The 274,750-nt window shown below is 41.4% G+C and overlaps 13 protein-coding genes and 1 long non-coding RNA gene across 26 annotated transcripts; 5 read left to right on the top strand and 9 right to left on the bottom strand.

The window, feature by feature from the left end:
- The first annotated feature begins 11,704 nt into the window (after nucleotides 1–11,704).
- Nucleotides 11,705–18,242, top strand: LOC101478942 (fibroblast growth factor 6). The gene is made up of 3 exons (XM_004548355.4): nucleotides 11,705–12,471; nucleotides 12,958–13,061; nucleotides 14,843–18,242. Exons 1-3 carry the CDS (start codon nucleotides 12,129–12,131, stop codon nucleotides 15,017–15,019), a joined length of 624 nt encoding a protein of 207 aa, XP_004548412.1. The 5' UTR covers nucleotides 11,705–12,128; the 3' UTR covers nucleotides 15,020–18,242.
- A 1,464-nt stretch (nucleotides 18,243–19,706) lies between these two features.
- Nucleotides 19,707–22,232, top strand: fgf23 (fibroblast growth factor 23). Its single transcript, XM_004548356.2, has 3 exons — nucleotides 19,707–19,941; nucleotides 20,024–20,127; nucleotides 20,689–22,232. Exons 1-3 carry the CDS (start codon nucleotides 19,707–19,709, stop codon nucleotides 21,115–21,117), a joined length of 768 nt encoding a protein of 255 aa, XP_004548413.1. The 3' UTR covers nucleotides 21,118–22,232.
- A 1,739-nt stretch (nucleotides 22,233–23,971) lies between these two features.
- tigarb (TP53 induced glycolysis regulatory phosphatase b) lies at nucleotides 23,972–29,828 on the bottom strand. Of its 2 annotated transcripts, XM_012918331.3 has the most exons (7): nucleotides 29,735–29,781; nucleotides 29,592–29,645; nucleotides 29,429–29,466; nucleotides 29,212–29,333; nucleotides 27,098–27,175; nucleotides 26,893–27,003; nucleotides 23,972–25,012 (listed from the first exon to the last, which is right to left on the bottom strand). In XM_012918331.3, the coding sequence occupies exons 1-7, from the start codon at nucleotides 29,764–29,766 to the stop codon at nucleotides 24,578–24,580; spliced, it is 870 nt and encodes a 289-aa protein (XP_012773785.1). In that variant the 5' UTR covers nucleotides 29,767–29,781; the 3' UTR covers nucleotides 23,972–24,577. The 2 variants fall into 2 exon arrangements, with proteins under 2 accessions (XP_012773785.1, XP_004548415.1); XM_004548358.3 differs by lacking the exon at nucleotides 29,592–29,645 and having other exon boundaries at nucleotides 29,735–29,828.
- A 17,600-nt stretch (nucleotides 29,829–47,428) lies between these two features.
- Nucleotides 47,429–65,327, bottom strand: ccnd2b (cyclin D2, b). The gene is made up of 5 exons (XM_004548360.5): nucleotides 64,886–65,327; nucleotides 63,757–63,972; nucleotides 58,600–58,759; nucleotides 55,641–55,789; nucleotides 47,429–50,280 (listed from the first exon to the last, which is right to left on the bottom strand). Exons 1-5 carry the CDS (start codon nucleotides 65,078–65,080, stop codon nucleotides 50,116–50,118), a joined length of 885 nt encoding a protein of 294 aa, XP_004548417.1. The 5' UTR covers nucleotides 65,081–65,327; the 3' UTR covers nucleotides 47,429–50,115.
- A 40,087-nt stretch (nucleotides 65,328–105,414) lies between these two features.
- Nucleotides 105,415–113,146, bottom strand: usp18 (ubiquitin specific peptidase 18). 3 transcript variants are annotated; one of them, XM_012918330.4, is made up of 11 exons: nucleotides 112,904–113,144; nucleotides 112,286–112,482; nucleotides 111,053–111,149; nucleotides 110,792–110,934; nucleotides 110,635–110,714; nucleotides 110,411–110,545; nucleotides 109,879–109,974; nucleotides 109,403–109,564; nucleotides 109,191–109,322; nucleotides 108,977–109,020; nucleotides 105,415–105,971 (listed from the first exon to the last, which is right to left on the bottom strand). In XM_012918330.4, the coding sequence occupies exons 2-11, from the start codon at nucleotides 112,335–112,337 to the stop codon at nucleotides 105,899–105,901; spliced, it is 1,014 nt and encodes a 337-aa protein (XP_012773784.2). In that variant the 5' UTR covers nucleotides 112,338–112,482; nucleotides 112,904–113,144; the 3' UTR covers nucleotides 105,415–105,898. The 3 variants fall into 3 exon arrangements, with proteins under 3 accessions (XP_012773784.2, XP_076731988.1, XP_076731989.1); XM_076875873.1 differs by lacking the exon at nucleotides 112,286–112,482 and having other exon boundaries at nucleotides 112,904–113,146; XM_076875874.1 differs by lacking the exon at nucleotides 112,286–112,482 and having other exon boundaries at nucleotides 105,415–105,968; nucleotides 112,904–113,146.
- A 1,995-nt stretch (nucleotides 113,147–115,141) lies between these two features.
- On the bottom strand, nucleotides 115,142–119,155 carry pex26 (peroxisomal biogenesis factor 26). 2 transcript variants are annotated; one of them, XM_076875801.1, is made up of 6 exons: nucleotides 119,046–119,155; nucleotides 118,772–118,958; nucleotides 118,553–118,690; nucleotides 116,802–117,127; nucleotides 116,560–116,700; nucleotides 115,142–116,459 (listed from the first exon to the last, which is right to left on the bottom strand). In XM_076875801.1, the coding sequence occupies exons 2-6, from the start codon at nucleotides 118,942–118,944 to the stop codon at nucleotides 116,347–116,349; spliced, it is 891 nt and encodes a 296-aa protein (XP_076731916.1). In that variant the 5' UTR covers nucleotides 118,945–118,958; nucleotides 119,046–119,155; the 3' UTR covers nucleotides 115,142–116,346. The 2 variants fall into 2 exon arrangements, with proteins under 2 accessions (XP_076731916.1, XP_004548421.3); XM_004548364.3 differs by having other exon boundaries at nucleotides 118,772–119,078.
- llph (LLP homolog, long-term synaptic facilitation factor) lies at nucleotides 119,107–121,174 on the top strand. Its single transcript, XM_004548366.4, has 3 exons — nucleotides 119,107–119,250; nucleotides 120,321–120,548; nucleotides 120,682–121,174. Exons 2-3 carry the CDS (start codon nucleotides 120,332–120,334, stop codon nucleotides 120,843–120,845), a joined length of 381 nt encoding a protein of 126 aa, XP_004548423.1. The 5' UTR covers nucleotides 119,107–119,250; nucleotides 120,321–120,331; the 3' UTR covers nucleotides 120,846–121,174.
- Nucleotides 121,175–122,600: 1,426 nt separating this feature from the next.
- On the bottom strand, nucleotides 122,601–131,096 carry hcls1 (hematopoietic cell-specific Lyn substrate 1). The gene is made up of 16 exons (XM_012918350.3): nucleotides 130,957–131,096; nucleotides 130,108–130,191; nucleotides 129,929–130,002; nucleotides 129,187–129,310; nucleotides 128,932–129,042; nucleotides 127,896–127,950; nucleotides 127,698–127,808; nucleotides 127,501–127,611; nucleotides 127,315–127,425; nucleotides 127,175–127,230; nucleotides 125,865–125,934; nucleotides 125,582–125,733; nucleotides 125,327–125,503; nucleotides 123,418–123,580; nucleotides 123,266–123,334; nucleotides 122,601–123,061 (listed from the first exon to the last, which is right to left on the bottom strand). The coding sequence occupies exons 2-16, from the start codon at nucleotides 130,189–130,191 to the stop codon at nucleotides 122,925–122,927; spliced, it is 1,605 nt and encodes a 534-aa protein (XP_012773804.3). The 5' UTR covers nucleotides 130,957–131,096; the 3' UTR covers nucleotides 122,601–122,924.
- A 1,820-nt stretch (nucleotides 131,097–132,916) lies between these two features.
- Nucleotides 132,917–153,197, bottom strand: golgb1 (golgin B1). 3 transcript variants are annotated; one of them, XM_004548368.4, is made up of 20 exons: nucleotides 153,085–153,197; nucleotides 150,596–150,674; nucleotides 150,279–150,470; nucleotides 150,076–150,189; nucleotides 149,720–149,887; nucleotides 149,519–149,641; nucleotides 148,931–149,044; nucleotides 148,015–148,708; nucleotides 147,859–147,935; nucleotides 145,875–145,932; nucleotides 139,583–144,581; nucleotides 139,089–139,500; nucleotides 138,777–139,010; nucleotides 137,862–138,695; nucleotides 137,554–137,747; nucleotides 137,081–137,240; nucleotides 135,906–136,006; nucleotides 135,741–135,812; nucleotides 135,082–135,172; nucleotides 132,917–134,966 (listed from the first exon to the last, which is right to left on the bottom strand). In XM_004548368.4, exons 2-20 carry the CDS (start codon nucleotides 150,662–150,664, stop codon nucleotides 134,829–134,831), a joined length of 8,844 nt encoding a protein of 2,947 aa, XP_004548425.3. In that variant the 5' UTR covers nucleotides 150,665–150,674; nucleotides 153,085–153,197; the 3' UTR covers nucleotides 132,917–134,828. The 3 variants fall into 3 exon arrangements, with proteins under 3 accessions (XP_004548425.3, XP_004548427.3, XP_004548426.3); XM_004548370.4 differs by having other exon boundaries at nucleotides 149,519–149,635; XM_004548369.4 differs by having other exon boundaries at nucleotides 149,720–149,884.
- A 2,197-nt stretch (nucleotides 153,198–155,394) lies between these two features.
- Nucleotides 155,395–160,705, top strand: guca1aa (guanylate cyclase activator 1Aa). Its single transcript, XM_004548371.5, has 4 exons — nucleotides 155,395–155,736; nucleotides 157,538–157,687; nucleotides 157,787–157,880; nucleotides 159,701–160,705. Exons 1-4 carry the CDS (start codon nucleotides 155,539–155,541, stop codon nucleotides 159,826–159,828), a joined length of 570 nt encoding a protein of 189 aa, XP_004548428.1. The 5' UTR covers nucleotides 155,395–155,538; the 3' UTR covers nucleotides 159,829–160,705.
- An 835-nt stretch (nucleotides 160,706–161,540) lies between these two features.
- orc5 (origin recognition complex, subunit 5) lies at nucleotides 161,541–174,160 on the bottom strand. The gene is made up of 14 exons (XM_004548372.2): nucleotides 173,696–174,160; nucleotides 172,821–172,913; nucleotides 169,972–170,157; nucleotides 169,577–169,651; nucleotides 166,555–166,666; nucleotides 166,137–166,267; nucleotides 166,000–166,048; nucleotides 164,138–164,228; nucleotides 163,979–164,034; nucleotides 163,712–163,824; nucleotides 163,379–163,426; nucleotides 163,179–163,289; nucleotides 161,954–162,066; nucleotides 161,541–161,805 (listed from the first exon to the last, which is right to left on the bottom strand). Exons 1-14 carry the CDS (start codon nucleotides 173,807–173,809, stop codon nucleotides 161,760–161,762), a joined length of 1,338 nt encoding a protein of 445 aa, XP_004548429.1. The 5' UTR covers nucleotides 173,810–174,160; the 3' UTR covers nucleotides 161,541–161,759.
- Nucleotides 174,161–175,496: 1,336 nt separating this feature from the next.
- On the top strand, nucleotides 175,497–238,641 carry lhfpl3 (LHFPL tetraspan subfamily member 3). Its single transcript, XM_004548373.5, has 4 exons — nucleotides 175,497–176,392; nucleotides 228,166–228,396; nucleotides 230,360–230,417; nucleotides 237,664–238,641. The coding sequence occupies exons 1-3, from the start codon at nucleotides 175,957–175,959 to the stop codon at nucleotides 230,380–230,382; spliced, it is 690 nt and encodes a 229-aa protein (XP_004548430.2). The 5' UTR covers nucleotides 175,497–175,956; the 3' UTR covers nucleotides 230,383–230,417; nucleotides 237,664–238,641.
- On the bottom strand, nucleotides 213,332–218,206 carry LOC143413197 (uncharacterized). The gene is made up of 4 exons (XR_013093816.1): nucleotides 216,611–218,206; nucleotides 216,322–216,373; nucleotides 216,135–216,169; nucleotides 213,332–213,512 (listed from the first exon to the last, which is right to left on the bottom strand). It is a non-coding gene; the product is annotated as an uncharacterized LOC143413197 (long non-coding RNA).
- Nucleotides 238,642–245,386: 6,745 nt separating the features above from the next.
- Nucleotides 245,387–273,827, bottom strand: kmt2e (lysine (K)-specific methyltransferase 2E). Of its 7 annotated transcripts, none has more exons than XM_014408348.4 (25): nucleotides 273,423–273,827; nucleotides 264,366–264,550; nucleotides 259,761–259,872; nucleotides 258,806–259,035; nucleotides 258,493–258,632; nucleotides 257,803–257,984; nucleotides 257,664–257,702; nucleotides 257,366–257,566; nucleotides 257,075–257,223; nucleotides 256,763–256,880; nucleotides 256,538–256,647; nucleotides 256,174–256,426; nucleotides 255,252–255,350; nucleotides 253,095–253,166; nucleotides 252,393–252,578; nucleotides 251,856–252,182; nucleotides 251,450–251,749; nucleotides 250,668–250,818; nucleotides 250,275–250,501; nucleotides 250,127–250,183; nucleotides 249,336–249,869; nucleotides 248,776–249,032; nucleotides 248,572–248,651; nucleotides 247,823–247,902; nucleotides 245,387–247,658 (listed from the first exon to the last, which is right to left on the bottom strand). In XM_014408348.4, exons 2-25 carry the CDS (start codon nucleotides 264,434–264,436, stop codon nucleotides 246,615–246,617), a joined length of 5,019 nt encoding a protein of 1,672 aa, XP_014263834.3. In that variant the 5' UTR covers nucleotides 264,437–264,550; nucleotides 273,423–273,827; the 3' UTR covers nucleotides 245,387–246,614. The 7 variants fall into 7 exon arrangements, with proteins under 7 accessions (XP_014263834.3, XP_014263835.3, XP_014263838.3 ...); XM_014408349.4 differs by having other exon boundaries at nucleotides 257,075–257,205; nucleotides 273,423–273,826; XM_014408352.4 differs by lacking the exon at nucleotides 255,252–255,350.
- Between the last annotated feature and the right edge of the window lie 923 nt (nucleotides 273,828–274,750).

The following is a 274,750-nucleotide window of genomic DNA, read 5'->3' as shown; positions in this document are numbered from 1 at the left end:
ACGATATCAGGCCCCAGAGGAGGAATCTGCAGTATGATTACATGTGCTGACAAGATGGTGGGGATAAAAACAGCATCAAAGGGCCGGCAATAATTCAACGCTGCCAGTTTTACACCGTGACAGCATTCAAAATAGCATCTGTAACACAGCATTGTTTCCTGCACTTGAAGGGCACCCGGGGAGCAGTCTCATTAGGGCGACCTTTCAGCAGGTGGGTCACAGGCAAAAGGAGACAAGCACATGAGATCTCAGTGACTTATGTGTCGTCGTGCCTGGGATGCAGCGCTCTCACTCCCGTCTCATTGTTGAAAGACTGATAGATCGACTATCTCAGATTCGCTGTTATGCATTTCCTACAAAGTGCACTGCTCCTTGTGTGCCAACCAAAACACACGGCTATCTTTAAGAGCCAGCAAGTGTCCACAAACTTCTGGAAGCAGCCGGCTGCCTCTGGAAAGGAACACTGGCTTGCTCACAAGGAATTTTTAAAAACTTTTTAGTGATCAATTATGACCTGAAACACAGTGGAAAAAACTTCACTGGACTCTGTAGTTTATAGCCTGACTCTATTTTGATTATCCCACTGAGGTACACAACCTGCAATGCAGGGGATGGCACAGTTTCCTTTTTACTATGTTTAGCTGAGCACCTGAAGTGCACATTATGCATTTTGAGATACTCATTTTCTTTTTGTGAACACCCACTCTGTCGATCTGTGCTTACATGAAATGCAGAGAATTAATATTGCAAACGGTTAAGCTCACAGAAGTTTATTCAAGTGTCAGTGATCCCAGTCAGACCTCTTGCCAGCGACCCAATGCTGCAATGCAGAGAGTTATCATGCCTGACAGGGGGAGGAGGTTCTTCCACCCCCCACCCCCGTGCATTCAGAGATCTGTCGGACACCAGAGGGCGATGTCCACATGTGCACACGTGGAGGGTGCAGCCGGAGCATTTTTTCCACACAGAAAGGAAATTGTTAAGAGGTTGTACCTCTATTCATTAGCACACAATGTTTTATTAACTATATATCATTCTTTAATGTGTCTTTGTTGGGCTTTACTCTGAGGCGGTGTCATCTATGGAGGACCAAAAAAGCCAAAATAAAAAAATAAAAATTAATGACTCTGATTAATAGGGTATTAAATAGCCATAATATAATAAAATGAAATATGATTGTTGGCATTGATAAATGCCACATAAAGTAATAGTTTTATATTTATTGGCTTCTGTGTTAATTATCCTCAGGTTTTATTTATTTATTTATTTTGCTTTGTCCCTGTTGTTTATTTCTGCATCTTTGCATCTGCATATTTTTATGCCTTACTAAGCAAATGAAGAAGCTGTTATTATAAATGTGTCACGGGATAAATCTTTTTTTTTCTCATTACAAATTTTACATTTATTATTTTTATTAGAAATAGTATTGTATTTGTATGTGTTTTAAAATGTATGTATTTATTTGTCTTTGGGCAGTTTTGGTTCCCCATAATTCAGGTTTTATTGTATACTTTCTTTTTTTTTAACTTATGCTGGGGATTCAAATCCAGGTTTGGACCTTTCTGTGTGGAGGGTGCATGTTCTCTCTGGTACTCCTGCTTCCTTCCACAGTCCAAAGACTTGCATGAGGTTGGGTTAATTGGTCATCCTAAACACATAAGTGATTCATAAGTGGAATTTGTGGGAGACACAAATTCCTTGGGTTTTGCATCAGGAAGGGTATCTGGTGTAAGATTGAATATGCAGCACTACCTGCTGTGGCAGCTCTGTCAGAAATGTCTTTATTTACATTAATCTACAGTTAAAATAGTTAAAGTATTTACTTAATAAACATTTACAGGAGAGAAATAAATCATTCTAAAGATACGCTATGAAATTTTACACCCATTTTTTCCTCTCAGGACTTCCTTGTTGTGCTTATTATTCCACACCTGCCCACCAGACATCACCATTACCACCTGACCTCCTCACCTGCTTATACAGTTGCTCCTTTTCCCTCTGCGTGAGGTCATCTGTGGTGTTTTACCTCCTCATTCTTTTCTGATCGCTGCTTTTAATTGCCAGCAACTTATCTTTGGAACTAGAAAAGACTAGTAATCAGTGGTCTGCTACTTTGCTTCCAAGTTTTACTCAATGACTTAAATTTGTTTGTGATTTGGTTTTGTTTTAAAAAGAAATAAAAACTGGTTGGCTACTTATTTTTCTGGATCTTTCTCAAGTGCCATTTGTTATTAGTTGCTCTCCAGGACTGGCAGCATGCCAGAAGCTTTGATCCATTCCTTATGGGTTTAGATTTCATCCAGCGGGGGCCGTGACAAAAATAAATGATCTGATCTTTGTTGTGCTGGCAGGATGACAGCAGCTCCATCCAGGATGACTCACTCTCTCAGCAGTGTGCCATTCCTGACGCTCTCCTCTACCCATCAGCAAAATTGCCTTGATCCTCCGCTCGTTGCCGCCCTGTTGCCCACCCTCGAGTTCGCTCACAAAGGGGCAAGGCGGTCGCATCCACGGGGCTGGCGGCATGGTTTTCATCCCGCAAGGGTGAGAACGTGCAAAGCAGTGAGCAAATGTGCTGAGAGAATTCCTCGCATTCTCCTGCTCGGTCCCGGTGGCCTGGTTTGGTGTTGGGTTCCTGGGAGAGAGGGAAGAGGAGCCAGGGGAATCGGCAGCCGACTCAGCAGCTGACACCTCCTCTGATCTCTATCTCTTCCTACAGCCATAAACCAAACTGTCTGACTTTTCAGCATGGTAGCCACGTAAACATAGCCTTCCTCGTGGTCTTCTTTAAGACTGCCAGCTTTTGCATCGAAGGATCAGTTGATTACGCCGAAGATTTGGCAGTGACCAAATTTCAACCTCAGGTATTTTGTACAGAGCTGAGAAGAGACAAGATTAATGTTGAGGTTAAAAGAAACCACCACAGATAGATTGATCCTTTAATGGATCAGGTACTCAGTCATGCCAGTAAAAATTACACTTTTTGCTCAACTTATCCTTGCACTTTTATTTGATATATTGTCTTTTTCAGCAGGTGTTATCATATTTAAAATGTAGTCAGTAGGTATTGAATGACAGAAATTGAGATACATGCCATATTAACTGCTCTGTAAAACATTCTTAGTGCTACATGCTAAAGGCTTTATGAGTCGACAGCCCTGCTGAGCTTGCACTTTTCAGGTTAACACTACTCCAGTGTAATGCTTGCAAAACTGTCTGAACATAGCACGCTTGTTGGGTGGATTTTTACACATCTTTGAGCTCCGTGGGATAAGATCGCAATTACTGAGCTTAAAGGGAGATCAATGATCATGATGTGAGCCAATCACTCTTCCCAGTGCACAAGCAGTTCTATGGTATCCTGGGGCCTTTGTCGATAAGATGCAGTTCTCACAGTTTTTGCTTGATGAAATACTCCAATTAAAATTCACCTGTCCCACAATGGATGTGTAACACAGTGAAAAATCTTACTATATTAAATTTATCCTTACATGTAACAAAGGACAACAACAAATCCTCACCTTTATGAAGTTGGAGGCAGTAAAATGTTAGATTTTTGCTTTGAACGTTTACAGAAATAACTGTTAAACAGTGCAAAGTTTTAATGTTACAAAGGGTGTGAAAACTGTACTCACCAGCCACTGCAATGGGTACATCATATTAGTGCCAGATTGGGCCACCCTTTTCTTTAGAATTGCCGTAGTTCTTCATGTCATACATTCAACAAGGTGCTGGAAACATTCCCCAGAGGTTTTGGTCCACATTGACATGGTAGCATCACACATTTGGTGGAGACAAATCTTCTGTTCGTTCCGTGCTTTCATGCTGTTTACGCCAAATTCTGCTCTTACTATCTAAATCTCAAAGTAGAAATTGAGACTCATCAGCCCAGGCAACATTTTTCCAATCATGTTCTCCAGTTTTGGTGACACTGTGTCAATTGCGGTCTCAATTTCCTATTCTTATCTGAAAGGAATGGCATCTGGCGTGGTCTTCTCCTGCTGTAGCCCATCTCCTTCAAGGATTGATGCACTGTGTTACTCTTCTACATACCTGTAACAAGTGACTGTTGCTTCACCATCACTTGGAAGCCATATTCCACTGACCTCTGACATCAGCAAGGCATTTTCTACCCGGGAACTGCTGCTTACTGGGAATTTTATCTTTTTCTGACGATTCTCTGCAAACCCAAGAGATGGTTGTGTGGGAAAACCTCAGCTGATCAGCAGTTTCTGAAATACTCAGAACAGCAACCATGTCACATTCAAAGTCACTGAAATCATCTTTCCTCATCATTCTGATGCTGAGTTTAAACTTGAGCAGGTCGTCTTGACCCTGTCTACACCCAGTCGCTGTGGATGGCTAATTAGATATTTGTATTAATAAGCATAGTTGAACACATGTACTTAACAACTGTGTGCTGTGTATGTCTTCCTGGCATGAAAATAAAAATTGCTGTGTCATTTCTTTGGGATTTAAACCGCCTGAAAAGTCACCACTGCCTGGCTTCTTTTTCCCTTAGTCACTGTACGCCTAATTTAGCAGCAGGCACATCTTTCTCTGCAAGGTGCACAAGCTGTACCCTTGAAAAGATATTTTTACTGGGAACCCTCCATCCTGACAGGCTGCTCTTTGTGTCCCCTGTGGAGCTTTAAGCTTGACAAAGTAATAGTGAAAGAACCAGATTTATTCCATAGTTTAAAGCCACTGCATACGTTTTATGTCAGTTAGCAAGGTTTTCACAGTATTTCCACTTTCTCTCTGTGTCATAAATAGGCAAAGCTGCAAAAGACAAAAGCGTGACCCAGCTACTGAATTATACATTAGCTGGTTCAGCAAAAAGCTGAACCCGTTTGCTCCTTTAGGGTGCTACCATTGTAGCCAGTAGTTTTAGATTGATCACCAGTTTGCTTTTCTTCCCCGAGCAAAGTAAATTATAACTTTTAAGTGTAGAGTTGGAGACTTATGGATTTCAATGACAGTTTACCCGTAACTCGTTTATATAGTCCCACCAACAGTTTAAGGCTCATATTTAACCAGACAAAATACTGCAACATGCACTGGCACAAAGGTTTTCGCCAGCATTCAGGATCCTAATGACTTTGTTTTTTCCTCAGTGACTTTCCACCATGCGCTATCATCCACTCACTGTTTTAATATGTCCTTGGTTTATGAGTAAATACCTGTAAATCTAGTGACATTAACTGCTGCAATTGTGACGTTTTACTCCTGTGAAGGCCTCTTCAGCTTTGTCAGTCCTCACACAGTTGGACTGAGTATTATTTCCCATCCCTGCCAGTGACTCTGATGTCATGCTAGAGAAATCCCCTCTCCGTCTCAGGGTCTCCCAGCTGTTGTTTCAATATCATCATTTAAACCCCCTGTTAATAAAAAAGTGATTGAAAGAGCTTTGCGTCCTCCTGTATCCAGTTACTTACACTTTGGTAATATGAACAAAACCTGTTTGGAAAGCTCTTTCCTATGCTCCTTTCTGGTTTTCCGACTAAGCTCTGTGTATCCATGTGTGTGTGTGTGGGTGTGAGCACTAAATAGATCCTATAATTGCAGAAAAGACAGCTGACATGACGACGGTAAAATGCAGATACTTTTGTTTGTGTGAGTCTCCAGTTTCTTTGTCATCTACTTCAGCTCTAATTTATTCAGTCAAGCCGAGTCTACAGGAGAAATCAATTTGCTCCAATATGTGTGCAAGTTTCTGCCTTCCTGTTGCCCCACAGTTTGGTGAGTATTATTCAACTCTCTCACTAGCCAGCCAACATAGTAGACAACATGCTTGTAACAACAAAGGCATCTTCATGTCTCTTATGGCCCTGGAGGTAGTTTCCAAACTTAAGAATAATAATCTTAAAGACAGCGTGAACTAAACGAAAGTAATCAGTGTGTATGCGTTAGAGGAAATTAAGGCTGCTGCACGTGTCACTCGTCTTACACGGCTTGATGTCATTTTTTCGTTTTAGCGGCCCAAAACTCCAATAACAAATCACTGCAGCATGACTTTACATTATTGATGAATAAGTGCTTTTTAAAGATGATAATCAGCTACTTTTCTTGATAAAAATATCATTTTTTTCTCTTTTCCTGCATTTACACTCTTAATGTTAAGTGACTGTGAAGTAGGTAGGATTAAAACATGTTTACTACCCTTACCCACTCTGTCTGCTGTAATCTTCCGCTGTGCAAAAACGTGGTATAAAGCATAATTTGCTCAAAACTGCATCTGTTTGTAAGTTTTCAGGATTTCAGAGAGGTGCCTTTACTAAAGAGCAGGCTCAGCGTCACACCAGTTTAACAGCATTAGCTGAATTAATCTCAGGAGCTCAGCACCGTCTCATTAAAGGTGGCCACTCTCCATTGATTAAAGTTCCACCCTGTCAATAGTTTTGTCTATTCAGGGTATTGGTTGCCTTGGTTTGCATAGTCGTGTGCTTACAAAGCAAATCAAGAGCCTGTGTCATTAATTTGTTATTCAGCCTGATCCAGTATTTCTGTCCCACTGGGACTAAAAAAAATCCTAATTCTCTGCTTTACTTCAATTCATCAAGGGGGTTTTCATGGAAGGTTATCCTGGTTCCAAATTTTCTGCCCACAGCGTTAATTTACTCAGCGAATTAAGTATATCCAAAAACCCTCTGGGATATTTTCAAGTGCAGTTTCTTGTTATTTTATTCTGATAATATGATTGTGTTTTTATTGCTCCCTAGAATTACCATGATCATGATAAGTTTGGGGCTTTTAAAGATTTCTTTGAAGTGTTCTTATTCTGTGATGAAACAATTCACACATGCATGCATCTTTAAACGCTTTAAAAATAAGAATTAGGTGCGCAAATTTCAATGTATGTTTTTTTCTAATCCACACAAGGTCAAAAGTGTAAATATAAGGTCAAATATACACATATGTGCTCTTAAATCTTTTAATAAGCGTTTTTTGACTTGACAAGGCCCACTCACTTCTAGTTATTGATCATGAGTGACCTAAATAAATATTAAATACATTTAATTTAATTCATTAAATAAACATTTCTAAATATCTGTAGATTCCAAGATCATCAGTTCAAACAAATGCGTCTGAATACTGTTATTCAGATGTATCACCACTTTGGGTCTTCTTTGGAAGAAGACCCAAACTGTCACCGTCTGATTAGAGAAGATTTTTTAGGATGTTCAGGAACAACCCAGGAACCACAAAGGCTCAAGCCTGCCATGAATTAGAAACTGCTGGAACATTCTTGTTCACAGTAAAGACAGCTTTACGTCTCTATGGACTGAGAAAGAAGAAAGAAGCCCCTGGTCTAAAAGCATCACCTTCAATCCTGATAGACATTTGCAGCTGTCCAAAGCCAAAAGCTTGACCAAGGTTTTATGGCCAGATGAGACAGAGATTGAGCAATTTGACCACAATGACAAAGGGAATATTTGGAGGAGTAAAACTGAGGCTTTCAAGCCTAAGAACACTGTACTATACACATACAACACCATCCAATAAGATAAAAGACCAAATAGACAGAATAAAAAAAGATATCAAAGAGATCCGAAAACCTTGGAAAATAAGTAGGTCTTGAGATTCGATTTAAAGACTTCCAAGGATGAAGAGAATTTTATGAAGGGGGGAAGACTATTCCAGAGTCTCAGGGCGGCAATGGAGAAAGCCCTGTCACCTCTAGATTTGAGCTGGGAGCGTGGAACTGATAAAACCATCTGACTGGAGGAGCGCAGAGATCAAGTGGGTAAGTGCAGGCTAAGAAGATCTGAAATGTAACCTGGAGCCAAACCATGGAGAGCTTTAAAAACAAATAATAAAACCTTAAAATCGATTCTATGTTTAACTGGCAGCCAATGTAGAGTAATATTCTCTCTCTTTCTAGTACCCGTCAGGAGCCTTGCGGCTGCATTTTGAACAAGTTGCAGGCGTGACAGGCTTGAGTGACAAATGCCTAAAGTTTTTAAATGTTTTCTTTCTATTTTAATTATTTTATTATATTATCCCTCTGTTCAGCACTTTGGCCGACACTTGATGTCTTTTAAATGTGCTATATAAATAAAGATGACTTGACTAAGAACACTGTACTAGCTGTCAAGCATGGTGGTGGTGGTATCATGCTCTGGGGCTGTTTTGTTGCCAGTGGTACTGGTACATTGCAAGTGAATGGAATAATGGCAGAGGAGGACTACCTCGAAATTCTTCAACTTCAGCTCAAATAGACTGCTAGATGATTGAAACCTGGACAAAGTCGTGTGTTCCAACAAGGCAATGATCCCAAACATCACCATCAAAACTGGTTTTGAAATGGATGAAGCAGGATAACAGCTTCTGGAATGGCCTTCCCAAATCTTTCAGTTCAAACCAACTAGAAATTTCAGGACTATGCTTAAATGAACTCTATCAGTTCTGCCAAGAGTGTTTAAATATCCAGAATTATCCCAGAAGCATGTTGATGGCTGCCAGAAGCATCTGGTCAAGGTGCAACTTGCTAAGGCACAGTTGACCAAATATTACTTGGGGTTCATGTATATATGCCTGTATGTTTACTTTTGCCCCCTTGTGGATTAGAGACAATCCTAAATAAAGTCAAACTTGTGCACCCAGTTCTTGTCTTTTAGAGTCTATAAAGATTCACACTATGCAACCAATGCAACAATTGAAGAAGAAGAGATGCAGATAGAGACAGAAGTTCTTTTCACTGTCTCCCAGGTGACCAATAAGCTGGTTTAACTAGTACCAAAAGTAAATGTATCTCTAGAGCTCCACAGAAAATGTCTCCCAGCATCTGCTTTGACTATTTATGATATCGCATGTTTGGATCTTAAACTATGAAAATGTAGACTATTTTTGTGCAGTTGTGTTCATAACATACAAGCATTTCCTGCTTAGCTTTGATTGTTTTTTTTAAGTGTGTTGGTGTGTCTAAATGCAGCTTGGCTGTGGGCCATTTTCAAACGTATCCTCCCAGTTTAGAATCTAAATTAAAACGGTTTGTTTATTTGTTGTCTTTTTTTCCATCGTGGAGTCTCTTGGTAGTGCTGTTTATCTGCACTGAGGCCTCCACAGTTGCTAAGGTGGGTCTGAGGCTCCCTGGCAGCAGATACCACCTCGGGGCCTCAGAGGTCTGTGGCAATCTGGGAATTCCCCTGAGCCTTCATCTCCTACCAGCACCCTGCAGAGCAGGATGCAAACATGGATGTAAAGCGAGGCGGAGGGGGTGAACCCAGTGCACTCAGAATTATTTTTATTTTCACAATGTTATAACCAAACCTTTTTATTGATTGTGAATAATTCAGGGACAGTGTTTGCTTTTTTATTACATACATTCACCCACGAGGGAAATTGTAGTAAATGTTGTAAATGCTTAGAATGGCGTTATAGTATGCTCTAAATCATTCACTAGAATGATTTTATGTACTGCTAAGAAGCAGTAAATAAGAATTATTTCATTGTGAAAATAGTTTCCGTTGAACAAACCATGTCAATTTGTTGAAATGAAGTCTTTTAAATGATGATAGAACAAAATGTGGATATTTATCCAAAGTAAAATGATTATTTTTGCCTAATTATTTCCATCAGCAGTACAACTTTCTGGGTCTGAATTTAATGGGTTACCCAAAACAATGCCAAGTATTTGATATATGCCAGTTATATTTTTATGTTAGTTGCAGGGTGTGTTACTTACAATAATAACGCGCAATCTGACCAGGCAGAATATTTGGTTGTGTAAACTTCCTGGACAAACAGCTAAGGAAGTGTCAGACATGATTGCCATTTGCTCTGCTGTGACTGGCTGCGACTGTTTTTACACCTTCCTTCTAAATAAGGCAGCAGGCTGCCAGGACATATGACCACTGTCCCGATTTGGGCCCTGGACACAGTATCCATCCATCCATCCCATGGTTGCTTAAAGCCAATGAAAGTCAAACACACACACACACACACACACACACACACACACACACACACACACACACCCTCCCCTCCCACATGTCTCCCATGTGAGCAAGAGCGGGGTTAAGTCAGCTCCATTATTTAGAGGAAGGCTGAAAAATAGGTTAGCTTGCCTTCAAAATAAAATCAGACAATGTCGCTGCTTGGAAACTATCAAAAAGTACTTAAATGATTTTGCCAGCATTTAACTATTAACTGTTTAAATTTTATACTGTAATGTAGAACAGTTATTTGCTGTAAAAACAAATAGTAATGTCCTGCATTTACACTGTAATATGGCCACATGTATGTTTCCCATTATACCATTATAACTCCTCATGTAAAGTATAACAGTAGTATTCGACTGTAAAAAGTATTACATTTCCCTGCTATATGACATGTACATTTTTAAGTATAATACTGTCATTTATGCTGTTATACATTTGAAGATCCTACTGTAATTTTCCATATAAACCTTTTATTTTAATTTAATTTTATTTATGTATTTTTTTTTTGGGGGGGGGGGGGGTTGTACTGTACAGTAAGCACTGTCATCTAGATTTACAACTATTAAATTGTTATTTTACAGTGTACAGTAAAGTATAATACTGTCAGCTGTTTGGTTGCCATTGTTCTTCAATTTTAGTATTCATACTTTAAGTACTATAAGTAGTTTATTACTATAAAAGTATGTCTTCAATACAATAGCCAGAATCACTCAGCATTACTATTGCAACAATGCCCATAACCCTTGCATTGCACAGTAAAGGGCCACACAAACAGTAAACTACATTAAAGATCCACATCAAGCAAAAAATCTAAACACAAAATAACTGCTAATAACATTTACACTATCATAAGTGTTTGTGCTTGCTGCAGTTAAAGCATGTTTTTGTTTTGTTTTTTAATGTCAAAACATTTTCACTTGTATTTACTGAGAATGTCATTATAAGTATTTCATGTACACAAATTATGTGACATAATAAAATAAGAAAAGAATGTATGAACATCCCACTGCATGTTGTTTGTACCACAATAAACGACCAAAATAAGTTCTAGGAAATGTTTATTTATTTATTTACCATTTTCTGGTGATCCTTAATGTAAACAAGTATTCAGTTAGTTGAAAAATGATCAACTTATAAATCAAAGCTGTCTTCATACGTTTAAAAACTCAATCACTGAACTTTTAAGTACAATTCTGTGTTTGAAATCATATCCAGAGTCATCCAAAAACAAAAGTAAACCTGAGTACCTCTGTTCACATATTTCTTTCAACTCCATTTTTTACGGGTGACAATTTAAAGAAAAACACCAAGAGGAAAAATGTCTTTTTCATTCATAATGCCTAAATGCATGAACTCAAGATTAATGCATTGATTGTGGGGTTTTTTTTTGCTGTCACTGCCTTTTATCAAGCGTCTGTCACCTTAAACACAATAAAGACGAGATGATGACAAACATGGCGAATCCACCCCTGTTTTTGTGACCTTGTATTTTCGCTGCGATGCATTATAAAACTTATTTTAGTGATAATTAGAAATAATTTTAGCTTCTCAAAGTTTGACTTTAGTAATAAAAAATATCCTGTGTATTCAGCTAGACTGCGTTTTTGTAAAGGCCACAGCATATAACTGTGCAGCTTTTTTTTTTTTAACCAGGGAGAGAAGCTGATGCAGGGAAGTTTTTTTAATTATTATTTTGAAATGCACCACAGGATGCTCTTCTTCTCAATCTGTCTCGCTTATTTGACGCTGATTTGAAGGTGCAGCACCCCCCATTACTCCTATCAGAGCTGCCGCTCCTGCCAGGGTCCTGTAACTCTTCTCCTCCTCCTCCCATCTCCTACTTTTTGATGGGGGGTGCAGCGGTGAAGTCACAGTGATGTCATTTTAGGATGTGAGAGTCGGGGGCAAGGTGAGCTGGTTTTGCGGTGAGTGGTGTCCCCCTCCACGGCCAGCGTTGCCTGATCAGAGGCGCGGAGCGGCGAAAGATGATCATCGCCACCGGCACCAATTCAAGCTCCGACGCGCTCTGTCCCAATCCTCCTGCTCAGATCTCGGGCTATGGGGCCTTGATCTATCTTGATCCCAAAATAAACCTTTACCACCACCATGCCAAAGGACAGAAATCAAGAAGAGTTGCATTTTTAGGGCAGGTAACTTTGACCACGTGCCCCAAAGGTAAACTGGATGGCCATTGCGCAAAGGTGCCACTACAGTATGTCCAGCGGGGCCCGGACGCACTGGACGCTACTGGCAGTTATTGTACTGTGGACTTCTCTCTGGGGAATCGTTTCATCTTATCCGATTCCGAGCAGGACTAATGCGACTTTACTGGAAAAGAAGTGGGAGACCCTCTTCTCCCGCTCCTACTTGGGTATAACTGGGGGGAAATCGGAGCTGAACTGGGAGAGTGACTATTTGCAGGGCATCAAAAGAGTGCGACGACTGTACTGCAACGTGGGCATTGGGTTTCACCTGCAGGTGCTCCCGGATGGCAGGATAAGCGGTGAACACAATGAGAACCAATACAGTGAGTTGCATCCGGCAAAGCACTGGACCCAGAAAAAGAGTGTAACCCTATGCGCAGGGCTGTGCAAAAGTTAGAACCGCTCACTTATCTTGCATGATGTTTAATAAGAGGTGTCGGCATGGTTGAAAGTTCCCGAAAGCAAAACCAGTGTACTGAGCTTTGCATCCGTGCAGTGCGAAATATCCTCCCAAACCAAAAACATGACATGAATGCTTGAGCCAGTTTAGACGCTAACTTATTTTTACCCTCCGTCCCCTACAGCAGGGCACCCTCCCGTCCCTCTCAGCACGCTCTCGACTACACTCGCATCGAACATGCAAATAGCTGATAACTGCAAAGGGGCTAATTGAGCAGGGAGAGCATCATCCAGTCGCAATGCACCTGCAAGGTTACACCCATCCCTGCTGCATAGGCCAGTTACTCGACTTTACCCCCAGTCGCAGTGTGACTTGTGTCTTTGCTTCCCTAACAGTATGTTTCGTTCAGGTCTGATAGAGATCTCCACCGTGGACCGAGGAGTGATCAGCCTGTTCGGAGTGAGGAGTGGGCTGTTTGTCGCAATGAACAGCAGGGGAAGGTTATACGGAACGGTACGTTTGTGCGCAACTTCAGAGGCTCCCCCACCCCCTTTTTTCTCTCTCTCTCTCCTTGTCACACACACATACACACATATCCTGTTCAGTGTAAGACGAGTTCATATAGCTGCTGCATCCACGACTTTATGAGCGCTGTTGTGTTATTAATATGCCGCGATGATAGGGGGGCTTCCCAGCAGGGTCCAAGAAAGCTTCAATGTTCAAATCTTTTGCTGTGTCAGAATCTGTCAGTGGTTTAAGTATCCTGTTCTCAAGTAAAAGAAGCAGTGGTGCCACGTAGAGTACTCCATTACAAGTAAAAATGCCACACTCACAGTTGTATTTCAGCAAAAGTAACTGTTATCGGAAACAGTGATTTATGAAGTTGCTGTGCAGCAGAACGGCCCACTCAGTGATAATATTTCAGCTTAACCTGCAAAGCAGCTAGAGCTAAAGGTGCATTATTTCCATTTAAAGTGCCCCAGTACTTGAGTAAATGTACTTAGTTACATTCCTGGTGTAAGAGTCTCTTTCTCATTTTTCCTGAAGCTGCTATGCACAATCAAACGATCTTCAGTGAAATCATGACAGGGAAATTATAGCCAGTCTGTAAAAGTAGGTCAGTTATGACATGCTGTTTAATGCCTTAGATGCCAAATAAAAGGCAAGTGTGTGTGTGTGTGTGTGTGTGTGTGTGTGTGTGTGTGTGTGTGTGTGTGTGTGTGTGTGTGTGTGTGTGTGTGTGTGTGATTTCTGTATTTTTAGCTACAGTTGATGTCAAATATCACAGCAGGTCTCTCTTCTTACACTAAAATTTGATTCTACAATATTGTTCTGAGCTGTTTATGTCTCATAAAAATCCTTGAAGCATGGACATTTTATAAATCTGAGTCCCATCCAACCTTACAACTTAGTGCTGATGCCTAATAGTGTGTATCTGCAATGACTCTGCAAGCTCAGACTGGCGTGTATCTCACAGGGAAAATGGAAACGATAGTTCGATTTTTAATTTACAGTTTGCTGTGTTGGGCTTTGGGCTGAATATGAAAATCAAACTTATCACTTGTGGTCATAATTTTGCCCTGTTTAGATTGTTAAGTCCGTATTCAAGGTTTTTGACAAGTTTGGTTTCTTTTGTTAATTTAAAAGAAATTAATAATATATAAAAATATGTCTGTAATTGCCAAAGCCAGTAAAAATATTGTATTAGCCTTTTTTGCTCCATGGTATGACAGCTTCTAACTACTAGTTGATGAAAATTACAATATTAAAGTCAGAATTAGCACCACTGCTTCTACTTGCCGTACTTTGACTGTGCTTTAATGTTAATTCTTTAACCAAGCAGGATATCTACATGTAACAGAGTTTTCTACACATATATATGTACAACAGATCTGCACTTGTAGCAAAAGAGGGTTTTTTTATGCTAATACAATGTGTCCTAGTAAACACTGTAATGTGTTCCTGTGTTATTCAGCCTTTGATTGCAGCTCGTTCACTTCTCCTTTTGATTAGTGTTAGGATGTGAACCCAGTTGGGAGACTTTTTTTATGAGTTTAGCAGTAAAAGCAGGAGGCCGGTGTCTGCATTTGAAAAGGGCATTTCTTTTGCAACAGCATGCCTGCTCCTCCTGTTTCCCTCAAAGCATGCTGTCTAAGGCAGGCTGTTTTCCAAAGCAGAGGTCATGTGGAAACCATGCATATGTTGTGATGTTCGTACTGCGTCTGTCATGAGATTTACTGACACCCCTCACCCCCTCCCTGCTCCCACCCCTCTGTCCTTCTCTCTTTTTCTAGAGAGTCTTCAAGGACGAGTGCAAGTTCAAGGAGACTTTGCTGCCCAACAACTACAACGCCTATGAGTCTTTTGTTTACAAGGGCTTCTACATCGCCCTCAGCAAGCATGGCCGTGTAAAGAGAGGCAACAAGGCCACCACCGCCATGACTGTCACACATTTCCTCCCACGACTATGAGACAAACTGGCAATAACTTAACAATTTGCACATGTGGATGTTCCTCCAGGTAATATAGAAATGCATAGTAATGATATACACACCCATGGACTGCAAAAGAAAAGACAAATATTTATTCTGATATATAGATATATATATATAGATATATATATATATATGTATATTTGGATAGTTATCTTTGTATATGTATGCCATACTGTGCTGCTTATTGTTTTTATGGACAGGGGAAAGTTGAAGACTTTGCCTGTCCCACTTTACCTTGGTGCTTGCTGCAACTAAACTAAATGTCACTTCCTTTTGTTTTTTGTTGAGATGGAGGATGAGCTGTATTCTGTGCTTTTGGAGAGTGAAATGAATACTTTTTGTTACCTCAAAGAACCACTTTACTCGATTAAGGGATGCATGGAGTTCTGCTCAAATATCTGCTAAGTTTGTTATTTATTTTTTCCGCAAACCTTTAAGCGCTTGATTATCGATAGCTGGCAGTGGTTAAATTCACTACCTTTGCTGCACGATTTAAAGGTGCCTTGGTGTTCCCACTTGTGGCCCCCTTAAAGTTGCATGTAAGAGACACCCGCTGGAGTCAGAAATAGGGCTGACACACCGAACAGGGCCTCAGAAGGGGGAGGGGGAGGGGGTTGACTATCTCTGGTTTATTTTATTTTCTGTAATTAGATCGATTAAGTAATAAACAATCTGTGGTTGAGACCAGAGAGCCGTCAGCCATGTAGACTGGCACAAGGCCACGAGCTTGACTTTGTGGGATTGCCGAAATATAAACAGGGTGGAATATGTATTTATCCCAGCATGGAGAAAATTTTTATTTGAGCAGATAGAGCGCACAGTAGAAATGTTACAGCACATAGTCTTGGACAGGGCTCCCACAGTAAACTGGGATGCGGTTTTTATTTATTTATTTTCATTTTTTTTCTGAATGGCAAAGATATAGCTGCTATTGAAAACGATGTCTACTGTCCATGAAACCAATGAAAAAAAACTTTGTAAATAGTTGGCAAATGTAAAAGAAGAAGAATTCAGGAGCTTTTTTTTCTTTCTTCTTTTTTTAAAAACAAAAAAAACCATACAATGCTGCTTTGTTACAGTTGCCTGGATGAGGCGTTAAGAGTTCAGGCTGCACAGTCGACCATCGATGATGGTGCCTCAATGTTCTCTTTGCTTCCACATTTGTTTTTTTTTCTCACATCAGTGAGTTTGGTAGAGGATGTGCATGCCCTGGGGCAATTCCCCTGCTTGAATCTGCTTTCTGCAGCAGCAGCACTGCAGTGGCAGTGAGGTGTTGGAGGTAAATGTTTTGAAATGCAATTCTAGATGACTTTAAGGACTAAAGCGCGGTTCAGCTCGAGGACTGGATCCACATTCTTAGATTTCTTAACTCTGCATCTGTATTTCTGTTGATTTTGATCTTAGTTTGCTATAGCTGAATGGCTGAGCTAGTCAAAAACTGATTATTTAATAAGAAAAGTGTATTAAGCTTTGCAGACCCGCTGTTAGTGTGCACAAATATCTTGTTATATATTCCAAAGATGTTTCTCTTGCCTCATTCTGAGAATTCCTGAGAGTCTTCCCAAGTACATTCACCCCTGTACTTTCTGCAGCTGTTTACTTTAAAAAAACAAAAAAACAAACAAAAAACAAACAAAACAGAACTGACGAACGCTTGATCATCTGCCTCTGTCTGTGCCTGTGACAGAGGAAACAGGACTATTTAAATCCAGGAAAGACGTATGTGACAGAGCTGGCCTGCTGTCTTTGTTGTTCTTCAAACCTGCTGCAGGAATGCAGATCTGCCAGGATGACAGGCAGCTTTCCACATACCTGAGCTCTATCCCACCCTCCCACCTCTGCCTGTCCCTCACCCCACAGCTTACTTGCTATAGCAAGAGACCTTGGGATTCCAGCTGTAACCCAGGAGCTTCCTCCTCTCCTTTCAGCCTTTTTTAGTTCAAGGTCAGAGTTACGGACCCCGACCCCAATGACCAGGGTGGTCTTCTATATGGGTCGGACTGTCTTAAGCCCTCAAAAACATATTTCTAATAGTTCCTTTTACCTGCAGTATTTTCTGAAACAGCACTACATCCTATGAAACTAGAGCACCACCTCTTTAAAATACAGCCCTGCAACTTGCTGTCAACTCCCCTTTCTAAATAGTCATGTAGGGATATTTCTGTGGAGGGGACATCTGCAGAGTTAATGCAGTATGTGGGGAGCAGAGTCACGCAAAGCCTCACCTCACCTCTCCTGCTGCACTCCAGTCCTTTAGGACAGCTCCCCAGCCATCCTCAGGGCGTGCCCTCTGCTGCTGTTGCTGCTGCTGCTGCTGAGCTCCATCTGCACCCCAAGATTTGAACACGCCACGCTGCTCATTTAATCATAACAGTGTTCTTCCCCAATCTTAAATGGCTTGTTTCTGCTCTGAGGGCATTTTTTGCAAATGCCAAGGCTATATACAGCAAAGCAAATGTAGCTCAAAATGTCAGCAAAACAAACAAAGGGGAAAAAAAGGCTCATTGTTGTCATTGATGAGGCTGCGTGTCATATCACTGATCTCCTCGGGAGTAAACCGTTGTGAATCTGTATTTTCAGCTGAGCAAGACATGAAAGCAAAGAGCACTTCTCTCAGCCAGCACCCTAATCAAGATGTCCAAAGTCTCTGGCAGCCCCTTATCAAGGACATCTTGATTAGAAACAAGTGTAAGGAAGCAACTTTTCAAACAATATCGGTCATGAAAAACAATCTCTAAAAGAGGGAAAGTTTGTGTCTAAAGCAAAACACTCACCTATCAGCTTTGACCAAAAAAAGAAAGAAAGAAATGTATCCAGATTTATCTGTTTTCTTTTCTTCCATTTTCTTATCATAGGTCAAATTTAATTAAGTCAAGGTGAGGAATTTCTTTTAAAAAAAATAATGATTAACATACTTTAGCATGCCTGAGCTCTGAATCTGATTAAGGGTGTGTGCTTTTTCTCTGTTTTTTTTGTTTTGTTTTTAAATCCTTCTCTATTCCTCTCCTCTGTTCTCATATACCTCACCTTCTGCCTTAGTTTTGGTTTGCTGATGACTGTAAATGAAAAGAAACAAACTTCAGTTATTTGTTTCTGAAAACAGACAATGCTAAGTAAGGATATTAAAGTTTTTTCCTTTTATTTTTGTACGTATGTGCTGTGCACAGCAGTCTACTGTATTCCTGAGATACCAATAAAAGTTTGTTTTGGTTTTTTTAAAACTGCTTGAAAAGGTGTGATTCTTTGTGTAGCACTGGTTAAACTCTTTATCTCTTTAAACTCTTTTACCTGACAAACTGGAGGTGAATCTGACTAAGAAAATCAACTGTCACTGCTCACTTTTCACAAGGTAGAGCAAACTCTCCCTAATCCTCCTTTGTTACTCTAAGTTGAACCATAAAAAAATCATAGTGAATTCAGCAAAACAAAACTTGAAAGTGAAGTGAACAGAAGTGAAATATATATATATATAGCATGCCTGTTGGTTGTGAGGGAAACAATATTTTCGCATAGACCTTTTTCCTCAGTATTCTGATTTAATCAGAATTCAGACGTTATTGTTGCCAGAATTAGTTGTAAAAATTTCTTCCAGAATTCTTACTTTTCTATAATAATCACAAAAAGTTCATTAAAAATACTACTATAAAAATGCGCTAATCCTCTTCCCTGCAAGTGAGCAGTATTTTCTAGATGACTTCCACACCTTTTTGCAGTCTAAAGAGTCGCCCCCTGCTGGCCATTGGAAACAATGCACAATTGAGGCAATTCAACTATAATACACTTTTCAACCCCAGACAAACATCTGCCTTAGAGTGTAGTAATTCATACAGCAGGTCCAAGTGTAGGAGTCAGGCCTCCTCTGAAGGCCACATGTTAAATCTAAAGGCTTGTTGGCTGTACAGAATGAATAAGCTTACTTTCCACCACTGGTATTTAACATTTCTGTTAATTTTTTTTTAACTATTTGGCTGCACTTAATGGTCCTGATTTTCACAAAACTGAAGCGTGAGTTTACTTTAGAGTGATGTTCTGGGGAAACTATTCTGTCACAGTCTTGCTATCAGACTTTCGTTTCTCTGCTCTATATAAGGAAGTGTCTCCCTCTGCTGGTCAAACACAGGGACTGTTGAGCTCTGCAGGTGCGCAAAGGCAAACTGAACCAGCACACAAGTCTAGTCCACCGTGGTTAACCGGTTCTGTTAAATATATATAATAAGCTATTTAATTTAAAATGTACGTCTTAATTATAATCAGTTAAATTATACTATGACCCGTGTCTGGTTTGATTAAAAATAAAATGTAAGTTCCGGGTTTTTTTCCTTTTAATTTACCCTGTACATCGTTTTACACCAAACTAAAGCAGGAATTATTCGGTAACAGGTCTAATTTAAGGTGGATGAGTCAAGACTAACCAAAAATAAGAGTTCTGTTGTTTGACCAGCAGCATCGGTGTAAACAGACAGAGGTGGAAGTGGCCCTTCCGCTGCAGCAAACCCGCACATCTGCTTTGGGGGCGAGTTTCGTTTTTTTTTTTTTTTTCCTTTTTTTTACCCAAAGGATGTGAGCAGGAGTGGCGCTCGGGGGGCTTTAAATAGGAACTGTCTCCAAACTTTGCGACAACAGAGCATCTGAAAACTTCCAGGAGCTCGAAGTTTGAACCAGAATGGAGGTCAACAGGCGAATGGGGATGAGAGACACCGTGCTGGCGCTCTTTCTCGCTGTCTTGCAGGGATTTCCTCTCGGGGATACGGTCCCGAACCCATCACCTCTGGTTGGATCCACCTGGGGGAACCCAAGGAGATACGTCCACCTGCAGACATCCACAGACCTCAATAACTTCTACTTGGAGATCAGATTAGATGGGAGTGTGCGCAAAACTACGTCCAGGAGCACCTATAGTAAGATAACTCTAATATTTATGCTGTAGTATAATGAAAGTCTGTATTCTCGTATGATTATTATTCCTTTCTCCTCCTGCAGGTGTGATTCTACTGAAATCTGAAGCAAGAGATCGTATCGCCATCCTCGGCGTCAAAAGCAGCCGTTACCTGTGCATGGACCTGGAGGGCAACCCGTTCAGCTCTGTAAGCAAATAATTAATTTGAATTCACTCAGTGTTTATTTGTGATTTAATCGACCCCACGCATTTCGTCGGAACCTTGTGCTACTTAGTTTTTACGCACAGTGTGTCTAAAATAAATATTCATTCATCGATAAAGGTCACTGTCAATAAACTCAGACCTCAAACCTTCAGTTACTTTTATTACATTTATGGTTTTTATGACGTTTTTCTGCACAAAATAATGCAAACAATAGTCCACATTTGTTTTTCACCGTTTCTTTGACTAAACAGCGAGTTATTTGTATTTCTCTGAGCTATGAAGTAATTAATGTGAGAGGTTTTTTTGTGTGTGTGGTTTGTTTTTCGTGTATTTTATATTTAATAATCCCGCAAAACACTTTTGTTTTCCATGCGATCCGATTTATTTCTAAACGGGGATTTTTATTTATTTATGTATTTATTTTTAATTTAAACAGTTTTTTAAAAACAAAAAAATATTTATTTCATGGCATGCATCAAAGAAAGATTTGGTTGGTTATTTCCGTTTGTTTCATTTTGCCCCTCTCACCTCTCTCTTTTCCAGCCTGTCTGCCTTCGGGATGACTGTCTGTTCAACCACAAGCTCCTGGAGAACAACCGGGACGTGTACTACTCCAGCCGGACCGGCATCTTGTTCAACCTGGAGGGCTCCCGACAGGTGTACTCGGCGGGTCAGAACCTGCCGCAGACCTCCCTCTTCTTGCCCAGGAAAAACACCGTACCACTGGAGCGCCTCCTGCTGCACAGGGAGAAGAGAAACCGAGGGCAGACAGAAGAGGGTTCGGACTCCCAGGCCGTGCCCGAGGAGCTGGAGGAAAGGGAGGTGGAAATTGAGACGGAAATAGAAACAGAGGTCGGGGATGACGGACGCAACGTGTCCCGGGAGAAACTCGCGGCTCCATCCAGCCAAGACCCCTGGAACGTGCACTTCTCCAACCCGGCCAGCCCCCGGAGCGCCGGGACAGTTGGCTGAGAAAGACCACGGTAGCCTTCAGTTAGTCTATGTGAGTCTATAGTTTAACATTTTAGTTTAGATCATACAAGAGAAAAAATATTAACATGAGACTTCATGGAAAAATGAAAGCAGAACAATAAGGTCGTTCCCTCTTTTTCACACTGACTTAAAAACTTTTTTAGTCACGAATCATTCAGCAATGCAGTGTGTTTATACACTGAATGTACAAACTTGACTTGCAACTCTTTTTGCACAATTTATATTGTCTTTAAATTCACCTGCGCCTGCAGCCTTCTCTTTCCTTTTAATTTAGTTTTCACGCAGTTGTAAATATAGATTTTAAGTCGAGGGACGTGTGTTTTAACCTGTATTCACTTTTAAAATAATATCTTAGGTGTCCAGATGTTCCAGCTGGCATGCTCTCACGCTGAGCATTGATCAGGATTTCTTTCGGAATATTATTTGGTTTCTCTCACAAAATCACCAGAGCCCTTCAAATTAATTACCCCCAAATCAGTGTACATGTGTGCGCAATCTTTGATTTTGTGGTTTCTTCTCAATGAGGTTTTTACAGCTGATCTGAGAAACCCACATTTCAAAAGTGACACTGATGTTTTTTCCCATGATAGAAGCTCAACTTAGCCTGCATCTAGAATACTGAAGGCACCATTTAATGGTTTAAAACAAAAAGAAAGCGATATATATATGACGAACATACTATAAAGTTTTTATTTGGTAGGTTAAGATTAAATATTTGAAAGTCCTGTGCGGTTTTTAACTTCTTAAATTGGAATTAAACAGGGAAATCCCACAACTTTTCACTGCCATCACTCATTTGTGTATCCTCCACCAGTCTTTAATACATGACTTGAAGGAATATATGTACAGGGTAAATAACCTTTACAGATGTCAACTCCTAACTCCAGTTATGTGACTTTTACAGGTGCTGGGCGCCACCAGCAAACACAAAAAACAGTCCCAAAGAGTATTTATTTATTTAAATCCATTCCTTCGTTTTATTTATTTGTGAGACAGTTCAAATGTACATAAAGGGAAACTTGGTTTGTCTTTGAATGTATGAGCTGGGGTCTTGGATGGAGTGTTGCTTGAATTTGGGACAAAATAAAGTAATAAAAGAAAATACGTTCTGTGTTTGTGAGTTGTTTTTGTGCGCTCTCTTTTTGGTAAATCTGTTAATGTTTTACTTTAAAGGTATTTTTCATACCATATGTGTTGATTAAGTTCAGTTACTTTAGATAACAGCAAACAACAGTTTAACTCTTTTATAATCTTTGAAGCAAAGCTGCAAATGTAATATGCAAGACTGATGATCTAATCAAGAAGAAATTATCCAAATATGTTAGCTTATTTATAAAACTAGCCATTTTCTTTCATGTGAAGCACTACTGACGATCGACCAGTCTTTGTTTGTACCTCACTTAAGGTAAAGCAATGTTAGATGGTGCAATGCTTATCCCACATATCTTGAGAGATTATAGATCTTCTTTTCAGGCTTCTGAAGTTAACTGAATGTGACATTTTTCATGATGCTTGTACATTTAGAGTCAACATAAGACTTTGTGAGCTCTACCAAGAAAAAAAAACTTCTCAGGGGAAAGAAAACTTAAATGTAGATGTGTTAGTGTGACCTCAAGAGGTCCAGAATTTTGGGGGGAGCTTCAAAGCACTTTAAACATGTCTTTTTCTTCCTTCACACAGACTCTAATCCAACAGTTGCTACTAAATTATGCTTGATTTTGAATGCTGAGTGGCAATGAGCTTTTAAAAACTGTAATAGCTCTCTATATGAGGTTCATACTGTAGATGTATTGGATGTAATTTATATGTTAGGATCCCTGTAGTGATTTAGGTTAGTATGATCACGTATGTTAAGAATTTCCATGTTGTATTTGGTGTGTATAATGTGACATTTGGACTTCTTTTTAAAAGCCGTAAACAGTTTTGGGGGAGTTCCATTTCACAAATACCTATTTTATATATCATTATGCTGGAATTTGTATTTTAATATATTTGTGAATAAACTGAAACTGCATGAGAGTGGTATCCATGACGCCCTGTCAGAGTTTGCAAGTTGTTGTTTTTTTTAAGGATATCTGTTACTTTGACCTACCGAGAGACTCACAACAGGATATTAAAAATAGGTGGAAGCAGCAAAACTGATCTCCCATCAGCACTTAAAGACATCCAACATGGATTCAAAAGAAATTGAAAATGCTGACTTAGCACCGTAACCGTAGCAGAGGATGTAGCACCAGTAATGCCAACAAATCCTTCAATGCAAACAACAACAGCAGCCGTTTGTGTCTGCCCTCAAATACGACAAGTTTCCCAAAAACATAACACTCCCCCTATTCATTATTCTAACATTATAAAATCCAGTGCACTAACTTTTAGCATTAGCATTAGATTGAATGATATCTCTAAACATGCTTTGTTTTCCTGCTGGAAGCAGCCATCAGTAGATGCCGTGTTCATAAATGGATGATCAGCAAAATTACTCATGTAGGGTGACTATTAACCCTACACCAGCCTGAATGTTGATAGAAGCCAAGATGGATCAATACTTTCATGCCGTTCTCATCAAATTCTGATCCCACCATCTGAATGTGGCAGCAGAAATGGACTCATCAGACCAGATGACTCCAATCTTGTCTGGGCTCATTTTGGTGAACTGTGAAAATTGTAGCCTCAGTATCCTGTTCTGAACTGGAGTGTGGTCTTCTACTGCTGTAGCCCATTAAGAGATGCTCTTCTGCTCTATTCATAACACATGCCTTTGTGTTAAATTGGTTTTCATCAGTTTTTCAGTTATACACAGCTATTGGGAATAAATCAGACCATGGTTTATTGATTGAGGTCATCATGAGCTGCATCAGCCATTTATTGGAGATAAAATGTCAGACAACATAAAAAGATCTTATGAATATGTAGCACCCAGAAAAAAAGACAATACATCCACAAATGTCTTGCAAGTAATTTCACAGCATTCTGTGATTTGTGCAACTTGTTTTTTCCCTCATTACTTGTGATTGTATGAAATGTTAAACACAAACTCAAAGTATCAGTGCTCTCACGAAATATTGCACACAATAAAATGAGCAGCAGCACAACTGCCACACAGGAAATGCCACAATACATTAAATACTTCAAACTTTGGTGTAACACAATAAAAGAGGCAATTTAATGATCAGTTTTTAAACAATTTAAATATGAAAGGTCACCTTACTGGCCTACAGCTGGACAGACATGGTTTCATGATGAAACAGAACTGTACACCGAATCTGAGCATTGATCCACAGTGAAACACAGCGACTGAGAAAACATGAATTACCCTGTGCAACGTAGCCTTCAGTTACCTGTGCTAGATTAGTGCTTATAATAGTTCCATCATCCATCAGATAGTGTGTACATATACACACACAAGCAGAGAACATCTACCTCTTTATTTTCTTTTGTGCTATTCACCATCTGCGAGGTTCTCCAGGTGGTCCTTCCTGTTGGTAAAAACACAGCGAGCAGCGGAGAGGACCGGCCCAGACTCAGACTCACTCAGGGTGAGAATGAAGCGGCTGATGCCCGTGTTCGGACAGGGTGAAAACACTTGCTGCATTTTCGCCCCTGCAGGTAGAGCGCAATTTAAGTCCTCCACAAGGTGCCAGATGGCCACACGAATGTAAGCGCCGTGGCTCACCACCAGAGTGTGGACAAGCACGCCCTGAAGGCCGTCATCAGCTGAGCAGCAGGGGGGGGTGTTGGAGGCAACGGCCGCGGTCCCCTGGGCGACATCTCCAGATGCTGAAGCTCCTGAAGAGGCAGCCGGTCCTGATGAGAGGTGCTCATCCAGCATTTGCTTGAAAAGAGCTTTGAGGAATTTTTTGAATCGAAGCTTCACCTGAAAGCAACATGACAGGGAAGCTCAGAGAGCCATTCGTTTTTCCATGTAATTTTCAGTCCTCGTACCTACTGTATATTAAAACATCAGAGCTGCTGTGAATACTAGATTTAAAAAAAAAAAAAAAAAAAACAACCTTCAACCAAAAGGCCAAAAAAAAATTTGATCACTGCAGCATTTCCACTGGAGAGATTTGCTTTTTTCATCTTTGGTTTAAAAAGTCAGACTTTGATTTATCCAACTCAAACTGAGTTTATGCAGAAAATATAATATATTTATCTACTGATTTATCAATCAATCTAGTCCAACTTTGTCTGTGGAAGTTCTTAAATTCAACTCAGTATAAAGCATGAACTCACATTTTTTTTATGGATTCATTCATTCATCCTTTCTAGTTTGCCCTCAAACATATTTATTTCTTGTTCAGCCATTCTCTATAAACCCAGCCACGCTTAAACAGAAGTCATTACAGACTTTAAATGATGCCTCCCTCATTTTCATGCTGAAGCAGAAAAGCATAAGAATAGAAAAAAGTGAGAATGAAGAAACAGAAATAAATGCATCCACCACATTCACAGGTTACTGCCCATAAAACAACAAATGTGACCTCAACCTTAAGGACAGTTATGCTGAAGACCAATTAGGTGATCATGTTCATTTCACCAAAATCTGACCAAATACTATAGTAAGAGAGCAGGACAGTTGTGGGATAAGCTCATCAGTTCTACAATTGGATGAGCTAAAAATAACTGAAGGGGATGAATAATTAAATCAAAAGTAAATAAATTAGAAAATTAAGACAAAGGTAGATAAATAGAACAGAAAAAAATAGTAACTCCGTTATCATTAACTCAATTTCTTTACTATTACCACTGATGTTGCCATTTCGGTCCTCTATAAATTTTAGGTTAATGTATGAAAATGGCCCCTGAAAAGCTCTAGACTGCTGGTCAGAGAAAATACAGGGTGGGCCTTTTATATGGATGCACCGTAATAACGTGGGAATGGTTGGCGATATTAGAGCACCAAGCACACCATTGTTTTCCTTGTGACATCACCAATAAGTTTGATGTGTCACATGGCCCTCTTCCTATTGGAAAAACAAAAGTTGTATCCAAGATGGCAGACTTCTAAATAGCCACCATGGTCACCACCCATCTTGAGGAGTTTGCCCCCTCACATATACTAATACGCCACAAACAGGACTTTAATATCACCAACCATTCCCATGTTATTACAGTGTATACATATAAATGGCCCACCCTGTACAAGCATTTCACTTATTTCATTCATTTCAATATGAATAACAACTGATTGATCAAGAAATTATTTAAACCTCCAAAAAGAGGACAACTTTGAGAGAAATTAGAGGATAAATTTGTGTGTTGATAAGTTTACCTTTAAAGTGTAGGAGAAAATTTAAGTGTCTACTATTTTAAGTTGAGTTAGGGATGTTCATTAAACTCTCTACCCTCCCATCCTGTGAGCACTTAAACTAACAAAGGGGTAAAATAACCACCCAAAAAAGTGAATTAGGGTAGTGTGTGAATTTGAGTGGAGGAAGACGCAGCAATAGAAAAACCACAGATGTTGCTTAACACTGGTCTCTTTTATACCCCAGTAAGAGTCCCAGTATAGGCTCTGACCCAACACCCACAACACTGAGGCTTATACAAAGGGAGTTAAATGGAAATTCTGAATGTAAAATGTCAAAACAGTCTTTCTACATTCTTTTCTACATTACCCTGGTCTGAAGAAGAAGCTTTATAAAAGATCAGTTTGGAAACAGAAGGGATTACTTAACCTGCAATGTCCTAAAATGACCACTGCATGGCACTGTTGTACAAGTAATGGTCTTTAGGCCAGCTGTTTGGACTAACCTGATCTAAAGTCTCTCCTCCCGGTGGTGTGTAGTCACGGCACGACTGGCCTGCAGCATTCGCCATGTTCTTCAAATACTCTTTGTGACGCCCTTCAGCGACACCAAAACCCTGTGCCAACACAAAGAGCCCCAGTTTAGGGCTCCCGTACAGCTATGTGTAACACTTTAACATGTGGAAGCAGCAGAACGTAAACAGATCTTACTCGCTCTCTGAGTAGCGGCTCCAAAACCATTTCCATGCCAGAGCAATGACTGTTGTTCCTCAGAATTATCTCTGCTGTCTGAAGAAGGAAACACAATCAGTCACTCATACACTGTTAATGAAAAAGACATGAATCTCAGTATAGCCATTTCTACAGATCCTGTGTTGTATTTCTCCATAACCAGATGACATTTCATTAGTTAAACATTTGATGCTGATGGGAAGTACGTGTGGCATCACTTAGTCATGTAACTGTTCACATCAGTTATTACAGCTTTGTAGTTACCTTAACTGTGAGGAAAACCGCTGAAGTGGCAGTTGGCCAGATGATAACCTATGACAGCCTCCACATGGAGGTCACTGCTGTCTGATCAGAGTGCTGTACTGAAGCATGTTTATGTCAAGTTGAGTGGAGGAGAAAAGCATGGTAGGAAAAGGTACAAAAGCAACAAACTACAAGACTACATTCATGAGTGGATTGTCAAGAAAACATCCATTTATGGACTTCACGAGAAGTGGACTGAGGCTAGTGTCAGAGCATTGAGAGCGAGCACGCACAGATGTTTTCAGGATAGGAGCTGCAACTGTCGCAGTCCTAGTATCAAGCACTCCTGAACCAGATATGACATCAGTGGAGTCTTACTTGAGCTAAGGAGAAAGATAACTGGAACCTTTATGAACGTTAAGTAAATGTATAAATTTCATTTGGAAATCAGGATCCTGGAGTCTAGAGGAAGCAGAGCAGAGGCTCAGAATCAAAGGTTTTTGAAGTCCAGTGTGAAGTTTCTGAACTTTGTGATGATTTGGGTTTACATGGCGTCTGCTTTTCTTTGTGGTGGTTGGTCCGCTGCGTTTTATCAAATCCAAAGTCAATGCAGCGTCTACCAGGAGATTTCAGAGCACTCCGTGCTTGTGTCTGCTGATAAGCATTATGGAGACAATGGTTCATTTTCACAGCAGGACTTAGAATCTGCAAAAGATCCCAGTTATTTGGAACGTGAATAGCTGCCTGTGTCAAGAAATCAATCCATTGGTGTCCCCTGAATCTTGAGCAGTGCCAGTTACAGTCTTAAGAAAGACAATACACCCTAAAAACAACCTTACTGGTCCCAAATGAATTAACATGGTAAGTAGAAGCCAGGTGCTTCTATGCTTCTCCTGTACAAAAGCACAAGTTTTGGCAGGTTGCTGGTTCAGCGTTAATCTTCCCAGGAGTGGACGTCCCAGCAAAGTCACCCCAAAATCAGACCATGCAATGCTCAGAGAAACCGCAAACCCCCCCCCAAAAAAAAAAACCAGGAGCTACATCTCAGACTCTACGGGCCTCACTTAGCATGTTAAAGGTTAAAGTTCATGGCGGTAAATTGAAAAAAGACTGAACAAGTGAGGGGAAAAGGCGCCTCTCTATAAAAAGTTACATCGGAACAAACCAAAGATGACACCAATGTGGAGATTTTTGGCCATAATGCAACAGCACAACAAACACAGCATATCACTATGCTGTGGGACTGTTTGCTTTGCTATAATTCTAGCAGCAATATTTTAAAGTACAGTGCAAGTGGCAGGAAAGCAGGTGCTGTAGTGGAATAGTAAAATTTGCCTAATAAGGTTTGTAAGTGTGTGAACTGACCTGGATATATCTGTTTGGCAACCTTAATAAAAGCTAAGCAAAGGTGCTTCAGTGCTTCCTTTAGCCGTTACAAAAGGAAAGATGATAACTCCATCGAAAAATTCACACCATCCAAACATCTTAGAAAAAAATTCAACATACCTGTCACAGATTGATGTCAATGAACAGTTTCTATTTCATACCATAACCTGCTGATGGATTAAACTATAAACATTATGCTGCTGTAATAAAATCTGCTTCTTATCCATTTGATTCTTTGCATAAAGAATATAGGCTTATATTTTAAAAAGTGCTATAAATAAATACTGTGAGCCATGTTAAAATGATCAAAGTGGATTAAAAGTTAATGGTAAATAGATCAGTAAAAGGAGCTAAAGTGTTGGACTATTTTTCATTGATGTCATCTCTACAGCAAGATATGTGCCACCTCTGTCACAGTCATTTTCCTCCCATGGTGCCCCAAAAAGTGCACCTGAGTGCCTCACCTGTACAGCTCGTTGCAGGTTACTGACAAACACTTTGGTAAACGCGATGTCTTTTAGGTATTGTCCTGCTGCCTCAGCCTGCTGCACACCTGTCTCTGACAGCAGCGTGTCCACACCTTGACCTGAGATCACAAATTACAGACCGTCCAAACACACAGGTGCAGTTAGATGTGAAAGGTAAACACGTGATTACATCTGTTGTTATAACGTGAATCACCTTGCAGCAGCTTTTCCCTGTTGTACTGCGTTTCCCCACTGTGTAGATACAGAACAACAAATCCGAGTTAGACGACTCATATAAACATCTCCTCAAAAAAAACTAAAACAGAGCACAAACGTTAAAGGTGCCTAAGTCTCCTATTGCTCAAAGTCAGCCGCACAGGCACACATGTAGCCACACAGCATGCTGCAACACCTGACAGGACACGCAGGCTCTATAGGAGACACCAACATCAGCAAATCACTCATCTTCAAGTCAGGTGAAAGTATGAAACAACAATTAAGCCGCTAAATTACTACTTACTGTCGTACGAACGTTAAACTGAACGTAAACATTTTCAGCAGCCGCTCTCGCACTACTTCCTGTTTGGTTCGGCTGCAGTTGTGCGTAACGTTTGACGTCATGACGCATTGCAGTGCTGCGTAACTGTAAATAATTTTTTTAAAATCTCAGCGAGGGCATGGGTGTCCCCGTTTCCCCTCTAAAAAGCGCGACACAAATAAAATAAAATAAAATAAAATAAACCCTATCCAGTCGGAATTTTCCCCCACAGCACATAATTTAGCAAGACATTAAGGATGAGCTCTATGGAGGGCCACGAGTGACAAAATGGATTAAATATATTATTAAATAGTTAATGCGTCATTAATTAAATAAAATTTGAAATAAAAATAAACAATCTCTTAAATGTTTTAAATGAAATTAATTGATATGCAATAATTATTTGCATATTAAACAAACTAATTGTTCCCTATTTTAATAATTTTCCACATATTTAATTAATTATTTCATGATATACTTATTCAGTTTATTTTGGCCTGTGATTTTACTTTAAGCTAATCATTTTGTCAGTGCCTTTCTTTACATCAGTAAAGCATTAGCCGTGTTTTGACTAAAGATGATTTCTAGAATTTAACCACTTTAATCACAAATGCTTCAAACTAGTTTATGATGTGTGAACATGAGCCAAGGGAGCTGGAAGGTCTTGCGTACAGAATTGTCATGCAGCATCCAACACTACCTCTAACAGGCCTTTAATTGCACTGAAGGCGATACGTGAAGAAACCAAGTCAACCCCGCTGTACCCAGTGTTGAAGATGATGGGTGTAAATGAAAATCATGCATGATTCATGCACATTTTTTTAATCTCTGTATCTGACAGCTGAAGTAGCATTTACATGACCTCACTGACCTTTATGGATCAACACTCTTCTTCCTCACCTAAATGCCTCCCCTGACTGAACCAAAGCAGATTTCAAGTGGTCAAGGTTCATCTACTCCATGTTTAAAACCTATGAGACTGAAGACAGACTACTACAATTCCTAAATTAGAAGGTCCTACAGTGGGAAGAACCTCTAAGTAGAGAAGGAGGGACAGCATCATTATTTTATGAAATAATGAGGGTTTCAAATGACTAACAATTTACTTTAAAGTCCAAGGCTCAAACATGTCATTAAAGCTGAGATCTGAGCCCTGTTAGAAGTGACCTTATCAATACAAAGGTGAAGAAAGGTTTCACAAATGTCAGGAGTAGGTTCAACACAGAGTGTCTGCATGGCATTAAGAACCAACTCAACCAAGTCAGTCAGATAGAGATACAGTGGCTTGCAAAAGTATTCAGCCCCCTTGAACTTTTGCAGTTATTTATGTCCTATCACCTTAAATCGTCACTCAAAGACAGGTATCTTTGACAGTGTATGTATATAGATGTATCATATATAAGAGACAAATATTGTTCTTTCATTATGTTGGCATTACAAAATTTGGCTCAATGCTTACATATGTGTAAAATGAAAATTTACGAGCTGTGATAACTGTTTCTGATAAAACGAAGAGTAGACCGATATATTAAATATTCCTTTATTGGGTGACAAAATCAGACCATGTCATAACTGCTTTAAGTCATACAGAATAGATATCAGAGCCTTAAACAGGCTGACTTCTGCTAAATGGGTCAAACTGGGCAGAAAATATACAAACACATAACATCCTTATAGAATATGATGTAACATTATAGATCAACTTACCTCAGGATATATAAAGCATATAAACAATTACAGCAATATGATGCAACAAACACAGGAGTGCTACTAATCCAAAATACTCAAAGCTTCATAGAACTGAAAAAAACATGGACATTTATTTTAGCTCCATTCTGCTGCTGATACATAGTTTATGTTTCTGAATATTAAACTTGGTACTGCCTTTCATAGTGTTTAACTTGAACTGAGTACTTTCTCCCACACTGAAAACACTGGAATGGTAAAATTATTTGAGTTTGTCCTGGTGGATCATCAGGGGTGCAAAGCCTCACAGATGATGTGCAGCAGTGGGTCTCTCAGTCTGTCCTCACTCTGGACACTTGCAGTTGTCACATATGGAAATCACATGTGTGATAAGCTGCAGGATTCAAACACAAGTGTAACTTATAAATACATGCTCATATTTTATTACACAATCAGAGAAAGAAAAAGAGAGAGAGAGTGCAGGACAGACAGTCAGGTGACAGTCTCAGGTGTATAAATGGCCTGGCCTGTATTTATATAGCGCTTTACTAGTCCCTAAGGACCCCAAAGCGCTTTACATATCCAGTCATCCACCCATTCATGCACACATTCACACACTGGTGATGGCAAGCTACATGATAAATAAGTATACACTGCTACAAAACAGCACAAGAGACAGAGGATATAGTGTTTGTGTTATTAAGAGTGCTAAACAAGAAGAGTTCCCAGATGGTACAATGGACACGTGACTCCAGTGATTAAAGCATCTTTCTTTCAGCTTAACGAGTGAACCGTCAGCTTGTTCAAAGAAACGCTAAAGTCCGTTTGGCTCGACACCACCGAACAGAGGCAGCAATATAACATTTCCAATCAGTCTTCAGGAATTCTTAATGGTGCTTGGTGCCATACCCTCAGGGACTTTAATGTTATATAAAAACACTGACAGCTCAATATCTACCTCAGTCACTCTCCCTGATCCAGCTGAGTCACCAATAGGGAAAATCTGTTTTTCACAGGAACTTGGTAACAGCAATAAGAGAATACGTAGTTTATTCCAAGAAGATATCGTCTCTCTCCCATATATAATATCTTATTGGAACCGATATGTTCCAGATATCAAGTGGAAGACAGTCTGGATGGTCCCCCATAAATATTTGATTGTAAATAAGGTGAAAGAAGTCTCATTTAAAATTCTACATAAATGTTATCCAGCCAGTCACTACATGGTAAAATCTTAAAGGGACATAAATACTAATTGTACTTTCTGTGGGGATCATCCAGAAACTGTGACACATCTTTTTTGGTACTGTTCTTTTACACAGAGATTCTGGAAGGAATTTAGCAGGTTTGTTATTGTCCACATTTTAAGGGAGTTTTCTTTACGATGGGAAAATGTTTTATTCTGTTTCTTTAAGTTCCCCAAGAAGTATGATAAATGTTTTTTTATGATAAATTTGTTAATACTTTTAGCTAAATTTTTTAACCATAAATGTAAGTTTACTAACAAAACACCATATTTCTGTCATTATTTTAAGGATGTGGAAATGTACATACAATCAATATCAGACTCCACCAACACAAAGGCTCTCAAAACAATATGTGTTGTATATGTATGTGAATTTTTGCGTGTATTCTTATAATTGTTACCTTTTTCTTTTACCCTTGGCTTTTTGTGTTCATGTTCTGTTGTTTTCTATACTGCATCTGTTCGTATGTTGTATACTCATTGTTTGTTAAATAAAGTTTAAAAAAAAAATTCAGATCAAAGGCTACAAAAACCCTTAAATAGGGCTTGTAACAGACATAAACTCAGTTTCACTGACACAAACAATTTCACAAACGCACAACGTCTTAGCATTGCTATATCTTTAGAAAGAAAATGATGTCTAGAATACAGAGACCCCAACACATAGCGTTAACTACCATTGGGATAAAATCAAGCCTCATTTGCTCCCAGAAAAAAAGTTAGATTTAAGGAAACTTACGAGATAAATTATCCTCAAGCGGAGGCAAGGGAGCAAAATAAGACGACAAAGTACATGAAAGAGGAAACGAAATTAGAAAAGGCAGCTAAACTGCAAAAAAGAAAGGAACTTCAAGCCCAGATTCTGGAGAAGGCTGATAAGTTGCAGTTTAACAGGAATGCCTGTGTTAAAAACTTTCACAAAGTTATCTATGGCGGTATGGTTTCAAATGAAAACGATAAGCTTATCGAGTTAAAAAAAGAAATGGCGCAAGCGAGAAAAGAGCAAGAGAAAAAAATTAATAACGAGGTGGAAGATAGACTTGAGGAAGCACAGAAAAGGGAGCAAGAGAAAGCCCAAAAGAAAATTCTAATAAAGAGGGCTTTCAATATAGCTCAAAGAGACCAAATAAAAGATAATGAACAGAGAAGGCAGTTAGAAAAACAACTCAAAAGTCAGGAGCAAGAATTAAGGCAGCAGCAGGAGGAAAAATATAAACAAGACTTACAATAGCAGGCAGTAAAAATGTCACAAGCAAAAAGTAAAGTCTTGAAAGAACTGAATGAACAGCTTGAAGCGCAAAAGAAAGAAAGAAAAATGCATGAAGAAAAACTTCAAGCTGAGGAAAAACACAGACAGAATGGTGGTGTTATCAGACAGCAGGTGTTATCAGAAATTGCTATTAAAAAAACTGGCAGATATTAACAAAGAAAAGTCTGCCAAACAAAGTCTTTTAGAAGAAAAAAGACAAAAAGATTTTGATGACAAGGATGTGGAAAATGAATGAAAATAAAATTTTAATTGCACAGCGAAAGAGAAGGGAGGATGCAATTAAAAACATAAATGAAAACTTTTCTTTAGTTCAGGAAAACCAAAAAATTGCTGAACAAAAGAAACAGGCAGAGACCGAGGAGGCGTTTAAAGTTTTAAAAAACGAGAGGCTGAAAAAGGAAAGGCTTCAGCGGTATATTATGGCAGAGCTGCCAAAAATTGATAAAAAACATCATCCAGCTACAGCTATTTTAATGACAAGTCTGGGAGGGCGTGGCTTCTTCCTAGATGGAGAAGAATACACCCAATATCCATACAAAATGGAAAAACCGCTCCTCAGCTACTCGACTGCACAGACTCGTCAGATCAAATTAAAGCAAGAGCTTGACAGTCTGGACAGCAAACCGGCAGGAATGGAAAATATTTACCTTACAAAACTCCAAGGGCCGACTACAAGACAAAAGGAGTTTGTTGGTTAAATAGTCACTCAATTCAAGCCTGTACCTCCCAACAGACACCAAATACCACTTCCCAATATCACTCCACTTCCACCTATTGAAAAATCAACAACCTCTTTATAAAAATATTAACCAGCTTAAAACTACTGTCCTTCATTACATGGAATATAAATGGAGCTGGCTCCAGAGAAAAGAGGTTAAAAATATTTAACCAACTCAAAAAACTACAGGCAGATGTTGTCCTATTACAAGAGACCCACAGACCTCTTAGAGGTTCGAATGAACTTAAAACACCTGAGTTTCCTAATGTGTTCTCAGCTTGTTATAATTCTAGACAAAGGGGAGCAGCAATTTTAATACATAAAAATATTAATTTCACAGTACTCGATACAGTTATAGATCCAGAGGGCAGATTCTTAATCATTAAACTATCTATACGTGATAAAAAGCTATGTATTGCAAGTGTATATGGTCCAAATGTTGATGATCCCTCATTCTTTCACGGTTTTTTCAGTGCACTCTCTGAACACTTAGATGGCACACTTGTTCTTGGAGGTGACCTCAACCTTGGACTAAATGAAGACATGGATAGGCTCAATACAGCGGGAACTCAGCGTAATTGGCAGTCCACAAATATAATCAAACAGTATATGAGCGACTTTGGTCTTTGCGATGCATGGCGCTCCCTTCACCCCACCAGTAAGGAATATACTTTTTTCTCACATGTCCATCACTCCTACTCTCGTCTGGATTATTTTTTGGTCAGCAGCTCACTGCTGAACGACATTTCAGACACTGAGATTCACCCTATAGCTGTCAGGAATTAGAAAAAAACATCAAATCACTAGAAGAAGCCTACGCGTCCCACCAAGATCAGGAAACATTGAACAAAATACGCAAAACAAAACTAGAATTAAATGAGATAATTGATAAAAAAAACAAAATTCTTAGTACAAAGACTACGCCTACAAAATTATGAACATGGTAATAAATCCGGTCAATTTCTAGCAAACCAGCTAAAAATAAATAAAGAAAAAACAACTATATGTGCTGTTCAAGATTCATCTGGGAACACATTATATGAACCGATACAAATAAAAAACATTTTCAGGGATTTCTATAAAACGTTGTATTCACCACAAATAAACCCATCTAAAAAAGAAATTGATCAGTTTTTGGACAACATAACTCTTCCAAAATTATTGGACACTCAAGCAATGGCACTGGATTCACCACTGACACCAGGTGAACTCCAGGAAGCCCTGATAAGTATGCACAATAATAAGGCTCCAGGTCCAGACGGCTTTCCTGCAGAATTCTACAAAGAATTCTGGTCGATTCTAGCACCAGTTTTCTACAGAACGTTGTTGGAAATTAAAGAAAAGGGCAGACTTCCATCAAATATGAATTCTGCAAACATTAATCTCCTGCTAAAACCAGGCAAAGACCCTGTATATCCCTCAAGCTATCGTCCAATATCCCTTATAAATGTAGACCTTAAAATAATCTGCAAAGCTCTCTCAAAGAGACTGGAGAAAATAACCCCCCTCTTAATTCATCCTGACCAAACTGGTTTCATAAAAGGTAGGCACTCATCAACAAATACACGTAGATTACTTAATTTGATAGACTACTCATACAGTAAAAACCTAGAAACTACAATATTCTCTTTAGACGCAGAAAAAGCATTTGACAGAGTTAACTGGAAATTTCTATTTGCAACTTTACACAAATTTGGTTTTGGATCCTCTTTCATAAACTGGTTAAAAATATTATATAATTCCCCAACAGCTTGTGTTAGAACAAATGACCAGACATCCTCCAGCTTCTGTCTCTTGAGGGGCACCAGGCAGGGATGCCCACTCTCCCCTTCACTATTTGCAATTTTTATTGAACCACTAGCAGCAGCAATTAGACAGAATTCAGTAATTAAGGGCATAAAATGCAAGAACGTGGAACATAAAATCAGCCTTTATGCGGATGATGTGTTACTCTTTCTCCAAAATTCACAAACCAATATCTCTGGGGTGATTGAATTGATAAACTCTTTTGCAAGAATATCAGATTACTCAATTAACTGGTCAAAATCTACAGTCCTACCGATTAACTGCTCCTTCCATAATTCCTCTTCTACACCACTGCAATCGGGAAATATAAAATATTTAGGTATTAATGTTTCTCCCAAGCTTGCAGATCTAACTAAATTAAACCATATCCCACTTTTAAAGAAGGTAGAAGATGATCTGGCTAGATGGAAATGTCTACCCATATCACTCATGGGAAGGGTTGCCGCTATAAAAATGATGGTCTTACCAAAAATAAATTATTTATTCTCAATGATCCCAACTAAACCGTCACAAGATTGGTTCAGATCTCTAGATTCATGTATGTCCAAATTCCTTTGGAAAAATAAACCCCCACGTATAAGCTTAAAAACACTACAAAAGACCAAGGATAAAGGAGGACTAGAACTGCCTAACTTTCAGCACTACTTCTTAGCCAACAGGCTTCAGTTTATCTCAGGATGGCTAAAACACACCCTCTTAGATGAACCTTGGCTAGATGTAGAACAAGCACTCTGCAATAATCTAGAGATCTCAGACCTACCATTTATCAGCTCAAACATCCAACGACATGAATGCTTTAAAAGCATCAACATCAGCTCTTCTCTGACAGCATGGTGGGAGTTTCTAAAATTGACGGCGTCTTCATTAATCCCATGCAAACGTACACCTATCTGGAACAACCCTGACATATTACAAAACAATAATATGATAAACTTTTCAGATTGGAGTGATAAAGGAATCAAATATTTAGAACATATACTAGAAGGAACAGAATTTATTTCATTTGACGGACTAGTTACACAATATGGGATCAACAAGAAAAGATTTTTAGAATATCAACAAATTAAATCCATAGTAAAAAAAGAAATTTAAACCGGGTCAAGTTGAACTACAAACACCACCAAGTGTGGTTCAATTTCTTACTCTTAAACCCCCCAAATTACTATCCAAAATATACAGAATGCTTTCTAAAACAGATGAATCAATATCACTTCCTATTGCAAAATGGGAAGCGGATTTATCAGTTAACTTAGACCTAAACTTCTGGTCTCAGATTTGCTTAAAAACCTTTCATCTAATTAGAAATCCCAGTCTTCAATTAATTCAATACAAAATATTACATAGAGTGCACTATACAGGTCATCGGATGTTCAAGATGGGCTTTACGTCTACCAACAACTGCTCACACTGCCAAACCAATTCACCGGACAATTATATCCACGCTCTTTGGTTCTGTCCACCAGTTCAGAAGTTTTGGCGCGAGATATGTGAAGACTTATCGAAGTGTCTGAAATGTAACATTCCAACTTCCCCCTTAGTGTGTTTGTTGGGCAGCTTAGATAATGTCACTTCAGAAAAGAATATCGCCCATATGGTTTTCACTGCCCTATGCATAGCCAAGAAAACAGTCCTCATGAACTGGAAAAATAAAAATAATCTTAATTCTAACCAATATAGAAATTATCTATTAGATTACATTAGTCTTGATACAGCCTCTGCCACCACATCAGATCAATTGCTCTGGGCTCCTTTGATCAGCTCCATCACCTAGTGGGGGTGGGGGGTCATAGTTTGGTCCCGCCTTCACTGTTGTGATTGGTGTGGGGGTAGGGACAGGCTTAGGGCGTCGGGGGGTTCCCCGGAGGCATCTTCCTTGGGGGGCTCAACCCGGGGTAGCGGTCATGTCCGGTTAGGGGCTCTGTTGGCTCTCCGGTGACTGTTTCCTCGCGGCTGCGTGCAGCGGGGCTAGGGGAGGGTCTGTGCTGACGGACGTGGGTTACTGACCTGGTAGCCTGGCTGCCCCTGGGTGGGTCCGGGATGGGCGTGAGGTTCTGGGGGCGCTCCGTCTCTGGGCTGGGACCCGGACCGGGCCTCGGGGGCTTGGGTCCTGGTTGGTGTGTTGCCGGGGTTGTGGGCGGGTGGGTGCATGGGGGCCCAGCCCTGGAGCAGGGTGCCGCCGGTGCGTCGAGCCACCTGGGGGGCTCTTCAACTGGTGGGGGAGATTGTCACATCTTGCAGGAGCTTTCCTCTCCTCAGGAGCTCCCTCTGCAGGAGGGGGAGATACAGGAGAGGTGGAGGAAGAGCTCAGCCTGGGTGTTTATTGTCTTATGTAGTCTGGAAGATGAGTGAATGGTGGGGTGGGTGCAGTTTTCTCTGTGGTGGGGTTGGGTGGACTGTCCCGGGCTCTGTGGGGCCGGGCGGCGCTGCTGCACTGGGCCCGGTCTGGATGGGCCTGGGCCCCCTTTCCCTGGCGGGTCGCGGAGTATGGGGGTGCCTACTGGGGTCAGCGGGGGAGCTGGCCCCAGGGAGGGGTCACTTGCCCCTCCCTTCCTTCCCTCCCCATCTCCAGCTGCCTCCCTCTTCCCGCTCCACCACAACCACCCACACATGCAGGGCCTTGGAGTAGGGGTATGTCACCAGGGTGCAGAGGAGGCTACCCCCCCCCCCCCCCCCCCCCCCCCCCCCCTCTGTCCCCTTCTGGCTGCCTCTGCCTCAATTTTATCCCACAACTTAGACATTCACATTACTCACACTCTCATTACACATACATATAGGATCTTGGGGGTGGGCACGATACACGGAGTCCAAAGTACCATCAGGGTGTACACCCCACCCCTGGCATCGTTGCCCACCTCTCAATTTTAAATACACGTAGACATTGAGGGCTAGCAGGAGGGACCATGCGCTTACCTGCTGCTCTCTGGCAGGTAGCTCCAAGCCCTCCTGGGTTTTAAATGCACCTTAGAACACACATGCATCAACATTACAATGAGCGGGTGGAGGGAGGTTTGGAGTCTTCTCTCACCCCCGTTCTCTGCGACCTGCTGGAGCAGGGGGGCTAGGACTAGGAGGAGGAGTTGGCCGTCCGACTGCAGTCTGGAGTGTGGAGCCTTCCTGCTGCTGCGGAGTCGGGGCGGTCTGCCTCCCCCCACCGCAGGGAAAAGGGAAACACCACCTGGGTCTGGGTGCAGTTCCCCCCTCCAGGGGCGGGGGCACCTAGACCCGGTTTGTAGAGTACGCTTGGGGAGTGTGATCGTGTGTACAACGTCTCTTTATGTCTGTCTCCACGTTGGTTGAGTGTGGAGTAAGTGCATATGAGAGCATGAGGGTGGGAATGGATGTTTGTATCTGTGTGTGCCTGTATGTCTGTGTCTATATGTCAGGTTGGGTGTCAGGCGCCACCTCTCTGGGGACATCTCAGGCCCTCCAAGGTTTGGAGGCCTATCTCCCCCTACCACCACTTCCCCTGCCAGTGGCGGACCCCCTCAGACATCGGTGCGTTGGTGGTTCTTTGTGTCCGGGGATGGGCGTCCAGGTACACACCGGCTCACTCCTTGGCGGCCGCTTATCGGGGCCTGGAGCCTGGGGCTCGCTCGGGCCACTTCGGAGGTGGGGTGCCCCCGGCCTCTCGGCCTGGGGCTCGGTCACTCAGGCGCAGCTGGCTGCCGGCGGAGCTCACGGGCGCGTCACTGCAACTCCCCCTGGCTTCTGCTCCACGGCTGCTGAGTGAGCCCTCATCTGGGACTCCCCTCAGCTCTTTCCGGGACAGTGGCGCAGCTGCCCCTCTGTTGGTCTTCCTTGGTCTCTTGTGTTCTGGGGGCCTCTGGATGTCTGGAGTTTTGATCTCCTCCACACCTGCTTCACGCCCTGGAGGACGGGGCTGTGGCCCCCCCCACACCCTCTAGCAGATTATTACATGAAGGAACCTTTTAAAAAACAAAAAACAAGCGCGTCCATGCTCACAGGTGTACACACGGGTGATCACACCCACAAACTACACCCTTTTTGGCTCCTACCTCAAAGCACACTGTGTTCTGTTGATCTTATGTGCTGCACAATAATGTTTAACATTTAGTATTTACTGTCATATTCCCATATATCATTGTGATGTTGTTTATTCTATTACTCTTGTTCTCTTCTGCTTGCTTTCTTTTTTCTTTCTCAGCAGCTTATCCAGGTGATTGATATATGCATTTTTTTTCTCTCTCTGCCCGTTCTGTTGGTTTTTGTCTTTTGCCCTTCTCCCCCGTCCCTCTTCTCAGCTGTTTCTCTTTCCCTCTTTCTTTCTCCCCTTCTTTCCCCCAGTCAAGTCTGTCCCATATTCAGTAAGTGAAAATAAAATAAACAATAAAAGGTGAATCAAATGGACCATTACGGCAAGGCTGGGATGGTCAGTTTGGTAAAGTAAATCCGTTGGGCATCTTTCTTTGCCTTTAGACAACAATTCTGATGGCAAAAGAGCCAAACGGGACAGGCCAAAAAAAAAAAAAAAACTACTGTCCTTCCACCAATTAAGAAAAGATAAACCTTTATTAGTCCCACACATAGGACATTTGTTGGGTCACGGAAGAGAAAGTGGACAGTGCAAAGTAAAAAGCAGCAGAAATTAAGAAAAAGAATGGACTAAAATAAGATAAAAAGAATAACATGCAACACAAAAAAATAATAAAATACATGCTTTGTTAGAAAAATTACATCCATCAAGTAAGTGCCTGTTGTGGAAAGAGACAACCCAACCAGCCGCGGCAAATGGCTGCCCCTCCTGAGCCTGGTTTTGCTGGAGGTTTCTCTCCGTTAAAAGAGAGTTTTTCCTCCCCACTGTCGCCTAGTGCTTGCTCAGAGGGGGTCACCTGATTGTTAGGGTTCTCTCTCTGACATCTTTACCATCAGGCCAATTGAGCTTGCAAAGAAAAGCGTCTGGACTTCTTTAAGTTGCTTGAAGACGTTTCACCTCTCATCCGAGAAGCTTCTTCAGTTCTAAGGTCAAATGGTGGAGATTCCCAGATATAACCCTAGTGGGAGTAACCCCCCACAGAGGGACAAAAGGACCCCCTGATGATCCTCTAATCGCCTGAGCCAAGGTGTGAAACTGGGTGTGGGTCCCAATCAGCCAGAGTTTCGGGTGAGTGAAACCTGGCCCTACCTTATCATGCGAATTCCTGAGGTCAGATGGCCCAGGATGTGAGTGGGCGTTAAGGCGTCTGGGAAGGGATCTCAAAACTGGATTATAGATGGCAGAGAGTTGGTGTCGTAAACCCCCGCCTCTGTTCAAAGATGGTCGCTCACTCATCTATGTCCACTGTGAGCGACCATCTGATTGGGACCCACACCCAGTTTCACACCTTGGCTCAGGCGATTAGAGGATCATCAGGGGGTCCTTTTGTCCCTCTGTGGGGGGTTACTCCCACTAGGGTTATATCTGGGACTCTCCACCATTTGACCTTAGAACTGAAGAAGCTTCTCGGATGACAGGTGAAACGTCTTCAAGCAACTTAAAGAAGTCCAGACGCTTTTCTTTGCAAGCTCCTTTGACTACGATGACCTGGATGACTGAGAACCTTCACAGACATCAGGCCAATTCCTTTCCCCTACTCTTTCATTTGACAATTCTTAATCGGTAACCTGTCCTGTCCGGCCATCACCAGTGTGTGAATGGGTGGATGACTGGATATGTAAAGCGCTATATAAATACAGGCCATTTACCATTTACTAGAGTAATTTAAGATAACCACTGTTCGGATATCAACAGTAGTCAGTTTAATGCTATCTTAAATTTCTTAGACGTAAATGTAATTGCGACTCACTGGTACCACCATAAAGTAAGTATAGTCCATAATAGGAAATGATGTCATTCCTAAAGAGGAAGTTAGTGAATTCAGGAGAAGGCTCATGCCCCTTACACTGCTTTTGTGTGTGTGTGTGTGTGTGTGTGTATTGTGTTGCTTACATTGTTGAGATTTACATTGCTGTGCTTGAGAGTCACCATCTACTGGAACCAAATTCCTTGTATGTGTATGCGCATATACATGGCCAATAAACGCGATTCTGATGAGCTTGCTCATGGATCCCAAACCACGAGACTGATAGAACTTAATTTGTCATTTAGCCTATTGTTTGCTGGGCTTTTCAGACTTCTTCAGAATTGTTTGAATTATAAGGACGTCCCTCATTTTTTTTCTTTTATGTTGCAACTTAATATTTTAATTTATTCTTTGCATTTCTTTAAACTCTTATATGGTGCAAAGGTTTCAGTAATGGTCTTATAATTTCCCCATATTTTGCAGAACAGATGCCAGGTTTTTCTTTTTTTAAGTGCTCTGTGGGCTCTATGAAGGTGTTTCAAAGCTGTACTTTAGACATTGACTTCTTTTAAAATTATTTTTGGTCCTGTCTAGTGATGGCCCGTTTCGATGCGTGTGTCAAAAAAAAACAAAAAAAAAAAAACACACTGCTTCAAAAGCACTGTGTTGAGGCTTGATCCGTTTGGCCAGAGTCACGGGTGGCTGTAAGAAAATTTGCCTATGTCGCGGGGTCCTCTCCTAAGCTTCTCCCGAACAAATCCAGGCGTAGTCAGAAAGCATTCAGTGAGGATAATTTATTCTGCCGGCCTCCCAGGTGCACAAAAAGTTATTTACAAAGAAAATAGAACTGACTTAAGTCATCACAAACAAACATCTATATACAAAACACAGTCTGCATGTTACCCTCTCGGTAACAGCTCTCTGGAGAGAAGAACACACGTAGGCCCTGACCGCCTTCTCTTATACCCCATAGCCCCTCCCACTAGGCGTAATGGTCATCTCTTTATTATTTCTTTTATCAAACAGTCTTTCCCCCTCAGCTTATTTCCTGCTGTATTCATACAATACATATATGTATATACAGACATTTATTTCCAGGCAGCCTACAGTGTTTCACAATAACACAAAACAAACCAAAAAATAATGCAGTTCACGTGACCCTCCAAGCGCGCGCGAACCCATTATTTAAACCCCGGAACACTATGCCATCGGCTTGCATAACCCCGCATAATCGGCGATCACAGCGCGTCTCTGCGACCGGCTTTATTAAAAGGTAAGTGGGAAAATATGTTGGCCACCCTCTGCGCTGCTCACCATATACCCCTCACCCCTTTTGTTTATCTGCCCGGTCGACGAAAAGACGCGCGGCCACGGTGATTGTAGAAACTAATGGTGGTGCGTGTATGCGCCCAGATCGGCTGTCTGCGGCTCGGGACGGTGTAACTCCGTCACAGCCTAATATAGTATTACGGTATTTATAAACATAGCTGTCCAGTGATAAATTGCATAAATACATGGAGACAGGACCTCAGAGCAGAAGCATACTCAATAATGCGTTGTACAGCATTATATGTATATAATGTGTATTTTTCACTTATTGTATTTAACAACATCAAAAAGTCACAAGTAAAGAAAGACCAAACCGTTGTGCATGTTTAAACAAGGAAAGTTTATTGATCTAAACTATTTATTAAACAAATGAACAACAATTTTTTCACCCCCCCCCCAACCCTTTTTCAATACAAGCCTCAGTGCTTCAGAATGCTTCATTTGGCCATCACTAGTCCTGTCCTCGAACATTGTTTGAAGCTAAATTACAGTGTATTCCATCAGTGTCACTCAAGTTTTCAAAAAAGTTCATGAGTGAACAGACATGTTCTGTCAGATCTCTACATCAAATAGAAATTACTTCTACATATTTTTAAGTTACACTGTGTTATAAATTCAACATGATGTCACAGAGTTTGTAGATGTATTAACAACGGTTTTAGTAACATACTATGGATTACATACTTTTAAAAACTGGATTTAAACAGTAATATAAAAATAAAAAATATATTTTGTTATTAATTTGATTAAAAGAAAATAAAAAGTCACTAGACTGTTGTTTCTGTAATTTGAGGTCATCACATTTTTCATTTTACAATTTTTATATGTTATAAGCACACAAGAGCAGCTGTTTTATTTCACTTGTTTAATTTTGTCCTGTGAGATGATGTACTTTTTAGATGTACTTTTTGTAGCTATCATCTCTCATTGACCACCAAAAGAGACTTCCTGTGACAGTATTCATATTTGTGAAAAGTTCTGTGTGAAACTGGTGGTTTAAATAAAATATTCAATTAATTTAGATTTTTTATTCAATGTAATATATATATATATATATATATATATATATATATATATATATATATATATATATATATACACATTAAAAAATATAATGGCCAATTTGAATGAGTCAGCGCAATTTTACTCACTATATGGTTGAAAATAACATTTGTTTTTGGAGGTTATTTAAACATTTTATGATATATTGTGTGATATATTGTGTATCGTGATATAACAGAAAAATATAATATTAGATTTTTCTCATATCGCCCAGCCCTACTCTAATGTGCATGTTGTCCCATCCTGGTACTTGAGGTTAAATACGCAGCCAGGCAGACTTCACTGTGCATTTGGAAGTTTATCATGGAAAATTTTTATGATTTAAGAAACAAAACAAAAAAAGAGAAGAGGTTTTTAGAACAGGGACTTATACCTATTTATCCATCCTCCTCAGATCATCCAGTGCAGGGTCACAGGGGGCTGGGGCCTAACCTAACTGCCATGGGGCGAGAGGCAGGGTACACTCTGGAGAGGTCGCCAGTCGGTTCCAGGACAAACACAGAGACAGACAGCCATTCACACTAACGTCCAGCAACATCTGTGCACTCAAATGCATTCCAATAAAAAGCTGGAGAACTTCTCTCATTTTATGTAAATGGAAATACCATCAGCGATGTTCTAAGATGACCAAAACATCAATTAATTACATTGTACAAGAGGGTTTACTGTGTTCTGCTAGCTCAAAAGTGTTTACAGTGTATCTTGGTGTATACTTCCCAAATACAATGAGTGTCAGACTCCCAGGAAGTGTGCGTGTTGTTTTAAGATGGTTCACCTCTGTAAAATCGAGTAGACATCCACCTGCCAAAACCCCCCATTGTTAGTGTTCTCTCAGATCATCATTTCTCCATACAACCTAAAACTTGTACAACTTGTGGCCTTCACATACTGACTTACATCTTGGAAGGATCAAAAGTCCAACTCCATTCACTCTGAAATATGCCAGGAGGAACTGTCTCACCAAGGATTTAAGTTCTTCTTCTTCACCATGGATTTGATCTTGAAGAAGTCAGAACAGACTCTGTACTTCTTCCTACAAAGTTAAAACTAAAGACTACAAAAATAAAGGACTAAACTCACCTAAAAGTGCTGCTTTTATTTATTTATTTATTTTTAAAGGGTTAAAGTATTTACTTACCAAAGGCCACTTTATTACTTCATTTTTCCTCTTGACAAAATGATTGAGGCAAACATCTGGTTGTAAGTAAATAGCTGGCTTAACTTACGTGTTCATTCATAATTTAGATTCCAAGATTGTAAGAGTGCAATATCACCCGTTGATTCAGCTAAGTTGCACCAACAATAAGTCCTATAGGGAAGTTGTTGACTCAACTTGAATTTATGTGTTATCGTTACCGATCTTCAGAGATATTAAGAACACAGTGTTAATTGTTATCACAACCAGTTCCAGTTATAAATCGTTAGGTGAGGAATAATAATAATACAAAGGCAGAATTTCATCATTCATTTAAATTAATGTTTTTGCAGTGCAGATTACCACAATTCAGCGGCAAGCCTGAACTAGGACTGAACACTTCAATTTTGAGGGAAGAACTTAGCCATGAATTGTTTTTGATTATTCTTCTCTTTTCTTAGTGTGTGATTACAAGAGCTGTTTTGTGGAGTCCAAAAGCTGCCAGGAAATTCAAAATAGACATGTACACAGACTTACCTGATGGATCAATAATCTAAAAAGGATCTGTATAGTTTTAATTGAATTATGGATCATACTAGTATGTCCAGGTTTGATTCACCAACATTTATCAGATTAACAAGAACCACAGCATTTCTGGAATAAATTCAATTCTGCCATCATCTCATACAAACTATATTTGTATGCATTGCTATTCTTTTGTGCAAATAAATATAAAATATCTAAACATAACCCCACTTATTACCTCATGAAAAATTTCATAGCAAGTCTCACAACGCCTAATGGCCAGCATCCTCCGAAACATTGTGTCATCCTTCCCAAACCTGTCCGTAAAACCATTAGTTCCTCAGAGGGTTTAAAGTGGTGTTGTTTTGGTGCTTGACCTATTTTGGACAACCATGAGAGAGGTCTGTGTTTCTGTTTTTAAATAGTCCAGAGGAGGAAAAGGGAAAAAGAAAAAGGCTGTAGAAGAAGTGCAAACAACTAGTTGAAGAAATGAAGCATCTCTGTTGATAATTTCCTCCTTGTCCTTTGCAGACAAAGCCAAATGTGTAATGTATAAATATTTAATTAATCTCAAAGTTTAACAAGTTAGAATAACTATACCACTCAAATGCATATTCTTTAAATAACATCCAAACCTGGACATATTTTGCTGAATGGAAGTCTCAGAAGATGCTTGTGTAGGTAGAGCTGGTTCAGCCTTGTATCACTAGCTGACCTTCGCCGTCTAACTGTGATCCTGTGCTTTAAAACATTCAACATAATTAGTCACCATCAATTACTCTCGTGAAATATGACAATCAAGTACAAATTGTACTTTATTCTTTATGTGAATTACACATTTTATATTTGGCTTTGATAAAAAAAATATCTTATTTTAGGTAGCAGGATATGATGATATTCATATAACATGCAGTATTTTTTACTCCCGTTTCCATGTTTAGCTTTAATGCCACACAGAAACATTCTGCTACCTGTTGTCCATAATTTTCACCTACTTACATGTTGCTTGTGGTTTTGTCGCCCTCTGCTGACAATAAGAGTGGTATCATCACACATAATTAAGATTGTGGAAGTGGAAATAAAGACAAAAAAAGCTGGTTGATTTTTAGCCAATTTATTGAGGACAAATTGTTGAGGTACATTGTGTGGCTGAACTTGAGGGGAGGGGGGATAGTGGGAGAGCAGTTGGGAATAACAACCACACCAAACAAAGATAAAACATTCTGATGGTTTAAACTCTGAATAAATGGGTACCTCAGGAAAACAAAAATATTCCAATGAACTGATCAAAACTCTTTCTGGCACGTGCATCACATACAGTATAGGCTGTTCTTAGTTTAGCACCAGATATATGAAATGGTTTTAAAGTAGGCTATAGGCACTTGTAACTGCTCAGGCACACCTGGTGGTGGATATTTGTCTTACCCAGAATGGAGGGAAAGGAGGGAAGGTAGAGGGGGTGAAAACCCCCCCATAAAAGTAAAACCCGTCCGATGAATTAAGAGTGAAAGACGTGTGTGATGTGAAGTGAGTGTGTGTGATGAGGTAATGAGATGGGTTCTCGCTCTGTCCGTCCAAATTAACCTGAGGTACACAAACATTACACAGAAGCAGCAAGAATATGATAGATTACAAAGTTACAAATCAATAGAGGAATAAAACATGCTAATCAAAAGAGATTGGCAAACACGATTACTTCCAGTCACGCACCAAACTGTTACGTTCCCTCCGGTACATGTACGATGACACACACACACACACACACACGCACATATACATACACACACAAACACACACACAAAATAAGCAAAAGACTTGTTACATACACAATATTTCATAATATAGCAGCACACGTGTGAATGACAATAAGGCATCTTTGTGTAAGACTAGAAAAGAAAAGCTTCGTAGCAGCAAGAGAATGACGTATATAATCTATCTTTACTTACTTTGGAATTGTTGCTTTTAAAAATCATGAACAAAACCTTTAAAAGCATAAACATCTTTCAGCTTAAAGCATTCTTTCAGAGGGGGAGCATTTGGCTTATTTTTTGTGGATTTTTTTTGTACAAACTGAGCATGCAGGAGTACGATTTAGAAACTACATTTCTGGTCTAACGAGAAATTCAATACATGTAAAACTCGCACACATGGCAGTTTTAAAACTTCAGAAAGCGGTGTAGACACAAACAAAACACGAACAAGAATATTTAGGATACAGACTGTAACTATTTTAAAGAACTAGCGGAAAAGGGTTGGAGTTGCTTTGAAAAAAAAAATTCAAGTTCAAGAGTTAAATAAATGCACTGAAGTCTAAACATGACTTGGCTTTTCTTGGTTTATAAACAATTACACTATAACACCGATTATTATCCTATGACTACTCACCTGTAGGGGTCGAGCTTTCAAGATAAACGTGTGTTACCCCCATGGGAATCCAGCCCAGGAAAAAAAATCCTAATAACTTAAAAGAAAAACTAATAAAACCAAAAAAGAAAAAAAGACCCCTAAAACCCTCTCTGAACTCTCCTCAACCACGATCCCCCCTACCGATCTTAAGGAGTGTTTTTAAAAGTGCATCGATATTGTTCCAAATCGCCCTCTCTGCAAAAAATAAGGATAAAAGAATAAAAATGGTATAACTGCTGAACACGAGAAACTGCAGTGCACCGAACCGACCCCCACCCAACCGGACATCACCAGGGATTATTATTATTCCTCCTCCTGCGTGTCACTCAAGTGTCGTGCAGCTGCATGAACATCATAAAGCTTAAAATAATCATCAATCCACACTTGTTGCATTTTAACCCACTTTCCTCATGCTCTCTTTTATTCTAAAAACCTACCAACACACCCTTCACTTACTCCAGTCCTCTCTCAAACTTGGTAAGACACTTGCCAGATCTCCTCTTTCATCATCTGCGCCCTCCACTATGTACAAGCTTCACCTATAAAAACACCACACAAACGACGGCATATCTTTGCTGAATGCAAATACACGAACATACGGTCCTGTCAGCACATCTAATGCACGCCTGAAACCATCTTCATGTCCTTCCCTATGTTGAGCAGGCCCAGCCCACTCCTAGCCAGCACGCTTCTGCATAAATAGTAAGCAGTACTACAGGTGCACAGTATGGTAGGCAGAGCAGCTAGCTGCAGTAGAGCTCCTCTGGTTGGATATCAGCTTGGTTTAAATGCCTTGTATTTATTATCAGCATTTGAATCACTACTATATGGATTTCCAGAAAAGGAAACATCCCATTAAAACTATTAATTGATAACTGCTAAGAGATATTTAAAGAGTAACATAACTAAATACTAAATATACAGTATTAAATTCACTTTGCTAGGTATTATCAAAAGGAATATGTATATTTCATAAAATTATGTTGTTTTTTTTTCAAGTATGAAAATATATTCAGGTTTCCTTTCTCGAAACCTAAGGCACTATCAAGTTTTCAAGAATTAATCCTTTCTTTTTTTCCTTTTTTTTAAAGTAGCTGTTTGATTACATGTGGCCCGTACAAAAAAGGTGAAAGTACACCCAAACCAGGTGTGAATGGGGCAACAAAAAAAAAAAGAAAGAAAAAAAAACAGAAAAAAAAAGGAAAAAGAAAAACTAGAAACTTCTAAAAGTTCATCGATTGTCACACCATCACTCAACAGGGGGTGGGGGTGTAGGTGGTGACTTGATGCAGATCTACTGGCAGCTCACAAGCCCTCACTCCTGTCAGTTCATTGGCTGGCAAACATGAGTGTTGTGCGAGTCCGGTGGCGTCGGGAGCTCATAAGTTGATGTCGCGCACGTCTGTCGGGGTGCTGGACTGGTCTTGCTGCTCCCTTGCCTTGCTGCCGGCCCGGACGCTGGTCTCCTGCCGGTACTGCTGCCCCTGCTGCAGGCTGGTGGTCAGCACACGCTCTATTTGTTCCTGGCAGGCCTTCAAACAATCCTGGAACAATTTTAAAAAGGGTCAGCAGCGGTTAAACACACCCTTCCATCAAACCTCTGCTAGCGTCTGGGTGCTTTAAAGACACATAATCCCCTCCATCCAAGATTCATTTTTGCAGGTTTGCAATGTTTAGCACTATATTGTGTGGCAACTGAAGTCAAGCCTTTGATTTAGGAAAAATCCTTTTTTGAGTTATCACTCAAAATCTGTTCAAGGATTTAAAATGTATCACTATTCATGCACATAAAGCAAAAAGAAATAAAAGTACAGAAATGTTACATTTAAGTTATTTTTATGGCTTCCACAGCAAAAGTTGACGGCATACACATGCCCTTTAACTGGCTCTCTCTGCTCTACTATAGCCGTGTTACTGTAAATACACCCCCCATTCCCCGGCAGTCTGCTCACTTAATCTGTGCACCTGTAGCAGACACTAGTGTGCAAAATGTTGGAATTTCAGCTGCATTTGACATGCGAGTTGTTTAACAGCTTTGGTCACATGCATGGCATACCAGCGGGGAATTATGTTCTGCTGCGGTAGGTGGTCCTGTCTGCATCATGACCAGAACAATGGGTGCCAGCACACTCCGATACCAGTGGCACGGAGCAGCGAGCTGCACAGCGGGCACCGGACATGTGCATGTCTGTGGTACAAGCTGAAGGACTCCCACACGAGCTCTGGGGAGTGTCAGGGAACTCTGGACTCCCTTCCTCCACCCTCCCTTGGGTTTACTTCACGGTCAATCCCATGTGGAGGTCTTAGAGGAAATGGCTTTGACCTGCTGCACCCTAACCCTCTGAGTTAGGGTGTAAAACAGAATATAGGACAGTGGGACCGGATGTTTTTGGACGGCTTTTCTTATTAAAAGGGATCCTCTCTTCGTCTCCCTCAGTCTCCGTCCCCCCTGCAGGTCTGTGCGAAAGATGTGGGAGGTCTGCCTCTCTGAGCCGGCTGCAGGACTCTTAAGGAATGAGCAGAACTTGCGGAGGGGCCAACATTCCTTTAAAATGCACGAATAATTGGAACCTGATGGGCTGCAGACGGAGTGCCTGTTGTGACGGCCGGCTGGGTCGCGGGGCCCACATCACCATGGCAGCGCAACCACAAGCTAAGAGTGCCGTTTCTAAGGCCGTTATGGATTTCTATCCTGAAATCTGTGTGACTGTTGTGCTGCAGCAAAAAACTACCTACCCAGTATAGATGCCCTCTGAGAGTACTTTTTCTCAGTAATCAATATTTAAAGAAAAGATATACCAGTGACTATGACTAATATATCTATCTCTATATACAGTGGGGCAAAAAAGTATTTAGTCAGCCACCGATTGTGCAAGTTCCCCCACCTAAAATGATGACAGAGGTCAGTAATTTGCACCAGAGGTACACTTCAACTGTGAGAGACAGAATGTGAAAAAAAAATCCATGAATCCACATGGTAGGATTTGTAAAGAATTTATTCGTAAATCAGGGTGGAAAATAAGTATTTGGTCAATAACAAAAATACAACTCAATACTTTGTAACATAACCTTTGTTGGCAATAACAGAGGTCAAACGTTTACTATAGGTCTTTACCAGGTTTGCACACACAGTAGCTGGTATTTTGGCCCATTCCTCCATGCAGATCTTCTCGAGAGCAGTGATGTTTTGGGGCTGTCGCCGAGCAACACGGACTTTCAACTCCCGCCACAGATTTTCTATGGGGTTGAGGTCTGGAGACTGGCTAGGCCACTCCAGGACTTTCAAATGCTTCTTACGGAGCCACTCCTTTGTTGCCCGGGCGGTGTGCTTTGGATCATTGTCATGTTGGAAGACCCAGCCTCGTTTCATCTTCAAAGTTCTCACTGATGGAAGGAGGTTTTGGCTCAAAATCTCACGATACATGGCCCCATTCATTCTGTCCTTAACACGGATCAGTCGTCCTGTCCCCTTGGCAGAAAAACAGCCCCATAGCATGATGTTTCCACCCCCATGCTTCACAGTAGGTATGGTGTTCTTGGGATGCAACTCAGTATTCTTCTTCCTCCAAACACGACGAGTTGAGTTTATACCAAAAAGTTCTACTTTGGTTTCATCTGACCACATGACATTCTCCCAATCCTCTGCTGTATCATCCATGTGCTCTCTGGCAAACTTCAGACGGGCCTGGACATGCACTGGCTTCAGCAGCGGAACACGTCTGGCACTGCGGGATTTGATTCCCTGCCGTTGTAGTGTGTTACTGATGGTGACCTTTGTTACTTTGGTCCCAGCTCTCTGCAGGTCATTCACCAGGTCCCCCCGTGTGGTTCTGGGATCTTTGCTCACCGTTCTCATGATCATTTTGACCCCACGGGATGAGATCTTGCGTGGAGCCCCAGATCGAGGGAGATTATCAGTGGTCTTGTATGTCTTCCATTTTCTGATGATTGCTCCCACAGTTGATTTTTTCACACCAAGCTGCTTGCCTATTGTAGATTCACTCTTCCCAGTCTGGTGCAGGTCTACAATACTTTTCCTGGTGTCCTTCGAAAGCTCTTTGGTCTTGGCCATGGCGGAGTTTGGAGTCTGACTGTTTGCAGCTGTGGACAGGTGTCTCTCACAGTTGAAGTGTACCTCTGGTGCAAATTACTGACCTCTGTCATCATTTTAAGTGGGGGAACTTGCACAATCGGTGGCTGACTAAATACTTTTTTGCCCCACTGTACATCTTGCCCACAGATACACACAGTTGTATGTCTTTACAGTTTACAACATCTCCTAGTGCACACTGATGAACTGTAAAAATGGCATTATGATGGCACATCTACCCTGGTAGTGCACGCCATCATTTATAAGGTCATGTAAGTTTGCCCGTCTTATTTGAAGCCGTCTGGACGTTCAAGGAAAAAAGTGCAAACTAATCCAAAACTTGGTAATCTTACGATCCAAGCACTCAGTACAGGCATGATGCATGAAATTCTCCGACTTAGATTAAGCGTGGCTGTCAGCGAACAGTTGAGTCCCTTGGCAGTGTTTTTTTTTCTCTCCCCAGGGGCCTTTCATGTTGCACAAAATACATTTTATTAGTGCTACAGATCCCATTTAACAGTAATCATGTGGCAAAAATGGAGCTGTGTTTGCCAAGGCGTGAAACCATCATCTATCCTACCATAATGTACAGTTATTAGACAGATGTCAGTCTAACTGATTGAAAAAAATATTAATTTGTAGCATTTTGGTCTTTATTTACTTACTTTTAGACTTCTTTGTTTTTTCAAATTTTATTCATGTGTAAAACCAATGATGGGCTAATAAAACACACTAGTTAGCTTAGCTTAGACTACTCCTTTTAAAAATTAAAAAACAAATCCCAGTGCTTAGGCCGAGCAGACCACTGGGCTTCTGATACTTTAATTAGCAGATTTTAAAAACTACCGTATTTTTCGGACCATAAGCCACACTGTCGATGAACAGGTCGGTTTTCATACATAACGCACACCGGATTATAAGCAGAATTAAGCAAAACAAAACAGTCAGATAAATCAAACTTTACTCATCTCATTCTTCTTGCTTCCTCCACTTCCGTACCATTAATTAATTAATGTTGAATTCTCTCGCAGCTGCTCTACTCCCGTGTTGTTGCAGTATATTAATGACTAATCTCGTACTGTGGATGGATTATCTCAAAAGTTAGTGTTCATCCTCCAGCTTCACTGTGTTTATGTCATGCTAACATAGCTGTGATGCTAGCGATCACGTAGCACATCATTATATAGCAGCTAGTCCAACTTCAGTAACCCTACAAACGCCACTGCTGTTAAATTTTCTGTCTTCATTTCTGTTGGAAGTGATAGCAGAGCTGTACGTTTTAATTTTTTCAGAAATCTCCCAGTCAGAACATGCTATGTCATGCTTAGGTGGAAAATAGGGAGCTAACTTCCTGCTAATTTCTAACTCCATTAAATTTCATCAATTCTGTTTTCATTGATGCCTAAATGTCAAACTTAATTGTGAAACCTGGTAAAGCAGCAACTCTGATGATTTTATTAAAGATGAAAGAATTTAGACAGTTTTTAACTGTCAGTGATGCCGCAGTGTTAGTTTGACTTTGGGACCTGAAACAGACGGAGTTTTGGACCCAAAACTGTGGGAGCATTACAGCTACCTGACTACGGTAGCTGTAATGCTCCCACAATCCATTAAGTGGTGTGGCTTCGTAGCTTACTAAAGTCGCACTAAAACATTTGAGAGATTTTTGAGCACCGTGTACCACACAAAATCGATTCGAGGTCAGTAAGCACAACCAGATTCATACAATAGTTGTATCGGATTATAAGGCGCACTGTCAATTTTTGTGAAAATTAAAGGATTTTAAGTGCGCCTTATAGTGTGGAAAAAAACGTAGTTGGCGAGTGATTGAGGTTGCTAGAAGATTTCTGCAGTCAACTGCAGTTTGCTCAACCTGTCTACAAACACTTGTACTAGCCGAGGAAGTGAAAGTACGTTCGCCTTCAGAGAAAAAGTTGTGCTGGTTTAGAGGCATTCCTTGCTTCTGTCTAAGGCTTAAACACCCAAAAATTTATTTATTTATTTTTTTCTTTTAAAGTGGAACTTTTACTTTGAAGGTAAACGTTCCGCGTTCGCAGTTTCACTTTTCAGTTTCACTCCTGCTCAGAGAGTAGCTGGCAAGTATTTGTAGACAGGTCTTCCATGCAAAGATCCAGCAGCTGTTAGGAAGTTTTCACTAAAACTCAGAGTGCGCACATTTTTGGCGACTGGTCTCTGGGCCTTCTTTACTTGACCCTACACTGTCACATATCCAGAACACCAAGTTAGCATCACGTGGTTAGTGGTCAGGTGTCTGTAAAACCTCAAAACAATAAAAACTAGTTGCAGATGCATGTCACACACTTTGAGATTTGTGCAGTATTGTCTGATATTTTAAAGCTCAGCAAGTTACACTAAACACTGAAGTTAGTCTGTTGCAAGTAACTCTGTGTCTGCATCATCCTTCACTGGAAAAGATGCTTCTTGCCTTCAGTGCATACGTATTCCTCCACCAGGAGGGGCACACAGCTAAAGTAGGAGTCCTGCAAAGAAATTGCATGTGTCGTACCACAAGAATGTGGGCTCTGAGTTTTAAGAAGACATTCCCTCTGCTCTTTATAGCAGCAGTCTGTCTCCCCAGCCAGCAGCCAAATGCTTGCTCTCCCTCTCTCCATGAAAAGTAAATAGCTTCAGCCTGCCACCACTGAAGTCATCACTGTTGTTTACTAAAGAGCCTTTTATGCTGCTGTCGTGAGATGTTGCAATGATCGCTATTAACAGCGTATTGTTTCGAAGCGCTGAAAGTATTGAGTAATTCCTGCTGTCGAGTATAAATTTCCCCGCTGTGGTACTCACCACCTCCGTGTTGGTGATCTTGGCCAGCAGATCTGTCAGGTTGTCTCGACTCAGCCTCTGGTCAGTGTGGTCCAACTGCAGGCCACAGATAGCGGCTCCCATGCTGCCAGAGGCTATCATAGAAGGAGGGTTCATAGCAAGGCGGTCATCTGGTGAGGGAAAGAGAGAGCATTAAGCCACAGTGACACATGGAAATTACATCCTCATGTGACACATAGAGCAACATTACTTAAATCCGCCCAGAGGAAGTGTCACAGATGCAAAAGAGGTGAAACGTCTGAATCATCTCCATCATACATGCTTTACAGCTGAATCTGATTTTCCCACAGTCTGGATTTCAGCAGACGAAGCTCCACAGTGGAACCTGTGTGGCGTCCTTCACAGGAACTTCAGCTGTGATTAGAAAAACAGAGTAGGAATCCTCCTACTCGCTGAGCAATGAGTTCCAGGCACGACTCCCTTCGGTCTGCATCCAAGTCTCAGAGACTTAAGTGACAACAGGCCTGGGAGGAGGCAGAAAAGGAGGCGGACATGGAGAGAACAACAAGGAAAACCAGCAAGTGCTGATTGTGAGAAGTCCTTTCCACCGCTTGGTTATTCGATTAAGTAACGGCAAGGAGCTTCAGCAATCCCACCTCATTGTCTTTTATACGTAGGGCAGTAACTTCCCAAAACAAATAATCCCTCCTTCACACCCTCTTTGTCCTGTGATTGGCTGAGATTTCTCTTATCTTTGATTTTAGAGCAGCAGTCCCCAACCCCCAGACCGGTCCGTGAGTTCTTTGGTATCGGGCCATGAGAGTTGAGGCTTGGGTGTGAAATTTATGGTTTTCAGGTTTTATCATTAACTCTGTCTTTTCCCATGTTGTAGTTGTGTCTTATTTTGAAAGAAATATTTACGCATTACCATAGCGACCAGAGAGGATTAAGGTGCAGAGGGGAGGATGTTACTCTCAATGTTGTTGGCGCATTTCAGGAGGACGCTGCTAATAAAGTTACACAATCACACAGTGAATTTGTGTTTATTATTATATTTGCAAAACACTCTAGTTTTTGTCTTGGTCGTATCATTTTATTTTGTTGTATTTATCTGGTCTGTGGCACAAAAAAGGTTGGGGACTGCTGCTTTAGAGCTCCTTTTTTTTTTTACCATTTTTAAACAAAGTGTTTAAGGGACTTTTCTTTGGTACAACCAAGTAAAACACAAATGTGCCAAGATATTACTCTACATAACCGACAGCTTTTTGTCTTCTTGCGTCGTTGACTGAAACATCCTGATTTCTGGCAAAGATGGGCAATGTCATGCTAAAAAGAAACTTACTGGACTGGCGTTTGGCACCAATTTTGAACAAAATATGTGGTGCTCTTTTAAAAAGTGAAATCATGATCTAGTTATTCAAAAGGAAAAAAAAAATCCATGAAGTTTGTCAAGTTAAGTTGGATGTAGGAACTACCTTCTCTCCAAGGTCTACCATTCACTGCCTAAAAGCAGTCGTTGATAAGCAAGTCACCGGTAGATGGCGACACAACAGGCTGGTAAGAAAATAGTTCCTACCTGAAACTGCTCACAAGACTTTCAATTGCTGATTTATTTTAAGGTGGCCATTTTTTTTCCGGGGGGGGGAGGGAGCCCCTTTCTTTAAGGCCCATAGAGAAAAGCCAATGTAAACCAGTCCCAGTGGCCTGATAGCTTTTAGCCAGCTGTGCTACACCCATCTTCTCCTCCAGGGGCCAGCTGTCCATAGGAGGAGCTCCTCCAATATAATAATAACATCTCAACTCCATATAAAACTCCAAACATTTACATTACTGCACAACCACAGCAGGCCTCTTTTTTTTTTCCACTGCGGGTGCTTTGTGCTTGGATATAAGCAGCTGCTTATGAATAGCAGAAGTGACCACTGAAACACACCCATATATACTTATTTACTAGAGTAAGTTATCGGAATCAGAGGCTCCTTCAGCGAGTTTCATGCCCTGATTTTATTTATTTATTTTATATATATATATATATATATATATATATATATATATATATATATATATATATATATATATATAAATAAAAATCAGGGCATGAAACTCGCTGAAGGAGCCTCTGATTCCGATAACTTACTCCAGTAAATAAGTGCTTAATAGCCAGATATGACCGCACTGACATTTATGAGGAATTCAATCCACCAAAGTGACCTCCCTTTGTTTTATTTCCTTCATTGAATTAGCTAGAAAAGAGGAAAGGAGGTAGCAGAAGAAAAGCAGCCTTGTGAGACAGGTTTCCTGTATATTATGTGCATTAGGTGATCCTGCAGTAGTATTTCTGTCCAGGATATGAAAATATTAGAGGGATTCCAAGTTTAGGCAAAGGAATGCCTTGAAAATTCACCTAAGGAGAGGCCTGAGGGGGACATGTAAGCTTTTTCCAGAGTTTATTTTGGACACAAGGTGGCGATGGGAGGAGGAAGGAAGATCACTGGATCGCTGCCCTGACTTTTTAAACCTGGAAGTCTCTCTGTCAACAAACAATGAAAGGGGAGTACCGCAGAAAAATTCAGCTGCACCTGAGTCACTCAGCACAGAGTGTGTGATAGGATTGCTATCATTACCCGTGTATGTGGCTAATCTAAACACAGCACTGATAGGAGTTTTCCCAGGCACTTAGAAGAGAAATGTGCATGACCACTTTGAGTAGCTTTTAGCAGCTGTGAAGACAAAAAAAAAACTCACTACAGGCTGTGGAAAGAGTAGAAAGTGGATAAGGCAGCCAGCAGAGAAGAAAGAGGTCACAGATGACTCACGATGGGGGAATGTTTGCGTGTGTGGGAATATTCTGGTGGATGTCTGAGTAAACATTTTTTTAAAAAGCACGAAACTGAGCAGATGAAGGATTAAAAAAATAATAACAAATTTAAAAAAAAAACAAAAAAAACCAAACAAATAAAACAACAGGTACCCGCATTACCTGTGGCACAGAGGGCGATGAACGTCTGTGTGTGCTTGCGAACCATCACCACCTTTTCTGTGGGGAGGGGCAGCCTTCGTATGATGTGCTCTACAAAATCATTGGGGATGACGGAGGCCATGTTCCACTTCAACTTCCCCAGCACAACCAGTTCCCAGTCCTAAAGCACAAGGATGAGGGTTAAAAATAAATAAATAAATAAAAAAAGAGTGTGTGTCAGGGGGTTAAATGGCATGCTGCCACGTCTGTATCGCCCGTGAAAACGATCTTAGTCTGCCTCCATTCCCAGAGGAAATAGCTCTGTAAGAAGAGCAACATTTCTTCATTTTATCTATCCTCACTGTATCTTATTATCTGCATGCCTTTCTCATTCCTTGCATCTTTTGTGTTCATATCGCCGGCATGTGACAAGCCTTGCCCTGCTTAGAGGCCCTGCCAATGAGACAGCTAGCCCCTTCCTTCCTGTCATAAGCCTCAAACACAGCTCTACAATGAGCTAGCGCTGCACAGGCAGCCGCACAGAGATCACTCTTTATACAGCAAGGCTTTGCAAGAGCAAGAAGACTGCACACACTGCATTATCTAATTTCCTGTTACTCTTAACTCATTGCATTCAAAACCAACCAATTTACTATATTTTTTAAATATTATTTAGCAGAGACATCAAATGAAGACTTCAACATCTAAAATTTACTCAAAAAATTAGTTATGATCAAGTTTTCAACACAATCAATAACACTTTCTCTAACCTCCCACACGAGAGAAATTTAGAGACTGAAATGTGGTTGCTGTAGCCATTTCTACCTGCCACTGTTTCTTTTTAAGAAAAACAGAAGTCCTAAAAGAGCAAAGCATCGCACTGCTGCCTTAAAATAAATTGAATTCACTTTAGTTCTTCTGAGCTGTGATTGTGTGCGTGTTCCTCCAGAAGCCATTCATTGAAAAAACGCTTACATGTGTTGCTTTTTTATTTGTTTAGGGTCCAAACTGCACCTGAGCTTTTATTTAAAGTTGCACAGGTGTGCCATTTAAAATAACTGTCAATTTGGAGAAAATAATCCAAGGGTGTGGCGAACTGTCCCTGTAAATGGAGTTATTGATATAGGCACTCTAAAGGGGAAGTACTGTTGTAACGCTTTTATGAATAGCTAAACACTAGCATCAATACACTTTCATTCAGTAACAGATTCATGTCTAAACTTTGCTCCAAGCACTTCTGAAAGAATTGTACCTGCAGACGATAAGTGGGAACATGTCGAAGGGAAGGCAGGTGAGACAGAAGTGCAGCATAGTGCAGTTTTACTGAGGCACGATTAAAAAGACGAGGCAGGTGGTGACACCTATCAAATCTGAATCACTTGTTTTGCTCCCCTATAGAATCAAAATGAGCTACATAAAGGTCATTTTTTAGTTCATAACATGCTTATCTTTGGCTTTAAAAGAATTTAAAACATTTTTTCCAAAAAAGCAGTGCAGTGCCACTACATCTGGCACTGGTGGTAACATCTAAAAATCTACCATTTCCCACCCCCTTAATCTAGAAATAACTCAACATTTCAACAGAATAAGATGCCAAAAAGTGACGGCACCATGTAAAACCCACTAACTAAAAGAAATTCACAGATGATTCACGGTCGCGATCATCGCGCTTTGATTTTACATTTGTGAAAACGACTCAACCTCCGTTGAATAACACTGTGTACCGTTCCGTTCTTAAATCTATCAAAATGTGTGCTGCACTGGCACCCCGGCACGTGCCAGTAGAGAGTAAGCCTCCAGTGGCACCACTGTGAAATCTAACTCCCAAAAAAAGCAAGCCAGGGGGTCTGATAATGCACATATTGGTCTGTAGGAACTTACTTTGAAGTGTTAAATCGAGCAAACAAAGTCTGAGACAAGAGAAGTTGTGTTTACATAAAGAGGTGGTCTGAAAATCATAACTAGAACAGACAAAGACTAACACTTTGGCAGTAAATGTCACAGGTGAGGCTAACACTGGATTTTCACTGGTGTCTAGGCGACTGGATAAAGAAAACTGATATGCACTTCCTAAGAAGGTGGTGTGACTTATATCAGATAAGCCTGATATGAGGCAAGCTGGGCTGAACTTAACTTAAGGTGATACCAATAAATTTCTGTGGGAACATGAGGTCCATTCTGTTAACCATGAGAAAACCTTTGCGATAACGGCGTCATTGTTTGGTTTTCTTCATTTATGGGTAGAAAAATATGAGAAAGGTTAACTGGAGTGTGTTAGAAATCACTGCAATCAACAGCAAGAAATTAAAAGGGATTAAAACTACTCATATTTCTCATGAGAGAAGTTTTCTTTAATGCCCTTTTAACGCTGAATGAACACAGCTGATTCTAATTTCTCACTTCCTCTGTGTCACACAAAAAGTAACCGTAGTACACACCGAAACCCCAACGCTCAGCGGGGACAGTCCCCCCACCCCGAAACGCTTTTCTGTCATCTAAAATGTCACCCGTCAATCCCATTTACGTGGGTTTCCTGTACATAACCAGTTTCTCTTCACCCTATTTTTAAAAAAAAGGTAAATGGCCTGTATTTATATAGCGCTTTACTAGTCCCTAAGGACCCCAAAGCGCTTTACATATCCAGTCATCCACCCATTCACACACACATTCACACACACATTCACACACACATTCACACACTGGTGATGGCAAGCTACATTGTAGCCACAGCCACCCTGGGGCGCACTAACAGAGGCGAGGCTGCCGGACACTGGCGCCACCGGGTCCTCTGACCACCACCAGTAGGCAACGGGTGAAGTGTCTTGCCCAAGGACACAACGACCGAGACTGTCCAAGCCGGGGCTCGAACCGGCAACCTTCCGATTACAAGGTGAACGCCCAACTCTTGAGCCACGATTTTAGCCTCAATGTAGATAGATGATTGTGAGATGAATAGGGGATAGGTTTGCCACTGGTATGATCACTTCCGGGACATCTGTCCTGATGAAAAATACCACCCACTACCATTGTTAAACTTCTCTCTTACAGGCAAACTGCCACCAGCAGGGGTAGCACATTTACTGTAAGAGTGAGGAGCTACAATAATTTTCCAGAGGCTCCTGCTGCCTGCTCTCTGCATCCTGTGAGGATATCCAGGAATATGGAGCCTTACAACAATATGGAGCATCAAATCGGATGGATGTCATTTCCCTAAACAGCTGCAGCCGAGCAGGAGGACCCATAGGCTACGTCCACACTAATGCATTTTCACTCGAAAACGCATCGTTTTCTCTCCGTTCTGGCCTCCCGTCCACACTGAGATGTTTTCACTCATGGAAAACGCAGCGTTTTGAAAGCGCTCACGAAAACGCATACATTTGAAAACGGTGCTTTCGCGTTGCAGTGCAGACAGCAAAAACAAAGACTTTCTAAAATGATGACGCATGTTAGTCATATGATTCAGTCATGTGACCAATTAAACTAAGTTAGCGGAGGGCATTATACAGCAGTTGTTTTGTTTGCTCTCAATTTTGACAGCCCTATTAAAGATTAATCAGTCTGTACATGCTCCAGATAGCTTTTCTTCAAATTCTTTATTTCTCACGCGCTTTTGCAACTTTTACTTTTGTGTTACTCGTAGCAACAACTCCACCTCATTGTTAGTCCATTTAAAAAACTCGGTGCTTTCCCTCAACATTTTGCTGCGACGTTTCAAAGAGCCAGAAAGTAAATAAGCGGCAGACAGAAATGAGGCAGGTCAAATCTTCTTGCGCAGTACTGGAACCCAAGCGTTTTCGGCCGTTTCAATGCGGACGCACAACTCTGTGAAAACGACTGAAAACGCTAGTGTGAACGCGGAGCGGTTTCAAACGAAAACGCCGTTTTCAAATCTATCCAGGCTAGTGTGGATGTAGCCATAGAGAGCCTGGGCAGCAGTTTGGCAGATCTTACTGCAACATGTAAATTACTCTGGCACTGAAGTGGTTAAATTAAATCTGCAACTCTTTTAGTTGTTTAAGACAATTTCTTTTTTAATGGAAACTTCCAACAAGACATTTTTTAGGGCAGAAGCTAACGTTTGTTTGCTTGTAGAAGTCATAGACCAGCGGTCCCAAACTCATTTTACATCGTGGCCTGCTTTAATCTGTGAAATTCCCCCTTCTGTCAGCGTAAAGAAGTTTAATATTTAATATTTAAATATAAGAAAAATAAGTCAGCACAACTCTTTGGCCTTTAATCCTAAGAAATAAATGTGTAAAATTAGGAACATTTAGTAAAGAAAATAACTTTTCTGGCATTTAAGTGTTTATTACTTCGTTACTTTGGTGTAGTATGAATGACTATGGAAAGAAAGCTGTAAAACTTATGAAAATACATGCCGTCCTTCATTTGCTCCAAAGCCTTCTAATGGGCCGGATTGAGAGCCTCTGCTGGCCAATTCTGGTCCCCGGGCCTTATGTTTGACACCCCTGTTCTAAGCCAAATGTTTCCAGTCACAAAAAGCCACCTAGGGGAGCCTGAAATTAACATAAACTGGATTAAAAAATTAGCTCTATGATATTAATAAAAAATTCAGCATCGTGATCATCTGCAAGTGAGAAACAAACTGTTTTGCTGATGATGACGATGTGATAGTATCAAAAGCTCAAGAGGAGGCTAAATAAATGGAGATAAGTGTTGGGTGGGTTATTTATCCTTAATTTCTTTTTAAAGATCTTTCTTACACAACAAATGATTAACAGAGAAATTTATCTTAAAGGGACTTTTAAACTGCCAACATGGTGCCAAAAGTTGCCTTTAAAAGCATCCCTGGGTTAACGGTTGTGTAGTAAATCGTATGATAGTAAGAAAATAATACTTGAGCTTGGAGGTTTGGTTTTTAATAGCATGAAATACTCAATATGTACTAGAAATGCAGGCTTCCTCATGATATCCATATCCTAAACTGCATAACTGCCACTAGATGGCATCCTGCGTCTCTTCAGGCCACATGGATCCAAAGAAAGGATGTGGCTGTATTGTGCTCCACTTACAAGGAAAATAGGAAACTTCCTGTGAAACCAATTCAGCCATTAGCATCATAAAGTCATCGAAAAAACGTGACACGACATCTTCATGCTCCCATGAGTGAGTGAGTGAATGTTTGGATGGATGAATGGATGGGACTGTTGCTCTTACCAGCAGTTCCCGTGGTGAGAATGAATTATCTGTGTACATGCAAAGTTTCTCTGCTGATATGGGCCTGCAGTCCTTTAGCTTGGAGGCCAGAAACATGCACACAGCTCCCAGAAGCTGCAAGTAACTCTTTCTTGTGGGCATCACTGTTAAAAATCTGTCCAAATAATTAATAGCTAAAGGAAAGACGTCTTCATTGCTCTTCTCCTCTTCACACACCTGGAAAAGTTTAAACAGGAGACACATATATTAGGTAAAACTATGCCAAAACACCCAAAACAAAACAAAAACCCAACTACAATAACAAAACAGAAAAAGAAAAAAAGAGGAATATGTTTGTATATAAAACAGGTTTTGGTGGCTATTAATTCTGCTATAAATAGTACTGTTTTCGGGTTAAAGGTTAAATGACTGGTTTTCACGTCTTTTTTTATGAAAGGCTGCAAAGTCAGAGCAGGGCAGAAACAAATTAGTTCAACAGCAACTCGTTCTGCAAAACCCCCACATCGCCATTCAGTCTCTCTTCCTTGTTGGGGCTTGCCTCACTCATCAAAAAATAAAAATAAAATAAAATAAACCACCCAAAAGCCTTATAAAGTGTGCAAAATATCCACATGTTTTCTTCAAATACTTTCCGACAGTTTGTGTGAAAGAACTTTACCAAAATCAACTTATTTTCTTGAGCTGAAAAAATGAAAGTGGCTTAGCATTCATGCTGCCTGCCTTGCCCCGAGCCTGAGTCACTTTTAAAAAATTAATAATAATTACTCTGAGGGGAAATTTTCGAGTTTTCGATTATGTAAATTAAGAATAAGTCCCCCCCTGTCGCCTGAACTTACTAATTATCAGAAAGCACAAACTTTGAAGCTGTTAACCAATGTAAATATGCAGCTAGGCTGTTTTCTTTGAAGCCGAATTTTCTTCGTGGTGGAATTTCCGACTCTCCCACGCCTTTGGTGAGTCATTCTTATTCAATTGTCAAACAGGTTAACATCCATGACAACTTTCCACGAGCTAAAACGAGCCAGAAATAACTTGTAAGTGTGCAAAAACAAAACAAGACAAATCAAAAAACTGAAAATTAGCTAAAGCGGTTAGGTTAGCCCCGCGAGTGCATAAAATGCCCACAAACCTCATGCATCCAGCCTGCAACCATTCGTCTCATATAAGGCTGAATATCCTTCTGGACCCGCTGAAAATACGAACACTGAGGTAAAAATCTGTCCTCGATTGTTAATAAACTCTGCAACACTCTGTCATCACAGAGGATGTTTAGGTCAGGCTGGGCTCTCACGGCTAGGTCCGACTCCAGGCAGTAAAGCTCCATGTCTCGGCCCCCGTCTTCGCCCCGTTTTTTTGTTTGCTGTTGCCTTTGTTTTAGTTACTGAATAATATGAAGGAAAAGTAAATAAATATTGTTACGGTGTTTTCGACAGCGGACAGGAGGAGGAGAAGTGCCCAGGACGAAGCATGAGGCTGAGACTGCTGGGTTTGCTCCAGTCCTGCTGCCTCACGGTTCGCTTCCTCTCGCTGCAGTCGATGGTCCGCAGCTGCACGCACTACATCCGGTACGAACTTTCAAAATAAATGTCTGGGAAGAAAGCAGAAAACAAACCGGAAACCTTATTAATAAAAACAAACAAGCAAAAACATAAAATAAAATAAATAAATAAATATAATATTACTTTAAATTTTAAGGATTATCATTGTCATTACAGCAATACTATGTTTTTTGCTCTCAGTCCAAGAGTGAGCTTGTGAGATGGCTAGAGTCGTATCAAAGTTAATGGAGAGAGGACCATGTGTGTAATTGTGTGTATCCAGACAGCTGTACTGGGAGGCTATGCCCAAAGAGAGAGGCAGCAAATGAAAAAGGAAAGGCTAATGCATGAATTATGCTTTAGTGGAGAAATCTATGTCATCATGGAAAATTCCTTTTAACACCACGTTGTAGCTGTCCACTTAATCTCACATGACCCTCCCAAGTAATGTAACTAAACATTGGGTAAATGCAGAATGCAACAGCTTGAATGGCATCATAAAGTTAAAGGCAAGTTCTGGTTACAACCCAAGTTATGACACAGTTTTAAAGTAAAAGTCTAAATCATGTACATCAGGCTGAAAGGATGTGCAGCAGATTAGAGTGATTAAGGACAGAGATGGAAATGTATTAAAGGGAAAGAGTCTATGCTGAGAAGATGGTAGGAATACTATGAGGAGCTCATGAATGAATGAAATCAGAGAGAGAGAGAGAGAGAGAGAGAGAGAGAGAGAGAGAGAGAGAATAGAGTGCAGAATCCAAATATCAAAAACAAACAATCCAAATATCCATAGTATTGATACCAATGGTGGTACTGGTATTGGATCGATTTTTTGTTTATATTCTCTCATTTCAGCGCTGCTATGAAAAGGATGAAGAGTGGAGAAGTGGTTGGACCTAGTGATATACCTGTGCAGGTATGGAGAAGTCCAGGAGAGAGGACAGTGGACTTTTTAACCAGATTATTTAACACAATGATGGAGACTAAAAGGATGCCTAAGGAATGGAGAACAGGTGTACTGGTACCAATTTTCAACAAACGTAATCTTCAGACCTGTAGTAACTACAGAGCAATAAGGCTGATGAGCCACACCATAAAGCTGTTGGAAAGAGAGGTGCAGACTTGACTGGTACTTGTGTAGCACTTACATGTTGATGGATGCATTGTCGACAACTTCTGTTTCAGCATCTTCCTCAAGGAAACTTTGAAATATGTATGCACACGTGTATGTGTATATACATATGTTATTTCTATTTATTTTGTTTAGTTAATTGTTATGGATGGGTTGTTTTACATTTATAGGTTTATTATTACTAGTGGAACTTTAATTGTAGCCAAGGTTAATTGTTGAATAGTAATGATGACGAAATGGGATTTCCGATAGCTTATATTGTGTTAAATAAAACAAACAAAAACAACTTTTTAAGAATTTTAAAAATTGCAAATGTCTGGACCCTTTGTTGGACCATCGATAGTCTTTGGGAGTCCATTTTAACACAGTTTACTACGCATACGTTTCATCAGCTTTATATTAAAGAAAAATAATAGAAATAAAGGTTTAAACACCTCAAAAATAATTCATAGATGGTGTGCCATAGAAAACCCAATAATTTTGCTTAATTTATAGTTGACAAAAGTGTGTCACATGAAGTTCATTATGCTGTTTATGGTAAAACTATAGAATCCAAACAACTGGGGACATTTTTTATATAGTTAAAGTACATTTTAGCTCAAAGTTTTTTCAGTTAATAAAGAACAAAATATAATTGCATAATTATGAAAAACAGATGGTGACCAAGCACATAAAAGCATTAACATTAAATGGATATGAATGTCTGCTGACAGAAATGCAATGCAGATGTTAAAAGAAATGAAAAACAATGCACAACAATAATAACAATAATCATTCACAGATTTCAGTAAATTGCTGGTGGCTATGAGTCCTATATGCTCCTCCTGTAATTATTTGTGCAAAAACTGCAGAAAGAGTCATCTAAATTTCACATAGATGTTGTTACAGGGCCTGTCAGCTGTGAATGCAATCTGGTTTAAGTTTACTAGGTGTTTAAAAAAGCAAAATAATTTACAGTTGAGGGAAAAAACTTGATATCAAGTCAGTTGAAGGCAGTATTAAAGTGGATATCAACTAGACGGCTGCTGTATATAAAAAAGGAAAGGATGCCACATTTCTAAAGTACAAATCATGGACCGTTTACATTATTAAATGCAGTTTATAGTATAAATCAGTACTTAGCACTGTCTGCTGTTAGGCCTGAAATTCTCCAACCCAGCTGTCCCAACATATTTGAGGATCGTGCAATAAGCCACTGGACTGACTGCAAATACAACAGAACCTCTTTATTAATTTTCTCAAGCTAGCAGAACAGTGAGCAAACAGAGGGAAAAGTCAGACAAGTATATACATCAATGCATAGAATAATGCAGATAAACACAATTTAGAGTAATCTGCTGCTTATTTTATCACTATCATGTTTGATTTCTTATCATTTCCTTACTGCTTTGCTCCTCATTAAACATTTTTCTTTTTTATCATTACTTTTTTGGTCATTTTTAACACAAGAAGAAGGAAGATGATCTGACAAGACAGAAAAAAACCCCTCCAAAATGTCGTATACGTCACAAAACTGCTAAGTAGTAACTGCTATGGTTGAAAGTTTCAACATAGTGTACTTTTCTCAACTACTGAAGAAAATGTCATCATCATACTCTCATAACACATACATATCCGGTTGTTCAGTGATGACGCGACGAATCCTACTTCCGGGTCTAAAGTAGTCTGCGTTTAATATGGCTTTTGTGTTGTTAACATGTTTAATGTTTTGTATTTTCTTCTATTTGATCTCAAAAAGCTCCTAAAACAGTCAGTGATCCCTGTTGACCTCCTCGGCTTTTATTACCGCTAATCATTTATTTAAGCTCAGTTTTTAAAACCTTAGGATGTAACTACAGCCCAGCCCATGCAGCAGTATATGAATGACTAACCTCGTATTGTGGATGGATTATCTCAGTTGTTCTCCTAGCTGAAGTTTGGTCCTTTTACAGCATTCTGCCATGCGATTACATTTGTTTCTGACCACCGAGAACACTCACGTTAACTTTTATCGAGTGGAAAAAAAGTTAGCTTGTTTATATTATGCTAACATAGCTGTGTCGCTAGCGGTCACGTAGCACATCATTATATACCAGCTAGCCCAACTTCAGTAACCCTACAAACGTCACTGCTGTTTAGTTTTCTGTCTTCATTTATGCTGGAAGTGATAGCAGAGCTGTACGTTTTAATTTGTTTCCAAAACCCTGCAGTCAGGACATGCTATATTGTATTTAGATAGAAGCTAGCGAGCTAACTCCCTGCTAACTTCTAACTCCGTTTAATGTCATAAATTCCGTTTTCATGGATGCCTGGATGTTAAACTCAATTGTTACACCTGGTAGAGCAGAACGCTGATAATTTTATTAAAGATGAAAGACTTTAGACAGTTTTTCAACTCTCAGTAATGCCATAGTGATCGTTTGATATATGGACCTGCAGCGGAGTTTAGACCCAGACACAGCTAGTGACGTCAGACTGAACAACCGGATAGGGCCTTGAGGGAGGGTGGGCACGTTAACGGCGTCCAGTGGACGGTCTGTGTATTCAACCCCACCTCTGCTGCCGGTGCCCACCTCTCAATTTTAAATCCATGTAGACATTGAGGGTTCTCGGGAGGGGCCGTGCTAACACCTGCTGCTCTCTGGCAGCAGCACCATGCTCTCCCGTGTTTTAAATACACCTTAGAACAACACGCAGCAACACTACACATGAGCGAGAGGAAGGAGGTTTGGGGTCTTCACACACCCCTGTTCTCTGCCGGCCATCAGGGCGGGGGGGCTGGGAGGAGGTGTTGGCTGTCCGATTGGGATCTGGGATGCGGGGCCTCCCTGCTGCTGCGGAGCCTGGGGCGGTCTGCTTGCCTCCACCCCGGGGGAAAGGGTAACATCTCCTGGGTCTAGGTGTCGTTTCCCCCTCCAGGGGTGAGGGTACCTGGACCTGGGGTATAGAGTTTGTTTGGGGAGTGTGATTGTGTGTACAGTGCCCATGTATGTCTATCCCTATGTTGGGTGAGTGCTGAGTATTTGTATATGTGTGCATGAGGGTGGGAATGCATGTTTGTGTCTGTGTGTGCCTGTTTGTCTGTGTTTATATGTCAGGTCGGGTCTTACACTCCACCTCTCTGGGAACTCCCAGGCCCTCCAAGGCCTATCTCCCCTCACCACACTCCCTGCCGGTAACTGATGCCCTCAGGGGTCGGTGCGTTGGTAGTTCTTGGTGTCCGGGGCTGGGCGCTCAGGTATGTACCAGCTCACTCCCGGTGACTACTTGGCGGGGCCTGGTGCCTGTTGCTCAGTCAGGCCTCTTCCGGGGCAAAGGGGGCCCTCGGGCCTCTGGGCCTGCGGCTCGGTTCACTCTGGCACAGCTGGCTGCCGGCAGAGCCGTGGCTACTGGGTGACCCCTCATCTGGGGCTCTCCTCAGCTCTTCCCAGGAGGGTGGCACGGATGCCCCTCTGGTTGTCCTCCTTGGGCTCTCGCACTCTGGGGCCTCTGGATGTCTGGAGGCTGGATCTCCTCCATGCCTGCTTCATGCCCTGGGGACAGGGCTATGGCTCTCTACATCCTCTAGCAGACCATTACATGGGGAAACCTTTTGAATACAAGCGCGCTGATCCACACAGGTGTGCACACGGGTGTTCACTGTTCATAGCCATAAACTACACCTTTATTGGCTGCTATTTCCAAGAACATTATACGCTGTCGGTCCTGCTTGCTACACAACAACATTCAATATTTACTATTTACTGCTGTTTACACTTAGCTAGATTAACGTGATGGTGTTGTGTTTAGTATGTTGCTCTGTTTTGGTTTTTTTTGCTTGTTTTCTCTTCTTTTTCTCTCAACAGGTGATCCAGGAGATTTTTTTTCTCTCTTTCTCTTTTTAAGTGCCCAGTCTCACTGTCCCTCTTCCCTTCTGTTTTTCTTTTCTTTCATCTTTCTTTCTCCCTTTCCTATCCCTCAGTCATGTCTGTCCCGTCTGTAACAACTGAAAATAAAATAAAATAAACAATAACAACAAAGGTTGATCAAATGGACCAATACGGCAAGGCCGTGATGATCCATTTGGCAAAGTATATCCATTGGGTATCCTTGTTGGTCTTCAGACAACAATTCTGACGGCTAAAGAACCAAATAGGACAGGCAAAAAAAAAAAAAAAGGAAATGTCATCATCAGAGGATATACAAGAGACTCTGTGGGGAAGACCATTTGCCCTCATATCATTTTGACCATGTTTCGACAGGTATAAGGCAGCACTCCGATGAGGTTGTGCACAGGCATCATGGATGCTTCATTGTTTTTATTTATGCTACTTTCTAGTCAGCTTCCAGTCTGTTTGGGGAACAAATGTGCTCCTGATGATCTTTCAGTGTAGTAGCCTCACGTACACCCTTCAATACATACTTTTGCAATGTTAAAAAAAATTGTTAAAATTGTGCTCTTCTTTATTTTCTGTCATGTATATTTACAGTTACAGTGATGGATGCTTATATTAAAAATAGTCAAGTTCTAAAATTGATGTCAGGGTATGTGCAAATAATACTTGTGATCTAAAGGTGCAGTTTTAGGAAGTTTTTTTTCTCCTCTTGGCTCTGTCTGATGTCAGTCAAAGCTGATAAACCTGATGTGATTACCCTGCTCTGACTAACAGAGGCTCCTCCCACTGGCCTTTGGTTTGGTTTCTGAGGGGCCAATCAGAAGAAAGTTGGCTTAAAGGGAGATTGCAAAAATTGCTGAATTAGATGGTGGGTGAACAGAGGGGGGGTGTACCAAGGCTCAGCAAGACAAAAAAGGGCACTCAGAGAGCCCAACTTCCCCCAAAGGATACCTCTCCCCATGGCCTTTCACGTGCTATATTGTTGCACGTGCAGCAGGGAAGCCTCGGAGACTCCAGGATGAAGTGTGCACATTTTAAAGGAAAAGATTTTTAACCTGGCCTGGTTTTGCTTTTAAAATAATCTGAGGATGTTGGAGGGAGGACTCATTTTAATTGGCATTTGTGTGGACCTGCTGGGAGGGGAAACAAACACTTGATTGGAGACTCTCTGTGCCCATGAAAAGGAAACTGGACAAGTTTTAGGGAAGTTTCAGCTTGAGAGTGGAAGCAGGATTTGATGCGGAGACCCAAGCTCGAACGACGCCAGGCCTGAAAAGGTGGGTGGGAAGCCTTTCTGGGGAAGATGCAGGGTTGATATGTTTTTGGCTGCTTGTTCTTCCAAGTGACCACCTTTCCCCTGTTTGTAACCAGGCTAACTACCCTGACCGTGGTGGCCTTGGGCCTTGGATTCCTGGCCAGAGTTGTCTTCAGCCAGTAGTTTGACTCTGAGAAAAAATGAAATCTTGTGTAAACCATTGCAGTGTGTCTGTGGTGGTTCCTTACTGGTCAATATTAGAGCTACTACTTTCTTGTACGGAGGCCATTTTGGGCCGTACGTAACAGTTTCTTTACCAAATTTTTAAAGGTCAAATTTGACCTTGACTGCTAACAATGAAGGTTAAGGCCTAATACTTAGCCAACCTAGATACTCATGTCCCCCAAGACCTGGTATGTTTTTGTGAAGTTTGAAGATGATCCATAGGAAATCGTGAATTGTAGAGTTATTACTGATTTTCACATTTGGAATGACGTTGAGCTTGTCCTTGACCAGCAACAAAATTAAATCAGTTTGAGCTTATATTGGTATCTACCATCGCACAAAATTTGAACAAGATATCTGCTAACCGCTAACAAATAGACATACAGACAAAAAACAAACCAATTATATCATGCCTCCATTTGAGGGGAGAATAAGGATCATTTCATACTGAACGTCATGCAAAGGTGCTCTAAAACAGACAAAATGGAGCTGGAAATTAGCATACAAAGACTCAATAAAATATGTCTCTTTGGATTTCCAAGATGCTGAATCCAATGCTGTTAAAAACTGATGGATGCCGAGAATGCTGGTTAGCTCACTGGGAGGAGCAGGCGATCTGAGGCCATTTGCTCCATGTCTTCCTTTAGTCTTTCTCCCCCTATCCTATCACAATGAAGGCTAAAATGTCCCAGAAATATATCTAAAAACATTTGACAAAACCAGTACACATTTTTATATGCAAACATCGCTAAAGGTTAGCACAAAGAGCAATTCCAGGTATGTTTACACCTTTAAAAATATGACTAACATAGGCTCTATATCAGATAAACATTAGATTTGAGCATGCTCTTTTTAGTGGTGCATGTGTGGTCACATTCATGATGTGAATATTTGGTAGCCAGTGGTGCCTCCAGTCAGGTTATAGCCCTTCAAAGTGAGTTGTGTGTGCAAAGGATGTGGCATGTTGATGGCTTTCCAGAACAAAGTTTTCCTCAAAGGAAGTCCTTTGGCGCAGTGGCATCCCTAAACATGAAAGTATGAGGATGGACATGCAAATCTGCAGAGAGTCCTTGTGGCATCTTCAGGATATCTAAAAGTGTTTGTTATTTTGTCCTTCTAAAACAGGATCTAATCTGTTAAACCATAGGATTATATATAGAAGAGGAAGTCATGAGATTGTCGACTTCCTTTCACTTTTTAATACTTGAAGGCCACAAAGCGGGTCTGTGTTTTCTCTGCGCAGTTCCGAATGATGACTCATTATTAAAAACATGAAATTGTCTTATTTGTGTGTTCATAACATGTGTAAAAATCATGTCCAGTGAACTTCTTTGTTCTTTACTTGTTGTTTTATTATGACTATTGTTTTGGATTTGTCCTATCCTCTTGGCAAGGTCTATAGAAATTTTTAATCTCTCCTGGATAAATAAAAGATATATTCATGTATGTAAATCTACTGCTTCAGATCATGCGTGAGTGTAATTTGCAGAAAGTGTTTCTGAGAGTAGCTGAACTGATCCGCTTCTCACAAACTTCTCCCTTTCACTGCCGCCACCAATAGCTGAATGAGATATGGAGTTTCATTGAGAAAAAAAATGGAGCACTGTGGCGCTATTATGAGAGCAGACTGTGAAGTGAGAATGGGAACTGTCTCTGAGGGAATGTCAAAGGTTAGTGAGGTTATTTCAACTTCAAAGGAGGGGGGAGGGCAGGGGTATTTGAGAGGATTCATCTCAGAATTGAGATTTCATTGTCAGAGGGTTATCCCCTCGTCTGTGCACGGGCAGGCTGACAAATCCCCTCTTCAATGTTTTCGTCTGAAGGAGGTCTCCCTGCAAGAGGCCAAGGGAGACTGCTATACCAGACAGTCACAGCAGTGACACTTGAGGGAAACAGAGGTGTTAGACAGATAAAATGGCCTTACCCTGTTGGTGCTGTTTGTGCATGTGTCCTATGATAACACATGTCAAGTGCTATCACACGCTGCAGGCTGCACAGAGGTAACAGAGACCGCCCAAAGCCCTGGGAAAACGTGGAGGAGCGTGAAATCACCTTGATCCAAAGATTCCTGCTGCATACCAGTCCACTGAACCCACCAGAGCACAGGGGCCCGGAGATGGGCAGACTGCCACAGATCAAGAGAAAGAGACAAAGAAAAAGGGAAGAGGTGCAGGGTGAGAGTCAAGATCTTTAATCCTACAGCTTGGCTTGAAGCTTAAAATCATCTTATGCATTTCCTGTGGAAGATCAAGTAAGCCACTCCATGAGGGAGGCCTCTCTCGGATATAAACACAGGATTTACTTTTACATGCCAGTTTCGGGACCAAGCTTGATTACAGGTTGCCCATGTGCTCTGAGTCAAGCTGGCTGTTTGGGTTTACTGACAGTAGAGGAGAGGATGCTATGGCTGGAATGCTGTGGTGTGAACAGCGGTGAACACTCCTCCCAGAGCTGACTGATAGCTGGTGTATGTCAGCCAGTAAAGGAGATAAAGTGGCTTCTGTGTGTCACATGGTTGCAATGCTATATGCCTTCACATCTCCTGATTACTCGCTCCTTCTGGAAGCGTTCCCAAACATGAAATGTGGGCGACATAATTATTCAGTTGAATGTTGTTGCTCTTTCACATGCTATTCTTGTCAAACTATCGGCAGCCTCTATCAGGAGTGTCATACATCAAAGCTGCCCTATCAGTGCCACTCAACATGGAGTGGCTGACGGTGAAAAGTGTGGAAGAAGGTGCTTTCCGGGAGAACTCCAAGTCAGTCATGCCAGAGAAATAACTGTTTTGAGCTGCTATCAACAAATGCTGTGGTTTTCTTTACCCAGCATCTCTTAATTATATTTTTTTGGATTTGTAAATCCCACTTCCTTAATGCCTGAGTAACTCCTATCATCAATCCTTCAGATGTGATTGGAAACCCTGTGGTGCAATCAGCTAATTTGCACTCAACTATGCAGCAAGATTAGAAAACAAATGGAGCTCCGTCAAATCAGCGCAGGAAAAAGAGGGTGTTCCCCCCCACACTGTGTCTTAGGAATGTTTTGGCATAACTGAAAGCCATCTTTCAAACTCAAATGCCAACATTTGAGGAGACAATGGCAGAACAGATAGCAACATCCGGCCCTGGTCTGGGTCATGAACACAAGGGGGTTTCTCTTCTACAGTTTGGGCCTCGGTCATGGCTGGATGTCCCTCCTCCTCTTCCTCCTTTATGTCCATATGCAAGTCTGATGTCCAGCAGCTTGCAACCCTCATTTCTTCCAGAGCCTTCAAGAAACATTGGGCCATTCTCCATCATCATTTCAGGAAAAACAGCAGACAGAGGGGTGAGGAAGAGGGTATGGTTTGAAACAAAAGAGGTTCTATAAGGTGCTGGAGAAAAAGATTCCTACTGCAAAATGTTTATAAAGAACACTGCAGAGGGACAGTCATTGCTATCATGCTGAGTAATTAGAGTAATTATCTGAAAAATGCCTTTTTAATATCTGCTTTTTGTAGACACAGCAAGCAGTCAATGAAAAATGAGCTTCCAGGGCTTAGCACAAACCAAGTTGGATGTTAGTGCTGAGAGTGATGTCACTTCCGAGTTAAGCAATTGTCAGTTGTAAAGTGGGAAAACTATGATAGAGCCATTCATGCATCACTAGCAATGCAGAACAACACTTGTTTTTTTGCACTTAAAACCACTGCTGCAGCATGTTCATGCCTGCTCAGTGTTCTGCGCACTGACCACAAAAGTGGCAATACTGACTATAACTTATACAGTTTTACTAATGCTTATGTGCACTGCTGCCATCCTGGATAGTAGGGGTTGGTGGGCCACTTGAGTTTCCAAGTTAGAAATCTGACTTGAAGGGGCAGTTGAGGGAAACTTGGAAATTGCGACTTCCTGCCACATCAGAACTAATAAAATGAGTCTTTCAGTAACTCTAAGATTATATCAGTTTGCTGTGTCCTTTGTGTGTGTACGTGTATTTGATGTGTGTTTAAAAAAAAAACCATGAAATTATGTTATGGTCATTACTTTAGCAAAGATACCAGGAAGTTAGTTCTCAGAGCTAAGTAAAGAGTGTGCCAAATAATCTGAAATGGTAAATAATTCAGTTCAATTCAATTTCACTTATATAGCGCCAAATTACATACAGTAACCTTATGATGCTTTATATTTAATGGAGAGATCATATAATAATACAGAGGAAACACCATCAATCAAATAATGCCCTGTAAGCAAGTACAGATATGGCTGGGGTCCACTTCATCCCTGAAAACGTTCATTCTCCGGTTCCAATACCTTCTTGCTTTTTCTTTGTCCCCCAAAAAAGGTATGTACAAAACGAAGGAGAACAATGCCGGTCCGTACAAAGACAGACTTAAAGAAAAGTCAAAGAAAAGATACGAGGAAAAAATCAAACGAGTGAAAGGGTTAGACCCTTACGAGCACACAGAGTGGACAAAAGACGTTAGCGTGCTGCCCAACTTTCACCACGCTCATATTTATAATTATACGCTTCTTGGAGTGAGTGCATACACTCGTGAAGTTTAGTAACTTCAGGTCACTGCAACAAGCCCAGGTACAGTTTACCGACGGATGGGTACAGGACCTTGAAATGCACCGTGTAGAACGAAAGACCATCGTACGAACAAACGTAAGTTTACCAGTCGTAAGTTTACCAGTCTCACTTCATAAATACACATTCGTTAACAGTTTATTAATTGGACCTTTAAGCTCAACGGTAATTAATTAGTAGTGGAAATAATGCCATTTTTTGTGTTTCTTTTTATCGCTGTGTAATGTAATTTCAATTGAAAGCCTGCGTGCGCTAGTACCTCTTGCCACGAGTTCCCAGAATCCTTTGCGGTTTTACCCCTGAATGACGTCACATTTTCAGTCTCTATTGGCATGATTGAGTGAGATCTCGTACATTGTCAGCGGCCACAGTAGTCTTGGTAATAACCCAAACTGGAAGCACCAGAGCTTCAGTTTCCCTGGGAGTGCTGTGTTGTTAATCCACTTGAGGTCATTAGCCAAGTTCTGCCTTAGTTCTTCTAGCCATTCAGGTATCATTCATATCATTGAGGTCTGCATTATACCACTGTCCCAGGCTCTTTATAGGCTTCTCTAAGACTGTTGGAATTAGTTCTCCACTGATATAGAATTGCTCAGCTGTCAGTTTTCCTTTTATGATGGAAATGCTGTGAGATTTACTTGGCTTAAACTCCTTTCTTACCCATTCTTGCCCATGTTTTCCTGGAGCTTCTGTAGCAATTGTCTCATACATGGTTTTGCTGTTGTAATGATGGTCATGTCATCCATGTAGGCTCTAATGGGAGGAAGACGAGTCTCTCACCTCCCACTACCCACCGAGATGCCCGCATGACCAACTTCATTGCCATGATTAATGCCAGAGGGGAAATTGTGCAGCCCACCATAACTCCAATTCCCAGGTGCTGCCAGGCTGTGGTGGTGTTCTCAGCTGTCACACAAAACTGTAAGTCCCGAAAGTAGGTCTTGACCAGACCTGTGATGTGGTTTGGTGCGCTGAAATAGTTAAAAGCCATCCACAAGATCTTGTGCGGAACTGACCCAAAGGCGTTGGCAAGGTCTAAAAAGGCCACATGAAGGTCCCTTTGTTCTTTCTTGGCAGTTTGAATCTGCTGCCAGATGGCGCTGGCATGCCCCAGACATCCCGAGAAGCCCTGGATGCCGGCCTTCTGCACTGATGTGTCAATATAGTTGTTTTGTTGCAGGAAAGTTGATAGTCTTTGGGCCAAGACACTGAAGAAGATGTTTCGCTCTACGTTCAGCAGGCTGATCTGGCAAAACTGGCTGATGGATGAGGAGTTCTTCTCCTTAGGGATCAGAATACCTCCTGCTTTTTGCCAAGCCTTTGGAATCACTCCTTTCTGCCATGCTACCTTCATAAGTTTCCACAGGTATTTGAGGACTCTTGATGTGTTGTTATAGAGCCTATATGAGATGCCATTAGGTTCTGGGGCCGATGCTGCTCTTGCGTGCTTCACTACCTTCTCCACTTCAATCCATGTAGGTGGTCTTATGTTCATTTGGTGTTCAGGTGCCTGGATAGGCGGCATATCACTCGGAATGGTAACTGCTCCGATCCTCAGAGTTAGTTTTCCTGAGATGATCTTCCAGGTCATTTATGGGCATTTTGAGACACCCACTCTTCTCTTCAACAAAAAGGCCCCTAACAAAGCTGTATGGGTTGCTGTAGAAAAGGGTCCGTTCTTTCTTCTTACGCTGTCATCTGGTGTTCTGCTCTTCGTAGCTTAGTAAGTTGTTGCTTTATTTACTCCTGCAGGGCAGTAAGTCCCTCCCTTTCTGTCTCAAAGGCCTTCCTCCACTGTTTCCTCATTTGTCTTCTCTCTTTCACTAATCTGTCAATTTCCCGCTGTCTCCTGGACTTTAACTGGTTTAAAGGGCCTTTCTGCTGTCTCTGAGTCTTGTTCTTTACCCCAAACCGCTCAGCCCATAGCCATAGATGATGGTTCCCAGGTTCTCCAACTTCCTTTCAACTGGATCCTTCGGTTGATCTAGTATAAAAGCTGGTTCTGAGTCAATGGTTTCCCACTCTCTTTTCTCACTGGATCTGGGCCACAGAATCTGATCTTTCCTACCTTCCTTCTTCCTTTCCCTTGCTGGTAATGATTGGCTACACTCTGTGTTGGAAGACTCTGTCGGCTGTTTCTGGATGGCTCTGGGCTGGAACATGGTGTTGATTTTGGTGGCTTACATCTATACACGAATGTGTTGCTAGCTGCTGGTGGCTAAACTCCAAGCTAGGGGCTGATATTAAATGGCTGGGCCCTGAATAGAATCTAATATTGAGTGTGGCTGGCTAAGCTTTAGACTGGGAACTGCTACTGGCTGGATTTGACTGAGTTCCAATCTGGAGACTATGGAAGGGTCTGTACGACAATGAACTTCGATTGGGGTGGTGATACCCTGAGGACTGTGGGGATTCTCCTGCCTCTGGGCTTCAATCGACTGATTGAAAAATATTTAAAAAATATCAGATATTGGGCTAAAAAAAATTCAAAATTACTTTTTAAATATGTTGGGTGGAGAGGGACACTTAGCACAAATGACAAACGTTGGATTTTAAGTAGATGAAGTCACATCCCTTCCAGATGATGTCTATAAGAAATCACTTAGATATCTGGATAATATATTTGCATCTATGCTGTTTCTCTTAGTATACAAGACAAAAAAAAACCCAGAATGCATGTGGGTTCACAGCATGAGCTCACGGCATGCATCTGCAGGCGAAAAAGAGTGATATTCTTCATGTGAGCATGCAGTTAGATTTCTGTTATATAACTCTGATGTGGGGGGCCCCCTTTGTTGGGTTCCAACAGCCGTCTCTGAAGTTTGCCCAGCTTTCCTGCTCATTTGCCTCACAACACACACATGTCTCAGGGCGGTGCAGAAGACGTGGGGTGTGGAGGGGTGGGGTGGAGGGGTGGGGTGGGGTGGAGGGCTGAGTAAGAGCCAAAAGGCAGCGGCTGCCTGTCACACTGAACAAGTGTGTGTGGTCAGAGATTAGGGAAGGAAAGACACACAAAAAATTCCAGTAGAGGAGCTCCTGTGGCAGCTGTTTGAGTGCGAAGGATGCTGGACAACTGGAGTCATCTGATTGGCTGAAGTATGTGTGCTGGTGGGTGTGTCTTGACAGCAGCCAGCTTCCTCTGTGCAATTTTAAATCAGAGAAGTAACAATTCATCAGAGACAGGATGTCCAATAGGAAGACAGATCCCTATGCTAGATAGAGCGCCTTGCAGCTGGCCACTCAGTGACCTTGGATCAAACAAAAGTTAGTCTTTCTCCCTCTGTCCTGCTCTCAAACACTCTCTGTGCCCAAAGAAAAATGAGGCATTAATCAGCAGCAGAAGACTGAGCAGTTTCCAGTAAGTCATTTTGTGTAAGTTTATTTTAAGCCTATGGGCCTCACAGCCCCACAAATAACATGGTCCACTCACTTCCCTTCTACTCTGCAACATTTCCACTCCTGCACACTTACATTTCCCTCCTGAGAGAGAGGAGGAAATGGGGGGCCTCACAATGTGAACGAAAGCTCTTTGAAAGTGGTTCTAGCAAGGCGATATGCTTCTTATAAACAGCGTGCAGTAGGAGTGTGTAGGGGGGGAGATTCAGAGGCGGACTGCTGTGGCTGCGACTGTCTGGAAGCTGCTTGCTGTTTTCCTGTGTGTGATGCATGCTAACCCTGGACCCCGTCAAGTTCGGCAGCAGTATAAAGAGACCTCTGTGAGGCTGACTCAGCTCCAGTCTTAATTCCTTTCATTGGTCTCATTGCTTGATTAAATTCAGCAGGGAGACTGCAGAACTTCTGAGCGTCTCCTGAATCCAAACAGAAGGATGGATCAACCTGTTATCAATGGTCCCACAGATAGAGACACAGGCCATGAACTGTAGCCAGATCAAACACACTTATACACACTAATAATTGCTGTGAGTTTAATAAACCCAAGTGGGGCTGGGGAGTATTGTTTCTGTGAGGTAACTCTTCTTAAAATTGAAACCATTCTGTGGCAGTTTTGGCTCACTGCATTTGTCCACTTGCATGCACAGAAGACAAAGGAAGAGTGTGTGAAATGCAGGAAGCAAAGGCTACATAGCATGACATGGTTTCGACACAACCACTTCACTTCAACCACAAGGCAATTGTTTAGTCCATCTCAGGCCCGTGTTGAGCTTACCATCGCAGCTAGCAACACAAGCGCAGCAAACAAAAACACTTTAGGGTGATGGTGAAATCTGACATTTCCTCTTGCACATTGTGTAATTTGACATTCCAGAAAGGCCGAGAATAAAAGAAATAAGACAAACAGGGGCATACCAGGCCTATCAGCAGGAAATACCGTGATATGATTTAGCATAGTGATGGTGTGGTCAGTGGTTGATGACAATGTCATTCTCCTCCGGTCCCCTGACATCCAGCATGACTTTGATCCTGCAGTGAGTGGGAGGTCCAGTGGAGGTCCAGAGGAGCAGAGGAGCCAACCTGCCTGATGATGCACAGACCATTAGCTTGAGTCTGCATCCACCAGGGCGTTCCTGTGTCTGATAATGCCAAGTGATTTCACATACTTGGAAACTTTCCTGAAATCATTTAATCTCGAAGTGAAGTATAAGACTGTGTGAGACACAACGTGGTAATTGCCCAACCTTAAGATATGACGATGGAATCTCATCACAAGCCTCTTCCAGTGAATCACACAATCAAAGAACAGCATTTAAAGAAAAAGCTCAATAACACTCTTAAATCTGCCTGCTTAACTTGGCAAGCCCGGATCTGTTCAAAGGGGAAATCATTGGAAAGTGAGCACTTCTAAAGCTTAATAGTTAACATCTCATTTGTTTAACAAAAACAGGCGTGACCACAGGAAACCAAGAAGCAGGGCGATACAAAATGATAATAAAACCTGCACTTTGGCCTCTGTAACGGGTTAAAAGAACAAAGATATATGCCGCGCTCTAGATACTTCGGAAACAAGGAGTGCCGTCACTGCCAAGTTGACCTTGTTCCAGTAGTAAAGTTGTAAAAAACCAAGGAAAAAACAGGATTTGTTTGGCATCTTAGCAAAGTAAAACATCACTAACTATGCATCATAGTTAGGGTTGCCAACTCCCTGAAAAATAAATAAGGGACACCTCGTGGCCAGGGCCGGGCGACCCAGTTGTCTTCACCCTTCCCAGTGTGGTGAATTTTCTAGCTCTTTTTTTGTGTGTGAAATTATTTTTTTAACCATTTGACTTGAATTTGATTTAAGTAGATGTGTATTCTTTGTGATATGAACACATGTGAAACAAATGATCATTTAGCCATTTATTTTTAGCTCAAAATGACAACATTAACACAGTAAAACAGGTCTCTTTCTTAAACAGAAGCCTGTCATGCTTAACTTTTGAGAATATAAGTAAATCTTTCTTTAAAAGAACTCTGTCCTGCTTAACTTAAAATAATAGAAAACAATAGAAAGAAAAATATTCTTGTAACAGTGCACATTTAGTGCATTTAGTACAATTGGCTTCAGTTGAGGTATTATTTCAGCTTTTCTAATGCTAATCAGCTGCTCCTGTTTGTAAACCCGCTTGTTCCCATGATTACGCATCATAACTCATCATCATTATTCATCTATGTATTACTTTTATGTATTAGTCATCAATTTGTTGTAATCATCTATCCTTGCAGTTGTTTATTACACAAAATAAGTTATATTATCACACTTCTGGCCACATAGCGCTGATATTCATTGCACATGCCCATATTAACTTTTTCCAGCCAGGTGTTTTCCTTTTCCCATTCTTCCCTTTCTCTGAGGGGAACAAACATTGCTGCTCTAACGCTGGGCTCACACTGTGCGGTTTTAGGCCCATTTTGAGACGATTTTTGAGTGATCGGACCGATTTTGGCCTTCATCGTGCGTCGTGTAGTATACGTGGGGTAACGAGAAGTGATTAACACCTCACGACCAGCTCCCGATCATCAATCGCTCGTGAGGGTGTCACCACAGGGGCTCACTGCTCACGCGCAAACACGTAAACGTTGGTGTAAAAGATGGAGCAGCACGGCAGTGCAGCGTGTGATCTGGACACAAGCGACGGAGGCACAACTTGGAGAACTTTGGAAAGTTCATCCGAGCCTTTTCGATGTGGCATCACAAAATGATCACGACCACAACAACCGTGAAAATAGTTGGATCGACACTGCTGCTCAGTCACAGCTGCCTGATCAATGTTTTTCATTAGCAATTTAGCAAAGTTGATGGTGGTGGTGTGCGTGTCTGTGTGAGTGAAAGACAGAGAGGGAGAGCGACAGATTTTCTGTTATAACCTTCATTTTATGGAGGCACAGTGTGCGCACTCAGGTCGCATCAGAGCATCGGGCGGTATAGTGTGAGACCTGCATCGTGACCTACCAACTTCTAACCCCTGCGAGTCAATTGTGCAGTTTGAGCAGGAGCTGAATAACGCGACTGAAAAAATCGCACAGTGTCTGCCCAGCTTTAGGTGTACTGTCATCCGAGACTTGCACCGCAGTGTCGGCGTTTGTTTCCCTGTTGGCCATGCTTCTTGTTGTGGTCATCTGTTGTCTTCCGGTATTTTCTCTGTAAGCGACCTTTCCTCGACCAATGAGATGAGCGGTAATCTGAATTGTCATACTCGAATTGTCATAAGTGTGCTGTCAGCTCATTGGTCACAAAGCAGGAGAGGGGCTGGGAATTATGTTCTCAAACAAAGCGTTAATTCCATAAACATTTATAGACTACTTTTGATTCTCACTGTATTACGGGACAAAGTGCGTCCCTTATTAGCTCAATACGGGACGTGTACTTTTGTTTCTAAATACGGGACGATTCCGTTTTTTAAGGGACGGTTGGCAACCCTAATCATAGTGCTTGTTAAAAACACTGCTGCAGCATGTTCATGGATACAGCCTGTCACATAGTCACAAATACAGAACAGTGGCAGCACAGATTAAGGCTATGTCCACACGTACCCGGGTATTTTTGAAAACAGAGATTTTTGCGTTTGCACCTTTCGTCCACACGTAAACGGCGTTTTCGGTCACTGAAAACTGAGATTTTTAAATACGCCTGCCAGGGTGAATATTTTCGAAAACTCAGTTTTTGCATTTACGTGTGGACGAGAAAAATGGAGAAAACGCAGCATCAAAGGTGTGCGCCTTTTTTCACGTCACACTTTGCGCCACGTTATTATTTCGGTGAAATGGATTTCTACAGTGGCGGACTTGGACAAAATACTGTTACTGTTAACTTTACTCTCTGCAGTGTTTACATGATTACATATACAACACAGTTTCTGTTCCTCCACATAGGACTCAGTTCTGTTTCTATGCGCCATCTTTGGTTACTTTTCCCACCCAGGCTTCTAGACTTCTGATTGCCCAACATTTCTACAGGTTCGGAATATATCGCCACCTGTTGCTTTGGCATGTTCCTAGCAGCGTTTTCCTTCGTTTTTGCGTTTACGTGTGGACAGGATTTTTTTAAAAAGAAAACGAAAACGGAAAATTTCCATTTTCAAAAATACCCGTGTACGTGTGGACGTAGCCTAAAAGTTTTGCAGTTTTGCTACTGTCATGTGAGGCTGTGTCCAGCAGGAGGTGGACCCAAATGCAGGACACAAAAGGTGAACTCAAGGCAGCAGCTTTATTGTTGGGAAAAATGTCCAAAACATAAGCACAAAAAACAAACAAAACTAGGAAAAACTAGGAAAAGAACATTGAGAAACTCAAGGAAACTAGAAACATGGACCACAGCGAGACTTACACACATGAGTAGGTACAACACAACACAGAGCAAGGAAAAAACACAGGGCTTAAATACAATCGGGGAAAGGGAGACAGAAGAGAAACACAGCAGGGAGAAATCAGAGCCAGCAAAACCAGACACACTGTACACAGGACAGGGACTATCAAAATAAAATAGGAAGCACACAACAGGCACAGAGACACAGACTTGACACTGAACATAGAGACCTGACTGACTGGGGAGACAGAGGGAACAAGGAGACAAGACATGACACGACAAGGAACATTAGAAAGGCAAAATAACAGAAACCAAAATCCTAGGACTAAATATATAATAAGCGGAACCAAAACCCATGAATTACAATAATTGAAAAATATAACTAAAACACACAAAAACACCGGGCTGCAGACTCAGTGACATGACAGCTACTGTTTATGTTCACTGCCGCCATCCTGGGTTTTTAACTCGAGGTTGATGGAGCTGCTTCAACTTGAGGGGGCATTCCACATGAATTTCCACTTCCGACTTCCAGAATGCACTAATTATGTCTTAATTAGGGAACTTTGACGCTAGTTGCTTTCCTTTGTTTTTTGTTATCTATTTCCTACGCAGACTCTAAAGAAGAAAGGAAAGGAACGCTTTCCTCCCCTTAATTTGTAAACTGCTTGATTGGCATTTTCTCATGTCTGTCCCCCTCATAGACATTATCCTTGGGTGCAGCTGTTTTTAAATCAGAGGGCTCAAAATCCAGTCGAACAGGCTGAGTGTTAATTTAGACATTGAAAGAGAGCAACAAAAAAAAGTACTTCCACCCGAGACAAAAGCAGTTGAAAGAAAAACCTCAAGATTAGTCTTAATCAAATAGCAATCTTACAGAACCAGACACCAGGCTTTGTTACCAAGTTCAGGGCTCCCCCCTCAGCTAAGAGGGATGGATCAGAGTGATCATGATACAACATGCTACACATGCACAAAATAATTTTGCTCTCTTGGAAACAGGACATTTGATCCAACTAAACATTCCCACAAGAACTGCCTTGTTTAGCAGTCCACCGGGCTTGTTAATAATAGTTACCGCCCAGGAGAAAATCTTTTCCTCTTTGCCTTCAGTCACTAAAGAGAAAAGTCTTCCCACTGAAATCTGGGAGGAGCTAATCCTAGTAGCTGTTCACATGTCAACCAACAACCCATGCTGGGAAAGGAGGTTCCCAGTACTGCAACAGGCTCAAGTCGCGATGGTCTGCTTGATCTCGGGCCACTACTTCCCAGGACCGAGGCCTAGTCCCCGGGGAGTGCTGCTGAAGTTCCCGCTGTATCACTCTGCATCCTCAGCACTGTCCACAGTGACCTACACACTGTATTTACCCCAGAAATATGCACAAAAGGCATCATGTGACACACCAGGGCCTGAGATACCTGTAGCTGCTTGTCTGTTGGATTGCCAAGAATTTTGGTGCAAACAGTCAAACTACTCATTAGACCTTTTGTCTAATGCTTCCACGAGGACGACAGTTTTGCTTGTTAAAGGAATAGTCCAAAGAATTTTGGCATGTTATAAGAGGAGAAGCATTGGAGTAGCCGATTGAATGTTACTTAGGTCAGATTTTCTGAGTTCATGGTGCATGCTGACTCCCTGGATGGCTATCTAGGCCACTTAAAGGGGACCAGTCATGCTTTTCATATTTATATCTACTCCACTGGAGTAGCTTTGTGTGATTGAAAGAATAAAGTCTTTAATTCTGTTACTTTATCAGGAGCTCTGAGTGGTTTCTGTCATATTCTACACCTTCCTATTTGAACAAAATGACTGGGTGCATGTCAGAAGTTAGTTAGGGTGATCTCTGTCTATGCAGCTACTCTTAAAAGACCCCCAGAAACTGTTCTAATAGTCATCAAACCACGTCTTTATTGATATATGCTGAGGCTGAAATTGTCAAATGTCGTCCGAATGATTCAGTCTGTGCCTGCAGCAGGTGATAGCATCGAGAGGTTTTTGCCTCAAAGGGTTTACTTTCACCTCATTATTTATTTTGGCGACACTGAATCGTTTCATCGCAGCATTGTTTATATAACACAAAATGAGGAAATGCAAAACAAACAGGTCACCTATTTTTAAAAAAAATCAGTTTTGCATTGCTTATCACGTTATGAAAAGCTGAGTCGAAAAACATCTGCTGTGCAATATAGATAGATAGATAGATAGATAGATAGATAGATAGATAGATAGATAGATAGATAGATAGATAGATAGATAGATAGATAGATAGATAGATAGATAGATAGATAGATAGATAGATAGATAGATAGATAGATAGTTTTTTATTTGTGTTGAGGTTCTGTTTCTCAGAATATTCTGCCACCTTGTTTTCTCAGCAGAAGTTTCCATCATATTCAACAAAATCTGCAACGCTTGTGACTTTTTGCTGACTCGTAACTTTCACTGATGAGGATGGCAGGAAGGGTGATGTTCTACTAGCTGTGATAAAAAGCCTTTCCTTCATTTGCACTGGGTAAAAGTAAAACGTTCGAAAAGTGCATGTTCTACAGAACAAGCCAAAATCTGGGACATTGTCTTGAGATGTGGGACACGAAGACACACACACATATTCCACGTATAGAGGGTGATTTGGTCACTTTAGCCCATACCGATGCGGTGCAGACACTGTTTCAAACTGAGTCAAACACATTTATCCATTTTTTTTCTCATGGGTGCTGGATCCTCTCCCAGCTGTTTCAGAGCAAGAGGCAGACAGGTTGCTATTGTGTCACGGGCCCAAAACAACGAGCCAGACAACCACTTACTTTCACATCATTTTAAAATTAACCAAACCTGTGAAACCCACACAGCCAAACCAAAACATGCAAACAGCTGACCAGGACTTTCAAATCAGGAAACTTCAGGCTGAGGTAACCACTGAAATGACACAAGAAAGCCAGAATTAACGTTGTGATAGAACGCTGAATGATTTGGAGTATTATTCATATTTCCAAGGCTGTGTTCGTACACAAGGATGTTTCTGAATGCCAACAGCTGCGTCTTCCATCAGCGTCGCTATGAAAAGTCCAATTATTCCATTCTCGTGGATGTCGACAGGGAAGCTCGTCGCTTCCCCGACAACCTAGGATGTCTTTGTTTCCCAACCTTATGTAATCACCGATAACAGGAAGCAGTGAGACGTGTTGTAGTTGGAGCGATGACCAGAGCTCAAGCCCTTGGTCAGGATTCCCACTGTGAGTGAGGAAATGAAAGCATGGGGAAGCTATCTTTATGGTTAGCCCATGAGGACATAAATACTCACAGGGAGAAGCAAGACTTTCAATTGGACTGCAGAAAAAAAAACGATGACTATGCAAAGAAGGAGTTGCACAAGATGAAATAAATAGTCTTTGTAGAGTGATCTCCAGAAGCTGGTGAGACACAAAATGCTGCACTGGATTGATTCTCGTGACCTGGTAAAGCAAAAAAAAAGTCCAAAAAAAAAAAGAAAAAAAAGCAAACATTCATGTGGAATGTGTGAAATGTGCTGTGTGGGAGGAAGAAGCTTGAGACTTGTTTCTGTTTGCGAGACATGAAAAAAGTTGTTGGGGCTCTCAAGGTGCGGCTCTTCTCTACACCCTTTCAGTGGCTGCTGTCAGATTGTGTACTCGGATGTGAATGGGAGTGTGTATGTTTGCACTGTGTAAGGTTTCCTGCGCACGGTCTGTTGCTAATACAAATAAAGTGTGTTGGTATAATTTCCACACTTTGCATTCAGCACCACGACATGCAAAAACTCAAGCAGCAGATCAATACTGAGTGTTTAATCCAATTCAGTTCGGTTTGATTTGTACAGCACCAAATCACAATGAAAGTTGCCTCTAGGTGCTTTATATTGTAAGATAAAAATGCTACAATAATATAGAGAAAACCCGCAAAATCATTTTGCCCCCTGTTGTCTGAAGGTGCTTTATATTGTAAGGTACACCATAGAATAATAGAGAGAAAACTCCAACGATCAGATAACAATCGATGAGAAAGCATTTGGCAACAGTGAGAAGGAAAAACTCCCTTTTGAAAGGAAGAAACCTCCAACAGAACCATGGCTCAGGGAGGAGCGCCATCTAGAGACATGGCAGAATACACGGTGTGGAAAAGAGCCAGAAATCAGAGGATTAATCAGACTTTAACATATTGCCTTGTTTATGTAAAAACAAAACAAAAAAACTTTTTTCTTTTTATTGTGCAGTCAAATGTTAAATTTGGCATCTTAACGTCTCAATAAATAAAGTAGTCACAAACAAACCTGGCTTTGAGTATGTCCAGTAATGATGGGACACATTTTAAATGCAAATATCTTGGATTATAGTAATTATATTGAGTACAAAATATATTTATTACCTAACTAAAATGCAAGAATCCTTCATATTATCTAAGATTTCTAAGATCTGGAAAACAGGAAGAGAACATTCACGCGCTTGCGCTGTCTTTTAATCCAAACAAAGCCCAGCTTAGAGTATCAGGTGGAGTGGCACTACAAGACGTTCAAGGTCAACCTGGGGATCTTTTCATCTGGCATTTCCTTTCTCACAGAAGTTTGTAGGATCCCCTTTTGGGACAGTGCCTGACGCTTTCTGAAATGCTGTCGGAATTCCCTTTGTACTGCCACGAAGTGAGGTTTGCTTCCACTGAGTCAATGACATCATGAGGATCAGCCATCTGGAAAAAAAAAAACCTCAGATACCTGGTAAATTTTCCTGGACCATATAAATTTCAAGCACAGACGCATGACCATGCTCTCATAAATGAACACTAAAACATTCTTTAGAATTTCTACACTGTGGCCAAACAACATAAATGTTTTACATAATGCAGCATTACTTAAGCTCAGCAAAAAAAGTCACAAAGTTATGGTTTTGCAACTTTGCCACCGAGACTCTTTCTCAACCGCTTTGTCTCTTCCATTCAGCATGCATTTTTGATATAAACACACCTCAGGGAGCTGATTCGAAGTCGGCTAGAGAGGCTCAACGTTGCTGTTAGAAAAAATTAGGCGTGCATCCTCAGGGCAAACAGACATGACATGAAAGTGTACTAACTGGGCTGTGACTGCAAATATTGCTGTTTAACAGAAAGGAACAACAAAGGTATTAATGCCCAACAACAGCTTGGTCTACTTCCTTCAAAGAGCAGCCTTTCACGGATGGGGAACATGATATGGACTGCACTGTGCAGTCAGACGACAGCCTACAAGACATTTGATATTTCAGTGCACATGTCCTGTCTGGACTAATCGCACTGACGAGACACAAGGAAATGTCCAATTCTTAAAAAAAAGAAAAGAAGAAGAAGTGCAGAAGACACAAGTCACCCTCGCCCAAGCTGTGAAATGTGCTTCTTTCTCTTTTTGCAGATAAGCAACATAAACATATAACACTCAGCTGGTTAAGAGGAGCACGCACAAGAAGGAGAAAACGATAACACATTCCCTCATGCTAGAATCATTTCCTCCCTCAGGCACAGTTTATGCCTGGACAGCTAGCTCACCAGCTGAGAGGCAGTGAGGATGTCCTGGGAAATGCGCATCAGTAGCAGCAGAAAATGAAAAATAAGCTACACGGGGACTTTTTCCGCTTAAGTTTCAGCTCTGACCAGATTCTTGTGGAATTTAAGTGGAGCCGAGACTCCATTCAAAATGAACTCTCTGTCCTCAGATGACTTATTGCAGGAAGTGAAAAAGCTCATTCATGATTACAGTAAAATGTTTCACACCCAGAACTGCAGCATGAATGTTTTACCAGACACTTCTCTCAGTTTATGCTTACTGACGTTACACTTGTTTGAGGGTTTTTCAAGCAAATTCAGCGTTCTTTTCTCTTTCTGTGTCCCTCGGTTTTTTCTTGAAGTAGCTTATTTATTCATTCACTGACATAGATGTACGCGAGGAGGTCAGCAGTCCTCTATCTTTCAGGGCCACTGCAGTGCATTGTTTTAATTAACATCTGGCTGCTGATTTTCCCGCAGGAGGAGAATGGGGCTATAGGCGGGGTGACATAAAGAAAGAGAGGGCGTGGACATAACAGCTTTTTGCTAATATGCTCACCACAACAACTACAGTGGAGCGAAAATGCACCAGTGTTTCCTTCAAAGCCTGCTCTGCTGCCCCTTGTGGGTGAAGAATAATAAAACACCGCTTTAAACATTACAAAGGCAGAGCTTTAAACTTTAAACCCAGCTTTGGAAATGATTACTGATCGATCTTTAATCACCTTTAAGGCCAGTGTGTTTCTGCAGAAACCTACTGAAGCAAAAAAAATTGGGGAAAAAAGCATTTATTTTTTACAACACCTACACTGTGTTATTGCCATGCACCTCTTCACAGCTCAGTGCAGGACCTGACAGAGCACTGAGAATGAAAGCACTCAGACTCATTCCAAGCAGAGCAGCTTGTCTCACACTTTTTGCTCAGTCAGTCGTTTTACCCACAGACGCTGAGTTGCATCTCGGCCCTGACAGGAACTCTGTTGATGTTCTCACCACCTACAACTGCACTGTGACCTTCCTTTCACAACTGACATCCATTTATCTGCCACTGATGTGGGGAAACAACAATAGTCAACAGACAGGCGGGCGGGCACGTGCCAACACGCTGAGCACTGCACCCTCTTTTAAACACACCAGGAGCGCATGTTTTCCCACACTTGGCTTAAGACAGCCAACATGTTCTCACAACTTTTTCTGTTAGATGATAACAGAGAGGTTTATGTAATCCTCTGTAATCAAATGATCAGCGCACCTTTGTTTTTCGTACAACCGCCTCTGTGGCAGGAAACATGGTGGCACAACTGACCGGCCGCCATAAAAGATAACGACTGTGCTTTATTACAACAGACGTATCCAACAACTCAGGTCGGGCCACATGCTGCGTGTGGGAGCGCCCTCGGGGCCGAAGCAGGTCTCATTCACAGACTCACTGCAACCAATTACACTTTGCCCATGTTGCCACATCAAACAGCTGCCTAAAAAACTTAATAGGATTATTTGTTTTTGTGTGTTATTCTCCTGCTGATGGGATTCGCATCTGAACCTGCACAGGTTTAAGCTCATTTCCAGATGTTACTGACATGTGCTGGGAATTTTAGGATAAAGCCTTGTGGAGCTTTACATCATCCGTCGTCAGGAATGCATCCGCATTGCAGAGCATGTGAATTTCTTCAGTACTGAGAAAGCATGCGCTGATTTTAATATTACAAATAGTCACTGGCTGCAGCTCCTCTACAGCCCAGAGAGGTGTAGCTGCTCAGTTTTCACTGTAATGGAACATTGTGTGGGCTGAGAGCTTGCTGAAGCTGGCTCTCGAAAGAGCGTCCACATGAAAATGCTTTTGCGATGTCATATCACAGCAAATGTCAGTGATCCAGACGAGCAGCAGCGGATTATGCAGCAGATCAAACGGGCTGGGCCTGCGGCGCATTATATCAGATTTCATTTTGAGTTGAGGCCCTTCATTCATTTCTGACATTTACAGTTGGACCAGCACACCCCTTCTGCGAGGCCTCTTGGCTTCGAGTCTGCACTGAGGCCCCACCAGCCACTCTGGAAAAACCCAGAGCATCTGACTCGCATTGCCTAGCTCCACTTGTGTGTTCTGTTTGGCCCGTACCGCTGGAGGAGGAGAGAGAGCCAATTACCAGCCGCTGCTGAGACCAATATGATGTCATCTTCCCGCTCCGCCATAACAGGCTGCAGATGAGAGGGGCTGAGCCTCTTTGCAGCCTTATTCACTTAACAAAAAGAAAAAGGGGATATGATATTGAATACCCATGAACATTAACATTTTTCTCCAACTGAACCCACTCAAGAGCACACAGAACTAAAGATGGCAGAGATAATAGTTCACTGTTTATCTCATGAGCCAGCACCTTGTTTGAGCAGGACTGATAACAGGCTATGAGAAAGCAGTGTGTTTTAAAGCTTGTGTGTTTCACAGTTGTAAAGCAGAAGTGAAATTTGAAAGACAAAATCATATCAGCAGGCACGGCCCATGGAAACAAATTGCCTGTGCGATACGGTGTGTTCTTTCGATTTCTGCGACACCCCCCTGATTCCTTGAAAACTGGATCCTCATGCCTCAAAGGAAGAAAGAGATCAACAATATAGCTACAGGAAGAAAACAAAACAAAACAAAAAACACCCAGATACAGTATGCTACAGACACATGCACTCATTCACACTCCCAACACACGCTCGCAAAACTCTAGAGACCACTTAAGCGCTATCCCAGGAGGCCTCACATTTCCTAGGAAGTCTTAAAGCCACATCAGAGAATGTGTAGGGGCCTGTGGCCTGCAACAGATCTCCTTTCATTTCCCCACATACTCCATCTCCAACGCGCCACAACCACATGCTACATATAGGCCCTGGAGATGATAAAGTGCCTGAGCTGATAGCAGGCCGCAGCTCGGAGCATAAACAAATGGCAGCTTTAATTGTTTAGGTGTGCTCAGCCGCGATTTAATCTCCATGTGAAAAACTGGCTCGGCAGAAGCCTTTGAGGCAAAAAGGTTTATCAGAAACTGCCAGCATGTATTTGTGTGTCGTGAAAGGCATTGTTTACAGGTAACGCAAGACGCAAGTTATGTGTGAAATGTGGAAACTACAGATAAACCATTCCAGCTGCTATTTTCATGTAAATTAAGCAGGAAATCTTCTGGCTTAACAGCATATCTTTGGCTGCTTAATCGGATCCACAAGATTTCGTGATATTTGTCACTATCTATACAGGCTTTATCACACAGAGACGAAAAGAGCTCTGTTAATTTGACTGCAGTGAGTCTGAATCATTCTGGTCTTCAACCATGCATAATGTCACATGAACACAATCACATTTTATCTTCTTTTTAACCTAAATTTGATCAAATGCAGAATTTTTCCTGTCTTCCTGCGTACAGCAAATAGTGTCAGAGAAAATTAGAAAGGCTTAAGTAGGAAAGAATATTTTATCTATGCACACGTCCCCATGGAACTTGATTTCACCTTCATTTAGATATGTGAACAGTTTTCTGCTGATCCTTGCCCTCCAATAGGAGTGTGTTTATGAGGGGTGGAGTGAGGTGGGGCACCTATCCCCTGAAGTACGATTGGCCGATCCTTTTGGGTCTGGCTCAGGAAGTAGAGCGCATCATCTACTAATCAGCTGGGGAAAGTGGGGACTTCAATCCTTGGCTTCTCTGCAGGGATTGAACCTCTGCATGCCAAAGTATTCTTGGGCAAGATGCTGAACCCCCGGCAGTTCCCCTCAGAGTGTGAACGTTAGATAGAGAGCACTTAGATATAGATAAAAGTGCTTATAAAGCACAGGTAGAGTATAAAAGCTTTAACAATCAGTCCATTTACCCAGCCAGTGGTTTTTTGATTAGAGCGCTATTAACCTAGCATGCTCAACAACATTGGATGAGGGCATGGATAGGACCAGTAGAAATGTAACTTGGTACATTTATGTGAGCATTAAACTACAGGTTAAATGTACTTTGATGCTCTTTCCTGCTTCTACTCCGTCATATTTCGGATGGAAATATTGATCCATTTATTTTAAAGCTTTCATTACTTATTATTTGCCAGATAAACTGCATTATTATAGATCAAATTACCAGGAATCAGTAAGTAATTAAAATCACCGGGAGCTGAAATAACATAGGTCATATGATCCTGGAAATATTTACAAGGATATACAACTAATCTACGTTTCTTTTTTCTTTTTCCTTTTACCACTTTGCAAAACAATTATCAAACACAAAATCAGCTTTAGATTCTCCTCCTTGCTCGACTTTTCACTCAACCTTATTTTATCTCTGATTATTAAATATTCTGATCTCTCAAACAGACCCTTGTCTGTCTGCTTACTTTTTATTTTTTGGGGTTTTTCGTTTACAAAATTTTCAATTCTGTGGTGGAAAATGTCATTTAGTGAATACATCACAAATACACTGCTGAATCAAATTATGTGCACAGAGAAAAAGAAAATCACAATAAAAACAGAACCAGGTCAAAAGAAAAGACTTTTGTACAACCAACAAAATACAATTTATTAAGATTTTATTTCTCATTAAATTAAAAAAAACATATAATAAAAAATAGAAGAAGTTGAGGCAATACACTTACGATACACTTACGATATACTTAAAGTAACACAGTGGCAGGGACCAAATTATTATTATGCCTGCTGACCTTACACGCATGTTTTAGCAAATGAGGCACAGCAGTGCTTTGAGCTAACATCAGCCTGCAAACATGCCTGCGTTGCACAGGTATGATGTTTACTGTGTTTCCCACCTTAGTTTATCTGATTAGAGTGCCTTTCAAAAAAGGAGCTCCCTCATTAGTTTTGCATGTATTTGCATACCCCATAGGGGGAGGAAATAGTGTGAAATTATTACAGTTTATCTTCTGGGCACCATAAATAGCTGTAGACATTATCATGGCAGACCATCAGATAGCTATCGAGATATTTCAGCAACTATCTGACAGAGACACGCTAGCATCCCTGAAGCGAAGCCTTGAGCCGAGCTTGGAAATAATTACTTATTCGTTCTGTCAAAACATGAAAGGCATTCAGGTGTCATTAATTACAGGTAATTTAAATTATACTCAGCCTACTGCCTTTCCACATAGCAGGTGAAGTGAATTTGTGGTTGGAGAGCAAAAAAGCTTTGACAGAACATTTCTCTCTAAATCATGACAAGCCGCAGTTCAGATATGGCTCCGGTGCAGGTGGGTGAAGCAAAACCAGGCAGTTGATTTCTACATAAGGCGTTAAAGGAATTAACTTCATACCTTTACAAACACACACACACACACACACACACACAAAAAAAAACTTACTGTGGGTCTAATAATCTGAAAATTTCTTGTTATTAAAATTAGAAGCAGAAATGCTGATCAATTTCTATTTCAATTACACAAAATCATTTTTTCCTCATTATTCATATTTCTTTTATAGCTTTCATCTTGGTTTATTAGATAAAAAACCCACAATGTAAACAAAAACAAACAAACAAAAACATACTGAGGAACCAGTTAAAAATTATTAGATAAGTGAGTTTAATAGGGGCCAGACTTGCTGTTTCCGCTGTTTTTAGTCTTTGTGCTAAGATAAGCTAACTGCTGCTAGCCGTAGCTTCCTATTTAAAAGGCAGATAAGAGTGTCAGTCTTCGTTTTCAGCTTGACAGCAAGTAGTCCAAAGTAAGGAGCACGGCAGACTACAGGTCCCTTTACACTGTTAAATAAAGCAAGAACTTACAGATCAGATTATGGCAAAGATGAAAATAAATGCGTGCTTTCCTCTTTTTTTTAAATTCATCAGTATTTCTTTGAGAATTAAAATATATACATGTTAGCATTTCCAGAGGTTTTTTCAAAATTTCAAGAAAACTTTTAAGCCATTTATTATTATCTACATCTAAATATGATCTCAATTACTTCATTGTCAACTTAACATGATCGACTGTCAAAGCATCGGTCATTCTGCTCCCTAACATAAGTTTCTTGTAGCCAGTTAGTTTAGAAGGACCTTAAAAATTGCCCTAGAACAAAAGTTCCAGGTTTTTTATTCTTTTCTGAACCATTCATCAATAATTGTTTTAACTGCTTATTCAGTGTGGCGCTTACACCCTGGTCAAGTTGCCAGCTTATCACAGGACTCAATTGATCAACTTCCACTGGAGGGAAGAACGGGCACTTTTTGGCAGTTGGCTCTCAAGCAATAACTCTCCCCTCAGAGGAAAACCGAACTCCCAGTGTGTCCTAGCTGCCCTACGTCGGAGTCCCCTTCTCAGGTGCGCAGTTCACACCTTCCTCAAACCCTCCAACCCTCAGGGCCTGCATAGCGGGGTGCTAACTGGTTTGTCTACTCAGTATTAGCATATGCTAACTCTTCTCTCAATCACAAATATGTTTATTTTATTTTTCTCTAATCCACTAAAGCAACGGTCCCCTTTTTCGTGCCATGGACCGGTTTAATGTCAGACAATATTTTCACAGACCAGCCATTAAGGTGTCGCAGATAAATACAACAAAATAAAATGATACAACCAAGACAAAAACTGTGGTATTTTGTAAATATAATAATAAAAGTGAATTCACTGTGTAATTGTGTAACTTTATTAGCAGCGACCTCCTGAAATGCACCAACAACACTGAGAGTAACATCCTCCTCTCTGCCCCTTAATTCTCTCTGGTTGCTATGGTAAAGTGTAAATATTTCTTTCAAAATAAGACACACAACTACAAAACAAATATGAAGTACATGATAATATATAATTCACCATGAAGCTAAATCAATGAGAGCCCTGTCCTTGTTTCTCTGCAACGAGACGGTCCCACCTGGGCGTAATGGGGGACAATGACACCCAAAGTGTGTTGCTTATGCTCAGTCTGCTCCGCAATCTTGTTTCGGTAGCTGTAACTGCAGAAAACCCCGCTTAACACAGATATGATGTCGGAAATGGCAACAGGGTTTTTAATGCTGTTGTGGCAATCTCGGAGTATTCTGCCAAGACTTTTATCCAGAATACCGGCAAAGTTGATGTCTCGAACATACTTTTAAGGCCGCCATCATTTGTGATCTCAAACAGTTGATCTTCTTCTTGCACAGACATGCTGGATTCCCCCAGTTTATTGACAAATGGGTCGCAGATCAATTCCTTGTCAGCTCGTGCGTCTTTTGTGATTACGAAGTAGCACTCAAACTCTTTTAAATGCAAAGACAGGTGATTGTGCACTAGCTGGGAGAATGACCCCTCAGGCTGAGTCTCTTCCAAACATCCCACCAATGTTTGAAGCATGTCAAATATGCCTCTGTTACACGTTGTCTCCATAAATCCAGTTTGGCTTTAAATGCAGCTACCTTATCTGCCAACTTGAAGACAGTTGTCATTTTCCCCTGAAGGGACAGATTGAGTTCATTTAGTAGGCTGACTACGTCGCATAAGAAATCAAATTTTGCGACCCACCCTTTGTCACTGAAATGTGCTACGAGCGGTAACTGCTTTTCTGAATTCATAATTTCATAATTCAAAAACTCTGGCCAGCGATCTCCCTCGAGATAACCACCTTGCTTCTGTGTGTTTAATGTGGTTAATAACTCTAACAACACAACTGTGTCTCAATGTGCTCTGCTATTTCCTCAATGCGACGAGTGATGGTGCTAGCCGACAGAGGCACCTATGCTATTGTTTTAACCGCCGCCTCTCCGAAAAATTCACAGCAAATATCTTTAGTGGCGGGAAGGATCAATTCTTCACCAATAGTGAATGACTTTTTATCCTAAGCAATACGGTTAACCACCAAGTATGATGCTCTCAGTGCACTTGCATTTGTTGGAGGCCCTCAGTAATTGCTCTTGTCCCTCTTGTTCCCGCTTTTTTCTTTCAAAATACTCCAAAGGCTTGCTTTTTAATGTCGGGTGCTTAGTCTCCAAGTAACGAAGCAGTTTTGAAGGCTTCATTGCCTCATTGGAGAGCCGGTTATTGCAGAGTGGGCTTAGTGGGTGGGAATCACCTGTTGAGACAAATCCATATTTCAAGTAGATCTTTTGGTATTGTCTGTTAAATGCAGCTTTCTTTTTCTTAGTGGTTTTCGTATGCTCTTCTTCTGTCTCCTCACTGGGCATTTTTCCATTTGCAAAGAAACCATCAAAAGATGTCTTTTTTTTACTCATTTTGCTAGCTCGCGGGTTTAATATTAGGGTTAATGTATCTTAACATGCGTCAAGAGTGAGGCATAAATGGAAGTAATGGAGAGAATTCAGTCATTTTCAAAATAAAACACTGTTCAGAGTCAGATAATAAATAAAATGGAACTAATGTAAGTTATTAATTTTTTTCTGTGCGGCCTGGTACCAAAAAAAGAGAATTTATTCTTAACACACGGGAAAAGACCCAGGAAAACCGAGTTAACGATTAAAAACCCTGAAAACTATAAATATCACACCGGGCCACCCCCAGGTCACCGGGGGTCGGGACCACCGCACTAAAGGATAACACAAAGAATTTCTTTAACACATAAACTTTGTCTTGCTAGAAAGTCTAACAAGCGACTTTCAAGTTGAGCCAGCTTCGGGACTACTTTCATTTTTGTAGCAAGAAATACTTGTCAGCTTCTCAAAAAGTCAGATCCTGCTGCATTTTAATAAAGGCAAATACAACTAATGAGGTGTATTAGCAACCGTCAAATTTTCTCCCATGCAGGCACTCCACCAAAGCCCTTCTCATCACACCAGCTAAATGGACGACTGAACTGTCATGTGTAAGCATGAGAAACAGAGATATACTGCACTTATCCTGCGTCCGATCATCCTCTTTCCTGACTTCTGACTCCTCCATGTAAGAAGACCTCTGCATTGTCAATGTGTCTTTGGGCCTGTGTCATAGAGACTGTGTGAGCTATGCCCCGCTTTGCATTCCTCTGCCATCCAACCTCTGTCCAGCCTGGACTTTCCCACAGAACCCTAAACCCTGTGAATGAGAGTAGGCCTTTGTTTCAGGCATTTTTCATCCTGATCCCAGCAACTTCCCCATGGTGGAATGCATCAGGAATGCCAGCGCCAGCTACCTGGCATTAGAGAGTCTTTGTGCGGAAATAGGAGAGGCTGAAGGAGAGAGCAGGTCAAAGAGGTTTGACAATGGATAGCTCACTTCTCAAGGTGCCCAGCCCGTATAGCAGAGTGAGCGAGCAGCAGGACCCGGATCAAATCCCTTAAACATGGAAAAGGGGAAAAGAGTGTCGCTGTCTGCATCGATTCCACTGCAGGTTTTTCAACAGCTCAACAAATTATTAACTGAAACGCTGGTGGAGCAACGAATAAACAAACACAGCTGAAATGTATCTGTGTGTGTGCAGCAGTTAACAGGTTGTTGTGACCTTATCACTCGCTGAGAGCTGGATCGGTAAAGCAGCGGTTAGCCTCAAGGTGCAATTCCAGTCATTCCTGTAGACTGAGAAAGATGAGGGAGGATTTTAAGTTGAAGGATGCCATGAGAAGATGAAGGTTTATTATGATACTATCACATGTTTAGATGAGTTTTTTTTTTTTTTTCAAGTCAACGAGTCAAAACAGGAATTTGTTTTTTTACTTTTGGCTTTCATATTCAATTCTTTTGTAAAGCACCTCAAAACAAAAACATAACTTTCATTTTGATGATCAAAGCTGGCTTTGAGGAGGGGCGCTCACACGCAGACAGTTACCGGGACTCATCAGTAAAGCCATTTCAACTGTAACATGAGCAGTCTGACTTCTGAGACAACGGCTGATCATCCCTGGATCCTGAGTCTGATGATAAGGAGACAAGATAAGGCGCTAACTGAAGGGTAACGACAGACTTATGAAGGGTGGGCCATCAGGTCATGTATCCCCTATATGTCGAGCCCGCAATTATCAAGGGGCCTCGGGGTCACCTTCTGTTAGGGCCAGCTCCTCTCAGCTGGAAGTCCACTTCTTAATATAAATGACCTGAGAAATAACTGAGAATGAATAGCCGCTAAATATTGGTGTCACTTACCATTTTGAGTCAGATGAAAGCGGATCAACCCCAGCGCCAGCTCTGCTCCAAGCCAAACCTTGAACCGCACTTTTCTTTGCTGCTCCCTTATAGCACTTTGACTGTCCAACAACCCTTTTTCCTAGAAAACCTAGCAGATGTTCATTTTATTACAATATTCGATTGCCAAGAATCTTGGGGAGGACAACTGAACACGGGAAGAGAGAGGCAAACGCTGTCTGGACCTGACTCCCCCTCCCCTTCTTCCTCCTGAGAGGAAATTTTATGGACTCACCAGGAAAGATAAGACCTCTTCCTTGACATGACCGCTCATGCAGCAGAACTCACTGAAGCGCATTCACAAATCTTCAACACGTTTAGAGTTCACGTCAACCTTTTGGTCATTTTATATACAGACTTTTCTTTTTATGAATGCAAACTAATTTTCAGTTCAGTCTTTTGCTGCTTTATCTCATTAATACTTTTTTTGTATGACCGAAAAAATCTAAGTCATGCAGCAGACATTTGTCTTCAGTTCTTGTTTGCTATTTACAAAAGCAGACTTCACCATGGTCACCAGGGCCTGCAAGTTGAACACGACAGAGAGAGAGAGAGAGAGAGAGAAAAAAAAGAGTATCATTTCCTATTTGAAACCTCATTACATAACCATAGAATGGCTGTGCGAGCCCGCTCGTCAGTCCCAAAGCATCAAAAGATTTGCTGCTAGATAGGTTACACAGGAGCATGACGAGGCTTGTTAAAGGGTCTCGGGGTTGACATTATGGAGGAAATGTCTTTGCTAACAAATACATCTCAAAGGGGCGTATTCCTGCAATTTAAACCAACCGCTATTCACAATCTGTTGTGGACCAAAAAAAGAAGAAGTGCAAAGAGATGGTGCATGAATTGGTTCCTTTTTTAAGGCTGTAAAAATATAACCAGATGGTGAAACATGTAAATTCTGAATGAAAACAGCTCCAGCACAGCTGCGAAAACAAGCCTCAGTAAATAATGCAGTCACAAATTTGGTGAGAGGTGAACCTGTTGCATCCATTTACTCTTACAAGTTAAAATGTCAGGGTAAATGGGTAATCAGCATTCAAATTGTGTGATTACTAGAAAACACAGTTAAAAAAACAAAAAACATCTAAGGGTGTGTGACTTACAGGTTAAAACTAGTCTGTGAGATGGCCATGGCTCAACTGAAACTAACTTGACTAATGCATTTTTTGTATTTATTTTAAGCTGACCATACTCATTGTAATAAACTAAAATATAACTACAAAAAGGCTCACTAGGTCTCAGTCACGTGGCCTAGTGGCAACCTTTAATCAGGAGGAAAAAATGTGTATTCTCGACTGGAGCAGCTGGCTGAAAGATTCACAAAGAGGGTGTCGAGCCAAATAAGCTCCCTGTGATTGCTTCAGTCAAAATCAGACTGCCACAGTAACTGTTAATTGGCATGTAAGACTCCAACTGAGTGCTTGCCATCTACTGACTGAGCAACAATGAAATGGAGAGGATTCCCCTTCAAAGTAAGAGCTGCCACCAACATATCAAAAAGGTCTCAGACAAAATATTATGCTTCAAACTCACCCTTGGTGACTCTAAGCACAAAAACTAAGATAACGTAAAAGGAAGTTAACTAACTAGCCTACTAGAACCTATGTGGGGAAAAAAATCATTTCCCACTAAACTTAACTGGTTGTCCCACTCTTGGCATCAACAATTACAAAGAAGTGTTTATGTTAACTGTCAAGTTATCAAGTCAACTAGGCTACTTTTTTTTATTGTAGAATGATTTAATTCAGTCGTATTGGAGGGTTTTCTAGTGTGAATGGCTTGTTTAAGGTCATGCAAAAGCATTTCAATCAGATTTAAGTCAGGACTTTGACTAGGCCACTCCAAAACCTTCATTTTTGGGTTAAGAGGTGGTGGACTAGCTGGTGTGTTTTGGATCATCGTCCTTCTGCATAACCCAAGTGAACTTGTGCTTCTGGGCACAAATGGATGGACTTTCAGATTTAAGGATTTTCTGGTTTTCTTCATGGTTCCATCAATCAAGTCACCCAGGTCCTGAACAGAGATGGACAGTAATGTGTTACAAGTAACGCGTTACTGTAATCTGATTACTGTTTTCAAGTAACAAGTAAGAGATTACTATTGCAAAAAAAGTAATTAGATTACTGTTACTTTTCCATAAGCACGCTGCGTTAGTGCGTTACTAAACCGTGATTTTGTTTGCAAGAGTGTCTCATGACAATGACGTAAGCACGTGCAACCTTTGTTTTAACAGACGTGTGCATAATTAAATGATGTTGCATATAATTTATGCCTTGATGCAATGTGCATAAAGTTAAAAGGTTAAAACTAATAAAACAAGTTTTTTAAAAGAGACTTTTTCATTTGATTACATTTTATATGATGGATTATGCAGAAAAAGTAGAATTGGGCTTAAGATCTATTGCTTTATTACCTATTCAGGTTGTGTAACATGAATTACTTTTTCTGAGAAGTAATCAGTAATTAGTTACTGATTACTTTTTTCAAGCAACTTGACCAACGTTGGTCCTGAAGGAGCAAAGCAGCTCCAGCCCACCACACAACCACCATGTGTGACTGTGTGACTGTTGGGGTCAAGGGTGGGTGGGGGAATACTTTTTCAGATAGCGAGTTGGTTTTTACAGAAACGGTGGAACAAGACCTCCTTGTTGTATTCACATCAAACAATTTTGGGTTCCCAAATTGAACATTTAAGATCTACCACCCCCAACCAGTTGCAGCAGATTGTCATCCCTTCCTGAGGCTGCCTGTGCTGTAGGCTTCTTCCTGTTAAAAGGAAGTTTTTCCTTCCCACTGTCTCCAAGTGATTGATAAAAGAGTGTTATTTGATTGTTGGGGTTTTAAATGTATTATTTTGTGGGGTTTACCTTACAACATAAAGCATCTTGAGGTGACTGTTCTTGTCATTTGGAAGTATATAATAAAAGGGAAACAGAAAAATAAAAGTGTGTGTGTGTGTGTGTGTGTGTGTGTGTGTGTGTGTGTGTGTGTGTGTGTGTGTGTGTGTGTGTGTGTGTGTGTGTGTGTTGGGGGTGGGGGTACGAGCAATCAAATATTATGTCCACTTTTGTGCCACCCCAGTTTAGAATGCTTAGTGCTAGTATGTTTCTGTTCACTGGTTAATGATATGTATATATATATGTCAGGGATATGATCGAGTCATTAGTAGGGGGTGCAATAAATAATCAGGCAGGGTCTAAATCAGCCATCTAGCATGAAAAACCAATAATGACATATCAAAATAATTGTGTATTTAAGTATTTTAAGAGTTGCTGATTCTAAATGACCCCACAGACTGATAATCTGGCAACACAACAAACTAAAGCTGAAGCTATGGGATTGCCAGGTTTGCAGTTCACTAAATGAGACGAAACTTTTGTGCAATTCAGTTTCGGTTTTGATCAAAATATTGGACAGACAGACATAGATGTGTTGGTAACGTGGCTAAAAAGGCAAGTAAAAAAAGGAATTGCAGCTTTTGTGTCTATTAGAGTTTGCCCACCAGTTCACAGTTCAGCTTAACTGCTTCCTCGCCGCTCTCTCTGACCTTTCTTGGCAGAAAAGCATGAGCGGCGTTCTTTGATAAGTGACGTGAAGTGGCGATCGAACAAAAGAAAGGCTGTGAGATTTGTTTGCGCGCTTGCTTTAAAAAGCATATATGAACACATATCAAAGCCCTTCGTATATTTTATTTATATTGTCTCTGTATTTATATATATGTGTGTGTGTATAACTGTAACTTCTGTCGGTGCTGTGCTTTTTTGGAAATCGAATTTCCCAGAGGAACCCACCCGAGGGATTAATAAAGTTCTATCTTATCTTATCTTATCTTATCTTAAGCAGTCACATGCATTTATCTAAGCCTGTGAAATCTTCCACACACACACAAAAAAGGGAAAATTTAAGAGTGCTTCTCAAATAGCCAAATTCCACACATCACAGTAGTGTGCTCACCTAGTAACTGGTAAACACACATCAACAATGACTTAAAAGCATTAATGAACTTCGATATATTCTCCAAAAGAAACACTGAACACCCCAGAGGAGTATCGTGCCTTCTGCTCTGGCCTACGTGCCTAATGGCACTGGGTAACAAGCACCGTCATTCCTTCAGAAACTATATGCCAGCATGAGATGGCCTTGGCTGCCTGGGTAACACCTGACCAAAATAAATGGCTAAAAACTTAATTGCAGAGATTATGATCGGCCATAAAAGTATGAGTAAATGCATGCAGGGATCTAAGCTCAAGCAAACAATAAAGCCAAAGACCTCACGCATTTCTGCTTGAAAAAAAAAAAAAAAAAGAAAGACGTCCGGTCGTTCAGACTTTACAGCCCAAAGGTGCCCTGGATGCGTCATGCTGTTGCACTCTTTAGCACCTGTGATGTGGTCAAAGTCAATGCGGGGGTGGACAGGTGCTCATCCAACATGCGCTTTGCACATGGTCTTACAACATGAATAATTAATCAAAACCCTAAACACAAAAGGGAAGAAGCCGTTCTCTGGAAATGGAGAAACAAAACGGATGTACATACCAAATGTGACTTTTACTCAACACACTATTATAAGGCTGTGGTACGGTTGCAGTAAATTAACACAATGTTGAGGTTTTCCAGTTTAGAAAGAAATGTGCTGTCTTTTTTCTTCTTCTTCGTCTTCTTGTAAGTTACTGGCAGCTTAGGTTTGCCAATCTGAATGGCAACAAATGAAATGTCATTCTGATTTTATAGATTAAACTGCCAATTTAATATGCTAATAGTTAATAATAGCACATAATAGTTAAATAGGTTCTGCAGGAGGAGCTACAGAACTGAGATCTTCATCATATGACTGCATTTTATATTTATCACAAGATTATAAATCCATTTTGTTTATGGGGTCAGCAGTCACAGCAGAGAAGCCCAATCCACAAGACGTCAAACCCCTACCCCAGGCCTGGCTCCAGGGTGGGACTCTAGCAACCACATCCTGGACAGGGTAAACTGGTCCCTTGAGCTTCTGCTCTAGGGCGCACAAATCCCCCCCAACGTGATAAAGTGATGATTCATGACTACTTGAGGGACATGGATACAACAAAGACAAACCCCATTTCAATCTGATCAGCAAACAGACGCCTTATTTACACATCCGGAAGCATTTCTTGCCAGCGGCTAATACTCTTTGAGTTTATCACTCGGTGCATTTATAGCTCAATAAATTACTGATCTGAGTTCTTCTTCCGACACTGGCATTGTGCAACAGATTAACACAAACCCTGCACGGTGATGCTTGTAAATATAAGTAGCTGATGTTTTCAGCTCATTTTAATCATCTGCGGCGGCGGGATTTCTAAAGGTGATTTTGCACTTTAGTCAGAGGAAGAGTCATACGGATCTCACAAATGCAGCAATAAACGGCTGACCATATCTGTGACACTGACTCAACTCAAGACCTGTCCCCGGGGTGTGTGCTGCAAGTAGGAGAACGTATACCCTGTATGCAGAAACCATCGAGATGACTAAGCATGAAGCCTGCTGCCTCTGGCACCGTGTAGACATGTTCCATTCTGTCAGAGCTCTGCAGCACATAGGCACTGTTTCACACGGTCAACCCCCCCCCCAACCACCTCTTGGCCAACACAATGGGAATTTTAGTGGCTCAGTTATACCAAGCACTGGCTGCAACTGCAGTGTTTTTGGTCCTCTCAGGTAATTCACATACACACACACATATGTATGTATGTATGTATGTATGGTTTGGAGCATTAAATACATAACATAATGGGAGGTTTAATACCCAAGCATAGTTTTAATAGTGGTTAAATAGACAGAATACATAAAATAAAAGATGATTGTGTCACCCAAATGAGAAAAAAATGCATCGAGTGTTCTTCAAGAATGACTCATAAACAGCTATATCAGGAAAATGCACACCAGATCTCAATGCAGGTATTTCCCCAAACAGCAAATATCTCAGCTAAGCAGTCACTTCAGACCAACCCCCCAGTACCAGTGAGTGTGTTCACAGTGTGTGTGGTCTGAGATGGAAAACCCTTTCCTGTATAAAGTCTTCAACGCCACCTACTGGTTAAGAGAAATTCATTTGCTGGTTGAGCTCAGTGAGATCAGGAAAAAAAAATATAGACTATAAAACCTTTCACATTGTGGAAAAAGGTCAGAAATTCCCATGAAATACTTCCATAAAATCAATGCATTCCATATTTTATTGCACCATGTCCCCTGATTTCTTTGCACCCATCCACTCAGCCAGAAAGTTCAGGCCGTGGCCTCCATTCTTCTGAATCTCTTCTGTACATTAACATGTACGCCGTTCTACTGCAACAAAAGAAGAAGAAAGAAAACAATGAAGCATTCTTATATAGCAAACGGCAACATAAATAAGGAAGGAAGAAAAGGAAACCATGATGGCATTTTCAATTCACATGACAGGAAAAGTGAAACTAAAACTTCCAGGTGTTTTCCAGAAACCAGCTTGTTGTTCAAAGACAAGACAACATAACGGACATGACGGATTTCCTCTGTTTAGGGGTTCAAAAGTTTGAGAGTGTTCGTGGCGAAAAACACAATCACCTCTTTAATCAAGACCACGGAGCAGAGAATAAGACTTTGTCTAAAAATCTAAAGCTCCTTCTGCAAGGAGAAAGATGAAAGCTCCATTATGTCAGCAGGAGTCAAGCAAATGGGGCTTTAAATGTTATTATTAAAATCTCTGATTTAACTCTGAAAAGAAGTGGAAGCCAGTTAAAGTGTGATAAAATGGGAGTCACATGTTTGGTTACTCCTTGCTCTAGGCATGGCTGTTGTTTTACAGGGAGTTTTTGAAGGTGAGAGCCCGAATGCAGAGAATTCTCTGAACAGATCTCCTTCATATTTCTCTGAACTATTTTAACTGTAGGAAACATGAATGGTGAAGTCACTAAGCACCTCATAGTTGCATTCTTTCTAACAGTCAGCAGGGGCGACTCTTCTGGATGCAGAAGAGCAGGGTTGTCGGTGTCATTTTACAGCCCACATTGATCTTAAGTGTGTCGGAGAAGTGAACCTGCCCTTACTGTCAGTGTAAAAAAGTTTAATTAGCCAGTTAATCCCTGAAATATCTCAATATAAGAAAAAGAGGTGCAATTCCAACAGTATTTCCTCAATTTTTCTATGTGATAAAGACATGAAATAAATCTGTCAGTACTATCAGTTCTGGTAGCTCATTGCTCACACTGTCCTGTAATTATGAAACAGAAAGTTTGCGTTAATTCACCGAGGATACTTTTTCATTTAGTTCTTTTTCAGTAGGAAAAATTGTAAAATTTGTGAAAATACAGTTAAAATTCTGAAATGTACATCCTCCTTCACATTTTCTAAAACTGTCCAGTGGGAGTCTTTGCCAGGCCGATTCTGGCCCTCGGGCCTTATTTTTGAGAAAAATGATGGCGCTATGATGATGTGTGACCTTCCAGTAGAGGTCCCAACTAAACAGGGAATATCAGGGAGAGGGATAAGCACATATCCCGATTCATCTGGACCAAAAGGACCCAAAAGTGTAAAGTATTTAACGACGCAGCTGCCAGTTTGACATATGAGGCTAGGTGAACTAGGCCTAAACGATACAGCTTAACAGGTATAATGCCATTTTGGAGTAACACAACAAACTAAGAACTAAATAATTTCAAAACTGTGTCCTTTGAACTGGACAGAAAGGACGTTTATGGGCAGATTTGTCATTTTTTCTTAAAAGAAATAAAAGAAAAAAATGATGATGCACAACTATTAAAGATCGCCATGGCTGCAGGTAAACAAACAAACAAAGAAAGCTTAATGGTAGCTTCAGAAGATGTCTTTTCATAAATATAGCAAATTCAATGTGATCAACAGAAAAAGTGACTTTTGCTCTTCAACTGCAGGGGATGGAAGGACATATAAACTAGAGGAAATGGGACGGTTATAAATAGATGGACTGCTGCAGGTTCTTCCTGCAAACTAAATGTAGGTGCTCTGATAATAATAGATGAATATCCTTGGAAAAAGTGGAAGACTAAAAACTAAAGGTTGTTTTTTGGGGGGGTTTTGTATAGTGTTAATTCTGCGGCACGCACTGTCTGGTTAGCTCTGTCACCTCACAGGAAACAGGTCTTGGTTTGAATCCACCGGCTGAAAAATTAAACCTTTCTGTGTGGACACTGCTTGTGCAGAGAGGAGGAACCTTCAGAAACATTTTTTTAAAAACCATCACATCCTCCTGGCTCTCAGCTGTACAACCTCTTGCCCTTTAGTAGGCGCTACAGATCCCTCAAATCAAAGAAAGGCCGACTCTGAAGCAACTACCGCCTTATCTTCCACTCCTGCAATAATTTCCCTTCTGTGTAATATAAGCCAACTCAGCGAGCAGTGTCTTACATTTTTGGTCACTGAACTCGTTCCTTCTTTTTTTATTTACTGTGCAAATGACTATTTGTTTTTTGGTTTTTTCTCTTTGCATCTGTAAGTGCAGCCATGTAATTTATTTACACACAAAAACATACGATAAAAGACTTCTAATTCTAAAACTAGACATCACGTCCGATCCACACCTCAGTGACGCATTTTTCCCAAAAACTAAGACCACGACTAGCGAAATGCTGAAAATGATGCGTTGAAATGTCTGACCTCATCGTGGCTACATCCTTCAGCCTGTGGTCTCTCCACACTTTCCTCTTTAAGAACAACACACTGACATTTTGACACAGTCGTGAGTTAGATGAGACTTTTGATATCACTCTCACGTCTGTGCCATATATAAAAAGTTGAAAGAAGCTACTGGGATGTTTGTTCAGCCTTCGCCATCGTCATCTTGGCATTTTGAGGGTGGATCTGACTGAAAAACTGAGAAACCACACAGTCATATGGCAACAGCCTGTTAAAATAAAGCAGGCCTTTACTGTGACTCTAATGCGGATCATAACTTAACCAACAGCCTGTTTTATTCAGTAAAGTAGAAAGTAGCACTGATGTCTCCAGGAAAGCGTTTCTGAAGTCTTTTTGCAACCAGGTGAGTCAAAATAAAACAGATTTAAGGTGCTTCGGTGTCATTCGATCATTCGGTCATTTATGTACAGTCTATTATTTATGTACTAAGTAGCTGGTGACAGGATGGCAAAAAATCTAATGTTTTCAAAGTCTTACTACCTCCTTGCTCCAGATATTCAGACCAGAATCAGACTGACTAGGTTAAAATGTGTCCTCATTAAGCTTTGATGAGCCATTTCCAGCTGCTGTAGACAGCTTCATGTTTATGAGTGTAAAATGTGTGAGAGGACTTCATGACCCCAGTCAGAAACTGGGCATTTTACCTGTGTCGTCCTCCATATGTTCTCTGCACTTCTTCCCAGGAGGTCTGTGGATTTGAATGAGAATCAGACAGAAAATTCATCAGAAATTGGCAATTCAATAAAAAGCACAGAGGGTGAAAAAGTTACATCCCTCTCTCCCTTTGATATCTGCAGATACTTTCACATTAAACTGTATACTGTGATTATTTGTAATTATTTTTTAGATCCGATGTACCTGCTGTACGTGGCTATCATCTGCATAGTACCAGCACTTGTTCTCCCTGTGGCGGACGTAAGCAGTATAGTGCCCAAACATTGCATAACCAGAGTGCACGACCACTGCGTACAAGGTGTACCTGCACTCATTCTGGAAGAAAAACAAATAAATAATCAGAGTATTCACAAGCAAAAGATGCAATATTCACGTAAAAAAGAATTCAGACGTACCTGTGCAAAGTTTTCGGAGAACACATCTTGGAGACTCTGGGAGAAATCAAAGGTTTCTGGGAAAGGAACCCTGCAGTCAAGTTTGTGTGTGGAACCGCGGCTGTTCCGAAATCGCTTCAGGTTCATGCACAAGATACGAGGCAGTGAGAGGAGTTTGACACCCTGAACAAAACAAATGAGTGAATGTGAGTTCATGATTATGCTGGCAAATATGTTTCACCCACCCACTCTCGTCCACTCATCCCACTCAGCCCTTTAAATATGTTTTTCTTTCCTCAAAGATATTTTTATTAGATTGAAGCAATGAAGAAAAATAGATACACACAGATTTGTTATACAACAAGCAATTAGATTTCACAATGATTGTTTGAGCTGACACGATAGAATACAGATTAATGACACATTCACATATCTTGTAATTGATTTCATCAGAGCCTTTTCAATGTGTTGGAGGGCGATTTAAACCCGAGTCTCACCTGTCTGGATGGGTTCTTAGTTCCACAGTGTGCACAAAAGCAGGAGTTTATGCCCTTGAGCTCCTGATGCTCAAAGAAAGAGTTCATGCAGCCCTCCTGAAAATATGACAAACGTAACAAAATAAATAGTGAGTAAAATAAACAGTGACAATGCAATACAGCTAAGGTTTGTAACCTAACAAGTCATATGTCATTCATTTGATCTTTTATGAGTGGTTCTGTGCTGGACTATTTGCTGGTGACTCTGATTTTTGTAATCCTAATAAACTTGTGCATTTTCTCCCTCTTTACACTTGTGTTGTGTGGATTTATAAAATCTCCCCCTCCATGTAATACTTCCCAGTCGAAAATGCTGTATTTTATTACACCCATATGATTGGATCAGGATTGGCTAAAATCTTTGGCTTCAATAAACTGTAAAAATTTGAGATTTTAAGATACGGCCTCCAATAAAAGGGAAAAAATAACAAACAGAGATAGTGTGTTTCCCAACAGTTTTAGTATTCTTAAACAAAAGAAGAAGAAGACCCACAAGAGAGTTGTCGTCCTCCTTTACATAAAGCGGCAGGCTGAGCATGTAGCTGGTTTCAGTTTGGATGGAGTTGCACTTTAAACACTGCAGGTGTGTCTCCACTGAAATCTTGTACAGATCCTGAATTTCCCCAGCCTTTCAGAGAGGGCAAATGCAAACAAACACTGTTGCAGATAACACATGCAGAAATGAATAATATTAGAGTAGTTTGATCGCAGTCCAACCAGAACTCTGTTGTCCATCTGCTGGTGAATGAAGTTGAGAATCGAGAGGAACACCTCATCTGCATCATGCTGCACATTAACTGTAAAGCATCATTAGAAGGTGTGAAATAAGACACATCGGCAGGAGGTATTTTCTCTGCAAAAGCATGGCTCTTACGTTGAAAGTGGTTTTGGTCCAGACAGTGGAGGAAGTCACGATGTGGAGTGAGCTGAGGGAGGTCACCCCGCATGGCCTCAAGAACTCTCTTTAGATGCAGCGCGACATTACGAGCATCTCCTCTCGCACCAGCTACATCCCACCTTTTAAAATTCATAAAAGCTTGTTAATATTGTAAACAGCCTTAGGATTTCCACAGTAAGTGGCACTACAACATCACTGAGTCAAGATGAAAGCAGCTGTAGTAATTCGTGTGATTACCTTTCTAGCAGTTCTGCTATTTCCCAGGTAGCAGAGAAAGTCTGCAGCAAGCTGTTCACACAGCATGATAGACAATAGTTGGAGAGGCCTCTCATCCCTGTAAGAGTAACAAGGGTTAAATAACAGCCTGTGACACCGTGAATCAACCCACCAGAGCACCAGCGGGTGTGTGCATGTGTGAAAATAAATAAAAATGGAAAAGCACAGTCAGCTGTGGAGAACCCCGCATTTTTGATATATATTCTATTAAAATAGCAAATCATGGTTTTAGAGATCACAGAGCATGAGGCTTGTTCGGTTTATTAGTTTTAGGCCCCGTGTTGAGCAGATGTGGAGCAAGTTGACTTCACTTCACACAGACTCACGGTCAGTATTTTGGTTTCTGTGTCACTGAAATATGCCTGACCTGAAGGTCAAATGCAACAACAGACAAAAGAGCATTTATGAATCAGTCATAAATTTATGAGGCTTAAAGAGTTCTTTTGAGGTGCAGAAATCCTTTAAAGGTTTGTTAAACAGCATTACCACCTCCTTAACAACCCAGTATGATAAATATGAGTAAATATGAACATGAATATGATCAGTTATATGACTATTAGCATAGTTTAAACAGATCAGCCAGTAAATGATTAGATTATACAGTCACCAGACACTTTATTAGGTACACCTTTTCAACTGCATGTTAATTCATATATCTGATCAACCAATTACATGTCGGCAGCTCAGAGCATTTAGACATGTAGACGTGGTCGAGTCGACCTGCTGAAGTTGAAACAGAGTTACAGAGTGGGAAACAAAGGTGATTTTAGTGACTTTTAACATGGCATGGTTGTTAGTCTGAGTGTTTCAGAAACTGCTGATATACTGGGATTTTCCCACACGGCCATCCCTAGAGTTTACACTGTAAAGTTTGATGTCAGAGGTCATAAGAGAACGACCAGACTGCTTCAAGCCGATTAGAAGAGTAGAAACAGCAACTCAAATATTCACTAAAATTAGGTAACCAAAATGAAACTGAGGCTATACTTCACACGCTTCACCAAAATTGGACAATACATAACTGGAAAAACGTTTTCTAGTCAGATGAGTCTTGATTTCTGCTGCGTGAAAGCATGGCTTTTCCTGCCTGCCCTGTATCAACAGTTCAGGCTGCTGGTGGAGAGGGAGTAATGTGGGGGGTATTGTCTTTGGCCCTATAGCACCAGCTGAGCATCATTTAAATCCACAGCCTACCTGAGTGTTGTTGCTGACCATGTCCATCTCTTAATGACAACCGTGAACCCATCTTCTGATACCTGCCTCGGGCAGGTTAACGCACCATGTCGCAAAGCTCAAATCATCTCAAACTGGTTTCTTGAACGTGACGATGAGTTCACTGTAGCCTACTCAAATGGCCTCCACGGTCACCAGTTCTTAATCCAGTAGAGCACCTTTGGGATGTGGTGGAACAGAGATTCCCATTATGGATGCAAAGCCAACAGATTTGGAGCAAATGTGCGATGCTGTCATGTGAGGAAAGATTTCAGCGCCACCAAGGTGTACCTAACAAAGTGGCTGTGAGCGCATTTTTGGCACACTGTGCACTACATTACTCATGATTGTTCATGACCGAAAAAGCACTACAGCTTTAGAAAGTTAACTGACTAAAATAATTTTTCCTATCTGTGAATAACACTTGACTTCAAAATTGTTCCGTTTTTATTTACTGTGAAATTAATAACGAGTGCGTCTACGAATCGTTGAGGAGCTTTAATCGTATTTAACAAGCATCTCGTGCATTTCGCTGAAGTAGGACCTTTAAACTAGTATTTATAGTTCTCAAGCAAACAGGAAATAATATAAAAACATCACCATCGGGTTGAGAATGATCCACTATAAATAAGTGATTCTCCAGAGTAAGTCTAGAAAAGAAATGGGAGATCCCAGTAGACATCAGTGCAGCCTTCTGCTCTTCTTCAGGGTCTCAGGACGGTCACTAAACCAACAGAGGGTCGAGCGTTTGTTGTACTTCACTGTAAACATCAGCGCCACAGAAACAGTTCCCAGCAGCAGTTTCATTTTACAGCTTTCTCTTCGCTTTGCTGGAAACGAAACTCACAAACTGTCATGCGCAAACCGGCTGGAACTATGACGTCGACATGTTACGGCGATCACGTCGGCGCTTATTAGCTACACAGAATTGGTGACACACGCGTCCAGATTATCTCCACAGTCACAGGCAGTACTCTGTACTCGAATACTTAAGTATTTCCACTGTGTGCAACTTTATAATAATACTTCTCACCTGTACCCAGGGGCGTGTCCAAAGAGGGGGGCAATGAGTGACCCCAGCCCCACTTTAAAAATGTGATTAAACTAATGTGACTTCCACTTTTTTTTTAAAAAAAAGAGGCCCCTAATTTTTTTTACATGCATGCAGAACTTTATGAATTACAGATAATATATTCTAAATTTCCTGCAGCACCACTTTTTCTAAACTTCAGGGACATGTACGTTTACCTGAACACTTTTATTTACTCTTTCACTTTTTTCGCTACTTGTAAGCTTTCAGAAAACAACTTAAACATTTAAATCAGTTTTAGATTTAAAACTGCTTAACAGTGCTGCATAAGATTACATTTAATAGATCTTCACATAAATTCTTCACTTCACTTCTTCACTTCCTGCCACCATCGACTCACTTCAGTTTGCTTACCGGACTAATCGTTCCACAGACGATGCCATATCTCACCTGCTCCACACATCCCTGAGTCACCTGGACACTGGCAGAGGGAATTATGTTAGGATGCTGTTCGTGGACTACAGTTCAGCATTCAACACAATAATTCCCTCTAAGCTTTTCACCAAGTTGACGGATCTAGAACTCAGCTCATCACTGTGTCAGTGGATCCTCAAGTTCCTCACAGACAGACCCCAATCAGTGAGAGTGGGAAAACAAGTCTCCCCCTCCATCTCACTCAGCACTGGAGCGCCTCAGGGCTGTGTTTTAAGCCCCCTGCTGTACTCACTGTACACTTATGACTGTGTAGCCACATCAGACACCACCTCCATTGTCAAGTTTGCTGACGACACTGCTGTTGTGGGCCTGATCTCCGACAACATCGAGACGGCCTACCTGGAGGAGATTAGGAACCTGGAGACCTGGTGCCAGGAGAATAACCTCCTAAACATCAGCAAGACTAAGGAGCTGATCGTGGACTTCACTACAAAGCAGGCGAGGAATTACAAACCCCTCATCATCAGTGGCACGCCAGTGGAGAGAGTGGACAGTTTCCGATACCTGGGTGTCCACATCACTCAGGACCTGTCATGGTCCTGCCACATCAACACCCTGGTTAAGAAAGCCCGTCAGCGTCTCTTCTTCCTCTACACCAAGCGGTGCAAGTCCAAAGCTAGGAAGATTATGATGGACCTCTCCCATCCCAACAATGGACTCTTCTCACTGTTGAGGTCTGGGAAGCGCTTCCACTCCCCCTTAAGGCCAAAACAGAGAGAATGAGGAGGAGCTTCTTCCCCCAGGCTATTCGGGCCCTGAACCAGGTGTAGGACTGGACTCTCACACACATCACATCACCACACGCACCACCACACATTTCCTATAATCCTATAATTTATAATCTTTATAATCTCTTCTGCTATTTGCACATTCTTTACTGTAAATTCCTAAGTTAATTTGTAAATTTTGTAGTAACCTGTAAATTGTAAATATTGTAAAACTTTTTTTCTGTCATTTAATGGTCGGGCATTGTACAGCTACAAGCATTTCACCCCCATGTCATACTGTGTATGGTTGTGTGTGTGTGTGACAAATAAAATTTGAATTTGATTTGATTTGAATTTGAAATTAAATTCAAATTTTCACAACAGGAATATAGGATTATAAAAAAGTTTGTTTTTCCCTGTTTAAATTTTTACTGATGATACTTTTGGAAAGGCTTGACAGCATGTTAAGTAATCGGTTACTTAACTACCCATCCATCCATTAAAAAAAATTAATAAAAAAACAAGGTGAATGGATTCTGCCCTATTACACACACTGTCACATCCACATATAATTCAAAATTATAATTCAAAATTGATTAACCTATAAAAATTTAAGGTTCATTTATGAGAATTATCAATAAAATAATACATAAGAACAGTCACAGGGACACTTAAATGCACAACAAATATCTTCACTTTGACATTGAAAGTACATTTTCTTGAGATCCAATCCTGTGAAAAACTAATTACAATCTGACAGCTTCCATTTGAATTAAAAGGGTAACATGTTGATAATGCACTTGATTAATTGATCATGACCACTTCTATAAAAGCTGAGGTTTGCTGGAATGGAGCATTCCGGTGTCTTAACACAGCGCCAAGGAGGAAAAACGTCATCTCTGTCCACCTTTCACACCCATTAACGTTGTTGTCAAATGTCGTAATTGTGGAGGAACGAGTTAAAAAAGTAACTGCGGCTTCCCATCGATCTGAGAAAGGTTACAGGGTCATTTCCAAACAATCTGAAGTCCATCATTTTGCAGTGAGAACAATTATTCACAACTGGAAAACATTCAAAGCAGTCGCCAGTCTTCTCAGGAGTAAACGTCCCAGCAAATTCCACACCCAGTGCATGATCTTGGACGTGCAAACAACTACATCCCAGACTCTACCGACCTCAGTTAGCATGTCAAATGCAACACTTCTAGAAATGTCCTTTGGAGAGACGAGACCAAAGTGGCAATGTTTGGCTGTAATGCAGAGCACCACGTTTGTTGAAAACCAGATACAGCATATCAGGACAAACACCTCGTGTCATGCACAGTGGCAGAGGGGTCATGGTTTCGGCTTGTTTTGCAGCCACAGGACCTCAGCACATTGCAGTACACAAAACTTAAACCGGCTATTATAACTATTGTTATAATCATTTAACAAATTTCATATTCCTACAGTGATACACTGACTGCAACTGTTTTCTTACCCCTATTCATCATTCTAGGTACTCTGAACCAGAACAGTGAGTCACTTCCTAGACTTAAAAAAGGAATGGAAAAAAAACACATCAGACTCTTGATGACTCATGTGTTGCTTTGAGATGGACAAACAAAGGATGTATTAGTGAGGAGCTGGGCAGAATTCATGGGAAGCTGTGTCATGTGAGCTGAAGAGTCTGCAGCTTAAAAAAAATGCAAGTTTTCCTGGAATGAGTACTTTAAATGTTTTATAGATCTGACGTGAATATCATCCATGTTGTCTTACAAACAGTCCTTAGAGAATTCATTTAAAATGATAGACCAAGCATATTCAGTCCTCTACAGTCCTTTGCTCTGAGTGACTGCCTGATAATACGGTGCAAACATGGCGTTCCACATCTGTTTGAGCAGCTGCAGAAGTTTAGAAATCCACATGAACGCAGACGGGAGAGCTGCAGGTAAAAAAAGCACAACAGAAACGCATTTATAGTCACTTTTATTTTAACTTCTAAAAGATGATGATGTACCAGCAGAACTAAGGTTTCACCCAACCTGGATCCATCCGAAAAAAGAGCATGTAGAGGAGGATGGCAGTCAGAAAGATTCTCCGGAAAGGGAATGAGCCGGAGCCAATCATCAGGAGTTTTCGGTATAAAAACCTGATCACAGCCTCAAGTTTATGGACTAAAGTACCTGCAGAACAAAAGCAAAATCACAAACAGTTAACAGTTTCAGTCTTTTTTAGGCCGCTTGGTGTAATGCATCTCATAAGGGTTGAGGCTGAAGTGTCAGACCTTGGGATGAGACAGGATGTTCGGTGACGTCAGAGCTTCCACTCATCCTGGGATTTAGAGGAGGGTCTTGATTTTGTCGCTCTTTTTCTTCTATGATATCCAGCGCTGTCTGTCTGTGTTCTTCTGTGAAGGCGCTGCTAAAAACCTCGCCTGTGACCAGCTCCCGAGCCTCGTCTGCCTCTCCCAGTGGCACAAGGACATGCAGCAGGTACAGCTCTGCCACCGTCCTGAAGCTAGTTGCCCTGCTGTTGGATGGGTAGTGTAACCAGGCTCTGGTCACCTCCTGCATTACAGCAGGCTCACCCACCTTGGAGTAAAGAAGTATACTGCCAAAATGAGACACAAAATCACATTAGTTAGTATTTTACTGAAGTTTTTAAAGAAATAAAATCCTAAATAGTTAATGCAATACTTTTCTAAACCCCTTATGTTAAAGCTTAAAGTCTACACATGAGTCAAATCTTGTTCATCTGACTTAAAATCCACTGTGGTGGTCAAGTATATCTTTCAATTCTTTGTAAAACACAGACAAACACATCACACCTTTTAGCAGAAATAAGTTATTTTGGGTGTCCTGCATTCTTGTCCTTCAATCTTTAATTCTGAGAATGATGGCACCACACATATCAGCATCAGTCCCAGAAGTCAGAGGTTTAAGTAGGAAACATGGCGTTCCTAAGTATTGGCACAGTATCTGGGAAGCTTGGCTCCAAATTTATGGATATGAAGGCGTGATAAATGTCTGTTTCGTTACTAGAACAAGGCACTTTTATGTAGGATTTTTTTGAGTTTATCACCCATTTCCAGTCGTTGTCCAAATATTTCAAAAAGCCAACCGTTTTTCATTGGACCTACCCACTGACATAATAGATTTGGGATTATAGTCTCCAATTTTGCCTGCTGAAGAGCTTTGGAGGGCATACACTTTGGACTTCACAGACTTTATAGTTTTTCCTACAGATAAAGACCTCTTCCATAGCCATTCAGACCTCATCAAAGCAATTGAGTAATAAATAAAAGTTCTTTTTTTTTCTTACACTTTGTACAATAGTGTGGGCTTTTACAAATGTGACCTCATTGGGTAAAAAAATATGGCTCATCAAGTCAAAACTTCTAGTTTTCTATTTATGGGACAGTCTGGGCAATGAGCTAGCAGAACTCGCTCTGTCATTTTACACATTTATTCATTTAAGCCTAAATAATTGTGATGACAGATGTCTTTTATTTACTACAACAACATTTCTTTATCACAAAAGGCTGAAGTCATTAATATAAGGTTTGATTATAATAGCACTCAGAATGAAGCAGAAAAACACAGCTCCTATAAGTGATTTCAAACAGCTATTCTTTTGAAATTCAGCATCTGAGAGACTTTATACTGTTTGAGTGAAACTGTGACTATGTACCCTCTTAATCTAAATTGAGATCAGTCAGTAAAAAACAGTGAATTGTTCATGTCTTTTAAAAGTTTTATTTTTAAACGTCGTTATTAGTAAGTTTGTCATATTTGAATATTTCTGTTATTTGTAATTACATTTTATTTTCATTTTTAATTCATGATTAATTATATAATTAATGACGGATCAAATGTGCTGATTGAAAAAACATGTCTTGGAGAATTTGCATATTTGAACTGTAATACGATTTGTATTTTATACTTTATTTCATATTGCGTCCACCTGCCCAAAGGTTGGGGATCAATAGATCAGTGTGTAATAATAATAATAATAACAATAAAACTCTTTCCTCACCACATCTGCATGATCTTCGCTGGTATTTTCTCCTGCTCATACTGTTGCAGAACCCAGCAGAGGACATCACGCCACTGATTGAGCTCAGCCAGAGCCTGAATCCCTAAGATGCAGAAACCAGCCTTGAGCTCTGCACATCTGCAGGAACAGATGTTTCTGTTATAACACAAAAATCCAAGCTTCCAGTTAAACATGTGCGTGAAGCTTCAGGACCCTCACCTGCTGTCCTCGGGCTCCAGGCCGGCGAGACTCTCCAGACCACTGAGACATGTGTCAAAAGCTGCTTGGAAGTCTCTGTGCACCATCATTTGTTCTGCAGCCGACTCCAGAGTGTTGAACATCTGGGTCACAGCAGCAGAGAGCGGAGGGCTGGCGGCCTGGAAGCTGTTCATGACTCCCGGATGAACTTAAAACAAACCCAACAAACACTCAAAGGGTTTAAAGCACTTTAGCTTGCAGCTAAGCACGAAATTCTCCACAACGGTTTGTTTACCTTCCGTTTAGCTTCCTGGTATTAGCCCACTGTCCAATCAGACGCCACAGTCTTCAGAATGTCCGAGGCAGCCAATCATATTGCAGCTCTTTCCATAGCACGTGATACATTTTTTCCCAAGCTTCTAAACACGTGTGCGGAGTAGAAGAGTGTGTTGTTCACACAGTTTAAGCGTCAAAAAGCTCATCTGCTGCTTCTGTGAAAAGTAAGTCACACTTGTATGTTATATAGTGGATTAATGATCACACCTGTATGAGTTTAATGAGGGAAAGAGGCTATTTTTATGTGTTTTTAAGACTGGTGCCTCACTAGGAGTTGGGTAGCTAACTTGCTAGGCTTATTGTGACGGCCAGTATCGTGTAACTAAACGGAATTAACAGCATTTTACCATTTCTTGTTGGAGGGGGGTGGGTGATGATGATGATGATGTTAGTGCTGTAAATGTTCAACAGACCAAACGTTAAAGTTTATCACCGAAGCTGCTCATTCCCGTTTTATTGAGATTTAACAGCTCGGTGGATTCGCTAATCCTAACTTGCCTATAAAATCTTTAGGTTTACGTTATTAATCATGGAAGGAAAATTGTAGTACTGCACTTGTCGGCCACTTTGTAAGATACATCTGTTTACGATTCAGCCAATCACGCGGCAGCAACTTGGTGGATTTAGTGAAATGTGAAAGAAAGGTGATGTAGGCGAGTTTGAATACGGCATAGTTGTTGGTCTGAGTGTTTAAGAAGATGCTGATCTGCTGGGATTTATAATATTTTTAATATTAGTGTTGGGTACTAGAGACCAGCTCAATGTTTATAGAGTTGTAGAAGAAGACAGTCTGAATGCGTAATCAGTTTTATTTAGACTTCTCTCCCCCAGGTTTACTTAACTTTATTAGTTAGTTTGTAAAGATGTTGCAGTTTATTTTCATTCTGTTTTTTTTTTTTGTTGTTAGTAGTATTACTTAAAAAATACGTTATAAATGGATTTTTTTATTCTACCTACCTACACAAATGCATGTCATATTTAAATAATATACATCGTCTTGAGGTTCTTAAAAGTAAATCATAAATTAATTAAAATCCAAACATCCTCCTGAATCCCGGGCTTCAGCTCAGGCAGTGTGGAAGAAATCGGCAGTCATTGGCGAGACATGTCGCCTCAGACCATCCATTTGTCTTCTCTTGTTTTCACTGTTGTGTGGTGTAAGGATACATGTGAAAGTCCTAAAAATTCGTGAACCCAAGTTTGCTTGACTGGTGATTTGTTAATGTCTTCGCAGCATCTTTAAAAATGGCAAAAAGCCTTCGGAGTAAATTTAAGCGAAAGATGCGGGCAGAGAAGAGGAAGAAGAACGCTCCAAAGGAGCTGAATCGTCTGAAACAAGCTCTGACCCTCGATAAGAAAGGAGAAGTCGCCATGACCGACATGCAGGAGATCGCCACAGTGGTGCCAGCTGAGAAGATAAAGAAGCAGGCCGACGTTAACATGGAGGAGGCAGAGCCTGATGGTAAGACAGTGAGCACCACAGTCAGCAGCCTTTATAGTTTGTTTGGTTTTTTTTTATTACGAGGTGATGTCACACCTTTTTCTGTGTCACGTGTATCGTATCATGTGTGCGTGTCTGTGTGTCTGTGTTTCAGATGGCAAGATGGACATGGACAGCAAGCGCAACAAGAAAACTCTTCTGGATGAACATGGACAGTATCCGGCGTGGATGAGCCAGCGGCAGGCCAAGAAAATGAGGGGCAAACGATTGGGAAAGAAAGGTGGCAAGGGAAAGAAGAAGAAGAATGTTGCCTGGTAAACCACTAAACGGGAAGACCGTAATTCTAGCTTAAAGACTCTGGAAGCTGAAACACAGCATCCTTTCGTGATAATTGTTGTGTTTCTTAATTAAATTTCATTGTGTCTGGTGGATTTGAAGATTTCCGGGCTTTGCCACAGAGCCTGAGATCGTACAGAAGTTCACTGCAGAAACTGGTTTGTTCTCATGGAACAGCAAAACCCTCTCTGACTTGAGATCAGAGGACGGAAAACGTGTGTGTAGTGTGTCTGCAGAAATGTGAGTGGTGCACGTGTATTCTCTGCCGCAAGTTAAGTCTCTAAACTCCCATTAAAAAATCTGTCCTATGATTTATTCTGTTCACTTGTTCTTTTCATTTTCTTGACATCGTGCAACTCTTGCCCACCTCCAGTGGCCCCTGAAGGTGTGTCAAAAAAACAGAATTATTAGTATTTTAATATGATTTATAATTTCAATTGTTGTTTGTCATAACTTTAATTCATTACGCACATTCTTTACAATTCCAGTACTGTGCAAAAGTGCATGGTGGATGCAGATGTGATGGTGCCTCTTTTATCGTGTACTTGTCCGGTTTCCTCTTTTTATGGACACACTGCATGCACAACATGCCGAGATATGCCGACAATCACCTCGTTGGTACAAAACTCCTATTTCAAGCCCTTCACCCTGTGTTATCTTTGCCGTTTTTCATACATTCAACTAAAGAAATGACAATAAATGATGTTTTTGGTGACAGACTAGTAAACACAACTTAAAATTAGTTCATTGCTAAGTTGTCTGTTATGTGTATACACATAAATCTTGAGTTGTGTGTGTGTGTGTGGGGGGTTACACTTGAATGATTCATAGGTCAGTGTTAAGTGTTTCAACAATCAAACAAACATTCCTCTAAATTGGTCAGGTACAATGACTGGGCTAAAACTGAGTTTAAAAAAAAGCAGCCAAAGTCCAAAACTATGAAGCAGGTCAAGAGCACTTTAAAAAATTACAAGAAGGTCCGGCTCGTACAATATATTGAAAAGAAAAACTTTAACATTTCTTAAAATGTGCATCATAGGCTATGTCTATCATCTGGTGATTTGTTTTTGCTACATCTGTGTAGCAGTGGATGCTATGGAGGTATATCATAAAAGGCCAGACCTGTGTCTCCCCAGTTATAGGTCTTAAATTAAAAAAATAAAATAAAGTGAACCAGGATCTTTCACCTGTCAGGTAATTGCCTGAACCGCTGCACAATAAAGTGACCTGTTTAATGCCGGTCCTTAGCCATAGTTAACGTGATACTGGCCTAATGTTTTTGTGAGGGTTTTCTACTTTTACCATTTCTGTTAGACTGCCAAATGTTATCAATGTTGGCTTCTTATAATTTAATTTTGTAAACACGGGTAGAATAATGAAACAGATGTTCTCCAGCCATTATGGTTTGTGGCTGTGCATAGAGATGATGACTTGGCCTGCATAGCTTTGAAGCTACTGTTTCACAGTAAAATACATATTAAGTATTTTCTTTCCCACACTAGATAACTCTTCCCTTTTTTGTAATACTAACACAAACATGGTGTTATACCAATGAACATGCATTGTTTAAGTGCGCAAGAAATCGCGCCTGCTGCAGAGTCGTTACATGTTTAAGGATTAATCATCACCTCGCTCATCACTGTGTCCAAACACCAAGATGGCGATGGCTAAAATGATCAGCTGGTGCTCGTGTTTTCAGGTCACTGTAACCGCATCAGAGGAAAGACAAAGCACAGGTTACCAGGAAGCTTTTATTAGAATAGCAGAGCCATTTCTGGTCATAACTGTGATTACATTGGTAAAATAAAAATCCAGTGAAAGAAATGAAGAATAAGGTCCTATACCATCAGTTCCTTGCAGAGGTGTACACGTTTGCTCCTGATCAGGTTTGGCCTGATGCTTTTTCAGTCGGCACATTCAAAGCGAAATATTACACAAATCAACTGATTTTAAAAATTTGCTCTGATTTGATTGTTAAATACAAATTCCTCCTCCTGTTCAACAATATTGAAGTTTGTTTAAGTGAAGCTTGTGCAAAAATAGACTTTGGGAGCGTGTTGCTCACTCGATCAGCTGAACGTAAGCGGCCGGGAACAGACCGGTACGTCCGTGACACTGTCCCTTCCACCAGCCCTCGTCAATCATCTCTATGTTGTAGATTATGTCGTCTGGATTGAAGGAGATCTCGTCATCGGCCTCTGCGTGAAAAAAGAAAAGCAAAGGATTTATGCTCACATTAAAAGGAAAAATAAATACAAACAAAAGCACTTGTGTCACAGCGCCAAAGGAACACCTGTGCTCACGATCCCCTTTCAGTATGTAAACAAGGCAAACCAAAGTAGCCCAGATCAGCTATTCCACAATGAAACAGAACATCTGAAACAGAAAATGGAGAGTCTTACCTCCAATATAGTCATAAATCGCTATTGCCTTCTGGCCACATGTCAGGTCTTCATAGTCGTTCTCGTCAGCTGGGAGATAAAATATGCGAGATTAATGATCAGTAGCCACGAAAGGGGTCCTGATTAACTCACGGCTTTGCTTAGAGGCAGACCTTTACGCTGAGGAGGAGGAGGAGGGGGATGACCGATGTCTTCATACTCTCCATCATCATCATCCACATCTATTGACCTTTCAGGCAGAGGAGGGGCGCCCGGTTCCTCAAAATCGTCCAAGCGTGGTGGCAAGGCCGGGGGCTCCTCGTATTCTGGTTCCTCCTGAAAAGTGAAGTTAGATGATTTGTAGTTAAGCATCACAGGTGAGGATCATTAGAAAGGAACCCGTTTCAGAGACTTAGGTTAGTTGCTGAGTTTTGGAGATACCAGCTGTGAAGATGTCTCTCTTCTTACAGCATTTTGCACCACATGGTTTTGTCTTTTTTGTTAAAAAAAAAACTAATAGCCTCAAAGTCTGCTGTAAACATTTTCACATGGGACCTATTTTCTTTCTGCTTTTCCACATCCACAAACCAAAAACATTCTGCAGAATTATGTTACTACTGACCTGTGAATTGTCCAAGGATAAAAAAAGCACCCAACTCACCAATTAGGTGTCTACACGTAAAAGACAACTTAAGAAAGAACCGGTTTTAAATGGTGACTTTGCCTAAAAACACATTTGTCACAAAAACACATAATTTGTCTCCATTTCTTTAATGAATTTATGAAAAATTCCAACGATACGACAGTCTGACAGTCTGACAGACTTGAATAGTATCTTTGTACCAATAAGGTTGATTCCCAAAGAGCTGTTAGCTAAAAACACAGAATATCTTGATAGTATGGTGTGCAGTATATGTATGTGATAGTATGTATCCTTACAAATTTGAGGAAACTGGAAATGTGGAGGGCAAAAGAAAAGAAGTGGCAGATCTAAACAACTATCTACAGCAGATGAACAGTATCTGAAATACCTGCATACCTGAATAAATCACAATGCACACAACCAAACACTATCAGTCATGGATTGGCATACATGCCAACCCCCCTGATTTTTCCAGGAGGATCCCGAATTTCAGTGCCCCTTCCGAAAATCTCCCGGAGCCACCATTCTCCCGAATTTCTCCCGATTTTCCATCCGGACAACAAAATTGAAAAACCATATCCCAGACTGGCCCAGCCAATGCCAGTTTCCAACAATGGCTACTACTACTGCAGCCACTTAGTTTTAATATTACTCTTATTAATCTTTCTGGGTCGCAAAATAAACTTTTAACATATTTTCAGGCGAGAATGTAGCTGTGTAAACTTCAAATATCTGAGCCGGCGAGAACAACAAACTCCCGGCATATCGTTTTCAAACCCCCGCGGCCTTTTGCTACTCAGGTTAAACATGATATATAAGTCACTTAGATAACTTAAACATTGTGTGGCCTTTTTCAGTGATTTATTTGTTCGTGAGTAAATGGGTTTGGCTGAGATTAAAGTTATTAGATTAGATTAGATTAAATAAAACTTTATTAATCCCTCGGGAGGGTTCCTCCGGGGTTTTCACACAGCTGAATAAATGTCAAACAGAAAAGTGATTAAACAGAAATGTGAGATGGTAGAGAATTTACGCCAGCGTCTGGTTATATTTTAGACAGCAAGGAGCAGACGGCAGAGTTTCACTGCACCGAGAGAGCTCGTGACGTAATTCTGAAGGCTAGACCTTCACCATCGCTCATTTCCGGTTGCCCGGCACCTGAGGACCACGAAGCCCGGGTCCTCAGGTGGATGCAGCCTCTGAATTTGGACACCCCTGCTGTTATAATAACGGTGACATTTAACTTATTTTATCCGATAAATAAACATAGTAAAATTCAAGTTTTTTGCATATATAGGTATATGTATACCTATATATACAAAAACATATAAATATATATAAATATGTGCATGCTGGAGGAAAGATGGGTGAATATGAGTCCCATGTTTTAAACACGAGTTGTTATTTGGTACATCTGATTTTTCATATGTGTTTCTCACCACCGGCTCCGGCTCCAGCTCTGGCTCTGGCTCCAGCTCCGGCTCCGGCTCCGGCTCCGGCTCTTTCTGAATCTCTGGAGTGCGACGGTGGATTTCTGGTGTTGGCATATCGTCCTCTGGATCAACATGATGACCTGGTGGTACTTGAGATTCCTCCTCTCTTCTTCTTTCTTCCTCCTAAAAGAAAGAACATCAATCACGTGAGCTGAAAACAGCTCACCTTGTAGCTCTTTACATTTTTGCAGCGCAGCGTACCTGCTGCTGTCTGCGTTTGGCCTCCTCTCGCTCTCGGCTCTCTCTGGCTTGCCTCCTCGCTCTCTCTTCTTCTGCTTTCTTCCTGTTCTCCTCATCAGAAGCCTTGGCCATATTCTCAAAGCGTGCTTTCAGTTTCCCTGCACCTGCACTCGCTGCATAATAAAATCCAAAGTGAATATGAATGCAGTGCATCATGGAAACCATTGAACAGTTGTGGATTTAATTGCTTGCCAGACAGATTGCAGAGTGTGAGTGATTATGTTGGAGAAACAAATGAACTTACAAGCCTCTACTGGCTGTGTCTTTTTATATGCAGAGGTCGGGGAGTCCATGTCTGTGAAGCCTGCTGCACTCTAGAGGTTAATAATAGAAAGAAAGAATTATTTTTCAGAAGTTTGAATTGTCACTACAGATATCATGTTTCAATAATGACGGTTACAGCTGCAAGAATACTCAAGCAGGCGATTAACTGACTGGCAAGAAATAAATCAAAATTAAAAATTAAAAGCTGGAGGTTTGACAATCTGCTGCTTGTCTGTTCCTGTCAGGTCAGGATGATGTACAGGCTATGAAACAGCCTTATTTCAGCTGATGATGTGGGCACATCTGGGCCAATCTGTTACTGGGGACCTCTGATACTCGGGCTAAACCACAAAATAAGTGGAGCTAAAAATGTGATCAAAGTCCCAAGAAGCAAGATGTTTGATGGTTTTTTGTTTTTTTTAATGCTTTTGCTTAAGATTAAAAATCTTTTTTTGCAGAAGTTCCTTGGCTAAGAATCAACAGTGGTTACACAGCAACAACATATACAAAAAAATTATACAATAAAGCATCGGTAACTGTCAGTGTCGCCTCAGGCCAGATGGGGGTGTAGTAAGGTTCAGGCCCACTCACTTAAATCTTTTAACAAGTTGTGCCAAAGGTTCTACAGTGACTTTGAACATGACAAGACATCAGTTCAGTTGCGTCTAAGTACAAGTTATTTAGATATGTCACCACTTTGCAAAGGTCTGGAAGAAGACCCAAACAGTCACCATCTCAATATGAAACAGGCTGGGCTGTAAAGACAAGGGCGGATCTACAGGGGGGCAAAGGGGGCAACTGGCCCAACTACATATAAGGTATTTTTACATACTTCACTGAAGAGGTATGTGCCACCCTAGACCTCTTGCCCTTCCTTTGCCCCCCATGTAAAATTTTCTAGATCCACCACTGTGTGAATACAATAACATCCTTTACCTTTTTGACAGTAAGTCAAATCAGTGAGTAAGATGGGAACAGACCAGCATTGGTCTCATAAATAAGAATGTTTATTCTGGTTATACAGAACAAGCAGACTATTCAGGCTAAGAATAAGATGTACAGTGGTGGAGAATGGCTTTAAGGTTTTAGGTAGGTATTAAAACATTTTTAAGTTCATTTTATGAAAATGAAAACAGAAATAATCGATGTTAATTCCAACATTTAGCATGTGTGCCTCACTTTTTCCAAAGTATTAATTATTCCCCAGATGTTATGGCTACTTTCCATTTTATTCCAGATTAAACAATGAATCCAAAGACAATAATACAGAATTTCATCCTTGATGCTGACCTTATCCATGCGGTCTGCCTGTACGCCATACCGGCCACCGAAACCTGCTGAATAATCTGAACACAGAAGCACTTCATCAGTGTGATGAATACAGGAAGTCTGTTCCTGTAAATAACACATCCGTGGCTCTCTCCTCTAACCTTTTTGTGACTGATGTTTCTCCGTCTCAGCTTTGTAATCGTACCCCAACGCAGCTTTGTCGACTTTCTCCTTCTCAACACCAAATTTTCCTCCAAATCCCTTTGAGTAATCTGCACAGAATAAAGCAATCAAGTGTCATGAAAAAAACGGTGGCCGAACCTGCAAAAGCTGCAATTTTAACTCACCTTTCTGCGACTGATGCTTCTCTGTTTCTCCTTTATAGTCATACCCCACGGCAGCTTTGTCTACCTTCTCCTTCTCCACCCCGTATTTCCCTCCAAATCCCTTAGCGTAGTCTGGTGAACATAAATTTCAAATGCATAAAAAAGCAAATATAAAGCACATAATATAAAAAGAGACAGTTGCTACAACCTGAACTCACCTTTCTGAGACTGATGCTTCTCAGTCTGACTCTTGTAGTCGTACCCCAAAGCCGCCTTGTCCACTTTGTCTTTCTCGACACCGTACTTTCCTCCAAATCCCTTTGAGTAATCTAAAGCAGTGAGTTATAAGAATGTAAGATTTAGACAAACTTCTGATAGGAGAATAGTGAATGACAGATGCAGGACAGTGGACGTACCTTTCTGAGATCCATGCTGTTGCACTTCTCCTTTGTATTCAAAGCCGACGGCAGACTGCACAAAGATTGAAATCATAATAAAGATTAAGCATCGTATGTGTGGAACTTTTCTTACTGAAGAAACATCAGCTGTGGAACAGGCTCCCAGTGTGGATTAAGGAGACAGACACTCTCTCTACTTTTAAGATTGGGGTTCAAACTTTTCTTTTTGACAAAGCTAATAAATAGAGCTGGATCAGGTGACACTGAAGCCTCACCCACAGATGCTGTAAAGCTGGGGATGCTACAGGACTTCCCATGATGAACTGAGCTCTTCTTTTCCACTACCGATGCATTTATATGTCACTACTCCATGTCCTCTCCTCTCCTTCCCCTCACACCCCAACAACAGATGGCTGCCCCTCACTGAACCTGCCTCTGCTGGAGCTCTCTTCCCATAAAAACTGAGTCTCATTTCTCTATTTGTCATAAAAACAGGCTATCATTGATCCCTTTCCCTTTCCTTTAAAGTCAGGTTCTGATTGGCTAACTTTGACCATGTTTAAAAGGAGTATCCACCAGTATATGTAGGTATAATAGAAACAATGGAAAGTATAATAGATCCCAGTTTTAACTGTACCGTTCACAGCAGATGGCCGCCCCTCCATGAGCCAGTCTCTACTGGAGGTTTGTTCCAATTAAAAGGGAGTTCTTCCTTCCCACTGTCACCAAAGCACGTGCTCACAGTGGGTCATATGAATGTAGTGATTTTCTTTTTTTTCTTTGTATTATTGTAATGTCTTTACCTTATAATTAAAGCCCTTTAGGGCAACTGTTGTTGTGATTTGGCGCTATATAAATAAAATTGAATTGAATGAATCCTGTTGTTTGATGGCATAGAGCAGCAGACAGAAACACAGCAGAGACGGAGACCTCATCATGTCATTTAAATCACATCTGAGTTACAGAATATCAAAGAAAAGATGTTAATGTGGGTGCAGTGTGCTCCCTTTTACTTATTGTTGCCTATTGTGAAAGAGTCTGCTTGTCTTCTCACCTTGTCCACGCGGTCCTTCTGAACACCATATTTCCCTCCGAACCCTTTCGCTGCATCTTTCTGGGAAGAGTGCTTCTCCACCTCTGCTACATAGTCGCTACCCAGAGCCACCTGGACAGCAGAGACACATCCATTCAAACAAAAAGGACACCGTTTAAAGAAATGGTGGGAACAGAGTCGAGGGTAAAGAGGAGTCGCAGTAAATGATAGAAGCATATCACCATAATTCCGATTTCAATGAGAAAAACGTGTTACCTTGTCCATTCGATCCGTCTCCACTCCAAACTTCCCTCCATATCCGTACGATGCTTTGGGAATGTTCTCCTTCTGCTTCACTTTCTCATGCTCCTCAGTGACCTTGTTTCTGAGCTCTGCAACACTGCAGGGGCCAAAACACATGAATAGTGAAACAGACGGAGTTCATGCTATTGCGAACTCAATCACTAACACTCATACACTCATCATGGTAATTTTAAACTGTTAGTATAGTAGTTGTTCCTCTGCTGCTTACTCTTAATCTGTTCCAATATTAAAATCTCTTACGAGTCACAAATTCAAGGTCACAAATGCTCAGAAGCTCTGAGTACACGGATACTGCTAATGGGCGGGTTTTCCCAATAGGGTGGGTCATGTGTCTGTCTAACTAACCACAACACTCTCTTAGAAGATTAATTAAGTTTTCTGCTTGATGAGGATCCACAGCAACTTTGAAGGTTACCAAATATTCATTAATGAGTGAATTATTGACCCTGAATAAGCCACAATTGATACAAAATCTGTCCCACCCGATCAGCAGAGGTTTAAATATCACTGTCAAAGAGTTGTCAACATCACCATCATCATACATTATCCATATTAGGAAAGACTCGCGGCCTGACAGCTTACGCTGTGCTCTCACTTCCTCTTCCTGTTGCTGCACAGCACCCACTGTGTCCTGAACTCATCTACGTGCACTATAAAAATAATATTTCCAGGAACAGGCTGCACGTCTTTTCACCTGATGTGTTCTTTACGTCCTGAGCCCTCGATGGTTTTGGCCCCCCACCTCTGCTCCTGCTCTGACACGTCATTCTAAAAAACACACACACACATAAACACAAAATCAGAAATGATTGACGCAGAGGTGTCTACCCAACCCTCCCTACAGTGACGCTCACTCCAGGAAGTACACAGTACCTCAAAGTCAGGGTCCGTCTCCCAGTCATCCCCCTCTCCAGCCACCTTCATGCTCACATTGTGGCCCACCACTGACTTCCACATCTGGGGGTGGGAGATTAAAACACAGTGAGCCACAAAGGACAGATGCAATAAAGATCAACGACCCCTTCGTGCATTAAAATGATTATTCTCTGTTTAGGTGATCACTAAAAATAAACTAACGCACAACCACAAGCTCTGACCAAACTCTGCTCAAGTCTCAAAAAGGAAGTTATTCTGAACGTGATGGTTCATTTCCCCAAAAAGAACATACACTTTTCTTATAAAACATGTAACTAAAACACTGAAAAAGCTGCATTATAATATATTATTTAAGAACATTATGCACTGCATATGTTAAAATCATCTTTAATAAGGTGGAAATGAGAGATTTTATGTCGTGAGGGAAGCAGATAATCTAATAAAAATGAAGTCTTTTTCAGTAGCTGGCTACAATTTATCTTTAATTATATTTTTATGCCACTTTTATTGCCATAAATGGTAATTCTAGGCTAGTAATGACAGTCTCAGTAATGCTGGGCTTGTTATTTTTTAATATTGGACACACAGTTCAGGTAAACACTGAGTTAAAAGCAGAAAATAGGTTATTCCCGTATTATTTAATCACTTTTATGTCATTCAAATGCTTCGCATCTGAAAACATGAGGCTGTTAAGTCACATTTGTCGCTACTAACGTTTCACTGTGCAGCACTTTAAACTGCGACTGCTTACATCTACTTCCTTAATTTAACGGAAATATTAACAGAGGAAAGTTAGACGCTGGCTTGTTAGTAGCTTCACTTTGAATACAAATATAAGATCTTTACCTTTCAGTTGTTGCGCAGTTTGCCCGTGTTTAGATGAATAATGTGCAACAGTAAGCGGTCCTGCGGGGTCTTTGCACGAGTCGCCGCACTCTAACGGGCGAGGAGTGAACGCGGATCTAGCACACGTGAGCGCGCTTTGGTGAAAATACCTGCACAAGTGTCGCCCCTGTCTGCCCTGGGGATTTAAGAGTTCATACCTGACAGCAGCGTGGCCGTTTTCTTTTATTTTTCATATATAAGCGTTTAAATTAATTGTAGGGATTTAAAAATATATATAGATAGTGAAGTGCTGCATTCAAGTACCGTCCGAAATCAAAGAAAGTCCACCAGACATGCGCTCTTAAACAGTTTCAGGTCATAAAAATCTCCTCTTATGTTTTCCAAGCTAAAGCAGTTTAAGACCGATTTAAGTAGACTGATTACAGACCAGCTGCTGTGGTGCAGTTGCAACATTTGGGGGCTTACACAACTTAAAACAGCTGGGAAAAATGATAATGAGCACTCACTTTTGGAGTCTGTCTATGCCTCAATAATAAAAATGGGGTTGGTTAAAAGCGTTTGCAGTTTCTGTTTGTCAAAACCAATCTCAGAAGGCCACTGGTGCGAAATGGGAGGGTAGGTCCTAAAGTATTCGGGAAAAATAATCAATCCCGTTACCAAAAAGCAAGCAATGCATCCTGGTGCACCTCCCTATATAACGTCAGCAAACGAAAACGCTCCTACATAGTAAAAGTAATAAAACCAGTTTTAAAGTGAGTCAAACACCTAAAATAAACTAAATCTACAAAAACAATGTCAAGAAACAAAAGCTGTGACCTTATTTGCAAGATTTCTAAGTGTCATTGTGCAGATGTGAGCGTGAACGGCGCATTAAGACTGGGCTGTATTCTCGTGTAATACCACCGAGAACCACAAGATGGTGCAGTGAGTCAGTGTAACAGGAGGTATGCCACCATCATTCAAGCTCATCTTAGCTCACAGGTGTCGAATTACAGGCCTCAATGGTCGCTGTCCTGCTTGTTTTCCAACTAACCTGCCCTTGTAGCTTCTTATTGGCAAAGCACACCTGATCCAGGTAATCGGCAGCAGGTAGAGCAGGGATATCTCAAAAACAAACAGGATGCTGGCCCTTGAGGACTGGGGTTCAACATGTTTACACATTGTCACAAAGCTCAAATCATCTCACACTTTGTTTTTGAACACTGACAGGGAATTCCGGCTACTCAAATGGTCTCCAGTCACCAGATCTCGAAACAAGAGAAACTTTGGGATGTCTATAATGGATGTACAGCGGACAATTCTGCAGAAACTGTGTCAGTCATGTTTATGTGGACCAAAATCTTTGAGAAATGTTTTCAGCACTTTGTTTAATCTGTGAAATTAATAATTAGGTCAGCTCTGAAGACAAAACAGTTTCCAAACCGGTACCAACAAGGTGTGCCTAATAAAGTGTCCACATTTTACCTTATATATTGTCTAATTGAAGTTTGAGCATTTTTCATATTTAAATGGATAATTGTATTACTTTTAGCGTTTTACTTACTTTTAAAATATTAAAGTCTTCATTATATTCACCTGTTTAAAGAATGTTTTATTTCATGATTTAATTTCTAACTTCTTTAGCTCATTTTTCCATTTAATTGGTCATTTTGACACATATATTCACCTTACAATTCAACTTTAATAAAACATGCATTATTTAAAGCTCCAATATTCAGATGTCTGAAAATGTCCAAAAAAAGAAGCACTGTGAAATATTGGGTCTTTATTCTGTTAGATCCACAAAAGCATCTGTAGACCTACAAGAGAAGCAGATTTTGCTTAAAATTACTGATTAAATAAACTATGTGCATCATTTCTAAGTACCAGAAACAGGTTATTGTTTATTTTGTCTTTTAGTCCCTGACTTATTACAAGAAAAAAAAATGCTAGAGGCAAAGAACTTTCACCCAGACGTCACTTACATTTAAAAATATCTTTATTAAAAGCTGTGATTGTTGTGTCAGCAGTAACAGTGAGTGTATACAGATCCTCCTCCCATAAAGAAAAGCAGTTTTAGTGTTTTATAGATTATGTGGGCATTTCAAAAAGTTACAGTGTGCCACCATTTCTCTCAGCTGGCCTGGACCTGAGCTTCATTTGATCTCTCAGAAGAAGAAGAAGATGATAATGGTCGAGTAAACAGGCTTTCCAATATAATAACCAAATTATTTAGAATCATTTTATGAATGTAAAAGTAAAGAAAGTGATTTAAAACTAACAAAGCCCAAATAAAGGGTAAACCAGGGTAAATTAAAAACCGCCCACTGTCTAACAGGAAAATGGATCCATTCTTGAAGAGACCTGATTCTAAACCACCAACACTTTAATGACACTTTATTATCCTACACAGCCCTTTCAACAGTTATTTACAAATGCAGGTGTGTGTTTAAGGTGTGAAGCAATGTAAAGAGTTTCACCAACACAATGATTAAACAGAGGGTGAGGAGGGTGAGGAGGGTGAGGGTTCCGATATAAGTTATGCTACATCCGGTTAAGTCCATAATATAATGGGACGGATATCATTAGAAATCACAGCAGTCTTCCTCACTGTGGTAACATTGCACCTGAAGGCAACTTCATCTTCATCTGCCATCAAAAGTACAGAGCAAACTGTGAACAATCTAAATCTGCAGCAGAAGCATGGAGTGGGAATCATACTGGACATGTAAGAGGAAAACCCCACACGACGCATGTTCATATGTACAAATATTAATATAATGTCCCATTTAGGAAAAAAGGAAAGAAAGGACAGCATAATACAGGAATGTGTAAGTAACTCAAATTGCACTGCGCTCCATTTTTGTGCATGAAACGAACAGATAAGGAAGAGACTGGACTAGAAGAGCACGCCCTGAACCTCAAGCCATCGTAAAAGAAGAGCCGGCATTTGGAGAAAGAGGCCTAACGCTTTCTGGTGGAGTTAGCTCCACAAAATCCCTGCGTTTACGTTGCAGGCAGTTAGCAATTAACAGGTTACATGTGGTTCATCTGATCAATAAAAACATCTGGTTCTTGGTCACAGCTTTCTTTCTCTCTGGTTGGCTATTAACAGCTCAGAGCTTACAAAACAGAGAGCTGTCATTACACTGTGGGGTTTTTACTACTTACATACAGAGATTTAGATATATATGAGGGGTTTTAATCAGCTGATAGGAAAGTTCCACAACCATTTCACCTTTTCTATAAGTTAGCCTTATTTTAGATTGCATACAGATGCTATAAATGATCAGACAGACATGCCCCTCAATAATGCTTTCGATAATGCTCAGATAAGTGCCCAGATGTGTTTCAACATAGCTTTCGTCTAGAAGGACTTTGGCATCAGTCACTAACTCTGGGATTAGATTTGAGTCATTTCAGAGCCTCTACACTCTTCCAGAAAGCTAAAAAGCACACTTTCCAAAATGTTAAACTTAAAGTGACCCTTTCAGGTTATACTCACAGACTGCATTCTCTTTTACACACAGCTTATCCACATGTAAAGGCACAAGACGAACACGGTCTCCTAAAACAACTCTGGATCTACTCTTCCCCTAAAACTCTTTATGTGCTGTGGTCCCTTTATTTCTCCTCTGCTTCGGTGCTCAAAAGACACCATTCACACTCAATGTACTAGGACCAAATAGTTATAATCGAAGGTATCCGCTCCCTTTATGAATCTAAATGCTTTGGCTAAAAGGTAAACTTCTGTAAAGTGCAACGTTTGTTTGTTTGTGCCCTTCTTTAATTCATTAATTCCTGTAACAATATAAATCATAGCGATGGTTTGGGTCACATTACAGTTTCTCCCCACGTCTTATCTGTCAGGTTTATTATAAAGGGAGCTGGTTTCAGAGGTATCCACCCAGACACAGCAGCAGCAGGACGTGCACAGTGAGCAGGTAGAGGCTGAGCAGCAGAGGCGTGCGCTGACGGGAGCAGAAGGCCACTCGGAGCATCCGCATCAAACCGGGACCGCCTCTCCGGGTCTGCGAGAGCAGAGGAGAGAGACAAGGTGAAGGGAAACATTGAGCTCGTAAGTCTTTATTATTACGGTTATTAGGGTGACAGATGAGGTGCGGGACAACATTAGCGGCGCCTTACTCGAGTGACAGCTCCTTCCGGCGGCTCGATAAAAACGGCAGTCTCCGAGGAATCCCCGTCCAGTGCAGAGTGCCATTTAGCCTGGCCGTGGCTAATAATAATAAAAACAGAAGTTAGCTGTCATCGCTGTCGATGGAGCAAATTTATCGCAGCTAAAAAAGGAGAGATTCAGATGCAAACGTGCCTTGTTTGCTGATTGCTTGCTGATTCTTAATAACGGCGTCACACAATTAAAAACATGTAACTGAGGCAACATGGAGTATAACCACCTGGACTGACCTAAGCGAATAAGTAAGACTCTCCTGATCCTTCCCTTGATATCAACACTGGGTTGACTCCAAAATTAAATCACTTCATCCCTGATAATGACCTCGACCAGTTAACCTTCTTCTTCTAATAAGCCTATTTAGACACCCTCTTTAGCATCTATGTGCCCCCACATATTTACAAGCTGGCTGGTAAGTTTACCCGTCCTTGCCTGCGATTACACCAAACCAAAACAGGAAACTTAAAGACAAGAGTTGCTAAGAGACACCAGTAAGCACCGCAGAGCTGCAGGGAACTGGTCCATCCTCATATCATCTAGTATAAATATAACATAATGTTCTTATAGCACCTTCAACTTCCAGTATGAGATTATCTCCTACTGAAGTTCATACCGTTTGAGTCGGTCTTGCGTGGCCATCAGCTGTTCCTCGACAGCCATCCTCTGCTGCGTCTCTTCATCCAGTCTGATTTAAAAAAAATCAGAAATTAAAAATCAGTGTTCATGCTTCCCAGCCTGCCATATTCACACGTTTTTAAAGGTTTGGATCTCACAGTACCTCCGCTGTAGCTCTTTGACCTCAGCCATGTAGGTGTGGCTCTCGATTAGGCTGCTGCGCTCCTGAGGGGCGCCGGGAGCGCTAGAGAGCACCTCTGCGCCCTGCAGAAGACAACGAATCTACATTTATTCCCCTTGGCATTTGGCTCCAGTGTGACATCCTGATAGATGACTTCATTTTATTGTCAGTTTCTATTTAATTTGTTGTTTCTTTTTTCCTTTTGGTGCTACACACTTTTAATGTACAGCACTTTGGTCAGCTCTGTTGTTTGAAATGTGTTATACAAATAAACCTGACCTTGACTTTTACATGAAGTCTAACATCTCTATTCTGTGGTTTGGCGTTTCCACAGTTTATATTCATGACGTCACATATTTGTCTGACATGTCGATCTTGTTTTATCCTCCTTTCTGACTTTAATGAGGACCATCATTTACAAAAGAACCGCACTGTTGTCTTAAAATTTGATACTGGGGCCATAAACCTGTCAGCAAGAGTTAAGAAAAAAAAAACACAGGCAAGATAATTAAGTGAGCAATAACGTGATTTTCTCACATGTCCGATTCAGACTTCTATGGGCAATCTTTGCAGAGGTGAGAGTGTTACCTTTGTAAGTGGCCGATATTGTTGCCGTCACATGTTTGTGCATTTTGTGTTAATTCCTTTGCGGTCGTGTTTTTTTATACGCTTATTTGTTTTATATTTGTAGTGGTCAGTTTTTTTACAAATCCAAACATATATTTGCCTTTTATAATATTATTATTAAAAATATTTTATATCTACACAAGCTGACTTTCTGTAACCTGTGGAGTCGCCTCCCGCTGATCATTAGAAAGAAAGCAGGTAATTTGAAACTGGCTTCACTTTTCAGACACAGAAATTACAGCCAGCTGTTACGTACAGTCTGTGTTTATAGTAAAGAAGCATGGAGGGAAAGTAACTTATAAATCATTTTTTAAATAACTAAAGTGCCACACGAATGATTCAAGAAGACAACTTCTGGGAATTTGTGGCAAAGATAAAACAGCCTGAGCTGAAACACTAATAACAAGGCCTCATGAGCAGATCTAGGTGTAAATTTAAAAGGCAACAAGTCAAACACTTTATATTTTAACAATCCCACGGGAATCTATAGCTTTCCCTTTTGAGTCAAAAGCAAATGTCTAGGCGCTTACCTCTCTCTGATAGTGCTCCTGCTGGAGTTTGGGTTTATGCACCCGGGTCTCTTCCAGCATGGCGGTGAGCTGCTTCAGTTGTTGGTCCCTCTCTGACAGCGTGGCGAGAGTCTGCTGCTTCAGCTGCTCCGCTTGAGCCATCAAATCACTGCGTTCAAGCCTGAAAAAGTCAATCAAAATCAATTGGTGCCTTTCTGGGGAGCACTTTATAATAACCATTGTTAATAAATGGGAAACTGGCAGCTAATTCAACTTTAGTTTGAACTTTAATTAAACAGTGAAATGATAGCAGTGGTTACTGATTGGTTAATAATTGTATTATTGTAAAGCTACAAATGATGTTTACAAAACCTGCTTTAAAGAGCATATAAGCACAGAGGCATAAACTATATACACTACAGTTGAATTAAGTCTCCTTTTCTTTAAAATCAACAAAAATCTGAATAAATGCTATTCCGGCTTTGTCGTGTCACCTGAGTGTTTCTATTTCCTGCTTGCCCATTTCCACCATGTTCTCCAGCTGCGTTATGACACCCAGCATGTCTTCGCTCTTCTGCTTCTCCTCAAGCAGCTCCTGGCTGACTTTAATCAGCTCTCCTGCTCCCAGCCGAGCCAGCTCTGACTTCTGCTTCTTCAGCTCAGACTCCTGGGCTTTAAGCTGCTCCAGCTGCACATAAAGAAAAGAAAATCTATGAAAAATATGTTGAAATTCTGTAAAATGTCACCAGAATATAAACTCAAGCATGCCCTATTAATATCTGTCATACTTGGGGTTACTCACCAGCCTCTCCCTGTCATTCTGCAGGGCCTGTAGTGCGTTCTTCAGTCCCCACACTTCTCCAGTGGAGCCTGCAGAGCCGCTGTGTGCTGTGTGGCCCCCTGCCTTGCTCATCTCCTCCAGTTTGTGGCTCAGTTCTTGGACCTTGTTCACTGCCTCGTCCCTGCTGTCCTGGAGGGAAGCCATGGCTTTAGAGAACGACTGATTCTCCTGTCTCAGCTTTTCTGTCACCTCTTTCTCCTCCAGCAGCTTCTGTTCAACAGCCAGCAGGTCTCGGGCCAGCTCCGCCACCCTCTCCTGAGCGCTCTCTGACTCTGTCCGCATCACCCCTCCCTCCCATCGCAGCTCTGCTAGCTCTTTGCTCTTGCTCTCGTGCTCTTTCCTCTCTCTATGTAAAGTCTCTTCCAAAGCCGCCCCCTGCTCTCTTGCTGCCTGCAGCTGCTCCCTAAGCTTCTCAACTTCTGCACCAGGTGCATCCATCACCTGTGATGCAGGCCTCCTCTCAGCTGCCTGACTAAGAGTCTCGCTCTCGACCTTGTGCACCACTTCGGTCTCTTTGACTGTGCTGAGGCTCTTTAACTGACTTTCCAACTCCTCTCGTTCCTTTTCTAAAGATACAATATGCTGCCTCTGGGCTGCCAAAAGCTGTTTGTGTTGGGAGTCCTTCATGCTTAAAACCTGTTTAAGTTCATCTCGATATCCATAAAGCTGAGCAGACAGCTGGGCCCTTTCAGCATACAAGTCGTCTCTCTGGACCAGCAGAGAGCGCAGCTCCTCCTTAAGGCTGTTATTCTCTCCTGCCGCCTCTTGGATTAAACCATCCTTCTCCATCATCACCTGGAACAAAATAAAGATATTATAATGCATGCTAAAACAAGCTCTGTACATCTTAGAGTCTGTACTGTTTTTACACATTACCTGTAAGTGTTTCTCTTCCAGCTGCTTGTACATGTTGAGGACTCTGTCTCTGTCGTCCTGCAGGGAGCCCATTGCCTTTGTGAAAGAGTCCAGCCTGGCTTTTCTGTTGTTGCTCTCTTCCTCAGCTTTTCGCAGCTTTTCCTCCAGATCACGCACTTCTCCTCTTCTCTGCTCGAGCTCCTCCTCAGCTTCTCGTGCCCTGCTGTCGGCCTCTTTCCTTGCCTCGTCTGCAGCCTTAGAAATAGATGACACACGTTAGGAATCTCCAACATTTCTCTCTGAATTTTTCAGTAAATTAAAGTCCATGCATACCTGAGCAACAGCCTGCTCCTGCTCTCCAAGCATTTCCACTTCTCTCCTTTCCTTCTCATTTAACTCAGCCTGTAAGGTCTCTGTCAGCGCTTTGGAGGATCGCAGGTCCGTCTCCAACTGCTCCACATTCAGACAAAGTCGTCTCTCCTCTGCTTCCCTCTCCTGTAGCTCCAACCTGGCCTGTTCGACATCGCCCTGGAGCCTACCCACGGCCTCCTCCAGAGCCTGATGTCTCTGATGAAGACTCTCCATTTCATTTTTCAAGGTGTGAGCTTCACTTTGTGCAGACTCCAATTCAGCTGCGGTTTGCTGAAGCTTCTTCTTCTCCTCCTCCAGAGCAGTTTGGGTCTCTGTGATTTTCTTCCCCTTTTCTTCCAATCTTAGCTGCCAATCCTTGTCTGCTTTCTCTAACCTGAAAAGGACCAACAAACTGGATTATAGACTAAAATGTAAAAACTCAGTAAAACAGACAAATTCAAAGGGAACATTCTTACCTTTCAACTGTGACTTGCAGTTCCTCTTTCAGTGCTGTTTCTTTCTGAAGCTGTTCCGTGAGGCCTTTGGCACGTGTTTCAGCCTCTCGAACTTCAGCCTCCTTAGCCTGCAGGGCACCATTAAAGCGACTCTCCCACTGCCGGGCCTCGTCCACAACTCGGTCCCGGTCATCTTGCAGGGAGGACATGCAGCGTGAGAAGGCAGCTAACCTGGCCAGAGACTCATCCAGACGAGCCTGCGTCTCCTGGGCTCTTCTCTCAAGGTCTTCTGCTATCTCTCTGGCCTCCAGAGTAGCTTCCTCCTCCTTCTCCCTTTCTCTATAAGCCTCCTCCAGTCTCAGCTCCATCTCCTTCAGCTCAGCCCCCAGCCTGAATCTCACAGAGTCCAGGGTTTCCTCTGCTTCAGCTTTTAGAGCAGCCTCTCTCTGCTGGATGCTCTGTTCAATGGTCTTTTTGGCAGCTAATGCCTCGCTCGCCTGTTTCTGGGCCTCATCTAGTTGGGATTTATTACTAGCAACCTCTGCTTCAGTTCTTTTCAGGTTCTCTAGAGTTTTGGAGGCCTCCAGCTGGGACTTTTCCAGTTTGTTGCAGAGCTCACTGTGACCTATCTGCAGCGCCTTTGCTTCTCTTCCCAATTCGCTGATCCTCTCCTGGTACTGGATGCAGTCTTTCTGCAGTTGACGGACTTCCAGCTGTTTCTCCCTCAGCAGTTCTTCCAGCTGTCGTGCTCTGCTCTGGCTGCCTTCTTTGACCCTCTGAGCAGACCTCAGCTGTTGCTCCAGCTCCCTCTGCTTACCAGACTCTGCTTCGGCCTCAGCTCTTTCCCGCTGGGCCTGCCTCATGTCCTCTTCCAGCCTGGCAGCTCGGTCTTTCTCGCTCCGAGCCTCAGCTTCGAGTTCGGCTCTTTCCCTCTCTAACCTTTCGAGCTCCCGCTGCAGCTCGGTGAGGTGCTCCCGGTTCTCAGCTGCCTCCTGCTGGTAGCCAGCGATGCTTCCATTGAGCTGAGCCAGCTGGTTCATCAGACGCTCCTCCAGATTATCTTTTTCGGCTTCAAGACTTCTGAGGAGTTCTTTGAACTGGGTTTCCCTCTTTGAAGCCTCTTCAATCAGACTCTTTTCTCTTTCTTTGCTCTCTTCAAGGCACTTCTCTAAGGAGACTGAGAGGCTCTCCTTCTCCTTACTCTCCTGGAGATGTCGCTCGAGAGAGGCCAGTTCAGCTTTGAGCTCAGCTTCTCGCTCCTGCCATTGTTCCCCCTCAGTGGTGAAAGCAGCCTCGACCTCCCTCATTTTATTTTCCAGTAGCATCTGAGCTTTTTCACTCATTTCTGCTTTTTCATTTTCTTCGGCAGGTTGCGAATGGGTTTCTTTTGCAGTTGCTGCCACTATTTGGTCATCTTGAATTTCTTCTGGCGTTACTGGTTTTTCTTTGTCCTCATTCTGAATCTCAGCAGGCTCATTTGTCATCGTACTTGCATCTGATTTCTGGGCAGTGACAACCTCTTCCTTTTCTCTCATTTGGGCAAGTTCTTCCCTCAGACCTTCAATCCGCTGCCCTAAAGAGTCTCTTTCTGCCACTGTAGCATGTAGCTCAGCTTTCAAAGCTCTCAGCTCCTCTTGAAGCTGCTCAAGTTCATCCCCAGGAGCTCTGTCTTCTTGTTTTATTGACGGCTTTTCTTGGATCTCTCTGAGCCGCTCGTTCTCTTCCTCCAACTCTAAAATTTTCTGCTGCTTTGTTTTGGCAAACTTTCTCATTTTATCCTTCACTGCACTGACCTCCTTCTGCGCTTCCTCCACTTGTCTTTCAGCTTCCTGCCTTGCCGTCTCATGAGTCCTGACTTTTGCCGCCAGCTCCTGTCTCTCCTGCCTCGCAGCTTCCAGGACTCGTCTCACTCTCTCCGCCTCATCGCTCACATTTTCATAAGATTTGAGAAGTGTCTCGTACTCATCCTTCATGGTCTGAACCTTTTCCTCCCATCCTCTGCATGTTCTGGCCGCTTCTTCTTTTGCCAGCTCCACTTCTCTCTTGCAGGCATCTTTCTCATTGAGTACACCTTCCATTGCCAGCTTGAGGCTCTCGCACGAGGATCCTAAACTTTGGTTCTCCAATAATGTCCGGTCAACCTCTTCAATCAGTCGAACTCTTTCAGCTCTCAGCTTCTCCAGCTCATCTTCAGCAGATTCAATTTTCTGCTGTAGCTCAGCTATAACCTTCTCGGTCGAAGCGAGCTGCTCCTTCTGGGTTTTGTTCTCTTTAAGAGCCTCTTTGCGAGAGATCAGAGCAGCCTGAAGCTTTCGTTGAAGCTGCTGGATCTTCTCCTCGCTGTCTTTGTCCTCTTCTTGCTTCTGTGGAACCTCAACCTCTAACTTGTGTGACTTTTCCTTTTCGGCCTTCAGCTCATCCTGTAATGAAGCTATCAGCTGATCCTTCTGGGCCACTGTATCTTGCATAGAATTTATAAGTATGTTCTGCTCACTCAGCTGCTGACTGAGCTCCATTATCTCGACATTCTTGTTGTCGAGAAACTGCTTGAAGCTGTCGACTTCATCCTGAAGAGCTGCAACTGAAGACGAGGACTCTGCGGCTGCTGCTTTGGCTGCAGCGTCCATTTCTGCTTTTAGGGCTTCAGCGTGAGACTCGGCTTGGCGATACTTCTCTCTGAGGTCATCAACTTCTGCAGAAAGTGCATCAATCTGCCTTTCCTTTTCTCTGAGTGCTTGCAGCTCTTTGCCCACTTCCAATAACTCAGTCTCCTTCTGCAACAGGCTGGCCTGGGTTTCCTGCAGCTGCTTCTCGAGTTCCTCACCTGCTGTCCGTAGAGTCTGGATCTCCTCTCTGAGAGTTTTCAGAGAATCCTCCATTTGTTCAGAGAGGACCTCAGACGTAGGCTGACATGGATCGCTGGACTGCGGTTGTGATGAATCAGTCTCAGGTGAAGCAAAATCAACCCAGTCCTCCTGGACCCAAACATTTCCTGAAGGCTTTTCCATGTTTTCCACCCTGTGTTTTGGTTCTTGAGGAGTCGGATCTTCTCTTTCAGCGCTCACCTTTCCTTCTAGTTCTCTCAGTTTAGTGAGAAGAACTTCCTGTTCACTGCTCTGGACCTCAAAACGCTCCATAAGGCCACTGTATTCCTCTTTCTGCTGCTTGAGCTGTTCGCGATGGTGCCGGTCTTTTTCCTTTGCCTTACGGATAGTTTCTTTGCGAGACTCTTGCACCTCTTGAAGCTTCTTCTGCAGCGTTTCACACTCTGCTTCGAGATACGTCACCTGAGATTGTAATGCGGTTGTTTCAGGAGAAATCTCAGCTTCTTCACTTAGCTTTCTATTCAAAGCCAGAGTCTCAGCGAGAACTTGGTCCTGCTTTGTTATTTTTTGCTCAAGACTCTCAACTGCCTCCTCTTTGGATCTTAAAGCTTGCTCGAGCTCCACAAGTTTTACCTCCATCTCCTCAATCTTGTGTCCTTCTGACTTTTCAGGAATTTCTCCCGTTGCTGCCTCATCCCTCTCGCTCCATTTCTTCGCTTCTGCCTCAAAGTCAGCAACCTTCTTCATGAGCTCTTTTCTCTGCACAAGTGCTGCCTGCAGCTTCTTCTTTGTGTTTGTCAGCTGCTTTTCCATGACTTCTTTCTCCTGCCGTAAGCAAGCAACTTCATCATCTACAAGGACAGCTGAGTCTTCAGTGGTCTCTTGCTGTTTCTCCTCCTCTTTAACCTTCTGAAGTTCTTCCATCTTCTCCTTCAGTTTGTTCATCTCGCTGTCAATCTGGAACTTCTCTTCTTCTGCTTGAAGGAGTCTAGCAGACATGCTGTCATTGAGCTCCAGCATCTCCTGCTCTTTCTGATTGAGACGAAGCTGTAGCTCGCTAATCTCAGAGTCCTTCTTTGACAAAGACTCAGTGTTGAGATCTGATGTCTGGGAGTATTCCAACATGCTGCTTTCCATGTCTTGAAGCCTCCTCTCCAGCTCAGAGGCGAGGAGTTCTCTTTCCTCTAGCTGAGTGCTGAGCATCCTAACCTGACCCTCCTGCTCAGAGAGAGCATGTTGGGCCGTTTCCAGAGCTGTCTGCAAAGCCTGAAGTCGGTCTTCCTTGGTTTTATTCTCAGTGTTTAAAATGTCTATCTGTTCTTCAAGAAGCTGAAATTCAACGCTCTGCTTCTTCGCTACAGAGCTGCTTTCCTGGGAATGTTTATCTAGCTCCTCTCTGGCTGAACCGAGCTCCTCTGCTAAACTCGCAGCCTTGGACTCAGCCTCTTCTTTAGCAGCACTTAGGGATTCTGTTTCCTCTTCCAGACTCTTTATTTTCTCCTGTGACTCTGCAGCTGTCTCTCTGAGCCTCTGCAGCTCAGCCAGAAGTTCACTGTACCTCTTTTGGAGCTCCTCAGCTAAGGCCTGAGCGAAGACCTGGCCAGAGTGAGCACTGGCTTCATGGGACAAGGAGGAAGAACTCTGCTGACTTACATGAACCTGAACTGTCTCTCTGATGACGACAGATGAGGACTCGACTTGAACCGTGGTGGTTTCTTGCTCCATGCCTGTCGCCACCCACGACTGACCAAAGTCCTGGACGATGGAGGGCCATTCTTGACCTCCATCTTGATTCACAGCTTCCAGGAGTGTCCAGCTGCTGTGAGCCACCTCTGAATCACTACTGGCGACCATTTCATCGGATGAGGTGCCTTTGGATTCCTCTGGGGAATCTGACTGGTTTCCTATTAGCTCTGGACTGCTCTGATTCTCAGCAGAAATGGAGAGAACAGAGGTGTCCTCAGCAACTAAAGTGCTCTCTTCTTCTTGGGTGTCTGCCATGAAGTCAGAAAGGGCTGCAGAGCTATCGAGGGGAGCCGTAACAGCATCCTCAACTTGATCTGGGGTCTGATCACAGTTTTCATTTGGTGAAAGCTCACTTAAGCTTTGCTTATTAGCAAGTATGAGGGATTCTCGCAAAACAACCAGCTCGTTGTCTTTTTCCAGCAGCTGCTGTTCCAGGGCCAGTATGTGTGCTGTGAGATAAAATTAAATAGGAAACGAATGATAAGAATGATCTAAAATAAGCAGTACCAAATCAAAAACAAATGCAAGTGCAGTCTAAAAACAAACACCCAAAGAGGGTGTGTGCTGCTGCAATACGATATTGTTCAAAGTTCACATAGATAATTTGGCATTCAGAAAACGAATATATAACCTGACAAATAAAGCCAAAGAACATTTTTATGATCTTAGCTTGTCTGGTCCAGGAGTGTGAAACATACAGTTGGCGGCAAAGGAACAGAAAGTTCACTGGATGTCTGTGCAAAGTGTTTAACTTACAGAAAATGGATAAAGTTGTTAAAAATGGATCGAGTTCTGAGAACGGTTGTCAGGAATTTTAAATTTAGTTAAACCTGAGGTCTGAATTATTGTCGGTTTTACAGCTTCCTTATTGCTCTGTCACACCAAAGTAGGGTGGACAAGCAGAAGCTCAGCACTGACGCCTTTCTTTGATTTACAACAGCAGGTTTTATTTGTCACAATGGCAGACTGAATGTGAAAAACACACACTGCTGAAATTATAAACACTTACCAAATATGAGTAGATTAAAATAAAACGATTTTTTAATAAAATTTTTCTTATGAACTTTTCAAAGACTTTGTAATGTAAATATTAAGGATTTTACAGTGCACTTCTTTACATTTAAAGAAAAGCAGGTGGTTTATGCTCAGCCTTCCTGAGATCAAAATGTGTTGGATGTCACCGTGATTGAAGAAAAACTGTACGTATATAATCAGCATACAAAAATAAATAATAATAATAATAATAATGATAAAGATCATTTGTGTCTAAAAGCAATGAGTATACAGAATAATAAAATGCTGTGATGTATTTCTATAGTTCTACTGTAGTTTTATAGATGTATATTTATGAATGTGGGATGATATTTTTATTATTAATTTATTCTATCTGTAAGTGGGACTCTTGCAGTGAAACATGACTCACAGAATAAAAGTAGAGACACCTTCACTCTAAAGAAAATCCACTCTGATTTCACCTTCATTATATTTTTTTAATAAATTAGGAAAAATTAATTTAGTCAAACGATTTTAAAAGCAACAGAATTCAACCTTATCTAATGGTTTAAATTAGGACCTGAATGTCATTCTCATTCCTAAATGGACTGCCCTCATAAAGACAAACAAATATGGAAGCCTTCTGTTAAACTCTGGAATCTCAAAGAAATATTTTATACAGATTTTAACTTCCTGTTCGATTCTGTCTCCAAATAATGAGTGCATTTATTTTAGGAATCATACCGTACCTTTTTCAGCTTCAGATGAATCGTGTGTTGGTTCAGCCGCTTCTTGTCTCTCCGACATCTAAAAGAACAACAACAAAAAAAGCGACAAGTTTAAAGACATCCTGCAAACTACAACGGTGCAAAAAAAGGACTTCAACAAAGAAACCACAATGACATTTCACATTACACAAAAAGCAGAAAGCTAGTGGATAAGGATTTTGACATTCACCCAGTCCACAGGTAAATGTCATTTTTTGTGTTTACACTACTCTTACCAGTGTTGTGACTTTAAACTAAGTTTGAAAGGATGCAGGAGAAGACTTCTTGTTGTGCTTTGAACTTGATGATCATATGTTTTTTTAATCTTTTCAAAATAAAAGTGAAAGGTGCTTAAACAAAGCTAAAACCATTCAACAATATAACTAAATAGAAATCAGACCAATAAAGTATATAAAGCATATAAAACATTAAAATATTAGTAAAAACTGATACAGAAACCCTCCAAGGCTGCTCGTCTAGTTTAAATCTCTATCAGCAGCAGGCTGTATGTCGGTCGGGTCAGTCGGTCTGACCATCAGATCAGCCCAGGAGGGATTAGACGATATTCCTAACACAGACATGAAGTATTGTCTGTCTGCTGTCCTGTCTGAGTCTGACAGAGATCACCTGTCCAGACTGAAGCTGTGACCTGGACTGGGAGTAGCCGATAAAACCAGTTTGACCGTCCCGATCTCAAAACAAAGGTTGACTTTGTTGACGGATGGCAAAACATACAAATGACACGTCTACATCTGCAGAAGTACTTATACTCAGCTACCAGTCTCACACTTTTTCTAATAATAAACACAGAGATGCCATAAAAGAACCGCAGGACAAAGACACTAAGAAACTCAGGCCGAAGCTCCGTAGAGATGATAAAGCTTTCATGTCATCACAGAGCTTATTTGGGACTGCTTTGTGATGTGTATCTCTAGTGAACCAGGCTGCTTATATCCTGTGTTAAACAAACAGGTAAGTATTTGCAAGATTTAAGCCCTCTATTTTAGGACACCATTTATACCACCCAGTCTTTCTGAGTAGTAGCTGTAAGTTTTGCCCTTTGAAAATGAAAAACACCCTTGTGTCCCTCCCTCCTGGGTGTGCGCCATTTTGCTGGCTGTGGGTCACAACCAATTTATTTGCATACTGAGATCGGTTTGCAATGCATTCAGAAAGGACACGTCGAGCACTGTAGCATCTCTGGAGTAACAGGTAACTGCAATTGCTTACCCATACAGCCTAACCAAGCTAGCTAGCATTAGCTGGTAGTTTAGCACTCCACTATTATGGTCACTCCTAGCTCCAAAAAAACTCCCAACATGGGAAAGGACAAAATACTAACCAAGTCCACGCACAGATGAGTGACACTGTGACTACATTGTTCTTTTAAATACAGCCTATAGCTATTACTACTACTACTGAGTTCCATTTTCAGTTAAGCACCACTTCACAAAAACACTCATCTAAATGACATTTATGCTGTCAGGCAGGTGCAGGTGGGAAATTAATTTTCCCTCATGAAAAGCTGGGACTGGTGTGGAGAGCCTCAAGATAATAAAGATGAAATTAATAATGAGAAGTATTGTTGCGTTCACCTTACTGGTGTAAGATAAGATAAGATAAGACAACTCTTTATTGTCATTGCACAGTCATACCTAGTACAATAGTACAACAAAATTGGTAACTGTCCCACGTCGGCACTACGCACAACTAAAAACAACACAACAACTTAAACTTTTTTAAGAAAGGTATGAGCAAAGGAATGACTTCATAAATAAAATAAGTGTAGCGGTCAACCCCCTGTAATATTATAGAGAATCCCAATGATCAATTATGATGCCATATGAACAAGAACTAGGCAACAGTGGGAATAACAAACAAAGGTTTAAGTGAGCCAGGGTCAAGCAGGGCCACAACTGTCAGACTTCAGCAGGTTTAAAAGTTGCTTCTGTACTTTTGTACTCACCGTTACAATTTGCTGCTCCAGCTGCTGTATCTTAGTGTTGGTCTCCTCCTGTTCTGTAGTTTTTCTTTCAAGTTGTTCTGAAAATAAGATGTTTGTATTAGTAAAAAGATTCATTCACAGAATCCCACAAACAGACGTCAAGATAAGCACTCATACCCTGCAGAGTTTCCATGCTGTGAGTGAGGTGGGCACATTGTTCCTCACTTGCACTGCATTTGTCTTTCAGTCTCGTCATTTGTGCTTCGATGGAGTGCACGGTGCCCAGGAGATGAGACCGGTCAACGGGGACAGGGATCTCCTCGGTCACATTTTCTTCAGCCAGAGAATGTAGAAGCTTCCAGATTTCAGTGAAGAGCTCGCCCTTCTTCTGCATATCTTCCTGCTCTTCCCTGAGGGAAGCAAGTTCTTTCTCCAATTTTTCCACTTCAGATTTCTCCCTCTCCGAGGCGTCCTGCCTGGCGTGGACAGCTGCAGACTCTGCCTCTGTCACTGACGAAAGCTCCCCTTCAAGCCGAGCGATTTCCACCCTGTCTCTCTCACTTGTTTGTGTGGCTACAAGCTCAGCTTCTTTCATCACAGTTAGCTCTGCCTGCAATCTGGCGACTTCCATCTTCTCCTTCTCCAGCGCCTCCTGACTCGCACGCTCTGCTTCTCTCACGGAGGCCAGCTCGCTCTCCTGCTTCACCACCTCCATTCTCTCTCTTTCCAGGGCCTCCAGGCTGGCTCGAAGACCCGCGAGTTCTGCATCAGCCCTGCTCGCCTGTTCGGCCCACTGCTGCTTCTCCTCCTCCCTCAGCTTGGCGGCCTCCGCCAGCTCCTGCTCCATCTGCCGGAACTGACCAGTCAGGATCTGAGGAGAACAAAAAAGACTGTATGAGTGGGTGTTTTTTATCTAGCTCAGAGAAACAACGTATAATAATAACAACTTGTCATCAAAATGTAGGGCGTGTCTTTGTTTGATCATCTTTTTATCATGCGCAAATAACTGCTATAATGTAGAACAGCGTCAAAACCAACAAGCTTTAAGCAGGCAAACAATCATATCAGCTATCTAATCAAACAGGATCTGTACCTGTTTCTGCTGATCAGCACTGCTCACTTCCTGCTGCAGCATTTCCAGCTCTCCTGCACGAGACATCAGGGCCTCTTCGAGCTCCTCACAGCGCTGCTGAGCTGCATGCAGGGCCTGAGGAAAACACCATAAAAGCAGGCAGCGTGTAACGCACCGTCAATGTATATGTGAAGGGTGGAAACTATGGTGCACTTTCACTGCTTCACAAACTGAAACTGTTTGTGTGTTTATGACCCTAAGGTTGATTGTAGTTCATTGACACTTTTAGGAGCAAAGGTCCCCCCTTTTCCCCTGATAAACCATTTAATGATGCATCATTCTTATGCCACATGGATGATTTTGGGCTACAAAAATTAAATTAGACCTCAGAAACAGTAGCAGCTATGTCAGATTTCACATAAGCCACTATTTGTATTGCAATTTGTATGGAACAAATACAATATTTCAGGGTTTCTGTACCGTTTTAAACACTTAATACAAAGTTAAACAACAGTACATCTAGTACAGGTGGAATCAGTCAGCTAGTAATGAAGAAACCACAGCCTAATTTGTTACTTATGCTAGAGAAATAAACTGACAATCTTTTACCTTCTGAAGCTTGCCCTCATCCTGAGACTGCATTGTTGCCTTCAGCAGCTCCTCTTCATGTTTCTGAATCTGTTCCTGGAAACGCACGTCCTTCTCACAGACCACCGCCTGCAGTTTCTGCAGCTGAAAGTAAAGGAACCCATTCAGAGATAGCACTAGTAGTAATTTTAAAGGTCTACATCCACAGATATTCTGCATCACCTGTTCAGCATGGGCAGCCTCCTTCTCTTGTAGCAGCTGCTCAGAAGCCAGAAGTCGCTCTTCAAGCTCCCGGCTCCTGGCTTCCTCCTCGCTCAGCTTCTTCTTCAGCTCCTGGAGCTCCTCTTCGACTGCAGCGCCGGCTCCAGTGAAAGAGCTGTCTGGACTCTGCTGCAGACAGAACAGATGCTCAAGTCAGATCAAATCAAAGGACATGAGCTTTACTGCTGGTGTGTGGTTAACCACCTGCGTGTCCTTGTCTACACAAACAACAAATCAATTAATGTCCTTTTTTTTGCATTAGACCCAATGGTGTTAGCTGCCTTCGCTTCACAACTTTTAACTGCACTAAAACTCACTGTTGTGCCTTCTTGTCCTTTTAGCTCAGTTATCTGTTTTGTGAGTGACGCCATCTTGGCTTTGGCCTGCAGCTTGAGTTTGGTGAAACGGGCCTCAGCTTCCTCTCTCTCGTTCTGTAACGTGAAGCAAAATAACACTCAAAATATGACAGTCAAAGTATGAAGGATCACCCACAAGCACAAACACACAAAGGTTTACTTACCTTAAGCTGAGCATCTTTGTTGGTCAGCTCAGTGTCCTTTTGGAGGAGCTGGGTATCTTTGTCTCGGATGAGCTCCTTCAGTTGGACCACCAGTTGTTCCAGGTGGGCCAGCCTCTCCATGGCCTCCTCAGGTACCTCTGACCCCATTGGAGCCTGACCGTCATCAGAAGGGAGCTGAGGCACTAGCGTGCCCTGTAAAAGGAGTAATTAAAGCTCTGATTCTTCAACATAAGGTTTACACCTTTAAATACCAGGGACACTGCTGGCTCAAAATCTCTTCATTATTGGCTGTTAAAATTTATCTGATGCTCTCTCACCTGCTGTTCTCCATCTTGGCCCTCCTCTCCAGAGAGCTCCTGGAGGACTGTGGCCAGACGGCTTAACATAAAGATGGCACTGTGAAAGTAAAAAAATAAATAAATAAAAAGAAAGAAAAAGAAATCATGGGTTTCAGTCTAGATGAACCTCTAATGCATAAATTATGTCCCGTACTGATATGTGACAAATTTTATATGCAGCAGATATAAAAACTGTACACACCCCTGTCAAAATGCCAGGTTTTTATGATGTTAAAAATATGAGACTACCATAAAAAAATGAAATGTAGAATAAACTGGTTGCATATCTGTGCACACCCTCACACTAATATTTTGTTAAAGCATTCAGTCTTCTTTTGTCCACACTTCCCTTCAATTTAAGAGCCTGTTTAACCCCAACACCACAACCCAAAAGGTACACTTGGTGCAAAACCAGCACTTTGTATCACCAACAGAATGCCATACCCATGGTGAAGCATGGTGGAGGCAGTATCATACTTTGGGTTGCTTTTCTGCAGCTGGAACTGGGGCTTTAGTCAGTGTGGAGGGAATTATGAACAGTTCAAAATACCAGTCACTTTTGCCCTAAAACCTTCAGGTGTCTGCTAGAATTCTGAAGATAAAGGGATTTTAACTTTCAACACAACCATGGAGACAATTATACATCCATGTCAACTAAAGAATGAGCTCATCACAAGAAAATAGAAGTTTTCAAATGGTCCAGCTAGATCCCAGACCTAAATCCAAAGGAAAATCTGTGGGGTGACCTCAAGAGGGCTGTCCACAAGAGATGCCCTCACAATCTGACACCTTTGGAGCGCTTTTGTAAAGAAGAGTGAGGAAGTGCTATAACAGATTTGTTTGTTTTTCATTTGAATTGTACAGGTGATCACATTAAAGGTTGGAAAAATAATTTATTCCTGTAAAATTTATGTATCCCATCAAATGTGGTGGAAATTATAACACTTTCTGTGAAGGCATGAATACAAACATATTGATTTTCCTTTGTGTGCACAGGCAGGCAGTGGAAAGAGGCGTGTTTGAGAGTAAAGGTCAAAACTTGGAGGTAGCAGGTTATGAATTATCCCGTCACACAAAGGCACTGCTGTCATTAATTGTATAAAATGTTCTGAGGTTTGGCTGAGAGTTCTTCAGCCAAAACGAGCAGGAAATTTTAAAAATATTGAGATGAGATGGCCTTTATTAGTCCCAGAGAAGGAAAATTCACATTGTTGCAGAAGCAAAGTAGACAAATTTGTTTAATCATCTGCAGCTCTGACAGCAGGTCAAATGTCTTTCTTAAGCTTTACAAAAGCAATTAAAGTGCCACTAACTGCAAACAGGTTGTTTTGTCAGATTTATCAAACTTTTTCAAAGATGTATGCCAAAAAACAAACAAACAAAAAAAGCCAAAAATCTCTTCAGTTTTTAGCTTAGCTTAACACCACTTAGTATCATAGCAAAACGGGTAACTTTTTTTTAAAATATATATAGCTCCTACACAAATCTTGTTGTCAACCAATATAAGCAAACATATTAGATACAACAAATCAAAGTGTATGCTTTCATGACAATATGGTGGTGCCCTAGTGTTTTTATATGCTGTGCCAGTCAGTAATTTGTTTTGTTTTTTATAGAAGCAAAATGCTGGGAATTTTCAAGTTTTTCCCACTTGGCTTTGTAGATCCCCTCACGCCCATTCCGATAGTTTTAGCAATTTCCCTCCAGGAAGTTGCTGAGATTGGTCAGTCGTTATCTTTATACTATTATCTCAATTATTATTCCTAGGCGATGTTTGTTATTCTCCCACTGCGGAAATGCTTAGGAGGGTACTTAGGAGGGTACTGAACAGACCAATCACAGCAGATGCGGGCTACGACGACGGGTCGTTTCGTTTTAGTTCTAGGGAGGTGTGCGCTGTATAAGTTGGTCTGCCCCCCCATTGAGGTCCAAAGAAGAAAAACAACAACTAGGTTAAGTCGTCGTTTAGGTCGTTGGATTTCGCAGAAGTTTGCGGTTGCGACGTATTTTTCTGTGTATATTTCCCCCCGAAGCATAAATTCCTACTAAGTTCTCCGAGCTGGAGCGGACAGAGCCGAATCTCTCCGAACCTACTGGACGCTCCACTGCGGCTGCGTCACTCTTTTTGAGAACAGCAAAGATTATAAGCTAGCTAACGCGAAAATGGACGGGAACACTTTCCGAGCGGCTGGATGCTGATGTTTTCAGAAACCAGCAAATACATCTGAAGATGAGGAGACGGCGCCGTGAACAGGATGCTCTGTGAAAACATCCGTTTATTGCGGCCGTAGTTTCCACGATACGGTAACAAGTTAGCTGGAGCTCTCGGCTAGCCGACGCTGATAACAGGTAAATAAGGACAGCGTCTTTTAAAGCGGCTTCGCAGAGTTTCGCTCTTCTGTGCATGACAGCTCTGTTATGTAGCCCAGTCAGGGGTGGGCTTTTAAAAGAAAACACTTTTGACTCACCTGTACGAGTGCTTTCCAGGTAAATGTGTCTGGTTTTTATTTGATATATTTCCTCGGATGGATTTCAGAGCAGAGCCACATCACCAAACATTCCCGGAAACAAAACTTCCTCTGCTCTGATTGGACGACCGGGAGCTACGTGTGTAAGGGACTGTGTGCAAATTTACAAGCGCCTACTGCTCGTCGGGGAGTATCTACATAAACATATACACTAAGAAAACGAAAACTGGTATTTAAAAAAATCATATCTGTTTGTAGAGCAATACAGAGCAAATTATAATAATGGTAAGGCATGATCAAAGAGTCCACCTGCTCATCAACCATTGCAAGCAGTTGGGGAGGAGCCTTCTGCTGCTGGCACACTACACTACAGTGTTTGTGGCATTTGCTGGACGCTCAGTGCAGTGGATGGTGGATGCAGTGAAGTGGACAAGCCTGTTTGCACACTACACGGTGGCAGTTTTTGACTCCATCTACAGACACTTGCACTGGAAGAAGAGGAAAAGCATCCATGGTGTGGCCAGAGAGATCTGCCCGGACTCTGATGTGCGACCACAGTGATTTATTCATCTGTTATAACTGTGTCCAACCTTGTTACATGGGCAGTAGACCTAGAGAGGACACTGTAAATGAATATGAAGCTGAACAAAGAGTGAAGATAATGCCTTACTGACGCTTTTTACCTTTTTAAGCTTTTAAAATGTAGTTTATTTTGTAACATACGTCTGTTGATGTATGTGTGGATAAATATCCATGTTTCGGAGAAGCTCTTCCAAACTATTGGAAGCTCAATATCCAGGCCAGTCATCCGTTATACCTTCTGTCGCAGGGTAATGAAAGCTAATGCAAATCTGCAGGAAGAACACTTTTTTTTTTAGTTTAACCTTTCTTGTAATGATGCTTTAAAATGATCCCCAAATGAATATATATATATATATATATATATATATATATATATATATATATATATATATATATATATAATTTTTTTTTTTTTTAATTTAAAAGAAGTTTAAACACTAACATGTAGAGTGTATATCTGTTATGTCTTTTTATGACCTTTACAAGAATATGCTGTTAAAATTAAAATGCACTCATAGCTGCAGAACACAACATATGTATGCTTTTGAGTTTGACTGCAAAATCATTGTAACAAAGCACTGATGTTTAATTTCATATGAAAGCACTTAGACACGAATGTCATTTTATTTTCTGTGTTTTGATATAATAATACACTAACTTTAACTGTAACGCCTTGTTGGCATTAATCTGTGGTATCCAAATAAACTTCTCTAATGAGATCATTTGTAGTAACCTTCTAATTCTGGTTCATTTTTTTAAAAAATCCACAGAAAAGCTGATGCTGTTGAAGCTTTTTTTTTTTCTTGATTAAAAATGGCTTAAAGGATAAACAGAGTATTTATAACCTGCGATATATAAAGATATTTGTTTCACAGGATAATTATTAAACAGCATGCCAAACAGGGTCTGTTAAAGAAACTTGCTTTGGCCTTTTTATTGATGAAACAAGTAGCTACATATTACATACATACTTAGATATTATCTAACAAAAAAAACCCTAAGTTGAAATGCAGAAACAGTGCGTGAAAAAGTGAGTACACCCCCGCTTTAGCAGCAGTAACATGAAGTAATCGTCTTCTCTGTAACTTTATCAGTCTCACACATCGTTGTGGAAGAATATTTTTTTCTGGATTTTGTTAATGCATACCTGAACGCTCCTATTTAACAAACTGCCTAAACTTCTTTTACGAGTGTGGAAAAACCACACTAATAATCACCAATAGAATGCTGATTGATGTTTTTAGCAAAAGTTGCAGGTACCAGAAATTTGATTTGCAATTGTTTTGACTTTGTGGGTTTGATGAGACCGGCCCCCGGTCATTTTAAACATTTAAATTCGTCAACATTAACTTATATCATAGGTCTAAATAGAACGTACACAGAAGAACTATGAGAATGTTTTGAAGCTTGCTTAGTCTTCACCCAAAGCATTAAATCTGCATCGCTCATACCCGAGTCCACATGCTGAGGCAGATGTATCCCATCGCTTAGAGGCAGGCACTGCACGTGAGGGATGAAAGCTGCATTTGTGTCTGTCAGCACATCTCAGGGTAATTGTGGAACAGCCAGGCTGCCCTTCAAGCTGGATGATTAAGATGATCATCTGCATGTTTCTCAGGATTACAGCGAGTGATTAGACACAAGGAGAGGACCAAGAGGCGTGGATCACCTCAACCCCCCCTCTACACACACACGCTTGAGCTACAAAAGGGGCCATCCTGCCACTGCTCTCACTCTAAAAGTCCCAGTGTTGTGTGACTGTGAAGAGGGACGGTCTTTGCCTACTTCACAGTAGACCACTTGGGCTGTGAGGTCTGAGTCCAGTTTGTAACAGAGTCCAGCTACCTTATCTGAGTTTTGGAAAAATAAAAAATGGGCAATTCAAACGGCTGCACCGTGGACGACCTGCAGGCTGTGGAGATGCACCTGTGGTACAAGAAGTTCATGACTGAGTGCCCCTCAGGGCAGCTCACCCTGCACGAGTTCAAGCAGTTCTTCGGGCTGAGAGGTTTGGACCCAGAGGCCAACGCCTACATTGAGCAGATGTTTCGCACGTTTGACATGAACAAGGTGAGATGAGTCTGGATTTCACCACACATTTAAACACAATCAAAGATGACAGGATGCCTCAAGAATAAAATAGCGATATAACGATTAGAAGCTAATGTAGAAGAATACATCTATGATTCTCTGAAAATGAAACATGAGCAAATAATTTTCTTTAGTTCTCAACACGTGTGTCTAAACAGTGTGTATCTCCATGGGGGTTTATTATAATGTGTCATATGTACATGTTAAATAAAAATATAAGCTTATGTTACCTGCATATTTCCTTTGAACCCAAATTATTACTGTTTCTCTTTTATCTTGTTATTATTTGTGAAAAAAACATTAACTTTTAATTAAAATTAGACACAATTAGAAAAAGTTAATTCTTTAGGCTGGTTTTTGTTGATTTACATATTTGTAATTGATGTTTGGAAGTTCTGATGAATTATTATTTTTTAACTACAGGAGTCATAACATAGTGTATTCACAATAATGAAAAAGGCAGAAAAAGCATAGGATAGTCTTTCTGTAGAAGCTGGAACAAAATATTACCAGTAATTCATCGATTTTTTATTTTTAATGTTAAAAAGGTAAAATAAGACTGAATGCATTAAATATTTTATTTAAAAAAATAGCTGCTTACCACATTTATCTGAACGTTGACTACGCAAAAAGGTATTTCTTTCATAATATGAGAAATTGTAGGAAAATTATCTGTTTTTTACAGATAAGTGTTTGGGATTCCTCATATCTGCGGGTTGAAAATATTATTTTGATATTTCCTGACGGTTACTTTCTGTTAATTGAGATGGTCTGTTCCTTGCTTCTGAAATCTTTAATGTTACATTTAAAATAAACAAATGAGAGAAAAAACTTCTTAAAACATGTCTAGATTAAAAATACTTGTATCATTCAAGGACACGAGTTCTCTAAAATTAACCTCCCTTACAACAAGCTTGAATATATGAATAAACTGCGCATCAGACAGGCTGGTCCAGAGGCTGATGTGGCAACTATAAAGACACAGATATAGTCCAAACATCTGCAGAGAGACTGAAAGCTTTATACTGAAAGACACAGCTTACTAAAAAGGTGCAACGTGCACAAATCGATGCAAGCAAAGATAAAAATACCTCTAAGACATTCAAAGAAAACACCAATACATGCAAAACAACCACAAAGACGCCATTAAACTACAGAGACACACAAAAAACAGAAGCAAAATCAACAGAAACAGAAACAAAACAGATGATGTCATACCTGGATTTGTGGTTTCAGTGTAGGGTGCATAATCTACCTGTCCTACCCAGTGTGAATGTGAGGCACCAACATATCTAGGAAATTCCTGCCTGTTTGGAAAACCCATGTGGGGAAAAAAAAACAATTTAACAGAAAGACTTTAAATACCAAAATATATTAGACTTGCAAACGCATGTTCTAAGTATAGGGAGAGTGTGTCCCCTGTATCCCCTTTGATCCCCAGTTTAATTGAGAGCATCTTTGAGGTAGCAGTGGGGTCATGGCAGGATGTCTGTCTGAGGAGCTGCATGCTATATTTAGCCCCCCACCCTGCGCAGCTTACAAAAAATGCCACGGTAATCTCTGAATGATTTAGACAGTGAGATTATCTGTGAATGCATGCTTTGATGCTGAGATTGTTTAGACGCAGACAGGAGATAATCCTCCGTCCTGGCGTGCTTCACTTCCCCTTGGATTGTTTTTGGAGCTGGGGATCTATTTCAGCTGAGGGATGATGCATTTGTTTAGTGATTATAATGAATATAAAACATGGATGGTCGTGGTTGACACTTTGATTCTGCAGGACGGCTACATAGACTTCATGGAGTACGTGGCCGCTCTGAGTCTGGTGATGCGGGGAAAGATGGAGCACAAGCTGCGCTGGTATTTCAAACTGTATGATGTGGATGGGAACGGCTGCATTGACCGCCACGAGCTTCTGAACATCATCAAGGTACAGTCATTCCATCGTGCACCAGCCACACTGCATGTCTGAATATTTGTTTTAGCCTCTAATCTGGCAAACATACTGATTTTCCTCATCTTCTCCCAGGCCATCCGTGCAATCAATGGAAATGAAAATCAGGAAACATCTGCGGAGGAGTTCACTAACCGAGTGTTTGACAGGATTGATATAAATGGAGATGGTGAGTGTGCGCTGGCACAGTACGGAGAAAAGGGTTTAGGACAAAATAGATCATGGGTGGACAGAGATTAGACATTCACTCTCAAAACAAAACATAAGAGACTAAACCTGATGATTTTTTTTTTACTGGTTTAAAGTAGCTTTCTAATATCTATCAATACACATTTATAATGAATAAAAACAGGAAGTATAATGTTGCTCAGTTAGATGTATACAAAGTACTGAAACAGTAGACGTATACTACTTATAGTAGTTCTTATCACATAGAGTATACTTAGGAATATAAATGATATCTACATGGTTCATCATGTACTGAAATGAACCATAGCCAAAGACCACCGCAACATGTGTTTTAACCTATATTTGTTTACAATTTGAAAAGTACTAACAGTTCAGTTTTACTCTGTTATTATTATTATTATATTATTACTACTACAGGTGAAACTACTGTCATACTTAAAGGTACTTTTATAGCAAATCTGAGCTAAAAGGCCACCATTAGAAATAAAAATATGCTCTTAAAGGTACAGTCGGTCATTTTTTGAGGTTATTTAATAGGAAATCTCAATGTTTGAAACACTCCACCTTAAAACTTGTCGCTTTTAGCTTTCTCTCTTCATGCCAGCTTTCCTCTGATTCACTGCCTTCCACAAACTTGCGCTCAGACCGTATGAGAAATATCTACAGTAGCCCTGACAAGTCAAACACACTGCAGCTTAACACAAAAACACAAGCAGATAGAAAAATCCTGCAAAAGACAAAAAAAATATACAATAAAATAAAATAAAAGCTAATAAAACACAATGCAAGTGATGTGATGAATAGCTACAGTAAACAACTTGTAGCAAACATATGAACGATGTGATTAAAAACACAGTTACCTGCATCTCATTTTCCTTCACAACACAGATGGATTCTGTGCTTTCTTTAATCGTCTCATTGCAATCGCATGCTTTGGTTTCTGCTGTCACTTCTGCAACTGTTGTTGCAGGTTCAGTGTGTTTGACCTCTCAGGGCCACCATAAATATCTGCTCCCTTTGACAACAGAGTAGAAAAATTGCCTTAAACTGAGCATTTAGAGCGGTCCGAAGTCTGAACTTAGTGGTACATACACTGACCCCATATTTAATATGAGCATCCACCAATAGATAGGTCCATTTTAACTGTTGGGTTTTATATATTTAAAGACCCATTTAGGAACAAGGTTGCAAACTATCTTAAGTTATAAATACTGTAATAAGTGGTTCTACTTCATGCTGTAAGCTTGCCTCTGTATGATTAATAGCTATGTAGAAAATTTTTGCAAGTTTAGAAGTTAAATGAGGATTTATAATTGCAAAATAGGTTATAGAATACGAGTGAAATGAGTCCAGAAACCTTCGTAAGCTTATGTGTCTGTCTAGCTGGGTGTGGGTGTTTTAGTGTATGAATGTGTTCTCCATAACTGTGAGATTAAAGGGATGCAAACAAACAAAATAATGACATAAATAAAATGAAAATATTCACCAAATCAAAATTTAAACTTGGAAGTGTTAAACGTGTTTTTGGAATCTCAAACGTTTCTAAAAACACGTTTATCGCCTTTGTAGTTGCAAGCTACCAATGATAATAATTTAAAAGAAAATAGCTGGAGGAAAGTTAGTGACATTTACTGACATTTTCCATTGTTTACTTAATATCACGGCACCAGTAATATTAAAATATCATATCAATATATCAAACTGTCTGTTATGAACGTGACTTTGTTGCAGGGAGAAATGACAAATTAGCCGAAAACCCACTCAAATCTGACCAAAAACAACATGTGTCTCTTCCAACAGGGGAGCTTTCCCTGGAGGAGTTTGTGGCAGGCGCTCGCAGCGATGAAGACTTCATGGAGGTGATGATGAAGAGTCTGGATCTCGCCCACATCGTGGCCATGATCCACAACCGGAGGCGAAGCGTTTAGGATCCGTCCCTTCCGATTACCTCATCCTCATTCACGATTTGACCTGAGTGTCTCAGTCAGTCGGGTCATTTTATAGACTGAGATTTCTATTAAGATTGAATCCGCTTTAATATGATTCCAGTGTGTCTTGGAGACTGACACATATCTTATGTTTGATCTCTAAAGGAGTGACACATATGCACTTTAAATGGGATGACTCAGTCAGCCTTTGCAGACTGCTCATTGTCCTTGTTTAATGATGGCGATCGCTCCCAAGGCCACCTCGGCATGAGGGATGATCTCTCAGACGGTCCACTTACCCTCAGACACCCTGAGGCATAAAGGAGGGAGATAGTGGAGTAGCAGAGTGGCAATTACATACACTCGACTAGGCTTTCCAAATCTTTTTTTCTTTATATATTTCTGAGTTCCTCTGCACCAAATTACTCAAATCTCTATTTACCCGCTCTTGCCTGGGGGGGTTTACAGGAGGGAGCTATGACACTGCAGTGTGCTCAACATCCATGCTAATTTGATTAAGTCAGTGGCTGTAAAACAGGAGCAGGTGGGAGATGTGGCAGTGAAAAAACAGTTATCAAATGTTTACCTTTTATATACATTTGTAACTTTATTATTATTATTTTTTAATCTTTTGAAAACAAAAGTTTAAGTTGGAGCGAAACGCAGGCTTGTGGTTTTGCAGCTTTTCTCTCTGTGTGTGGGAGTTTCTTTGGCTGAATGGTTTGCTTTTTTTATTCAGCATTGATGCAGATTAGTTTTGTTATGTTTGTTGGCTATGCTCATCTTGTGCCTTCTGTTGGAAGACTACAGAATGTGTTTGAGTTCAGCTTTTGCTTATTTGTACACTAAAAATAAACAATAAAAAAAACAACACACACACTTTGTCTACTTTTCATGTTTTGAAGATTTACCAGGAACAAATTATCCCAGAAATAATCTTACTAATTTAACAGGTAGAAATTGCAGTTACAGTCAAACTGGGTGTTGGACGTAGTTTTACACCAACAACCATGTTCAAAGCCACTTAAACCACATTTCTTCCCCAGTTTGAGCTTCAGCAGGTCACCTGGCTGATTAGATATTAGCGTTAACAAGCAGATGAACAGGTGTACCTAATAAAGTTGGTGAGTGAATATTTATAACTATGTGATATTCTTACAGCTTAGCAGTTTGTGGGTATGATAATATCAGCCTGGAGACATAGTACTGCATATCTGCTTTTGTTCTTTATCTTCTCACTGATCTATTTAGAGAGTCCTCCAACTACTTTAAAGACTCGCATATTTTTAGTATTTTTCTGATCTTTGCTCTTTCAACCTCAAATTACTGTAAATCCTGGAGCAGAATTTAGGGGATGTTTTTAGACATCATCTTTCATAAACACTTATAAATTGTATTAACAATATGCCCTGACCTTAGTACGCTCATACAACAGATTAAAAACACATTACTGACATAAAATCCCGCCTTTGAGCAAGGACGATGACTCACCTGCATGGTGCCAGGATCACTTTGCATCAGTGCTTCTACAGCTGCACACCAGTTTTGTTTTTCCTTTTTCTTATTTAAATCGTAACAAACAGAGTATGTACTAATTTCTTTGTTATACTAAAGCCTAAACTAGATGTTTGCAATATGCTAAAAAATTAAATAAATCTCTAGTATATTTGTTATGAACACACTGAAAATGTAACCACAAAAATAAACCAAAATAAAGTTTCAAGTTACAAAGATTTATTTTCTACAAATACAAACATTTAAACGAGGAGCTCATTTATCAACCACAAGGGGGCAGCGAAATAATTGGATTAATTTCCTCCTGGAGCTTCTTGTGTTTCCAAATACTTGTCCTTAGGTGAGTTCTTGCAGAAACAAATGTGCCTTTGTCTGACTGTCACTGCGTGTCATCTCTCTGTTAATGCACTGGAGGCTCACAGAAAGTCGTACAAATACTTGACAATATCAAAGTTCACCGTCCTGGAAGATAAATCACACAAAGCAGATTTTCAGTGAAAAAAAAAAAAAAAAAAGGAAAACTGTAAAAGGTCAGTTCACTTGAATAATTCAGTCAGTCTCATTCATGTGCATTAAAAGGATGAGCGTGCATGCACACACACGCACAGACCTGGATATGGCGCAGATGAAGTCCAGAGAAACGGCACATTTGTACTTCGGGGCGTCGAGCTGGTCGTCATGACTGACCTGAGCCAGCAGCTGCAGGGTCACCAGCGAAGAAATCTAAACGGGGACAGAGGAAAACCAAAATGAGTCTCTGCTCCACTTCTTAAAACGCAGCTTCTCCACTTTGAAGCAGAGCCATTAAATGATGGTAGCCAGTCACACAGATATGGGGCGAGCCTAATTGCCTAAAAACATTTCATGCTTGGGTCCATAGATAGGTCTGTGTTTAGCTGCCTTTGACCATATGGCTAGGAAACTGTTTAAACTTAAAAAAAAAATTAAAAATCAGGCTTGATTTAACATGAAACACTGCACTGTTACACACAGGAAACAAAAAAATCCTTTACCATCCTTTTGTTATAACAGTGTACATTCCTGTTCAGTGGCTTATCAGGCAAATTGGAAAAAAGTGTGAAATTATTTTCTATATTGGGTCGTACCCTGAGGCCAACTCAGGGTACGAAACTACACTTCAGGACTAAATGAGGGGAAACAGACTATTGCAGAGCTCTGACATAACAAGGTGGTGGTGTTTAAACAAGTTAAGGAGAGAAATATTATCAGATCTCTTAGGAGATGGATTCTTTTTGGATAAGTTATCTTAGTGCACACACAGTTCAGTGGAAATGAAAACACGAACTCTTTAATTCAAATTCAAATTATTTGTTCCATACCACATTATAGAATCATTTAAACACAACAGATGAACAACAACACATGACAAAATAGCGCCATTATTTGTTTAATAAAAATTAAGCCAGGAATAGGAATTAAGAGGATGAGCAGCAGCCAGCTGCTAATCAGATGTGCTCAGTAAATGTGGGCACCTCCATAAAAGCAGAAGTTTTGGCATCCTTCAGGTCTCAAGCATTCAAATGTGTCAGCACAGTGCCAAGGAGGAAAAATGTCAACTATGTCCCGCTTGCGTACCTACTGACGTTGTTGTCAAATGTCATCTTTATGGGGAACGAGCTAAAAAAGCAACAGTGGCTGCCCATCAATCTGGGAAGGGTTTTAATACCATTCCCAAAAAGTCCAAAATCCATCATTAAGAAATATTATCCACAACTGTTAAAGATTCAAGACAGCTGCCAATCCTCTCAGGGGTCTGAATTTTTAGTGAAAGTTGGCACAAACAGCAACTCTCGACTGCTTTAAACCAGACTGACCTGTGAGAAGATGCTCGCTGTCAGGGCGACTCTGCTGTCCACCACACTGTAAAAGATGGCAAGCAAGCGGTCCAGAGGGAAGGGCTTTGGACCCAGAAGGTGATTACTTGTCTAGAAGACAGACAGATCAATATAAACATTGTGTTACATGTTTCCAAATGAAATCAACGAAGATGTAAGAGTTATGTCAGAATAATCACCTTTTCATTTTTCTTCAGGAAGTTTGTTTTTCTTATTTTACCATGGTGCTGTTGAGCAGAAACAGAAGATGTGATTCATTTGATTCATTCACAAAACCATGACTTAGGGGAGAAGGTTAAGAAAACAAAAAATCCCCCCCAAAAAAGCTTAATAAATGTATTTTTCTCCCAAAGATGAGCATATTTGGGATATTCATTCTCACTAACATCACACAGCCAAGAATAAAGAAAAAAAGAACTTTGTACTTATGCTGACCTCATTATAAGAATTTTTTGCATTACAGTGTATACATGGCTGAACATAAAAAAAGTATTATTATTATATTCCTTTACCTTTAAAAAGAAGCGTTTATCTGTGCGTGCAGGGTTGTAGGAAGCCAGATAGGCAGCAATCAACAGGAACTTGGAGTAATAAGGCAATTCAACATGAGTGTGAGCTGATAAACCTTTCAGAAGACAAAATAAATGCAATAAGTCCACGTCGTCATATTCTTTCCTGCACTAAAATTCTGTTTTCTTTCATAGAAGAAAAGAATTTAAGCGTCAGTGACCAGTGTTTCAGTTTGACATCTGCTCTGTAATCGAAATCAGTGCAAATACCTCGCAAGGCTCCGGCCTCCTTCTCCTCCATTTGCTGCATTTGCTCCCACTGCAGACTAAGCAGAGGACAGAGAATACACATGGATGATGAGGCTAAAAAAAAACCCCATTAATAGTCTAAAAAGCAGCGCATAGCAAAATAATGCAAAAAGTTCAGACCTGGACACCTCTCGAAGGTAAACCGTCTGCATGGCTTTTTTCAAATGTGGCTCAATGTGTTTCCACAGCTTGTGGGTGTCAGTCTCTTTCACTAAACACACAGCATAATTACAAACACCATCAGAAAGTGGTGGAAAAACAGCAGGAAAACCTCAAAAACATTTGTAGAAACAAAGCAATTAAAGCAGCACAGATCAATATTTTAACCAGCTGAGAATGAACACTCGGCTCAGCTATTTCACAGATTTCCTTCAAGCTTTTTGGGTATTTTTTTATGTGCTGACAGTCTCCAAACTCTACTCTCATAACACTCATTTCCAATCACAGCGGGCGCCCAGAGAGAAGCCGAAGCATCAAACGGACAAACATCCACATACTGTTTTCACAATAGACCCAAAAAGAGACAAGATAGGATTTCTAAATGTCAAATTCATTTTAGTGTCTGGAATATGAGGAGCCTCTGAAGCTACAGTATATCAGAAATGTGGAGCTACCCCACAGGGTTTGAAAGCAGGGACTGTGATTTACCCGCGTGGGCTTCTTGTTTTTGTCTTCGAAGCTTGTTGAAGACAACATGAAGTAGCTTGAAAATTACCATCATTGAATCAAAGAAAATAAACACAAAGACAGTTATGGCACAAAGGGGAGCCTTCACAACATCGCTCATAACATACACTCAGGAAATATACACCCAGTGGCCTCTTTACTGGGTACAACTGTACAAGTGAAGGCAGCCCAAAGCAATACAAAAGTTTTGCTCTATTATTTTTATTTTTAAGGCAACATTGTTAGATCTGAGTGTTTACATCATCTGAATACATGTTTTTGGTTGGTTAGAGGCAGAATTCCAGGTCTGCAAAGTCATAGTTTCACATTATACTGGGAAGTAATTTGTATTATAAAATTTTAACAATTTTATTTCCAAAGATAAAGACACACTTGAGTTAAAATAGGACAGTAAACTATTTTTGACTATAAAGAATCAGTGGTTACCAGGTGATCACATTGAACTTTTCACATTTGGCGACCAATCGGAAATAGTTGCAGTGACCAAGTGGTTGCAGCATGCAGCAAGTCAGGCTCTGGTTGACCACTTTTAGATTGCAAGGTGATCTGGACTGGACTGGCTGTGATCACTCTCAGACATATTGGCAAAGGGTTGTAAAAAAAACTGCCTTCTAATTTAATATGTAGACAGACTGCCAACACACTGCAATTTGACTCTATCTACTCCGATGAGCGCAACTTGCCTGTGATGCGTCTCTTAGAAATAGGAGGCTAATCTCAATAGAAAACAACTTAGGTGCCAACTGATTGTATTCAGGTTATATTCCTATATTAAAGCAAGATTGTCCAGCACCTTTGTCATTCTGCAGTTAAATCACCATCCTGCAGCAGCTGTATGAGGTTTTGGCTGGACTCTGAGTGTAACTAGTTTGAATTTCTGTAGAATGAGAGTTTCTGTCTCCACAGACGGAAAAAGCTTTGCAACAGATTTGAGATCTGGGCCAATTTATCACAGTTAATCACAGATTAAATGCAATTTCCAGCTTGACCTCATTCAGTCTCAAACTGATAGCAGTCTGACTCTGTCTTATTGCTGTTTTATCTCCATCTTGAGGCCCCAAAGTCTCTCTCAAGATGGCATTTGACTGCAAGTTGTCACAAAAGCAATGATTAGTAGCATTAGGTCTGTTTCTGGCCACTGTAAATGTCACATCTATATCTAAAAGCTAATGATCCGCAGTGTCTGCTGGATGTGTAAGTATTCTGCAATTACAGTTTCCATGATAACTTTATATAGGTAGTGTGCGTTTTAGTGTGTTCTTTTCAGATGAATGAAAAGACCTCCTCACAATTACCTTTCCCTTCTGCCAAAGGCTCACAGAACTTTGAAAAGTTCAGGGCAGCCTAGTAGAAAAGAACAGAAGAAAATGAGAAAACAGGTGGAAGAATTAAAAATAATCAATGCAACAACTTGTTAATGTGTGTTTCTGACCAGGTGTCGCAGCTCTCTGAGGTCTCGACAGACAGAGTAGAAGACTCCCAGCAGGATGTTGATGTACGCAGAGTAAAACCCAGCTGAATATGAAGAATGCACGTTCTGGGACAAAATCTGTTGCAGCTCACCTACAAACGGTTTAAGGAACAAGAAATAAAGCTTCTCCAAAAACCAGCCAAGTCTCACAATATAAAGTAAAATGATTCATTCACACGCCAAGTGCTGAATTTATACAGTGGTTCTTAAGAACGCAACATTTTTCCCCAGAGTCGCTGCCTGGAGTGTGAGAACAGTATCACAGGTACAAATGTCACAGCTCACGCTGCATATGCTGACCGTGCGTCATCAATACGCAGCGTGTTGTGAGTTGCTCGTGACACTGGCTGCCGTAGCATGTGTGAGGAGGATTATATACTTTTACTGTAGTCAGGGAAATGCAGCAGAAGCGGCTCAAAGCAGCCTGTGTTTGGTCTGAACTTGTCCCAGGCGATTTCACTGAGCAAGATGACGGTAACGTTGTCCCCAACCTGAAGAACAGATGTATGTAGTTAGGATCAGGGAGCTCAGAGAGATGAAGACTCTGAGAACTTCACAGTTACAGACCTCTTTCCTCAGTTGATTCATGTGTTTTATATATTTAGATGTTTAGCTTTGTTTGCTTGATTAAGTTCTTACTGGACATGTTGACTAAACAAAACAAATGAACGCATTTTTGATTATGCAGAAACAATAAACACTCACAGGTTTCAGCTTTTCAAATGTGAACATTTTGTAGGTTTTTTTCTTACGTGTGATGTGAAACTGAATATAGTTCTGTTTTTCCTTAAAGAGAACAATATTTTATAAGCATATAATAAAAGACCTTCTGAATTTGAGTCTCTAAATATATGGGAAAATTTAAAAGAAATAATTCACTTTAAAGCTAAAGCAGCCACAACACAGGAAGAAGTACTGCACCTACGAATGGCATACACAACAGTTCAGATCCTCTACTCTGAAAACATCAATTCATTTTCTGCTGTTTATCCAGTTGTGAGTCTTAGGAGCAACAGTCTAAGCATAGATACCAGACCTCCCACTACCTCCAGCTCTTCTAAAGGTACATCTGAACTTTCTGAAAGTCTGCCAAGGATGTCCTGAGTGTACGCGAGGGTCTTCTCCAGTAGGCCATGTCATATACACCTCACCTAGGAGACGTCCTAGGCATATGCCTCCTCCTATATCATAATTAAATACTGTAAATAAGGAATCCCATCTCCATCAGGGTGCGACAGAGGTAGGACTACAGAGGATATGTTAGAAAGACAGCACAGTGGTAGTGTGGTTAGGGCTGTCCCTTCAAGCATCTTCAAGCCTCACTATGACTGCTTGGGTTTCCTCATTGTATGCAAGATTTATCCTGCAGTTCATTTTATTTGTTTACTTAGATTCCCTTTAAGGCCTAAGATTTATTATTAAAGTCAATTTGTAAGCATGCAGGTGCATATCATACCATTCACGGTAATACCGGTATAATGTTGGGCAATGATAAGAAAATGAAATATCGCGATAGAATATGGGTAAAACGCGCATGCACAGTGCCTTTGTTTTCATACGCACATGGCGGAAAAAGCATGGCGGCGGCGACGGAGAATGAAATGAATGAAGAATGAAAGCGGACCGTTGAATGAAACGGATGAACCAGAATTGTTTTTAAAAAAATTCTGCAACTTCAGTGGTGTGGAACTGGTTTGGCTTTCGTCCGTCAGATACACAACAAAACACTACTTTTGGTAGAGCATGCTAGTGGACCGTCGTTATTACCGTGTTTTTTGTTAAATACGGCTCACTTAAAATCAATCCTTTGATTTTTCTGAAAATCGACAGTGCCCTTTATAATCCCGTGTGCCTTATGTATGAATTCTGGTTGTGTTTACTGACCTTGAAACAATTTCATGTGGTACATGGCGCTCAAAAATCTGTCAAATGTTTCAGTACGACTTTGCTAAGCTATGAACCCGCAGCGCTTGATGGATTGTCGGAGCATTACGGCTATCGTAGGCAGGAGCCTCGTGGAGTGATGCGTACTGTGCTTCAACATAATATTACTGTATTGTGTGTGTTTAACCTCTTTTTAAGTTTTGTGGATATTATACATGGTTATGCTGAGGATGGGTCGGCCAGTTTCCACTGGAAATGCCTTTTGGGTAAACTGACAACAAGGAATTTGCATTTGCACTGTTAAATTTTTATATAACTTTAATGCACATTAAAAACAGCTGCTTGTTTAAGTGAAAATACATTGATTTTTTTTTTTTTTTGCACTAATAAAGTTGTGGAGTTGTAAAGTATTTTGTCTAGTATCAATTATATCGTCAGTTATATCATTATCGCAAATTTTCAAATGTATATCGTGATAAATATTTTTGGTCATATCGCCCTGCTCTTATACCTACAAACACCACCTGCAGTTAAGCATACTTAATTTAAACACACACAGTGGCTTTAATACTGCAGATGCCTATAAACAAGAGATGACAACATAATTTGCTATTAATTCTAAAAGTCTGCTGCATCATTGAAACATGCATGTATATAATGTGCAGAGATAAAAGGGATCTGTGAACATCAATAAAATATGTCCACTGTGACCACCACTGTTACCTAATGCAAGAAATAGCCTTAATCGCTATAACTTCTATGTGTTTAGACACAAGACCATTAATCTAGAGTTGAAGCACTTCTTGAATGTTTATCGGGGTTTGGCATGGTAGTGGTTTTTGGTCTGGGTACTTCAGCTTCCTTCTCTTTTTCTTTTAGCCCTGTGATGGGCTGCTAACCTTCTCAAGTTATAACCTGCCTGTTTTGAAAAACGGGATGGGCTCCAGCCACTCTGTCACCCTGAACTGGTTAAGCAGTTCAGAAAAAGGATGCATGGACGATAGACAGAAACTGGAAAACTGCTTTTTATGCTGATTATTTTCTGCATGTCAGTAACACACACACATTTTACGTCTTTCCTGTTAATGTTTTATTACATTTTTTCCCGAAGTTTAGAGATGAAACAACTCCTCATCATCCTCCCGTCCTCCACGTAAGTGTAAATCTGCATCCTAATTATCACTTCAAAATCCAGTGTGGCAGCACTGAAGCAGCAAGCCATTAAAAAGACAGGTTCCTCTTAACGCTCACAATCCGCCGTTAAGCACTTAGCTTTCATTGGGATGAAACACAAATAATCACATAAGTCTTTTTACTTTTGGTGTTTTTAATTAAAATGCTGTGAGTGGTTGCCATCCTTCCTTCCTTAATAGCATTAAAAAGCACCACACACTCAGCTCAAGGTCATCCGTTACAAATGAGGCTCCTCCAGTCCCCTCTTCATCATCCGCACAGAGCAACAACAATAAAGCAACTCACTTTATAGATAACACAAAGAGCATGCAGCACTTTCTCACCAGCTCCTGAAGACGCAGGAGAGCAGAGAGGAGACTGGCATCAGTATCTCTCAGAAGCTCGGCTTTCTCCATTACCTACAAATTACACAGTTAATGTTAATTTGATCTCATTTTATCGCATTTATAATACAGGCAGTGAACGGATGTTTTATCAGAGAGCATTACTGATTAAACCCACTCCTGTTCTGACTGAAAATTACACTTGTTTTCTCCAGGCTGATGCATCTGCAGCTTTGTTTAGCATCTATTTGCACTTGTTATCACTACTAATCATATCATCACACAAACATTCAGGTGACACATGCGAGGAATAAATAATCTGACATGCCATGGGATTAGGGATAATCTCGTATGCCAAGTGAGGAGTGGTTGTGTGTAAAGTGCACGGCACTCACAATGTATCGCGTCTGTTTGGCAGGAGACTGGGAGCACTGCTGTCTGTAGACACGGACAAAGTCAGACAGGGAGGGACTGCGGGGGAGAAGAGAGGCGGCATCGCAGCCAAAGAAGGACAGCAGCACTTGTTCAAACAGCAACGCAATAGAAACACACTCGACGCAGCTCACTGTGGCGTGAGGAAGCTGCAGAGAGAAGGAAAAGGAAGCATGAAAGAGAATCAGTCTGATGTCTGTGGAGATGATACACATCTTCACACTGTGTTGACTTAATCTTCTGACTGCACTGGACCCTAAATATGTACAAATTACATAATTTTGTGTTACCTATTGAAAGCAAGGACAAGTTATATAAACAGTGGGTTCATTAGAGAGATAACTTTGAATATCTTGAGGTCCAACTTAAGAGGTCACTCCTTGTTTTCCCCAGGACTTTATAGCCAAATGACTAGGGATGGGTATTGTTTAGGTTTTATCCGATACCGGTGCCAAACCGGTACTTTTGAAACGGTGCCGGTGCTTAAACGGTGCTTAAACCGGTGCTTAAAGAATGGAGAACACAAAATTAGTCCAAAAACCTCTCATGTTCAGCTGTTTTTTTGTAAAAAGATAACAATGTTAGCCTTTTCTGCAGCTATAGGGGATTTATGGCATCACTCTTGGCTGGAAGCAGTGCTTAATCAATGGAAAAAAGACAAACTTTGTCCAAAAACCTCTCATGTTCAGCTGTTTTTTTGTAAAAAGATAACAATGTTAGCCTTTTCTGCAGCTATAGGGGATTTATGGCATCACTCTTGGCTGGAAGCAGTGCTTAATCAATGGAAAAAAGACAAACTTTGTCCAAAAACCTCTCATGTTCAGCTGTTTCCCTCTTTTTCTTTGGTCATTTTAGCCTTTTTGGCCAGGGTGAAGGGAGCATCTGCCATCAAACAAGAAGACAGCCGCATGTAGCTATGATGATGTTTGCTAGTTCACCTTACATGCATTAATTTAATAACGTGGTTAGCCTACTCAACAAATTACACACGAACAACATGAAGCTACTCATGCAGAGAAGAACGGCTGCTGCTGCCATCATCATCTGTCATCATTTCTGCTACACTGGCAGGGCTAGGGGCCAGGACTCTCCTCTTCGTGTTTTTGGGGGATGTTGCTAACTCCGGGTCCGATAACAGGCAACCCACCCGCAGTAGATGTGCTCGGTGTGAGGTCTCACAGCAAGCTATCAAATACGGCGCATTTCTCGGCTTTTAAAAAAAACGCTATGCGTCGCCAGGTATTTCATCGGATTTGAGGTGTTACCTCCTTTGACAGTATCACAGTATCAGCTTAAAGCACTTGTTGCAGGCTGCTGAGTTTGCATATTTTGCTGTGAAGTACAGCCAGACTTTTGACCGCTTTGCCTTGGTCATTTTTAATCTGTAGCTCTGCTCTAAAAGAACGTACGTACCTGGCCCCGCCTACTATCCTCGGAAACGTAAAATGATTGGCTAGAATCTAAAGTGTATCACAGCTCAGGGAAAAAAAGCACCAAAATAAAGCACCGAAATGTGCGCTGCTTTTCGGTCTGGTTACTACCGTTTATGTCAGAACCGGTGCCATGATGGCACCGGATACCGGTACCCATCCCTACATATGGATTCATCTATAATAAACAAAATCATAATCAGGGATTAATCTGCATTAAAGGCTGCAGCCCTAGTTGGCAATTAAATTTTCACATTGTGAGAAACCACCCGATGGGAGTAAAACATTATTCAGAAACTGCAGGAACCAAAAAGATCAAGAACAAGTGATTTAAGAAACAATAGTCCTAAGGAGGCTATAAATTCTCCGTATTTGAATTTATTTATTTTTTTAAAAAAAGAAGAAGACTTCCATGTTGTCAAGTCACATTTTTGTGGCTATGCGAGATATGATCATTAATGGAGTATCATTAAACTGTAAAACAAAGCATGCTATGAGTTTTACATTTGCCAGACATCTCTTTGAAGGTGGTGAGGGTTTCTTGGAAGTCCAGGTCTGATCCAGAGTAACATACGCTTTACCCCACATTTATTTTGCTGCGATATGGACACCCTCAGTGGCACAGGATAGCATGCTGGCATGCACCACAGTTCAGGTTGTCTCCTTTAAATGTTTAACATCAGGCTCTGCACAAAATTACAGTAGAACTCACTGCAGATGAAACGGGTCTCTCTTGTAAATGAGACGCTGAGTCTCAATGGGACTATCTAGATATTTGGATATTAAAAATATTTGGATATTTAAAAAAAAAATAGCTGCTTTCTAAGAAAGAGACTTCTTTGGTAGCCATTACCCATCTATACTGAGTGCATTGGCATAAAGTATGTGTGCAAAGAGAGAAAAACATCTGAAGGTCTTTGATCTTTAAATTTAATTTATACAAGAATGCTAGCAGTAAAATTGTTGCTTTTCTTTAATGTTTTTTCCCAGTGATTTTAAGGGGAAAATGCACCTTACACACACTCAAACTATGCAAAGATTTGTGTTCTTGTGTGATTTTGTACTTTCAGTAAAACTAAGTATTTTCAAGGACTCTTTAAGTGATTGAATAAAGAAAAAGTTCATAATAACACAAGTGTCAACTTTTTATTAAAGTTATAAAGGCTTAAAGGAGTCCATAAGTCAAATTTTTCTAACTCAAGTAACTGCCAGTGCAATAATATTTAGCTGTCCATCCTTTATCGCACTTTTACCTGCCATGTATGAGGGGAATTAAGAGTGAAGTTAGTTTTTATTTTATGGTTTTAAATACAGGGCACTGTAGCATGAACACATAAGAACATTATTCAGAACATTCACTAAATAGCAGATATCTCCCTCACCTCCAGCTCCTTCATCAAAACGTGCATCACGTGGCTTTTCCCTGAGGCTCGATGACCGTAAATGAGGATTGAAGGGTAGCTGTACTGGTGCGGCTGGAAGAACAAAATTCAGCATCTTTACACTCAGTAGAACTGTCTCACTCGATCAAGACCACTATCCACTTAAACCTTCTATCAGCTTTCATCAGCACATCGCAAAGTAATAACAGCCAAGCTCTGATATGATTAAACCCAGTGTTAATGTCAGTAATCAGCCATAGTGCTAACAGCTCATAGACTCAGCTTACTTAACGAATCTATTTAAAACCCTGAGTGAGATCAAATGACAAGTAATTAATTTTTATAACAAGGATAAAATAAATTGCATATCTATTAATGATTTTAATCCAAGACAGACATCAATTACTGGTACTAAACTGTCCAAAGCTTCAGATCTACATTTTATAATCTAAGATAAACATTTTGAACAATGAATTTTAAAGGGAAATCTCATCAGATGATCCAAATATGTCGACATATTTACTAAATTACACTGGATAACACAAATAATGCAAAACTTAACCCTAGAAATAAGAAAATGACATTGAGCTACTGAGATATTGAGATTTAAGGTTTAGGAAAATGACTTTTATTTTTCCTATACTTTTTTTTATAAAAACAAAAAATATAATAGTAATAATAATAATAATACAAGAAAATTGTAAAAGAGTGAAAATGGTCTTTAATGCATCATATATCAGTAATAAAACTTTTTAAATCAAACACATAAAACACTGAGTTTTTAGGACGTTAAAAACTGAATTAGCATGTGTCTCTGCGTCTTTTAATGTGGCATACTTTAAAACATTAAACGGAGATGAGTGGAGACTTCTTACCTGCCCCATCAGCGACAGCAACATTTCAGCCTGGACCTCTCTGCAGGGCAACTTCTCTGCTACCCCCTTCAACCTCTCCTCATCGTATCCCGGGTGCTGCAACAGCGCCGTCATGCTACCACCACACCGTTTATGTAGGTGAGCTCAGCAGAGTTCTGCTAAAAACAACTGACTGACGTTAGCTTCAGCTCGTCCAACTCCAACCAGACGACGAATGAACTCCGTTGTTCAGACAAAAAAAATGAGTCAAAGGAGTAATATCATCAAAAATTATGTGCTGTAAAAACCATAGGGTGCTGAGGAAACATTCATGCCGGTAAATAAAATGTCTTTAAGACTTAAAATGCGAAGAAGTCTTCAGTTAAAGTCCGAAACACCTTAAACTCAGTCAAGACCACTTGCTGGAGTTTCGCGCGCGCCTTCAGATTGCGTCACATGCTGTCATTCGGTAGCAGCGAATCACAAGTGAGACACGAATTCTGGGTAATGTAGTTTTGGGAGTGAAACAAGCACATTAGAAATTCACTGCGGATTCAAGATAACTATTTGCGATATTTCCCAATAAACGTGGATCAAAGCAAGTCTTACATACTGAAACATATTTAATTGTGCTTTCACACACTTATAAACATACATTCTAGTAATCTATGGGTAACATCTGATGTAATCTGGTACATTGCAGTGTACTGGTAGTACACTAACATAACCAAAAACAGAAGAAGGTATAGTCATCATAATATTAAAAGTATATATTATTTCAATTTGATGCTTTTTTTAAAATGTTATTTCTTTCTCTCTAGCTAATCACTCACTCAGATACATAATCTTCAGCTACATTCTTATCCACTCATCCATCCATATGGAATACAAAAAAAATCATTTTATATATCAATGTAATGCTTAATGTAATATCCATCCATCCATCCATTCGCTTCCGCTTATCCTTTTCAGGGTCGCGGGGGGCGCTGGAGCCTATCCCAGCTGTCATAGGGCGAAAGGCAGGGTACACCCTGGACAGGTCGCCAGTCTGTCACAGGGCTAACACATAGGGACAGACAACCATTCACACTCACATTCACTCGCACATTTACACCTAGTGGCAATTTGGATTATCCAATTAACCTATCCCCACAAGTTGCATGTCTTTGGACGGTGGGAGGAAGCCGGAGTACCCGGAGGGAACCCACGCAAACACGGGGAGAACATGCAAACTCCACACAGAAAGACCCCGGCCTGATGTTGGAATTGAACTCAGGACCTTCTTGCTGTGCGGCAACAGTGCTAACCACCGTGCCACCGTGCTGCCTGCTTAATGTAATATTATAATATAATATTTTTAATATTTTTAGCAAAATAATGATGAAAAAGACGTAATATCCTGCACGTTTCGTTCTTGATGTGAGATTATCATTATTATTTTTCTTGTTATTTATTTATTTTTGCCAGTTGCACGAAATACATATAATAAATCGTTGTTGTAGCCTACTGATCTAGTCTTTGTGCTCAAAAAGCTTAATATCACAGACCAGAAAATGGGCTACAGTTTAAAGAATGTACCAGTCTAGGTAAAACATTAGAGAAAAGACCCTGCATCTTGGCATTTGATTATCAATATTTGAATAGCAGATGCGTTTATATCCACTAATTTCCATACAATTATTGTCGCAGTGATCAGGCGTAAAATCGCTTCGCTCTAGAAGAAAAAAAAAATCAGTGTCTGTTTAAGATTTCGCGGGTGACTGTACGTCAGAGTGGGATTAAGGGATGTGGGTTGGCCCTGTAATATCCGAGGCTATCCTCCAACTCTAATTCAATAGGAGCTCAGCTGCGCTGTCGGTCTGTCGGCGTCGAGAACGGGCTGACCATTTCAGGGAGAGCCGTGCACACAGCTGAGACGGTTTATCGGAACAGCGGACACGATTCAGGCAGAGACATTTTAACATAACCTACACATGAAGGCAAATATGGAAGAAATCCCCTAAATTTTGGATTCCCAGAGCTCGTCTTTTTTTCTCCCTGGAGCGCATGTCTTGATTCTGCCGACTAATGAGTGAAAAGCAAAAAGAAATCAAACACCGACCTTGCCACGGATGAGAGCGTAGTGATGCTGTGATAACTGTGACTGAACAGACAGTAGGGGAAAAAAATCCGCGAGCAGCGACAGGGAGAAGTTGTGCGGGATATTGTGGTCAGATGAGGCAGATGTTAGTTTGCTGAGGAGGTTGATAGATCCCGAGGACCGCGCAGACCACCCTCACATTATGGTCCCCGGGGCCCCCAGCACGACCACCACCATGCTCCCCGCATCCGAGGCTGCCAAGATCTACCAGACCAACTACGTGCGCAACTCCCGCGCCATCGGCGTCCTATGGGCCATCTTCACCATCCTCTTCGCCATCGTCAACGTGGTGTGCTTCATCCAGCCGTACTGGATCGGGGATGGCGTGGATACGCCGCAGGCGGGCTACTTCGGTCTGTTCCACTACTGCATTGGAAACGGGCTGTCCCGGGACTTGACCTGTCAGGGCAGCTTCACCGAGTTCAGCAGCATCCCCTCCGGTGCGTTCAAAGCTGCCTCCTTCTTCATCGGCATGTCCATGGCGCTGGTGCTCACCTGCATCACCTGCTTCGCGCTCTTCTTCTTCTGTAGCACCGGCACCGTGTACAAGATCTGCGGCTGGATGCAGCTGGCTGCAGGTAAGAGGCATGACTACAGGTGGAAGTTTGGAAAGATGGCTTGTAGGGGAGCTCTGGGGGTGAGTGAGAAGAGTCCAGTGAGCAAAATGTTATAACCTAAAACTGTTTAAAGGCACAGATATTACCCTCATCTCCCAGTCAGGGTGTGGACTTGTATAGTTTTTGGCACAAAACATCTGTATATTGTTTTAAGGCACCAACAAATTCAGAGGTTGGAGTGCTTTTTCACTTCAAAAACAACAGCAAAAACATGTAGTTTACATCAAATTACATATGTAAATTAGTTGACCCTGAACTGTAAAACAGAAAAAAAAATGATCACAATGTGCAACAGGTTAAGCCACTGAGCCCAAATTGAGTAGATTTTGTCTGATGAGACCTTTTGTCAGAGACTCTCTCTGGTTAATAAAGCCCTTGTAAAACATTATATAACTGTCTGTGGTGTAGGTGGGCTGGCAACAGCCTTGGAGTGACCAAATCTTCAGCTCCAAACATTGTACTAAACCCTCAAGAATGAAATAATGAAGGCATGCTAATATTTTCATTTTGCTTTCAGAGAACTCATTCCCCCTGAACCTGAAGCTGTGAATGAACTCTCTTCATACACAGACAGCGATTTTAAGTACAAAAATACAGATGGAAGATTTTAATATAAGCTTATATCTTCTTAGTTTCTTCCACTTCAATTCAATATATCGTTGATTTTATAACTTCTCAGTGTTTCCTGTGGTGTGCTTAAACATAAACTGGAAAACGCAAATTCTTCTTTTGCTCATTTAATGACACAGGGAAGGTTTTATCTTCAATCCCAGCCAGGACGTTAAATAATAAGAAAACAAAAACTCACACAAAGAAATGTAATGATGTATAGTACTGAGTGAGCTGTTTCCTCCCGCCTTTAATTATTTTTTAGTTCTTCTCCTTTTTGCAGAGAGTTCCATCCAAAACAAACTATTTCTGTACATACAGGAGCAGAGAGTTTAATAGTGAAATCGTTTCTTATTTTACCCCTTTCATTTATCACAGATGTGTTTTCTGTACATTTTATTGTTTTTCTGTTTATTTGGATCCCCTTTAGATTTATATCTCCCAAGAGTCCTTATTAAAGTCACAATAGAATACAAGCAGGATACAGCTGTGGCTCAGAGGGTATGTTGATGACTCAATCCCTGACTCTTCCAGCCCGCATGTAGACGTATCCTTGGGCAAGATACTGAACCCTGATACATCCGTGTCTATGAATGTTAGAAAGCGCTTAGAGTGAAGGATGAGACATGTAGCAGAGTGTAGTAGAGAGTAGAAAGACACTCTATAAGTACCACTCCATTTACCATCCTACATACAAACACCACCTCCTACACCCGGTGCAAAAATACTGCACACATACCAAGTGTTTTAAAATAAAGTATTTTTCATATACATGTGAATGAGAAACATTTACTCCAGTGAAGCATGTACCCCGTGGCCATTTTTCCCTCCCATGCCAACTTTAGGCCAAGAGACAATAAAGCAAGAATCAAGCGTTATTACTATAGTTATCTTATGATTTGTTCACAGCTTGCTGACACTGATTTGTGATAACAGTAAGAGATTTTATTTATATGACACCTTTTAAAACACATTTACAAATTTACATTGTTGGGATAGGCCTGGCAGAACCCTGGCTGGGTATCTCAGGCTGTATCCTTCCATATAAGGTGTCAGAAGATCTGAGATACACTTAGTTTGTGAGCCCACAGTGGGCTTTAAAACCCATCAATCAAATCTTAAAATCAATCATCAAATGAAAAGGTAACTACTGAAGAGAAGCTAAAACATGACTGATGTGCTCTCTGGCTGCTGCATTTTGGACAAGCTGTAGTTTTGTGTAGATGTCTTTGTGTATAAGGACTTAATAACGGTCTACAAGAGAAAACAGAGCATGACTGGACAACTGAACTGATATTCATATTCCAATTGAGGTGGCTGTCAAGATATGACACCCTGGTTTTTACAGTGTTGGCCCAAAGAGCCCAGATGTGCTGTAATACTTCTGTTAGCAGCATTGTGGCCAATTAATGAAGCGCTTACTGAAAGTCCATTTTAGTTTAGACAATTTTAAATGTGTGGGCTTATCAAAGGGCAGCATGTCTTTGGACTGCAGCTTCCTCCCTCAGTCCAAATGCATACTTCTAAGGTTAATTGGTGATTCTATTGTTTTCTGTGTGATGGGCCTGTGACTGGTGACCTGTCTAGCTACCCCATGGCGCTTAGCTAAATAAGCAGCTAAGGAAATAGATGGTCTATTCCTACCTTGTTCATTTTCTGAAAGCATTTAAGATGATTTACTGAGTTCTTCTTAAGAAGAACGTTTCTCTGACATTGTACTAGGGAGTTGGCAGATTAAACACTGGCTAATGTCCAATCTGACTGCTTCTGGACATTTGCATTCTTATGCGAACCTCAGCTAGGATGTCTGGAAAAGTTCAGGGCTGCAGTGTATTTTTGAAATGAACATTCACCAAGGACAGCATCGAAAGAAACAGCAGAGGTATAAGAGCTGTGTAAACTGAGCTTCGAGAGTGGTAGTCTGTAGGCGCTATACACTGAGCCTTACAGGCTCGTGTCTACAGCTGTGTGCTGTCACCTTTGAGCGGTGCTAAAAGTATGTCGAACCACTGGTAATGTGGGCTACTGCTGTTCATGTTTGCTGGTCTACTATGTTAACCTCTGCTGTGGAAAAGACAGCAGTCCTCTACAGAGAACTTCTTCATTAAAAGCAATTAAAGCTTTCCACTGCATGCATGCTTTCTATCTACATTTTCCTCTTTGTGATAAACCTTCCTGTCACCAACTTTTCAACAGGTCTATGTGAATCTGGAATCTTTGAGATTAGGTTCATGCTTTTGGGTTTTTGGAGAAATGCAAATAAAGTGCATCTCCTTAGGCTCTGTTGGTTGAAGGTTTCTTGAATATTGTCATGTCCATATTGCTTGAGATTTGTCCACCATAATGGATGCTACACAACTGCCGAACGTCAGGGAGAAATGTGCATACCCTGACTGGTTGGGTTTCTGGGGGCTGCTCGTTGCCAGAAACAGAGTGCTGCACCACAAACCTCCTTGTGATTGATTTGGTCACTAGCAGATTGCCTGTTGTATGCATGGAGGACGCTGACTTGCTAAATACTTACCGAGGGGCTGTAAGATTTGGAAAAGTGTGACTCAAACCTCAAACAGAGAACTCTTTTGTTTTCTGTCACACTTTGCAGACAACTTCCATTAGTCCATGAAAACTACCAACAACTGCACCAATATGCTAGCGATCAAAGCAATCGAAAGGAGGTTTTGAACAACCACTCGCACGATACACATTTCTTTCTAGTGAAAAATCCAGTTTCCAGATGGTTGTGGACCAGTTTTCTAGACCTGTGTGTCACTGATGCCCCATTCACATGACCCTGGATTATCATACTTCCAAAATGGGGAATAAGTTAGCAGTTTCATGGCTGCAGTACCTCAAAAGCTAACAAGCTAAGTAAATGGGTAATAACACAGGACCATAAATCCTGTTCAATAATTTTAGTGCTGATTATTGCTGAAGTCTCACATTAGTTGATCTTATTTCATATTCATCTAAGGATTGTCACAGACCCAGAAAGCAGACTTAGAAAGGAGTTTATGCCTTTCAAGTGTTTATTTATAAGTTGGTGAAAAAGTAAAGAGAGACAGCGTTAATTAAAGCTGCAAGCAGCGTTATGAGGGCCCTCGCACCCCCGGCACGTCGAGCCACTGCCAACACCTCAAACCGGCACGTCCGATGTGATGTCACATTGATGGATTTCATGCTTTTAATCACCAGCTAACATTTCATCTTATTCAACCAGGATTATAGTCATGCCACTAGGTGGCGCTCTAACCATTATTGACAAATAGCATAACAAACATTTCCAAGCTCGAGTCTCATCACACCTGCGACCTTTGGGAGAGATTGGACATTGTGTTTTTTAGTGACAGCAGATTACTGCTTTTTGCGAGTGATTGAAACTCTACGTGCCGCCATGACCACCCCGTTTCCCTGAACGGAAAAAGCTTCGCAATTTAACATCACAAAGGTCTTTAGATTCTACACACTGAAGAATGCTTCAATATGATGAAATCCCTTGGAGGAGTTCGTCAAAGTATGAGGCCTGAAAAGGGGGGAAAATGTCATCAAAATTACACATTAATTTTAAAATGGCTGACTTCCTGTTGGATTTGGGATATTGCTCCAAGAGACTTTTTTGTACATCTTGATATCTTACACAAGCTTACCAAGTGTCAGACTCATAGATGAAACACAGAGCAGGGGCTGATGTTTTGAAATATTGTAGGGGGCGCTGTGGAGCCATTTTGTGCTATTCAAGGAAAATGGTTACATAACAACAATGCCTTCATCCATTTGGAGGTGTGCGCCAAATTTCAAGCCTCTATAAACTTTCCAAGCCCCTCAAAAGCCACTTCATCTTTCATGATGAACCGCATTGCCACCAGGGTGCGCCGTTCAGTTTAAAGTCACAATTTTTGCACTGAAGCATCACGAGGGACTGATGGTGATATTCACCGCTTTTGAGGTGGCCACGATCAACCTGTGAAAATCAGTACAACAAAGTTAAAGCCATGACATTTCCTGTTGCCACTAGGTGGCGCTGTCCGTATTTCCGACAATGGGCACATCAATCTGTTCAGGGCGGGTCTGACATCATGCCTGTAAAGTCTGGTACTGATCAGACTGGATTTCATTGAGTTATACTAATTTGTTTCTTCATGGCGTGACATCAAAGTTCGCCATGCTGCTGGGGTCACACCCTTTCGCGAAAACTCACAGTTTTCACTGTAACCCAAGACCAACTCCTTAAGGCTTTCCTGGAGAAATTTGAGGCTGCAGATGTCACCCATCACTATACTGTACCCCAAAGTGTAAAACATGACATTTCCTGTTCCCACTAGGTGGCGCTGTCCTTGATGTCAAATATGGCAGTTGAAATATGTTCAGGGGTGGAGCCTTATCATATGTGTTCACTTTGGTCAAGGTCAGAAAATGTATGACAAAATGAGAGGCAATAAGATTTTCATGGCGAGTCATCGAAATTCGCCATGGCGCCACGGCCTCATAGTATTGTGAAAACTCAAAAGCTCCGCAATTTAACATGGCACAAGGGTGTAGTTGACACTGTCCAAATTTGAAGTTTATAGGACCAAATCCCAAGGAGGAGTTCGTTAAAGTACAAGGCATGGAAACGGTAAAATCAGAGCCAAAATGTCACCTTCAATCCAAAATGGCGGACTTCCTGTTGGGTTTGCGTCAATGGGCCCACAGACTTTTTTGTTCGTCTTGGCATGATACACATGTGTGCCAAATTTCATACATGTAGCTCAAACCGTGTGGTCGTAGGGCTGCATTTAACAAGGCATAGGTGGCGCTCTAGAGCCATTTCCCAGTGCTCATATGTAAAACCATTAAAATACAAAATTTTTCACCAAACCTGGCATGTGTGCAAAATTTCATGAGTTTTTGAGCATGTTTAGGCCCTCAAAAAGGCCCTTGTTTGGGGTGAATAATAATAATAAGAAACGGAGCAGATACAATAGGGCCTTCGCACTCTCGGTGCTCGGGCCCTAATAATACCTCAGTTTGGGTGACTATAGCTCAGAAGGTAGAGCAGGTCCTCTGTTAATTGGAAGGTTGGTGGTTCCATTCTCTTATGCTCCAGTCTACATTCCAAACATCCTTGGCCAAGATAACAGATGATTCACTAGGGCATGTGACTGGTAACTGAAAACAGAAGAGGGACCAGGGTTAACAGGTGAATAGGAACACTAATCACCGGTAACAGGGTTGTCACAAGCTCCATTTGGCAATCTGACCAGGAACTGAGGCAACCTTAAATACCCACACATGATGACTGAATCTAGGACAGGTGTGGAAAGGACAACCAGATAGGAGACTCTGCCCACACCTAATGCCAACCCCACCTCTTCACCTGTGACTAAATAGCAGAATTAAAACACAAGCACAGATCCTCAATCTGGTGCACCACAACACTCACCGTTAATCAGTCACATCATGAGTCAACCTCTGACAGTTTAGGCGAGTGTAGCCTCGAGCAGATGAGAAACATCTGCAGGGGTCCACTGAACCTGCTTGTCTTTTTGGGTTCATTTTCAAGCTTGTAGCCTTTGTCCTCAGCTGACAGTTTTTAATTTATCCAATTTGGATACAACATTTTCACCACATATAGAACAAGTTCTCCAATAAACCTGTAAACCGGCTTTGATGTGCAGGATAGAAGGAGCTCCCTTTTAAAGTCTTTTGATATTTGTTTTCCTCAGCTTGTGAATTTTGTGTAAAAATGCAAACATAAATCTATCTAAATAAGTCCGATGGACGTATGGAAGCTCATTTGTATTCTCATAAAGATTGGTTTAAGATCAACAGTCCCAACTGGGAACAAAAAAGAAGAATATAGCCGATATCTTCCATTTGTCTTTCACTTGACCTTGACTCAACATTGACTAGAGAGAGGTGGAAGAAAGAAGCAGCTACATGACTCACTGAGCTTTAATTTGATCCAGAAATAAGAGATTTGATTTCATTTCTTGAGAAAATGAACGGCGCTGCACAAATTTACACCCCCGCAGCGAAACATATGATAAGTAATGACTGATAAAGACAGCGATTCTGCGCCGAGTCTCTGGCTCAGAAACGTTTGTGTATATAAATAATCTGCCAGCATCGCATCATGCACCTTTATAAATGCTTGCAGCAAAACACTGCTTGTTCTCAAATGGGAATTAAATGTCATAACCAATAACAATCACATTAAACTGCACTCCTGCTTTCTGCCTACAGAATATGCCCACACATTTGGGGTTCAAGTCTGCTGGCCACCCGGCCAAACAATAAATACCTAATCATTTATAAGTAGCAGAGGTTAGCAGAACCACTGGCCAGCTGTTGGCCTACTCCCAGCACAATGTTCCCTTTTCATCTAAAAATCCCCGAAGCTCTAGCAGCTGTGAGTTGGATTATCTCGGAGACAAAGCACAATGATGAGCTCAATCACGAGCCATTCCTAATGAGGAGCAGTTGGTATCTTTGTGGTGTTTTACTCACAGATCAAAGCTGCTTCTTATTCCTCTGAGCCATGTCGGCCTTCCTCGGGTTTCCCACCAAGTCAGGAGAACAGAGAGTTTTTGCGCTCGCTAATGATTATTTTCATGGCTAATGACTGATCGTAAAATGTCAGAAAAGAGTTTGGCAATCTTCTAAGCTCACCAAGTCAGTTACATTGTTGTCGCACCGTAAGGCAAATAGTAGGGACGCGCTAATGTCCTGGGGAGCCATTTCCAGAGAACAAACTACTATACACTGAGCTGACAACATGCTGACAGTTTCTTAAACTTTCCGTGTTTTTTTGTTACATATGTAAAATAGTAGTCTGTAAAATGCTAAATTTAATGTAATCTTATAACCACTGATTATTTTACTAAATAAACCTGTAATTTTATATATGTCAATTGCATTTTAATCAGAATTATTGCTTCATATTTTCTGAGGGTGAAGAATCTTTTTATTTTTGAGTTCTCTGAAAAATCACCATTCCTGGAAGATCTCTCAGGTAGCAGGAGAGTTTGGAGTCTTTGTCTTTCACTGATAAGATTCAGTAAGAAATGTAGATTTCTTCTTCGTCTGTTTTTTAAAATAAGAATTTATTGATCTGTAAACATTAATAAATAATAATCCTAACATGTCTTAATGACAGAACATCACGGCTTGTTGTATAGCAGGCAGGAGTTTGAACCCACACACGGGACTTGGAAACAAGAGATATAAAACTCAAAAATGACTTTATTGCTGATAAATAACAAAGAACAACAAGCCTGTTACAAATAATCTGAAACTATAACACTTTTGGAGAAACACACAAAGGACACAGCCATGAGAGAGGACACAACAAAGCAGAGAACAAAAGCAGAGAGTTTAAATACACAAGAGGAGATGAGGTCAGAGTGGAGACGCCTGGAGAAAACAGCTGAACAGAATCTAACTTATGACAAAGAAGCAAAACTGAACATAATGCACGAGACGAGGGGATATCAACATAAAACAGGAAGTAACACAAGAACAGAAACACAGACTTGACACAAAGGCAGAAAGGAAAACCTTCAAATAGGGTAAACTTTATTAATGTAGCGGGTCTTTATTAATGTCCTGCTGACCAAAGCACTTGAAGCACACACACTCATACAATCCTTTGATTACTGAACTCCAGAACAATGCTTTTTTCCTGTTGTACACACCCACACTGCTGGTTTTCCAGTAGACATGTCCATGCTTGTGATTGGTCAGAAGCTTCAAACTCATGCCCCTTCCTGTGAAAGTGCTTGTAGCTAAACTGATAAACCCTGGATTGACTTACCAAGCTCTTAGTGTGATTCCTGATGCTCATTAAATGAAGCTAAATAATGGAAAGATATCCTGGTTATGATGAATTTGGTCCAAAAAATATACTGAGTCCTAGAAAATAAAATAAAACAGGAAACCACACAAAAAGAAGTCAGAGTGAATGATCCAACAACAGTAAAGACAAGACTTTATGTATACAAATACATACATACACAAAACATACATATATATATACAGAAGGCAGAAATAAAGCACAGGAGGAGACAAGTAAGGTGAGGCAGGCACAACTGCAAAGAATCAGCAAAAACAATGAAGAAATCAGAATGTAGGCAACGTCATTAAATAGAAATAACGAGCAAGAGGCAGCTAGCATGTAGACAGAATGTAATAACGATATGAAAAAAAAGAGAAACTCAAGACAAAATGAAACCAAAACTCAGCAAATCCTATACAAGGACCTTAAACGATGATCGCTGATACTCATCTGATCTGAAGACCTCCATTACGACATCTGAATGGAGTGAATCAACACTTCTCTCACCTTTCCTCCTCAATGTCATTTTCAAGTCCCAACAAGTCCATATGTGGGACCAGCCACTAAAAGCTCTCTTGGCAGCTTGGATACACAATCTCGAGGAGCTTCCTCTGTCTGATCCCATCAGGATGTAAAAAAAATACATATATTCCCTGTCAGATGCCATTTCAGGTGGTCTGAGGCTGCTGTGATAGGCTGTCAAAGACAGCACATACTGCTCAGAGGCTTCTTTCCAATAATGGGATCTCTTGAATGTTTGATGAGTATTGGCTTCTGGTGCATCAAGATTTCTGAAAGATATGCCAGGAATAATGATGATCTCTTTAATGATGAGATATCCTTTTTTTGATATGAAACAGAACACAGCTTTGATGGTCATCTTTTGCATTTCTTTGTACAGTAGTTAATCGGGTCCTCCATTTTCTCTCTTCTGCGACTAGATTAAAAAAAAAAATCACAGTTTAAAGGTCAAAGAGGTCAAAGATGAGACTGTTTTGATGATGGAGATTTACTTTCTAAGTGGTGTAATTTTGGCTTATGGGGTGTGACAGGCTGTTTATAATAAAAACACATTAATAACTTCTTATGTTTCCTACATTATTTATTCCCATCTTTGTGCTGAGAAAATAAAAACTTTTCACAATGAAAAATAACTCTTTTTAAAAAGCTTTTCAACACAATATATTTGAGTATTTAGCCCAAATTTAGTACAAAATCAATGCTGTACAGCTGATAAATACCAGTAATCTGCCAGTTTATTTATAGTCTTTTACGCTATATGAGCTCTTCTCACGTCTTTGGATTTAAAAAAAAAAAAACAGCAGGGTCTCTTTACTGGACACTTTATGGAGTCATATATTTGATTTACTTAAATTTATGACTGCAGACTAAATTTGTTGGTAGACACACTTCATGGCCATCGCTGAGGGTAGGAATGTAGACACCAGAGATGGGCGTAATCTGATTACTTTTTTCAAGTAACGAGTAAAGTAAGGGATTACTATAGAGATTGACAGACCATGTGACTTTCGCGCATTGCATGCCGGTAACTCGTGGCAAAACAATCCAAGTACCTGCATCAAATGCAAGCATTTGCAGCACCGCAAAACATTCATTCTTCGGTTCCAATAAATTCTTGCTTTTTCTTTCCCCCCCAAATAGGTATGTACAAAACGAAGGAGAACAATGCTGGTCCGTACAAAGACAGACTTAATGAAAAGTCAAAGAAAAGATACGAGGAAAAAAATCAAACCAGTGAAAGGGTTAGATCCTTACGAGCACACAGAGGGACAAAATACATTAGTGTGCTGCCCAACTTTCACCACGCTCATATTTATAATTATACGCTTCTTGGAGTGAGTGCATACACTCGTGAAGTTTAGTAACTTCAGGTCACTGCAACAAGCCCAGGTACAGTTTACCGACGGATGGGTGCAGGACCTTGAAATGCACCGTGTAGAACGAAAGACCATCGTACATATCATAAGTTTACCAGTCTCACAAATCGTCTTCATAAACACACATTCATTAACCGTTTATTAATAGGACCTTTGAGCTCAATGGTAATTAATTAGTAGTAGAAATAAATTCTGGTACCCATCACAGAAATGTAGCAGTGACAATAATATTGTATGCTGTAATCGCACTGGACAATTAGTGATACAAAACAACTGTTTTATGTTTTTGTCAATGTACCATGGTAATAACAGAAGCGAAACACAATATTGTGTCAGGACAATTCACTATTTATGCACAACAAATAAAGGAGCATAGCGCGACAATTTCTGTTCAGCGCCAGACTTGCTTGTAACCTATATCACCAATTATGTTAAGAAAAATGACGCATTAACTACAACAGCAGACTGACCTTTGTAGAAATGCTTCGAGCAGACTAACCTGTGAGCTGGAGTGTTCTGGGACGTCTTTGAATGGCTGCAATCCAGTCGCCTCTTTGTTACTTCGGAAACATGGCTCTCTTTACCCGTCGGCTTTCCGTGGCTGTCATGCGACCGGCTATTGCAGTTAATAATACAACAGCTTCTTGCCATTTTTTGTGTTTCTTTTTATCGCTGATCACTGATTTCAATTGCGCTAGTACCTCTTGCCACGAGTTCCCAGAATTCTTTGCGGTTTTACCCCTGAGTGACGTCACATTTTCAATCTCTATTGCAAAAACGGTAATTAGATTACCGTTTCTTTCCCGTAGGAACGCTGCGTTACTGCGTTACTAAAACCGTGATTTTTTGCGAGAATGTCTCACGACAGTGACGTAAGCGAGTGCGCCGTTAGTGACAACAGCTGTGTGCAGATCAACAATGGATCACATATCGATTGTGGCAGAGAGTATGAGCGTGCAGCGTTCAAAGCGTGGAAGTACTGACCTTACTTTGAGTTTGAGTCCATAAAAAGTGACAAAAACATTAGTGTCCATCGTGCGTGGGAAGAAAACTTCTTTTTACAGCAAAAAAAACCCTAAACTTCCAAGCAAGCACGAGTGCCGTAATGGGAAACTCACAGAGAAACTCGGGATTCTTTAACTGACCGCGGCACACCTGCACCAGGGTAAACCTCCGCCTACCCTGTTCCTGCTTTACAGGTGAAAATAGAGCAACAGGACCGCTGAGTCTTTGACTTTATTTATTTTCTGCTGTGTTTTACTTGCATCTATTTGAAAGAGTGAGTGTAAACACAAAAAATATTTTATTTTATGTGCTGGAATGTGTAAAAAAAAAGGTTTAAATGTTAAACTAATTTATTCAAGTCAGAGAATGTTGCATATAATTAAATGTTTTTGCTTGATGCATAAAGTTAAAAGATTAAAACTGATAAAACAAGTTAAAAAAAGAGACTTTTCTATTTGATTACATTTTGTATGATGGATTATGCAGAAAAAGTAGAATTGGGCTGAAAGATCTATCGCTTTATCACCTATTCAGGTTGTAAATCGTGTTTTTAAAAAGTAACTAAGTAATTAATTACTTTTGAAAATAAGTAATCAGTAAAGTAACGGGATTAGTTTTTTGGGGAAGTAATCAGTAATTAGTTACTGATTACTTTTTTCAAGTAACTTGACCAACACTGGTAGACACACTAAGCTCTCTCTTTACCACAACAAACCAGTACAGCATCACTACAACTGCAGACCTCCTCATGCTGAAGGGAATTTTATTCATGAGTGATCCTATATACTATACTGCTCTTAGCAAATTATCTTGGGTGAGCCTCAGCCTCACCCAGAAAAGGTTACCTGGGCTCCACCTTACAGACAGGCCTGGGGGAAGGGCTTGTTGGCAAGTGGTTGTGTCCTGGTGTAAGCCTTTGGAGCCTTGTTCAGCCCAAAATAGCCACACAGGTTCACTCTCCTGTGGCTTCTCCATCTCCAGGAGGAGCCAAAGGGGTCTGAGGGTTTGTGGATCAGAGCGATGGTGATGATGACAAAATATATAAAAATTATCATTAATTATCAGAGCAGAAAGTGTCTCTGATGCCATTTAAACCTGACATCATGTAAACAAAATCCTCTGGACGTCACATACAGTGACAGGCTCTCTGAGTATTGTACTGGATGCCTGCGTGATCCCAACACATCATTAAGAGACTTGTTTTCTCTGGTAATTTGTCGCCCATCTGCTGTTTTTTTGCTCACTTCATACTTTGTGTTTCAGAGGAATTAAAGAGATTGTAAACTGCCACTTTAGTTGCCATTAATAAATCCATTAGTTACAACTTATAAACTTTTAAACGCATGCCTTATTATAAACTGGCACCGATGATGCAAGCAGGCTGAGGTGAGCATGCTCAGTGCGGAGCAGCAGGCACACAGCTCTTGACAAGACGATGCACATCGATGCTCAATAACCTGGATGGGCTCCAGAGCTCTGATGGCCATCTGGATCCCACACAAATGCGCATACATGAACACTGCCTTTGGCATGAGCAGCTGCTTGCTTTTCTGTGACTATAAGTCCATAAAAATCCATAGAATCAGAGGTGGGTTACTCAAAGTGCTGCTGAAGCATTTCCAACCCAGCATCCATTTCCTGGTTGCCTGACCAGCAGCTCCCTGTGCAGTAAGTGGCTCTCCTCATGGTGCTCTCTGCGTACTAAGTGGTCCTCTAGAGAGTGGAGCTGGCATTCAGAGGTAGCAATAAAAGGTCCATTTGGTAGCTGAAGGTTTATTGATCCAAATGTTGCTTTCCAGAACAACAGGAAGCAGCGCTGTAACAGGACACAGCTGCCACTACACGCATGGCCTTTTTGATGGCTCTTCAGCTACGTGTTAGCGTGAGTGACATAGAGACTCAGTGTGAGTCGTGCACGCTCTAGTTGCCTTGTGTTTCATGCATGATAACAGTTTGATACAGCTCCTGACTGACTGATATTATTATGTGAATGCTCGCTGTGCTGCGTGGCATTCAAATTTACACCTCCTCAGAAAGATGTCAAGTGGAACTGGGCCGTACAGCTTATCACCGTCACATTGTGTTTAGGAAAGGAGAGGCAAAGATAGGCGGTTAGACAGCCTCACCACGACGGCGGAGGAGGAGGAGGCCAGATAATGAGAAAAGATCCAGGAAATGTCTGGAAGATGAAATCTATCGATTAAAATGCCACTTGTGTGCTTCCTGTCCATGTGTTATAATAATCCAATTAGAGTCATTGTACCTCATTGTTTATTTTCTAATCTAAACCTTTAATTCTCATATGCCTTCTTGAGCAGCAGTCTAAGCAGAGGTGCCCAGACCTCCACCAATCAGCTGAGAGATGTGATCTGTCCAACATGTTCTGGATCAGCCCCAGTTCAAGGTCCTTGCGAGATTTGATACAAGTTCCTTAGCCCCGTAAAGCCAAGTGTATCATATTTGATGCATGAGTTTTTGTGATTTTTTTAAACTTCTAAAAAAACAAAATAAATTACACAATACGTTTTTAAGCAATAAATTAAAGAACAAGCCTGATGTAGCAAATGTGATACAAACTCATGCATGAAAATTGATATTGACTTACCTTTTCTTTTTTTCGTCAGAAGGTTCAATAAACACTCCATTAAATAGCAATAATAATAACAATAAGGACAATAATAATAAATAAACACTCCATTTTCAAATCTTGAATTTTCTGTAATAAATTGGTTTTTAACAAATATTACATTAAGTTTAAAAAAATCTCTACAGAGATGTTTTTGTTTACATGCATAAAGTGCAACAACTCCCTTGAAATGAATCAGATATTGTAGTTAAAAATAATTTACCACACTTCTCTCATAAAATGTTCATGTTAACTTCACATTTTGCCTCTAAAATATTAACAGGAAATCACGCAAACGTAACTTTTGCATGTGATATGTCGGTACATACAACTGCCTCAGTAACTGTTCTCCTTTCAGTAGCAAAGTGCTAAATTAAAATATGTGTTATCAATAAATTGTGCACTTGTATGCACAAACACATCTGTGTATTGTGGTCAGTTGGTGAAAAAGCATCAGAAAAGTAACGATGAAATCCAAATATGCAAAAATGCAATGTCCATTTCTGACATGATTGAGTATTGCACATGAGCTGTGTATTTCTTTGTTTGTAGGTCCAAAGATGAGCATAAAATGGTTGGTTTTGCATATTGTAGATGTTCAAATTTCCATTTTTCACTGAACACTTCAAGGATTTACTCGTCTTGTGTCCTGTGTGTGAATCCTTTGTGCCACATTTCCATATTTCCATATTAATTTATGGAAAATGTTATTCTGTTGTTTGCCTTACAACTGGGACGAAAGTACATTTATATTTGCTGCAAAAATTGCACAACCCACATACAACCCAAGGCGATGTGCACATTTTTAGAAACTTCTACATTTGATTTGTCTTTTTCTTTTTTAATTATTCCGGGGGTTTTTTCTTTTTTGTTTTTTGCACACTATCCGTTTCAGCACAGATTTATACGCCTACACTGCTTTTCAAAGTGCATGTTGTTGGGGCATTTAAAAAAGACCAGACTGTTGAAACGGGAAGGCAGTGGAGGAAAAATCTTCAGGACAATCTTCAGATGTGAAAATGGTCAAAGATAGCTACTTGTGGCTAATTTTAGCACCAAAAAAAGTGCCACCAGATGGATCACTCTAATTTTATTGTTCTGTTTATTTATTCTCTGGAGAAGGTATAACCCCTTAATTTAATCTGTGCATGTATGCATGTGCACTCCAAAATAAACCCAAGTGCTAATGACACTAATGACTGCTCAATCTTTATCCTGTCATCCATATAATGAATTACTGGAAGAGTCTGAGAGGCTTTAAAGTGATGTAACATGACCACATGTGAAAACGCGCGCACACACACAGAGGGAAGAGTCCATTAGCAGAAAGGAGTGAGTGAGGCTTTCACCTGAAGGTGTTTAGATGAAACCCTCTGCTCTGCCGTCTTCTCCTCTACCCCCTCTAAAGTGCTCAGCTGCTCCTCCCCGCCCGCCTGCCCTAGAGGTGCTGCCTGGAACGGAAAACATTTCAATTTTAAGCTCAGAGAGGTCACAGCGGTTGGACGGTTGGCGGCTAGAGTACAAAAAAAAAATGTCAAAGAAGCATAAAGTGAAAGAGAAACAGTGCCGCAGTGTGTATCAACCGAATTAAAAGGCTGCCAAGTCAGCTGGAAGAGATTTTGGATTCCCACTACAGACCCGTTTCGAGTCTGTGGATTAAGAAAGTGGATTGCCTCCTTCAGCTGATGAGGATTTTAAAGAGACAGTAATCAACCTGTAAAATCTGTGTTTACAGCTTCACACACGTGTTACCTTAACATACATAAAATAGTCCTACTTTGAAAACTGAGATACAAACACAGAGGACAGCGATGGCTCAGTTTAAACGTTTCAGCTTGTGGAGCGCATTTTATACAGTGGCTTCAACTCAAGGTTAAAACAGCAAGCATTTCTAATAATACACTAAAGTGCTGTTTTACTTTGAATTTGAATGAAAAAATGTTGTGCTCACTTGCGTCCCGAGCTCCTCTGTAATCTCAGATGGTTAAGTGTTTTTGGTTGCATGAGCAGAGAAGGCTGTGTCCCCGACGCTTTTACGGGTGCAACGGTGCGAGAGCAGTGATGGGGTAGTGAAGGAGCGAATGAGGTTTTAGCATCTCTACATTATACTGTGGTTTGGGGCAAAGTCATTTAAAGCTTTGTAAGTCTTTACAATCAATTGTAACATGAAGTCAATGTTAGTCCTGGAAAAAACAAAACTTTTATATAGTTTATGATTGAAGCACATACATCTGCATTCAGCGCATCTGTTTAACAGCTATTCAGCACGCTTAGAAACAACTTTGAAAAGTTCATAATTTATATCAACTATTAATCACACTATTATTTAACAATTTTTATATGTCAAGTAATAATTTCTGAGATTTTTTATCCAAAAGCTTATTTCTGTCACTGAAAAAAAACAAACTTTTTGGCATGTATAAGTCAAAGTTTTAGGTTATTATCTAAAATTCTTAACTTGTGCTAACTCAAACTTGTGGAAAAATAACTCGAAATTGAGAATGTAACTTGAAAATATAAGTAATTAGGTTGAAATTTTGAGATATTAACCCTGAATTTTGCTTTCTGGGTGGCTAAAAAAAAATCATCACTAATGTAAACGGTCTCCTGTAATTTTAACTGTAAACTGTTCAAATTGTAACACGAACAGTTATAGTGACACTGTTTTTGTAATTCTGTCTCTGTACACCGTCACAGTGGGTTTTAAATAAGGCAGTTAATATGTGAATGAAGTGCAGGCTTTCAGCTTTATTTCAGGGGGGTTAACAAAAGTATTGGATTAACTGTTCAGGAATTACAGGCATTTAAAGTAACCCATTTTCAGAGATTAAATTTAATTGGACTAACTAACAAACTACCTAACTTTAATACTTTTAATACTTGGATGAAAAATCTTTGCCAAATATAGCCTACAGACATCATCAGAAAATATGTTTTCTTTCTTGAGATGCTCTGCGAGGCCTTTACTGCCTTTACTTCAGTTGCTGCTTGTTTGTTGGTGTCTCTGCATTCAGTTTTGTATTTAATGTAAAGGATGCTCTGTTGGGTTTAGATGATTTGACATTGAAGAATATCCAGTTTCTTTACTTTAAGAAACCCCTGGAGTGCTTGACAGATGATGTAGTGTGCTTCTGGTACAAGTTCATCAAACAAATACCTTCAAAATAAAAGTTGTGCCTTCGGAAACATGTCTGCAGCTCTGCGGCACAGCTTTTACTTTGAAGGCGAACCTCTACTTTCAACAATTTTCAGTTTCACTACAGCTCAGAGACAAACTGGACAGTGTTTGTAGATAAGTCCATCACTTCCATTCAAACTACAACACTAGCAATACATAAGTGACCAAAGGAATCACAGAAAAACGTGTTTTTCATGATGACCGATGGTTGCCAGATGGTTTCAGACCAGTCTCTAAGTTTGTATGACTAAGGCTTTATCCACTCTAGCCTAAATTGATGAGATAATTAATAATAAAATAAACCAATAAAATCTTGCTAGTTGGGTTGAAGCAACTGAAAACAACCAAATAAAGCCAAAAGTTTTTTTTTTAATAACTGAGAAATTTAAGCGATATATATATCTTCATGAAACCAAAAGCCACAAATTTAAAAAAAAAAAGAAGCTTGAAGTGTTAACGGCTCCCGCCCTGATGATCAGCGTTGCTCTTAATAGAGCTGTCAGCCAGTGAGTAAATCTAAACACAGCGATGTAAAGGTGTCACAGAGGGTGAGCTGTTTTACGAGGTGTGTGGTTTGGGGGAGTGGTGAGATTGAGCTTTGTGCCCAAGACGATGAAATCACAGCCAGACAGTCAGCAGCTCACAAACCCAACAGTTTCATGGCTGACAGCGCGACCAGTACTGCCTTTACACTAGCAAATATTAAACTGTCTCTCACAGTTAACTGGATCAGACCCTGAGCTTTAGAAAATAATGCTCCAATTATAAATGGTTACAGATTTTTTATAAATATAAAGTCTTACATTCAAGAAAGAACCACCTGGTGTTACTATTACCAAAACAAATGATGTTTTATTTCTGCTCTCTTCATGTTTGAGTAAGAAAGGGTCAAATTCAGTATGGCTGAATATCATCAGAGGGCATATGTGCTGCTCATCCTTGCACCTCCAATTTGTTGTGACCACAAGGTCCCTGCATGCACTAGAGGGCACTGATCTCTGTAAACCTAACTGCATATTTATATGTAGAGTGCACAAGGTTTTCTGTTTGCTGTGTGCTTGGGACATAGGGAACTTTAAACTCAGATTTATTTTATTTTATAGAATAGAATAGAATAGAATTCAACTTTATTGTCATTGCACATGTCACAGGTACAGGGCAACGAAATGCAGTTTGCATCCATCCAGAAGTGCTTTAGCCATGATATAGATATATTACAATATATATTAGCAATAATATAGATATGCAGCAGAAGTCAATTCGTTTTAGCTTAATCAGTCAGTTTAAGCGATCTCCAAACTTCTAAACATCATATACAGAATAAAGAGTATCTAAACAAAAAGAACTGGACAAAAGAAGGCTTTCACAAACTTTTATCTTTACATAAACCTTTAAAAAGCTAAAATACTACGGTACATCTAGTGAGCTGAGATATTTCACAGAGAAAATGAAACTTTGAACTGCTGCTGGTGCCAAAGTAAAGCTCGAGGATCATCAGTGTCTTTCTAAATTTCATGGAAATCCGTCCACCCACCACCAACCGACACTGGCTATCAAGCAAATAAAGACAATGAGATAAAGTCAGAAAATGTCATGACTCTGACATCATGAAGGTCAAAGCATTTCCCATTCATTGCATCTTGTTGATAAACAACTTGTCATTTGATGACGTTTTCAAAAATGAGTCGGCGTGTGATGGACAGATGGGGTCGCAGCAGCGTCTGGAGCCGGTTCGAGGTAAAGCGAGACTGGTGTGTCTGATTGGGGAATCATGAGGTATTTAGAGCCTTAAGTGTGACTGACAGTTTTGATTGCAGAGTAGTTAGGATGTGGAATGAGCAGAGAGATGGAGATTATGTGAGACGGGGAAAGGCAGGAGAAACGGTCGGGGGCTGCCAGCCAAATGAAAATGACATCCAAAGACCCCCTTCTTCAAAAGGCTCTGGGACTGCAATTATGCTCCCAAAATGGATACTCATTTGCTCAGGTTAAATTTGCAAAGAAATCAGCAGCGATGATGGCGTGTTTACTGACAAACATAATATAATGGCCTGAGGCCAACTGATTCGAGCATGAAAACACTGCCTAATGTTGTTTGACTGAGTGGTGGGGATAGAGTATGGTTTCATTTCTGTTTGTTTATATCTCAAAGATGTTTCTACAGATTTTGATGACCGTACCAACAGATAGTGTTCTTAGTGCACAGCCTGATCTGTGCACATACAGTTTGAAAATAAGATTTACACATTAAAGTTCGGTACGTATCATGTGGACTTGATCAAGATGAGCTGCGGAAGTTCAAACCAAGCATCAGAATGAGGAAGAACGGTGATTTAAGTAAGTTTGAAGGTGGTATTGTTGTTGGTGTTAGTCAGGCTGGTCTAAGTGTTTTAGAAACTGGCCATCTGCTGGGATTTTCTCAGACAAATATCTCTAGGTTTTACAGAGAATGGTGTGAAAGAGAGAAAATCCAAGTCGGAGGAGAAAGGCCAGACTGCTTCGAGCTGGCAGGAAGGCAACAGTAACACAAATATCCAAGTTATGCAAGAATTTCTGAACCCACAACACCTCAAACCTTGAAGCAGATGGACTACAGCAGTTAAGATCAGCAAGAACAGGAAACTGGGGTTACGAGTTGTATGTGCTCACAGAGTAATTTGGACAACAGAGCACCAGAAAAAAGTTTCCTGGTCTGATGAGTCTCAATATCTGTTGCAGATTTCAGGTGGTAGGGTCATAAACGAATGGGAAGTTGTCATCATAGGTGTGCAGCAGACAAATCTGAGGGGATGAGGTGCAGGCTTTCAGATTTGGTTAATGTTAGATGGAATGACCCTGTTGTGTCCAATCAAGCCAACAATTTGGTGTGAATACAGCATAAAGTGTTACTGTGATCCTTATCGTTTGTATCAAACTTCATACTTCTGTTCATGAAATGAGGAAGTATTGGACTTTTATATCTGTGATGGCTGTTTTTGTCTCTCTTTCCTCCAAAACATTTCAGTGTTACAAAAGTTTGCAGCCAAACAGGTGGGTGAAGAAGAAGTTATTTAGCCACATGATATATCCTTTTTCAACAATTGGCTGCCAAATTTCAAACTCTTGAACAAATTGTGAAAATGATGACAGCATGCACTTTTCCACTCAGTGATAAATGTAATTGACCAGAACTCAGCCACTGTGCGTTGGATTCTCTTTAAATTTTGCAAAATTCCCCCTTGTACAGAGATTTAATAGTCCCAGTCAGTTATTAGGTATTGTGCATATATAATGTGTGTCTTTGCTTTAGGGATGACAAGCATCAGAGACACCACAGGCTTCATTATCTCATCATTAAACCAACTAGAAAGCAGCTGATTTATGCTCATGTTGCACACAACTGCTGCGGGCTTCTCTTAAGCATCGCTGCTTTTAAAAACTGTCAAATGTCTAATTACACCCACAATTTGTTTGCATGAGGCAGCACCATCCCTAATGAGCAACGAGCATCTCTCAGATGTAGGCTACAGCCTTGATTTCTCCTGTGTTTGTCAGAAGTAGGTTTTATTTTCATTCCATTTTCTGCCTGCTTCTCTTAAGTTTTTCCCGAGGCCAGAGAAAGCAGATTTTGGAAGTCTGTTGGCATTTACCGGCGCTGCGTTGCCCTTTAAATTGGTGCGATGGTGATGATTGGAGAGTGTCCAGTTGCCAGACATGGAGAGAAGGTGGCAGCAGAGCTGATGGGGAGATAACGAGGTCTTCCCTGGAGTCTCTGCAGGATATGGATGTGCTGAAGGTATATAGGCCTTAATAAGACTCCTAATCAGGTGCTTGTTATGGAGCAGCAGGAGCGCTATCAGCAGGGGGGGTATGGAAGGAAATGAGAGCGCTAAATGGCATTAGGAGAGGAAACCAAGTGATTGGCAGCTCTGAGTCTGACATTGACAGCATATATATGAAATGCAAGAGAGTGCAAGTGTGTTGCATGCAGTAGTCATCAAAATTGTTATTTTCCGCCCTGCTAAAGAAAATGTTCCCAGTCTACTGTTGTATTATCCTATTGTATTATGTATTCCTGAAGGACAGTCACTAAATAGTTTGCCTGCTGCCCACTGCACGAGGGATCAGTGACAAATCCCCCAGAAGGGGAAAGTGATAATCTCGAGGAGCATAAGCTCATCCCAGAGGAGGAGAAAATACCCTGCCTCTCTGTTTTTCCTGGCCGCCTTTTAAGTCTTGTGGGAAGCTTCGGAATAACTTTAATAAACTATTTCTTCTACAGAAATGTGAATATCAATGTGCTCTGCATTTCAAAGGCCATCATAATACTGGATCTATCTACAGTGGGGCAAAAAAGTATTTAGTCAGCCACCGATTGTGCAAGTTCCCCCACTTAAAATGATGACAGAGGTCAGTAATTTGCACCAGAGGTACACTTCAACTGTGAGAGACAGAATGTGAAAAAAAAATCCATGAATTCACATGATAGGATTTGTAAGGAATTTATTCGTAAATTAGGGTGGAAAATAAGTATTTGGTCACCTCAAACAAGGAAAATCTCTGGCTCTCACAGACCTGTAACGTCTTCTGTAAGAAGCTTTTCTGTCCCCGACTCGTTACCTGTATGAATGGCACCTGTTTGAACTCATCATCTGTATAAAAGACACCTGTCCACAGCCTCAAACAGTCAGACTCCAAACTCCGCCATGGCCAAGACCAAAGAGCTTTCGAAGGACACCAGGAAAAGTATTGTAGACCTGCACCAGACTGGGAAGAGTGAATCTACAATAGGCAAGCAGCTTGGTGTGAAAAAATCAACTGTGGGAGCAATCATCAGAAAATGGAAGACATACAAGACCACTGATAATCTCCCACGATCTGGGGCTCCACGCAAGATCTCATCCCGTGGGGTCAAAATGATCATGAGAACGGTGAGCAAAGATCCCAGAACCACACGGGGGGACCTGGTGAATGACCTGCAGAGAGCTGGGACCAAAGTAACAAAGGTCACCATCAGTAACACACTACAACGGCAGGGAATCAAATCCCGCAGTGCCAGACGTGTTCCGCTGCTGAAGCCAGTGCATGTCCAGGCCCGTCTGAAGTTTGCCAGAGAGCACATGGATGATACAGCAGAGGATTGGGAGAATGTCATGTGGTCAGATGAAACCAAAGTAGAACTTTTTGGTATAAACTCAACTCGTCGTGTTTGGAGGAAGAAGAATACTGAGTTGCATCCCAAGAACACCATACCTACTGTGAAGCATGGGGGTGGAAACATCATGCTATGGGGCTGTTTTTCTGCCAAGGGGACAGGACGACTGATCCGTGTTAAGGACAGAATGAATGGGGCCATGTATCGTGAGATTTTGAGCCAAAACCTCCTTCCATCAGTGAGAACTTTGAAGATGAAACGAGGCTGGGTCTTCCAACATGACAATGATCCAAAACACACCGCCCGGGCAACAAAGGAGTGGCTCCGTAAGAAGCATTTGAAAGTCCTGGAGTGGCCTAGCCAGTCTCCAGACCTCAACCCCATAGAAAATCTGTGGCGGGAGTTGAAAGTCCGTGTTGCTCGGCGACAGCCCCAAAACATCACTGCTCTCGAGAAGATCTGCATGGAGGAATGGGCCAAAATACCAGCTACTGTGTGTGCAAACCTGGTAAAGACCTATAGTAAACGTTTGACCTCTGTTATTGCCAACAAAGGTTATGTTACAAAGTATTGAGTTGTATTTTTGTTATTGACCAAATACTTATTTTCCACCCTGATTTACGAATAAATTCTTTACAAATCCTACCATGTGGATTCATGGATTTTTTTTTTTTTTTCACATTCTGTCTCTCACAGTTGAAGTGTACCTCTGGTGCAAATTACTGACCTCTGTCATCATTTTAGGTGGGGGAACTTGCACAATCGGTGGCTGACTAAATACTTTTTTGCCCCACTGTATGTTCATTAAGAAAAGAGATTTAAAAAATATATAATTTATGGGATTCATTAACTCATTATATTTGATTAAGTGGATACTTTTAAATGTGCTTTCCAAAAATCCTTCCATCCCAGCAATTTGAAAGTTTTGGACTAACTCCATTTAATCAATTACATCTGGACTCAGTCCTTATTGATTCCTCTTTGTAAGTAATTGAAAAGTCCTTTCCAGTCAGACCAGTTTGCAGAGTTTGAACAGGAAATTCTTCTTAACTTAGAGCTGCCAAAATACCATAATGAAATGGAGGAAAAAAGAATTAAATGTTGTGAACAGCCGCAGCTCTGCATGTCTTCTTTCTAATGCTCATTTCCAGCTCCATATGTTTTCTTTTACCAGAGCAGCTTTGCTTGATTCACAGAGTAAAATAATCCCTGTTTATCTTGTATTTGAGTGAGGTGAAAACCCTCAGTTCATACAAGCTGTTTTAGCCACCTAAACCCTGTTTGTAACACACCTTTTTTCTTATTGGCTGTTATTTGCAAACGATGGGATTGAACAGCTGCTGGGTGGGGCTTCTGCACTCACAGACCTAAGATACGATATTATGAGCATCCACTGCTGTAACAGTTTATATGTGAGATAACAACATTAAAAAAAACATTTTTACATGTCAGAATGTCTCCAACAATGTCTTCCTGGAGAAATTATGTAGTGTGAGACTCCTGTGGAAATCAGCAAAAAGTTCAGCATCTCTGTTGGTACAAACTGCCATGTCAAGCACAACACTGAAGTTTTCTACGCCTCATTAAGGCGTTACCGTCTCCCCAGGAGTAACGTAATTAGCGTAACCAGGATGGAGGAGGGATGGAACAGAAATGCTGACCCGCCCCTGCAGCCTTGGTGCATCCCATCCTGTCATCTCCTTGCGAGTTAAAGACCTACATACCGTGTCACCGACTTAATCTTTGGTCTGTCGCAACCTTTTCACCCTCAAGCGACTCATCATAGCCTCAGACGACCAGAGACTTCTGCCTGAGCTTTTTCCGTGGTGCTAAAAACACGACTGAGCTTTGAGGCCCGCCTCGCTGTGATGGGATGTGACAGGCTGAATGCAAGGAACGAGACCCCAAACCAACAGTACGTCAAATTGACTGTCGAATGACTTTGTTGCTTCTTGATCCCTCTGGCCTTTCAGTTTGAGTTCACAGCTGAAATATTTTGGACTTCTTGGCCAATTCTAATGACCTTGCACATTAAACGATGCTGCTGCTGTTGTTGTTGTTGTTGTTGTTGTTGTTGTTGCCATCGTGTCAGGCAGTGGTCACGCAAGCATAAATTATGAATGCAAACATAACTACTTGATTTTGGATAAATCATTGCAGCTGTAAACATGAATGAAAGCCTCCCAGTGAGATGAGCTTTTCTTGTTGTGCAGCTTTTATTTATTTATTTAAAGACATTCAGTCACGCATATGTCTCATAACGTAAATATCCTCTATGAATCTGCAGATGGCAGCTTTGCCTGTCTAAATTCACCGTCATTCAAGAATGCAAATAAATCTGTAACATTTTTCGAATAGGGTTACGTTAGGTTTAAAGTATTGGTACTGGTATTGACAATAGTGGCCCTGTATTTACTTGGCATCAGAGCCAAAGCTTGCAGTATTGCACATCTCTACTGCAAAGTGCAGCAAAAAACCCCCCAAAAAAACAAAACTCCTGGTGCTGCCCGTCTCCTCCTTCCTCCTCCTCCTCCTCCTCCTCCTCCTCCTCTTCAGTCTGTTTGTATTTACACTCGGTCCAAAGTGAGCTCCTCTTTCTCTGGCTTCATAATTACATGATGAAGCCAAAGCGAGTGGAATTCCTCTTAATTAGGACCTGAGGGCAAAGGGAGAGAAGGCTACTTTACACAATTAGTCTCAGCCTCCCGAGGTCTACAACAAGGTAACTCCTTTTTTGATTTTTATAGTTTCTTGAGATGCATTATATGGAACAGGACATCACATTTGTGCAAGCGTGTTTATTTATGTTTCGAGAAGGGAAATTCAGAGTGTATCATGTTGAGTATTTAAGCAGAAAACAGAGACAAGGCAGGCCTGGTGTAAGACCAAGCCCTTTCAATTTGATTTTACATTAGATCCATAATAAATCCACAAGATTTACTCTCTCTGCTGGCATATCTGGGATTTATTAGCTGGTCAAATCAGCAGCAATCCCTCTCTCCCATTTTATTTACTCTCGTCTTACTTTTCTATTTCAAACTTTTTAAGTGTTCTCAATTTCACAGAAACTTCACCAATAAAAGATGTGTTTAATAGTATCAAAAAGCGTGTTAGTGCCAAGATGCTAAACAGTTTTTTTTGTCTGCAAAGAGGCTCATCAGGTAATCCAGTTAATCCATCAAACGAGATGGTTGTGCACGAGTGTGCTCCATAAATACGCGTTTCTTTCAAGTTATTCATGCTGAATGCATTCGAAATCGTCAGCCTGTCCGTGGGCTGTTCCCTCCTATTTCCATGTTTCCATGTTGGCAGGAAAAATTGTTTGCAAAAGTCTAGTTTCAAAATTTGAAAGCTGATATGCATGATATGTCCAATATGGAAGCTTTCAGTCTGCCACCATCTGAAGACAGAAAATCCAAAGAAAAACGTTTGAAAACTGAATGAATGCGGAGTGTAACATATATATATATATGTATATATATATATACATATATATATATACATATATATATATATATACATATATATATACATATATATATACGTATATATGTATATAGCGAAAGCCCTCCGCCACTTGGCTGCGCCTAGAAATCCTGTCCATACTGGAACTGGAGCGGTTCGCAGCCGAGTGTAACGCAGCGGGAATGAGGATCAGCACCTCCAAATCTGAGGCCATGGTTCTCAGCCGGAAAAGGGTGGAGTGCCCACTCCGGGTCGGGGATGAGTTCCTGCCCGAAGTGGAGGAGTTCAAGTATCTCGGGGTCTTGTTCGCGAGTGATGGGAGAAGGGAGCTGGAGATCGACAGACGGATTGGGGCTGCGGCTGCAGTAATGCGGACGCTGCACCGGTCAGTCGTGGTGAAGAGGGAGCTGAGTGTAAAAGCGAAGCTCTCAATTTACCGGTCGATCTACGTCCCTACCCTCACCTATGGCCACGAGCTGTGGGTAGTGACCGAAAGAACGAGATCGCGGATACAAGCGGCGGAAATGAGCTTCCTCCGAAGGGTGGCTGGCCTCTCCCTTAGAGATAGGGTGAGAAGTTCGGCCATCCGGGAGGGGCTTAGAGTAGAGCAGCTGCTGCTCCACATCGAAAGGAGCCAGCTGAGGTGGTTCGGGCATCTGGCAAGGATGCCCCCTGGGCGCCTCCTGGGCGAGGTGTTCCAGGCATGTCCCACCGGGAGGAGGCCCCGGGGCAGACCCAGGACACGCTGGAGAGATTATATCTCTCGGCTGGCCTGGGAACGCCTTGGTATTCCCCCGGACAAGCTGGAGGAGGTGGCTGGGGAGAGGGAGGTCTGGACCTCTTTGCTTAGGCTGCTACCCCCGCGACCCGACCTCGGATAAGCGGATGAAGATGGATGGATGGATGGATGTATATATATATATACATATATATATATACGTATATATGTGTATATATATATATATATATATATATATATATATCTATATATATATATATATATATATATATATATATATATATATATATATACATATATATATATATATATATATATTAGTACTGGGTCCCCTGGGTGTATTTCCAATGCATGTTTTTCCACTCTTGTCCTTTTCCACTTTTGAAAAATCACAGCAAACCATTTAGATGCATTTATTATACCAGGGATCTTTTATTTTGAAAAGTGAGCGCAGAAATGTCTCGTGTACTTTGCAAAGTTACACTTTATTTTAAAAAAGAACACACACGCTTGAGACGATGACATTTCAACACTGAATCTAAATGAAATCTGAGACAGTGTTTTCAGTCACATTGCATGTGCAGCAGCAAGTGTCAGAAGCGGTCACCCTTTTCAAAATAAAACACCCACTTCCTGCTTTCAGTTTAATTTGAAGGATGGAATCATTTTCATACCCATGAATGCATTCAATGTCCTTACGGAGGCATATTCACCCTAGATGTGTCCATTCCCATCACAGAACCATCGCTTTCCCACACAAGTGGGCACAAGTGGATCTAAACCATCAAAAATGATGCTCACAGCAGAACAGAGACTCCTACATATCCCTGTAGGGGACAATGTATCTTTCCCTACACTTAAAGCTGGAGGCTGTTTCCTCTTTTTGTAAACAAATGAATGACCAGCGGACAACATCAAGCTTCCCTTTGATCTGTTAGTCTCCGTAGCTGCTGTTGTCTCCTTTAGAGTGCGTTTTAACTGTTGTCAACACGTCCCGTCCTCTGCCGTTGGCTTTCACATGTCTGTGAGCCCTGAGGATTGGCCATCTTTATAGATTTCCCAACGGGAGGTTATCTTGTTGATCACCAGGCTTGGGATGGAGAAGACAGCCGCCTGATTTATTTTCCTCCTCCTGAGTGAGGCAGCAGGACAAGGACATCGTGACCCGTCTGAAGCTCGGATAAGCCCGCGTGCCCATGCGTGTGCGTTTCACTGATGCTCGTTTCAGTGGGTGACAGTTTGAGCTAATGAGTGATGCTGGTGCCGGTGCTCAGGAGACGGATGCACGGGCTCAGCTCTTCCTCATATTTCAAACTCTCTGAGAGGCCTGTTTTGACACCTGGCTGTCATTGTTTGAGACTGAATGATGCTCGGATCCTCCTTAATTTATAGGAAAGGCACCCGGGTGAGGGCTACATCACACAGACCACATTTAAACGCTGAAAAATGGCTGTCAGCTCTATTTTCATATTACAGGTGGTGGTCACTTGAGAAAGCTACTTTCCAAATTTAGCAGAACACACCAGGATCTAAAACCTGCTCAGTTTTCTTCTCACATTTAAACTGCAGGTCTTAATCTCCACTTGAAAATGCACACCACTTATCTTTCAGTGGGCAATCAGGGACACTTTTCATTCTTTTATTTTTCTTTTTTTTAAGCATTTTTGCCTGAACTGGACAGAAAACGAAGACAGAAAAATATATAAACACCGCAGCGTAATATGAAAATTACACTTGGACTGGGTTGGTCCATCCTTTATATAAAGTCTGTGGTCTTGTCAGTCCTTACATTTGTCCTTTGTCTTTCCATGCCCCCCTGTCGAGTCCACCTCTTCTCCCCATGTCAAACTAATCCTTGTGCCCTGTTTCTTTGTGGTATATGTTGTTTTATGCGTCTGTATTATGCTTACTTCCTCCGCCTCGTTATATCTACAGTTTTCAGCCGTGCGTCCCACCTGTTGTCTCTCCTCCAGTTATCCTGTGAGTGCCGATATTGTCATCCGTCATCCGTCGTAGTTATGTAGTATGTTAGTTCTCCGTTTCCTTGGTGACATCTTGATCCAGCACTGCTAGGATTTTGGGCTTTTGTGTGTTTTTTTTGTTTTGTTTGAGTTCAGCATTAAAACTGCTTTTCTGAGTCAATCCCTCTTTACCACCACACTTTAGCCACAGATGGCAGACGCAAGAACCACACAGAAGAGGTAGACAGTGAAGGAAAGATGGGACACTTGTAGGGAAAAGTGATCTGACAACATGAAAACATGAACTAAATGCTGCCATTTAGGAGGAGCATTTATAAATGTCCCTAAATTATAAGTTTTACATAAATAAATCAAGTCACTCCCTTCTTCTTCCTCTGCTTCCTCAGTAGCAGAAAAAGGTGTTGTCTGTGTTAGCTCTTTAGTTTTAGAGTGGAATTTATCAATGAGATGTGGTGCATGGAGGGTATACTGAATATTTTAGTATAACAGGACTTTTGTTCGATCAGCCACTTTTTTTTAAGGATATTACTTGGACACACCCCACCTGCCTTTCTCCAGCAGAGCTGTTGCACTTCACCTGGCTTTTTCCTCACATTCTCAGCCCAAAGTTCAGAGTTCAAGCACCATATTCAGTTTTTTTTATACGCGTAGCCCCACTTCTTCTCCAAAGAGCCAAAACAAAAAATCTACATTTACACAGACAGCTTTGTCAGCAGAACTTTTCGTTTCCACAATCACATCCTCTTTACAATCAATACCTCAAAACAGAATGAGGAAGGTGTTTAACGACTGCAGCCTTTAAGCATTACAGACATAACATCCAGAATATTTCTCTCTTAGACTGATCGCGGGCTCTGCGGAGGATTCAAGTGCTCCACTGGGTTGACTGAAGGGAAGCATGACGGCTAGAATAGAATGGAATATCTACATCATGCTTTACTCACATTTACCTGCTGAAACTGTCTCTTATATATAAAGACCAAATGCAGCAAACTGCTCAAACCCATTCGAGAATGGGTTCCCTGCCGGTTCCCCTCTAAGGTACGCTCTTAATTGCACTGATCATCTGTCAACAATTATAACAGCTTTATTGAGCTGTGAATGAGGAGGTGCACCATGCTGCGTGGAAAACAGGACTAACAATGTTAAGGCTGGAAAATATGTTGGTGGGGGGGCACTGAATCAAAGCAGGCTTAGTGAAAACTGGGGGCAGAAGTAGAATACAAATGAGGTTTAAGCTTGAGAGGACATCAAAAGGCTCCAGAGCTCGAGTAGCGACGCAGAGAAGGTTGTTATTTGATAAACTTGGCGGTGGGAGTTAAGAAGTGTGTGTGTGTGTGTGTGTGTGTGTGTGTGTGTGTGTGTGTGTGCGCGTGTGGATGGGTATGTTTGCGTCCCAGTGGACTCACTTATGAGTACACAGGGGAAACAGTAGAGGAACAGTACCTTTTGAGGTGTGAGTCAAGTGTTTTCTTGTGTGTGTATGTGTGCGTGTGTGTGTGTTGCAGGTTAACAGGTGCGTTTGTTTACAGTCATCATTTTGCAGAAGGTCACAGATCAGGAAGCGCGGGCTGAGTTTGTGTGCGGAAAGAAAGAAAGAGAAAGAAAGAAAGAAAGAAAGAAAGAGGAGCGGAGGGTACGTGTGTTGTTTTAGTGATGCTCATAGCCACCTTAGCCAACCATTAATGCTCTTCCTCACTGCGAGCTTGCCGGTTCCCATGGAAACGCCTCTCCGTGCTGCTGCTGCTGGCAGCATCCTATCACTCCCAGAGGCCTCTCAGAGAGATGACCGAGACGAGCTGCTTGGGATCGGTGGGGGCCTTGAGGAGCTGCGGGCAGAGAGTTTCTCCATAACTCACCTCCCATCATCCACGTACTCGCGAGCTGATTCTGTTTGTATATAAAAGGAAGCTGCTGGTATCAAACCAGATTTGAAGCTATGAATTATCTGGTTGATAAAGTGGAGTGTTCAGCAGCAAAAGAGTCAGATGTCGTCCTCGGGAATTTTAGATACCAAAGACAGTGAGAATTTGGACTCACCTGTCTGCAAACAAGAAGCAAAGTGCCAAAAACTGCAGTTCCTCAAATGGCCACTTGAGACTGGCTCCAAAAGTGATGTTTAAAGCCTTCACAGGTTTAAAGATGAAATAAACACATTCATGGCACTTCTCCAGAAGTTGATTCTGTTCATCTGGACGTAGCATTTTGTGGGAGAAACGTTTCGTCACTCATCCAAGTGACTTCTTCAGTCTCAGCTGACTGCAGGTTTCCCCAATCTTATAAACAGTACATTGCATAATGAAGGAACAATGGGCTGGTTTCAGCCCATTGTTCTGACCATTGATCAACAACCACTGACCAAAACCCACTGATCAATGGTCATGAGTGCCATTCACAGACAGTTGGGGAATGGCTGCAATCACAGCATTGTAAGATGGTGAAAGATGTACCCTTAGGCCCCCTCCTCGATTCAGAGATGGTCTTTCCCTTTTCACGTAAATGCCCTCATTGACTCTGCTCTCAAACCAGCGTTCCTCCCTGTCCAGGTTGTGTACATCCTCATGCTTGAAAGAGTGTCCACTGGCCTGTAGGTGTAAATAGACTGCAGAGTCCTGGCCTGACGAGGTGGCTCTTCTGCATTGTGCCATCCGCTTCGCCAGAGGTTGTTTGGTTTCCCCGATGTATAAATCCTGGCAATCCTCCTGGCACTTAGCAGCATACACTATGTTACTCTGTTTGTGTCGGGGGACCCGATCCTTGGGGTGGACCAGTTTTTGGCGCAGCGTGTTTTGGGGTTTAAAAGCCACAGAGACCCGGTGTTTAGAAAAAATGCGTCTCAACTGCTCTGATACTCCTGACACATATGGGATCACTACAGGTTTTCGCTTAGGCAGTGGTTGTCCTTCTCTCCTGGATCGGCTGGAGCTTTCTTATAGCGCCTTCCCAGCTTTGAGAAGTCCAGCTGGGATAACCACATTTACTCAGGGCCTTCTTCATGTGCTGTTCTTCTACTTCCCTGGCTGCTGTGTCTGTGGGGATGGCACTTTTTTTTTGGCATTTTTATAAAGGTATTGTCAGTCATTCTTAAAGATTCTTTAGTAGAAATTGTGAGATTTCCTTCCAGACCACTGTATATATGTATGTATATACAGTGGCCTGGAAGGACATCAGAAAGAGAATCTGAACTTACAAAACAAATTTTAATCCTCTTTTCTTCTCCAACACAGAGGACACATCCTTAAATTTTCTCAGCAACCCCTTCAATCCATCCATCTATTTTGTGCTACTTACCTGGATTCGGGTCATGGGAGCAGCGATCTAAGCCATCAAAGAGACGTAAACCAGCATGTCCTGGGTCTGCTCCGGGGGTTTCTCTTGGTAGCACATGTTCAAAACACCTCACCTAAAAGGTGCCCAGGCATTTAAGTAAGATGCCTCAACTGCTCTGTATTTGTGATCTCATTCTTTCGTACAGCACACAGAGCTCGTGATGTAAACTGACTGGCATTAACTAAATAAAGAGATATTTTTTGAGATTGGTTGCTCAACATTGGCTTGTACTGACTGACACATTGTTGGGGAAGCGCAATTTAGGAGCTCCAACACGGCGAAATCGCACTTCTTTGTTTGTGCCAGGTGGATTTTCCCTCAGTCAGTCATTTTTCTGGATTTTTTTTCCTGCACCACATCATCAGTCATTAGTGATGCAGAAAGAGGCAGAATGAGGGGGGGGGGGGGGGGGGGGGGGGGGGCTTGAAAGAAAGAAAAAGGAGGAGAACATGTACTCCCTGCCGTCACCGCACATCAGAGACACATTAGAAGTTACTGAAATGGAGAGGAGCAATCCCCCTCGGTCCGACTTCAAAGGCAGGCGGTTTTGGAGAGAAAATAAGGACAACCGTTAAAGATTCAGTAGAACTGCCAAAATCATCTGCCACTTCAAGAATACTGTCACAACATCTGATGAAGCAAAGAGCAGGGAGACGCCGCAGCGATTGATCAAACATGTAACATACGTTGGCTTATTAGGAGTGAAACATTCGTTGGATTGAAAGTAATCTGACCATCCAGCTGAGAAAATAAAATGTTTTCATTCCTCTGCTCTCACCTCACATGCCTGCTGATGCTGAGCTCCAAAAACACTAACGCTGTAGCAGGATTTCAGCTTTACTGACAGCAAACAAGGCTTAACACATGTTTCTCGTCTGTCTGGGATACAGCACGGGCCTTGTTCTGCAGATTTACACCTTAGGTTCAGCAGTGGGAGCTGTTAATTAATAGGAACACCTGCTCTAAATCACCGAATCCTGCACACACACACACGCTGCTGATTAGGAAGCAGGGTCCTGCGTTACTCGAAGGGAAAAATCTGCTCTGGATTATGGTCAAGCGTGTCGCTGCGTTGCTCATATGATCGTGCCGATTACTCCAGAGGGCTGGGACATATGGCGTGGGTTTCAATCATGAGAAGAGAAGCAGAGGGGGGAGAAAACAAGAAAACAAGAGTCGACTTTTGTGTCGCATTCACACCACAGTGCTGAGGTGTTGATGCAATCCTGACACTCATCCATACAAATCCACGTATCAGTTGGAGCAGCCACGGCAGGCAGCCCGTCTCCATGGCGATGCAGCATCTCACTCATCGGAGTGCCGACTGGATCCTCGGCGCGGGGAAGCGACCTCTCGCTCCCAAACATGTTCAGCGCTCCAAAAAGAAATCAGAAGAAGCTTTGATTGCACTCATTTTTAAAACTCTGAAGAGAAGACTGTTCCAAGAAAAAACGACTTCAAACAGGAGGCGCCACAAAATGTGAGGCGGCATCAGTGTTTGGATGCAACTTCAGAAACTGTCTCTTGTGTGCTGTAAGGCAGCAGGGGGGCTCAAGCATTAGAGCGAGTATCTGAAGGAGGAAAACAATATCTGCACCCAGGAGGATTATCATAATAACTTCTATGTAGATTATGACTAAAAGAAAAAGAAGCAACTTTGTTTCTGCAGCGCAGCCCCAACAGCATGGTTACTTGAAATAATCCTCACATACTTGGGAAAAATCTGACTTTGTTTTCATCACCCTTAGAGGCTTCAAGCCATTTACAAAACATTAGACTGCATTATTTACCACAGTGGCGTGGTAGCTGTGAAAGGGCATGCCAGGTTGAGCAGCAGCAGAGGGATGCTCTGCATGTACTGAGACTGGAGAAAGAGATGGGGTTTTTTCTAAATTTGGCTTTTTCCAAAACTGTAAACCAAACTGCAACCAATAAATAAATAAATAAAATGTTCTTCTGCTGGCAACGTAAGGATGGATCCAGTGAGTCAGCTTCCATAGGTGCCTGAGTTTGCAGCATTAAAAAGCTACCAACAGTTAATGATTTTATAACTCATCCCTCTGGTTGATGGCTTCATAGCGTAGTGTTTAACAAGTGACATATCCCTGGTCTAATCCTGGGAGGAGGCTGGAAAGAGAACTAAAGATAAACTTTCCTGCATGTCTGTGCTACTAGAGCCTTGCCAACCAAGCTCGGTAGTGTTATGTCTGTGAAGGTTCTCAGTCATCCAGGTCATCGTAGTCAAAGGAGCTTGCAAAGAAAAGCATCTGGACTTCTTTAAGTTACTTGAAGATGTTTCACCTCTCATCCGAGAAGCTTCTTCAGTTCTAAGGTCAAATGGTGGAGAGTCCCAGATTTACTCGGTAGTGTTAGTTTATACCTTAACTTATCACTCACTCTACCCTCCAATCCAAATATGGTATCTTCAGACCCCAAAAGAACTGCAAAACACTAACATTGAATACATGGAATCTTCATCTCCTTCTTTCGGCTGCTATCTTCCCTCGCCACAACAGATTATCTTCCTCCATCTCATCCGGTACCCAGCGTCCTCCTCTGTCACACCAACCCTCTGCATGTTCTCGTTCACTACTCTCCAAAATTTGATTTAGTTTTAGTCATAGTTTAGGCTTTTAAATCTTCACTTCCTAACTTGTCCTGACTTTCTTCACAACTTAACTGGTTCCGTTTGGATCTCATCTCTCCAGAATATTTTCATCACATTTTTATTTGTTGATTAAATTTACATTTCTTGGCAATTTTAGTCCCTGTTCATTAGTTTTTATTTAGTTATGATCAAATAAAGGTTGAGGATGAAAATTATTGGTCAGTGAAATGAAAACTACACAACACCCATGAATCTGCTCTGGTATTTGTCTTTTCCTCCTGGCTGACAGCTCCATCCACACTCCAGCCTTTCCTTCTCTCTCGCTGCCTCCTAACATGCCTTCCCCCTCTCCTATTCCTGTGCACTTGGCCAACAGTAGCACAGTTTCCACCGGCACCCTGTTGACCAGCAGCACGGAAAGTTGTCGCTGGTAACCTGCACATGAATCATGTGGGAATCTCATCCTTGTTTGATTTGGTTTTTGCACTGGATGCCCTTCCTGACGCAACCCTCCCCATTAATCAGGGCTCGGGACAGGAAATAGGGTCCGACATCACAACAGCTGGATCCATTTTTTATACCATCTAAGCCATAAATACAAAAGCAAACACACAAAGATTGGATTAAACTGTGTTTTCCCAGTTAAAACAAAGTAGAGGGATTTCCAAGGTTAAAAGGTATTTCGCTTATAATGCTGGGAGTATGAAACATGTGTGGCACCACCAGACAAAAGTATGCATAATAAACAGAAAAAGAAATAGAAACTCCTACATCTCCTCTGGGGTTGGTTTTCAGGGTTTAGAAAATCTATTTTTATTTTATTGGGACAACTTAGGGGGAGACAGGTACAGAGGTTTGGTGAGCTAACAGGATTCCCAGTCTTGAATGTCCAAACATAAGTACAAGCATATAAGCACCTAAACAAGAATATGCCAGAGTGAAATATGTAAGTCTGCTTTAGTGTTTTTCACTGTGCAGGAGCAGGCTCTGGCAAAACAAAAGCATTGTTTGCTCTTCTATTTTTATTTCCACATCCTCTGCATGGATCATAAATTGACGGGGAAGTTTCACCTGCAACATGCTGTTTTGGCTTTGCTGTCTCTCAGCATGATATCTTGTACTACATAACCACCAAGTAAGTGTTTAATAAGCTTTTACAGGACTCATAAAAGATATGTTTGAAGGTTTTCAAAGGCAAGTAATGTTAATCAGTTTAATTAACTATCTCAAGCTGCAAAAGCAGTTTTAACCCCACACAATTGTCCAGCTTTTTTGTCCTCTCTTTCAGTCGGTCAATTAGCCTTAAATGAATGATGAACATAATTTTCTGATTAGCCTGCTCTCATTGACAAACCTCCCTCGACTCAGAGATGATTAGACTGTAAAGTTGATCAATGGTATTGGATAGTCCTCTCAGGAGACCGTCCCCCAAACTGACCTCTTTTTATCCCGGGGTAAAATTTTATTTGCTTTTACATAAATTGAATGAAGGCAGTCTAATGGCTGAGGTGGTCCTACTGCAAGTAAAATAAAGAGCAGATTATTTCTTTTCTTTTTTTTTCCTGACTTGAAGTGAAGTCTCTCTTTGAAATGTGGTTTCGCTGTTTCTGTGCCATTCTCTGATGGAGCAGCTCTGCCTGTCTGGTGCTGCATTTCTAAGCAGCTGCTTTCCTTCCCTTCATGTCAGAAATAAGGTGCATTGGGATTCCAGTCTTGTAACCCTTGTTTCTGTTGTATCCCATTGGTCTTTACTTCGCCAAGCCTGAAAATGACACGAGTATCCAGCTTTCATTTTCTGTCCTCCTAACTAATGATCACATCTTCTTTCCTCATTGTTTTTTGTTTTTGTCATCCTGCGCTGCTGGTGTTAACCTTCTCTCTTCTGCAAACACCACACAGACACAAATGTTATTTTAAGCCTGAGCTGTGAACATCAACCACTTCCCTGCTGCTGTCACTCCTCCTCACTTCTGTCTCTTTATTTTTGCTTTTTCTTCCCCACCTTTACTTCCCTCGCTCCTACCGCTTTATCGCGCAGCGACAACAACAACAGCAGCATGGTGTTTAGCTGTTGTTGGAGGTGGTGAGCAAGCCAAAAAAAAGTGTGGATGGGTGGGAGGGTTATACGCTGGCATGCATACACAGATGCTCAAAGTGACCTCGGTCAGGATCTGAATCAGAGAAATCTTCAGGCTGTGTAGTGCAGAACAGAGGAGCGGGAAACAGCTGTCAGCCCTGGTTGAGATTTCAGCACCACAGGGAGGGGACAGCTCCCTGTGAGGCTTGCACTGGTTAAAGTTCTCATAAGATTAAAGTGAGATATATTTGGTTATTTGATATTTCTGCATTTGTTGTGTTTCCAGCAGATGATCCTGAATGGTTTGGAGAGTTTTCATCTTTCAGTGTCATGTGCGCTTGCAAAGACAGGGAGCCTTGCTGCTGATATAAACAAAACTTCTTTTTAATGATCAGTAAAAAGCACTTACTCAGAAAGCACTCAGCACTATCACCTCAACATCAATAAGATTTCTGGCCTTCTGGGGCCAGACGGACTGCATGGGTTTCCTCTGCTTGTCCCCCTCAGTCCATAGATTAACTGGGAGTTCTAAATTGATTGTAAGGTGTGGACATGCGACCTGCCCAGGGTGCACCTAAAGTTTCAGATGAGGAGGTTGCCATCCACACAATTAATCCCTGTGAGACAAATGCTCAGCTTCAGACAGTTGTTTCTAGTCTTGCATCTCTATAAAAACCTAGAGAACTTTTACTTTTATTCTTTTTTATTTATATATATTTTTTATTTATAAATTGTGTTATTTTATTTATTATTCTGTATTTATTATTTTGTACTTGATCATTTTCAGAGGAATATGTCTTTTATGTTAAGGTACTTAATGCTGATCCATGAATCATTAAAGCATGAAAAAGGCGCCTAACTGGAGGGATGAACCCGGGCTGTGTCTGCACATAACAGACATTGGCAAAGAACCAATTTTAAATTGTATCTTTAGGCACTTTTTTACCAGCTGTCTGTCAAAAAAAAACCACATGGGTTGTTTTTTTTTTTTCCCCATTTCTTTAGTTGGGTCTATGAAAATTCCAACAATAACACAGTTTGACAGGCATAAAATGGTATTTCAGCAAATCTCAGCATGATGTCCTTAAAGAAACTGAAGAAACTGGACAAGTGGAAGATAAAAGAGAAAGTGGTAGGCCAAAAAACTATCAGCAGCAGGTGAACAGTATATGAAAGTCCTTAAGAACAGCCGGGACCTCAACATAAAAAAATAGGTTTTAAAGTGTGTTTTATTCAAGCAGTGTGTGAACAACAAAAGTGAGCCAACATCCAAAGAAGGAAAATACTTTAAGAAGAAATTACAACGAGGTTGTGTTGTAGAATGAAGGTGGTTACAACAAATATTCACTTACACAAACTCTGTTTTTGCTTTGTATGTTGTATTCCCAGAACATTCACACATGTCAGTGGTTCAAAAAAATCCTGTTTCCAATTTTCTCACTAAATTCTAAAGAAATAAGAGGCCATTAAAACGAAACTCTTTTCACTGACTTATCAATATTTGAATAAATTTAAACCTACTTTAGACTCCTCATAGTTCATCTGAAGCGCAGCTTAAATGCTTCTCTCGAAATCAATCGGAAAACTTCAAACACTACGTGAGCAATAAATAATGTCCACAGTAAAGTCTGCAGAGGTTTCCTTATAACCGTCCAAGCCAACTTAAAATCAGTGTTAAGTAACTTCAGTTTCAACTAATACATAGAAGATGCCCACGCTACTAGACTTGCATGGAAGCAGACCAAAGAGACTTAAACGGAAGCCTGAAGGAATATAGGTATAAATAATAATATAAATAGAAACGTTGGCGTTATGACATTGGCTGTAGCGAAAGAAAATTAATTATAAATTTATGTTGACCTGATGTCCCTCTTTATGTCGAACTACAGTATTTATAACCCTCGTCTTGTCCCACACCTCGAGACAGGCTCCCATGATTCTTTCACTGACTCTGCAGGATGTGTGCTCAACTATAGTCTGTCTTTTACCCAGTCCATGTGAGGAAAGCATTTTATTCTTATCAAATCTAATGCAGATTTTTGGTGAATATGATGGAAACTAGCACAGAGAAAATGTGGGTTTTTTTGACTGGTAAATACTTTATTTTTACCGAGCCCCGCAATGAACATTGAAAAAATAAATAAAGATGAACTTTTGCGAGATCTCGCAAAAGTTCATCTTTATTTTTTTTTCTCCAATGTCCCTCCAATGTAATTTTTTGTCTCATTGGATACTTTTTTCCCCTTTTAATTTCACAAAAGGAGTAAGAGAGTATAAGTGTATCAGGCCAAAAGAAAATTGCTAGTGAAATAAGAGACTATCAGAGCAAGCTTTACTCTTTTTGTATTTATAAAAAAAAAAAAAAAGAGAGAGAGTTGGAAAAGTCACATTCAACATTTATTTGTGTTTAATGTGCTAAATGCAAAACCAGAAACCTGCTTCTCATTCCATTTTTATTTTTACGTTGGACATGAACTGCTAGCATATCCCATTTTGTCCCGCATTCAGTATTTTAGGATCCCTGTTTAAGTTATGTGAGCATTAAGATGACAGCAGTTACACTTCTGGCTCCATGCATATCTTTTAGTGATGCAGATGAAGTGCTGAACAAAGTGTGTAGTAATGCCAATGCTCATAAAATGATGATCATATAGATTTTATGGGCTGAGCATGCAGGCACTCACTCTGTTGCATTCGCATCACTGCATTTTGTTGTTAGCTTTGCAGTATTTGCAGTATCGCCTGTTACAGGTGTGAGTTTGCAATTCAAGTGCTGCTTTAGCTGACATTTACCTCTTTTCACATGAAATCATATTTTCCACTCTACTGTAGCACACAATGTGTGACGCTGTAAGACATGAAGCCTGGAAGTGCAGCGACTTCTAAGCAGCTCATTAATCTGCTGTGCCAGCAGTCGATAGCGCACACCAGCCATGTGAAGCAGTGAACGTAATACAAGAGGTGTTAATGAGGATGGGGGCATGCAGCAGGATTCATGTCGCAAATCATGCCTTATCTCTCAGCTCTCTTTCTCACACACACACGCACTTTCTCGCCCCTCTGCAGGGCAGAAGGATTCAGGGCAATAGGGTGGAGAGAGGTAGGAGGAGGTGGAGGAGGTATTCTAGTCCCCTTTCATTTATCTGCCAGTTTCTGCCCCAATTAACTCCCATTAATATCACTTGCCATGCTCCACCTTGAAGCTGATGCACATGCATACCTTACGAGCGCACACTCACCTGAATATGTGCACAGAAGTCAGATGAAGCTGGGCCTGTGAAATGCATCACAATGAGTGGCTTCACATGTGTGTGAGTGTGTATATGTGTGTGTATCAGTGTGTGTGTGTGTGTGTGTGTGTGTGTGTGTGTGTGTGTGTGTGTGTAACATCATGTGGTGATTGGACTGAGGTCTAGATTACAGCACCTCCTCCTCTGATTGTCCTGGTGTCACTGCCAACAGCTGTCAGCTGGAAAGCCTTCAAGGAGAGAGGAAGTGCAATGAGGACGTGTGTGTGCGTGTGTGTGGAGAGTTACAGAGACTTCAAGGTCGTATGTAATCACTGAAGAGATGTTTGAGAAACTTTTCAGTGGCAAATTTATTTTTTCTACATAACCTCTGACCTCAGTGAGAAGAGATGATTTCCCGCTGAGTGTCAGTATGTGGAAAAGAATCTAACAACATTAGATATCATATAGTGAGTTGAACTACATACCATCCTGTCTCATTATCAGCTTCCCTCAGCGCAGCCAGAGGTGTGTAGAGTCAGGAGTAGTATGATGAGCGAGCGCCCGTGGGAGACGAGAAATCTGTAGTCCTTTTTGATCTCTCTGCGGCTCACAGCTCCCGAGCCTGCACAAGTGTGACAGTAGCGACGCACACACCTGAATGAAAAGTTAGGTGCGCACATGTGAAACCTGCCAGGTTGGCTTAATGCAATATTTTAAGCCAGGGAAGTCAAGTCACAGTTATTTAAAGTGGAACTACTCTGCTTTTCCTTATTTTCTGTCACATGCATATACTGTCATTGTAAATCCAACTGAAGCTTCAAATAATAATGTAAAAGTACTCCTTGTCAAGCTTCAGGGTTTGTTTGTTTTTTACTTTTGGCTCTGTGTGATGTCAGAAAGAGTGGACATCCCTAATGCTATCTCAAGCCTAAAGCCTGCTGTTCAAACCTTGTGTTTGCAGATACAGTGTCAGAAGAAAGCTGGATTTAAGGGGGAGGAGCCATAGGAGCTTTTTTGACACTGAGAATCAAATCCAGAGATGGAAATGACCATAGTAGGTCCGCTTTAAAATCTGCTGGCGTTTTCCTTTAGAAAGTTTATATCCTCACATGAACACATTAGATATTATATTTTATATAGCTTCATTTTACAACTACAGTTTCCTATGGGTGATTTATACTGCAAGGTAAAGATCCTCTGGCACTGGAGTGAAAACCTCAGCAATCAGATTGTTCTTTATGAGCTGCATTTGTGGATGGTGGGGAGAAAGAACCTCCTCCAACAGGAAAAGACCTGTTAGCCCCTCCCTGACATTGATTAAACAATCAATGTCAGGGAGGGGCTATTATATACGGCAGCTGGTTGGGAGGTGAGAGAAAAGGACAAAACAAACTATGGGAAGAAATAGGATGTGACAAAGTGGGTGAGAAGACCATTTGTCTACATTCTTAGTTAACATTCTTGTTTTGATTTAACCATATTTCACATGTAATCTGCAATAGGCAAACATCTACTATCCCGGGTTTGTTTATGTTCTGCACTTTTACAGATTATATAATATAACATCTTGGTTTAAATCAATTCATACAAGTTTGTTAAGTTAACATGTTATTTATTTCAACTGTTAATTTGTATTGTTTTGAACTTACCTTTACCTACCTGTCTTCCAGAAGCAAAAGGAGGAAATGTAGTTCTACTTCCTGCTTTATACCTTCTGGGTTCATCTGAGGTCACAGGAAGGGACCAAGGGCAGGAGGGGAAGAATTCTTATAATTTAATAAAGTTGATTTTAAAGGGTTTATAAAGAAATAGATTTAATGTTGTGATATGTATTGATTACACCAGAGTTTATGTTGCCAGTCAAGAGGAGTAGTAGAGGATGAATATAATCATGTTCATCTCACCTACCTACTGAATGGAATAGTCCAGGGGAGAAAGTGTTTGATTAAGGGGACTATTTAAGCAGACGAACTCAGGTGTTTCAGAAGAAGGGTTCAGGTCAGTGTAGCTGTGTGCAGTTTGACCTTAATTTCCGTTGATTTAAGTTCAGTTATGTTTATTTGAATTGAGTTAATTATAGAGTTGAGTTTCTTATTTGTTTCTTTGTAAATATTGTTGGGCCACAGAATGGTGAATAAATCACTTGCTACACTGGACAGCATCAGTCTCCTGCACTTCTTTAACCGCTTAAGTCGAGTCCTACCACATAGGGGCATATATTACAACAGCGGTCCCCAACCGTTTTTGCGCCACGGACCGGTTTATGCCCGACAATATTTTCGCGGACCGGCCTTTAAGGTGTCGCCGATAAATACAACAAAATAAAACTAGTACCGGTACCGAAAAAAAGATTTATTCATAACACACGTGAAAAGACCCAGGAAAACCGAGTTAACGATAAAAACGATAACAAAATAACGCTGAAAACCGATAAAAAAAACCCTGAAAACCATACATTTCACACCTGAGCCTCAACCTTCGCGGCCCGGTACCAAACGACTCACAGACCGGTACCGGTCCGAGGCCCGGGGGTTGGGGACCGCTGTATTACAACACTAGTGAAAAGAGGAGGGTAGAGAAGAAATGCAGAATCACCTGATCCAGCTATAACTATATGCTATATCAAAAATGAAAGTTTAAAGCCTAACCTTAAAAGTAGAGAGGGTGTCTCCTCCCGAATCCAAACTGGGAGCTGGTTCCAGAGGAGAGGAGCCTGAAAGCTGAAGGTTCTCCCTACTATTATACTTTGACAAACTCCTGAGAACCACAAGTAAGACCGCAGCCTGGGGGCAAGTGAATGAGCCCCTGCAGTCAGCTGGTGGAGTAACTTATCCATTTTGTCCAGTTGTTTGGTTGGATTTTTTTTTGTTGTTGTTGTTTTTTATAAATGTAACAGTAAGGACCGCCAGCACAAATTAGCAGGAATATAGTGCTGGAAAGCAGGAAAGTAAAGGAGGTGAGGATAAACACATGTCTGAGGGTGGCTTTGTGGGGGCACCACTTCCTGCTTTCATGCTGTCTGATCTGCCATTTTTAGGTAAGATTATAAGTAATTTAATATAAGATCAGTCTTTCCAGATATTCTCATGTCGTAACATTGTATCTAATATAAAACTACAGGTATTTTTCATGATTATGTTTCATAATGCTACAGTTATAAAGTCAGTGCTTTGATCATTTAATTAAACCTGTGATCATATATATACGTTATCATCAGAAATATTTCACAGGGATTTTTAAAAAAAATCATTTCTTCAGGTGAAATAAAGTGTTTAAAAAAGTTTCTCTTCTTTGAGTCATAAATACTTTATATCTGAAATTTGAGACCAAAAAATGATTTGTTTATGTTAAGAGAAAGAAAATCTACAAGAGAGAAGAAGACGAAAAGAGAGGAAGAAGGTTGACTAAGGACAATTCTCCATTTAAGTATATTATTTATCGTGCACGGCTGCTTAAGATGTTCTAGAGCACCATTTGAATATTACAAAAGGTTATTTATAGAGAGATCATCGGGTATCATCTGGTCTCTAGATACTACTCTGAAGAAGTGAGTCTCTAACCCTGATAAGATGACTCATTTTTTTCTTTTAGCAGTGTTGTTGCCATGTTATCTGCCCATTATTTGATGTGCCAGGCTTCACAGGGTTAATTCCACTTTGCTTCAGTGGATTTCTGCATTGCTAGCACAGTAAAACATGAAATTACCATTGCAATATGTATGAAAAAGCAAAATTAATCCGTCTGTGAATTCAATCTCTTTCATTCTGTCTTGACCAAACAGGCGTACAGTCTCCAGAGTGACCAGAGAGGAATGAGAGTAATCGAGCTCATCTCCTCTCCGTGGTGGAGAGTTATTCTCAGGAGTCCAATGTGAAATTTAGCTCATTACTCCTCATCCCCTGCAGCGAGTGCTGCCATTCTGAATGAGGCCTTCAGTTAAGAACCTTGTTTGGAACATTTCTGAACTGCTCGATTTGTTTTATTATTATTTATTTAATTTTTTCGTAAGTCGACCTCAAACATCAGGAGACTTTAAAACCTGGATCCCTCAGCTGCTTTCTGCCAATATAAATGTCACAGTCAGCTTTTAGTCTGCGCCGTTTCAAAACATCACTCATTTGAAGACTCAAACTGAGCTGACACGAGTCCTCGGTGGAGGATTTCATAATATTTTTCATTATTCATGACAGCGATTGTGTGCAGGCAGCTACTTTCTCCTCTGCGGCTGAGATGAGGGGGCTTTATCAAACAGGAGATGAAGAGGCTGACCCTGTTGTTGCTGCATGTTTTTACTGTTTTAGCTGCATGCCATCTGTAGGATTGTTGTAGCTGCGTGGCATGAAGATGAACGATTGCTCGCAGCCTTCTTTTTTAGACAGTTTTGGGGATAAAAGGAAAAAAAAAACAATGTTTGTCTGAGCGTTTCCAGCTTTGGAGATAACAGCAGAAGACAGAAGTTACACATTATCTGAAGCTCAGATTCAGAACATGTTTGAAAGCAGGAAAAAACAGTATTTACTATTAAAGATGGCATCTAACAGGAAAGCAGTGCGATCAGTTAGTGAGGTAAAGAGGGACATACATTCTAATTCTTTAGTACCCTCGTGCAAAGACTGAACCGTGTGTATTTGGCTTTAGTTCAGATATATGTTGACTTTTGTGGCATCAAACCTCTGTCTACCAGAGGCTGGAGCCTGGAACAACACTGCATATCTCCAGGCTTTCAGATGAGAGTCAGGAAGACAAACCCGGTGTCTCTTTGATCTCCTGTATTTGGCTCTGTGGGAGATTTAAGGCTTGCCGTTGAGATGCCGTGCGCTTCATCTTATTCTATTAATATTACAGCAGAAAGCCTACAGGAGCAGGTTGTTTACACAGGAGACTGTTCACTGTACCAAATCCTCTGATATAAATAAGAAGAAGTAATCACTAGTGTAGTGGTGAGGACATGGTGAAACGTTTGAGTTTCAGCAACTATTTCCTAAAATGCTGTTTGTAGAAAGCTCTTTTTGAGTTGAGAGGTGATTTTGGACATTTTGTTTGGGTCTCTTCAGCGATCATGTTCTTGGTTTGATTTTTGTATTCAAGTTGTTTTTCACTTGAAAAAACAAAAGTGCTGTCACAGTCCTGTGTTCTTGTGTTTTCTTTGCTGAAGAACAATGAGTACAGATCCTATTAAAATTAAATAAATCCTATTTTATTTTGATTCCTCTGCTGGAGAGAGATCCTAAACTGCAACTTGTTTAGGATTACTGTGACCAGTACTGAAGCAAAGTGAAGTAAAATGAACTTTAAACATACTTTGATTAATTAATATAGCTCATAGTCTTGATTTAGAGAGCTTATATGAATGCATGCCAACACTTTGACAAGAAGCAGATTTTATTTTATTTGAAATCTATTTATTAAGACAAAAAAGCCAAACCAAGCAAGTACAACAGAAAAAAAATCACTGATAAAGTAACCATTACTTTGGTTTTACTTTCAAAAAACAAAAAACAAGAAACCCTAATTCACATGCACATAATCCTCATGCATAAATAAAAGCTAATAAAGTAATTTTATGAGTAATTTGAAAAACAAACAAACAAACAAGTCAATAAATAAAGGATTGAGCAAAATGGGAGGATAGGGAAGGAGATCACTGTAAATTTGTATGTACAATTCAGCCTATTTTCCGCTAAATGAAATAATAAAGGAAGCACTTAACTACTTGTCTTTAGTATTTGGAGAATTAGTATTGACTATCCAACCATGCCTCCCCATGCAGATATCTTGTTGTATCATGGTGATTGCTTTTCCTCTGCCTTCCTTTCTCTGTGAATTACTGCCCCGCCTCAAATATCGCCTGTGTTTGTGCCTAATGTTCTGCTTTATCATTTGTCTCTTTGCACAACCTTTTCCCCAACTTCACTTTAAGACGAATGAATGATGAGCTAATGTCTTTTTAGACGGAGCTTTTGCCATGGACTAGGGACTAGGATGTGAGGGGAGGAATCAAGGTTGCGCAAGAGGCAGAAGAGAGGAATCAAAGCAATAAAATGGTAATAAAGTGAGACATCCTTGCCTCTGAGCCTTCAGTTAAATGGTCAGATATACTGGCAGGAAATGTGTAGAAGTACTCTCTGCAGGGTGGCAGATTTCTGTCAGCATATAACTGTGGAGGGGTACTGCATTACTCAAATGTCTGGAAACCTGCAAGAGACAGATTACGGATGAATGGCAAAACTGTTGCATCAAGATATTTTGACTTGCAGCCCCTAGCAGGGCTTAATCATCCAACATTATGTATCCTACAGCTTCCTCTCTTTTAAACTTCAGCTGTCAGCTGTTCAACTGCCTTTTGCATAACATTTTGGTGATGATCAGAATTTAAAGCCAACATGTCTCTGTTTAAAATGAGTCCAAGATGTAAACCTGCAAAAGATCCCATTCAGCCCAGCAAAGGTAAAAACACCTCGGTAAAGGACACACCTGTGTATCCTCGATTAAGGCCAGCCTCCACTGTCCTCCAGAGGTATTGAGACAACCTTCAATGTGACACATTGAGATTGATGTTTGGGTTAAAGGGAGAAGGACATAGAAAAGCTGCAGGTGTTTCTCCTGTTTCTGTTTTGGAATTTGCTGGTTTTGTTACCCTCCTTTTGACTTTTGTGTATTATTTTGCTTTTTTGGCTAACAAATTAAAGCTTTTTTTGTTCCCTCATTTTGTTTGTTCTTGCATCCTCTCTCCTGGATCATGACAAACACTGCTGGAAAAAGAAAAAAAGGAAACACCAAGCAGCAGCTTTGAGCATGTCAAAATAAAGAAATACTTAAAATATCTCCTTTTCACCCTCAGTAGAAAAAACATGAAATGTTTTCTTGTGAATTTCACTCTTTACACATTCGAATCTTTGTCTTTCTGTCTTTGTTTGGATGACGTGCTGAACTCTGTGTTGACACGATCACAAGCCGAGTGGGGAATATATTAATGAATGCGATCGGACGCCAAATGAGTGGAAGCTCATTAGGAAAAAATACCTAATGAATGCTTTATAACCACCCTGCAGAAAAAGACAGAACTCTGAGGTTCCTGTGTTTGTGCTGCGTCTAATACAGATAATATAAAGAAATGAATTGCCAACAAACACAACGCTGCTTTAATTCCCTGACACTGAGGAAATTGATCTCCAAACTCAGGAAGGCAGCGGGGGAAGTCAATACCCTCATTGCCTCCTGGGAATTGTAGGCATTACAAATGGATTAGAGTGCTTTTACATCAATACTGGTTATCATTACGGTAGCCTGTTGCTGTTGTGAGGAGGAAGGCTGGTTGTGTAGTTCATCTCTGAATAACAAAGACTACACATGTCACTACTGTACCATCAACTTCTCATGTTCACTGCTTAGAGATGATGAAGGGAAAGGAGCAGGATTGAGAGGCATGAGTCTCTGACATTTCAAGAGATCATCCATCTTTTTAAGCTACTGCAAGCTCACATTAGTGTCCTAACTTGGTGCATACACTCACACAGGTTTAGGCATCTGTGTTTGTGAGGACAGTGAATGGCATAATGCTTTCACATTAGAAACAATATCCCTTACAAGACCCTGATGCTAGGATGAGAAAAGCATGCGGAAGCCATGTGCTGTCTTTTGTTTTGAAGCGTCATCTTGTTTTTTCTTCCTCTTTTTATTTGTTGGATCACTTCTTAATTCTTCCTGCAGTTCAGCTGAGATAACGACAAAATCTGCAATCTGCACACCGTGACAAAAAGAAAGCAATTAAGGAAGCAGTCTGTTAAAATCACAGGAAAACATGTGGAACTGCTGGATGAGAAACGAAAATCTGAATCCATTTTTCCTGTGCAAAAGTCTTGAGTCACCCATTATTTCTTTGTATTTTGTTTCCAAATATCCCAAAGAGCTATTGGCTGGGAAATTGGCATATATGCCTTTAAAAAACTGAGGAAACTGGATAAGTGGAGAACAAAAGAAGAAGTGACATGCTTAAAAAACTGTCTACAGCAGATGAACATTATCGGAAAGTCGTGTCCTTGAGAAACAGGAAAAAATCCAGACACAGGCATCTGTCCTTTCAGCCAATCATCTACTGATCCCTGAAGCCTCAGCAGAAATGGTCTCAGTGAAAGGGTCGCTGTCAAAAACCCAATATTAAGTAAGGGAAGAGAAATCAAAATGAAATCATTCAGTACCATCTGGAAAGCATCTGAAACAACAGCTTCATTTTTCAGCATGACAATGATCCCAAACACACTGCCAGTGCAGTAAAAGCACACCTGGATAGGAAAACACACAGTGGAACGCATCAGTCATGGACTGGCCTCCCCAGAGCCCGGACCTCAAAACAGTGTGGAGTCATCTTGACAGGATAAGAAAGAAAATTATAAACAAAATGTGTTTAGAATTTTACATTAAGGTTAACTGTGTGGTTTAAAGTAGCTTGTTATGTGCCCTGTAAAGGTGACCCAGTGCATAAGTTTATTAATTAGAAAGTATTTTGCAGTGTTCTTTTAAATGTAAATTTAATGGATCTTACTGTGCAAGCACAGCTGCACATAAGTGACTCTGTGAATGTATTTTTATGTTGTTGTTGTTTGTTTTTCTGTTAATGAAATGCCAAAGTGAGCAACCAGTTAACCTTACAAGCCTGTGTTTGGACTGTGGGAGGAGAAGCCATGCAGTTACTGGGAGAACATGCAAAGTAAACACAGACAGGCCCCAGATGACCAGAATGTTTTTTTTTTAATCCAGAGCCTTCTTTTGTAAAACAATCAAATGCTTTGTTGCTAGTCCTTAACTCATTTTAATTTCTGTAGCATTTATTTCCCCCTTTGGACTCCTATAACTAAACATCATAAATCGTAAATATATCTGCTCCTTCATATCATCCCCTGGGCATAGTTTCCTCTTTTTGATTTAGTTTGAAATGTTTCAATAAATATACACTGACAGGACTGTATCATCTCTGTCAGCCTGTCCCAATTCTTCACTGAAGCTTCATGATAAAATAAAATATTTATACCAAAGACCATCCACCCATCTTTTTTAACCTCTTATCTGATATAGGGAGCTTATCCCAGCAGTCATATGGCGATAGGCAGGACACACTCTGGACTAGTTACCACAGAGAGACACACAATCACACACTCTCACATCAGCACCAATTTACAGGCACCAATTAACCTAACGTGCATGTTCCTGGACTTCATTAGTAAATCCCTGCAGGCACAAGGAGAACAAACCCGCTTCAACATGTTTTTGTGTGTTACGTTATACACATTTCCCTAAAGGGAGGGCTTCAGCATAAATTTGAAATAAAGTAATGTGGATTTGGGGTGTGCAGTGGATGTAGTTCATATCAAGAAGGTTCTGGGTGGCTGCCTGTGCCTGCATGGGCTCTCTCCAGCTTCCTCCCCCAGTGCAGAGACATGAATGTTAGGATAATTGGCGATTCTAAATTGGCAGTAGGTGTGGATTTGAGTGACAGCAGTTATCTGTGTCTTCCTATTATCCCTGTGATGGATAGATAGATTTAAACATAGCTTGCCTCTTGCCAAATGTCAGTTGGGATAGACTTCAGCCCCCCCACAATGCTTGTTGGCTAGGCTGTTAGGAAAATTGATAGGTGGACTAAGGGGAATTCAATCAATATATTATTAAAGTCATTTAAATATATGGATACATTGGTAGAAAATATAGGAATGGATGACAAAAGTGCAAAATTGCAGACCACAATTTCAATTAATCCTTTCTTTTAAAGTTCCGTTGTTAAAACTGGCTCACACTTAAAATTTTAGTGACGATCAGGGATAAAGCCATAGATACGTCTGCCTAAGGCTGCTAAATTATAGATAAAAATCAGTGGATTGCCCCTTTATCTTTAGCCCAGCAGTGTGCTAAATGCAGCCCAGCAAAGGTCAGATTCAACCCAAATGACAGCTTTTTTTAAAAAGTTTTCTTTAATGATGAAAAACCCTACGACTCCCAGCCTAACTGCACAGGAATTAAAATTCATCATTCATCATAAAAAAATCTACTCGTGAAGGTTTTGTGCCTTTCCGAAAAGGCCAAACTGTCTCTCCATGAGACACAAATGAGCATAAGCATGCACACACAAACCCTCCCAGATCCTCTGACTTAGCTTTTGGCAGCAGTGTCACAATTACTACAGACCTCACAGCCTCACCGTTGACTTCGCTGCCTCAACCGACTGTGAGAGCGAGTGTGAGAGTGAGTGCGAGCGTGCGATTGTGAAAACAACTCCAAGTGTTGTTAGATGACTCTACTCTGTAACAGCTCGCTGTGTCAACGTCAGCCGTGCAAGCAGACGGCTAACGAAGGCAGCCCGAGTCGCCACATGGTGCCGTGTGACATGTGCTGGCATCTTCGTGCCTCCTTCACCAACTTTGTTTGGTGACTCTGCACTCCAGAGGATGTGTCTCCTTTTAAGAGGGAATAAATATTCATTGTGAATTCTTCTTCAGCTCAACAAACAGGAAGAAGAACAACATAAAAAGTAAACAAATGTAAATGTCATTGGCTTAAAAATTCTCATCTGTCAACCTGATGAGAGCTGATGGCTCTTGGAATGAAGCCTTTTTCAACAGCACATTGCTGTGGGCTATAAATATATATATATAATAATCATTCTTCGGTCACCCAGTCCTATCATTTGCTCACGAAGGCATCACTGTCATGCAGAAATGCACCATGAGGACTCGTATATGCCAAATTCTTGTAGGCAGTCCACTTTAATCCAAAATAAATGTGAGTTATCCTTTTTTAAATGCTGAGAACACCCATAAGACATATTTGAGAAGAATTGCATAGCAAAATGCTTTCACATTAAACACTTTGTTAAAAAAAAATAGCTGCTGGACTTAACTGTGTGTGACACAGAGACTTTAAGCTAAACTACAGGCTAGTGAGGTCATAGACAAAGTTGAAGTTGAATGTCCACCATAAACTGGCAGCCCACACTGGCTGAGGAGAGGATGCGATACCAGAATGCAGCCACATTTCTGTCCTTGATGACTGCATTAAGATTGGATAAAGAATTTGATGGCAGACAATTACCTGTCCTTAAATATAGAAGAAAAACAGAACTTTCTGGAATTCATTCTTACTCTGCCTGAGCAAATCATCCCTGGATCGCTTACAGATGAGACTGCTCACCAGGTCATCTAAAACCTCCCATGTGACACCAATTCTGTCCTGTTGACACCAGCTCCTCATTAGGTTTAAGGTTTTTCACTCTCAGAGCTCTTCATGGTCAGATGCTTCCCTAAATTAGTAAATGCCTACATCCATACCTAACTACGGGGTGTATGAAGTGAGCTGATAGATGCTTCTTAGAGGTACTTCAGTCCAGGTTAACAACAAAAGAAGATCGTGTTTTTGAGATGCGGCCTCCAAGTTGTGGGATTTGTTTCCAGTTGTATTGTTGTATCTTATTTTATCCTGTAAGGCACTTTGTGACTGCCTCTTCCTTTCTGTGCAAAGTAGCTTTGTCGGCTATTTAGGTTACCTTTGAAAAAAAAAAGTCACAGTTAAGTACACCAGCCTGTAGATCCACCTTTAGCATCAATAACTGGAAGTGATTGTTTCTGTGTGACTTTATCAGTCTCTCACATTGTTAAAGAGGAATTTTGTTCCAATATGTTTTTTGGCTGTTTATTTTCTTCCTTAACAAAGGTGGTGGAGTTTAGCGAGTTTTTTCTCAAAGCAGACTTGATTGGAAATCATGGAATGCACAATAAGTGAATGTGTGTGCTCTGTGTTTTACATTAATTGTAGTCAGTGACATTCATAATTTGACCAATTATAAATCAAAGTGTGACATCCTGGTTGAATTTCCCAGCTTAAAGGTCAGTTTATGCAGCTTATTTACTATACCTAAAGGTTAAAATGTGCATAAAGCCCTACATCACCTCCTCAGACCACAGTGTACACTGAATAACATGTATTACTACACAGCAATGTGTAACACTGACATCTAATATCACTTGTCTGTCACTGTGTCCTCCTGCTCCAGGTACGTGTCTGATTCTGGGCTGCATGATCTACCCAGATGGCTGGGACAGCGACGAGGTGAAAAGGATGTGTGGCGAACAGACGGATAAGTACACACTAGGCGCCTGCTCGGTGCGCTGGGCCTACATCCTGGCCATCATGGGCATCCTGGATGCTCTCATCCTCTCCTTTCTGGCCTTCGTCTTAGGAAACCGCCAGGACAGTCTGATGTCTGAGGAGCTGCTAGGAGACAGTAAGAAGACACCTGCACACGCTTCCTCTTTGGGGCAGTTTTTATGGTGTTTTATGGTAATATTTCAAGAAATTACGTTATCTGCACCTCACCAGGTGTGATCAATTAGCAATTAAGCCTAGGCAACACCTGAAGTGTCTGAAAAGACGATAAGGGGTGCAGAGAGGTTTAACAATATAAATTATATATATACCTATGGTATGGTAGAATTTTTAAGACTGATATCGATGTGTATACCGATACCAAAACCAACATTCCAGTATGTCAGCCGATTACATTTTCTTTCAAACAAACAAAAACACAATCAAATTTCTCTAATATTTGCTATGTGTAGTTATTTATTCAAATAAATGATTCAAACAGGGAAGCTGCAGAGTGCCCTCTGGTGGATAAACTATGAAACATCAACACTCATAACGTGGTTAAAGGGTGTATCTCCTGTCTCTTTATTTTTTACATTTTCATATAAATGCAGAGGCCAATAAATTGACAAATCGGTAATATTGGCTGATAATATGAGCCTGCTGGTAATTCGGTTCAGATGAATCAGTCAATCACATCAAAACACTTGTTGTTAGGCACACTTATACAACCTGCTCAAAAATAAGCTGGAAAAGTTTTCCTGTGATTGAACATCTAAGCCCTGCAGAAAGTCATTACCCGTTGTTCGTCAGATTTGTGTCGTCATTGCAAATGCAATTTCTAAGAATAAATAAATAAATATCTTTATTACTTTCCAAACCCATTTTATAGTAATTGAGGCAGTTGGGTATACAGCAAACAAATAACGGCTGCAGTGCAATTATACCTGAAATGAGATCCGGGCTGTTTTCAAAGAAAAACAAAAGAGGTGCTACTGAACTTATTAAAAAATCAATTTGACTGCTGGACTAAGAGAATAAGCAGCAGGTCCCACCAAGATTTTATTCCACTTCTGGCCTGGGGGATGTTTCATAAGTATTCAAAGTCTCAGGTGAAGTCAAAGCATTTTGTTTGTTTTGTCAAGCCTGGAGACATTAAACCTATGACTTCAGTCCTCACTACTTTTGCTGTGTTTTTCTGCTTAACTGGCCTTTCTTCTCACATCAAAGACATCATGTTTCCCCACATCCCAGCAGCAGCTTTAAATAAAGAAAATGCCTTTTATTTGCTTGCATGATTTCACATGCACGAGCTCTTAATTTGCATACATTAGACGGGACGTTATACACCACCTGCTCGGCTGGTTTTGTTTGCTCCTGTTACCAGTGAGATTTTTCTTTCTTTGACTGGGCTCAATGACAACTACGCTCGAACCCAAAGAGGATGATTTAAAACCGCGAGGAGGCTGGAAGGAGGCAGGAATGCAGATGAAGGAGGACAGAGATGAAAAGCAATCGGAGATGGGCAGAAAGAAAAAGACGGGCAACTGAATGGAAGAATGCACCAATAGCAAGGGTTAATTGAAGCCTGGGGATGCTGGACAGAGTCATGAATTACTAATGGCTGTTTACACAGCTTGCTGCCAGCCTGTCTAAATGAATCACAGCCACCCTATCAGCCGGGACACAGTTGCCTGTTAGCTCATATAAGCAAAGTGACTGAGAGGAAGAAGCCATTATCAACCTAGAGACCGGAGAGTGAGGACAAGACAGAGGGAGAGGGATAATGAGGCGAGGAGGACAATGAGAGAGGGAGAGAGGCAAATGTAGATGAAATATGATCCCCAAAGTGAAAATGGGGGATTCATCAAACAGCAGATGAAGTGTAAATGGGATGTTTTTCTTATCCTGTCACTCAGGAGGATAGATTGTGACACCTGTCCAAGTTTGAAACCTGAGGAAATCAGAGGAGGGGGAGGTGGGCTAATTGTATGATGTTTGATTCTGTAGGGGCAGGAATGTTATGCAATACTGCCGCCTGCTGGTTATGACAACTTCTTCATACTTTCCACTCACATCCCTTTCTTCTTCCACCCCCACAGAGAGCGGTAATAATGCCATATAACGTCTGCTGATGCCATTGCAGCAACACACACACAGGTAAGTGTGTCATTGTAGAGCACAAGAACAATCTCTAAACATTCAAATAAAAATAATAATGTCTTTCCTCATTACAAAAACATTTTATCCCATCCTTTTTTCTCCTTCTTAGGCCCACTAAAACCTAAAAGCCTAATTTACTGATTGAGGTGAAATAAAGGGTTTCGTGGCAATTAAAGTGAGACTATGAATTTTTAAGCATTCTGCCTCTCTTACAAATCAATACCTGAATTCCTGAGTAATAAAATTAGTCAATAAACTTGGGGTTTTTTGAGCCTGTACTGGCTAATGTTAGAAAGCTGTCTAGAAACAGCAGATGTGTTGCTGTATTACTCAGTTAATTTACTGACTTCATTTTCTGGCTGTGGTCCCTCTCGCCTCATGAGTCAGTTCGCCTGTTGACTGTGCCTTTAAACTTTAAAGACACCTCAATCTCCTCGATCGGCCGCTTTAAAGTTTAAAGCGGCTGAAAGTTTAAAGCAGTTGATTGAAGTGCAAACAGTGGCCGCAGCTCATGAAAGGTAGCAGTCTTACTTTTTAAGCTACAACCACCACCACCACCGTCGCCACAAGCAATAAGAAATGATAATCTATTAATAATAAAGCAATAATATATTTTTGACAGTCTGTCACGTTATGTTCAAACTCTCGCATTACCCCCCTCTGCAACCCCTACTTACCTTACAGTAATAGTGTGAGAGCGTTTGGTGTTTTTGGTGTTTAACCGCTGATTGTCTAAGGTGTGGATAACGGCATGCCTGATGCTGGCTTCTCATATGTAGTAATTTGAAATATAGTACACTGAAAAAAGAGAGGTGAGTTTTATGTTTTTGTTTTAAATCCATTGCTCAGTATCTAATTTTAATCTCTTAGAACACCCAAACAGATTATCTGAGTAGTTTTCGGTTCTGGTTTATTGGTTTTAGTCAGTGATGGGATTGGTAATTTTGCTTAACGAGCACAAATGAACTCACTTGTACAACTCAGAACTGATTCAGCGTGCTGTATTCCCAGGCCAGTGGTGTCAGAGCACTAAAAGAACAGTGTACAAGACTCTGTCATCGGCTCTTGCTGAAGCCTTGTACATCCATGAGAGCACCATCTCTGAGCTGACTGTTCTTGGTGGAAATGTGATTGGATAGAGGTGCTGAGATGAGGCACTTCAAACTGTACTTCTGCCATTCTTGTGGCAAAACCTTACCCATGACTGTGCCCACACCCACAGCGCCAGATCATGGAAGGTCTTTCTGGATCAGGAGCATGCCCAGACACTTGCCTGACCTGTATTTAGCCCCGATATGTCTCCTGCTGGGGCAGCACAGTGAGACAGTTAGCTTTGTTTCCTCACATAGAGAAAGTCCTTGGTTTGAATCTACTGGTCAATTGGGGCCATACCCATGGGTACTCTAGCTTCCTTACAGAGTTCAAAGATAGGCATTGGTTAGGTTAAGAGTGCCCCAGCTTGCACTCTTAATTGAATAAGATGATGGGGCGTATACCTCTCATATATCCATTCAGAAATGTGCAGTATTGTGAGCAACCCGTCACTTCTTTAGGTTCTACAGCAACTTATTGAACAATGTGCATGCATGGAAACTGAGTATATAAGGCAAAAGTGGAGTTTGTACAACTCTAATGAGCTTGAAAGTCAATATTTGGTGTTACTGCCTTTTTTCTTCAACGCAGCCTGAAGCCATGCTTTCTTGTAATTTCTTTAAGTAGCTCTCGAAGCTTTATGAAGGACACTCAAAGCTCTTGTTGGAATGTTGGCTGCCCTTTCTTCTGTTTTCTGTCCAGATAATCCCACACTGCTTCAGCAATGTAGGTCTGGGTTCTGGGGAGGCCAATAAGTGTTTCATTGTGTGTGTTTTTCTATCCTGGTATGCATATGGAGCTTGGAAAGAAAACAACTGGACTTCTTCAAGTTTAGTGAACACCTTTCACCTCTCATCCAAGAAGCTTCTTCAGTTCTGAGCTTCTTCAGTTCTGAACTGAAGAAGCTTCTTCATTCTTTATAAGTCAATGCTGAGTGTTTCAACCAACAACAAAAAAAGACTTTCCACTGAAAATGGTCAGGTACAATCACTGGACTGAAAACTTTGAAAGACCTTCAGAAAGCTTGGAGAACTATTGCTCAGAACCACTTTTTAAAAAATGACAACAACTTTGAGGCAACTCAAGACTTTGTACAGGACTGTATATTATAGTGTTTATCTATAAAAATCTTAAAAAATCAACTTTTTTTTCGACTCATAAAATAACATTTCTAAAAATGCTGGTGTCTGTCTCCATTTTATGTTGCAGCATATGAGCCAAATATTAACATTAAATCCAGGACACCAGAGTTTGCCAACCTCAGGCATGCTGTTATCCACCCCTTGTCAGGTGCAGACAATCAGCAATTAAACTCAGGCAACGCTCTCAGACTGCAGGCGAGCACAGGCGCTTTTTATCATACCACTATACGGCCACACTAACTGTGAGTTAAGCCACATTTAGTAATCTAAGTCAATAGAGAAACGATGAGAAATGGTGTGTGTTTTAACAATGTCACGTCAGCTTCTATTTAAACCAAAATGTGAAGCATGCATAAAATCTGTAAAATAGAGATGAAAGAAAACAGTTGAAAATAATCAGTCTGTCTGTTCTTTCGTATAAGAATAAGTCTTGTAATAAGTTTATGAAGCTCTCTAAACCTTAGTATGTAACATGGGGCATTTACCTGAGCATCTTTATGTGTGCATACAGTCTAAACTGCATATTATGCATTTATATAAAGATAAAAATAACATACAGATTACAGTTTGTTGCAATTTCTGAGGTATTTTTTGCCCCCCCCCCCCAAAAAAAAATTTTGATCTAAGTATGAAGGGTCTAAATAAATACTGCAAAATGAGTCCTTAAAATATTCAAAGGCCAAAAAGAATCAAATTTTTACAATTCAAATCTTATGTTAGGAAAAGATTTTGACTTCCATCCATCCATCCATCTTCATCCGCTTTATCTGGGGCCGGGTCATGGGGGCAGCAGCCTAAGCAGAGAAGCCCAGACCTCCCTCTCCCCAGCCACCTCCTCCTTCAGCTTATCCAGGGGAACACCAAGGAGTTCCCAGGCCAGCCAAGAGATATAATCTCTCCAGCGTGTCCTGGGTCTGCCCCGGGGCCTCCTCCCAGTGGGACATGCCCGGAACACCTCACCCAGGAGGCGCCCAGGAGGCATCCTTGTCAGATGCCTGAACCACCTCAGCTGTCTCCTTTCGATGTGGAGGAGCAGCGGCTCTACTCTGAGCCCCTCCCGGATGACCGAACTTCTCACCCTATCTCTAAGGGAGAGGCCAGCCACCCTTCGGAGGAAGCCCATTTCCCCCGCTTGTATCCGCGATCTCGTTCTTTCGGTTACTACCCACAGCTCGTGGCCATAGGTGTGGGTAGGGACGTAGATCGACCGGTAAATTCAGAGCTTCACTTTTACACTCAGCTCCCTCTTCACCACGATGGACCGGTGCAGCGTCTGCATTACTGCAGCCGCAGCACCAATCCGTCTGTCGATCTCCGGCTCCCTTCTCCCATCACTCGCGAACAAGACCCCGAGATACTTGAACTCCTCCACTTGGGGCAGGAACTCATCCCTGACCCGGAGTGGGCACTCCACCCTTTTCCAGCTGAGAACCATGGCCTCAGATTTGGAGGTGCTGATCCTCATTCCCGCTGCTTCACACTCGGCTGCGAACCATTACAGTGTGAGCTGGAGGCCATCACCCGAAGTCAACAGAACATCATCCGTGAAAAGCAGAGATGAGATTCTGAGGCCACCGAAGTGAAAGCCCCCCACCACTTGGCTGCACCTAGAAACCCTGTCCATAAAAATTATGAACAGAATCAGTGACAAAGGGCAGCCCTGGCGGAGCCCATCACCCACCGGGAATGAGTCCGACTTATTGCCGGCAATGCAAACCAAGCTCTTGCAACGGTTGTATAGGGATCAAATGGCCCATAGCAATGGGCCAGACACCCCATACTCCCGCAACACCTCCCACAGGACACCCCGAGGGACACGGTCGAATGCCTTCTCCAAGTCCACAAAACACATGTAGACTGGTTGGGCAAACTCCCATGCACCCTCAAGTATCCTTGAAAGGATAAAGAGCTGGTCCAGTGTTCCGCGACCAGGACGAAAACCGCATTGTTCCTCCTGTATCCGAGGTTCGACTAGCGGACGAACTCTCCTTTCCAGCACCCTGGCATAGACTTTCCCAGGGAGGCTGAGGAGTGTGATCCCCCTGTAGTTGGAACACACCCTCCGGTCCCCCTTCTTAAAGATGGGGACCACCACCCCGGTCTGCCAGTCCACAGGTACTGCCCCTGATCTCCACGCAACATTGCAGAGGCGAGTCAACCAGAACAGCCCTACAACGTCCAGAGACTTCAGGAACTCGGGGCGGACCTCATCCACACCAGGAGCTCTACCACCAAGGAGTTGTTTAACTGCCTCAGTGACCTCGCCTCCGGAAATTGTCGGGTCATTCCCCTCATCCCCAGACTCTGCTTCCTCCTCGGAAGACGTGTCAGTGGGATTAAGGAGGTTCTCGAAGTATTCCTTCCACCGCTTGACAATTTTCTCAGTCGAAGTCAGCAGCGCTCCGCCAGCACTATACACAGTGCAGGTAGAGCACCGCTTTCCCCTCCTGAGACGCCTGACGGTTTGCCAGAATCTCTTCGAGGCAGTCCGAAAGTCTTTTTCCATGGCCTCTCCGAACTCCTCCCACACCCGAGTTTTTGCTTCAGCCATTGCCCGAGCTGCATTCCACTTGGCCTGTCGATACCTGTTGGCTGCCTCCGGAGTCCCACAGTCTAACCAAGCCCGATAGGACTCCTTCTTCAGCCTGGTGGCTCCCTTCACCTCTGGTGTCCACCATTTGGTTCGGGTTTTACCACCACGGCAGGCACCAACCACCTTGCGGCCGCAGCTCAATGCAGCAGCTTCGGCAATGGAGACGCTGAACATGGTCCAATCGGACTCAATGTCCCCAGTCTCCCTCAGAATGCTGTTGAAGCTCTGCCGGAGGTGTGCGTTGAAGATCTCACAGACTGGGGCCTCTGCTAGACGTTCCCAGCACACCCTCACTACACGTTTAGGTGCACCAGGTCTGTCCAGCGTCCTCCCCCGCCACCTGATCCAACTCACCACCAGGTGGTGATCAGTTGACAGCTCAGCCCCTCTCTTTACCCGAGTGTCCAGAACATATGGTCGCAGGTCTGGTGATACGATTACAAAATCGATTATCGACCTGCGGCCTAGAGCGTCCTGGTGCCACGTGCACTTATGGGCACTCTTATGTTCGAACAAGGTGTTCGTTATGGCCAAACTGTGATTAGCACAGAAGTCCAATAACAAAACACCGCTCGGGTTCAGATCAGGGAGGCCGTTCCTCCCAATCACACCCCTCCAGGTCTCGCTGTCGTTACCCACGTGAGCATTGAAGTCTCCCAGCAGGACAACAGAGTCTCCAGGTGGAGCACCTTCCAGCACCCCACCTAGGGACTCTAAGAAGGCTGGGTACTCTGAACTGCCACTCGGCGCATAAGTGCAGATGACAGTCAGGACCCGCTCCCCCACCCTAAGGCGCAGGGAACAAACCCTCTCATCCACCGGGAAAAACTCCAACGTACCGGCAGCAAGCCAAGGGGATATTAGAATACCCACCCCAGCCCGCCGCCTCTCACCAGGGGCAACTCCAGACTGAGACAGAGTCCAGCCCCTCTCCAGGAGACTGGTTCCAGAGCCCAAGCCATGCGTAAAGGTGAGCCCGACTATGATTAGCCGGTACCTCTCAACCTCACTCACTAACTCAGGCTCCTTCCCCACCAGAGAGGTGACATTCCATGTCCCGATTGCCAGTCTTGGCAGCCAGGGATCAGTCCGCCAAGGCCTCCGCTCCTGGCCGTCGCCCAGCACACAATGCACCCAACCCCTATGGCGCCTCCTGCGGGTGGTGGGCCTGCGGGAAGATGGGCCCATGTCCCCTCTTCGGGCTGTGCCCGGCCGGGCCCCATGGACTATGGCCTGGCTCCAGGGCGGGGCCCCGGTAACCCTATCCCAGGCAGGGTAAACTGTTCCCTCGATGTTTTCTTCATAAGGGTCTTCTGAATCGCTCTTTGTCTGGTCCCTCACCCAGAACCAATTTGCCATGGAAGACCCTACCAGGGGTCAAAAGCCCCCAGACAACATAGCCCCTGGGATCCCTGGGACACACAAACCCCTCCACCACGATAAGGTAGCGATTCACGGAGAGGACTTATTCTGTAATTTGTAGCTGACCCATTATAAGCTCACTCACAGGGGGAAGATATGGTCTCATAATCTGATGAATATATGAACTATTGATAAGATTTAATGTATTTTACATACATAATTTAAAAAAAAACTATTTTGTACATCAGTTTAAAGCAGATTTTCCTAAAATGAGATGTATAGACTCACATGAACCCTGTTCTCCAACCTCCGTTTCACATAACTGTTGCTCCATTCTCTCCTCTTGTGTTTATCTTCTCTGTCATGATATGAACACCAGAGCTGAGAGGCCACAATAACATTAAGCATTCACTTTACTTGCATTATGTTTTTTACTGCCACCATTTTGGCAGTTTTTGCAACCATACTTCACAAGCGAGAGGTGGATCTAACTGAGAAGCGGAAGGACACAGCACGTTCACTGAGTAGAAATTTGGTAAAGCACACCCTGATGCAAAATGGATATTAAGGGCTTGGACACCACAAACTCACAGTCTACACACATACATGTAAAGCAGAGCCCAGAATAATGTTATAACATGAGAATTGGCTGAATTCACCCAAATCTTCCCACATGGTTCTTAACTGGAAACCAACCAGTACGAAATAAACAAAAAAAATTAGTAATCACAACCCCTCCTGTCATTTACCCTCCAGCTTTCTTACCCACTGCTTCTGATGAGAAAGAGCCAAGTTTAATTGTTGTGTTTACAAGCAGTTGCCAATTATTTTTCTTGCATTATCACATCATGTGCTTAAATTATTTTTTATAATAAATAGATGATGTGCGCACAAGACCTACTCTTGGATTTAAAGACAAAGATTTTATTCAATTTTATTTATATATCTCGAAACCATAGCAACAGTCACCACAAGGCATTTAATATTGGAAGCTAAAGATCATCATGGTTCCAAATTATGTTAATGTCAGCTGATTCTACATTATTTTTCTCAGTGTCTGCAGGTCTTACCACCTAGATGTAAAGTCACTTCAGGATCCAGCTTTCCTCTCCTAGTCAACCTTGGAGCTTGGATGCAGAACTGATGAGTGGAGAATCAACATCAAAGAAGAAGAAGGACAGGAGGAAGTCTGGAAGAAGCCACACAACCTCATTATGGAGACTAGGAGACCTTTTGTCCTCCCTGGAAGCTCTTTCTGTAAAATAGTCCTCAGTTGCATCTCAAACTGCTAATTTTTGCAGGATAAATACTTTAAAAGACTTTGCCTGTCTTGGTAGGTTCATCATCACACCTGAGCTGTTCTGGAGGCGAGGATTGCAGGAGTGCAGAGGTTCAGCTGAAAAATAAAATTAAACAAAGTGTGAAAGACATGGCACATCAGCTCCAGGACACAGTTTGGACAAATACCACAGAGTGGCATCCGCTCAAATCGAATTAAATCAGAACGCATTAACAAGACTTTGACCGACACAAATAAGGTCTTAACAGACTTGAGGTCAAGGCTGTCAGATCTTCTTTCTTATCACGTCAACAAACTTCCTGCAAAGGACTCCAGCTTCGACACAGTTTGACCTTTTAATTTAAACACGAGCATTGTCTGCAGAGATGTGAGGGACTGGAGAGAATGACAGGCTGGATAAGCGAGCAGGAAGAACACAGCTGTTTTCTTATAATTAAATGTTTGATGTGATAGAATCAAATGGTAGTAATTAGAAGTTTTTACTGGTGAGGACTGTGCAAAAACAGAGTAAAATATAAGAGTACTAAAAGGGCGAAAACATTGGTTATATAAAGTCTATAATCTGTGTATAGCTGTATGTTGATTGTGTCCCTGTGCTTTGTCTTAACTTTAAATTGTACATTTTGAAATGTCATTTTATTGTACCATTAACAGTATGTGCCATAGAGTATCTTGTAATCTGGCAGTATTGTGAGGAACTAAAAAGGGAGTAAGTGCTGGACTCGAACTGTGGATAGGTTTTGTATTGTTGTATCTTTCTTATTTTTGTTTCCTGTCATCCTTCGCTGTCTCACAACAAGAAAAGAATGAAAGGAAGAAATGAGTCTAACTTACAATAAATGTGTTAATGGAAAGAGCAAAAGAACTTAACAGGTTATGTGTTTTTGTTTTGGTGCTGAGGTTAGTTGCCTTCAGGTTGGTAGGCTACCGGTTTGGCCTACTCAGAAGGCCGAACTACTTATACCCGTCTGAAAAACGTAACTTACACATATCTGTTTTTCTACACCCATTGGGTTTAACAAATAACTTACAGTTTTGGTCAGAAGTTTACGTACAGTCATCTTGGGCATGAATGTCCAAAAAAAAAAGAAAGAACTGGATCCCCAAGTTTAACATAGTTTTGGATTTTCTCTAAAACATAAACAGGCACAGACCTGGCTTTTAAGCCTAGTGCACACATTTTCAACTGGGTTGGTCGTAGCTTTGGTCATTCAGGAAGCTTAAACAGCTGGAGGATCATCATTTCAAGTCCAGAAAAATATGCAAACTGTCACCCTCAGATGAACTGGTTAGGATGCTCAGGAAGCAACAAGGCTCAAGACTGCAATGAACTGGAAACTGCTGGAACACTAGCATCAGTGTGCACAGTGAAGGAGGTTCTATATCCTTATGGACTGAAAGCATCCTGACCAAGAAGGAAGCCCCTGCTCCAAAATCAGAAACTTCAACCTTGACTGAAATTTGCAGATGTTCACACGGGCAAGCCAAATGCTGTCTGGAGAACGGTTTCATGGCCAGATAAGAAATTAAAGATGTATGATGCACAATCTTTCCAGTGTCACAAAAGAGCAGTTCAAATAAATCATTAAAAACCCCAAATTACCATGACATTCATGCCCATGATGGTATTTGCAATTGTCTGATCACAACTGCATAAGTGATTCATAAGGGACTTTTAGAGATGCTGTTTGCTGGAAACTTGCCCTTACTCTGTGCCAGGCTTGCTAACAAGTGCTACACCTGTTTCTGTGACCCCCTGACATTATGTGACCTGAGGTAAGTATTTACTTACTGTTCTTGACACCTGTTGACCAAGCACTAGCACTTATTCTGTATATAAAAAAAACTATAATCTGACCATGACCTACATTGTAGCCTGCTAAATATGTCTTTAGAGAAATCATCTTCCATGAACATACTTACCAGCTATCAAATACTTACAGATTGGAAAACATGGTACTCATAACAAAAATGGCTTCATAAGACATCACATACTCTATTCTGTTTTCCCTCTCTCTCCTTGAATAAAAATATAGGTTTTGCACTTGAGCAAGATGCACTTCTTTTCCACTGCATGTGTGCCTTTACGGGCCTTTTTTCCAGATCACTGAGTGAAGTAAAAAGCCATAATAAAGCACTCCTAAAGAAAGTACTCCCCCTATAATAGGTTTTCTCACAATCTTTAGCGAGTAAACACAGTTAATAAGTGGAGATTAATCAGTTTTACATTACACCTGTAGATGCATACCATCCTCAGCTCGTATGTCTCACTTCTCCTAGAATTTTTTTCAATTGTTAGTTCAGGTAATTAAATATTGAATTGCTACTATGTTCATACAGTAAAATCAAGAAGCACTTCATAATACAGCCGATGACCTGTAGTGTGATTTACCCACATTTCAGTACCTGAAAACAATCTGAAGACCTTAAAGGAAATAAGAAACAAATTATATTTAAGTATTTTTAAGTGATTGTTATTTTCAGATTATTTCTGCGTAGAAGTAGATGTGAGCTGGTTTAAGTTGGTTTTTGGAGGGGAAAAACACTGATAGTGTAGAAGTCTTTAAAAACTCACAAAAACTGTATGTATCAAATATGGTGCACTAGGCAGTAAGGGGTTAAGCCTCTTCACACTGACCTATGAATTATTCAGGCAAAATAAAGCCATCTAGTGCCAAAACTGTGGATTCTGTCATGGAACAAAAGACAGCCAACATCCAAAGAAAAGCTTGGAATGACCTTCAAGAAGCCTGGCACACAGTTCCTGAAGACTACTTAAAATACAAGAAAGCTTGGCTAAGATAGTTCAGCCTGTGTTGAAGAACAAAGACTGTCATAGCAAACATTGACTTTCAAGCTTCTTAGAATTGTATAAACTGTTTGGAGTTGGGGGTCTTTTTTTTACCTTGTGTGCTACATTTTTCCATTTTCGTTTGCAAGTGTTTCAGTAAATCACTAGTAAAATATTTATATAGATAAAACAAAATGAGGGGTTGCTTAAGATGTTTTTTCACTGTACTATAATAACCTATAATAACCACTGTGACAATACATCAAGTATAGTTTTTGCCTCTTTTCTTTTATAATATTAATATTTTAAAAATACTCTTGCTTGTAAAACACTAACAGTATAATTAGCATTTGCTTATCAAAAATAAATAGATAAATTGGAAATGTTGGGAAATAACACTACATTGTCAACTATCATAGCTAATAGAAATACAGTAAGTAATATAAATACTTAATTTAATACTAATACTGCATGGTGGTATAAATTTGGTAACATCACGATCAAAATAAAAAAAATACTTATTTTAAAAATACATTGAGCTGCTATGCTGCTGGCATATTATGGCTTCTGCACCTTTCTGAACAGAAACGAGAATTCCTGTTACGTCACTGTTACCACAGCAAGCTGAAGGAGTCCTGATTGTTTGCCTTGCCACCCAAGGACACCCATCAACATTCTTGATCCAAAAGGTCCACATACCACTTTTAAAATAATAATAATGACAATAACAGAAAGGATTAAATATCTGGGTTGCTATACAGATGCAACCCTGCAGCACATTATGAAAGATATATTTTTTAAAATAAAAAACTTCACATTTTCTTAGAACACGTGATGGATTGCCAGAATCTCTTCAAGCCAGTCCAAAAGTCTTTTTCCGTGGCCTGTAAGAACTCCCCGCACACCTGAGTTTTTGCTTCAGCCACTACCCGAGCTGCGTTCCAGTTAGCCTTTTGGTAGTTATCAGCTGCCTCTTTAGTCCCACAGGCTAACCAAGCCCGCTTGGACAGTCTTGCTCAGGCACCAACCACCTTGCAGCCACAGCTCAGTGCAGCACCTTCATGGAGGTGAAGGGGTCCCTGAACATGGTCCGTTCTGACTCAATGTCCCCAGTCTTCCTCTGAATGTACTTGAAGTTCTGCCCAAGGTGAGGGTTGAAGATCTCTGCCAGGCGTTCCTCCGCCACCTGATCCAACTCATCACCACTTGACAGATCATTTGACAGCTCAACACCTTTCTTCAACCAAGGGTCCAGAACGTATGGCCACAGATCTGATGATATGCTCCCAAAATTGATGCCCTGTGGTCTAGGGTATCCTAGTGCCACTTGCACTTATCTACAGCCTTATGTTCGAACATGCCTGTTATGGACAAACTTTGGTTTGCACAGACACCCAGTACAGAACACCGCTTGTGTTCAGATCTGGCAACATGAAGTCTAAGTTTGATTACAGTTTGTTCATCCATGTTCCTACTTGCACCTATGGTCACACGCTCTGAGCAGTCTAATTGAAAGAATGAGGTTAATATAGGTGGATATAAGCAGTGGAAATGAGCTAGGGTGGCTAGGCTCAGCCTTACAAATAGAATAGGAGGGACTTAGGCTACGTTTTTTGTCTGCTTGTTCACACTACAAATAAAATGCGACAGCAAACGCTCTCTAGTGTGAACGCTCAAAGCGGTCCGCATGCGCAAAAGAAGACGTCACACACAACGCACTCCGTTTATACCCAGAGCAAACAATATTGTTTGGCTGATGGCCCTTAATATAAAGACTTCCGACTTTACGTTTCCCAATTTTTGCTTTAAGTTATTTTGTTATTTACATAATAATGTAAATAACCTAATAATTATCCTTATTGCTGTTTTAGAGGAGCGGTACTTCAAATGATAGTTGCAGATTTCTGTCAGAATCTGCAGATTATACAGTACAAATAAAATGTGCACGTTTCCCCAACGTTGTCTTCCCAACAGATTCACTAACATCTACACAGGATGACCAGGAAGCGTTCGCGATGTCTTATCGGGCGCTTCTCCGGAGCTGATAACTGGCGTCTGTCTTGTGTCAGTGACGTAAAAGACGGATTTAATGCGACATGACCGTTCACACAGCAGTCGCTTTCTAAAACATCGGATATGTATCGGATTCAGTACCACATACGAAAGTGACCCAGATCGGATGTGAAAATATCGGATTTGTGCCGTTCACACTGTCATACCATGATCGGATATGGGTCGAGAAGTTGTTCTTTTCTGCTTAGGCTGATTTCCACATGACCCAAGCCCAGATAAGTGGGAGAAAATGAATGGATAACTGTTGAAAGATCTTAAACTTTCACAAAGTTGTAGAAAATAACAGAACTGCTTTTATATCCTTTTTTGTGATGAGTAATGACTTGTAGGTCTAAATGTGCAGCAAACGGAGAACTCACATGTGAGTCCTGGTTGTTACCCTCACTTCCAAAACACTGAAGGGCAGAGGCAGGATCATAATCATTAAGGGGGGGATATAATTTTTGGCATGCACACCAGCTACTTGATTAAAATCAAGACATGTGCACGGCCATCTGCTCACATGAATCCTAACAGCCTTCAGGGGGCTGTACACCTCTTAGAGGGAAGATTAGTCTCTTTGTTAGAGGAAGTTATGAGTCATTATTGGCTATTTTGTTTCAACCAGAGACTAAAGCCTAATCACTATAGTGCCTCATGAGGCCGTAATGCTCGTTATACACTCAAGGCAAAATTGGATGGATGTATGAATATAGACGGTGTTGCTATTATTGGAACCACTACAAGGGCAGGATGACTTCAGAGTAAAGCCACACTGTGCCCTAAATCAGAAGGGTCCATCCTCTATACGGTGACCTTTTCATGACATCTCAGCTCCATGTGATCTCACTTGGCTCAGTTTCTTTTATTCTTAACTTTACTTTGAGCTGAATAAACATTTACTCTCTGGAGGACAAAGCCATCCCCACCCGCTAACATTAGGTGTGTAAATAAATCCTCGTTAGACCTTCCTCAAGGGAGTGCCTTTCCTTATTTTTGGTCATATATATGTTGCTGGAGGCTTTAGGCTGCTATAAATGTTCAGTATCAGACATTTTTTCCACTCTTTGACAAATGTCATTATTGCCAGTAAGGTCATCTACTCCTGTCCCACACTTTTTATTTGCAAGTGGCAGCCAATCAAAAAGAAAGTTAGCTTACAGGGAGAGGAGGGGTGATGCAACAACACCCACTACAAGAAAAATAAGGATTAATTTGAAGTGCAAATGATGCACAGCTACTCTATAAAGGCTCTTCCACACCGATGTGTGGTATTTCATGCATTACACATATTTTGGACTCTACTTTAGACCTATTCTTAATGCAGCTGTACACAGACTGTGTTATTTTGCAGGATGAATTTGAAGCCAATTGGACCACTGCATTTGGCAACAAGTGCACTCTTAGATGAAAACGTGCATCAGTACTGAATATACAATGATCTGGAAATGGTAAAATTCCATCATTTAAACTCAGACACACAGCTAGACGCTGCTCTGGATCAGCTGGAGTTTGTGATTCCAGGTCTCACAACATGAGCTCAGACTACCTCACTGACATGCTGAAATATGTATGAAAGCGGTCGCAATTCAGCTTCAACTACTGGATCAAATCATAAAATTCTCCCTGCTGCTGCCTTCTCCTGAGATGAAGGATAAACCCCAAATCTCAGTGTCTTAAGTTTTTTTTCTTGCTTAGAAACATCAGGACCAGCTAATAATGGCTTGATGTTGACTTGCCTGTCCCCACTGCATTTATATACTTATTATACAAGTTTGGATCTTTGTCTCACTGCTCTGTGTATAACAACCTTAAAGTTGAGGGTTTTAAACCTAAACACCGTATGAACTGTTAAGCACGATGGTTGTTGACAGTGGTACTGGTACAGTTGACAACGCTGCCAACGCAGATGCACCTGGGGTATGAATTTGAAAAGAATTACATTGCCACGTTTGAATGATCTCAGTCACAAGATTTTCAGAAAACCTGACTTTTGACCTTGAGGTCAAGGTCACCAGGAATCAAACTCATCTGAGTTTTGTTGGCTGCACCTATTGCATGATTTTGAAAAATCCTACTTCCCTATATTCTATAAGTCCACTTTAAGCACTAAATAACATCTTCAAATTTGCCTTTTGTCTAACTAGCAGTTAAATACCTACAGATATCAATTTTACAATAATATGAATTAAGAAAAAAAAAAAAAGGTATTTTTTCTATTAATTCTGTTCCACCTCTGATTTTCACTTCTAACATTGTTCCTTTTTCTATGCTGCAGAAAAAGGATGTACTCTCAACATATCTACACAATTAAACAACTTGCCAAAGATTATTAATTAAATTTAATTTACAAGGAAACTCATTTTGGGAAAATAATGGCACACAGTTAACCCCTATCAATTTTTATTCCTATAATTATAGTCCAACTTTAAAGATTTCCTACTGCGTTCTAATGTTCCAGTGTTTGGATATTGATTATAAATATGCTGTAGGTGGGCAGTATTATTACCTCTCAGCCTCAGTTTTCTGCTGTCCTTGGATGATTTCAATCTGAGCGGATATTTGTCAAAGCAGCCGGCAGCAAAGACGACGGCACAAATGTTCCCCGGCAGACAAATGTCACGACAAGTGGTGTAAAACTGTCATTACAGTGATTTATTATAATGAACCATGAAAATAGCCAACCAGTGCAGTGTCTGTGAGTCTCTCCCCTCCACACAAACGTACACTCACACACACAAATGATTTAAAAAAAAAAAAAAAAAAAAAAGACCAAGTTGAATAGTTGAGGATGGGAGGGTGGAGGGGGTTAGAATAAAATAAAAATAATGCTACAGTCACAGAAACATTCAGCTTTGCCAAGAAGAGTGTTTGTATTTACAACAATATTTAACAAAAAAAATAAACAGTATGGGAGCAAATTGTACAAGCATAGAAAAAAAAAAAGAAAAAAAAAAAAAAAAGCGAATATGTACAACCTGTTCTTGGTGAAAGCTGGAGTAACCACCTATACATTAAATTACATTTTCTACAAATAACCATTGATATTCAAAAATAAACCGCTAACATCCTACCTGTGGGCCAGACCACCCAGCCTACCTCAGAAGACACTCGTTTTTACATGAAATCTCACGCACGCTTTGCTTATCTAAGCAGCCACACACACTGAAACACACTCACACACACAAACGAGTTCGGCCTCCTGTGGCAGTGAGGCAGGTTCCCCCGAAACTGGTCTTTTTTTTTTTTTTTCTTCTTCTTCTGAATCTGCAGCGGTGAACAGATATTTGTTGTCAGACAGAGGAATAAAAAAAATATTTGTCTTTTTTTCTTCTTCTCTATACAAAAAGAGCTTTCTCTGCGCTATAATGAACCACTAGATTAAAACAAATAAATGGTGTATAGAGATGACAACAGATGAGTGAGAGGAGGAAGTAAAATGTTTAACTGACAAAGGGGAAAGGAAGAGGAAGGATATAGGCTGGAATGTCCATTGATAAACAAAGTGCCTTACAACGGGAGTCCAAACAAGACACAGAACAAAGATCCTTCCTCTCCATCACAGGAAGGATATTATAAAAACAAACATGGAGGCCAGAGAGAAAAGGGCTATGAGCACCGGGGAGAATCGTCTATCTTTATTTTTATAGTCTGTCTTGAAGATTTATTTCACTGTCCTTTTTTGTTAAAATTTTATGTCTTTTTTGTTTTTCTTAAAAAGTACCCTTTTATCCCACAATCAGCTGTTTTTCCACTGGCCATGTGTACAGGTACATAGAAAACGTATCTACAGCGTATGGTACATGCCCCCTCACGATGAGTTCTCAGGGGCTGCCAGACACCGGCAGCAAGAAGGGGCGGGTCAGTGCCACCCTGTGCTCAGGTACCCCGAGCTGTGGAAGGGGGTCGAGGATGCAGGAGCTCCACGAGTCCCAGAAGGCATCTGGGAGGCAGCGGCCTGAGACTGGCCTTGTTGAGTCTGTTGGGGAGGAGGTGGGGGAGGTGGAGGCAGTCCGGTCTGCTGAAGGGGTGGGGGGTAGGAGGATGGGGGTACTGAAGAGTTCGCTGCAGCACCAGGGTGCATCAGTGCCGGCTGAAACCCCCCTAAGTTCTGATAGTGGTGGGGCTGCATTGGGGTGTTGGTAGAGGGGGCTGGAGGAGGCGGAGGAGGTGGTGGCGGAGGGGTAAGTGACAACAGGGTGCCTCCTGAAGGAGGCGGCTGCTGCTGTTGGGAGGTCTGACCCTGTGGGGGAGGAGGTGGAGGAGGTGCAGTTGTCATCATGAGCTGATGTTGCTGGATAGGAGGTGGCTGCAGGTTGACGTGTAGCAGGGTGGGGCCAGGCATCGGGTGTGGAGGCGGAGGAGGTGGCGGCGGAGGAGCAGCTGAACTCTGATAGTGCACGCTGTGGGGAAGAGTCTGTATCAGGGGCTGAGAGCCTGGAGGATAGGGCGGCGTGACAGAGGGTTTAAACCCAGGGAAAGGTCCGGCAGGTGAGGGGCTCTGGCTTGGAAAATAGGCTGTGGAAACAGGCGGTGCTGGCGGTGGTGGTGGCGGTGGCGGTGGAGTGTTCTGTGTATTATACTGCGGAAAAGCACTGGGCCCAGTCTGAGTCTGGGGCTGTGGTTGGTTCTGAGTTTGGGCAGAGAACAGCGCCCTCTGGCTGCGATAGGGCGAACCCTGAACCTGAGGCTTTGGAGAGTGGAGGAGGGACGATCCAGGGTAGTGGACTGGTGAGGAGGGTAACGGGGTGGGGTGAAGCTTTGTCGGTGTTAGCGGGGCCGATTTGGGTCCTGTCGGCTTGCTTGTCGGCTGGCTGGTCAGATTTGGCGTCCGAGGTTGACCATCGCCATCTTCCTCCTTCGATGGCCGACCAGAAGGTTGGACAAGAGGGCCAGGAGAACAGGGCTGCAGAGGAGACGGACAAAAGTAAGCAGAGATGAGTCAAATTAATCAATTTAATCAATGAAACTTTAACAGAAAACATGACTAAAATTAATTAAATTTAATAAAATAAAAAATAAAAATAAACTGGCAATAAAACTGGTGATGATAGCCTGACGTCAACTCACTGTGTGGGTCGGGGTCTTCTGGACACTCGGAGATGCACACTCCCTCATCGAAGGCGTATCTCCACCTTCTGTCTCACCATCTAAAAAAAAAAAAATAAAAAAAAAAAAAATACAAAACAGATCATCATTTAAAAAAAGAAAAAAAAACATGAAAAATATAAACAGCTCTGATGGAGACAGATCTGGTTGTATGACCATTCATGGATGGTTTAAAATGCTTGCAACACATTGATAGTAAAAAGCATTTCAATACAAATACATTTAACCACAAGCCACTCAAAACACACTTAAACATTCAACAAAGAATGGCACAGTTCTTTAGTTAAATCTAGATTGTTTAATTCAGGTTATGAGAAAACAAATTACTTTATTATTCCAGGATTTCCTGCACACCAGCTGCCTTCATATTGCAAAAAAATAAAATCCCAACTAATTTTACTCTTACAAAGAAACAAAGCATTCACCACCACTTCACTCACAAACAAACTAAAAAAAAAATAAAAATAAATAAAAAAAATAGGGAAATGGGGTAACTACAGTCTTCATGTACTACAGCAGCGCACCCCTCAAACTGCTACAGGTATTTTGGGTGCTGGTTCCTTGAAAAATGTCAGTAAACATGATCAACTACTATTACAAAAGGCTTAAGGGCACTTCTGTACATGCACGAGGAGTTTCTGCCCATGGTAGGCTGTAACATATAGGGTTTGCTTCTCCATCCTCACACCGTACGATTTCCGTTTTCTTACCTGTGTCTTTGTCTTTGCTGAGCAGCAGAGCTCGGTGGTAGCTGCGCTCTCGGGCCTGCTCTACAGAAGTCGACGATGTCCTGAAGTGAAACATCAATAAGAAGACTTTATGTACTAAGGTTTGCTACCATGAATGCAGAGCTTTTTTTTTTTCTGTTTACACATTTCTCTGTAGTTATCATTTCAACACATTAAAGCACACACCACTGTCCTTCTCCTCCCTCCTTCTCTCCGGTGGACTCTGCCTCCTCGTTTGTCTGTGGCTCTCTTAAAGCTGCGGTGGTGGTGTTGGAGAGAGCCGTGGAAGCAGGAGGTAGAGGAGGCTCGCTGGTGGTCTCTAGAGAGACAGAGAAGGCGTCCACAGCTAGAGGCGGCACAGTGGAAACGGGAGAGCTGCACTCGGTCTTGGAGCCGCTGCGACGGGCTTCGCGTTGACGCTTACGGTATTCTAGCAGGGAAACCTGGGAAGAAGCAGAACCACAAAAACCATTAAGTCAAACCAGTAGAGGGCAGCATTTGAAGAATAATAATTCAACCTTTGGAAGCATCAATACTTCTGGAGTCCCGCTGCCAACCTCATTTGTTTGCAATGTATTGGTACTCTCTCTGCAGATTATATAAGTAACTAGTTATTTTTTCAGACTGTTGACTAATTAACTGTTTGTTTAAACTGTCTGGGGGCAAAATGCATTTACAATCTCATTAAGGGCCATTTAGTGTTTTCAGATAGCTTCTTTTTCATCTCTATAGGTCAGTAATCTCACCTTTTTCTTCTGTGGGGGGTTCTGTGCAGAGCCTCCTCCGTCACCAGCGCTGTCCCCATTCAGCGAGCGTGAGAAGCCAAGAGAACTTCCCTCCTCAGAGCTGGGGTGAAAGAGCTGCCCTTGGCCTTCGCTAAACGAGGGCTGGGAGCCAACCAGTGACCCCGTTCCTGCTGAGGGTCCTGCTGCAGCCTCAGGCCTGAAGGGGGCTGCCAGAGGCTCCAGAGTGTGGGAGGGGGTGAGGTCCCTTAAGTTTGAATTGACTGGAGAGAAGTTCAGGCCAGCTGGTGCAGTCGGGCCCCTCTCTGGGCTTTTTATCCAGCCAGAATAAGAGGAAGCACATGCTTCTGTAGACAAGGGAGCCTCACTGGTGCTTTCTACACCCCCACTATCAGGCCTGTCCTCTCCACAGTCCACCGACTCAGCAGGTGGAGGCTGTGGACTCTCTGGAACTGACACCTTGGCTTCTGACGGGAGTCCATCTGAACTAGGAACCTTGATGCAGGGAGAGGACGCCAACGAAGGAGGACGATCGGCCTGGGTGAGAAGCAAGGGATGAAAACACAACATGAACACTGATGAGGCATAACACTAAGAACATGTCTGCTTAACAGACTTAAATTGACATTATGTTTTGGATTACTGGTTTATGTTTGGATGTAGCTGGACATTTTTATTATAGAAAAACTATTACAGCAATACTACCACATTTTCAGATAGTATAATACTGGAACTGAGGGAGACTGATGGTTAAAGTCATTTCCAAATTAAATATATTAGAGGTATGATCTTACCTCCTGCACACAGGGTTTTCGGTTGACCTCTGGTGAGTTCTCCCCTGAAGATTCATTCTGTGCAACCACAAACACACTTAGCCACTTTTTCTTCCTCATGTAAACAAACATGTAACGTTTACAGGCTTATGCATAAACACAGCTTTACCTCCTGAGGGGCATTAAGCGTTGGCGTTGGGGTGCTGGGCAAGGGCTCCATGCTTGGCTCCTCTGTTCGGGGACGTGGAGGGGTGGCCATTAAGGCTGGTGTCAGCAGCGTCTCCAACTGTTCTGTCCGGGTGGGCGTGGCACAAGGGGAACCGTAGGGCGTTGAGCTCTCAGACATACAAGCGTCCAAAGGACTCAACCTTCGCTTTTTCAAAGGAGTGGGCAACTCTGCAAGATGTCAAAATGAGCATGGCATCTATGATTTAAAGTTGGCTTGATTATTTACTGTTATTAAGACTGGTTTCCTTTACCATCATTGAATAAATGCACAGTTTTCTTTGTTAGGTTTGTAGTTTAAGTGGCATTAGATTGATCTGTTCGAACCCAGACTTACCTGGTAGCGAGCAGATGCCATTATAGGGTAGGGGGCTGTCTGAGTCTCCGTTAATGGAGGGGCTGAGGGGGCCTTCACCGGGCATGAGAAGACTTGGCCGTCTGCCTGGGCTGGTGGAGCCTTCCTCCTCTAGAGCTTGCTTCAACCATCGCTGTAAAAACAGAGCCATTATAACAAAGAGAAAGAGTGCACAGGAGACATTCACAACAGTTTCAAACATCTAGTGGCAGGTATATCTACTTAATATTGTAATAAAAATATAGAAACTAACCTAAATGGTCATGGTATTAATCAAGTTACCTAGATGGTGTGTAAAAGGAGAGAAGTTTCTAATTTCAAGCTTAAAAAAAACCAAAAAAAAAAACAAAACCCAAAAACCTCTCCTTATTCATTTAGATAGGGGCAAAATAAGTACCTATAGGTTTTAACAAGATAGCTGCTGAATGATAAATTCTGCTTCTAGACGCACTTTAGTAAAGGAGAATATAAATTCAGCAACTTATTAAAGGAAGCTTCTAAATAAAGCAGCTAAACAGTGACAGTCCTGTCCCTCGATAATATTCTGGGCGACTTCAAATGAGTTCATCCCACTGGAAACTTTTTGATGCATTCACGGAGACGGAGTTAACAAAGAATGGAAGAAATTCAAAGGCTGTGGCATTTTGGGAAAACTTAGTTATTTCCTATGTAAACAAAGATCTACTTTCCAAATCTAGCTGTTTAAGTTTTTCCCATGAGCATCAAAGAAAGGCAGGATTGCTTTTAAAAGCAGAAGTCTGTACCTTCTTGCAGGAACCAGTGGTTGGTGGCATTTCGGGTAGTTCTCGGGAACGCCGTCTCCCGGTGGGGACCCCGGGAGATGTGGGGCTGCGGTTTGCCAAGAACGGGGACAAAAAGCGGACATAGTGTTTGGGCGTGCTGTAGACCTGCTGGGAGCAGGCCAGGCCTGGCAGGGCGTTGAGCTGCGTGGCCAGCACTTCAGGGTCACTGCTTATTCTCAGTGGCCTTTCTGGGACTGGTTCTGGTGTTCGTACAGCACCACGGTCCTGCTGTTTCTCGCCTACCCACTCATTCACAAAGTGCTGTGGAAAAGAGTTTGAGAAGATGTAAAAATTCTAAAGGGTTCCTGAACATTTTTTAAAAAGCCAGAAATATGTTTCATATGCAGAATTAGACATGTGCCTGTACCTTTTTTGTTCTGAAAGTCTTGCTCCCTGTTCGGTTTCTGTCAGGTGCAGGTGAGCTGCTGTGCGGAGGACTGGTGTCGGGTGCTTGTGTGGAGATGGCCTCCGGCTCTGGCACAGTGGGTGTTTCTCCTTCAGGGGCTTCATTGGTCACAGGCTCCACAGACTCAGTTGGAGAGCTGGGAGGCAGGTCAGAACAAGTGCTGATAGTGCGAGCTCGTCGCCGCTGTTGCCCAATGTGAGTACGATTTCTTGAGAAACTTTTCCTGTTCCTCGTGCCTTTAACTTTGGCTGGCTTTAGACCTGGCTCCTCTTTTACTTCCAGAAGTGGCTATAAAAAACACATTTGAGAGTTCAATAACATCACATTTGAATACATAAATCTCTTAAAAATCTGACAATAGCTTGCTCCAAACAAAAACACAAATTTTTTATAGTACAGCTCAGAAGAAGCATTTGTGCAAACATCAATTAAAATATAAATAAAAGTAAAGTTTTTTGTTTTGTTTTTTTTGTTTTTTTTATTTATCTGTGCTCTGACCTGGATAACAGCTGGCGAATCTGCCGTCTCTGGTGTGGCTGGAGGCTCCTCCTTAATGTCACTGCGGCCCCCAACCTCGGACTTTATGCTGCCGATTCTCTCCAGCGCCTGCTCCCGTCGTTTCTCTCTCTTCTCCATTCGGGCAAAGGCTTGCAGGATGGCCTCCATCTTCCTCTCCTCTCGTGTCTGCAGAGGGTTAGATGTGGGGCATGGAGGAGGGGCGAGGGAGAGGAAGAGAGTGCGCATAGATTAGTTCATGGAGTACTACTCCCCAGAGGTAGCGGTGCAACTGGTTAATGTGTGCTACGCAGCGAAAAGCATTTCTATCTGAGTGCAGAGTGCCATATGCAGAGCCAAGTAGAAAAAAAAAAAATGTCCCTTCATTTTCACAATAAGAGCAACCAAAAGAGGAGATTGGAGTGAGAGAAAAATGTAGGAGAACAAGGTGTTTTAATTTAGCTTGTACGCAAATAAATTTCCCCAGGTCCTTATAAAGAAACCATAGCTACCTCCACCTAAAACAAAGCACTCCATCATTACTCAAAGCACACTTTTGGAAAGGAAAAAAAAAAAAAAATTTTTTTGCCTGCATAGGCTAAAGTTTGCTGTAAAGACAGGACTGTTAGTACGCTTTTAACTCAGTCAATCACCACTACGAGGTTGGTAGATGGGTGGGGTTGGCCATGTATGGGTCAAGTTTACCTCCTTGATTTTCAGTCCCCTCCAGCACGAAGCCGCCCCGACAGGTAGATGGGACTGCTCCGCTGGGTTGGCCTGAATGTTTAATAAAGAAACAGCCCAGTTTAGAAGAGACATGTCCCACCTAAACAAGGCTTCACTAAAAATGGACATGACTGGACTAAAGGATCTCTAATCATCTGGTGAAATTTTTCCAGCGCTAAGGTTACCTAGTAATATGCAATAACACTATGCAGGATATTTACAACTATAGAGCATCTTCAGGAATGCACTAACAATGCCAGGATGTAATTGCCCTTTTCACAGCAGTGAGAAAAACATTGGTGCCACTCCAAACCCATAGTCTAAGACCCCAAGGTCATGCAATTCCACTTGTGGCTTCTTTGGAGCTTTGGCTTCCAAAGACAAGGCGTCGACAAGTATTCAAAAATTTAGGAACAATCTCTTATAGCAGGACTCCTGCTGTAAACCAAAATCTTCACAGAATTTCCTAAGAACTAAGTTTTACAAAAACAACAACAACAAAAAAACACTACAATAAAAAGGCACAGGTCTTTTAATTCCTTCTACCAAAAGCTGGGCATTCACTACAATCACTGACCAGCAGCTTATTACACCCATCTCACAAAGAGCGTCACAGCACATCATTTGACATATTCTTAAAATCTTGATCTTTAAAGTGAGATTTAAGGTCCTGCTTGTCTGGTTGTGAATTACTGGACTTCAATCACATGTGTTTGCTTTTTGTAGGGCTGCATGCAAACAGTGGCACCAATGGCAATGATGCTGTATGTAGGCAGAATATTGATCGGTTGAAGTTTGGCTCGAGTAGTAAAGGAAACAATAGCGGAGTTCCCCACAATGAGGAAGAACAAACCGCAGTGGTAGTAAAGGGTTATTTTTAAATGTCCAGTTTCTTTGTATATTCCGACTTCTATCACAGAGGCTAAGCTAAAGGAGCCCTAACAAAAATATAAAGAAAGGGGGAGCCCATGTTAGCAATGATTTGACATTTTGACTCTTCCCACAGGCAACAGAACACCAAGGGTGAAGTGTTAGTATACATAAAATATCTAAAGAGCTGGGGTAGTAGGAAGACAACATAAACCCAGGATGCCCTTTCCACCAATAGAACTTTCAGTAAGAGCTTAAGCAGGCAAGATATTTCTCTCCCATGCAGCATCTCTACCACACAGATTTAAAAATGACCACGCACACCTACTACGCTTGTGACTGTCAGTGTGCAAATGTATGCTTCTTTGCTCGAGCAGGGTGCCCTCTTCTGCCATGTTGCATAGAAGGCAGCTTATTGGATCTCCCGTAGTCAATAAGGCCCCGGCAACAGGGCTCTACCCTCTGCAGTCACTCCCTCCATCTATCCATCCATCCATCCATCTCTCTGGCCAATTATAAGAACTGTACCTTAGCCAAAGATGAGTCAGCGATTTACACCTTGGGTCTACCATGTGAAACGGAGCTGACTGCAGGGTAATTTCCTGTCTGTGTGTGTGTGTGTGTGTGTGTGTGTGTGTGTGTGTGTGTGTGTGTGTGTGTGTGTGTGAGTGATCCCATCTCTCGGGGACATACGACCATTTGGCAGAGAGAGTGGTTGAACCCGTAACAGGCCATTTCAATCTCATGGCTACAATGAAGGTGAGAAGAGAGCTCTACTCAAACTGTAATACACACTGGGGGATAGTTTCAGTGTGCATAAAGACACAATACACTGGCAAGGTTGTCAACAGGCATGCGGCACTGCAGGCCTGTTCATGTTCTCACATGGTGAAGGGGCAAAAAAGAAAAAACAGGCAACAAATGAAAAAATAAGTGTAATGACAGACAAGCACAAAGCCTCAGCGCTGTGAGAAAAGGGGAAAAGTCAAAGCTGAAGGAGGGAAAGCACAGTGGGTTTGAACAAAACAGCAACAGATGCACCGATAATAGTGGGAGCACTAGCAGTAGATGAATGGTGAAGGAGGAGGCTGGTTTTATGGAGGAGAGGTAGAAGACAGCTGCTCCTATCCAAGCCCTTAGCAGACAAATAGTTAAGTCCACACCCAGAGCAACAGGGGACAGTTTTTATTTTTGCTCTTTCTGCTGGGTGGTAGCACGGCAGCGGGGGAGGGGGGTAAGCTGTAGCCCCTAGCTTGGCACACTTACCATCTTCCTCCTCCTCTCTGCAATCTGCTCCTCTGACTCCATCTCTACTTCATTGCTAACGGAGGTTTTGTCTTCTAGATCCTCAAATAACTCAGGATCCTGTAAGAGGAGGGGAGAGCGGGGTATGGCGCTTTATCATGGCTGATCATTCAGTCTGGCTACAGACTAGAAGGAGACAGGTAAGAGTGGAGGAGAGGTGAGGTGAGGGAGAGGCTGAGGAAGAACTTTTTAAAGATACGCTTAGATAGGTGGTTGGTCTGTGCACATTACACAACTGCTAAGTGGCCTTCTTGAAAGTTATGACTTTATTAGCACCCCCTTATTAAATTATTGGTGTAGCAGCTTGAATATTGTCATGTCCATTGGGTATCATCATGATATTAAAACCTATGTCTTACTGGGACAGGTCTACTCATGTTTCTGCATTTCTGAAAGCCTGAGGGAGTCCTTTCTAATTCAAATGGAACTGGTTTCTAAACCAAATATTCAAGTCACAAATAAGATTTCCCTGAATCATGAACTCTAAAATAATTTCCACAACCGATAACAAATGAGACTTTTGTTACCGTCGGCGCCTCTGCTTGTGTTACTACTGCACATCTCTGCCAGACCAGTGGAACAAAAGTGCAGTAAGATATGGTCTGTATAAGGAAAAAAAATTAGCTGGGAGGGGACAAAAGTGGATGCATAACAGGGATGATGGGAGAGGAAAAAAAACTAAAAAAGGGAGGGAACTAAACAGGATGTACAATAACAAAGAGTGACTAACAATGGAAAACACATGCACAGACCAAAATAAACCACATGCATGGACTATAAGGGTGAGTGCATTTTAACAGAATAAATCTAAATTAAGAAGTGTTAAAAAGGGTGACTGACACCAGGCATGTTTTGCGCACCGTACATTAAAAAGTAATCTTGCCTGGTTGTTTGAGATGGAGAGGCGGAGAGGAGAGAGTTTTCTCTGCTTGCTGTCGCCTATGTTCTTGCCCTTCCCCTCGCCGTCCAAACCCACGTTCTGGTTCTGGGCCTGGTCGTCCCGTGCCAACTCCTTGTCCTTCCGATTCCCTCTGCGTCTGCCTCCAGAACCCAGGTTCTCTGTGGGCTCTAGGTTGTGCTTGAGCACCGGGCACTCCTGGTTCCCCTTCACACAGGCACAGTCCACCTTGTATTTACTACAAAAACAAACAAATAACCCAAAGCAAACAAACAAAAACAGGAGAAATTTAGTGAAACGATCTTGTCTTGCTAGCAAGCAATTGCCAGTTTTACTCCTTAACACTTACCAGCTGCCATAGTCAAAATCAAAACCGATTGTGATCTCTGTGCCCTTGGATATCGGCCGCAATGAGTAGATGTATAAATGTAACATGCCGTCCTCAATGACATGACGCACCTGAGGGACGTTCAGAAGAGTATTGGTAAAAAATAGCGCTTGCAACTATGGATAAGAGTTTTGGTTAATTAAGTGAAAAGAAGCAAATTATTAAGCACTTTTGAATGTTACATACTTCAGCATTGGGAGTACAAGAGCGGCGAATGAAACGTGCTTCGTTTCCAAAGCTGCGAGCGTCTACACACATCTCCAGTCCATCAAATTTTGAATAAAATAACACAAAAGGGTATGGCCTGAGGAGAAAAGCAAGGTCAAAGGATGAGTGGGATCAATGCACACAAAACACCTCAATTTAACATCTTAAATCATCTGCCATTACATTAAGAGTTAATTTATTTGACCTGCACTAAAAACGAAGTTGCACTCAATTTAGATTGAGACAAATCCAAGAGGGAAAACCCTTTTGACTCGTGACAAGCTTCCTAACCTCTTGAAGAAGTATCCGTTGGCCTCAAACTGCTGTCGAAGCATGAACTTGCCCCTGTACTCAATGATGAGGGAGTCTGGGGCCAAGTCTCGCACCGCCTTGAGGATCTTCTTGTTCTTCTGAACTTGACTCTGGGAGACACAAACCGCCTGACATAAACAAACATCTTGAATTACATGTGAACCCCAAGAGGGAAAGCTAGTGCTGCAGACTGCTAGAGACAAACAATGTGTTTGGGTGTTATCATATTTGTGTTACCAGTGGAGATTCACTCAGTGTGTATATTTGTACCTCTACAGGGGGTTTGAAAGAGGCTGGGTGCGTGTTGTATGCCAGACTCTTGCCGTCGCCTTGTTCTTTAACACGCAACAGGACCTGAACATCCTCAGTGTACTGATTACTGCTGGCCTCCTCGTAACGCTCCATCCACGTTTTGATCTTGTTCTCCCACAGAGACGGGTGCTCTGTTGGCTCCTGTTCGGGAGCTGCACCCTGAGAAAAACAGTACAAATGTGACTCACAGCTCAGATTTAACAGGAGCATTCTGGATTCTGGAAATGGTGGACGTGAGAGTGTTCTGTAAGTTTACCTTTACTCTAGAGGATTTTCTGGACCCCTCTCGAAAGGCCTTTAAGGTAATTAAATAAATTAAAAGTGTGAGGTTAATCGGCATTCCAAACAGGTGTTTGTAAAATATTAATTTTGTAAGTGAATGAGTAAACGTTGACCTTTTTAGCTCGAGCAGAGGACGCTGGAGGCTCTTTTTCACCACTCTTTTTGCGCTTTTTATCAGATTGCTTATTGCCAAGGCGTCCAGTGGTGAGGGTGATGGTGGTAGGCGTGTGCTGGAAGGTGGAGTAGAGCTCTAGTGGAACCTCATCTCCACTCTCTGTAGCACTGGTGTCCCCGTCTGAATGAGCAAGCGAGTTATTAGGAGTCAGGCAGGGAACAAAGAAAGTGACACACACAAAGATATAAAAAGCTACACCTGCTTCGGGCAAAACAAAAGCTAATCGTGTCATACTAATGGAAGACAAGGCTTGCTACATCACAAACTAAATTGCAGTTTTCTGCTTGACCTGCAGGTGTCAGTACATCTTGCTCTCAGGCAGAATTATATCTGGCTGTCCTGCAGGGGGAGGAGGCTGCACCCTGACACAGCTTACAACCTGCTTTACTCTGTAATGAGCTGGCCATTTACTGCAGCAAGGAAGCCAGTAAAAGCAGAACTGAAACATCTATCTGTGGGTTCTTGCTTCTAACGCCTCATAGTTCAGCTCTCAAAATAATCTAGTTTCTCTAGGTTTTCTTTTTGTGAATTACTGCAACTGCATTGAGATTTTTGTCAACAGAAATTTTTAAAAAAAAGTACAAGGGTAATGGGAAATGTTGGGAGCTTTATAAATGTGTTCCCTTACCAGATAAAGACTCTCTTTTACGGGTCTGCAGCAGGACGGCCCTCTCTCTATCGAGGTGTCGAGGTTGGCAGCGTTCACACAGGTAGGTCTCAGGAATGTTCTGTCTGTCAATGCCCATGCAGTCTATGTGCTGCCAGGCACTAAAGGGAAACGTTAAGGAGTTTTAATAAACCTTCAAGTCACATTTTCGTTCCCATTAACCACATGAAGTTACAGAAAACTGATCTAGTGAACACAAGGAACAAAAACAGGCAGCTAGATGAAAGAGGCCTGAGTCAATACTAGTCAAAGCTTGTGACTACTTGTGTCTCACCTGCACTTGTCACAACAGATCATGTAGCCATCGTCATGGGTGAAGCCACAGATGCAACGGGTGATGTCAGCCCCGTAGCTGCCATCCTCTGAGGTGCTGAGTGTGGTGCCCCTGGACGCTTCGTCCTGGCCCCCTGGAACAAACAGCCCCCCCTCTCCTTGTCGGATCAACATGGAGGGGGGTGGGGAGGCTGGCGGTGTAGGTGGGGGCCGCGCCCCATAGTTGTGGTCCTGAGAGAACAATTGAAAATGTACCTTTCATGTGATATAGGTAAACGTTGCTTATCAAAATAGTTTAGTTTACAAAACAATGTTGCCACAATGGGCATGCACTATCACTGGCAACAGAAAATTACCTCTACAACAAACAAAGTTCTATGTACTATTTTAAATATCCTAAAAAGATTAAGAATGTCAATTAACCAACAGCAAATCAGTTTCACTCAATGACTGAAAAAGACAGAGGTTTATGTGTTATAATTGCATTTTCCCCCTAATATCCAAACAGCCTGCCATGTCCTCCTTCCTCTGATGCCTTATGACAAGGAAGCAGTCAATATTGGTCTGTTTTCTGGGTTTCTTAAATCCTCGGGACAAGCATGTTGTGCTGCCTTTAAACCCAAACACTGCTGCATCAGTGATCTAACATGACCACCTTTCTTTAGTCTGTTTTTATCTTGGCAGCTGCTGCCATTATTTGTGTTCGTTTGACTGACAATGATTTTTTTTTTTTTTTTTTTTTTTTAAAAAGAAGCATTTACACTCATTAATGCTTGTGTTGTATAAGAAACAGCATGAAAGCATGTACTGAAAGCAATATTTTCCTTGTTCACTGTAATTCTCCTGCTCAAGGTTTGCAGGTTATCTGTATAAGTTTGAGGAAGGTGAGGAAAGAGGTGTGTGTGTGTGTGTGTGTGTGTGTGTGTGTGTGTGTGTGTGTGTGTGTGTGTGCTTACAGCATAAGGCAGGCCTATGTAACTGTGGGAATGGTGCGAACTGCTACTGTAAATCTGGTGTGGGTAGCTCGACTTTTCCACCACCACAGGGCTGGCCTCCACCGACTCTGGTCTTTAAGACAGAAACACAAACAAAAATTTGGTTAAGAGCTGAAAAGCAAAGTAATTCAAGGACAGTTTCCTTACAACAGTCTTAAGGATGTGTCTGCATCTGGGTAGCTACTGGTGGTGACACAGAGGTTACAGCTGCCAGAGGAAGGCCACTAAACTGTACCACCACAGTGTGTGCTATAATGTCACCTTATCCGGGCTCGTCAGGCCTGAGAGCCCCACATAACTGACGTTTAATCCCTGAACCCACATCTGTAAGTCAGACAATCATCAGAAAACACATGCTATCCGTCACTCACACAAAACACACACTTGCACAAGTTCGTTCCTACCAAACCAGTCGATCCACTTTTCTGCCACGTTCAGTGGTGAAGAGAGAGCCTGTTTGACCGTTTAGGACCAACCCACCCTTATTATGACATGATTAATCTGTTCTTCAGTTGCTCTGTGGAAGAGGGAAGTGGAACTGGCAAAACGGATGACATGAGACAAGACGGTCCAGTATGAAAGAGGGGAAAAGAAAAGAAAAAAAAGAGAGGGAAGAAGAAGAGGAAGAGAGAAATACCAGTGCAACATACTGGATAAACAAGATGCATTTGAGATACGGACTGTTTAAGCTATGGTGCCGCAGCTATTTGTTTCAGCTCGATATCCACATGAGTGAATGGCTCAGTCATGTGAAAACACATTTGATTCAACTCTTCCCAGAGCAAGGTGTAGAAAACTGCTCAAAGGTCATAAAGACAAAGTTTTTTACTCTGCTCTCTCCAAGCTACAAAAATATCTAGGCAAAATACAATAAAGATGCTCAATAAGCATAAAGAACTGCCTCATATGGAGCTATTTTAGCAGCAAAGACAATGAGCACCCTGACCAGGCCATGTGAGACTCTGACTCTATAACCACGTTATTTTGAAGCTCGCACTCAGGTTAAAAAGCACACTAGAAAGAGCCAAGGCAATTAGGAGATACAGTGAATAATTATATAGCTTGAACAAGTACTTAAAAACACCCCTTAAAGTTCCCTTTAAACAGCGAGTCCCCAAGGCAAGCTGGTGATACGGTACCTGTGGGAGCCCTTCTCAGCCCTATTGCTCCTTTTGCATGCCGAAAGAGCACTGTGCAGCACTTCCTGTGTGTACTGCCACTCAACTATTCACTGTCAAAGTGAAAACGTAAAGTGCATGCTTCAAGTACAGAGGCGGGCCCAGTGTAAGAGGGGTGTGTATGCGTACACAACAGATTAACTGCCACAGATTAGGTTTGCAGAAAGACAGAACATATATACCTGGGTGCAGTTGGTTCACAAACTTTCTTCCATCAATGATTAACCAGATCAAAGTCTACACTTTATAATAAAGAGATGTGGGTGTGTATCACTCAGAGGAGGAAAGAAGGATTTTTTTTTATTTTTTTCAACAGGTTGAAGAGAGACACAGGTGTTACAAATTAGTCTGGGAGGGGAAAAAAATATCAAGATAATGACAAACGAGGCAAACAAGTGAGCGAGCCTGTTCTGTGGGAAGGAAGGAAGCATGTTTGTGTGTGTGTTTGTTTCTGTATGCGCATAATTGGTGGGTTTGTATTATTCATACATTTACTCTTGAACAAAACTGAAAGTAAGTAGGGAATACCTTTTGGACTTTTCAGTTTTTATTTCTTAAAAATGGGTTATGCCATGAAAATTAGAACTGTTAATTTCATCCAGGACAGAGGGTTTGAAAACCTTCTTCCTGACCAAAACCATCCCCCACGGCATGTCGTACAGGTTGAAGAGAGACCGGTAATAGATAAATTACCTGTCAAAATAAGTAATAGATAAGGTAACAGAAAAAGTGTGTTCAATTGAGTACCAGAAAAGTACCTGGTTTTTCAATTTTCCATTATACGTTCTTCTCTGTAACTGATTTGCCATTTATCTTAAGTCACCTCAGATTTTTCCATTCAGGTGTTTAACTGGATAAGTTATTAGATATATGAATCTAATTCTGTAAACTAAAAGAAACGAAAAGCTTTTTTAAAAAAAACAAAACAAAAACCAATAAGCTTTTATGTAGCCTGCAAACAAAAACAAGTTTGACGCCGCTGAATTACAGGCACTGTGTGCATATATGTAGTGGGAGGACTGCAGATATACAGTCCAATAATCCGTGACTGCCTGCCTGCGCACAAGAACAGATGAAAGAGGGTGGAATGAGGAGAGAATTTTTGTAACAAAGTTTAACTTAAAGGTGGCAGTTAGCCATTTTCTAGTTTTGCCTAAAAGAACGCCACAAGTGTAAAATAAATAAAAGCATGGAGAGACAATATCATTTAGAAGATGAACATCTGGTGCGAGACTGTAAAGAGGCAGAGTGGACAAGCAGAGTGAACATGAGAGAGCGCAACAGCAGGGAGAGGAAAGAGAGCAGCCCCCGAAACGCCACCGGCAACGCCTTCACTCCTAAAGAGCTCCTGCTTGCTACCATGGCAACACTACGTATTCTGTCAGCAGCGTGTATGCGTGCGCTGGGCTCTGTGTGTGTCAGCGTGGACACACACACACAAATGCATGCACACACTGCATTGGCCAACAGCTGGTGACACTGCTGCAGATTTGAGGGAGGACGTGGAAAAGACGTGACGCCGTTTCTCGGGCGAGTAGCAGAGGCTGAATATAAAATAAGGAACGTAGCCAAAGTCCTTCCAGAAGTCTTGCCGCTTGGCAGCCATCTTGAAACGCATCTGGGCACTTATTTGGGTGGTCATTTCAAGGCATGATTTAGAGCAATTCTGATTTTGGTTACACCAATTATCTCACAGATTAAATTTAGGAATTTGTGCGGTAAAGATTTAAGAATCCTTGGCAAAAATAATGCTACTGCTCACTTGATTTGATATAAATTATGACCTGAGGTAGGTTAAAATAAATCAAAAGGGTTTAAATTCTTTAATAGCCATTAGGGGGCGATTCCTGTGGGTGCATAAAGACTTCTAGTTGCAGTAAGCACTCTGTGCCCTCAGTAAACACTTTCCTAACCAGTTTATGGGCTCAGTTGCAAGTTTCAGGTCATACTGAAGTGAATAGGAAAGGATGATTATCCACACGACACTTTTTGGCTAATTAACTGTCGGTCACAAGTCATTAGGCCAATAAGAGTGTGGTTTCGTAGTTGGAGCCACCCCTCTCATCACGTCTGGCAAAAATACTCAGCTCGAGGTTTCAGAAACAGCACAGTGCCTGCATCCATCTTTTATGTCAAACATGTTCCTGACATCTCTACAGAGCAGTGTGAGCCCAACTATGCTGTGCCTCTGGTCCAGACAGGACCTGCACAGCAGCAGGTGGAAGCCCCTTTCAAGCTTGTTATCAGCCTTTGAATAAATCTGCAGCAGGCAGTCGGACACAGAGCACTGACGGACAAAGAACAAGGGAGAGAGTGAAGGCGAGGGGCTTACTCGTAGCCCCGGTGACAGCAGCACTCAGGGGGTGGGGGGTAGCTGGCTGGTGTTGGGGGAGAGACACCATATCTATGCAAGGACCACCTGTCACTCAGGGCAGTGTCCATGGCAACAGGCCCTGCGCAGTGCAGAGAGGAAAGAGGAAGGGAGGGGAGTGAGGGGTAAAAACCATGGCAACACATGCTGTCTGGGTAACAGCTCTGATGAAGGCGACAGTGGTAGCAGCAGGGAGGGGAGGGCTCTCCCTTGTTTTTAAAGAGACAGGATCCCCTGCATAAGCAGATGACGTGTGTTATTCTTTAGTCGTACGCAAACCTCTTGCTTCATTTATTTGACCACAAAACGCCGCGGCAGTGTCCTTGACAAGACTATAAGGAAACTGAGAGGAGGGGCGATAGGAAGCTTGTTGCCATGGCTCCATGCACCATTTCTGCTTCACTGACTGAATGCAGTGCACACATGTGCAAACGTCAAGCTTACAGCATTAGACAAGGATCAGGGAAAAGGAGGAGGAAAAAAAAAAAAAAAAAAAAAAAAATCATACGTGGTGCCTCTGTATACTTCACACAGTCAGCTTTATAAACAGACTGCACACATACAGTGCAGATTCACATGGTAGATGTAGTTAACTGCTCAACAATGTGAACATCTACAGGAATCAATGACAACACTGAACAGTCCATTAGAGCGCACACTAGAGGGGCCCTGCTTCCTGCAAATTCCTGTCCCATTAACAGTAGCTTTGTAAATATACGAGAAGAGATCTGTCTGGAAAAAAGAATTTTTTTTTTTTATTTATTTTTTTTTTTTTAAAACAGCAGCTTCAGTTATTACAGAGGGCATGTTGGGGCCCCTGAAAAGGAGAAGGCGACAGACGTGCTCAAATAAAACTATATACACGACACAGAGGAGGGGTGTAAGATGAAAGAAAGGAGAGCAAAACTGAGAATGACATTTTGGTGATACAACACAACGAAAGATGGTACACAACAGTGAATAAGAGGAAGTGAGGGGGCATAAAAATGTGCACAGTAGAGGCCTGGTGTTACTCACTCTGAGCCAGCAGCCATGTCCAGGTATGAGGTGTCTGCAGTGTCCACCCCTACTGGGATGACTATGCTCATGACGTTCTCTGCTGATCAGTTCTTGTCCTACTGAGTCCAGAGAAAGGGAGTCCAAAACACTGAGGCATGCCAGCCACAGCACTCATTGCAGACATCTAAGTGCATCCACAAGGCCTGAATATAGAAGGGGGACAAAAAAAAGGAAAAAAAAAAAAAGAAAAAAAAAGAGACAATTTATTAGTAAAGTGAAAGTGAGTTTAAACACAGGAAAACTGCATGATCTACCAAACCTGAAATCACAATTCATAGTGAAAATGGGGTATTTCCAACACATGTAAATGTATGATTCACACTTTCAGATGAGCAACGTTTTTCACAGGGAAGTGTTTGCCAGGAATTTCCCCCCTGACAGGGTTACCGAGCTCAGGTTAGTGGCTGATGAAAAGCGAGAGGGGAATGTTTCTGTAAGGTGAAGCCTGAGCCGCCACCAACTGCTGCTGCTGAGTGAACTGCGCTAAAGCGACCTCTGCACACTCTCCGCCATGCATGCAAGAAAGGGCTGCACTGCAAGAAAGCTCCCACAAAGGGGAGCAAGAGAACACATAGCAGTCGACCGCCATGAAAGGAGGGAGAAAAATGCAACATAAAGGCCATTCCCCCCACCCCCTTTTGACTGAATAGAAGTGCTCCGTTTTAAATAAATCTAAAAACTGTAGTGTACTGTATTTGCATGTCCACACACCTACACAGTAGAAAAGTTTAGGTTATAATCTTTTAACGGACATTGAAAAAGCTCCCCAAGTTGAGAATCAATAATTTAACTGTTAGGTGTCAGGCAGGTGTATGTAGTGCAGGAGACTGGCTGGACTAAGAATTTTTCTGGAAATAGCATACATGGGAATATTAAAATGCATTTGTATGGAACTTGAATCCAGACGGGAGCATATGTGTCAGTGTGGCTGCCCCTGATACAGAGCTCTGTTGATAAGCGGGATTAGTGGGAGGGACAGATGCTGAGACAAAATAGGCTGGAGGTCACACCTTCAGCCTGCTTATGCACTCTGGGGCCCAAACAAAGGCTCGGATCATGGCTAAGGTTTTCGTTTGGGGGAAGGTTTACAGAACATGTCATGTATTCACACATTTAGCAAGCAAAAACACACTCTCTCAAGAAAACCTGTCTCTGCATGCCTGTGTGGGTTTGTGAGGTAAGATCATTAAATCCTTCTGGAGCACTGCAGGTCTGCACATATACAGGACGACTTTCCAGGAAAGCTTTTATTTCCCAAAAGCCCCCGCCTCTCTCCCCCCTCAAACAACACAGCATATATCAAGGAAACCCTCAAATTTTTCACACTGAGGCACATGTACACCAGGAGCTTTTTAAAGTAGACTCCACAGCCGTGATGATGGTAGTAATTTCAGGTACCAATTCACCCAAAGGCACTGTTTAAGCCAGGAGGACTGGTGAGAGCCTCACAGACATGACAGCTGTCAGTTCCAGGCCTAATTAATAGAAGGAAGAAGACCCCTGTGAGTGTGCGTGTCGGCCAAGTCTGGGATCACCTTCTAAATCCTCTCCCGATTCTTTGTGGGTTAAACAGGACAACTGTATCACAGGCAGGGGCATTTCATGATAGACGCTGACGTAACCAAAACACTTTCTTTCAACAAGAATAGGGCAGTTTGCCAAAAAACACAGAAATGACAGATCCCCCCCCCCCCCCCTCCCCGTATTATCAGAGAGGCCCAGTATGTTTTAGCATGGGTAAAATAGCTTCCCTCTAAAGCAAGTCATTTGTTCTCTCTTCCACCATGTTTGCCTCCACTTGGTGCAATGAATCTTGCTGTCACTACTAAGGAATGCAGACATTTAGCCCCCTTCCACTCATATAAACAGATAATCTCTCACTTTGTCCTTTCAAAAATACCTCTACAAGGAGGCTTTAAGAGTAGCATGCACACATGTGTGCACTGTGCTGCAGCCAGACACACTAAAGACTGACAAAGAACAGCGGGACAAAAAAAAAAACAAAAACAAACAAGTACAGTACAGCAGTACAGCAACATTCCTCAGTAAATCGGCGTTTCACTGTGACTGCCTCTGCCTGCTCCTCCTACTTCCTTTAGAAGGGCCGTCCATCACCCTGGAGAAATGCAGCCAAAGAGAGAGAAAAGACACCCCCCCCCCCTTCCTGAGCCCAGTCACCCCGCCCAAGCGGATTTCTCTCCCTCCTCTGTGCACTTCCTAAATAAACCTGAGACAGTAACGCAGAGCTGAGGGAAAGGGGAGTGTCGCAGACACAGCTCCCAATTACACGAGTGCCAGGAGAGACCATTTAAAGCCACCTTTGGCTAAATCCTCTGCTGTTATGGAAACACATGGAGAGTGGGGAGGGAAAAGCGAGGAACGTGCACAGGGGAGGGCGAGCAGACAAACGTGAAAAAGAAATATGGCAAAAAGTGGGTAATAGTAGAAGAAACCGCAGCGTGGAAGTGGTTTACATTTTCTTGGTGTCTCAGTTCTCCAAATGTGCTCACTGAATAGATTTGCTCATCCCCCTGAGAGCTTAAAAAAAAAAAAAAAAAAAAAAAAAAAAAAAAAAAAGAACGAACAAACGAACGAACGAAAAAAGAAAAATAAAATTACCAAAGGCTTAGAGGGCGTGGGGTGGGGGAGGTGTACTTGGGGTATGTCTGACAGTGATGCTGCACAGCCCCGACCTGGGTGGACTCTGGGTGGCGGAGTGGAGCACAGAGCGTAAACCCAGTCTCTCCTTTCTCCTCCTTCCCTCCCTCAGTGAGGGGACACAGTCACGTCATTGTGTGTGTGTGTGTGTGTGTGGGGGGGGGGGGGGGGGGGGGGGGGGGGGGGATGATTGCTACCCTTTTAAGACAGAGCTGCACTGAAGTCGGCAAGGGAAAACCCATACCATCACCATCGTATTCAAATGATACTACCACAGAGAGCAGCTTTTCTCTCTCCTCAGTTTATCACCACTGCTCTATGTGCAACAGCATCGTTATTCTCGTTTTCGCAGCAGATCATGTTTTTCCTGAAGTGGGAGGAGCAAGAGGAAAATGAGGGATTCCAACTAAATCCCAGGGCCCTCTCTGCCAAGCAGATGTGACTTCACACCATCCTCATAGCTGGCTGCAATGACTCAGCTCGGAAAACGGATAAAACAAACTCCCTACACATACACTCATGTAACAGGAAGCATGACCCAAATGGATTCTCCCCCCCCCCCCCGTACCCACCGGGAGACACACGAGATCTGCCTTTTTCTTCATAAATCAGTGTGCGCATGGCTGCCAGCAACACTCCCTTTGCACTCGAGCGCTGAAGGTGAAGTCATACATCAATACAGCAGGGGATATGGATGTGAGCGTTCACACAAGCACTTTTTGCTACAGCAATAGGAAATGTATTGGTACGCATGAAAACCAAAGGCTCATTAGACTGTTAGGAACAGTCCGTTTAAATGTCAGGCAATGAGGAGAAGGTATTTATGCAGCTGTTTTCAGGTACCCTAAATGAGAACTAGTAAATAACTGACTAAAAGGGGAGAGCAGTGTAGCAGCAAGCGGCGTGTAAGTTCAGACAGCGAGCTTGAGCCCGTATGGCAGCAAAGCTGGGACAGCCCTCCTGTAGTCTGAGTAATGTCCTGTACAGGAGATCCCTGGGGGCACAATCTCTCCATCTCCCTCTCACTGCTGCTTCCAGAGTCAGAGTAATGTATGGCTATGTATGGTCAATGACAAGTCTCTTTAAACATCTGAAAAGTAAAACTGATGTACTAGTAGGTTTATGAAATCGACCATTCTCATATCTGCTCATAAAGTAGAAAATAATTTTTTCTACTTTTCAAGGGTGAAAAAAGTCAGCATTTGGAAGCCAGAAGGGTTGGTGGTGACGGTGTTTAAAACTTTCAGTGCTCACATTGAAAACCAAAGTTACACATTACCATCATTACAAAAACCTCTGCTAGATTTAAACACTAAAAATTAGTCATCTGAGCAAAAATACACTAGTTCAATATACTTCCTGTAAAAATACATTAGTTTGAAAGTCACGCTAAATGACAACAGGAAAAAAAAAAGAAAAAATTGTGTTCATGAAGACAAACAAATAGGTTGTGCTTTCATGATTATTTTCTATTAATTTACACCGGGTTTCTTTAACAGTGCGAGGGCCAATAGGATTCATTTTGTCCCTTGGACTTGGGAGAGCTATCATGATTAGAGACTGAAATGCAAGCACATATGCAGCTGCTTCCTAATTACAGCATTTGGAGAATGCACTTCATAGCTAACTAAAATGTGAGCTGTGTGTGTGTGCAGAGAAAATGGGGAGCGGCTACTCAACATCTACAGGGCAAAAGAACAGCAAGAGCCACTCAGGACCCATTATAACAGTGTTTGATGATCAATTTCACGCTTGGACCGCAGTGTTGTTACATCACCAACGTCGATGACACGGCCCCTCTTTATTCCACAACCCATGAATGCTATTGTAACCCAGGCATAGCAACAGGAGAAGGTTGGGGAGGTGTAGTGGGGCTGTGGCCTCAGTAGCTCTAGCCCTAAAGCCACCTGTCAGGGAGGCAGCTTGCTAGTTTAAAGAGGGATCTGTTATGCCTGAGCTAGCGGCACAAAAACAGGTCACCTGAGCTCTGGCTTCTCCTCCCAGCTGGGATACCATGTGACTCTGCTGGGCTCCTGAGCCAGGCAGCTTTGTCTCTGGTGTTTGGGCACTACACATGTGAGATCTCTGGAGACCAGGCAGCATCTACACAGCTTAGCTCCACATGGCGAACAGACAGTTACTACACAGAGGTGCTACTGTTTCAGAGAATTAATGTCTGGAGATAAAAGAAGGGCACAAAAACAACAGGGGCTCTTCTTTCTGGCTTGTCAATACATCAATATACCAACAGACATCCTGCACACTTGTCTGGTTTCTTTATTGTCTCCATCTCTCTCTCTCTCTCTATTGCATAGTATGCTGAGAAAAATTAAACTGGTTTCCACTTAGTGTGTGGCTTTTTGATGGCACAAGTCTGCCTTGGGGGGTCAGGGTGAGAGGAAAGGTGCGTCACCTGAGACTGCCATGTCTCCAAGCTGCCCGGCCAGAGCACTCTGTCCCTATGGCAGAGGGAGAGTGGCACCTCACCTCACCATCTCTGTTAACACAGTAAACAAACACACACTTTCCTGCACAAGGCCACCAGGCACACACAGAGCCAATCGGGAATTTAACACTGGCTGGTCTGATATTCTGTGGACAGAGGGGAACACCACAAAAAAAGAAAAAAAAAAAAAGACGAGGATGAGTGTTTGAATAGAGGCCTCTGCTCCTTTACAAGAACGAGCAAGGCGGCTTGGGATTTTGTGTATTAAGTAGCAAAGACTAATTAGCCATGATAGTGCCTTCTAATTCATCTAGTAGTAAAAACACCTCCACAGAGAAGATCTTTTAACACTTAATCTTATTTTGAGACAAACTGGGTTCATTACAGCATCAGATAGTATACTCCCAGAGGTTTGGAGGGGTTGGGTCATGCATTATTCCTCCTGGCCTTACACTTAAGTCTGTATTAAGGTTTAAAACAATAAAAAGTGCACACACAGGCAAAATACAACATGGCCGTTTTGATCCAACCCGCAAGACCCTAAAAGGAAAACAATGCACAGCCGAAAAATCCAATAAGAGGCAACGTTATTCTGAGGAATGACAACTGTGGGTATGTACTGCTACTGAACTCATTTCATCACTGACCTATGCAGTGGGGTATAACAGAAAATTGGCGTAGGCTCATTTAAAGGCTGAGTTAGGTGGGTTTTTTATGTTGTCATGTAAATACTTTCACTATAACCTTTAACTATGTTTTGATTCATACTTTAGTATATGAATGGTCCTTTATTTGTTCAATTTAAGTCACTGTCGCCCTGGTTTAAAGTGGGTTGATAGTTTATTAAGAAAGACCTGATGCTTTCTCTGACATGGAAGATGTTCTACTTTACACATCGTAACAAAATGATCAGGGTAAAAGACAAACAAAGCTTCTTGGCAAGAGTCTCGAAGAGGCATTTGAGCTGAACAAAGTGCCAGAGTTTTTCCCACAGGGTAAAGTAGAGGAAAGGACAGCTGTGCCATGAGCTCAAAAAAGTATCCCGGAAACTGGCTTTGACTCGTTTCCCTCCACATTTTAATTTTGAAATCGCCAGAAAACTAATGCGCAAAATTATGTTGTCTGACATGAAAAAAAACAAAGCATACACAAAACATATTAGTATTACAGTTAATTTAAAACATAAATTAAAACACGGGAGAGTACTGAGGCAGTCTGCAAGACTGCTATGTGACACGATCCAGGCAATGTTTTTCTTACTACCAAATACTTGGCATTAAATGTTGTGCAACTGTATGGTATTGTATTATGTGAGAAAACATAAATATCCCTCCCACACTGAGACATACCCAGCATTTTACAGCATCTAATAAAACTGATTTCATCTGAACATAAAGTGCAAAAGCACAGCTATCTCTTGTGACTCTCATCTTGCACTTACCAGAGGAGAATCACTAAGACTATTAGAAGAAGAAAAAAACAAAACATGTAGGGCTTAATTTACTCACGCTCAATGACAGGAAAATACAAAGCAACATTCTCTGAGGCTTAACTACATGCAGAACAATTTCCCCTAAACAGTTTGAGCTGGGAAAATTCACGCATATGTATTTAAATTTACAATTCTATCCATCACAGCTAACATATTCAGACCCTTAGAACACTGGGTGCACTTCTGTTACACTAAAGCGAATGAAGAGGAAATGAAACCCACTATGGTGATGGAGAAACTGCATAATATTGTTTAGGGTTCTCAGGTGAGATGCGGCAAAAAGAGCAAGTCTTCTATCTAATGTCCTTTGATGTCGTTGCGTTTTTGCACCGTTTTGAAACTTGAAAAGTACACCAACATGCTCCTTCTATGTCAAACAAAAGTGTCGGATTTTCTGTGGTAACATCAATAGTGCCCCAGCATTAAAACTCAAGAAAATCGCCCAAGAAGTGACGCACGTTACAGGGGTGCTATGTAATTCGTTTTGGGAACAGGAAACAGCACTAGCAATTATTACCACAGCAAGGCAAAAGGCGCAATGATGCCGATGTATGATCCGGATTCTTTCACGCTATTATAAGCCCAACTTAAATACAAAATAAATAAACAGCATGTGTTGTGTAGTTGCTCCTCAGTGAGTACGTCGGCGCTGCAGTCAGTCCCCGTCGATAGGGGTGTGGAGGGTACAACGTTGCTATTATGTTACCACAACACCCTGGCGCTGTCGCCATTTTCATAGCGCTTTTTCTCTGGACGGCGAGACAACCGTGTAGCCAAGGGAGCCTCGCCATGGGAAGAAACCCCCCCAAGAATGCATTCAATCGCCTTTCACACACTCTACCTTGAGTATCACTCTGTCGGTACAGTTTTTGTGTTGTTACAAGTAGGGGTTTGTGTGAATTCGTCGAAAGCGAGGCCAGCGAGCTAATCGGCTAGCACTGGCCTCTAAAAGTGTAATGTTAGAAGGCTACAAGGCCTTTTTTAATTTGAATGTTAGCAGAAAATATGGGGAATCTCTTCAAATCTGTGCCGTGAATAGAGGCCAAAAATAGCCTCGGAATGTAACGACGACAAACAGCGTATAGTTAGCACAGCGAACTAGCCGACACGAATTAATACGCTGCTTGTCAGACAGGAAAGAGCGACAACATCCGCGTTAAGACACAAAAACACCACCACCAAAGCTGATTGCGCATTCACACGGTTATACCAGGTGAGGGGAAAGCGACAAATTTCCTTCATTTGTTTAATTCTGCGTAGCTTGAATCGCTAGTACAGCTGGAGTAGATGGGGCGAGATGCCCAAAAGGAACATCCCCTCCCCCACGCTTTGCAGCATTTGAACCCAATACACCCTGAATCTAAATTAAGTGATCATCGCGAAATGCACTTTTAAGTCAGAGTGTAACAAAAGAAGAGTCGCCAGTTTCTCTCCGTTTGACACCGGACGTGCTCTCAACTTCTTTATAAAGCCTGCGAGATTACTGCGTAAGAACAACTTCATAAAAATCGGTGTAGCTGCATGTAAAATGCTTTATTTTCTTTCGGGGCTTTTTTCAACGCATGAACGGAAATAATGTTTCCGTTCTATGGCTAAAGAGAGATGAGAGATGACGCTACTGCGACGGATTCAAGCTTTTAAAAAAAACACATGAAATAATATCGTTTTCAGTGAGCTATCGCATCTGCTGATAGACAGTACGTGCAGTAGTTTGGCTGATTATGAATAAAGCGGTTGTATTCGAAGAGTATTATTTACACACACAAAAAGGCACGAAAGTGTGCGCAATATGGCCTGCAGTGTCACTGTGTCAAACTAGACAAGAGACTCCCTATCTGGCTCCAATTATCCCGAGTCAACGTGCAAAAAACGGCTGTAAAACCGTTGCTTTTAAAGATTTTAAAGGCAGCTCACGGTTGGCAGCCTTGAATGTTGTTGACTGGACGAAGGGCTGTGAGGTACACTTGTCTCAATGTTTCTGGTGTTAAGGCATATTTTTATTTTTATTTTTTAAAAACAAGGTGATCACTTGTAAATAATATTTACCTGATAACTTTGTATGACGTCTCGTGTATTGCCTCACTATCAGCGAATAGTCAGTGTCAGGCTAATTTGAGCTAGTAGCATGCGCTAGCTAGCAAGTACTGTTGGGTTGCGAATTTGATACTCACACAGCCACTTGCGTCATTTACTTATCAGGTTTTTGAAAAGAAATTATGAATATGGTAAATATGAACGAAAACCACTTGCCACTTTACGACCTAATGGTGTCGAGCAGTCCGCTTTGGAAGCTAAACTCAGCTGGTTACTGGCTTACGGTTAGCCAGCATCAGCATGATGTGCCTGGCCAGCTAACTAAAAGCCAACAATACCCTCTTTCCAAGTCGGATTTAACTAATACTTAATGCAGTTTACTCACCGTTTTATGTCCACTCTGGAGGATCCGAGTAGCGAATAAGGGGACCTGGGTAAGACCCCCGTCGCTTTCCACAGTTTCCACAACCAAAACAATACTTCTGTACACACACACACTGCGGATCTCTGGCCAAGGTTTAAAATGTTTGTATTTAAACGTGTCCTCTAAAGACTCCTCTTCTGAGAGGGGGGTTCCCTTGCCTCTTGTTTAAACTCGGGGACCCCAAATGTAGCTAGAAAATCAATTCGAAACTGCTAAAACTACCCTAGTCAACGGAGACTTTTAGAAATTAGATCCCCTCAAAACCAGTCTCTTTTCCCTTTGCAAAAATGGCGGCCCTACCAGGACTGCCTTGACTCCGCCTCTTCTCCGTTCCTCACTCCCTCTCCATCGCTAAACCCGAGCTCCGCCTCCACACACTGCGGGGCTTACAGTCCCCATTTCACAGGGGCGCCGTGACCGTGCTCGGCGCGCGTCCACCTCGACAATTCCTCAAGAGGGCTGCCGTTTGTGTCGGTAACGCTACGGAGTAAATTTATCTTGCGCGATTTAGACGATGCCCGTAAAATTAAAACGGACAGTATGTCTGGAATCATTTTAAAATGTAAATTAAATGTACAGATTCTGAAAGATAGCGCGTGAACCTTTTTTCTTTTCTTTTTTAAACAGCTTGTTTATAACGCCAGTGCTATCTCCAAGATCATGTTTTGAAAGTGAAGTCAGCTGTGGGAATGCTGTTATCTGGAGGTTTTGTTTAAACTAATTGCTCTTTCCCCCTCCCGTTTCCTCCTCTTCCTCTCAGGATAAGAAGAAGCGATAGCCTGCAGTCTCTTAATGGGGATTTTACCTCAACACGACCCCACATAGGAAGTTTACATCAAGTGCAAATGCTACAGTAGCTATAACCTAGTAATTTGCTTTTTATTTGCTCTTATATTTGTTTATAATACACAAAAAGTAACACTTGAGCAGTCTGAGTAGATCAATCCACAATTTTATTATTAATTTACAAAAAACTATAAACTATAAATAAAAAAGCAACAGCTGAGCAGTCCCGTCTGAGTAGGTCAATCCACGTTTTTATTATCACGAGCAAAACAACATACATATAAATAGCCTGCATTTGCAAAATCCTTTATTTTACCCACTGGCACTGGCTGCAAAGAAGCACCCAAATCCGCTACCCCAACTCAGTAGGAGGCAACTAAGCTGTTATGTAACCCCTTACACAAGACATTTTCTATATTAAACTGATATTAGGAATAAATACCCTGTGAAACATAGCGCACTGAGATTTTAATCATGGATAACTAACACCTGGCGAGCAGGAG

Source organism: Maylandia zebra, linkage group LG17 (genome assembly GCF_041146795.1).
Source record: "Maylandia zebra isolate NMK-2024a linkage group LG17, Mzebra_GT3a, whole genome shotgun sequence".
Lineage (NCBI taxonomy): Eukaryota > Metazoa > Chordata > Actinopteri > Cichliformes > Cichlidae > Maylandia > Maylandia zebra.
Note: the sequence above shows the minus strand (reverse complement) of the source record. Positions and strands in the feature narration are given on the sequence as shown.

What these genes read in the sequence shown, in the direction of transcription:
- LOC101478942 (XM_004548355.4), top strand. Translation starts at nt 12,129, where the DNA reads ATGGCCATTGCGCAAAGGTGCCACTACAGTATGTCCAGCGGGGCCCGG. An exon ending in ACACAATGAGAACCAATACA is followed by an intron (nt 12,472 to 12,957) that starts GTGAGTTGCATC and finishes TGTTTCGTTCAG; the next exon opens with GTCTGATAGAGATCTCCACC. An exon ending in GGGGAAGGTTATACGGAACG is followed by an intron (nt 13,062 to 14,842) that starts GTACGTTTGTGC and finishes CTCTTTTTCTAG; the next exon opens with AGAGTCTTCAAGGACGAGTG.
- fgf23 (XM_004548356.2), top strand. Translation starts at nt 19,707, where the DNA reads ATGGAGGTCAACAGGCGAATGGGGATGAGAGACACCGTGCTGGCGCTC. An exon ending in TACGTCCAGGAGCACCTATA is followed by an intron (nt 19,942 to 20,023) that starts GTAAGATAACTC and finishes CTCCTCCTGCAG; the next exon opens with GTGTGATTCTACTGAAATCT. An exon ending in AGGGCAACCCGTTCAGCTCT is followed by an intron (nt 20,128 to 20,688) that starts GTAAGCAAATAA and finishes TCTCTTTTCCAG; the next exon opens with CCTGTCTGCCTTCGGGATGA.
- tigarb (XM_012918331.3), bottom strand. Translation starts at nt 29,766, where the DNA reads ATGTTTACGTTCAGTTTAACGTTCGTACGACA. An exon ending in AGTTTAACGTTCGTACGACA is followed by an intron (nt 29,646 to 29,734) that starts GTAAGTAGTAAT and finishes TGTCTCCTATAG; the next exon opens with AGCCTGCGTGTCCTGTCAGG. An exon ending in GTGTGGCTACATGTGTGCCT is followed by an intron (nt 29,467 to 29,591) that starts GTGCGGCTGACT and finishes GTATCTACACAG; the next exon opens with TGGGGAAACGCAGTACAACA.
- ccnd2b (XM_004548360.5), bottom strand. Translation starts at nt 65,080, where the DNA reads ATGGAGCTTTACTGCCTGGAGTCGGACCTAGCCGTGAGAGCCCAGCCT. An exon ending in TTGCAGGCTGGATGCATGAG is followed by an intron (nt 63,973 to 64,885) that starts GTTTGTGGGCAT and finishes AAACTTTTCCAG; the next exon opens with GTGTGTGAAGAGGAGAAGAG. An exon ending in TCTCACCACGGGAACTGCTG is followed by an intron (nt 58,760 to 63,756) that starts GTAAGAGCAACA and finishes CTTGTGCTTTAG; the next exon opens with GACTGGGAACTGGTTGTGCT.
- usp18 (XM_076875873.1), bottom strand. Translation starts at nt 112,985, where the DNA reads ATGTCTACTGGGATCTCCCATTTCTTTTCTAGACTTACTCTGGAGAAT. An exon ending in GGATCATTCTCAACCCGATG is followed by an intron (nt 111,150 to 112,903) that starts GTGATGTTTTTA and finishes TTACTCTTACAG; the next exon opens with GGATGAGAGGCCTCTCCAAC. An exon ending in GGACCAAAACCACTTTCAAC is followed by an intron (nt 110,715 to 110,791) that starts GTAAGAGCCATG and finishes GATGCTTTACAG; the next exon opens with TTAATGTGCAGCATGATGCA.
- pex26 (XM_076875801.1), bottom strand. Translation starts at nt 118,944, where the DNA reads ATGAACAGCTTCCAGGCCGCCAGCCCTCCGCTCTCTGCTGCTGTGACC. An exon ending in CTGGAGCCCGAGGACAGCAG is followed by an intron (nt 118,691 to 118,771) that starts GTGAGGGTCCTG and finishes CTGTTCCTGCAG; the next exon opens with ATGTGCAGAGCTCAAGGCTG. An exon ending in ACATCCTGTCTCATCCCAAG is followed by an intron (nt 116,701 to 116,801) that starts GTCTGACACTTC and finishes TTTGTTCTGCAG; the next exon opens with GTACTTTAGTCCATAAACTT.
- llph (XM_004548366.4), top strand. Translation starts at nt 120,332, where the DNA reads ATGGCAAAAAGCCTTCGGAGTAAATTTAAGCGAAAGATGCGGGCAGAG. An exon ending in GGAGGAGGCAGAGCCTGATG is followed by an intron (nt 120,549 to 120,681) that starts GTAAGACAGTGA and finishes TCTGTGTTTCAG; the next exon opens with ATGGCAAGATGGACATGGAC.
- hcls1 (XM_012918350.3), bottom strand. Translation starts at nt 130,191, where the DNA reads ATGTGGAAGTCAGTGGTGGGCCACAATGTGAGCATGAAGGTGGCTGGA. An exon ending in AGACGGATCGAATGGACAAG is followed by an intron (nt 129,043 to 129,186) that starts GTAACACGTTTT and finishes TCTGCTGTCCAG; the next exon opens with GTGGCTCTGGGTAGCGACTA. An exon ending in GACACAGCCAGTAGAGGCTT is followed by an intron (nt 125,734 to 125,864) that starts GTAAGTTCATTT and finishes TTTATTATGCAG; the next exon opens with CGAGTGCAGGTGCAGGGAAA.
- golgb1 (XM_004548368.4), bottom strand. Translation starts at nt 150,664, where the DNA reads ATGTTAAGCCGTCTGGCCACAGTCCTCCAGGAGCTCTCTGGAGAGGAG. An exon ending in GCCAAGATGGAGAACAGCAG is followed by an intron (nt 150,471 to 150,595) that starts GTGAGAGAGCAT and finishes CTCCTTTTACAG; the next exon opens with GGCACGCTAGTGCCTCAGCT. An exon ending in CAGGAAATAGAAACACTCAG is followed by an intron (nt 137,241 to 137,553) that starts GTGACACGACAA and finishes TGACTTTTTCAG; the next exon opens with GCTTGAACGCAGTGATTTGA.
- guca1aa (XM_004548371.5), top strand. Translation starts at nt 155,539, where the DNA reads ATGGGCAATTCAAACGGCTGCACCGTGGACGACCTGCAGGCTGTGGAG. An exon ending in AGCTTCTGAACATCATCAAG is followed by an intron (nt 157,688 to 157,786) that starts GTACAGTCATTC and finishes ATCTTCTCCCAG; the next exon opens with GCCATCCGTGCAATCAATGG. An exon ending in GATTGATATAAATGGAGATG is followed by an intron (nt 157,881 to 159,700) that starts GTGAGTGTGCGC and finishes CTCTTCCAACAG; the next exon opens with GGGAGCTTTCCCTGGAGGAG.
- orc5 (XM_004548372.2), bottom strand. Translation starts at nt 173,809, where the DNA reads ATGACGGCGCTGTTGCAGCACCCGGGATACGATGAGGAGAGGTTGAAG. An exon ending in TCCTGCGTCTTCAGGAGCTG is followed by an intron (nt 166,667 to 169,576) that starts GTGAGAAAGTGC and finishes TCTGTTCTTCAG; the next exon opens with GTTGGGGACAACGTTACCGT. An exon ending in CAGCGAGCATCTTCTCACAG is followed by an intron (nt 162,067 to 163,178) that starts GTCAGTCTGGTT and finishes GTCCCCGTTTAG; the next exon opens with ATTTCTTCGCTGGTGACCCT.
- lhfpl3 (XM_004548373.5), top strand. Translation starts at nt 175,957, where the DNA reads ATGGTCCCCGGGGCCCCCAGCACGACCACCACCATGCTCCCCGCATCC. An exon ending in CTGGATGCAGCTGGCTGCAG is followed by an intron (nt 176,393 to 228,165) that starts GTAAGAGGCATG and finishes CTCCTGCTCCAG; the next exon opens with GTACGTGTCTGATTCTGGGC. An exon ending in TGAGGAGCTGCTAGGAGACA is followed by an intron (nt 228,397 to 230,359) that starts GTAAGAAGACAC and finishes CCACCCCCACAG; the next exon opens with AGAGCGGTAATAATGCCATA.
- kmt2e (XM_014408348.4), bottom strand. Translation starts at nt 264,436, where the DNA reads ATGAGCATAGTCATCCCAGTAGGGGTGGACACTGCAGACACCTCATAC. An exon ending in AGACTTTCAGAACAAAAAAG is followed by an intron (nt 251,750 to 251,855) that starts GTACAGGCACAT and finishes TCTTTTCCACAG; the next exon opens with CACTTTGTGAATGAGTGGGT. An exon ending in GAGGGAGGAGAAGGACAGTG is followed by an intron (nt 248,652 to 248,775) that starts GTGTGTGCTTTA and finishes GTTTCACTTCAG; the next exon opens with GACATCGTCGACTTCTGTAG.